This window comes from Elgaria multicarinata, chromosome 1 (genome assembly GCF_023053635.1).
Source record: "Elgaria multicarinata webbii isolate HBS135686 ecotype San Diego chromosome 1, rElgMul1.1.pri, whole genome shotgun sequence".
Classification (NCBI taxonomy): Eukaryota; Metazoa; Chordata; class Lepidosauria; order Squamata; family Anguidae; genus Elgaria; species Elgaria multicarinata.
This window is the reverse complement of record NC_086171.1, coordinates 11,570,250-11,858,607: the sequence shown is the minus strand read 5'-3', so window position 1 is coordinate 11,858,607 and position 288,358 is coordinate 11,570,250. Positions and strand designations below refer to the sequence as shown.

Here is a 288,358-nt window from a genome sequence, read left to right as displayed (position 1 = left end):
CTAATACTCTAGAATTCTCTTGTATAGTTAAATGAATGATCCTATTTGAAATGTAATGGGTGGCATTTTCTAACAAATGATTTAATGAACGCCATGTCTGCTACTGTCATATTGCATCAAAAACACTTCACTCCTTGTCAATCAAATCAAAGCAGCTGTCAAAATCTGACTGTACGAAGAAGAAAAGCATCTACTCTTTTAGAATTTCCTGCATATCTGTATTAAAGTCAAACTAATAATTATAAAGATAATAACCAGATATCTAGGTTTGCGGAAGCAAGACTTCCCAACTTCCCTAAAAATGAAGCTTTTACTGTTACTTAAGCATCATAAGCTATAATTATGGATGGAATACATCAGAAAAAATTAGTAATAGTATAACTAATGATACCATTTCCCTACTTTTAAGGGGAAGATATTCATATTTTTGTTGTTTTCTCATTAATCTATAATTCTAAACAACTGACTAGTCAGCCAAAACTGTCTTGATGGACTTACTCGTAAGGGTTGATTGATGAGCTGCTGTTTTGGGATCACTTTGACTTTGAACAAGCATTTTTCCATTGGAGAATCCAGGCTGGTCATGTCTTTACTCATGGAGTAGTCCTGAACTATTAGATTTTCATCATACTCAAGGGCTGGTTAACATTAATTTCATTGCAGTCGGTTGAATCCAGGCTCTGCGTTCCATGGACAGAACAGCTCTGCTTACAGAGGTTGCTACCACATAATTTTCGGAGATCCCCCCACCCCATACACACACCACAGCTCACCTTATTCAATAGGGTCCTCCGACATTCTGTGTGGCATTTCCAGGGAGCTAGGTGGGCTGCCATGTGGAGAAAGGGACGGGGACATTTTCTTCTGCTAGCCCATTTGCACATGCCTAAATCTGGATCCAGCCAAATGATACCCTGATCCAGCAAGTATGTGTAGAAGTTGATGGATCAGGAACCTCATGAGTGTGTATGTTCACAGGAATGTATGAGTGTGTATGTTCACATCTATGTCAGCATTTTGGGTTGTGACACATGCTGGTGGCCATTTTGAATATTCTACCCCCTGGCAGGTGGTGGCCATGTTTTGTCATGTCATCGTCATATAACAGATTATGGATTATTTGAGGGTTGTTTCCCCTTCAAACAACTCCTGCCACTAAGGTTCAGATGACACGACAAACCATGGCAGGAGTTAAATATTCAAAATGGTCACCAGCATGAACCACAACCCAGTATGGCTTTAATAAGCCATGGTGGCTGTGGTGATCTTGTGAACTGGCTGCAGCTTCCAGGGTTTGAGACAGGATTCTTTCCCAGCCCTGAACTTTGGATCTTTTGCATGAACTATCGCTCAGCTACAGCCTTCCCCAAATTTTGCAGAGGTGAATCAACTGAGGAACAGATATAGATGGCCAACCAAGAGTTGTGAGGATGAAGGAAAGGTGCTCAAATAACAAAGAGCTGAATCTCAGGGGATTAAGAAATCAAAGACTTTAAACAACATCAACATGTTTCCTCAAAGTGTTTGTACTTCTGGTGATCAAGTGTGCTATTTTTTCTTCTTCTACAACACTGGACAACCATCTGTCAGGGATGCTTTAGGGTGGATTCCTGCATTGAGCAGGGGGTTGGACTAGATGGCCTTATAGGACCCTTCCAACTCTGCTATTCTATGATTCTATGATTCTTTTCATAGCCTCTCTGAATTGAGCAAAAAACAACAACACACTTTTTTACACAGTTATAGTAAATGCAACATTCCTGTGTTTATTTTGTGATGAAGCATTTTAACTGGAAACATGATTTTTATTTTATACACTGTGTTTTTGTTGTTGTTGTTTACTATTCTGTGTTTTTGAAGGGAATTGGGACCTTATGTTGAACCATATGCTGATGCCAGATTCACTTCTCTGCCTGGTACAATCAAGCACCTACCTTTTCCTTGCTTGACAAATGAAACCTTCCATGTATTTAGATGGGCCAGCCTGTTCCTTATTCAGTAGAGTTTACTAGTATTTAAAGTTTTCCTTTAATGTACAGTGATCATCTTTCAAAAGGGGGAAAAAGGCATCCCACAGGTAGAAATGGGTGAATCTGTCCATTTCTTTCTCCAACATTCGAATCCCACACCTTTAAATCTCAAGTTCTTTCTCTCCCAAATATGAAGAACCTTGAAAATATTGGTAAATTCTTATAAAAAATGAACTCAGACAAAATTCTCACTCATCTGAACCAGCAAAATTCAATAAGTACAGCAATTTTCAGCATGGAAAGGAAGGTCATGTACTATCTGCCATATAACTGTTAAAGATTAGGGGCCTATCAGAAAAGAGAAGTAGCAATCCTAATTAAGCACTAACGTGGTTGAATACACTGGGATTCAGACCTAGACCTTTAATAGATCAATGTTCAAAGTAGGAATGTTGGAGGAATCTGTCCAGGTGTGGAGCTCACCAAGCTTTCATCAGCTCAGCTTCCCCCCACCCCACTGGAGTTCAGCTCATTTCCCCATGAGCTGGCCCAACCCGATCTCAAGTCAGACCAGCTCATGGATTTTTCCATTTAAACATAAATAAATGCATATATAGAAATATGCACAAATTATGGAGTGCAATTTGCGTGACATACACAAATTTCAGCCGTAATTTGCATAATTTGCACAAATTGCAATTGCAAATTGTGTAATTACACAATTTTCTGTCACCATTTGCATAAATAACACAAATTGTGCCCCAAATTTCTGCACATTTCTATTTATGTGTGTATATATATATATATATATATATATATATATATATTAGACAAAAGTTCCCAGATTTTGGAAAAAGCCTCATGGCTCTGTCTGCAAATGTGAGACAAGTCAGGTGCTTGCTGGGAGTCCATCAAGCCCCAAAAGGCCCAGATTACACAGTGATGGATATCCCTAATTCAAAACTTTGGGCCTGGATGGATAAATCTAAGCCTGGATGGATAAATAAATAAATAAATAAATAAAATTCCACAATGACAGACATCCCTAATTCAAAACCCCAGGCCAGAATGTATAAATTTCTGTTCCTGCAACATTCGACATTTTTTAATCTCAACTTCTTTTTGTCCTGATTCTAGAGAACTTCACAAATTTTGGAAAGTTCTACCAAAACTGAACTGAAATGAAATTCTCACGTATACATATCCACAGGTGCAATGCCTTGTTCTTACTGGGAATATTCTTACTTTCACATTTGGTACTATGCCAAACATGTGTCCTTCGCTGATTGCAAGTACAGCATACCTTCAAAATGTTGTCACTGGCATAAAGGGGCTCGTTTCACTCTCTTCACCTCACACTGTGACAGTCCCATAACTTCCCTCACCTTAAGACTCTTGCTGGATTATAAACTGGAAAAATCGACATCCTATCTCTGTTAACCTTTGGCAAAGCTTGAGGAACTATTCCTTGCTCATGAAAAAGCCATCTAATTGCTAATCTATAATCCTTTTAATATGCTTCACGTTTTTGGATTGATCTATTGCCAGCTGACCCAGCAGTGCTGGTAGCTATATTAATCCTATTATTCACGTGTTCCAATGGAACTCGGTTTAATGAAGGCTGAAAGGCTTGCATGCAGTCTGCAAATATTAAAGATGGTTACACTTCAATTCTGCCGCACCTAATTACACAGCATTCTTTTGTTTGTCTAATGGTGGAAATTTAGTTGTTCTGCCACAGCCTAATTTATCTTCTTTAAAAACAGCACCACCAAACATTCTTATCCTGTGCATTGTTATTTTTAAGGAACTGCCTTTAGCAATCTGGATTGAGCTTTCAAACCCTGCTAATAAAGACATGTCCAATTCAAAGTATATTCTATGACGATGACAACAACAATAACAACAACAATTTGGAAACCAAATAGGCCATTGGCATTTATCTATGGAAATTATGCCGATACAGCCATTCTGGAATTCCAGTTGTGCTAGCAACATCATTAGCAGGATTGGCTAAGATTTGTCCCTAAGCATAAAGAAAGCAAAAGTGAATAAATTCATCTATTGGTCTGCACCATTTGCTTCCTAAAAGCAGCATTCTCCAACCTTTGGGACCACCTTTTATCCTAACAAGCACCATGGGACCTGTCATCTCTCTCTCCTTCCTTTCTTCCATTTTTCTCTCATGGAGAAACCTTGGGAATTGTAGTTTGGGGGAAGAGGTATCTCTTTCAGGCATTTTGTCTTCCTAAGAAACCCTGGGAATTGATTTGATATAGAGATCTCTTACACAGAGAACCCTAACCAGCACTAGCTGACAAATCTCAGGATGTTTGGGATAATGCTGTGACAGTTAAACATCAGGATATTCCCAGTAGACATTTCTGGTACAAACTCAGTTCCTTCTTCTCTTCATTCCCTCCACCATTGTTGTTGTTGTTGCTGCTGCTGCTGTTGTTATGGTGCCACTGGGCAATCCATGTGAGGTCAGGTCACACCCCCTTTGTAGATCCTAGCTCACTAAAAGACCAGTGCTGTAAGATTCTTATTTGAAAATGTAACAGCTAGCTAGCATCAGAGTATGTATCAGAAGGATTATGTTGTGGACAGAGAAAGAAATGAGGAAATAACTAGGGGTGTGCATGGACCCCCCGCTCCGCTTCACTTCCAGATCTGCGATTTTCGGATTGGGCCGCTTCGCACACCCCCGCTCCGCCCATTTCCGCTCCACTTCGCTCGGAGCTCCGGATCTGGAGCGGAGCTCCGTTTTTTCCCCCCCATAGGGTTGCATTGAAAGCTAAAAAATTAAACAACCTTTTTTTGGTTCAAGTTAGAAACCTCACGTTTGGCACCATGACACCTCATGGATGTATACACATGCACGCCAAGTTTCAAGGCAATCCCATCATCCCCTGATTTTTGGGGAATTTATGAAAATCGGGCACCCCATTCAGACCCCTTGGGATAGCTCCGTCAATTTGCACGTTAGAAACCTCAAACTCGCCACCATGACAGCTTATCCATGTGTCCACATGGACGCCCAGACTCAAGGCAGTCCCATCATCCCCTGATGTTTGGCGGGGCTCTAACCTCTAACGCACCACCCATAACCCTAAGTCACACCCCTTTCGATAGCTCTGTCAATTTGCATGTTAGAAACCTCAAACTCGGCACCACGATAGCTTATCCATGTGTCCACATGGACGCCAAGTTTCAAGGCAATCCCATCATCCCCTGATTTTGGGGGAATTTTTGAAAATTGGGCACCCCATTCACACCTCTTTCCATAGCTCCGTCAATTTGCACGTTAGAAACCTCAAACTCGCCACCATGAAAGCTTATCCAGGGATACATACGCACGCCGAGACTCAAGGCAGTCCCATCATCCCCTGTTTTTTGGCGGGGCTTAAACCTGCAGACCTCTCAATGGGGCCATTTCAAAGGAAATCCCAACATGCCATGAATTGGGGAGTAGAGATCAACCTATATGAATCTTCTTCCACACTTGAAAAATGGATTTGGAACTTGAGCACAGGAAGGACTTCTCCCCTGAGTCAAAGCCAGACACACACAACATCCCTGCAAGGCGGGCAGGGGAGGAGAGAGGGAAGGCAGGCAGGCAGGCAGCAGACATTTCTGGGGGCATAAGGAAGTGAGCCAAGGATAAGCCAGTAATGCATATAAAATGGAATAAATAAATAAATAAACGAAGGAGGGGTGGAATTAAAAGCAGCAGTGTTGCTGAATAAACAGCAAGAAGAACTTTTTTAAAAAGGCTATATCTGTCTTTTACCAGCAATAGAGGGACGTGCCCAGGGGAGGGGGAAGCAGCAGCTGCCAATTTGACTGGTGGTCAACCAGTCTTTTAAGAAGCAAGGCTGTCAGTTCAACTCATGAAAGCCATTGCTCCACCACTAAGAAGTAGAACTGTCACTTCAACTCATGATAGGCATTGCTCCACCACTAAGAGAAGTAGACCGCTCACTTCAACTCATGATAGGCATTGCTCCACCGGGTTACTCTTTGGAAGGCTCTGATGGCCTTCCAAGTACAGGAGAGAGTGGGGGCACGTCCACAATGAGATGCCCTAGGGGAGCTCATCCCCTTGCACCACATCTTTTCAGTTGTTCCCCAAAGTCAGGTTGGGTAGCAGTGCTGTGTTTCTATCTCTTATTATTGGCTTAGTATATGATTTCACAGGTTGTGTTTGTGCATTTGGTGGGGCTACTGTTTTAAAAAACACTGGGAAAAGTCTGTTCAGACTAAGAAAGAGAAGTTTCCCAGAATCCCATGTTACCTGTTTTGCCTATCCCCTCCTCCAACTTTGGGATCATGTGATCATGACCGGGAGTTGACTCTGCCCCTCAGCAATCGAAAAGGTAATCTTTTTCCCGCCTTTACCCTACTTTTTAAAAAATTCAACTGGCTACTCCCATACTGGTTATAAGGTAGGAGAGTGGGAACCAGAAAGCAAAAGAGGCATGTAGGGGCCACCTTTATAGGCTTCCCCCCGCCATTTGCTGCATACATGCGTGAGGCACGTGTAACATCCTTTCCCCCTCTTTCCTGCCCGCAAACACCCACTCTTGCTGAAGACGTGCCAGCAGGGTGGGAATTGGGCATCTGTAATTCTTTCATTGTATTAACCCATATTCATTTTTAGATATCAAAACTGAAGTGTGAGATTCAGGACAGATAAAAGGAAATACTTCTTCACACAGTGCATGGTTAAACTATGGAAATCACCTCCACAAGATGTAGTGACGGCCACCAATTTGGATGGCTTTAGAGGTGAATTGGACAAATCCATGCAAGAGAAGGCTATCAATGGCTACTAGTCCTGATGGTTATATGCTACTTCCAGTATCAGAGGCAGTATGCCTATTAACACCACTCACTGGGGGAACATGAGTGGGGGTGCTATTGCCCTCATGTCCTGCTTGCGAGTTTCCTTTGGACAGCTGGTTGGCCTTTGTGTAAACAGGATGCTGGACTTGATGGACCTTTGGTCTGATCCAGCAGGGCTCTTCTTATCTTTTTATGTTATGTTAAAACCAAAGGTTCACCATCCCTGTCCTACAGGTGAGTGCAGTCCTGTGAATTCATCCAAAATTATGCCTCAGGGTATTCACTGAAACAATAATTCCAAAGTCCCTCAAAAGCTTGCCATGTACCTGCCATGGTGCTTAGCTCTCCTTTCCTGACCACATGGGGAAAAAAACACTCCTTCACCTGCAGACACTCCCCAAATCAGAAGCCTTATTGGGAAAATGCATCCTATCACTATGAGACAATTGTGCAAGGAATGCAAAATAGCTTGATAAGAAATCAAACCTACTCCACCTGACAGAGGATAATCATCATCATCATCTTATTCGCATTTCTTCATGCCCCGTCCGTTTGCTTTGGATCACCTACTTTCAAACTCACCGCTGAAGCATGCCAGACCAATGCTATTTTCAAATGTGGGGAACAGCCACAAAATACACCCTGGTTTCTCCTGTGCCTAACAAGAGCACATCATGTAACACCAGGCAATCACATTTTGATTTCTATATTTTTATTATTATCATGTTACATAAGGATCACTGGGAATGCTCCAACACTCTTCTTTAATGACAGCAAAATCCATATTTGTTTAGGCTGATATTTAACCGTTTATTAATTTTGCAGTATAGATTAACATCTCTTTATTTAGAATAGGTATAATAAATCTTGGATTTCTCAGTGTGCTCCCATTATAAAAGTTTAAGTGGGATTTGTAAAATTGGGCTCGCTTAGAAGTTTGCCAAAGGAGATGCAGGTAGGTGTGCCTACCGCATTAATGAAAATTTTGGGGATTATGGGATTTCAAAACCAGGACACTCCAGGGCACGACAGAAAATAAGTTAGTGAAACTCCATTAGGAGTTTCATTATCTGCATGCCTTGATAAGGTAAAGATTTTGTACAAAATGTAGGCTTTAGTTATAGCATTTCCTCTTGTACTATTCTCTAGATCCCACCCATAAGTTATGTGACACTAAATAGATTCAATTCCATACTTCTGACTCTTAATAAATATTAAGTATCTGTAATGTAAGCAGGATATGACTTACCAAAATTCCCCAAAGAATTTTAATTATTCTAATGTACCTTCTTGTCCATATTGCTGTCCATCTTCTATAGGCCCAGATGTACAGGAGCCCAGCTGGGGCTGGAATATCAACATTCACTTCTCCATCTAATGAACTACTCATTGCCTCAAATACTTTTCACATTGTCCTTGGCTATCTATCTATCTATCTATCTATCTATCTATCTATATATCTGAGGATTGTTAACCTCGTCATTATCCCTCTCCATCTGAACAAGAAAACATAAAATGTGTTATTTCCTCCTTGGCTGGCCCAAGACTTTTTGGGGCCTGAGGTGAAGGACAAGATGGCACCACTCACCACCATTCCATGTACTGAAGCTGACCAGAGTGGCAGCTGAATCTTACTTCAAGACTGGTGATAGGACAGTGTCTTGTACTGCTAGGGTGGCCATGTGTCCTTTAAAAACAAACAGTCTTCTATTTGAAAATCTGCCAGAGAATAGTCCTCTATATATTTTTATTTTATTTATTATTACATTAATATCCCACCCTTTTTCCTCCAAGGAACCCAAGGTAGCATACATAATCCTCCTCCTCTCCATTTATCCTCACAGCAACAACCCTGTGAGGGAGGTTGGGCTGAGAGCCTGTGAAGTGTCCTCTATCTGAAGGGCTTTGCAGTCCAACCCAAAGAGCCATCAGAAAGAAGAGTTGGGCCTTGGAAGTTACCTATCAACAGCACCTGGACTACAGATTGATGAGGCACACAGGTCACCTGGCCACAGTTTTCTACACTATGGTGAGCTATATTGCATTTCTATTCAATTAAAAAAATATTTTGAAAATTGTGCCTATACCTTTAAATTTGCATATACAAATGTTATGCAAATCAGTGTCCTCTTTTTTCCTCTTCTTTGATGATTCACAAGTGGCTACTCTATTAGCAAGAAGTAGCCAGTGAGGTATAGTGGCTAGAGTGTTGGGGCCATGCATATGTGTATAGGTGCCTTCCGATCTAGTGAATATTTATTTCTTTAATTACGTTTATATCCTACCTTTTTCATCCTTGAGGAACCCAAGGTGGTATGCATAATCCTCCCCCAACAAGGGAGAGGGCCTTTTCAGTGGTGGCCCCCCAATTATGGAATGATTTCCATGATGAGGCTCGCCTGGTGCCAACATTGTTCTCTTTTTGGCACCAGGTCAAGACCTTTCTCTTCTCCCAGGCATTTAACAGCATTTAACAACATATGCTAAGTTTGTTTTTTAATTGACCCCAGAACTGTTGTTGTTTAACTGGATACTGTTGTTTTATACTGTTGTTTTTATATTTTGATGGTTTTAAATTTTGTATACTTTTAATGTTCATTGTTTTTAACTTTTGTAAACTGCCCAGAGAGCTTCGACGATGGGGCAGTATATAAATTAAATAAATAAATTTTGTCCTCACAACCACAACCCAGTGAACTCCATGACCAAGCAGGTACTGGAACTTGGATCTCCTAACTCCCAGCCCAAAACTGTAACCACACACCACACTTTGTACATCAAGGGATGGATGTTGCCATTTTGATCCTGTGTTCAGTGTACATGCCATGGCCATATGAATGGTGTTTTAGTGATTCTTGATTGGTTGGGTTCACATAAGTGATAGAAATTAGAAAGAAGCAACACTAAATTTGATTAGAAAAGGTGGATATTCACAAGTGTTTTTTTGGGGGGGATCTACTCCAATATAATCATTATTTTTGACTCAAAAATGAAATTGGAGAATATTTGGCATGTAATGTAATGATAATATGAACCAGCTGTTAGTGCAGGCCTGCAATTTGTCCCAAATTGCCTTCATGCCTCACTGCAGCATCTTGCAATTCTTAAATCAATGCATACCCACATTGCAGAATACAGAGATTAGTGAAAAGTGAAACACATCTAGCCATCAGTTTCTAATAGTTATAGGTTGTGGAGTTCTGAAAAGGGAAGAAAAAAAATAGTGGCATTTTTTTTTAACATCTGACCTACTAGATCTTGCATGAACATCTCTTAATATTCTAACAGGTTACATCTCACTCTCAAAGGAAATGATTTTAAGGCAACAAAATCCCCAATTACAGAGCAATATCATTAAAGTAACATTATTTCCAGCTTTACACACCTTCTAGAGTGATGAATCAACTCATGTTTCCTAAAAGGTCCACCGCTTAGTAACATTTTATAACTGTTTCAGAGGAGTGGATCGATCTAATGTACTTAAGCAGCATTATGTTTAATAAAATAGTTACAACCTTGAGGCAAAGCATCAGGCAGGAATAGCAACATTAATCAAAGAAAGAGTCACCAAAATAAACGAGCATTTAATAAGGATGAATGTACTCAACCAAAACATCAAGTTAACCCTAAATGCATTGCTGAATAAGCATCTCCATTTTTTTAAAGTGAGCCTTTAAAAAAAATCAACTGTTTCAAAGAAGGAAATATATATATATAGGGCTGGATCTAAAAGCTGCAGGAACAAAAGGCTCACAAAAGCTCCACCCTTGCAAGTTTCACCCAACTGTGGGCAATTCCCCAGTATGGTCAGGCAATTGCTTCAGGAGGGGCCCACTGATAAGTGCTTCCTGAACTTGCTCCTCCTCTTCACCACTGCAACCTGATTATTCACCTGCCTCTTGCTCTGGCCAAGACCATGGTGGTAGTGAAGGGGAGAAGCTGTGAATGCCACTACCTACTCACCCCCTGGATCTCTGCCTGTCAAGCCTCATGGGTAGCGATGATGATGATGGAGAGAGAGAGGAAGAGGTTGGAGAGAGGGAGAGGGAGAGAGAGGATGGAGATCAAGAGCAGCTACTGACAATGACAGTGAGAAGGTAGATTCACTAAGGGCCCTCCAAAATTGCAGTCAGCAGAGCAATTCTCTCTTACTGCATGCCTCCAGGACATAGCCCACACCTTTCAGGAGAGTTTCTTGTCCCAGGGGTCTAGAGGAAGGTACAGGAAAGGTAGGGTGACCATATAAAAAGGAGGACAGGGCTTCTGTATCTTTAACAGTTGCAAAGAAAAGGGAATTTCAGCAGGTGTCATTCGTATGCATGCGGCACCTGGTGAAATTCCCTCTTCATCACAACAGTTAAAGTGGCAGGAGTCCTAGCCTCTTTTGTATCTGGTCACTAGGGCAGGGTTCCTGCAGCTTTACCTGTTGTGATAAAGAGGGAAATTCACCAGGTGCTGCATGCATACAAATGACACCTGCTGAAATTCCCTTTTCTATACAACTGTTAAAGATACAGGAGCCCTGTCCTCCTTTTTATATGGTCACCCTAGGGGTCTTTATGCAAGCAGCAGGCACTTCTGTGCAACCTTTGGATTCAATCCATAATCTCCTTGATGAATCATGCTTTTTGGTTCTCTCTTGTTTGATAGCGAACAATACATCCTCGTTGTTAGCGTATTCATTTTTTCCAGTCCGCCATCTTTAATATGAGCATCCACACTGTAAAGAAGGGGTGGGCAACTGGAGGGCCTGCAGATATTTGGGCCTACAACTCCTATCAGCCGCAGCTAGAAGAGCCAGTGGTGAAGGATGATGAGAGTTGCAGGGCAAAACATCTGGAGGGCCACAAGTTGCCCACCCATTCTGTAAAGCCTTGGGATTGGAGTGTAAGGTTTAGAATTGGGTGAAGCTAAAGAGCTGCAGTTTTTAAGTTGGAAATGCATTTTCTTGCCATCCCTTGTAATATGTGGCTTGGCTCACTTACTTGAGCCAAGTTGATTTATTTATTTTTTAATAGCTAAAAATAATTATTGCATAGTTTTCCTTCATCATGACCATTCCTTGCTTCTGGTATAAGCTGAAATGAGTTCGTTAGTGGGTTCTTCTTCTTCTTGGTTTTTTCCTGGACGGTCTTGTTTTTCCTGGAGTTTTCCAGTATTCTATAGTCCTCAATATTATATTAGACAAAATAGGTCCTTCATTTAGTATTTTTTTATATGAATGAATTGAATATAATAAAAGCCACTGATATATGATGAACGTAATGAACATAACTAGACAAACAAAAACACTTTTTATTTCAGAAGACTTCTAATTTTCCATTTTGTACGTTTCTATCTTATAATTCAGAAATCAATTTGTAGCAAAAGAGAATAAAACATCTACACTAGTAATGGGTTTTAATATGAAATGGATTTTTTAATAAATAAAAAAATAGGAGTGTGATGTAAAATATGTTAATGGGAAGAGTTTGTATAATATCTTAATATGTTTTTAATGTGCTTAGGCAAACTGGAAACAACTAACATTAACGGAAGATAATAAATGCCATTACGTAGACGTCCAGATATAATTTACATGTTGTGATCATTGTTGCTTCTTGTCATGCATATATAATGGGAAATGGCTTTGAGAGAAATTAATCCATTTTTTGCAGTGGGCACCCTGGTCTAATTTATCAACACTCCCAGATAAAATCAGACCACATGCATAGAAAACAACAGGAAATAATATAAATTTGAATGTAGTAATGATACCAAACAAGTCTTTTAAATGGATGGAGAACAAACTGTCAATACACCCGGGGGTGGGGGGATATTGCATTAAACATGTCAATAACCAAGTCTATCAGCTTAATGAAAGATGTTCAGGGTTCCAAGCAGATTATCTGACACTGACAACTTCATTCACAAGTAACAGTCAATATCAAAATATGATTTTCTTAATGGAATATGGCAAACTGTGGATAACTGAATCATTCATAGCTGCATGCTCGATGCAAAGAATGAGATGTCATAATCCCACCACTGCTGTTTGAGAGTGGACTAGAAGGAAGGGCCCTTGAGACCTTCGGGGTGAGATTCAAATCCAGTTGGGTTCTTAAGCAGGTGATAATGCTAAGAGAGCCAGTGTGGTGTAGTGGCTAAGGTGTTGGACTGGGAGTCGGGAGATCTGGGTTCTAGTCCCCACTCAGCCATGGAAACCCACTCGGTGATTTTGGGCCAGTCACAGACTCTCAGCCCAGCCTACAGCTCACAGGGTTGTTGTGAGGATAAAATAGAGAGGAGGATTATGTACACCACCTTGGGATTCTTAGAGGCAAAAAGGCAGGATATAAATGCAAAAATAAATAAATAAATAAAGGGGCGAGGACACCAGGAAATTTGTTTAGCTCAAAATGCTTAACCACCATGGCTTAGCCTGTCATCTGAACAAGGTCTAAAAAGATAGGGATAAGCAACCCTCAATTTCTCCTTCTCTCTCTCTCTCTCTCTCTCTCTCACTCGCACACACTTTTTTTTCTCATGACTATGGGGAACTTTGTGAATTTTAGTAAATTCAGGGCTGGCACCAGACTATATTTTGCCCTAGGCAAGCGCGTTCTGAAGCCTCTCCCCCCCCCCCCCCGGGTGCGTGCATGCGCGTGCGTGCACCCGCTCCCGGCTTTGAAGCCAGGACGCTGGGGTTGGGGGACGGGGCAGAGGCTTCGAAGCGGCGCGCCCAGAAGTGGCTTCCTGGCATGCCGTACTGAAGCCTCCGCCTCCAACCCCAGCGTCCTGGCTTTGAAGCCAGGAGCGGCTTCCGGCCGGGTGCTGGCTTCGAAGCCAGGACGCTGGTGTTGGGGGGCAGCCAGGGCGGCGGCTTTGGAACAGCGTGCCTGGAAGCCACTCTAGGAGAGCAGCTTCCAGGTGTGCCATTCAGCGCCCTTGTTTGCTTGGCACTCTAGGCTGCCGCCTGAGTTGCCTCTATGGCAGCACCGGCCCTAGGTAAATTCTTTTCAAAACTGAACTGAAACAAGATTCTCACCCATTCCTTAATTAAAGAATCCATTCCTCATTCTAACCTGAAACTTTTGAGTTTGGCCCAAAGCTCTGATCACATGAAACTGTGGGTAACATATGCCCAAAGTTTCACCATGATGAGGCATAGAGCCTACCCTTCCCTCTATTCCAGGATCCTCCTCCCTCCTACCCACAAGGTTGGCCATGAGGATGAGAGGCCAAGCTGCTGTGTGACACTCCTATACATATACATTTTGGGCGGACTGACTTGGAGGGATGAGATGGTTCTGATGGGATGGGGGGCTAGATTGAACTACATCACCTTCCACATTTTTCATCTTCAACAACTTTTTGATTTTGTTCTCATTTATATCTCTAAAAGGACAGTCTTATGAGAAAGAAGTCCAAAAGATGGAGGGCTCCAATATCAGAGCCATCAATCCATCCTAAGACCTCCAGGCCAGAACCTCTCCATCCTTTGAAAATACTTTTTTTTTTTTTAGATGAGTCTCTAGCTCACTCACTTTGCTGAGAGCAGGGACAGAAGCTGACAGGCCTTTGGATTCAGTAGATCCAACACTTCTCCCGACCACCACAGAACTTTCCATGGCATCTGGGAGGGGCTGAGAGGGACTAAGAGAAGTCGAATCTCTTCCTCCAAGGTCAGAACTCAATACTGCTATAAAGCTGTAGTGTGGCTCCTGCCTTTTATATACCACTTTCATAGTGTAATATCCTGCTTGGTGTAATTTAGGCCTCAGTCTCTGGCCTCGGAGGACATCTGCAGAATCCCATGGCCCCTCAGATGCTGTCCAAGACTATGGCTAGACCAGGCCTATATCCCGGGATCGTCCCGGGACCATTCCTGTGCGTCCACATGACACACAGGGGATACCAGGAGCAGGGAGAAATGATCCCTCCGTTGGCCCGGGATATGGCCCTACACTTTAATCCCTCTTTTTCTGTGGTCTCAGGTGCTGTGGAATGTGTGTCTGGGTGTCGTGGGTTGTCCCAGCTCCTTGCGAGTAACTGCGAGGAGCTGGACATGGGGCACAAAGTTCCTGAGGAGCTCTGTGCCCATTAGGGGTGGGGTAGGGGTAGGTGTTTTTTTTTAAAAAAAAAAAACCAACAACACCTAACCGTTTGCACACGAGCACTCATGCGCTCCTTTCACTTTAAAAACTGAATCCAAAATGGTGGCTCTGATGACGTGTGACATGTGTAAACAAAGGCAATGATTTTGTGATCATAAAATCGCAAGATCGTCCCCTTCCGTCCCCCTCGTCTAGCCATGGTCTAAGTGTCATTAATTTTTCCAGAACCCAAATGAAGTGAGGATTCTGGGATGTGGGAAGTGGCAAGTACGAGCTCTGCTTTTGCTCATGTATCAGTGATGCCATGGAAGTCAAAGCAATGGGCTTTGTTTCTAAGAGACAGCAGGAATGCATTGCTGTCAGCAAGGAGCAATACATTTGATGAACAAATGCGTAAATAAAAAAAATATGCTGACCCACAACCCAGTAATAAAGCTGCAGCTTCTGCAGTACTCCTTGTGCTGCTATTGTACCCACATTTGTCATTTTCCCTTTCTTTTTAATTATTCTAAAGTTGGTCCACCTGAATACTGAAATCAATTTTATAGCATTTTTAAGAAGAAATGTGAAGAGAAAGATAATAGCAAAAGGGCACCAATTGTGACTTGAAGCTAAGAAATTATGCAAATGTAATTTTCACAAATTTTCCCCAACCATGTTCCCACAGTACATTTAAGTAAATATTATTTCACCCCAGGTAATTCTTTCAAATGTTCTATCCTACCCACATGACCTTCCTGATCAATTGGGATTTTCTTAATATGATATGCAAGCCACTTATTATTTGTTCATTTCAAAAATAATAATTTTAAATCCACTGAAGTGTCATGGTTGGTAAAGATACAGAAAGTAAATATGGTGAAGGGAGGGATCAATGTCTTGAATATGTATTATAAACTGAAACAACTTCATACTGGTTTAACTCTGAACACAAAAATTCAACAAAATTAGAAAGATCTTACCAGACATGTAAAAGCGATATGAATAATATTTCTATAATCTCCTAGTTCAGTGCATGAAGTTGTCCAGCTTTTGAATTTGTCAAGCACCATTTCCCAAGAAGGTCTTCTCTGCCTTGAAACGTTAAATGAGGTTCTGAGCATGTGTGATCACTAATCATCCGTCAATGCATTCAAAGCCAGTTTTCTTAGATTGGGGGAGAGAATTTTCAAATGTTTTTTTTTTTTAATTTACAATAACCACTATTATCTGACACCCTTAGCTATGCTGGCTTGGACTGATGGGAGTTGTAGGCCAAAACATCTGGAAGGTCACAAGTTTCCCGCGCCTTCTTTAGAGGTGCATGTGCAGAGATTTTAAAAGGTTAACCCTTTACTCTTTATAAAACTCACAGTGACCTGGTTCACATGATCACCATGATGGGTTGTGGCACCCACCACAGTGGCTTCTCATTACATGTGAACCCGTCAGGGTGGGTTGTTGGGGTGGTTGATAAGCCACCCAGAATTCAAGGACTTTTAGAGTAGCTAGGTTCACAAATAATGAGAAGCTACGCATTGCCCTCAAATAATCAAAATGGCCATCACAACCATGCCAAGGAGTGCCATTGGGAAATTTATCCACAGTGGTTTCTTGTTATGTGTGAACTGGGCTATTGTCTGCTATGAACAGACCACCTAACCAAGCCATCTTTTAGTAAGTAGGTATATAATCTGTTTAGGTCAATCAATTCTCTTGAATATTTCCTGCAAATATTTATGTCTCTTCCCCCCACCCCCAATCAAGATCTAAAACCCTCTCTTTTAAACTGGATGTTCTTGCTGTGTGGGGCAGGGGGAGGGTCAATTTCCAGGCAACTCTCTACTATGGTTGGGCACAGGGAAGGTTGCCATGGGCCGTGAATGCCAGTGGTGTGAGTGGAAGGGAAAACAGTAGGGGTGTGCACAGACCCCCCGCTCCGCCCCGTGGGCTGATCGAAAAATTTCGGGTCGGCCCGCTCTGCTCCGCGCCACTCCGCCCATACTCCGCTCCTCTTCGCCGCGGAGCTCCGGCTCCGAATCGGAGCTCCACAGTGGAGGGGAGTGGCGCCAGGTAAGGCCGGGAGAGGAGGGTGGGAGGTTTACCGGGCCCTGCCGCCATCGCTGCCCATGCGGCGACGGTGGCAGAGCCCGGTAAGGGACCAAGGGAGAGGGGGGCCTTACCTGCCTCCGTCTGCGGTCCGTCGGCGTCTTCAATTGAGCCCGCGGTTCAACCAGGTTCAACCGCGGGCTCAATTGAAGACGCCGACGGACCGCAGACGGAGGCAGGTAAGGGAGAGGAGGGCGGGGGGGGGTTACCGGGCCCTGCCGCTGTCGCCGCATGGGCGACAGCGACAGCAGCAGGGCCCGGTAAACCCCTTACCTTTCCGGCAGAGCTCCGGATCGAGGCGAAGGATCCGCCTTCACCTCGATCCTCTTCGCCACGCTCCGCCAGCCCCCCAATCCTCTTCGCCTCCGCCTTAAGGGCAGGCGAAGCCCCCCGCTCCACTTCTAATTCGCCGGTCCGATTAGAAGTGGAGCACATCCCTAGAAAACAGGTAAAATAGAGTGCCCATACTCCTTTACTCTTTGCTTGCTGTGGTCTACTTTACTGCCACTAGGTGGAACCCTTTTTTTCACTGCCTACCTCCACCAAACCAGTCTCAGAACTCTCTAGAAATCAGTTCTCAGCCTTAACCCCATGATGGCCTAAAACTGAACTAAATATACAAATTGAGGACAGTTCTGTTTCTTCACTGGTGGCATTGTTTTATTAACCTCACCCCTCCCAAGTTTTTATTGTTTTATACTATTTGTTCACCACTCTGAAATCAGCTGGGGAGTGGTATATAAATATTATAAATAAATAAATAAATAAATAAATAAATAAATAAATAACCAAAAACAGCTGGGCTGATAGATATGGCCCATCTATACATATAATGGCCAGAGAGGAGCTGCTTCTCATCAGCCAGCCAGAACAGGTGACCTTGAGGAGCCTTACCCTTAGCTAGCCCTATATCACTGTTACTACAGCTATGACTGAGCACCTCATTCAACCGTGTAGCTACACAGACAACCTTGCTATGTCTTTTTGATCCAGAACCTGACCACCAGTTTATCTCTGACCATGACTTCTGCCTCTGTCACTTGAGTCCATGTCTGCTTGAGCAGCTCATCTTCGTGCATGTCTTCTGCCTTTGGGGCCTCAGCCTATCTGCACTAGAACCAGATCACAGCTGCATCCTGTATTGGAGCTTAGCTAAAACCTGGCAGCCTTGAAAACAGCTCTCTTGACCAGAAAATTACTGTAAGTGGAGGAGTTTGCTCTTAAAGGAGTCTGATGTTCCCATTGCCAAGCAGTTTTGGAGGGAAGGGGAACAAAGCATCTCACCTGTACTCCGTACAGGTCAATCCACTGATCTATATGCTGCTGCCACATATAGTGCACAACTGAGACTACAAGTTGGAATGTTCCCCATGCAGTGAAGTATTCCTTGGATCTACAGTGACTCTTACCTCGCAAGCCAGCTATTGGCTCCCTCCGACCTGGAAGGAGCATAAAGGCTTCTAGGTCTGGCTGGGACTTTGCCTGGGCAACAGAAGCATTTGTTATGTCTAAGTCCCAGCTCATGGTGCCAGGCTTCCAATTTCCAGCTCATGATGGCTTGCTTCCAACTCATGACGCCTGGCTTCCAATTCCCAACTCGTGACACCTGGCTTCTGGCTGCTAGTTCCCAGATCCTGGCCCACACTAAGTGGTTGTTTAAGGCCCAGTACTGATGACAAAGTCTGGCATTTCAGGTAAACTCTTGATAATACAATTTCTCTAAAACAACCTCCCATATGCATGAATAATTTCCACAGGCTGGTAGTATATGTCTGGGTCTTCAATCCATATAGTAGAGAAATGACAAGACGCAATAGCAATCCATGAGATACATCTGGACCACTGCATTACTGTACAGCAAGAGTGTCCCATAGCAGCAGTATTTTTTAACAGCGCTCATTTAAAAAATGTAGCCTCTCCTCCTACCTAATCACTGAGGATACTCATGCATGTAAGACTACAAAGCTAAGCCAGTGTTTTCTGGGGAAACAGGGAAACAAAACAAGTAGAACGATGATATTTCTGAAGGATGAACAGACTCTATTGCCTAAAGAAATGAAAGTTCAGAAAGAACCAGTAAAAATGGCCATAAAGTCTCCCTGCATTCAAGTGCCTTTTAAGAGATCAAAGAATTTGTCATTTGCAGACAATTATACCTTTCACTACACAGCAGCCACCGCCGCTGTTGTCCTCAAGGTAACGGCAAAGCAAACACAGCTCTTCTAACTGCAGAGGGCATTCCGCTAAGGCGGGATTTATTTCTGCTTCTGCTGAATTACAGAGCATCTCCAGGAAATGGCCCTAAGAGGACAGCCAGGTACCACTTCTGATGATGGGAGAATGCCAAGGACAGAGATTTTTACTTCAAAGAAGAAACTGTATTTTTAAGGAGCGTTTGAAAATCTGGAGAAATTCCAAGAACAAATCATTTCCTGTTGGCTGAATGAACACAGTCTGGACTCCCTACATTGTGAACACAACAGCAGCAATTTAAAGAAGATGTGTTCATTTAAAAGGTGGCCATCAACATGGGCTGTCTCACCCTCAGGGACCCTGATCCAATCCACTGGACAAGAAGTAAATATGAATGATGCAAAAAGGGGGTGGGGATCTGTGGATGTCAGCAGCTCCCACACTCAGTAATGGTCCTACAAAGGAGACTGGGACAGAACAGAAGGGGCGGGGGCAGTATAGGGCTAAGGCTAAGCAAGTGAGTCATTAGGATGTGATAGATGCACTTAGAAGTAAGCTCCATTGAGTTACATGTTTAAGGCTGCATTCCTACACACATTTACCTTGGAGTAAGTCACATGGAACTCAATGGGGCTTACTTCTAAGTGCACATGTACCACCATGCCAAGGCCATTCTTCAGACACATTTTCACTAAGGTGAGATCTACACTACTGGTTTAAAGGAGTATTGAAGTACATAACTATTGGGGCACAATCGACATTCCATACACCACTTTCATGGTGTTATTATATTCTGCTTTTTATTCCACATTCGTAATGATTTGACACAAAATCTTGCCTAAGTCTCAGTAATCAGGGGAGATGTTAAAGATAGGCACTGGCTGAGGGCCCACACCCTAGCGAATAGGGTGAATTGCCCAGAGACCTTCGGCTATGGGGCGGTATATAAATGCAATAAATAAATAATAAATAGGGACTGTAGAACTCATGGGGCACTTGCCCTACAAGTTCGCTGAGCCCTGTTCTTGCCGGGCTCCCCTGTTCCAAGGAGCCCAGTGAGAACTCAGCAAAGCATACTTTCTGGAAGCCCCAGAAAGTGTGCTTTGCCTTCTCCCCTTACACCAAGTGGGATCTTAAAGTCCCTCTTAATCTAAGGCTTTTAAAAGGCCTTTAAGGTGACGATTAGTGCAGGGGGAGGGAACACAATTTCCCCAAGGCTGGGGAAATCACACGTTAGCGTGGAGAGGGGATTTCCCCAGCCTTGGGGAAATCATGTTTCTCTTCCCCACCCTAATGGAGGCCTTAAACACCCTGTTAATAGAGCCTTTAAGGTCCCATCAGCATGGTGGTGGTGGGGAGGGGGAGAGAAATATAATTTCCCTAAGACTGAGTTCTGTCTGGACCATCATTGGGGCAAAAGAAATCTGCCAGGCATGTCTGCCTGGGCCCATGAAGGCTGGACATGGGAGCATCTGCTGCCCTCATGGGCCCAGGCAGATTTTTGCCCCAAAGGCTAGCAGAGGACCACTGACAAGGGTTCCTTGGACTTGCTCTTCCTCTTCACAATTGCAACACAACTGGTCCTCTAATTATATCAGATTAAACACAGGTATAGGACGTTGGCCAGTAGGACTTTTACAGGGCAGTCCTATACATGTCTACTCAGGAGGAAGCCCCACTGAATACAATGGGACATTCTTCTAGGTAAATGGGATTGCAGCCTTCGAATTCTAGCTATCATGTTTTCCTGTGCCTGGCTCAAAGTAGCAGACGCAGATCTGGTTCAAGCATAACAGTATGCCGAGCATGGCCATTTTGAATATTCAACCCTCAATCATGTCGATCAAGGTTTTTTTCATAACATCTGAACTGAGACACTATGGGATAATCATGGGTTAACTCTCAATTAACCTGAAATTAGTAATTAGGTTAACTGTGGGTTGTTTAATCTATGATTAACCTAGAGTGCCCAGGTTCAGGTGTCACATTTGAATATTCAAAAAGGCTGTCATTAGGAACAGCCCCAAAGTTAAAGATATTTAAGCGGACATATACCAATTACTGAGAACCCAAAAGAGTGGTACATTCACCCTATTCCATTTTGTTACAAAATGATGTATAGAAAATGAATGAGAACATCTTGAGAATTTCAGCAATGATATTTTCCTACATCTGGTCATAGTTGTGGGGGGAAACATCTACATCTTCATCTGGACTTTTAAATAATTGGGCGGGGGGATAAGTATTCCATTGTTGTGTATTGGAACTCTAATTTTGCTTATAGTGAATTCTTAAATAATCCCTTCATTAATTACTAGTTTGATATATATTGTTAATGTGAATCCTATTACATGATGAGCTTTGGTTTGGGCAAGGTAACTATTTTTCATCTCCTTGATTATCATTATGCTAATGAAGTTAATAAAGTTGCAGCCTCCAGCTTTATTCATACACAGAACATTGTGATTTATTTTCCCAGGGTGTCCAAATCGACATATGATTCTTATCAAATAGTAAGTAATGTATATTTATCATATCTCAATGACCTTTTGCAGGGTGGGCTGGGGGTTGCATCAAGTTACTGCATGTTTAGGAAACATATCCAATAGAATTGTACCAAAAAGCTACTATATACAACTGGAGGAAGCAAGAGATCCTATTCCAGTTCTATGGATTTCCATGAACATATATCTGTCTATTCTGCAGTGGAAATGCTTCACTATTTATTAATGTGAAGGCTCTCAGTCACCACAGGAGTCCGACGTTTGTGAGGCAAATGGCTGCGGAAGGCAAGAGCAGCTGCAGCCATGACTTCTCATCGTCACCCCGCAATGTTTGGTGAAGCAGGCCCAGGCTTGTGTCAGGGTGCTAGTCAGAGCACTTGGCTCCTTGGGAGTGGGGATTTTGAGTGGAACCGAGGCAGAACCTTGGTTCTGCCAGTTGACTACATCTTTTGACCTGGGCCTGGCTGTTCCATCATTGAGGGAGACAGCTCAATCCACTCATCATTCCCTGTAAGTCAATTTGATCTTATTACAGACAGATGTTAGTCACTGGTTAATGGAGCTGGTAAGGAACTCCCTGCAGACACAATCGGACAGATGGTGCACATTTTTCTCCTTCTCTGGGGCAAGATTATTAAGCCTGGGGAAGCATAAAACATCAGCAAATGGGAGTGTTATATACATTAGGCACCGGGCTGGATTCAGTTTAAGGGATGAGAGATTAGACTCCCCATTTCCTCATAGTGGAAATCCCCTTGAGGGATCTTGGGGAGACGTGGCAGCAAGGCCCTGTCCAGTTCAAGGGTGGGCAAGCCAGCCACACATCCCGGGACAAACAAGCCTACTAGAGCAGCTTACGCCGTGATGAGCCTAAGGCTCCTCTCCCCCCGCCCCCGCCCCACGCATCTACATGCCAAGCAGACAGGCCAGGTTGGAAGTATCGGCCAGCACAAAGGCTATACGATACTGGAATCCATGCACTATTCCCCTACCAATATCTAACTAACTTATGGATGTTGGAGAAATCTGCAACAGATTCAAATGTGTTCAGATTTCTATGATTTTGCAGCAGTCTGGCCTTTTCTAAGTTACACAGGTTCCATGGAGTTGCAAGCTGGTTTTTCACTTTGGGGCGGGGGGAGGATTCGCACTAATGCGCATTAACGCTCATGTGCATAAGTGCTAATTCTTATTAATTAATGCACATTTGTGAATGAGCGCAAGCAGAACTACATTCCGGTTTTAAAACATCCGGTTCTGTCAATGAGTGGAAGATGGTACAAAAGATGCCTAACAATCTGCGAAACACAGACAGAAAAGATTTAACAAAATCCCTACATCCGTACTCTGGGGGGGATTCCACACGTCGTACTGAGGCCGCTTCCATGCGGCCCCAGTGCGACCCCAAAGCGATCGTGGAACTTGCCTGGCAAAGAGACGAGGAAGAGGCGTCCTTTGCAAAAATGTCTTTTTAAACACAAAAAAAAATTTATGGAAATTCCACCAGTTGGCCCAACTTGTTATGCAGCCTGGGGGGCTGAGCTATCAAATGCCAACTGGATTACTCCGACATCCCTAGTGTATGATACTGTAGGTTTTAGCACACAAATTAAGAAGTGCGGAACTGAAATTTTTGAACTATTTTGTTCAAGGGGAAAAAACATGAGAAATCAAGCTAAAAAAAAGCCCAGTAGTTTTGTGGGCCAAAATAAATTCTTTTGTGGGGAATGGGTGATGTCTCCCAAAGGGTCCTTACCATACTAAGTTGCAGAATGGCTTCTGTTTGTGTGTGTGAGTATGCGGGGCTGGTGCCAGACTATTTTGCACTCTAGGCAAGGTGAGCTACTTGCACACACACACACACACACACACACAAATTGCCAACTTCAATTTTTAAAAACAGATGTTTTATTAAAAAGAAAAGCACAAAACATGAACTTATGTTTTTTTTCTTAAAACAGATAATTTGTATAAAACTGTGACCCTTAAAGGGCAGTACTGTGCCCCTTTGAGGTCTGCGCCCTAGGTGGCTGCCTAGTTGGCCTAATGGTAGCGCTGGCCCCGTGTGTATGGCCTTTGCTAGACCAAAAGTTTATCCCGGGATCGTCCCTGCCTGCTCCCGGGATATCCTGTGTGTCATTTACATGAACAGGGATAACCCTGGGACAATCCCGGGATAAAGCTTAGGTCTAGCTAAGGCCTTAGTGTGTGTGTGAGAGAGAGAGAGAGAGTTTGTGCTTTCTACAACAAATTAGTGCACTGCTGCTGGATGGAATAGAACTCCAAATCAACTTCCCCACCATCTTCCATATCCCCTAACAAGGCCCCACAATTTCCACTTCAGCCAGATGTAGTGTTATTTCAGAGGCATTGTGAATTTTAAAAATGGCAGCCCCCATAAAACAAGATGGTAGCCCCCTACTACCCAAGAGAGCTCTGCCATCATTTTTTGTGGGGCACCACCATTTTTTACCCACAATTCCTCTGAAATATCACCATCATCATAATTTAATTTATATGCTGCTTTTCACACAAAAAATGCCCAAAGCAGCTAAAAACACAACAGCAATACAAAAACAAAATAAGCATACTCATATAGGAAATGCTTGTACAGTCGTGTGAAAAAGAAAGTACACCCTCTTGGAATTGTATGATTTTACATATCAGGACATAATAACAATCATCTGTTCCTTAGCAGGTCTAAAAATTCGGTAAATACAACCTCAGATGACTTCTGGAACAATGTCCTTTGGACAGACGAGACCAAAGTGGAGAAGTTTGGTCATAATGCACAGCGCCACGTTTGGCGAAAACCAAACACAGCTTATCAGCACAAACGCCTCATACCAACTGTCAAGCACGGTGGTGGAGGGATGATGATTTGGGCTTGTTTTGCAGTCATTGAGTCGACCATGAACTCCTCTGTATACCAAAGTATTCTAGAGTCAAATGTGAGGCCATCTGTCTGACAGCTAAAGCTTGGCCGAAATTGGGTCATGCAACAGGACAATGATCCCAAGCACACCAGCAAATCTACAACAGAATGGCTGAAAAAGAAAAGAATCAAGGTGTTGCAATGGCCCAGTCAAAGGCCAGACCTCAACCTGATTGAAATGCTGTGGCGGGACCTTAAGAAAGCTGTGCATAAACAAATGCCCTCAAACCTCATTGAACTGAAGCAACTTTGTAAAGAAGAATAGGCCAAAAATCCTCCACAATGATGTGAGAGACTGATAAAGTCATACAGAAAATGATTACTTCAAGTTATTGCTCCTAAAGGTGGTTCTACAAGCTATTGAATCATAAGGTGTACTTACTTTTTCATACATGACTTCTCCATTTTGGCTTTATTTCTGTTAAATAAATCATGACACGGTGTAATATGTCATGTGTTGTTGTTCATCTGAGGTTGTATTTACCGAATTTTTAGACCTGCTAAGGAACAGATGATTGTTATTATGTCCTGATATGTAAAATCATACAATTCCAAGAGGGTGTACTTTCTTTTTCACACGACTGTACACCCTGACAAAGTATGATTTCTGGGGCATTGTGAGGCTCATGAGCTGGTGGGATTCCAAGTTGGAGCTCTGTTGCCACAAGTGGTAGACTAGACATAGAGTCACCCATCCCTACCCTCAGTCTGGAAGATGCTCAAAGTGGAAATAGCTTTGCAAATCCTCAGCTAGCCTGAACACATTCACTGATGCCAAATGTCACTCAAGCTAAACGTGGAATGATAATGAAACCCTTCTGTGCGAAAGACCGCAAAGCTGTAGCTCTGATTGACTTAAATGTTGATGGTCTTCTGTTGAAAGGGCTTTGATTGAGGAGTAAGTCATTGCTGTGTGTTTCAAAAGACAGTTACTGTCTGAACTATTGCACTGCTTATCCCCTTATTAAATATGCTCAAGTTGCACTGGGGATTAATTTGATCCAATTACCTTTTGAAACATTACTTGTTATCTCCAACCCATCTTTCGTCAATGCAGCATTACAAAAGCTTCCTACAATTTGATGCTGTAATCTCATTCTTAGTATAAATCTATCTAATCAATATAAACTGCAACTTAATCATGTTATCTGCATACAAAACCCCCACCATTCCTCCTACATCAGAAATAATTAAGTCATAGCTCCTAACACCTACTTAATGGTGAGTTGTTGTTTTTCCTCCTAATCCAGAAGGAGTTTTGGGTGTGTGTATGTGTTTGCTTTGTTGCCATTACACAAAAGCAACAGCACTGCAGGCTTTATCAAAACTGTGTGCATTCAGCAGGAGTAGGGAACGTGTCGCTTTCCAGACATTGGACTGCAACTCTCATCATCCCTCGCTGATGGCTATGCGGATGGAAGATGCATTTTCCTCCACCCCATACAGAACAGACACTTTTTCTTGAGATAGTAATCTACTGCCAATACAGAATTCTCCCACACCTTAATCTGACATGAGCAGAACACATCTGCACCTGTGCCTGCTGTGACTCTTGGGTAGGGACTTTGTGTGTCATGCCCCTGTTTTGGGAGAAGATGTTTCAGGTAATCAATCAGAATCAGATTCAGAACTAGAAGGCACAGCGCCAGACTCCAGCCAGCCTTTACCAGTGGGGGAGGAAGCTCTCACAGGCGATTCCCCAGCTGGGAGTCAGCCCTCTCCAGAGCTTATCCCCTCAAGGCCAAATCCTACACACTCAGTGGGAAGTGAAGTTTCTTCTGGAGGTGAGCGTCCAGACAAGCTAGCTGATGCTAGGGTCCGCCAGAAGCTGAAACGCACAGCATGGAAGGAAGGCGTGAGAAAGTCGGTTAGGTTATGCCAAAACCTGCCTCTGCACCAGGCACTCTGAAGTTACGGGTGTTTTGAGAAGTAGTTTCCTATTCTTCTTGAGTGGACAATTGTCTTGCTTAGTTTGCATAGTTTTGCCTAGGGGGACGTTTCCAAGAGGTTAGACTCTATTCAGGTAGAAGAGACATTTGTTACTTAATAAAAACTTGGTGGATTACTTAGCAAGCTTCGTCATTTGCCTCTCATCGAAAGCAAGAGTGTTCTGAGAAACATGACAGCATGGGCTCCAACTGGTTTAGGGGTCCAGTGGACACCCCTGCATCCCCCCTCGGACTGAGCTCGTTGGGCCATGTCGGCACATTCACAGCCCCACTCTTCAAGCACCCCACAGCTTGGTGACTGCCCAGCAGCAGTCCACCCTTCCCAGTTTGCATGAATGGGGCCTTTATGGCTGCCATTTACACCACTTGGGAAATATGCAATTTCTGGAGCCGCTATTGTTGTGCTTAATGGAGGCTCTGGGCAAGGGTGGGTGGGTGGCCTTGCGGCTCGGTAGAGCACTTGCCAAGTTGCAAAGATGCTGAGGCCATACCGCAAGCAGGGGGAGCACAGTGGTGGTGGATTGATGGGCATTCAGCAGAGCCAGACAAGGGTGAGTCCATCCATTCCTACTCTTGAGTACTTCCACATCACCCAAGGGTTCATAACAACCTCCTCCATGCTTATAGCCGATGTGTGGAAGAGGCTGCAGAACCTGACCTTTTCCCCTGACATCCATTTGTGTGTTCCTGAGACTCAATCAATCATTATCTATCTATCTATCTATCTATCTATCTATCTATCTATCTATCTATCTATCTCCAGCCAAAAATAAAGATCAAGGCCAAGCAGCAATGTTCTGCTAGACTTCAAGGCACCTGCTATGGTTACTGTAGTGCTCTGGATTGTATAGTTTGGAGACTGTTTTTGACACCAGGGCAGGATCTACGCTACTGCTTTAAAATGGTTTATAACAGTAGTGACAACTGTTGGGGCTCAGGACACACTCCCTATACAGTCTTCAAAGCATTATCAAAGTGTCATATCCTGCTTGGTGTACATCTGGCCTGGGTTGAATCCGGATTTAGGACAGATCACATGTGCTGATGGAAGCAGATTTCTTCATACCTGAGAGATGCATGTCGTAAAGAATAAAAGAGTTAAATGGAGAAATAAAATGTGTATTCACTTGTACATTGTAAAAATAGACAGGTAAAGTTGATGTTATTCTATGAAGTTGTGACATTATTTTATTTAATTAAGAGTGTGTGTTTGTGGGTGGGTGGGTGTGTACATGGTACTACATAGTGAGTCAGGAGACCCTGCTGAATGTTGTGGGGGGGAAATCCCCCCCAAATCAGGTGGAGGGACCTTTCTGTGAATGGAGCCCTTTCTCTCATGGAAGTTCCCTTCTTCTCGTGGAAGGCAGATCCTGGATCCAAGCCACTATCTGCACATTACAACTGGTTTTGAAAATGCCTTTCAGAATGGAAATGAGTTCATGGAAGAGGAAACCAAACATAATTGTTTAGCCCCTTGCTCCCGTTTATTTTTAACATTCAATTATGTCATTGGGATTGCGCATGGACTTCTGGTGTGGGACAGGAGTCCAAATGGGAGTATGCTACCCTTAAAGGTGTGCTAAAAATAATTTTAAATAATTTAATTCAGTGCATTCACCACTGCCCACCATCTCTCCCATCTTCCTCTTTCCTACCCAAGCAAAATTATCCTTGAGAAAGTGGAAGGGACCTGTTGGTAGAGATGATTATCGAGAAATACGAGCCTTGTGGTACCATTCTTAAATGGCCCAAATGCTCCTCTGCAAATTTAGGAGTCTCATAACCTGCCGGGTTTCATGACACATAATTTACTTTACCTCCCAATTCATTGAACTGAATCAGGAGACATAGGAAACTACAACTCCCATGCACCTTGGCAGGAAATGATCAAGGGTTCAGGGGCTTGCAGGGAGATGGGGGCACTTAAAACAATGGGTTGGGGAGGCACTCAGGCTCTGTTGCACTCCCAATTATGTCATTGGGATTGCAATGGGTTCTAATTTTCAGAATTGGACTTGGACAAAATGTAGCATTTTTATTTTATTTTTTTGCTGTGATGGGAGGAGAGGTATCTAAATGAAGCCAAAGTGAGTTCACCTGCCACTAAAAGTATGTTCCTCTGTGTCTACTCAGAAGTTATCCCAACTGAGTTCAATGGGACTTTCTCCTAGGTAAATGTGTATAGGAATGCAGTCTAAGACAAACAAATAAAAGCTGATTTTATCCAATAATTGCAGGCATTAAAAACAAAAACTCAAATCCCTTGCCTTTGAAGAATACCATTTCTGTGGTATTTTTTCATATAAATTTGCCTGTGGGTTAGTCAAATTAACAATTTTAATATTTAAAAACAGGTTGAAAAGTTTTTGTATTGATTTCACAGACACCTCAAACAGGACTTTAAAAATGGAATGCTATTAGGAAACTTAGTCATTTGTAATAAAATTATGTTAGCTACTACTTGATGAGATTACTTTAGAACTAAGGCTTTGAAGCCTGTCACAGGTCTTAAAAATAAAATTGCTTGAGTAGTTGAGGAGAACTGTATTAAAATGCAAATTTCCAGCTGTTAATATTTCTTCAAAAACCAATAATCCCTCAAGGCCACCAATATGTCAAAATACTTAATGGAAAAATATCCCTTAGGCAGAATGGCCTTTCTAAGTTGACTTTTGATTAAACTTAAAATACTATATAGCAAAAAAAAAAAAACTTAAATTCAGATGGGGGTATAAATATAGTGCTAGACTAAAATGTCATCCAGAATGCAATTGATGGTGCACTTTTAAGGCCACTAATTTTTAAGTAATTTTCCACCCCCTTTGAGGATTAGCCAAGGATATAATTACTAATGGAAGGTATGGGTATCCTATAGCCCGTATGTATAAATGGGGCTTGGAAAACCAATTCTTTTGGCTACTAGAAATTCTTTTAAAATGTAAAAGAGATATCAGTGTGATGCTAAGGTTTGACTAGAGGTTAATAAACAAGATTTGTAAAGCTCCGAACATAGTACATATCATACAACTTACAGGTAGACAAAGCAAACCAGATGACCTATTCGTAAACAGCATTTATAGCTTAGTTCAATTTTTCTTGGGATTCAAGTTTTATTATTACACTATGCTCAAGCATAAAATTAAAAATAAAAATATAATCATAGGGTGTAGGGCATTTGTGTGACAACTCAGATTCAAATGTTCAAATCAGTAATGACAAGTTTTTAACAACAAACACATTAAAATGTATTAGAAAAGAGTAAATTAAGCAATATTCCATGGCAAACGTCAGGACAGAAAATACCATGAGTTGATCTAGTTCCCATTAAAATCAATTCGAGTTCACTTACTGGCAGCTAAGAAAGTGACTTCAATTTTGGGCAGAAACAATTAACCCAAGCATAGTGTCCAGGCCATAGTGGAATAATAGTTTTACTCTATTCTGTGTTAGTCAGGCCACATGTGAAATACTATTGTTCAGTTCTGGGTGTCCCATTTTCAGAAGGACATTGAGTGGTTGGACACCATCCAAAGCAGAGCAATCAAGATGGTCTGGAAACCAAGTCTTATATGGAATGGTTGAAAACTCAGAAAGACTGTTAAATTGCCAAATCTCTCCTGGCAGGCCATTCCACAGTCTGGGGGCGGCAGAAGAAAAGGTCTTCTGGGTAACAGCCTGGTTTTGGCTGACTGGAGTAAATTCTTCCCAGAGGACCTGAGTGTGCAGGGCGGATTGTACAGAGGAAGGTGATCCTGCAGGTAACCTGGACCTAAACCAGCTGGGTATGTTTAGCCTGGAATGAGAAGATTAAGGAGAGACATGAAAGTAGTCTTTGGCCATAGCTAGACGGGGCATTATTATTATATTTATTTATTTATTTATTTATTTATTTATATCCCGCCTTTTGCCCAATACTGGGCCTCAAGGCAACCTTACAAAGTTTAAAACATACATTGAAAAAAAATGTTCAAAATACACAAAAAAATTATAAGTCATTAACATAGATGGAGGGCCAGATTATTCTCCAAAGGCCTGCCAGAACAAACAAATTTTAGCCTGCTTCCAAAAGCCCATCAAGGAGGGAGCCAGTCTAGCTTTCCCAGGAAGAGAGTTCCAGATCACTGGAGCAGCCACCGAGAAGGCCCTCTCCCATGTTCCCACCAAGTGCACCTGTGAAGATGGTGGGACTGAAAGAAGGGCTTCTCCAGAAGATCTCAAAGAATACGGTCTTTCAAATAACCTGGACCCAAGCCATATAGGGCTTTATAGGTCATAACCAGCACTTTTGAAGCCAGTGGAGCTGTTTTAACAGGGGAGTTGTATGCTCCCTGTAACCAGCCCCGGTCAATAATCTGGCTGCATCTCTTTGAACCAGCTGGAGTTTCTGAACACTCTTTAAAGGCAGCCCCACATAGAGTGTGTTACAGTAATCCAATCGGGATGAAACTAAGGCATGTGTCACCGTGACCAGGTCCGACATCTCTAGGAAAAGGCGCAGCTGGCGCACTAGCTTTAACTGTGCAAATGCACTCCTGGCCACCGCCGAAATCTGAGCATCCAGGCTCAGGGCTGAATCCAGAAGTAAACCCAAGCTGCGGACCTGCGTCTTCAGGGTGTAACCCCATCCAGCACAAGCTGAATCCCTATTCCCTGATCTGCCTTTCGACTGACCAGGAGCACCTCTGTCTTATCTGGATTAAGCTTCAATTTGTTCGCCCTCATCCAATCCTTTACTGCCAACAGACACCAGTTTAGCACAGAAACTGCTTCCTTAGAATTGGGTGGAAAGGAGTAGTAGAGTTGGGTGTCATCAGCATACTGGTGGAACCGCACCCCACAACTCCGGATAACCTCTCCCAATGGTTTCATGTTAAATAGCCTGGGGGACAAAACAGAGCCCTGAGGGACTCCACAGGCCAACGGCCAAGGAGTCAAACAGGAGTCCCTCAGTACCACCTTCTGGGTTCGCCCATCCAGGAAAGAATGGAGCCACTGTAAAACAGTGCCGCCAAGTCCCATCCCAGCAAGGCAGCCCAAAAGGATACCATGGTCAATGGTATTGAACACCACTGAGAAGTCCAGCAGAACCAGCAGGGACACAATTTCCCTGTCCAGTTCCTGGCGAAGATCATCCACCAAGGTGACCAAAGCTATTTCTGTCCCATAACCAGGCCTGAAGCCAGGTTGAAATAGATCTAGATAATTCGTCTCATCCAGGAATCCCTGGAGTTGGGAGGCCACCACATGCTCCAATACCTTGCCCAAAAATGGGATGTTGGAGACTGGCTGGTAGTTATCCAATACAGTGGGGGCCAAGGAGGGCTTTTTCAGTGTGGGTCTTACCACTGCCTCCTTCAAGCAGGCACTCCGCCTACCCACTTGGCCAGTCCCCCTCTGGCAGCTTTTATAAGCCAGGAAGGGCAAGGATCTAGTATACAAGTGGTGGCTCTCACCAATCCAAGGACCCTGTCCAAAACCTGGGATCATCCATGTGCATCCACATGACACACAGGGGATCCCAGGATCATGGAGGGATCATCCCTCTCTTGCCCCAGAATACAGCCCTCCCCTTTGGCCCCAGTTTTTCCGTGGTCCTGGGTGGAGCCCAAGATGCGGGATGTGTGGCCAGGTGCCGCTGGTTGAACTGGCTCCACATGATTCCTTGTGAGGAGCCGGGAGCCACGCTCCTCAGGAGTGCTGCACCCATCAGGGTTAGGGTGGGGGGGAGCAGGGAAAAAAATTTAAATTAAAAAAACACTTACCTTTTGCACACGAGCATTTGTGCGTTGCTATCCCTTTAAAAAAAATTAAAAATTGCAGGCACAATGCCTCTCCTTCTGAGGTCGTCATGCATCACGTGTAGACAGAGGAGGGATCTCGCATTAAACACAACACGAGATCTTCCCTCCTCCATCGTGGGACAACAGGTAGGTCTAGCTAAGGCCTTCAAATATCTTATAGGCTGCCATGCAGAAGATGGAGCAGACATATTCTGTGAAGTTCCAGAGGGCAGGACTAGAATGAACAGGTGGAAATTTCAGGGAAGCACATTTCAGATGAACATTAGGAGAAATCTCCTAAGAGTAAAAGTTGTTCAGCAGTGGAACAGATTGCCTCTGGTGATCGTGGATTCTCCTCTGCTGGAGGTATTTAAGCAGAGGCTGGATGCTGTAGCTGCACCTGTGGTGCAGATCCTGTATTGAGCAGGGGGGTAGACTAGATGATCTCCAAAATCCCTTCCAACTCTATGATTCTACAATTCTGTGAGAATTTCCTCAGCAGTGCAGCAACATCTAGCATGCCTTGTTGTGTGAATCTGCCTTATCAAGTGGATGGTTTCCACTGAATATTCTTGGAAACATCAAGGTGGGAATGGAAATTCTCCATAAAAGTCCATATGGTAAGCCATTCTAGATGTCCTTCTGCAAGATTATAGTATCATTCATTGAAAATGTGACATATTCTTACCCTCACTGGCTCCCGGGCTGCCCAGCTTACACCCACAGGGTTCCTGCCTCATGAAAGAGCACAGAAGGAAATAGACTTGCAGTTTCAGATAGTACAGTAAAATATGATTAGTTTACTCAGAGGTGGTGTAATGGACCCAGGGCTTGCAGGGTTGAAGTCCCAGGACTGTTTGATTAGCAGGGATGATGACATAATCTACCACCCCACTCTGGTTTCCCTGTTCTTTCTGAGCTTAGCTGCCATCCTCACAGTAGCTGGGAGCAAATGGAATTTCCCAACAAAAATATATGGTTGTGAGCTATCGTGAATGCGAAGTATTTTGGTGTGGCTTGCTCTTGAGTGGGTTATTAAGACATTAGCTGTACAAACCCCTACAAAAGACTTGTATAATGAACACACACACACACACACACACACACAGAGAGAGAGAGAGAGAGAGAGAGAGAGAGAGAGAGAGAGAGAGAGAGAGAGAGAGAGAGAGAGAGAGAGAGAGAGGTCATGGATCAGCACAGCTGCTTGCATTTTTGAATGCATATTGGTGGTGTAGCTATGATGACTGTGAAGATGAACACTTACACTTAAAATTTTCCTGCTGCACCCCTGGGTAAAACATAGCCATTTCTTACAGTTGACTGTATCCCACAACATAATAGTTTCCATGAATCATCTTTCCATGTTACAGATAGGGATGTCTGGATTTTGTTAAATCTGCCTTGCATGTGTTTCGTGGATTGGGTGGTGTCATTCATTCCAATGTCCGTTCACATTTTTTCCTTATGTGGAAAAATATATGAATAAGAGACTTTACCCCATGTATATTTTCCAACATAGCATATATCTCAGGAGAAACTTGCATATTTTCCTGTGAATAAATTTGTGTAAATTTCAGGAAAGTAAACCACAAAAATTCTGAAAGTCCGCAGAAAAACATTGCGACTTGCCCAAACTTAGTGGGTTTAACCCAAATTTATGCTAATAGAAGTGGAATATCCCACAGAAGACTCTCTAGTCCCTTGCTGAATGGGATGAGCTGTGATTTGGTGGGAAGAGAGATCCCCCAAAATTGGATAAAGGCATCACCTGTGAATGGACCCCTTCTTCTCATGTAAGGCAGTGACTCCAACAAAATTCCTAGATACAAATGAGGCAACTTTTTTTTAAAAAAAAAATCCAACTTCAAGTCAGTGGTAGCTTGTGTCAGTCTAAGGTCATGTCAACAGTAAATCAACTTACACTGTTAAATACAAAGTGACAGACTGATATTAAACACAGATCTATAAACAACAATGTATAGGCTCACCCTTACTCATCTTACATATCTAAATCAATACCATTGATTTCAGAGAAGAACGTAATCTAGATTCTTTCTCAAATGGCTATCGGAAGAAATTCACATTCTAATTACACCCTCATTATGCGAGTATTCATGCATGTATGAATCCCCCATGTAAAAAAAGAATCCCATTTAATTTACTGAGGAATCATCCCATGTAAAAACTTTGTGAGGATCAGAACCAAATTAGCTAAAGAAGTTCCAAGAAATTAACAGGTTTAATAGAAAATCAAGACACTTCCATGGAATATTTTTAGAATATGGCATCTCATTAATGTAACTAATCCTTCATTTAATTAACTAAATAGAAGATAAGCAATCTTCTCAGCTAATGGCTAATGATAGGCAACATGCATGCTTCAGTTCTATTTATACTCTATATTAAATATTTGTAATGATCCTTCATTTAGCCAAAAGAGACCACAATCTAGTCTTATGAGATGTTTTACTATGTCACTGAATTGGCCAAAACTCTAGAAGCATTTGTGTAAGCCAAAATTGCTTCCTTGTTATTCTAACAATAACGAGGTCATATTGTCCATCCACATTTCAGGGAATCACTCTAGATTTTTACAGCTAAAGCTTCCCTCCATGTGCGATTAACATATATTTGGATGAAACACACAGCTGTGTATCGTAATACTTGGCACCTATTTTTTAATGTGAGATTAACATAAAAGCAAATTCTGAGGGTCAGAGAGCCGTGAATTGGATGGTAGTTAGATGGCTTCATTTACCTCATGTAAGGTAGAAGGTGACTCTGGGATTACTTCTAGGAGTTGTGGGTTGTATCAAAAATTAACCATGTTTGAAGCCAACCAAAGAGTACTTTCAACATAAAGGCTTCAAACTTGGACCTTACTGCTTAAAAATTAGGGGTGTGCTCCGCTCCGTTACAGATCCCCGGATCCGAAGCAAAGTAGGCCGATCTGGACATCCGGAGCCTGGTTCCAGAGTGGATCGGGGGAGGTCCGGATTGGCTCGAAGTGGTTTGGAATGGTCCAAAGTGATTCGGACCGTTCTGAAGCTTTGGAGCAAGGTAAGGGGGGAGGGGGGCTTACCTGGGTCTGTCACGGTCCGGGTGGTGGCTTCAACTGCAGCCCAGACTTCAGGCTAGAACCGTGATGGAGCCAGGTAAGTGGAGGGGAGGGGGGCTTACCTAGCGCCGGCGCAGTCCATGCAGCGCCGGCGGTGAAGCCAGGTAAGGGGGAGGGGGCTTACCTGGGTCCATCGCGGTCTGGGCAGCGGCTTCAACTGCGGCCCAGGCTTCAGGCCAGAAACAGGCCATGGCCTGTTTCCAGCCTGAGGCCTGGGCCATAGTTGAAGTACCACCAGGACCGTGACAGACAATGGAGCCAGGTAAGTGGGGGGGTGGGGGAGGGGGCCTTACCTGGCTCCGCCGTCCACCGCAGTTCATGCGGCGGCAGATGGCAGAACCAGGTAAGGGGGAGGGGGGCTTATTCAGCGTCGTCCACTGCAGAGGCAAGTAAGTGGGGAAGGGGGCAAAATGGGGGCCAAATATCGATCCAGACCTCCAATCTCGCTCCAGATCCAGTTCCAGAGCGGATCGGGGGAGGTTCAGATCGACCCAAACCAGTTCAGGCCCAATCCGGAAGGTCCGGATCGGGTTCTGAAGCGGTTCAGGTAGTGGGTGCACAGCCCTATTAAAGATGAGGAGGCTCCAATACTATGTGTCTGCACTTTGGAAATGTCTAAAGTTACCATTTGTCCCATTTTAGAGTACCTGAACACAGGTGGAAGTGTATGAACAGGAATAGTGCTAAAACAGAGCCATAAAGAAACAAGAGGGAGCCATTAGAATGTTCAGTAGAACCATTTATTATTATTATTATTATTATTATTATTATTATTATTATTATTATTATTATTTTAAAAAGGCCTAAGAGGGCAACCACCCAAAACTATAGACCAGGGAGAATTGAGCATGCTCATTACCACTGAACGTTGAGTGTCAATTGCAAGAGAAAAATGGGGAAATGGAGAATGGGTTGTGAAACGCATGGGTGGTGGAATGCTCTGCTTCAGTTTTTAATAGTTTTTTATTGTTCTGGAGGAAGACATGGTAGCTAGCAGGAATCCTGAACAGGAGCACTTCTTCTGGAAGAAGAGGATAGGCAGCAACAGTTTGTAGCAGGTCACACTTTTAATTAGATATTTTAAATTTTATTTACTGCGTAGAGGACAGGCTTCTTGCAACCATTCAAATTGAGGATTGTCCTCTATAAAAGATGGCACATGGCAACCCTACAGCCATGTCGCCTTCCCTTTGCTATACTCCCTTTCCCTGGCCACTGATGGTTTCCTGGTTTCCTGGGGCATGTCTAGACAAGGTGATATCCTAGGGATCATCCCTGTACATCCACATGGCACACAGGGGATCCCGGGAGCAAGGAGGGATGATCCCTCCCTTTCCCTGGGATATCGCCCTACCCTTTAATCCCAACTTTTCCTGCAGTCTCGGGATGATCATGAGACCATGGGACATGTGGCCAGCTTTCCCGGTTTCATCCCGGCTCCTTGCAAGTAACCACGAGGAGCTGGGAACAGGGCACGGGGTGCAGAGCTCTTCAGGAGCTCCATGCCCATTGGGGGTTGGGTGGGGGATGCAGGAGGCTTTTTTTAAAAAAAACACCTCACTTTTGCGCTGGAGCCCTCCTGCGCTATTTTTTTATTTAAAAAAATGGCAGGTGTGACGTCCTCTTCCACTGGAGACATAGCATGCCACGTGTAGACTGAGGGGAAGGATGTTGCGATCATCATATCGCAAGATCATTTCCCTCCACCCCCCTCGTCTAGCCATGCCCCTGGCTTTTTTATAGTTCCCCCGCCCCCATTCAAATACGTCAAAATGCCTCTCTTAAAGCATAGTTCCTGACAGGAAGAGCTTTAAGCTAGGGATGTACGAGAATTTTGCTTTTGCTTCCAAACATGCTAGTATGCCCCATTAAAGATCCAAACGCCAGTGCAAGCAAAAGCAAATTTTCAAGCCTGTGCTCACATTTGTCTCATTCCCAATTCCCAATTTGATTTGCACCAGCGTCCTCATTTGTGCAAACATCCGCAGTAGACTGAATCAACCCAACTTTAATTTATAGAGGGAAGTTGCACAAATTGGGAAATTTGCGCAAATCTGGGGAGATTTATGCAAATCTCTGGTTCAATCACTGCTCGATATGTGCAATTTCCCGTTTATGCCAAGCGAGCAGCAATTGCAAATGCGAATGGGAATTGGGTATGCGATGAGCAGCAAGACAATGTTCAGAGCATCCTGAGGATCTCATACATTGCCCATCTGCCTGTCCCTCCTTTAAGGTAAGACAATGTTGTTATTTTGCCGCCGCCCCTTTGCCTTTGGCCCTGCCCCCTTTCCACTTCAGTTTCACCCAATACTGGAATGTAGCCCCTGAAAGCTTCTCGGAAATTGAATTCAGTCTTTGGGCTGAAAAAGGATCAAGACCCTTCAGTAAACATTTAAACTATAGCCTAACCATAAGATCCCTGTGTATAAGTTACAGGCAATTCCGTAAATAACAAACACATTACAAAAAGGAATAATATCTATTCAGATCATGGCAGGGCATCATAATATTGATAGCTTTTGCCCAGCGTTCACTCCTTCACATTGGCGTGGGAACATCTTACAGGATGCCCACTCAGAAACAAAAAAAAGGGGGATCCCTTTCAGTTTGTTACGTTTGTTTGCAGAAAGACAGCGGAGCCCATTCTGACATAAAGGTTGGGAGGATCATAAGGAGGGGGAGAGATGGGGGGGCGCTGATGTGCTAAGGTGCCTCACATATTGTCAGCCATTCAAAGCCTTGCTCAGCCGCTACTCTCACTTAGTTGAGCACAGCAGTCGTTAGGGGTAGCAAAGATCTTGCCAAGGGTTTGAAATGGCCTCCTGCTGTCAAGCTGTCAATTTAAAAAACAAGGAGCCGGCAATGGCCGACAATTTAAACACAATGGACGGCCCCCTGACTGGCATCTAGACAACAATGGGTTGATGACAGGACAGCAGCATCAGCCCTGAGAGGTCATAAATGCTCTTAACGGGCCAGAAATTGTTTAATTGGTAGCTTTCATTGGAAAATGCAAAAGTACCCCAGGGGTGCCTCTTTCTTTCATAGCACGTGCACACAGGCATGTTGTTGGAGTTGAAGGGGGGGGGAAAGGCAAACACAGTAAGCATCCCCTGTGGTATTTTATAGGCCATTTTGCATACAGTAAATTTAGCCAATTGTCAAGATGTTTTCCAATATTGCAGGTATTGACTACAATAAGACGTTATAGTTACTTTGGCCCCAATCAGACAACGCGCTAAACCATGCTGCTTAACCACAAAATGGTTAACGGAATGCACTAAGGTTAATGCATTCCGTTAACCACTTTGTGGTTAAGCAGCATGGTTTAGCGTGCTGTCTGAACGGGGCCAGTGTGGTGCACTGGCTGGAGTGTTGGACTGGGAGTTGGGAGATCTGGCTTCTAGTCCCCACTTGGTCATGGAAGCTCACTGGGTGACTTGGGCCAGTCACAGACTCTCAGCCCAAGCTACCTCACAGGGCTGTTGTTAATGAAGAGGCGGAGGGGGATTATGTACGCCACCTTGGGTGCCCTGGAGGAAAAAAGATGGGATATAAATGTAATAATAAATAAATAAATATAATACACAACTCTGTCTCAAAAGATGGTTTGGAAGGTCCAGGTAGTACAGAATAGGGATGTATGGGAAATTCACTTTGGTTCATTTTTGATCAGGATAAACCCAGTTTGCACCTTCTGGATCGAACAGAGACTTGGGCCTTAGCTAGACCAGCGGTTATCCTGGGCTGATACCTGGGATCGCCCCTGTGTGTCCAGACAATGCACAGGGGATCCCGGGATCAGGGAGGGATCATCCCTCCCTGGCCCCAGGATAAAGCCCTACACTTTGGGCCTGGTTTTTCCCATGGTCTCGGGCTGAGCCCAGGACCGCAAACGTGTGGCCCGTTTCTGAGGAGCCAGGAGCTGTGCCCATCGGGGCTAGGGTGGGGGGGAGTGGGGAAATCAGCACGACGCCTCTCTTCTTGAGGCCATCACACCCAATGTGTAAATGAGGGTGAGATCTCACGTTATTCACAACCCGAGGTCTCCCCGCCTCTCCCCCAGATTTTCAGTTAGGTCTAGCAAAGGCCTTGGATTCACTCTGCAGCTGAAGTCTCTGCATTTCCAAGCTTGCAATGTCATCCACAAACCCAACAAAAAATGTGTTTGACAGCATACGAGGTGAGGTATCAATCTAAATAATTATGCATAAATAAGCTAGGAATCAGCAAACAATTCTCTGATCAACTCACAGGTTTTGCGAGCATTCATTGAACGTACTTGATAGGTCTGGGACCAGACTTCAGTGGGCCCTCAGCACTATGACATTGATGGACCCCTGCCCAGCACTAACCTGTCCCCACCCACCCATTCTGAAAAGACAAGAAAACAATCCCAATAATGATAATAATTAGAATAATAATAAAACAATAATACAATCCAAAGTAACACTTAAAGCCAAGTAATGGTCAAACTAACAAGTAGTGGAATGCCCTAGGAACATTGGGAGCTGCCTTATGCCAGTTCAGACTAGGCATGGCCAGAATCAGTGAGCGCTTGCCCTGCTGCTGCTGTAGCCCACCCAGGCCATGCGAGCCTCCGCCATTAGTATGGAAGGGGGGGTACCCTGGTGTTAATAGGGCCTTTAAGGCCCTCGCTGGTGCAGGGAGGAGAATGCACGATTTCTGGAAGATCCAGAAATTGCCCATTCCCCCCCCCCCGGGTTAAAGGGAGCTGTCATTAATGCATTGGGGGGAGTGAGAGTACAATTTCTGGAACCTCTGGAAATTGTGCACTCCCCTCTCTGCTGTGTTAATGGCTGCCGCCACTAACACAGTAGGGGAAAGGTTCAGAAGCCAGGGTGGACCCTTGCCCAAGTGCCCACGAGCGGCTTGCAAGTGCTCAGGTGCAGATCTGCACTTGCACTGTGTGTGTTTCATTGGGTCCATGAGGGCCAGATGTGGGGTGATCTGCTACCCTTGTGGACTCATTCAGAAGCTCGCACCATCCCTAGTTCGGACTATTTGTCCATCTAGCTCAATATTGTCTACTCTGGCTGGCAGTGGCTGTCTAGATGCTTTTAACAACACCTACTGGATGCTTTTCACAACACCTGTCACCTGATCCTTTTAACTTGAGCTATTTTGTTAACTTTTATTTCCAAATACATACGAGTTCATGATTTTAAAAAAAACCAACTATGTGTGGCACGAGGGATTGAACCCAGACTTTCCGCATGCAAGGCTCTTTTAGTGTCAAGTGTCTGTGTCCTCTGTTACAGAAGACAGCCCTTTGTTTGAATGGCTGTCAGAGGACTATCATTAATTTCAAGGCCTCCTCCATTTGAAGGGCTGTTCAGTCCAAGTCTAGTATAAAGGTAAAGAAGTGTTAGAAGGAAGAGCTGGGCATCAACAATACCTAGCAAGCAGACTGAGCAGGTGTCAGGATCAGGATCATTCTCCCTAGTGTGGGAACCTGGGATTTGAAGCCTGGATCGGACTTAGAGGCTGACAAAGAAGAAGTATACTGGCCTAGACAAGAAGCGGAGAAGGACATTCTGCAAGACTCTCCAGGAGTCAAGGAGGAATCTTCCCAGTAGCTTATTGGACAGGATGCCCAGGCTCAGAGATCATTCTTGCTGCCCCTGGGAGCTCAGTCTTTGTTGGAGGGGGAGGAAACATCAGAGTTGACAGATCCTGGAGTCCACCCCAGGGTCAAGCAGGAGGAGTTGAGAGGAGGTGGGTCTGCTAGTTTAACCACTTGCCAGAGGTTTCAACTTGATGACCCTCCCTGAAGGAGGAATTCAGTAAAAGCTGTTAGGCAATTGACAGAAACTGTCAAGTTAGTTGATAGGCAACTGCCTTGCTTTGTTAGGTTAATTAAGCTTAGAGGATAGCTCCTAGCATTCATAATCCCTTCAAGTGTAAAATGACTTCTATTTACTGAACAAAGCTTAGTGGATTGCACAGTGGACCTCTTTATAGTCTCACATCTTGGCAGAAGGGCTTGGAATCACGACAGCAAAGTAAAAAGGGCACCTGGTCACAGTCTTCCATACTATGTCGAGGTATACTATAGTCCTATTTAAAGTATAATTATTTCTTAATCTCTACATATATTAGCATATGCAAATTTTATGCAAAAAAAGTATGCTCTGTGATGCTTGATTAACAAGTGGCTATTCTAGTGCTCTATCACTGAGTTTTGCCCCACCCATTACATCAGCCTATATGGCGTACTAAATATATTCTCATTAAAAAACGAAGAAGCTTATATACTGTACTAACACCAGTTTTTTTAAGAAATAGATGGTCATTTTTTTAGCCCCTCAGAAACAAAGCAGTCTTTTTTGTTCTCCAAGAGAACTTGAAACTGTCAGAATAAGAACCTAATCCTTGAATAGCCTTATGGGAGCCATTACAATTTATCATATCAGTGCTGGTAAGAGAATTTTTGGTTCACAGATCACTAGCCTGGTAGCAAATGCATCTTAAACTCCTATCTACTTTTCCTTAATGGGTTTCTAATTAAAACAAATGGCTAAACAGATTTCTTCCAAATTAAAATTTAGCGCTGAAATAGTCCCTGGTGCAGACTTGCCAACCTTAAATTGTTCAAGAATGATCAAGCCAGACAACTCTAATCATGAGATTGGCTTACAGATGATGTGATTTTAAAAATAATTAATGCTTTCATCTTTAAATTTGCTTTCTTGTTTCCAAGCTTCCAGAGTCTATAGAAATCATGCTTCATGGCTTTCCACCACCCCACCCCTGTAGTCAAGAAACTGAAATTCTTAAGCATTTACCAGAAATCAATGGAACCCCTGCTCTTAGAAAGTTTGTGACACAAACCAAATGGCAGATTTAGCCCATGCTGTTTCTATCGTCATCTTAAGAACATAAGAAGAGCCATGCTGGATCAGACCATAGGTCCAGCACTGAGTTCACTCAGTGGCCAACCAGCTCTTGACCAGGAACTCACAAGTAGGACATGGGTGCAACAGCACCCTACTGCCCATGTTCCCTAGGAAATTCCTCTGATACTGGAGGTCGCAGAAAGCAATCAGTACTGGTAGCCATTGATAGACTTCTGCTCCAGGAATTTATCCAACCCCCCTTTGAAAGCCATTCAAATTGGTGGCCACAACTACATTTTGTGTTAGTGAGTTCCAGAGTTTAACATTTAAAAGCTGAGGTCCATGCACAACTTTTGGTAACAGAAATCACAAAAGCATTGCTTAAATGCCAAATAATATATTGTAGGTTCAAATCGATTGAACAGTTTTGGATTCTTTTAATGGAAATAGACAGACATACTTCCTACTTATGGCATGCAATATATTTTAAGCATATAGTAATCAGTAGACACAGATTTAAGGCTTTAAAGTGATTTTTTTAAAAAAATAATAATAATCATCAATGCAGTAAGAAAATGCTCCCAATCTTGTTTTGTTTCTATGATATGTACTTCCTTGTCTTGAATTGTATGTAAGGCAGAATGCTGCAGTGTAGCTGCATAAATTATGCAAAGCTATTCCAAGTTTCTAGTGATCAAGAGGTTTGAAGACTTGAGGTGTGATTGAAGAGTAATGATGTACTTTTGTCAGTGAGTTAGCCTGGATCTGAAAAACAGCCTAGCTGATTGAAGGACTTGACCTAATGATCTCATTCTTTTATACCCACTCTGGCTTTATTTCTAGTCCACTCTACAAGCTTAGTTCCCCATTTTCATAGGAGAAGGAATCTGTCGTCAGTGTGTTTCATACAAATTTATTCCCCTTTACCCGAACATTTTGGTGAATTTGGATTATAAGATGGAACCAACGGCTAATTCCACACAATAGTACATTTGTTTTTTGGACGAAGAGGCATATATCTACACCATGCCTATACCCTGGGATCATCTCCAGGTCATCCCTGTGAATCCACATGATGCACAGGAGGTCCTGAAGAACACCCAGGATGAACAAGCACTTTCCCTGGGATATCTGGGACTTCGGATTTCCTGATATTTGCATGGTCCTGGGGCCATCCCAAGGAGCGCAGGCAGTGTGGATACTACTCCCAGGTTGTCCCTTCCTCCCTGCGAGTAGCGGGGCTCTTAAAAGGGGCGCAGAGCTGTGTTTGGGCAGTCCATGGCCATTGGGGGGGGGACAATTTAAAAGGTTGTTTTTTAAAAAAACCTTACATGCAGTGGAGCACAATGGCTCTCCATCTCCATTGAAGGAAAAAAAAATGGTGGCCACGACATCCCTCTTCCTTTCCAAGATGCTGCATGGCCATCAAGACACTGGGGGAGGATCGCAGAAGCAGGTAAGTCTGCAATCCTTCCCCCTCCCTCCCTCTACACCCTTAGATGTAGATATGCCCAAGGATAGGACATATGAACATAGGAATCTGCCTTATTCTATTAAACCATCTAGTCCAGTATTGTCAAGACTGGCAGCAGGCAGCGCTCCAGGGTTTCAGGCAGGAGTCTTTCCAAACCTACCTGGAAATACTGGGGATTGAACCTGGGACCTTCTGCCTGCAAATCAGGTGCTCTACCCATCCCTGATCAATGTCATTCGGGGGGGGGGCAGGGTGCTGCTTTGAATTTAAGCTTATTTTTGGAGAGTAAGACAGATGAATTCATAATTCCCAAAAATTAATCAACACCTTGAGAAACATTGAGCACATATCTGTCACTCATTTGCAAAACACAGCTCTTTGGAATTCTTATAAATGAAAGGGAAGGCATTCCATTTTTAAAGGATTACAGCTCTCCCCTTAGCAGCTCCTTTGGTAGAAAAGCACATACAGCAACACTTTTAAGGTGCAACTAGACGGGTGCAATTTTCAGAATGAAGTCCACAGAGGTCTAATTTATAACTCCGGGATTTATTTATTTTATTTTATTTATTTTTTACTTTATTTATTTATTTTATTTATTTATTTTATTATGCTCTTTACAGCCCATTTATCCTCCCAATTCTGCCACCTGGAGGTAGGGCATAGAATCATAGAATAGTAGAGTTGGAAGGGGCCTATAAGGCCATCGAGGCCAACCTGCTGCTCAATGCAGGAATCCACCTTAAAGCATCCCTGACAGAGGGCTGTCCAGCTGCATCTTGAAGGCCTCTAGTGTGGGACAGCCCACAACCTCCCTTGGTAATTCATTCCATTGGAGTACTGCCTAAAATGGGACTTCACCATAACTTCAGTACCGGTAAAATAAGGATGTTAGGTCCTATGGTAGAAATCCTACACACTCTTATTTGGGAGTAAGTCCCATTAAACGCATTGGGATGGGCTTGGAAGGGAGGACTTTCCCGCTTTTATAGCTGCTTCATGGGTAGAAGCCAAAGGTGCTCAGGTAGGCTGTTGCAACTAATATTCTACATCATCATGGCCAGAATGCTACTCCCTACCTGAATTTCTCCATGGGTTCTGGAGTGCTGAATTACTTGCTCCGGTTTCTGAAGTGGAACCAGTGCATTAGAAATCCTCTGTTCTCCCCTTCTTTATTTCCAGATGTTGCAAAGAGCACTGAACAGTACATATTTGTCATTCCCTTGCCCCAATTAAATTTATTATTTATTTATTTTATTTATTACATTTCTATACCGCCCAATAGCCGGAGCTCTCTGGGCGGTTCACAAAAATTAAAGATGTGCATGTGCACATGGATACAGGCTGGGCCCCCCCAAAAAAACCCCAACCATATTGTGACTGTAAATATTACATCAAGGTTTGTTTTGTGTGAAGTGTTTAACCAATATTCAGTCCATGTTGCCCTTTCCTGCACTTTTTTCAGCTCTACCGTATCCTTTTTCAGGGTGTGGAGAAGCAAACTGTTCACAGGATTCCAAATGTGGTCACAACACAGATTTGTTTAAAATAGGGGCACAAAACCTTGGACTATAGGCCCTCTGGCATTCCCCAACTTCCCCCAGCCTCACTCACTTTCCCCAACCATTGATCATTTTTCTTCCTGGTTTAGGTGCACTTCCTCTGACCCCTGACCCCAAGTCTCCATTCTACAAGTTTGAAATGCCTCCCCGCCAAGGCTCAGTGACTAGAGGTAAGTATTTAAGCTGAAATATGCTGAGTTGTTTCTTCGTGTTTTGGCCCTGCCCCTTTTGCCTTAGGCCATGGCCCCAGAACATGGCCCTCGAGAACGTCTCTGAAATGGGATTTGGCCTGCGGGCTGAGAGAGACCCTGCACCCCTGATGTAAAGGCATTTGATCATTGGCAGTTCCCCAGCTGCTCGTCTTGCCCAGAGTATTTTGGGTTTTAAAAAAGAAAATGCACCAGAAAGAATCGTGGATCTCTGCTTAACATTCTGCTTGAGACTTCGCCACCTCATTGCTCTCATGCAAGGTTTTAGATACTTTCTTCTTTTCAGTTCTCAGGCTGAAGTTTCTGTTCTGACAGTTAATTGGTTTGTTTTTTTCCAGAAATAGTGCTGGAGCAAACATGGGAGGGGGGAGAGACTCCTCTGATTGACATTTCCAAACAAACCAACAATTTTAGCTTGTTTTGACTTAAATGGCTGTTCACTCCACCCTTTCAATAATAAAATAAAAGTGAAATGACATCTGGCATTGATATGACAATTCAAAATGACAATTTCCATGTCGTTGCAACTCAAAAGAGTCCATAAATCCCTGGAAGGAACAATGGGGAAGTGCTAAATGAGCACAAAGAGGATGAGTGGTGCCATTTAAAAGCAAAAATGGTGATGAACTTCATAGTCAGATGTGGTGATAATGACAATGGTAAGAGACAAATTAATGGTAGAATCACATTGATCAAAATGATATCTGGGCATGCACAATATTTTTATTATCATTGGTTTGTATTAATGAGAATCTTGCCTCCATTAATATGCAATGTAAGTTTCAATAATTTGATTTAATGTATGGGGTTTCAATATACTTTGTAGAAAAGGAAACCGGAATAGCATGTGGCAGAATACCAAATGATAACTTTTAAGCGTTGTTTTCATCTTTTCTGTAAGATATAATCTGGTTCAGTGAGCCCAGGGGTATGTCACTTTACAGAGGGTGTGCAAGGCAGAGGCCTATGTGCACCAAATGGCAGACTGTCATTGGTGCACATCATAGCCTCTGGCAGGGGTAGACAAGCTGTGCCCTACAGATGTTTTGGACTACAACTCCCATAAACTCCAACCAGCATGGCCAATGATCAGAGGCTTTGGGAATTGTAGTCCAAAATAAATTAAGGACATCAGGTTGCCTGGCCCATGATCTATCCCATTATTTCTGAAAGGCATTTGGCCTAGACAGCAAACCAACTGATGTGGTATCAGTGGCATCACCAGAACAGTCTTTATACTTGGCCCATGTGTAAATGTGTGTCCACACAGCCCACCTTTCACTGGCCAAGGGCGAATCCTCTTACCTGAAGGGATGCCTTCCAGCCAGGATTCCTGCCACAAACTGTGTGGTATATTAGAGCTATTAGGCAGTTTCTCAAAATATCAAATTTGGACACTCAGGAGGAGAATCTGAGGTCACTCAAGTTTCTATATGAAAGGGAGTACTGTTTCAAAAGCTGCTCAAAATATTCATTTAATCACCCGAGATTAATTAATTGATTGATTTTTTTGCATGCTGAAATTGCATTCTTTTTTGTTAGGGTTGTTGCTGAATCCCATAGTTTGACCATCTCAAAACACTACTGGCAGGCCACTAGTGGGGGGGAGACTACATTTTGCAGCACTCCTTTGTCTGTCAGCATGCCTCCTGAGCCAGCAAAGGGAAGACAGATACTCCTCCATTTCCTTTCCACCACTGGAGTTGCTAAAACAGCCTCCCATAACCTGATGCCCTCGGGAGTGCAACTCCCATCATTTCCAGCCATGATATCCATGATAGAAATTATGAAAGCTGCAGCCTGAGACATCTGGAGGTCACCAGGTTAGGGACTGCTGAGCTAGACAAACAAAGGGGATAGAAAGGAAATGAAGGGGCGAGGCAGGAAAGAGGCAGGGCTGAAGTTCCTCTCTGGCTCGGATTAAAACCCAAGCTGGAGAAAAAGCAAAGGTCATCGAGTTTAGCATTATGAAGCCCCTGGATTTCATTGTATAAAGAAAAACAGGTGCTAACTGTTGATTGGCAACAGTTCTTATGGCTCTTTATCTTTAAATTGCATTTGGTCAGCCCTTTCCAATAGCGGATGCCTTCAAATCAGCCCTTTGAAGAAAAGGGTGTCTTCTGTAAAAAAAAGAGGACACCTGGCCGCCTTCCCTTGGACTAGAGCAATGGTGCGCTTTCTCTTGCTGCTTGTCTTCGAGGCTGGACAGCCATCGGTTGGAGATGCTTTGGCTCTGGATTTCCTTCAGGGATCAAGGGGTTGGACTAGAAAGCCTACACAGCCCCCTCCAGCTCTCTGGTTATATGATGACGGAGTTTCTGACCCTGCTCTCGGCACCCATTCCTTGGCTCTTTTGCCACAGAGCATAAAGATCAGGCAGCAAAGTAACTCCCCTTAAACTATCATAGATGGCTTGCTGATGTATTGTTTCAGTTTGGCATTGAATAATAACAATCTCTTTTCTCCAGGTGAGCCAACTCATAATACTTGGGTCTGAGATAGGCACAAATGTCGTTTTGTTTTACTGCTTCATTTTACATTATTCCTTTGATTTGTAATGTACTGCCATGCCATCTGCATTTGCTCTATCCTTCCATAGAAGATCAATTAAAGATAGCTGGACAAATCCTTGATTATATTCAGAGTCAATTTTAATATTAACTTACATGAGGGGCTTCTAATCTTATCAAAAGATGTAATCTCTTCCATTTTGCTTGCACTCGCTGTGAGCTTTAAACATTGTAATTCAACTCAAGGTAATAAAGAATATGAGCGGGGTCCAATTTATCAGCATTCCATCATATAAGCTAAATAAATAACAATGTTGTAAGGGGAGGGGAAATCAAAAATACAGGGGAGGGGAATTCTATTAAGCAGTGAAATGATTTTTTTTTTTAGCATTCTCTCTGAGGTAATGAATCCCAAGTCAGTGAGATTCAAATTCCACAATAATAACATTTTTAGATGGAATGAAAAAGTATCCTTTGATGGATTAAGCACTGCCTTTGCATTGTCTTTTATATTCACTTGATGACATAATAGCCTCACAACTACTGATCATCTAATTTTGTGTAGGACACCAAATGAAGGTGACCCCACAGATATGCTGGCGACATATCCGGCCATGGTGACAGCACGCATCACAGGCCGGACATGGCAACAACAGGAAACGCCAGCTGGGGACAGTGACGGCGGCGGCGGCAGCAGGACAGAGTGACTGGGGACATTGGCGGCGGCAGCAGCAGGACACAGCAGGTGGGGATGGGGGGGCCTGGCCCCTCCTCACCGCCGGATTCGGCGGTAGGTCTAGCAAGGCCCTGAGTCAGGGCACTAAAACCACGGGAATATCTTCCCAGGGAAATCTATCAAGCTCTTTCCCTCTCCTTCACCCTGCTTGTAAATGCATGTTGAAAGTGTTTTAGGGTTGGGGGTTTGTTGATTTTCATTCCAGAAGTCTTTTTATGATTAATGTTCTATTCACAACAATTTATTTATTTTGGTTTTAGACTGTGCCATTTTTTACCATCTGGAGTTTATTCACTGTATTTTCTTGTTGTCATTGTTAGCCATCTTTTGGTTTATTTATTTTTTTAAATATAGTGATGTAAATAAATAAACGCACACACAAGAAACACTCAACTTTTCTCCTCAGCAGTTCCCTGAGATTCAGGGAGCAAGTCTATCTGGATCACCAGAATCTGCCCCACACTTGGCTTCCTGTGAATCTTGGCCATCTGGTTCTGCAACTAATACTTACTCCCCAAGTTACGATTTCCTCTTGGCTCCCTCACATATTTTCATCACCATTTAATGTAGCACCAACCATCTTAGATTTGTTTCAGAACACCTCAGTGAGTGGTTTCAGATGTTATCACAAATGACATGAGTGTGGGGGAATGGAAAAGTGAGTTACTTGTGTTTCTGTTATTATGTCTGAAGAGGGATCTCATGCAACTCTCGAATTGGGAAATTTCAAAAGACTGAAGTTCTTCAGGGTTCTTCAGAATGTTTTTTCAGGGTTCCAGAAAGATGATCTTTTCCATCACCTGCATTTCTACCCGACCCTTTCTAAAAATTAGAGATCAGATGATGGGAAAGACCTCTGTCTGAAGCCCTGAAGAGTGACTGCACACAGTACTGGGCTAGCTTATCAAACAGTCTGATTTGGTTTAAGGCAGTTTCCAATTTCCCAATGTATGAGATAATCATGACTGAACTTGGAACTTGTGCTATAATTCAACTGGAAATGTAAGAAGAGCCATGCTGGAAAAAATCAAGGACCTATCTAGTCCAGCTTCTCATTCACAAGGTGGCCAACCAGCTATCTCTGGGAAGCAAACAGCAGGACATGAGCACAATCGCATCCTCCTACTTATGTACCCTAGCAACCGCTATTGAGGCCTTAGCTAGACCTAAGGATTATCCCAGGCAAATGGAGGGGTCATTCCTGCCTGCTCCCAGGATCCCCTGTGTGTCATTTGGATGCACAGGGATGATCCCAGGACGATTCCGGGATATAGGCCGGTTCTAGCCATGGCCTATGTACCATACTGCCTCTGATACTGGAAGCAATATACAGCCACCATGACCTGTAGCTAGAGCTGTGTACAAATGTTCTCTTGAAAGTCTCCTTCCAATTTGTTAGCAGAAATATCCAGGGTGAGGAGAGTTTCTCACAGGTAGGTCTCACCATTGGTAAGGGTTGTAGCACAGGTACTTTTTTACTTTTTTCCTAGGGACTTTTTTGTGGTTGGAGGGGTTGTGCTGTCATTGCAAGTGTGGGCAGGCTGCCCCCCCCATTTTGCATCCACCACAATGCAGGTGGGAGGGGGCAGTGTTTTATCTAGCTCCAGGGAAAAGGTGGAGCTAATGCTCTGCTTCCAATTTTTGGAAAGTCTTCTTCCCCCATGAAAGAGACTTTTGTTGTTCTGCCTCATTTTTAGAGTGATTATAATTAAATTTTGTGGTGTTTTGTGCTTATGAGAACATGAGAACATAAGAACAGCCATGCTGGATCAGATCAAGGATCCATCTAGTCCAGCACTCTGTTCCCATAGTGGCCAACCAACGATCGGCCAGGAATGAACAAGCAGGACATGGTGCAACAGCACCCTCCCACCCATGTTCCCCAGCAACTGGTGCACACAGGCTTACTGCCTTGAATCTAGTCACTGCTGGCAGTCAAGGTGCTGTCTTTGTTTTCTTCCTATTTCACATCTCTCCATTGCTCTGCAGCCTCCCAGGCTGCCTACACTTCCTGATCTCAAAAAGCCCTATGGGAGGAATTGCATCATGGTGTCTTCTCCTGGGCTTTAATTGAAGTGTGGGAAGCTAGAGATGATTGTATATTGAAAGACAGGTCAACTCATGCACACTCCTTGGCCACCTCTTAAGTAAGGTAAACACAAGAAATCTAAACCCCATCCATGATCATTTCTCAAAATATTCTTCTCCTTTGAATTTCTTTTCAAAAGCAATTTCTTTTCTTTCAAATTAAATGAAAAAAATGTGGGAGGAATTTTCGACACTGCACTATTTGTAGCTATCGATAGCCTTATTGTCCCTGAATTTCTCTAATCCTCTTTGAAAGCCATCCAAATTGATGGCCATCACTACATTCTTGTGGTAGTGCATGCATTCCACAGCTGAACAATGAACTACATGAAGGAGTATCCCTCCTCCCTTCTACTGTCTCACAGTGTGTGGTTGATCTGATGTCACAGTAGGCTTTGCTGATAAAGGCATCACAACCTTTCTGGCTGCTGAAGGTTTTATTTAGCAGCTCAGGTATCACAGGGACCGGGGCAATCTTAGATGCAGAATCATAAAATCAATGAGCCGGATTTGTTAAATTAAGTCTTCTACAGGAAGATTTTGATGTCAGGAAACATTCAAACATGCCATCCCTACCTGTATTCTGAGGTGGCCTAGTCTTGGAATGATTATACCATTTGCTTCTTCTAGATGTTTGACCTGGTTCTAAGTCACCTTGCTTTGGAAAATATTTATACAATCAGTTGGAATGTGCAGCTGCTGTTCCCATTTATTTTATATTTCTAGGCTTCAGCTCCTTAAAAAAAGAGAGAGAGAAAGAAAAGTACCTTGAGAGAAGTGTGTTTCAGTGAACAGGCATCATTAGCCACATGTTCATTCCAGGATCAAACAGATCTCATAATTCCTTGTTAAATTCATCATTTTCCATTAGACAAGCAATTGTGGCTGGTGGAAGGTAATAGTTACAGTGTGTTACACAATTAACACAGTGTGAAATGGACTGCAATGTGTTTTGTAAAGATGATTTTCAGTGCAAAGAGGAAAGCTGGGAATAAAAAAAAGGACTGGTGTGATAAGTAATCCACTGGAAAACCAGCAACACTTTCATCAGTGGGGCAATATATTGGTTTGCAGACAGTCTGCTCAGACCCTATTAAAAACAGAGATCTTGTCAAAGCCATGAGACACAACTCTCAATTAGGTTCACTTCTGGTTGTGCAGACAAACCCAGGCAAAGGCAGAACTTTGTAGATTTTACCATGATTTCATCTTGCCGAAGTATATCTCGGAGAGCCATCCCCAACCTAGTGCCAATCCGATGTTTTGGACTGCAATTCTCTGCTGCATTCTTGACCACTGGCCATGCTGACTGGGGCTGATGGGAGTTGAAGTCCAAAATACCTGGAGGGCACCAGGTTTGGGAAAGCTGATCTGGAAATACAGGGGGGTGGAGGGGAGGGAGAATGGAATACATGAGATGATTTACTTCAGCCAAGTGATGGCAGAAAACCAAAATGACCCTGTTCTGCAAAAATCTCAGAAAAACTCATGAGTGAGCAGTTTGCTGTGTTTTTCTAGTTGGTATGTGCCAAATTGCCCAAGTATAACTGAAGTACTCAGTGAACCAGAACCATCCAGCAGTTCATAGATACAGGAGTTACTTATCCATTCATGCGTCTTCTGTCAGTCATCATAAATAAAGATAGCAGATCTGATAGCAGCTATGTAATTTTTAGAAGAAAAAAGCTCAGTGTTTTCATGTAGTGCAGCATATTTTAGAACTTGCAGGCTAGATGGAAGATGCTAGGGTGAATGTGGGGAAAGCATACACCTTCTCTATCCCTTCCCAGCATAGAAAATGCATTTGAATTCACCAGATGGCGCTGTTGGAGACAGTGCCGGCTATTCTGTTGCACTCAATGACTGAAGAAGCTGTTGAAATGAATGTGTGTTGTCAGCTGCAGGGTTGCTCTTATTAATTGCTAAGCGCATCACCAATAAAATCTGTTATGTCTTAATCTTCCACAAGAAAAAACAAAAGGCCCATATTGACAGCCCCATTCATAGGGAAGGTTCGTATTTGAGGTCGAATCCTAAGAGTGGTTTTGAAAGCAGATGCATACAAATAAATAAGTAAATATCTACTTCAGTTTAAAAGGACAAAAACATCTCCTAACATAGCCTGTTATGCAAAACAAACAAACAAACAAAAAACAACAACCTGGACCACCATCCATTCACCAGTCCAATAGAGATCAACCTGTGGAATCCATTCTAGATTGTGGCATCATCTAAGCATGAATACAATGACCTGGTTCACATGATCACTGCAGCCCATCGAGATTTATTGCAAGCATGGTTGGTTGTCACACCCATGGGCTCCAGGTTGCTGATCCATACCCTCTGCCATTACCAGTTGTGTCATCTGAACCCAGCAAGGGTGGTTTGCTGGAGTGGTTAAGAAACCACCCCACAACCGTACAACAGGCTATGGGTTCTGGGTGGATTGTTAACCACCCCAACAATCCACCCTCACTGGGTTTGGACATCATAACATCCTATGCCCAACTAAGGTAATTAGGGAAATCAGCTGGCATGCACAGGGATAGTTAAAAGCTATGTTGCCTATTCACCACCCTCATGTCATGTGAACTGGGTCAATGGTGCTGGTGGGTGCCTGCAGAGAGATAATAGTTCTGGAGGACCACAATCTACAAGAGGACACAATCTTCAATCAACAGAAGCCACAAACAAGGTAAACCAAAAATCAGTGCTACTAGCCACTCAGTGGCACACAGGAAATCCCTTCCTGAGCCCACATGGTCTTGATGCTTCTTGCCTCCTTGGTTTTGGAACTCTTTCTCTGTATAGTGAATAGTATTTCAGCTGTTTGAAACCTTCTTCCCCAGGCTCACTTCCTGAGCTGAACTTTGGCCCGAAGCTACTGATACTCCATGAAACCTGTTTGCTGAGCTGACATGCGAATCTAGCCTAAACACACTACCCCATCAGTTTGCCCCAGTCTAGCTTCTGATATACCCATTTCTCCCATGGGATCACTCAGGCCAAGATCACGTCTTACATCATAAAGGAAGATCCTCTCTCAATTTTCCTAGTCATATTCCCTACCCAAGTGATGATTCTTCACATCTTGTGCTTAAGGCGTTCAGCAGCAAGTGGAGCAAACAGAGAAATATCTGTTGCAATCCCATCTATCAGGAGGGCCATTTTTTATAAGCCACCATAGGCAGATGTTTAGAAGCACTTCGTAGGAGAAGAACTGAAGTGACAGATGGGAGAGACTTTCCCTTTCCAGTCTCTGTATTGGCATATGAGTTTCCACTGCTCAGGACAGAGAGAGTCATTGATGGAAGAACAGAGAGTGTGATGGATGCAGTGCCATACTACCTTTTCCTCTTTGCCCATTTACGGGCATTTGCATCACTCGGGGAGGGGAGAATTGGAACAGGAGATGCTGGGATTCCTCCAGTCTTCATGCTCACTGTTGAAAATGCTGAAGGAGTATCTCAGGCACCAAAGTAAGGAAAGGAAGGGGGAGAGAGAGAGAGAGAGAGAGAGAGAGAGAGAGAGAAAGAGAGAGAGAAGGCATTTCTACACCTAAAGGTGTAGAGGGAGAGATGGGGGAGGATCACAGACTTACCTGCTTCCGTGATCCTCCCCCAGCATCTTGACAGCCACGCAACATCCCGAAAGGATGTCGTGGCCACCATTCCCCTCCCCCCGAATGGAGACAGAGTGTAGTTGCACTCCAGCACATGTGAAGTTTGTTTAAAAAACAAAAAAAACTTTGAAATTTCCACCCACCCACCCCTGATGGGCACGGACTGCCCCCTGTGCAACTCTGTGCCCATTTTAAGAGCCCCGCTACTTGCAGGGAAGATGAGAGAAGCCAGGAGCAGGCGCCACACCTCTCACAGTCCTTGGGATGGTCCCGGGACCACAGGAAAAACTGGGATAACTGGGCAACCAGTTATCCCACAAAAATGGAGGTGTCATCTATGGCCATCCCTGGGATCCCTTGTGCATCATTTGGACACACAGGGAAGATCTAGGAAAAAAGGCTGGTGTAGACATGCCAGAGTCTTCTGTCCTAGCTTTAAGGTTCCCAGGTGAGACCAGTTCAAAGCAGTGAACTTACTGGAAGGACAGAGGCACATCCAATGGAGCAAAGTCAAGCCACACAATCGGGACCTTGAACAGATCTGTGCTGGGTTGAACATCACCTGAGCCACAAGCCAGGTAAGAAAAAGAGTGAGAAAGATGGTGGGGAGGGTACCCTCTAGATACTTTGGACTACAACTCCCTCAATCCCTAACCATTGGCCATGCTGTCTTTGGCTTGTGGGAGTTGTAGTCCAAAACATCTCAAGGGCACTGGTTTGCCTACCCTAGCCCTAGGCTGTTAACGTAATGCTTTAGGTCAGAAAAGTCAGAATTAATTTCTTTAGCAAGCATAGTGCTTGACTCCAACATATATTCCAACCCAATCCTTGTCTCAGAAAATGAAGGCTGACTCAGGAGGGAGACATCCAGTCCGCTTCCAACTTGAAAGGGGTCATTCTTCTGCTAATCACCCATTTTGTCCATCTATTAACTAAATGCTGCAGAGGCTGATTTGTATTATATCCCTTGGATGCCATCTGGACAAATGGCTGATCTTCGTTTCTGGGAGCTGATTTTCCCTGAAATCTTTTCCTGAAGTGTTGGTTTGAACTTCCTTCTTGTGATGATGCCTTTGGTTGCTGTCTCAGCCATTATTATGATCTGTTACTTTATGGTTTGGTAAAATGCTTTAGAATGATGTAATAGCAACTGCAATGACAAGCATTTGATGTTCTTTCCTGTCTCACTGGGTATTTGTCTTGCCTGTGCATGTCACACTGCATATGTTGAGGACTGGGAAGAGCAGAATATAGTGGTGACAATTAAAATTCATAGCGTTTCCGGGCAGATGGAGCATATGGGTAATATGATTCTGGTTTGCCATGGACATTTTATGATGCATAATATAACCTTAGTGACTCACTCAGCTGCTTCATAGATGTCAGGGCTGGACTGCGGACAGCAGTCTGCAGTGAACCAGGAGCCAGGATCTGGGTTGCCAGGTAGTCAAGACCAGAGGACAGTCCTGGGACTAGGACTTGAGTAAGTCAAGAATCAGGATTGAAGGGTGACTGGAAACACAGAGACAAGTGAGAGATCATGTAGGCCTTGTTGCTCAAGCAAGGAATGAGTGAGGCAGGAAGTCTCTTATATTCCTCCCAAGAAGAAGCCAATGGGCAGTCTGGGTGGGTAGAGCCAGACCACAGAGTGGCTGCAGTTACAGCGCCCTCCACATGGCACAGAGATCAGCTGTTCTTGAGAGACTGCAGTTACACAGTTTACCACAGGGGCCAAAGGGCAGCCATTCTTGACATCAAAACACCACCATGTGGTATGTGGTGTCTTTCTTTATGAATTTCTGGGACTTGCCCAGATTTGTCCTGGTCTGCTCCATACAGATTTTTGTCATGAACTTGCCAGTCTGCTCAGCTCTATGATTTGAAAAGCCTTAGTCATGTGGCTAGTAGGATAGGACTGTAGGACAAATGCCTGATTAATTTTTTTATTATACTTGGTTTCTTTAAAATAAAACAATGCAAGCCTATACATGTGAAATGACATGTATATTTGATTTAACCTATCTGCTTAATTCCTATTGGACTTGTCTATTGTACACAGAGCACTGCCATATGTCAAAACAATGAAGTGCTAGTTATTATCTCATGAATAAGGTGTTGAATTGCAGGACATAAAATACAGATCTGAAGACAAATAGTAGTTTGGCAAAGTTGCTATACACACAGGCACACTCACCTGCAGGGTCTTCACATGACCCCCCCCCCCCACACACACACACGCATGTTCAATGAATGTGCAAAGGGATATGCATAGGACTCCATGGGCTAGCCCTGCACAATGCCACATTCCGCCTCCCACTTCTCCTGATGTATGTCCTTCAGACAGCCAGGGGTGGCAATTTGCAGAAAGCAGCAATCTACCCCATCTACTCACTTCAAGCCAAACTGAACTTCTTACAGCAGGTCCATGTCACAGATGTTCAGTTTTTAAAATAAAAAAACTTAAAATCATCATAATAAAAAAACCAAATACATAAAAATACAATAAAAACAAAGCAGTAACAGAATAAAAACTGCATCCAACACAATAGGCTGCCTTACATGCTAAAGTTGTACTTAAATGAAGAGGTCTTTGCCCGACTGCAGAAAGGTAGCAGACAAGGAGCAAACCTAGCCTCTCTCAGCAGGGAGTTCTACAGCCTGGGCACCACCACCAAGAAGGCCCTCTTTTCTCAGTGGCAGCTCCCAGGCTATAGAACTCTGAAGGCAGTGGTATTAAAAGAAAGGCCTCTCTTGAAGCTCTTCAGACCTGGGTAGGCTCGTATGGGAAAAGTGTGCATTTCTGTAGCCCAATCCTGAGCCACATAGGGCTTTATAGATCATAACCAGCACTTTGAATTGTTCCCAGAAACAGACTAATAGCCAGTGAAGCTGCTTTAACAAGGGAGAGCCACATGCTCCTTGTAACCAGCACCAGGCAACAGTCTGGCCACAGCATGCTGGACCACCTTAGGTTTATGAACAGTTTTCAAAGGCAGCCCCATGCAGATTGTGTTACAGTAGCTGGGATCTGCAACGAGAGAAGGGAGTTGAAGAAAATCAGACAGGGGCCATTTCTACACCAGCCCAGTGTAGAGGGAGGGAGGGAGGGATCTCATGATATCCTGATCGCGACATCCTCCCCTTAGTCCACATGCGAGGGCAACATCCCGGGAGGAATGAGGGTGTTGCGCCCGCTATTTTAAAAAAAAAATTTAAGGAGCTGAGCGCATGTGCGCTCCAATGAAAAGTGGCGTTTTTTTTAAAAAAAAAAGCCCAAACCCCTCTCCCCCACCCCCAATTCCTCCCGGCCCGGTTCCTTTCCTCTAATGCTCCCCACTACTCATGGGGAGGAGGGAAGAAGCTGGGATGGGTGGCCACACCTCCCGAGACCGTGGGAAGAATTGGATTTTCCCAGGGATTATTTATCCCCGGGGAAAACCACGCTCATCCCCACTGCCCCTGGGAATCCCTGTGCATCATTTGGATGCACAGGGACTCGGACGTGACCAGCCCGCATTTTCAGTCTGACGGCCAGAGACAACCTGCATGAGTGGGACTTCCAACAGTAACACTTGGGCCAGGCTCTTGAATTACAGTATATTCAATTACTGTGAGCACAGAATTCACTTTTCCTTTTGGAACTAAAAATATACTTCATTTTCAATTACCATTCAATTACAGAGAGGGGTTTTCAGCAATATATTCTATTTTGGTATATCTAACTCAGATCTCTGAATCTCATAAATACAAACAAAAAGATGTTCTTTGGGATGTCAAGATAAGTATGTTTATAATAAACGGCCATAGATTTGAAAAAATGGTATCTAGAGAAAAGAGTTTTATAGCAGGGCGTGGGTGGGTTGGTGTTGCATATATATACACCATTCTTAGAACTAGCTATAAAATTAGCATATTAGTTATAGTCTTAAATCACCACAATCTCCATATACATCTCCAGATTCCCACAGTCCCATAAATGGATTTCCTATACCAGTTGTATTAAAGTACATCGCCTGGAGGAAAATAAAGTGAATGATATTTAGAACTTATAAAATAAGAAGAGCTTGTTCAAAAACTGTTGAAATGATTTTAAACCTAATGTTTGAATATTAGACCTATTTTTCGAATACTTAGGTGCACTGAGGTACTGCTCTACTTTACAGAACATGCTTCTGGGCTATAAATAATAATTCTGTCAATAATCAATATCTGAAAAACACCCTTGACCATATTGCTGCATAAGTATGTTTCTTAAATTCTATTGAAGTCATTCTGATTCAAAGGTGATTGAAGCAACTGTGAAAACACTGAAAACAGTAACATTGAAAAATATTGAGTGTTATGAAATAATAATAATAATAATAATAATAATAATAATAATAATAATAATAAATGATCATGCAGAAGAAGCTGCCTTATACAGGGTCAGACCGTTGGTCCATCTAGCTCAGTATTGTCAACACTGACTGGCAGCAGTTCTCCAGGGTTTCATGCAGGACACTTTCCTCACCCTACTTGGAGAAGCGGGAGACTGCACTTGGGATCTTCTGCATATTGAGTCCAAACTTCTAGCCCAGTTTGGTGGTTAATTCTGACTGCCAGGCAGCTGTTCAGCATCTTAGAGAGCAATCCGATGCGGTGATGTAAGACTTTTGTCAAGCCTGCATGGGATTGTGTCCTTAAGCACAGATCTTTTTCAGCCTTGTTGGGTAAGATACATTCTGCATGCAAAGTGTCTGTTACTGAGTTATGGATTCTTTCTTAAAGGCCCCAAGTACAAATGAAATCATCATAATGCAACCACACCAGTCCATGCAATATCCAGCCTGGACCTATGGCCCATATTCTACTCAGAAGGGACCTGCTAGGGTGACCACTTAAGCATCCCCCAAAAAAAGAACAGAAGAGGACACAGATTTGCATCAGGTTTGCATACACTAATTTGTATGTGTAGAACAAATGCGAAATTGGACATAATTACTGTCATTTAAATAGAAATGCAGCTCTTTCTCAGGGATGTGTTATTCTGCCTTTCTGCCTCACAGACACCCTCCACACTTGATTATTCCTTCACTCACACACACACACACACACACACACACACAGAGCCCATCTCTCTACCCCTATTTTAGGCCTCACCTATATGGCACCGTAACATTCATCATACCTGCCCTTACTTTCATTCCCCAGACTTTAATATTGCCATGGTGTCCATTACTGGGCTTGTTGAGCCTGCCTCCTGCCATGCATTCTCACACCTACCTCTAACTATGCCCATTTTCTTAATCCAAACCAAAGCCACCACTGACAGACAACAAACAACTGTGATGATATAAGAGCAATGTAAAAAGTTGTGGCAAAATGCCACTTCGAAAAAGCACGGTTTCAAGGGGGAAAGCCCAATGTGACTGAGGCTGCATCAAATAAACAATGGGGAGCAACTGTGCAGCTGTGACAGGGTATATAGAGTGAATAGACAAGCCCTTAGTGACATGAGGTGAACTAACAAGGGCAACAACGACTCACAGCAACATGGACAACATGGGCCTCCCTGAGGCCACAAGCTTTCCTCTTCATACATGAGGTAAAGGGAGACAAGCTGTATCATTCCAACGTGAATGATGGAGAAAACAAATACCAGCTCTCTCTCAGAACGGTTAGTAAAGGGGCTGGTGCTAAAGATGAGTTGCATGTTGTTGAAGCAGAAGCATTGGACTATATGAAGGAAGCCAGATTACATTGACAGTGGCATTCTTGAAGATGCCGGTTCAACCTACAGTTTCATTACGAGGCTTTGAAATTACACCACCAGTAATTCTGAGATCGAAAAAGTATTATTTATTGCATTTTTATACCGCCCAATAGCCGAAGTTCTCTGGGCGGTTTACAAAGTGATTCAGGGCCTGTTAATGTCAGTGTTAACATCTCATAGCTTTAGAGAAAGAACCAGAATCTGAAGATGAAGAGAATAATAAGAAACAACACAATATGTCCAAAAAAAAAAAAGGCCTGCAGGTGTGACATTGAACAACTCCCACAGGGTCCCCTTTGAAATGTGACTCAGCAACACCTGGCCTGGCACCATCACACAGCAACCTTAGGAAGCTGCCAGGCCCCAGAGAGGCCCACCACCGATGCCTTCCTTCTGCTCAACTCCCCTTTGAAAAATGTCTGCAGCATCCGGGACTTGCCATTTTAATTCCTCACAATGCCACAGACTAAAGTTGAGGGAAATTAAAATGGTTGCTCCTGAATCCAGCTATCTGTCACTGCTGGCAAGTAAGCCAAAGGATGTCCATTGACCTAAGAGTGGGCCCACAAGACAGTACTTTCCCCAAGGAGTCATAGAATCACTGAATCGTAGAATAGTAGAGTTGGAAGGGGCCTATAAGGCCATTGAATCGAACCCCCTGCTTAATGCAGGAATCCACCTTAAAGCATGCTCTGCCTGACACAGTCTCCCCCCACCTACATAGACTCGCATGGATTTATGTCCAGGGACAGTTTAATAGCAAAAGGGTGCCCATGGTGCAGATTATCATGTAACTCATCTGAAACCCATACAGGAAAACACTGAAAACTAGGCGAAACAACCCTCTGTTCTTATCAGCCAATCTAGGAATCAAAAAGGAAAAGAAATCAGAGCCAATATATTTCTGAATACCTGGTGTCGGAGGCAAAGAACAGGGGAAAGCCCTCACCACCATGATCTCCTGCAGAGATAGTTTCAGCACCGAGCACTTTTAGGCAGCTGACAGAGGGCCTTGTATCACAGGGAACTGCTCCACCCATCCCTCTTCTGTCACTTCAGTGGTGGCTTAAAGAACCACCATTTTAATTTCCCTCAATGCTGCAGAGCAAAATTATGCCAGAGGTACCTTGGGACATTGTAGGAAAATGAACTAGACAGCCACTGCTGGCCGCCACTGCCAGAGGGGAGGGGGTTCCAGGGCTCACAAAGACCCCTCCCCAAGATAGGATGCATGCACTGGAGCTGGCTCTGCTATTCTTGCCCAAAGGCATCTGGCTGATTGCCATTCATAGAATGCTGGTGGATACATGGACCTTGGTCAATGCAGCAAAGTGCTTCTGATCTTCCTAGAACTTGCATGGTCTCAATGAAGATGCACAGCTCACCTCCTTCTACTGCCATTGAATTAAAGGTGCGACCACACACAGGTTGCGACCAATCTCATTGAGGAAAGGGCATGAGGGGATTTGATCATCTCTCACCCTACTCTCTCTATCTGCATATGAATACTGTCACTCATTTTCACCCCCATTACATTAAGCGGGGGCAAAACACACGCCATCCCCTAACCAGGCAAGGAGTAATTTTCACTAAAGAACATAAAAAGTGCCCTGCTGGATCAGACCAAGGATCCATATAGTGCAGTACTCTATTCACACAGTGGACAACCAGCCATTGGCCAGGAATGAACATGCAGGACATGGTGCAACAGCACCCTCCCACCCATGTTTCCCAGCAACTGGTGCACACAGGCTTACTGGCTCGAATACTGGAGATAGCACACAACCTTTAGGGCTAGTAGCCATTGATAGCCTTTGCCTCCAGGAATTTATCCAACCCCCTTTTAAAGCCATCCAAATTGGTTGCCATCACTACATCTTGTGATAGTGAGTTCCGTAATTTAACTATGTGCTGTGTGAAGAAGTACTTCCTTTTATTTGATCTGGATCTCCCACCAATCAGCTTCATGGGTTGACTGCAGGTTCTAGTATTTTGAGAGATACTACATTCTCCATACCATGCATAATTTTGTACACCTCTATCATGTCTCCTCTTAGCCTCCTTTTTTCCAAGCTAAACAATCCCAGTCGATGTAACCTTCCCTCATAGCGGAGATGCTCCAGCCCCTTAATCACTTTAGTTGCCCTTTTCTGCACTTTTTCCAGCTCTATAATATCCTTTTTTAGGTGTGGTGACCGAACTGTACACAGTATTCTAAGTGTGGTTGGACCATAGATTTATGTAAAGGTGATATGATACTGGCAGTTTCATTCTCAATTCTTTTCTTCCTAACTTCTCCGCTCCATAGAAAAAGGCATTTTAAGTGGGGAGATCTTTCTCTCTTTTTTTGCAGTGATATTCCTTGCTTCTTGGTGGTCATGTTTCACGGCTGCTACTTTCATGCAAAAATTAGATACAGAACATGGTGATTTCAATACACCAAACAAGTGAAGCAAGAAAGCTGCACTAGTCTCTGAGGGAAACAGCGGTTAAGCAGGTATGCTAGTACTTCTGCACAGTTAGTTGTATTGCCGAACAATGTGAGTCGAGAAGAATGACTTGATTAATGTTCAAATGAGGTTGAATGCCAGAACATGGGATGTGATAATGCTATGTGAGTGCAGCAAATTCAATAACTCCATTGATAAATGTGTCATGAGAGCTAGATCCTTTAGGTAAATGCATCTAAATAAAAATGGAACAGAAGTAGCGAGCCTTCTGTAAAACGTAATTGCTTTATTTATTCTGGAAAGACAAGCAATGTTCAGAAATCAATTGCCTTCACGCTATACAATGAATGAAGAGTGCGACTTGAGGAGATTTATGTCTATGGCCTGTTCCGATATTGGTTTTCCCTTCAAAGTTTCTTCAAAGTCCTGTCTCTTCAGCACTGTAATTCTGCTGGTAGATAAACTATCTGGATAAAGCTCACTGTATTTTTGTTGTTGTTGACTATAATGAGTAGTATTAGGGCTTCAGAGGGCCTCTGGTTATAACCCAAGGCTAAATGTCCACAACACATGCAGAGGTCTATGTTATAAATCAGGTTTACAATAGATATTCAAGAATTTAACACATAACACATGGCAATATTGTGAACCCAATGGACAACTTTAATTCTGTCACTGGGAGAGATAATACAGAGAACATCATGGGAAAGAAAGAACACACCCAAGAGATGAAGATGACAATAGGTTGCATCAGTCCTCTACTTCTATCTATTTGCTTTTAAAAAACACAACATTTTGCACAAGCATGTCTATCCCAAACCATGGATTCCTAATCATGGCTGTAAAGTAGTACAAAATCATACTTTTTTAAAGGCTATGCTGAAAAACAAGCATGCTAAATTCGTCTACATGAAATATTCAGTATAGATTCCTGCTGATGACCAACTATCTACAGTCTGAAAGATTGCAATCTCAAGAACGTTTACTAGGATGTAAGTGCTATTGAATTCAATAGGACTTACTTTTAGGAAACATGATTAGGATCAGGCTGTAAGAAGAATTTTAAAAACTAGCAAACTGAGCAAAGGTTAGAGTCTTGATGATCAATTCAATACAGACATCCATTCTATCCATCTCTTGCAGATATATGAAAATCCAGAAGAAAATGAAAGAAATCTGACAGATGTGAAAAGGTATTCATATCACAAGTTAGAAAAATGTATGGATACATGATTTTGACAGTACCAGAGCTTGGCAAGTCAAGATTGCCTTTTGGTCCATTATAATTCGATGATTTTATGATTCCATGAATGACATAATATGCAGAGCCTTTATTTCTGTACATTTAATTCAAAGGCATCCAGAGTCAGTGTTCAGACCACTGAAGAGTTTTAAATGGAAACACGAATATATACTTTATCTCTATCACTTTTTACTCAAGCCTCAAAAAATATCTTGCTCAGCCCAGTCTTGCTGGGGACTACAGGCTAATGGTTCTGATGACCAAAATAGCAGTGGGTTTTATCCAAAGGCAGTCTAACTTAAGTCCCATTCATTCCCATGGGTCTACTCTAAATAGGACTAATATTGGATACAAACCTATGCAAATCAAGTCCAAGTAAAAATAACCATTAAAACAACTCAAACTTCTACAAATGAACATTAAGTATTTTTAAAACATCAAAATAAGAAAACTAACTTATTATTATACCACTTTTGCTATTCCACTCCCAACACAACATGAGACAATTGCTACAAAAATAACATCAACAGAGACCATTATTCCCAGACAAATGTTTGTTGATTATGTGAATGCATTTGGAAAGTTAAACAATGAGCTCATTTGATACACAGAGAGCAAATTTCCTGTCCGAATCTTTGCCCTCTAAAATCATTTTCCCCCTAATCCTTAGAATCATGTCTAGAAATGACTTGGATATGGGTAAAGTCTATAATGCTTGCTGTGGAATCCACCAATCTCAGGTGAAAGATTGTGGATTAAATATGGCAGGGGTAGAGATACCCTATTAAAAATAGAACTAAAAATCAGTCTCCATGATGGCTAGAATGACCTTAGTTACAAAAATCATTTTATTGACCTCACTTTATAATTTGTAAGACATCGGTATTATGGAAGTATTTCAAGCTAAATGAAGAGATGTTGAAAACAAGATATCCAACAAATGTCTAAATGGCCTGGAATTTGCATTTCTTATTATAACATCGTTTCCCAAACTTTCAATATATTCTGGGGACAGTTTTGTTTCTTGACTAAAATTAGGGGCAGATCTCCCACTTAACTCTCTCTCTCTCTCTCTCTCTCCCTCTCTCTCTCTCTCACACACACACTTTTCTTACAGAGCTCACCTCATCTTTTTCCTAACAGCTGAGGATTGCTACATCTTTTTTTCCTGGCAGGTTCCTCATCTTTAACAGCTATGTGGCAGGCAGGTATACCATGGCCCTTTCTGTATCATGAATAGCTCTACCTATTGAAATGCCTGGTGGAGATGGGTGTTTCAATTCAGTTTTATATGAAATTACCAAAAATTGCAAAGTTCTTCAAATTTGTGACAGAAAATACTCAAGATTAAAAAAAAATGGAATGCAGGAGAAAATGAAACAGGTAGATTCACTCATCCCTAGGGTTTTCCCATTACCTGTCAAATACATAGGCTGAAAAGAAACATCCACTGGTGGATGCATCATGAAAGCCTAGTTGTCCACATGTAGTCCCTCATACACTGACATCATCAGGGGAGACCCCACCGTAAATGAATGAGTGCATCAAACAGGTTGGACCTTGTCTACTGTGGCTTTGTACTGTAGCTACAGTAGTTTTGTCTTTAATTTCTTCTCGGAGTATAAAGCAAGGAGTTTTGAACCTCTTTCAGCCCAAGAGGTGAATTCAATTTCAGAGAAGCTCTCGTGAGCCGCATTGGAGCTAAGAGCAAAGGGGTTAGAGCTAAGAGCAAAGAAGCCAGGCCAAAGGTAAAAAGGGTGGGTCCAAAAATAGAAAACATACAAGCATGTTGTAGTTTGAAGCTCTTACTGTCCATAACTAATCTTTAGGAGAGGCATTTCAGCCTTTTAGGATGGGAAGGAGGAACTACACCAAAGCCCGGAAACAACTAAACCACTGGTGATTGGGAGAAATGGGGTGATGCCAGAGGAAGGGAGTGTGGCCAACTGGGGAATCCTGGAGGGCCAGATTGGGCTGGATTTGGCCCCAAGGCCTAAGGTTCCCCAGTCCTGACATAAAACTACCAGTTTGGGGGAGGGGTGTTGTTGCTGCTGCTGTTGTTTACTTAAGCAGAGGGCTGATTAGTGTTTTGTTTTTTGTTTTGTTTTCCTGGAATGAAAATCATGATGTAAATCTGAAAATGAATAAATGGATACATATACTGGGCCCATTCAGAAGACACCTTAAACCATGGCTTTAACCATGGTGGTTAAGCCAGAAAGCCAGGCCGTGTTCAGAAGACACCTTAAACCATGGCTTTAACCATGGCGAATAAGGCTTTTTGCTTTATTCACCATGGTTAAAGCCATGGTTTAAGGTGTCTTCTGAACACAGCTGGGCTTTATAGCTTAACCACTGTGGTTAAAATCATGGTTTAACGTGTCTTCTGAATGGGCACTTTGTGTGATTAATGCTACCAGCCACAGGCCATGCTATGCATGATGAATCCAGCCTTCTGGTTGTTTTTAGTCACTTTTTTATGCACAAGGCCCCAGGTTCAGGCCTTGGCATCATCTCTAATTAAATGGAGCTCAAGGAGCAGAGCTGGGGAAAACTGTGTCCATTGAAACCTACTACCAGCCAGAGTAGACAGTCCTGATGATGTACCAGTCCTCTGCTCAGTAGAAGGCGGTTAAACAAAGGTGGCTAAATGTCTAAACTTTATCTTGAGAAAGAGAGGCAGTGGATACTCAAAGAATGGGGAGCCAGTCCGATGTAGTGCTTACAAGGCAGTTGCCTGGATTCAAATCCTATGAAGCTCACTGGGATACTTTACCATCGTTTCACCCTAGGCTACCTCACAGGTTTGTTGTGCAGGGGAAAGGGGGGCAATATGTACCTAGGCATAAGATCTGTAGAAACAGCATAGCATACAAATCTCATAGACAGGACTTTATGCATGTGCGACTGAAACTGCTCTTATCCCACTGTTCTTATTTTGTAGTGGCTGGTTGAATGCCGACACTGGGACTGTGTGTAGATCCACTAATGTTAACAAGTTACAACATGGAGTAGTCTCTACATGGTAGTATTTTTTACCCTGCCACTGATTGCATGGTAAGGCCTTTCAGCATCATGGACCATGTGTCAGAAGCCAGAGTTTTTTCTGGGAGTCTATTTAAAGACTAGTACAGGAAGGTGGGAACGCATGTTAATATCTTCCCTGCTGGCTTTATAGAGCTGAAACTTAGGCCTTTGCTAGACCACGGGTTAGCCCGAGGTGAACCCCAGGCTCGCCCCTGTGCGTCCAGATGACGCACAGGGGATCCTGGGCTCAGGCAGGGGTCAACCCTCCCTGGCCCCGGGATAACGGGCACCACTTTTGGCCCAGTATTTCCCGCGGTCTTGGGCTGAGCCAGAGACTGCGAGCATGTAGTCTGTTCCGCAGCTTTTCCCGGCTACCGCAATTACTCGCAAGTAGCCGGGGAAAGTGGCAGACGGGACGCACCGCTCTGCAGGAGCGCTGCAGCCATCAGGACGGGGGGGGGAGATCAAGGCAGAGGGGGGAAATCAGGGAGAACGGTTTTTTTTAAAAAAAAATACTTACCTAAGCGCACAAGCGTTCGTGTGCATCCGGCCCTTTAATTAAAAAAAAAATGGTGGACACGATGGGGCTTTTCTTTAGCCCGTAACGTCTGATATGTGGATTGGAGTGACAGCCCGCGGTAGCTGCACCGCAGGCTCGTCCCTCCTCCTGCACAGATTACCAGGTAGGTCTAGCAAAGGCCAGAAGAGTCTTCCTGGCCTTGTTTCTCCTAGCAAAAGTTACCTCCAATCTTGGAGCTTTGTTAAGAGAAAGAAAGCTCATCGGGATGATCATTCCTCATCATGGAATGATCTCCCTGATGATCTCCCCGATGAGGCTCGCCAGGCGCCAACACTTTTCGGCACCAGGTCAAGATTTTTCTCTTCTCCCAGGCATTTAACAGCATTTAAAAATGCTAAATTTGTTCGTTTTGAACGGACCCCAGAACTGTTGTTTTTAAATGGATATCGTTGTTTTTAGATTGTTGTTTTTATGTTTCTGATGGTTTTAACTTCTGTATACTTTTTTAATGTTCACTGTTTTTAACTTTTGTAAACTGCCCATAGAGCTTCGGCTATAGGGCGGTATATAAATTTAATAAATAAATAAATTTAATAAAATCAATAAATAAGATGCAGTTGGTGGCGGTGGTGGGGACTGAGACACACAGGCGCTCATACACATGTAAACACACACACACACACACACACCACCTGCCTAGACTATATTTTCAATTCCCCACCCTTTCTGTTTTCTGTAAAATCGGTAATATTACACACAGGTTTTCTGTCATCTCATTGCCCTTGAGCTTGCATCCAATGTACACGTGGGATTGTTGCAAAGATAAGCAAGATAGGTGTCATGAAATTCATTGTGCACTGAAAAGTGCTGTAAAATCACATATAATGATAAAGACCATGGTCTCTATGGCACAACTTGACAGGGGGGATGGGAGCGGACCTCAAAGCCTTCAGCATACATATTGAGATGGAAGATGCCATCACCACTGTCGAATCAGCCTTCCATTTAAACCACCATCTACAGAGTGCATATTGAAACTCGAATTTAAGTATTTTATTTTTATGTACATTTCAATCTTTGTCACCTGGAAAGAAAAGATCTAAATACAGACAGACTGTAAATGTTGTAAGTGTATAGCTTCCAACAATACTTTAGCTGAATAAATGCTTTGTACAGAATTCAGTCTTCTTAAATGGAGTTTACAGCTACATTGATAAAATGGATTCCTCGTTTCCTTGTTTTGTTTTTAACCAATAACAAGCAGAGAGACAATTACAAGTTAATATTAATAAGCAGCTCAATTAACACGGGTTAAACTATGTACAATACAAACCATTCATACAAATGAAGACTAGGATATTGAATTTGTTACAATATTGTGTAATAAAGATAAGACAGACACTTACAACTTACAGATCGCCTATCACGCATTTTCCTTCCTACATGGTGATGGAAGAGTATCTTGGTTGGTCTCAGTCGATTCTACCTGTTTGAAGTGACGGCTAGCAAAACGCAAACTCATATGGTTGGTTGACGTGTAAATTCCAAATGTGTGCTCATCTTTATTAGTTCAACAGGCTCCCTCTGCAGAAAAAGACCACCTAATACCACCTAGAATGTGCCCACCCTGTGCTGGAGAAAAGTCACTATATTTTGTTGTGTTCATAGAAAGAGAAATACTGAACTCTAGACACACACACATCGCCCACCCCATTTTAACAAGCATTTACTCCTAGACATTATTATTTACCAGTACAGCTACTCCAAGTGATAGAATGCATGAGAGGGGATTATTGATTATCATGTATTCAAGACTTAAAAGGAGATTTCCATAACAGTCTGTGTAAGAAACCATTCTCTGTCTAGTTAATCCTTTTTGCTTGATGATAGGTTATCCCGAAACATTATATATCAGACAATGAAAGCCCTCTTAACTGGAATCTCAATAGATGCACGCTGCAAAGAGGGAGAAGGAGATAGAGGGAGCGAGAGAGGGAAATTGTGTGCGGCATTATTTAAAATCCATAGTGATTTACAACTGGACTGATATGCATGGAGCTGACTGGGCAGAAATGACATGAGATTGGTTTTCTGCTAACATATTTGCAGCCAGTTGGCATCAGCAGCAGAGTGCAGACACATTCCAGGCAATAGCTGTGGCCTTCTCCTTTGAGGTAACAGCCCTGTCCTATGACCTCTTTTATTTTTATTTTTATTATGTTATTTGTTTGTTTGTTTGTTTGTTTATTCCTCAGGGTCCAGTCTCAGACACACGGTCCGCTTCAACCTGAAGGGAAGTAAGGCGTGTCACTGTGATAGTTGTAATCAGGACACACCTTCTGTACTAGTTTATAATCTGTACTATAAAAGGAAATGTAAATACAGATCACTTTAAAGGGCTTGGAGCAGAGCCATGAAACGTGACTTTGGGTCTGCTCTTGATAACATGTTTTTGAAGGGTCGTAGTTGCAGAGCGTGTTCTTGGTGGCCTTGTCCACCTTCTCGTATTCAATGCGGCAGTTGAAGGACTTGGAATCTTTGGCATCAATCACCGTTTGTTGTGCCAAGTCAAACTCCACTATTTTGGTAGGGGGTACCAAGCTCACAGATACATTCCCTTGGCCGGTTGAATTATGCCTGAAGTAAACACTGAACGTCCCATTGCCGTGATCAACTATTTTCCCGGTTATCAACAGGTTTAACTTCACTGTCTTGATGTTGGAATGAAAATCGCCCCAGCCAAACATTTTCTTAAACTTCCCTGTCTTGACAATGGGCCGTCTCTTTGCTCTGGGTCGAGGCTCTTGAAGGTCCGTGGAGTTCCTCAGCCAATCCCAGAGATCTTGCTCAGAATATGTTTCCGGGGCATCATACCGCAGGCTCAAATCCGTATCATTCTCTTTGCCACGAAAAGTCTGTGATAGCAGCCGGCTGATGGATAAGTCTTTGCTGCTTTCTGTCCATATGTGCTTTAATGTGGATTTGGAACCGCCCGTTTTTAGAAGTTCTGATTTTCCACCACTGGTTAAATTTGCACATGTGACCTGAAAGAAAGACAAAGAAAAGATGTGTTTAGATATAGGTATACCTACTCCATTCAAAGATTGGGTGACAGGCCTAAATGAAGCTCAAATGCATTTTTAAAGCATGCTATCAATGTTCAAAACACCAAGCTGTATACAACTGATACGTAAATAGAAAAAAGTAAGCAATGTAGATCTCCTTTTTTAAAAGGATTGTTATCCATTTGTTTTCTTCACATAGGATATATTCACGCTACACACATTGTTAGCCTTTGAAAAAATTTCCAAATTGAACTTTATACTGATTTGGGCTCTACCTGAGAAAAAACTTGCTCCTGTCTCTTCATCAGACCTAACCACCTTTCTCCTCCTTTAGGTGCTTTATCAAGCCCATATTTCTTTCTCTTTCTCTCATGACTGCCTCATAGAAAAGCCAAGACATTTGTGTAGCACACAAGGAGATTTTTTTCTTTTACAGGCAAACATTTAGCTTATTTGCTGGCTGCTTCACTGAGAGCTAATGGTGTGCCGAACATTTCTCCCACATTTTTTCCGACTATTCTCATTCAATCTGATAGAAAAGAAATTGCATTCAAAAAGAAATTCAAAGGTGAAGAACATTTAGGGGGAATTTGGTTTCCTTGTGCTTACTTGACTTTTGTGGTCAAGGAGGGTTCACAAGGAGTGTCCTATTTTTCATTGTACAACCTCTCCACCAGCCTGAAGCCTCCTTGGCTTCCTATAATTTAGTTAAAGCCCAGGGGGAAACATCATGAGGTAATTCCTCTCATAGGGCTTTTTCAGATCAGGAAGTGTGGTAGCCACGGAGACAGTGGAGCAATAGAGAGATATGTAGTAGAAAGAAAAACACACAAAGAGAGACCCTTGGCCACCTTGCAGTGATTAGGTAAGCTCAAAAACAACATCAAAAGCAATTTAAAATAAATTATAAAGCAGCCTGAAAATGAGGCGGAACAATTTGGGGAAAGAACTCTCAGGAAACTACAGGACAGCACTGGCTCCATCTCTTCTCTGGAGATAGACACTACACAACCCCACACATACCACCACTGTAGTGGATGCAAAATGGGGGCCAGCCTGCCAGCACAATTGATGCTGTTGCCACATGCAGCGGCAGCACAAAAATCAGTGAAATTTCTCTTCACACAAATAGGATGGAGAATTTTGAGAGGCCATTTGTGCAAATTTCTACTGAGAACTGCTTCAGATAGGGATAAATGAGAAGTTTGTTTCTGTTCATTTTTGACCAGAATGTACCCGATTCACACCTCCCAGACACAAATGTGGATTCGAACTCAATCTGCAGTTGAAGTCCATACATTTTCAAGCTTATGATGTGATTAGCAGACTCACAAAAAATAAATAAATGCGCAACTGATGCAAACAATTTTTTAAAATATGCACCAAATATGCACAAAATAGACTTGTAATCTGATAGGGACACAAATCAGAAAAAGCTTCAAGGTGAAATTTGCCATTACTGTTCATAAGCTTGCCAAGCTTACATTTTGCTGATTCTCACATACCTACTTCAGATCAAATCCCTTCTCCCCCATCCCACCCCAAAGGGACGCTACATGGACTTATCTGAAAATCTGGAACCCTTTCAGGGTGATTTCAAAACATCAGCCACCCAACAACTCTTCCTAAATAAATATCTTTCCAAGCTGCTGGAAGAAGCAAGGAAATGGAGAGACAAATATGGCTATGTTTGCTCCTGGGAAGATTTAGCCAATTTTCCCTTCTTTTGAGCTGCAAGGAAGATAAATACTGCCTAGCATTTGATAGCAGGGTTGTATCTGTGTCTGAGATCAGCACAGTGAGTGAAGAGAGAGGCTGTAATGAAATGCACTGATGGTGCGCCAGTTAATGAAGCGGCAATGAAGATGTCATGGGGAGAGGGGGAAAGGCTCAGAACATAATTCTTAAGCAGCATATAGGGAGCAGGAGCAAATTAGGAGGAGGAAGGTGGCTGGAAAAGTGGAATGGGCCAGTCTAGCATGAATCTGTCAGCAGAATGTGGACCTGGGTAGTTAACTAGCCAGTCTCCGTACCCCTGCAGCAGCAGAAAGGACAGGGATGCTCCAGAGCCCGGTGCGTTCCGCTGCCCTCGAAACACGCACCTCTGGTCTTATTCTTCTGTCTCATTTCTAAACCATCTGTTTGAATGTTTTGTGCACCGCAGGATCAAGCAACAAATTCTCTCGGTTATAGAATGGAGCACCAGAAAGCTAATTTTAAATCCTAACAGTGACTCATTGTAGGCTTTGTGAAAGTAAACTGCCGCTTACAAAACACAGAGTTTTGAAAAGATTCCGGCAGGAACAACACACTCTGATAGTGCACAGCCTGGTCTCTCCTTTTCCTTCTTCTTATAATGCAGAGCAATGTCAAATATGCATGGTGATGGGGTTGCATTATGAGTTTCTTTATCCCCACCAACACCACCATCACCACTCCACTTCACTGGCTGCCACTTAACAGGCAGGGGAACTCACCAATTGCAGTGATTTCATGTCATGTGATTTGCATTACTAAACATGCCCTCCAGCATTTCACAGATTAAAATAAGGACAAACTTGTGACAACTTTTTCACCACAACAAGAACCCTTGCCCAAGCCCCCCCCAGACACCCATTACATATTGCCAAAGTCTCCAATGCATCTCCTTTATCTTGAATTCATTTACTTTGCAATAGCTGCTCTTGCAATCTTTCAAAAGCCAAGAATATATTTGATCTTTACGTTTGAGCCAATTAATTGGCCTTCTCATTTGCCCACCAGTGAGAGAAGTTAGGTGGGTGATCACACATGACAGGGCCTTCTCTGCAGTGGCCCCACACCTTTGGGACAAGGTTTCATCGGAGGTCCGCCGTGCACTGTCCTTGCAGGCTTTTAAGAAGGCCTTGAAAACATGCTATTTTTCTGTGGCCTTCTTGTGATATGAATACTGCTGCTGCTTCTATAGCCATTGTTGTTTTTGGTTTTATTGTTGGCTTTTATTATTTTTAATTGCTATTTTATGGTATTTTTTATTGCTTTTGATAATTTAACTGTTTTTATGAATTTATTCTTGTAAGCTGCCTTATGAGGGCTTCTGCCCTGAAAGGTGGCCACGGAATGTTTTAAATAAATGAATACAAAGCAATTTATTTATTTATTTATTTATTACACTTATATACCGCTCCCATAGCCAGGGCTCTCTGGGTGGTTTACAGAAATTCTAAAATTGAGATAAAAACAAGTATACAAAATTTTAAACTCTAAAACACAGAATATACACACATAAAGCATTAAAAACCGTTCAAAAACTAAACATGTGGGTAATTAAGATGTGCCGCCATATGCCTGGGCAAAGAGGAAAGTCTTAACCTGGTGCCGGAAAGATAGCAGCGTTGGTGCCAGGCGAGCCTCAACAGGGAGATCATTCCATAGTCTGGGGGCCACCACCGAAAAGGCCCTATCTCTCGTTGCCACACTCTGAGCCTTTCTCGGAGTAGGCACCCGGAGGAGGACCTTAGATGTTGAACGTAGTGACCGGGTATATTCACGTCGGGAGAGGCGTTCCGTCAGGTATTGTGGTCCCAAGCCGTGTATGAACAGTTCCATCTAAATAGCGCCTGCTTAAGGTTTTGGAGGGCCCTTGGGAGAGACTCCTTCAATGGCCCCCCTTGCCTCTACTGCTCACCAGCATTGCTGCCCACTGCTACCCCTGTTCCTCATTACTGCCATCAGCTGATTGCTTGCCAGATAGAGAGGCAATGAGCAAGCAGGCAGTGGCATCTACTGCTCCTTCTTCACACCACCACCATTCTCTGGGCCAAGAGGCAGCTGAACAAGCAGGTTGCAGGGGCTGTCAGTAGGTCTCCTACTGGAGTGTGGGCCCTCAGCCGTTGCCAGACTGTACCAACCCTAACCCTGACCCTGGAAGTAAATTTCACTGAGTGGGTGATGTAAAATGGCATACTGTGCTTTTCACTGGGCCTTATTGTCCATGTAGGCACTAGAACCACAGATAAGATGCATCTGTCTCTCCCTCCCTCCCCACTAGAGGTGCAGTGAACACTGAAGAAAAACAACTTAACAATAATAACAACAACAACAACAACAACAACAACAACAACAACAACAACTCCCTAAATGTAACATGCCCCCTATCTGGAAGATGCCCCTCACTCCAATTCCACATGCTGACTAGGGCACGTTGCCATTCCACAGAAAAACTTTTAAATACAAAATGGAGTCATTCTTGCTCTCAGGTGCCTTAATCAATAAAATTAAAAGCTTTACTTTTAGTAGTATATTGATCTTGTGAGAAGACCTGGAATGTCACAGCGATCCAGAACAAGTTCTTTTCTGGTGGAATTTTCTAGGCACGCCAGCGTGAGACTTCACGATGGCTCAGTTCAGACAACACGATTCTCAACAGTGGTTTTAGAACTCCACAGTGGAGTTTTTTTACACCACTGTTGAGAAATGTGTTGTCCGGCAGGAAAAATCCATGCAACAGTGGAGTTTTTTTTAAAAAAAACACTCCACGCCGAATATCCATGCTTTTCCAGGAGTTTCTGCACAACCATTGTGTGGTGTGGCGGGCTCTGTGGCATTTTCCATTGCATTGAGTTGACTTTTCCCGCTGGCTACAGAGTTCTCTGGCAAGAGCAGCAAAAGGAGGGAGTGTCATTCTAGGAGAGCAGCTGAGATTGTTTTTTGTTTGTTTGTTTGTTGCAGCAATGGCTGATGGGATACCATTGGGAGGACCTGGGGAGGAGAGAGGGCAGAGGAACTGTCAATCAAACATTGTGATGGATTTTACTCAACTCCATGGTAGCCCACAATCACACAACGGTGGAGTTAGAACATGTCCTGTGGGTAGTACCCCCGACAAGTTCAACCGTTAAGTGGAGTTTTCACATTGCATTGACTAACAAGTTGTCTGAACTGATCCAATGTCATACCAATATCATAGATGAGTAATGCTGGGATGGAATGGCAGCAGGATGAGGGATACAACTCACTAAGCACCCCACTAGATGCTATTTTAAAAAAAATTAAATATTTTATAGTAACTTCTGTAGTAACTTATGCACATTGTAACTTGCTCACAACACAGAGGGCTGAAAATGCCTTCCTTTCCTCTCCCAGGAACCCACCATTAATTGTACAAAGATTCAGGATCAGGGTGCCAGGCGGTTTTGAAAATGTTGCCCAAGATCGTTACAGACAGCAAGGTGATACAGTAACTCTTTCACTTGGTGACCCATGTTCCATCAATAATGAAAAATACCTGTTCGATACCTGTTATATGGAGCAACGTTTTGACTGAGCATAATTTGCCCAAGGGCATATTAAGAAGATAGAGTATGTTTTCATGATTAGGGAATTGATCTGTCTGTCTAGTTTCCTACAGCTTGAAGAGAACACTCCCGTCTTGATGTCGCATCTGTTTAAAGGCTGGAGACATTTTCACAGTGACACTTGACTTCATTAGATGTGTTCTTCATGAGTATTAGTCTCTCCCTGGAGACTCCTGAAGGAAGAGTCGGTAATTTACCTCAAAGCCCATGGGGGCGGGGGAGATATCCTTTATGTATATGAATCACTTCCTTCTAGGGATGACAGAGAAATCTGCAATGGAATCAAATGAGCTCAGATTCCACAGTGGACCAGCTTCTCCCAAGTTGCACAGAGTCCATGGACCTGCGGACCAGTTTTTTTGGGGGGGTTTACTCTCTGCAATTTTTTCACAAATGTAGTCCTAGAAAAATATGTTAAAAAACCAAAACCTTGGCCCCCAACATGTGCATTTCTTCTGTAGGATAAAACTTGAACATGCACATTTGGGGGGGGGGGGGATCTGTGCATTTGGGGGGGGGGGTTTGTACATTTTCACAAGTGTGAGATTGCACAAATACAGGAAATTGGGGAGGGGCTCAAATTCCATCAATGAGCAGACAGTGGAATAAAAGGTACCTGACAATCTGCAAAATGCAGATAGAATGGATTTTACAAGACCTGTACATTTGTACTGCCTACAGAAACTACGAAGATCAGATCAGTTTGGAGGAAATCCAAAATGGTATGACATGGCTCTTTATAGCGAGACATTTTTCCATGTTACTGTAGAACACCTTTCCCCATTGAGGTACCCTCCAGTTGTTTTGGACTTCAACTTCCATCAGCCCCAGCCAGCATGGCCAACTGTCAGGAGCCTTGGGAGATTTCATCCAAAATACCTGGAGGGCACCAACTTGGGATAGCTGCTATACAATCATGTTATTACAGTTTTAGAAATCTAGCCAAGATCCAGTGATGGTGGTACATCTTGTCAGCACATGCAGAGGGGTTTTCTGTCTTCTTTAGCAGAACAAGAAACTTGTCTGGCTGGATTGTTATATGACAATGGAGTACTGAAGGAAGATGGAGAATTTTCAGTGCCAGGTTAAGACCTTTCTCTAGTTCAGGCATTTGGTACCATATGATTTTAATCAGGGCATGAGGTATTGTTTGGATGTGAGTGTGTGTGTGCTCTGTTTATACATTAGTAGCTAAACCATTTTTATATAACACTATATTTTTAAGGTGTCTAATCTTTGTAAACCACCCAGAGAGATTTGGCTATTTGGTGGTCTAGAAATGTAATCAATGAATAAATGAATGAATCTTCAGACAAGGTAAATGAATTCATTAAATTATTATTGTTATTATTATTATTATTAATAATAATAATAATAATAATAATAACAACAATGCCATTGAGTCCAACCCCCTGTTCAATTCTATCCCCCCCACCACCATCACTCTTTACACCAGATGATGTTGGAGAGGTACACACTTCTGAAACACTCTTTTCAAGGAATGCATTTAAACAACTATGTTCAACAAATATTTTAGGTTATTGACAAATTATAAAAAGCCACCAGGAGTGGCTGGTTAAGAACTCCCAGAGTTCTTAAAGAATTCAAGTGCGAAATTGTTGATTTTTTAACAAAAACATGGAATCACTAAAATCAACCTCCTTCCTAGAGGATAGGAAGTTAGGAAGGCCAGAGTAACACAACATGTTAATAACATTTGGAATGCACTGTGACATAATGTGCTGATTGCTGGCAACTCATAGTTCATATGACTTTTCAAAGGAATTAGAATAACCCATGGTAGGTAGATCTATCATATACTGCACGCAAGCACATTTTCCAAATCCTGACAAAGCCAAGACAGCACCATCCACACACAACAGAGGGGTATCAGCCTATCATTTGCAGTAGAACAATACCACATTAGGGGAGATATGCTACGAGGACACAAACAAAATGCAATTCTCTATGGGTTTGTTTGTTTGTTTTGCGATTTCCTGAACTTGTATTTGCATCTGGAAGTGTGTACTTGTGCAAAAGTACATTTCTAAAAATACCCTTTTGTGCAAATCACCCCAAATCTGCATTTTCATGATTTATCCAATGGGGAGAAATGTAAATTTTCTGTTGGAAAAAAAATCATATTTTTAAAAAATACATATTTTTTTCAACTGGGAAAAAATGTGCACTTTTTGAAATGCACTTTTTTTTTTCATGACTGAAACGCACAAACACACACACATTCACATTTGGGAATGCAAACAAGGAAAAACAAGTTCTGAGGAAGACTTCAGAGTACCACAATGAACTCGAACACCGCATGTTCATCCATCCCTAGTTCTGGGAAATGCTTGTTTTTGTTTTTACTTTTTTTTCCTGCAAGTCTGTTTGTAATACCTCAACAGTGAATATAATTATATCTTTTCTGCTACGTCAAACATCTCACTTTCCTTTCAATTTAGAACACATTATACAGTTAGGTGCCACATACTATGTGATCCAAATACTAAACCAGCTGCATAACTTGGAGCAGATTCTCCGGTAGTGTTTCTTGCAACATTTAAGTTTAGAACTCTGGGAAGATTTGAGTAGGAATGTGACTAATGACAGCAATGCAAGTGAATTTATAAAGATTTGGTGGAAGATTGAAATGTTAACTGTATGAAATATCTTATTAACTCCTGCTCTCTGTTTTACATTTTTAGAATGAATTTAAACTAAACTCCCGAAGTCCAGAACCAATGTTGTTATTACAGATGTTTCCCCCAATCCCTCCTCTTCCTCCTCCTCCTCTCCTCCTCCTCCTCCTCCTCCTCCTCCTCCTCCTCTTTGGTAGATTATTATGACTTTTGAAAAATTCACAACAGCTCCATTCTGCAGTGGATTAAAATTTCCCAGAATAAATTAGAGTGGGTTAAAAATGTCTAACAGAGTTTTAAGGCCTCTGCATAATACAGGCATCACAGAGTTTCTGTTCGCTTTGAAATGAAACGCTAGCTAGGTAAATAACTTTTGTCAAGGAGCTGGTGCTCTGATTCTACACTTCTATAAGCCCTCTTTTATTAATATTGCTTTGCCATTTCCCATGTATGTGCAGAAAAGAATATCAAATAATGTGAGAATTTGCCTGAAAGGCCACTGAGCAACATTTTAATCAAAATCTGCATTGTGCTCCACTTTACATATGCCACTTGTTGAAGAAAATGTCCCCTTTTCATCTAAGAGTCAAACTAAACACTCGGCAGAAACCTATGAAATAATATTGCCCCAGCTAAAATTAGTAATTCTGCTTCAAATAAGAGACATTGAGGCAACACTTCCACAGTTTTTAAATACAGTCTTATTAATGATTACAGGATTGAGAGAGAAGGATCTTATTTAAGGTTATATTAAAACAAGAGCACCTATGATGCATTCCAAGTATGCCCAGTGCAAGCATAATGACATGACATATTTATTTATTTATTATTGCATTTATATCCCGCCTTTTTTTCCTCCAAGTAAACCAGGGCAGCATACATAATAATCCTCCTCCTCTCCATTTTATCCTCACAACAACAACTCTGTGAGGTGGGTTGGGCTGAGAGTATGTGACTGGCCCAAAGTCACCCAGTGGGTTTCCATGGCTGAGTGGGGACTAGAACCCAGATCTCCCGACTCCCAGTTCTACACTTTAGCCACTACACCACACTGGCTCTCATATGACATTGGAGCCAAATGTTCCCCCCTCCCTCTCTCCCTCCTTTCCTTCCTGCTTTTACAAAAAAGTTTAGTTAATACATTGGATTGGAATCAGATTTATACTGGATCAAGTGAGCTCATGGAAGGGGACTTCCTTGAGCTTGGGGAAGTGGACTTCTCACAGCAGCCCTCCACCAGCAGCCCCCTGGAATGGTACACAGAGAGTCAGGAGACATTGGTGAATGGGGTGGTGTTGGAGGGAAGAGGTCACCTCAAAAATGAGGCAGATCGACCTTCTGCAAGCAGAGCCCTTTCTCTCATGTAAAGTCCCTTTGTCTCAGGCCTAATCTACACCAAGCAGGATATTGCACTATGAAAGTGGTATATAAAAAGCAAGAGCCACACCAAGCATGATATAGTGGTATGAAAGCAGTATATGGTATGTGTCAATAGGCCCCAACAGTTGTCAGTGCACTTCAACACTGCTATAAAGCAGTAATGTAGACCCTGCCTCTTATATACCGCTTTCATAGTGCAATATCCTACTTGGTGTAGATTAGGCCTCAGAGAAGGCAGATCCTGAAACCATTCCATAAAAGGAGAAGAGGAACAGTCCAAATAATTAAAATCAGTTTCATGCAATAGAACCAAGAGAAGAATAAAACAATTCAGCAGGAAAACAGGGCCACAGAACTTTAAACCACACTAAAACCCAGGAAAGGAGTTCCACAACCTTTCTCCTGGGTGCTGCAATAGAAGAGGCCCTATCTCACATTCCAACTGGCCATAGAATCATCATGTTGGAAAGGATCTCAATGGACAGCTAGCCCAACTTACTGCTATAGTATCCCTGACATATGCCCATAAAGCCTCTAGTTAAAAACCTCTAATGAGGTTCACCACCTTTCAAGGCAGTCTGTTCCATGGTTGGACAACTCATACCATCAGGAAGCTCTTTTTCATGTTTCGTCAAAATTCCCTTTCTTGTAATTGGCTTAGGTCATACCACATGGAACAACAGAAAACAATTCTGCTCTGTCATCTCTGTGACACCACTTCAAATATTTGAAGATCACTCTTCCCTAGCCTAAACAGACCCAACTACTTCAACTTTTCCTCAAATGACATTGGCCAGATCTACACCAAGCAGGATATGACACTTCAAAAATGGTTTGAAAACTGTATATGGAGTGTGTCCAGGGCCCCGACAGTTGTCACTACTGTTATAAAAAGTTTTAAAGCTGCAGTGTAGATCCTGAATTTGTCTCCAGTGAATTGGTCTTTCACTGTCTTGATCACCTTCTTCTGGGCAGTGTCCAGTTTATCAACATCCTTCTAAGACTGAGGTGCCCAGTCCTGGACACAGTATTCCAGATTATGTCTGACTATCACAGAATAGAGTGGTACCATTACTTTTCATGGTCTGGACACTGCGTCTGTGTTGATGCATTAGGGTTGCATTAGCCTTTTAAGCTGTTTCATTGCTCTGCTGATTCATTTAGCTGGTGATCTACTAAAACCCCTAGAACTTTTTCACACTTTCTGCAGTCAAGCCAGGCCATGCATCTGGAAGTGGTGGGATGCATAGCAGGGACTCTGATTCTGGACACAGAGAGTGGGCAGGATCGTATGGAAAGAGGAGATGGTTCTTCAAATATTGTCCCTAATGCTGGCCAGTTTTCTAGACTTCTTGCCTCCATGGATCGGCAACCTTGTAGTGATTTTTCATTTCCCTCCCTGAGATGCTGGAAAAAACCTCTGGGATGAATACTTGGTCCTATCACTAATGTAGGGGAGCTGTTGCATCCTCGCCATCACCAGAAAGAAAGAAAGAAAGAAAGAAAGAAAGAAAGAAAGAAAGAAAGAAAGAAAGAAAGAAAGAAAGAAAGAAAGAAAGAAAGAAAGGGCAAAAGGCTTACTATTTGGCTGCAAGCAAGACCTCTTGGCAATATATTCATTACAACTCCATCTGTGGAATGAATACAAAACTCAGGGGAAGTTTCTTAAGTCTTATTTCATTCCAGGTACTATGCCTTGTATACATAGGGTGGACACTTATGCATCTGCAAAAAATGGAGGAAATATATCACCGACAAAGAGGATAAAAGAGGACACCAGTTTGCGCAGCATTTGCATATGCTAATTTATCTATATAGATGCAACTTTAGCAACAATGACTATAATTTGAACCAAATCACAATACAGCTCACCATAGTGGGGTAGACCATGATCACATGACCTGTGTGCCTGCTCAGTCTTCTGCCCAGGTATTAATTGTTGATGGGCAACTTCAAGGCCCCTGATCTCCCTTCATACAGTTCTTTATCTTTAAACTAGACTTGGACTTGAAAGCCCTTCAAATAGAGGACACCTTCAAATAGAGGTCTGTCCTCCAACAGCTCTTCAAATAGAGGACTGCTGTCTATAAAGTAGAACACCCAGCCACCCAACCTCTACAGATAATCACATATTAATTTGCTTCGTGGGCTGTGCAGACCGTTTCATGAAACGAAACTGCTGGACCCAAATCCAAATACCTGTATATGGCCCTGGTAGAAAACACACTTCATTATCCAAGGCACACTTGCCTACTGGGGCATTGAGGCACCTCATAGTACAGAAGGGCAAGGAGTACAATTACAAAACACTACTTTGAAAGGGATCTGAGTTGCTGCAGGGATAATAGCAACTTTGTTCTTGCATTAGAAGTTTGATCTTCATTCCCCACCACCACCACTACCACCCTTTTACCATTCCCATATGACAGCCAGGATTCTGGGGAGCAGGGAGACCAAAGAGATGAAGGGGTGTATCAGGCATCAAACAGCGAGACACATCAGGTAATCAAGTGGCAGGCTTTGGCAAGATGCTGTACCTTTTTACAGTAGATTATCCGTCAATGTTTGGAAAAGCACCTTTAAGCAAGGAACAGCTTCCTCTCAACATCTGTGACGAAACCTATGTGCTTTGGGACTCTTCATGTCATAATAAGACGTATGGCAATTCTGGTATGTATCCAATATATATACTGTATGGAGCTCTACATAACAAGCAGAGGCTTCCCTAGTCATTTCATGTCCAGTAAATACAGCCATGGAAGGCTGGGCCAACACATTGTCCTGCCTGAGGTGGCCCAGCAAATATCCCCCACTACCCTTCCCAAGATCAAAGTACATAGCATCCAAGGCTGGCAAAGGTACTGTGGCATCTGAGGCAGAAAATCTCCCTGGGAGTAAAATTAATAAATGAATGCAAACAAACAACAACAACCATTTGCCTCCCTCTCCTTACAACCTGAGGCAGCTGCCTTAACCTACCTAGTGTTAGGACCAGCCCAGTAACTAGGGGTAAGTAACAAGGGCAAGTTCAAGACACTATTCCTACAGATGGAATAAATCAGGTTCTACCTTCTGATGACCACAATTCCTGAGAAAGGCCCTCCTTACTATATGCCATGGGATGCACAACGTTTTCAAGGGCCATGTCAGGTATATGCTGGGGTGATGGGACCTCTCTGTAGAGAGCGTAAAAAACATTTTTGAAGTAAAAAAAAAATAGCTATAACAATAATAGAAATAAGACCTCTCAGCCATCCTGCCACCATGCCCAAGGAGAAAAGTATTTAAAATTCTCACCTCCCCAGCCTCTTTCACCAGAGTTTTCATTCCACACACCCCCAAGAATGGCCAAAAATGGAAGAATTGAAATAGTCAGCACAGCACAAACATCCACATACAAGCCACATCACAATGAAGACCCTCACTGCAGGAAGGTGAGAGTGAAATTTGGGCTGGCTACTGAGGCCATCGAAAACCTGTGGGCTCAGGCCAGCAACAGCAAAAACAAAAATGATGTCTAATCTCCCCTCCACTCCAACCTCAATAAAGTATAACAAAATAACTAATGACCCTATTATTTCGGAACTCAGACAAGTCAATCACTGAGCAAGTGGCGAAGTGTTTGAACTTGGCCATTTCTAATAGATCTTCCATGACTACTTGTCTTTTTAATAGCTAAATGTGAGCTCAGTCCTTTTGTACGTAACGTTTGCTGGAATGGTCTATTGACTGAGATAAAAAAAAAATGTTGTTGCTGTTGTTGTAACACAATCTGAGAGATCTGAATAGAGTCCCAAGCCTTGTCTACACATCCATGTGATACTGCCCTGTTGGGAATATACCACTTAAGGCTGAAAATGGGGGTCTGTGGATTTGAATGCTCCCTCATGTTGAAAACACCAATCTACACCAAGCAGGATCTACCGGAATGAAAGCGGTCTATGGTATATGTCAATGGGCCCCAACAGTGGTCAGTGCACTTCAGTACCGCTATAAAGCAGTAGTGTGGCTCCTGTCTTTTATTTACCTTTCATACTGCTTTCATAGTGCAATATCCTGCTTGGTGTAAATTAGGCCACACACACAAATACACACAATGGGGATTCCTTCTATACAGAAAACTAGCACATCAGGAGAGGACCAGGCTAGAACTTCATTTGTTTTTAAATGAAGGAGTGGTGAGGGGGCATACGAAACACATGCTTTTCCATGTCATTCTCTGGAAGAAAGAGAAAGAAAGGAAGGAAGGAAGGAAGGAAGGAAGGAAGGAAGGAAGGAAGGAAGGAGGCAGATTTCAGGCGTCCAAATTCTGCATCAAGATATTATCCTTCATGCATGTGCACTAAACAGCCAGACATTCAGGATGCAGAAAATCCTGCTAATATTCAACGAAAGGGTGACATCACAGCTGGTTGCTTTTACACAACAGGCAATATTCTTTTTTCCAGCAGTACCTTACCTAATTAACAGTGAGAATTAATAGTCATCAGAATTAATCAAATTCAGTATGAGAGTGCTTGGCTCAGGAGAGCTCTGGTTCAATTGCTAGTGCCATCAGTGAGATCATTAATTTAAACTAGATGAATAGAAGGGCCTTGGGGCATTGACACAGGAGTGGAGGGAGGCTGTTCAAATATTCAGATCCATTTTAGGCTGCACGTAGAGTTGTCAAGTTTTATCTACAAGAGTCCGTGGATGCAGATTGCAATTTTTATGACTGGGAATCCCCACCTCCTTTGGAAAAATAAATAAAAATAAATAAGGGCACGGATGCAAGCCCAGAAGCTTAGGCCTGGGTGGTTCCACCTGGTACCTACCTGTTTCCCACAGTTTCACCTATGCAGTGCAGAACAGTGCAGAGAACAGCCCAGTGCAGGAATAACATTTAGCTCAGACTACAATTCCCATCATCCCCAGCCACATGCCCATAGGGAAGATAGGGGTTGTAGTCCAATTAATCTGGAGGGCAAAAGCTTGGAGAAGGCTGCTTTAGCCACTTAGCTTATTTAATAAAGTGCCTGCAGAGCAAATGCCTGCAGGCATGGGGGCACAATCCAATCAGAATCCAAATATGGTGAATGGTCTGGTCCTAAGGGACAAAGATCTAACTATGACGTTTCTTTTGCAGTGAGAAGTAGTCTTGGGAGGCTGCAATTTTGAGTGGAGGAGCATCAGGGCAGGAACTGTGTTTAAAATCTTTTACTGTCGGCCATTCCCCCCCCCCCATCAAAATTGCCTCCCCTTGTTTTTCCTCCTGGAAGGGGCCAGAATGATGCAGGGCTGTGAGGTCCAGTGTGAACACATCCCCTTGAGTTAACCCCCAAAGAAATTCTATACCTGGCAATCTGTCAAATTAGCATCATGCCTCTACAACAGAAGCACCCGAAGGCATAAGGAGCGCATCAGAACTTGACCCAACTGCCTGCCAGCTTTGGTAAGGATTCAATTAATGTTCTCTGTTGAAGAGGTGTGCTTCCATGTACAAGTCCACCATTCCTGATAGTGGGAAGAGGACACAATGCCCTCACTGCAAATTGTCATATAGCAATGGACTCATGAGATCTGCTAGGTCATGTAAGGCCATGTCTACACCAGCCCGATAGTCCGGGCTGGTCATGGCTGAGTCCCTGTATATCCAAATGACACACAGGGATTCCTGGGGACAAGGGGTGGACATGCATGAGTTTTCCCAGGGATAAAGAAACCCTGGGAAAACCCGATTCTTCACTCAGTCTCAGGACAGTCCTGAGACTGCAGGAGGTGTGGGTGCCCATCCCACCTAGTGCTGTGCTTACTCATGAGTAAGCATGGCACCAGAAATGGGCACGGAGTCATGCAGAGTAGCTCTATGCCCATCAGGAGAGGGGATGGCAGCAATTTTGCCACCCCTGGGATGGCAGGGAGGGGGTTGGGGGGCGAGTTCAGGTTGTTTTCTAACTACTCACTTTTTCACTAGAGCAGGGCCTCACTCTTGCGTGACCAACCCCGCTCATGGCGGGGGGGGGGGGAGAATGGCAGTTGTGAGATGCCTCTTTCCTCCTGGCACGTTACTTGCCACGTGTGCACCCTGGGGGAGGATCTTGCGATCAGAATATTGCGAGATCCTCCCCCCTCACTCCCAGAAGGCTGGGAGGTGTAGAAAGGGCCTAAGTCATGAGTGGAGAGGCTCAGGCTGATGTGATCTACTTTGTTTTTCTTTAGAAACCTGACATCTACCAATCCTGAGGTTCACCATTCACCAGAACCCTGAGGTCCAGGTACAAAGCAGTGGCTCAAAAAAAGCAGGCATAGAACTGCAAAACAAGGTGCCTCTGAGAGTCTGGTCACATGCTCAGACCAGAAATTTGTTTTCAGTACCAGAACTGGAGCTCACACACAAATCCTTTCACACTCACATATATTCCTATTCCACCCCCACCCCCCAGATGTTCTGGATTTCAGCATTTTCTTATTGCTATTGTTCAACTCCTGGGACTTGGAAACCCTTGCTGATCTACTCCAAGTTACCCAGTGTCATGGCTAACTCTACTGCCTCTGTTTTGTGAGAAGATTTTTCAGGTAATCAATCAGAATCAGATTCGGACCTAGAGGAGGAGGGGCCAGACACCAGCTAGCCTGTACCAGTGGGGGAGGAAGCTCTCACGGGCGATTCACCAGCTGGAAGTCAGCCCTCTCCAGAGCTTATCTCCTTAAGGCCAAATCCTACACACTCAGTGGGAAGTGAGCTTTATTCCGGAGGATAGCGCCCCGACAAGTTAGCTGTCAGAAGCTAAAATGCACAGAGTGGAAGGAAGGCATGAGAAAGTTTGTCCAACTAAGATTGCACCAGAACCTGCATCCGCACCAGGTTCTCTGAAGTTATGGGCGTTTGGAAAGGGGTTTCCTGTTCTCCTTCCTGTTCAATTGTCTCGCTTAGTTTGCATAGTTTTGCTTAGGGGGAAGTTTCCAAAAGATTAGACTCTCTTCAGGTAGAAGAGATGTTTTGCTGCTTAATAAAAGCTTTGTGGATTACCTAGCAGGCCTCGTCATTTGTCTCCCATTGAAAGCAGGAGCATTCTGAGAAACATGACACCCAGGGACTTACTGCAAATCACATGGAGATCTACTTGATCTACTTCTGTCCGTCCCTGATCTAAATTGCTAACTGTCCAGCACAGGTACAGGGAGTGATGTAAACCGCCCATATTGGTTACTGCCAGCCAGTCTGAAGCCTCATGCCTGCACTGTGCTGACTTAGCAGTGGCCATTCCCCTTGGTCTCCAGCACCCATTGACAGCTACTTACCAGTGTACCTTCTCAATGGACAACCATAAGATCACCTATGCAGAGTTTCCTGGACAAGAACAGGCAAGATCTCAACCTGATATGGGAGACCTCTAACTTACAGGCCTGGTAGGTTCCCCATCTCACCTTGCAGATTCTTCATCTGGCCTCACTCCCTGAGCCACGGAAGTGGGGAACCTTCTTACTTCTCCCTGCTTAGCATTGGAACAGGTTCCCTTTTTCAGTGGTTAGCAGGGGAAAGAACTTATTTCCAATCAGCTGCTGATCAGAGGAAAAGCTTTCACTGACGGGGTACAGGGACCAGGGTAGAAGCTGGTCCTGCTTCCTTTTGAAGCTTATCTTTGGTAGACATGAAGATGTTTCTTCCCCCCACCTTACTTGTGAGTTGATATGATGCTCATGTTACTTGTGAGTTGACATGCTGCTACCTACTATAAATTGGTAATAATGGAATCAGGGCTGTACATGGATTTTTCACTCCTTCTCCTTTTGCCTTTGAGCCTGCCCACCACTGGAATGTCCCCCCCCCCCCCAGCTTCTCTGAAATAGAATTCAGCCCTGAGGCTGAAAAACACTTGTCACTCCTGACCTAAAGAAAGGAAAACCTATGTTTGAAGATGCTAGTAAGACAGCCTTTTGCTTCCTTGGACAGAGAAGTGATTTTAGCAAACTTACTTGCATAGGCAAGTAATTTTAGAAAGCTTATGGGTTGTGGTGTTTTTTTTAAAAAAAAAGGGATTACAATGATCTGTATGTCTCTCAATTCACTCCTACCACCTGCATTTAAGCTACCACTCCTAAATGACTTGCAAATTATTCCATCTACAATAGTACCAAATTGTAATGCAGGCAGCAAAAAAAAAAAAGGAAAAAAAGATGAGGGGTTCCTACAAGGCTAACATACATCTACATGCCTCAAACACTGTGGGTTTTGCTAGACCTGCCGGCTTACGCAGGCAGGGAGGCAGGGCCAAGGCGCGCTAACGTTAGCGCGCCTCGCCCAGGCTTCCAGATGGCGGAGTCGCAGGGAGGACGCAAGCCCTGCGGCGTCCGCCATTTTTGTTGTTGTTGTTGTTTAAAGGGGCCGCGGGTGGCCCGAAGACTGCGGCAAGGTAAGGGGTGTTTTTCTAAAAACCGGGGGGGGGGGAAGGATGGCAGGGTGGGTGGCAAGGGGGGAGGGTGGGTGACAGAGGGAGCACCGCGCGCCGCCGCGCGGCGCTCCCTCTGTCACCCGCCCTCCCCCCTTGCCACCCACCCTGCCATCCTTCCCCCTCCCCTCTCTTTCCCCCCCGCCCCCGGGCCGATAGGCACAGCGCTCATACGAGCGCTGTGCCAGGCAGGTCCGTGGCTTTTCGCGGCTACTCGCGAGTAAGCGAGTAGCCGCAAAAAGCCGCGGAAGTGGCTAGACGTTCCCCAGCTCCGGCCTGAATTTGCTTATGGCGCGTTGGAGGAGGCCTCACTGCGGCCTGCCGCCGGATTCCCCTGTGCGTCATCTGGACGCACAGCAGGGAAACCGGGTTGGAAGGCGCGCTAAGGCCTCGTCTAGCGACGCCCCTAGTCTCTGTTTTTCGGTTCTGTTTTGTTTTTTTCTTTGCCTCAAAAGGTGAGGAATCCCCAGGATCAAACAGCAATATGGTTTGAGGAAAGGCAAATCCTTCGCCCGTCTTCAATACAGCATTCAACAACCCTATGAACAACTGAGCAACATCCAGCCAACTTGCAAATATCATTTATTTAGACACATTTTGTGGTTTTGTCTATCTGCAATGTTCAGATTAGATTCTGGTTCAACGACTTCATGACGAGGCTAACCTTTTATATCTGTATCTATATACAGATATATAGTTATAGATATGCGTAGTGCTGTGAGCAAGGTAGGTTCTGGCTCTGTGGTCATGCAACAATAATAATAAAAAACCCAATTAAACCTTAGCCAACAAGCTTAATTTGTTTGGCCTACTAAATACTGATACAAAAGATAACTATGAAAGGAAGTAATAAAAGTGCATTATAACGCAGTGGAGAATAGCACTCCACAGTAATGTCCTTGCTAAATAACAGCCAATATGTTCGTATATTTAACAACATTAAAATGTAAATGTTAAACAGTTTGCAGGAAGATAGCTGTTTTTCATAGCTTTTGGAAATACATTCTGCTTGTCTTGTTCTTTTTTCATCTATCAGGGTAATGCTCTCTCTCTCTCTCTCCCCCCTCTCATAAATACAAACACACACACACACACATCTTGCCTCTAAAGAAAGTAAAGAATCATTAAAAAATACAGTTAAATACCAGACTTTACTATCCCCTTGTAGTCTTTTGGGGCTTCTGTTATACTCAATATAACCAAAAATCATCTTTCATATTGAAAATATGATATATAATAAATAATGACTGAATTCAGAGCATAATTACACAAGTCCAAGGCCCATTGAAATCAATGGGGCTTAAGTGGGGATAGGTGAGAAATTCACTCTACCAAGGTGGTATTTCTTTGTGGGGGTTGGTTTAGGGATTTACCTGATCCATATCTATCAGAACTGAATGCGGAAACAGATGCAAATTACAGTCAGAAATCCATACATTTCCAGGCTTGCGATGCATTCCGTGAAAGAACAAAAATGCATTCGACATCATGAACACATCGGAAAAAATGCACAAAAAGGTGTATTTGTTTATTTTAAAAAAACTTACAGTTTGCACACGAATGCTCGTGCGCTCCTTCTCCTTTAAAAAAAAAAAGGTGGGCGCACTGTCCTCTTCCTCCTTGGATGTTGCTCGCCACATGTAGACAGAGGGGGAGATCTATAAAACATATTGCGAGATCCTCTCCCCCCCCCTCCGGTCACGCTAGACCATGGCTGTAGTCTAACACATCTGGAGGGCACCAGGTTGGAGCAGGCTGGAATAGGCATTGCTGAACCTTAACTGGAAGTGCCATACCTGGGCATGCACAGATGCATCACTCTGCCAAATTGCACGGGGTTGCATGTTGCCCAGTGCTGGTGTAGAGCATCACAAAAATGCTTGATGCACAGGCAGCCCATATATCCCCATGAAGCACAGCAAGAGGAAAGCAATAAAATGTTAGGGAAGCAAAGGTCTCTGAGAATGAAATAAACCACCTGGGTGCAGTTTGGTTTGGGGGCGGGTGTGTGTGTTGTGTGTGGATATCTCTAGAACTCCCCATCATAAGTACATTTGGTATTTTGACATTTGCATTCCTCTAGTTCATGGTGGAACTGATAATTAAAATAGTAATAAAAAAAAATCCACTTTGATCAGAAATGCAGGGAACTGTTCCAGGATTAAATATAGAAAGTATGAATAACAAAAGTTGAGCATTAAAATGGAGTGAGCTGCAGATTCCATCCCCAGCAAAGTCATTCCCTCTCTCTTCGCACACCCCTCCATAAATTAGGTGTCCTGAATTAGGTATAATGAAAATGAGACACGACAGGAAAAGGCTGTAAAGCTCCTCAGCAAAAGTCTAACATTGGCAAAGTCATGTAGAAAAAGGAAGGTTTATAGTTTTTGTAGACCTGCATGACACCTTCTGGAAAAGGAAGCTTTTTATTCAGTAAAGGAACAGATGTTTTGGCAGATAGCATAGAGAGAATCCCGTCAGAGATGATAAACTAAGCTTGAAAGGAGGGGGAGAAAAGAATGTGGAGGAAAATGTGAAGTGTAAAACAAAAGCACTAAAATGGTATAGATAAGGCTGAAATAGAGGAGAAGACAAGTGCATTGTTTTTGAAGCTACTTAACAGAGACAGAGACAGAGAGAGAGAGAGAGAGAGAGAGAGAGAGAGAGAGCAGTGCGGGAGGGGAGAACGGGAGGGAATTGTATGTGAAAGGAGGTATTTGTTTTCTTTCCAGATTTACCTCATCACAGCTCATTGCTATGTGGGGCTGAAAGTTTTTTTTAGGGATGCCTGACCACCACTCAGCCGGTATGGCTTGGGTGGAGGATGGTTTTTACGGGCAGGGCGGGGGAACCAGAAATGAAGGAAGATGCGTCACGTGCTCTGCATGCAAACAGCCTCGTGAGGTGGGGCTGGAGCCAAGTGTATAAAGGCTCACCCCCACGAGGCTATTGGCCTCTTTCGATTGCGGCCCCACCCACACTCCCTATAAACCAGTATGGGAATAACCAGTCGTCCTCTTTGCAGGGGAGGCTGAGTAGGAATTTTCCCTGTCATTTACTAATGTTCAGGTTTTCGCCTACTCTATACTGGATCCGATATTTAGAAGTGGAGGATAAATAGGTTAATTATAAATGGCAGGGTTGTGCAGGAATTTTTGGGAAGTCAGGACAGGGACGCTGAGCATTCTGGCACCTTTATGGTGATTGGCAATCCAGAGGTCCTGCTCCTCTGGGGCTTTGCAGCTTTTGTGCTAGGATATGGTTTGCCTTTGGGGACCTTCTTGGCCGGATCTATACTACCGCTTTAAAGCGCTTTAAAGCAATAGTGTAGATCTGCCCTTGTCTCATCTACTCGGCTATGCAGCCTGAGTGGAGATGATGCGGGTCGGTCTCACCAAACACGCAAGTGTAGTTGAAAAGGGGGCTGGGTCACTATATAGACAATATTAACAAACAATTGTGCTTTTTCTGGTCAACATTTTACAAGATTTATTTTGTAAAAACAAATCATAAAAAGGGGGGGCGGGGATTATAAATGGAACGAAGCATACAGTTCCCAGCAGTCCCTGCAAAACACCACTGCTTCGAGTTCTTTGTTTTCCCTAATCTCAAAGGATTTATTTGTTTCTAAGTGGCTTCCAATACTTACCAAGTCAAATGACTGGTGAGCAAAACTCATTGAAATCGAGAACTTAATGAACTTATCAACATGTATGTGATAATGACAAATATGCTTAAACAGGGCATGGAGGATTATTGCTCTCACATGTTGGTAGATTCCTTTTGTTTTACTGTATTGTATTTTTCTCAAGACCGCTGCTTTATTGTGCTGAAGGTCTCTCCCATGAAAATGTATTTATCCATTTAGGAATCTTTTCCAGACTTGAGATCTTGACTTCTTTTCATCAAGACAAAGGGCTGGATTGGATTATATGATCCTGCCCACATGGATACAGGGAAGCTGGTGCACCCACCCTATGCCATGGAAGGGCATAATGTTTGAACATTATGACACAATATATCATGAAAATGATAGTGCAATCATTTCTTGATCATTCGTCAATAAACTCTGGTAATCAACATGCAATCTGGATCTGCACACACTGGATTTTGTACACCTGCCTTACCTAAGTGGATGGGTAGGGCTGGCATGTTCTTGCTCTTTTCCTGGTATGCAGACCAAGTCAAGGAGACATATTGTCCAATCCAGCACAAAGCTGAGAATATTGTAATGAAAGCCAGTGTTGTGTAGTGGGAAAGCCAGTCTGGTGTAGTGGCTAAAGTATAGGATTGGGAGTCAGGAGATCCAGGTTCAAGTCCCCACTCAGCCATGGAAAACCACTAGGAGGGAATCTACACGTCATTGTGAGGGCGCTTACATGCGCCCCCAGTGCGCCCCCACAACGACTGTGTAGACCAAGAAAGAAGAGACGGAGGAAGAGGCGGAGGAGGAGGAGGCTGGGGAACCAGCCACGTCCTTGCCGCCGCCTCCCCACCGGCCTCCTGCTGCCGGGCTAAGAGCCACCCAGGTCGGAGAGCTCGGCGGAAGTGGAAGCTGAGCTCTCCGACCTGGGTGGCTCTTAGCCTGGCAGCAGGAGGCCAGCGGGGAGGCGGCGGCGGCAAGGACGCGGCCGGTTCCCCAGCCGCCACCTCCTCCGCCTCTTCCTCCGTCTCTTCTTTTTCGGTCTACACAGTCGTTGTGGGGGCACACTGGGGGTGCATGTAAGCGCCCTCACAACGACGTGTAGATTCCCTCTAGGTGACTTTGGGCCAGTCACAGACTCTCAGCCCAACTCCCTTTACAGGGTTGTTGTTTTGAGGATAAAATGAAGAGGAGGATTATGTACAGCACCTTGGCCTCCTTAGAGGAAAAAAGGTGGGCTATAAATGCTATAACAAGAAAATAAAATAAAAATAAATAATGTTTATAAGTTCCAATGATCCAATAGTATAATAAAGTCCCTTAAGCCCTTCACCACAAAAACATTTAAACCAGATTCACGCACCAAGTTGATTCAATTTGGGGGGGGGAAGTCAATACCCCCAATTTCTTGTAAGGTTTTCAGCTTTGTTTGGACTAAACTATGGAAGTTTCTTGCTAACAACCCCATTGGGTATGAATAACACATATATAAGAGATTAAATCAGGAGAAGGGATAATTTCAATCTTTAAACTTTCTTAATCATCAGATTAGTTTATACACACACACACAGAGAGAGAGAGAGAGAGAGAGAGAGAGAGAGAGAGAGAGAGATCACTGAGATAGGATAAAATTTCTTGAAAGAACACCTCTTCAAAGATTTGCCCACACATACCCAAAATCAAATAAAGCTTTCCCCAATGTATTGTGGATTAAAATCAGATACATTCTTGTCTCATGTTGTAAATCTGGAACTTTGTCCTGATCTAACGTTTACATATGAAATGACTATCATCCTTGGCAGGATGAACGTTGTCATCATACTTCTTGGAAAAATCAAGACTTGTTTCCTGAATACACAAGGTGCAGTGCCAGACTCATATTTCATAATGACTGAAAGAAATAAAATATCTACCAGCCACATTCTGACATACATTCTGTTTGTGGGAAAGTTGTGAAAATGTTACCTTCGCTATGTATACATGAAGGAAGCAAAATTGTTGCCAGACCCTAGTCAAATTCAATATACACAGTGAAGACCTGAATAACCTCCATACATAAAGTCCTAAGATGCCTTGATAGCCTTGGTGCTGAGCTGTTGCATGACTGATTGGGAGCCCAATTTAAATGTTAGCCACATGAAGGGCTAGCAAGTGAAAAAGGGAGCATTACGGCAGGATCTACACTACTGCTTTAAAACAGTTTATAACAGTAGTGGCAACTCTTGAGGCCCAGGACACACTCCACATACAGTCTTCAAAACATTTTCAAAGTGTTATATCCTGCTTAGTGTAGATTGCTTCTTACCACCAGACATAAAGTTACACCTACATGGCTACTGACTGGGACCAGATCTACATAATGTTATATTAGAATATAACATTATGAAAGCAGTCTGAAAACAGTATAAGGAATGTGTCATGGACTCAAACACTTTTCCATGCACTTCAATACCATTACAAAGCAGTAGTGTAGATCTTGCCCTGGTTACTCACATAGGTGTGCCAGGGTGGTGTAGTGGCTAAGGTGTTGGACTGGGAGTCTGGAGATCCAAGTTCTAGTCCCCACTTGGCCATGGGAACCCACTGGGTGGCTTTGGGCCAGTCACAAACTCTCAGCCCAACCTACCTCACAGGGTGGTTGTTGTGAGGATAAAATAGAGGAGGAGGAGGAGGAGGATGTACGATGCCTTGGGTTCAATGGAGGAAAAAAGCGTGATATAAATGCAATAATAAATAAATATAAATGCAAGAATAAATAAATAAATAAATAAATAAGCAAGCTCCTATACTCTACTGGGAGCCCTGCACAATCAGAAGCCTGGAACATAGGAGGGAGCAAAGCCAGGCAGGCATAGAGATGGTGTGGCAGAGGGCATGATAGCATTGGGGGTGGGGCCAGGAGGCATGGTACCCCTTCCCCCCCCCCATGTGACAGGCCTCTGTGTGGAGAGTTGAGTGAGAGTCTCATGTTAAGGCCCTACAGTTTAACACACATTTAGCCATTATGAGTGGTAATTAGCCACAGAACATCACTGTAACATAACCACAGAGTCCCTCTAAGAGTAATTAATCCAGATCATTTAGGGCAAAGATAATATTATCCTTTAATATTCTTTAGGTACCCTTCTAAAGTTAACAACCAGGGTGACTAAAGAGTGATACAAGTATTGAATGTAGCCTCAATACAAATGCACAACAGCGGGCTACCGCTTGAAACATACAGCTAAGCTTATGCTAATAATGAGCCAGTATCTGGTAATGCATTAGCATTTAATATTTGCTAGCCAGTACAATATGAACCTGCCCTAAAATTCTGGAAAACTTATATTACAATATAACTTATATTATTCTAGACACACACACACCCCTTCACATTCACTCTTAAACATGTAAACAATCCATGGCTCTTATCCCTATATAACTGATCATGCAAATTAGCAATTTGGGGTTGATTATATTAGCTACATTTCCCAACAATGCTTCCTTTCTGCTTTTTCTCCTTGATTTATCATTTCAACACCAGTTGAAGGCAGTACTGAATATCATAAAATAAGTACTTGTGTAATAGGAAGGAAGGGGAAAATCTAATTAAGCGATCACCCAATAAAATGTATGTTGTTATGAACTGGGGCTCTCAATTAGATCTCTCTCATTGGGTTCACAATGCACTGTAAATCTATATGAAATTAAGAAGTAGAACAGAAAACTCTCAGAACCAGCCCTTTGCTATCTGTAGATAAATGCTTGAGTTTCTTTGCCAATATTACATCATTGAGAAAGGGTCATTTTTCACTTAGACACAGTAACAGGAAAGCTGAAAAACACATTTAAAAAGAAGACTTAAGAGGAGGGGAATTACATTTAGAAAAGAGTAGAGGGAAACACACCTTCCAAATCAACATAGGAAAACCAGTACATTTGACAAGGAAACAGCAAGGATATTCTGTTAAGCAAATTGACTATACAAGTACTAAGTATTCTGGTATTCCAGATTTCCCATCAATACCTTTATGTAAGCTTTTTCAGTTCACTAATCAAAACAAGATCTTCCCACCTGCTAGGCTCTGCAAATTGAGATCTGCAAATTAAATGGAATTCTTTTTTTTCTTCTTTTTTTTTTTGTACATCAGTCAACACCTACAATATTATTTCTGGCATAAAAGCATTGCTGGTTAAGCTGATGATGGAACAACAGGCAAAGCAGAATGTAACTTGTCACACTACATTATTAATTCTTCACTATTGAATGGTGAATATTTTTTTGGTCAACAAATTAAGGAGTCTCAAGACAGCTGACATACAGGTTCTAGATATAAAATTTCAAATGTGGAACTGTGTTTGAGCCCTTCCACATGCCCATTCCTGGTGGTGTAACTTGTTTGTCTCTATTAATATGACAAATAGTGATGAGGATTTTGCCACATCACACCATGCTGATATGTGGGAGAATGTGGAGTATAGAATGCATGATCAATGGGTCATTTTGATGGGCTGTCTAACAGAACTAAGCTTGACACAAAAATATCAAAAGTATGTACTTATAGGGATACAGAAGTTTATGTATTAATGTATTACATTTTAAAATGTCCCAGTAATCAAGATCCCTAGGTGGTGTACAAATTAAAAATATAAAGTACAAAGTAACAATAAAACAATGGCAATAACAAAAACCATATAAAAATACCAGGTTCGCATATCAAAACCATAAGTAAATCCAGCAGCAGATATAGAATAGTGCAACAATCTAAAAGCACGAAGAGCCTTTCTACACATGGCTTTTATTGTGTGCTCCTGATTGCTCATTCATGGTAGTTTGTGGGTCCTTTACATGACATCATAATCTTCCAGGGCCTCTCATGCACTTTTTAATCATTTCTCTGCAACCATTTCCCTTTGCAACCATTTGCAACCTCACTCCTGCTCTGAAACCCCAACTAGATGGCCCAAAAGCAGGGCAGACAGAGCATGGGGGAAACGATCCCCTCCATGCTGCAGCCACCCTGCAATGGATAGTTGTAAGTCCTTGAATTCAGGGTCTTACAAATACCCAGGGTGCAACTCATGAGATTGCGTCCTAAGGCACCCTTTTTCCAACCTGGTGCCCTCCACTCTCAACTTTCTTGACCACTGGCTATACTGGCCAGGGCTGATGGGAACTGAAGTCCAAAACATCTGGAGGGCATCAGATTGTGGGGAAAGCTGCACTAAGGAGTTAACTACAGACTATACACAAACACATGTAACAGATTATTGACACTCAATCTGTAACAAAAGCAAGCCATGTTTGGGGAATGGGCAGAATCTGGATTGGAGAAGTCTCTGGGGTGGGGAGGGGAGTTTAACCCTTTGCTTGACTTGTTTCTCAGCTCCAACTCCCTTGGTGTTCAAGGGCATGATTGTCCTTGAAAATATACGTTTGGGACCCCATGGAGGGGAAGGAGATGGAAGGAAGGGATTTGGGGAAGAGAAGTGGCAGGTGCGGAAAGGGTTCAGCAATCTGCCACCACTTCTCCATGCTAAATCACCCCCTCTAAATACAGGTTTTCTTTAAAAACCCAGTGTTGGGACTCCATTACATGTGTTTCTGTGTAACATATATTTAGCTATTAAGTGCTAGAAACGTAATGGTGGACGTTCTCCATACCAGATTCTCCCCCTTTGTAATAACTATTGGACAATTGCCACTGGACCTTTCTACTAATCATCTGACACAAATATATCACTCCCAAGGATCGATCTTCCTTCCTTCCAAATAGAAAAATGAACTCTTGACTAACTAAACCAGATATAAAGACATGCCATGCAATGAGTTCAATATAATAGATTCAGTGCAATTGATGGGTTCAACTCTCCACTCAGCCATGGAACTGACTGGTTGGGCATGTCTTTTTCAGTCTCGCCTACCTTACAGTGTTCTCGTTTTCTAAGCTAAATAGTTCCAAATGTTGTAATTTTCTCTCATAAGGTAGTTGCCCTTTTCTGCATTTTTTCCAACTCTTCAATGTCTCTCTTTTAGTAGCGCTTTGCTGAAAATTTCTCCCATGAAAATTTCAGTCATTCTCATTCAGATAGAAAAGAAATAGGGAAGAAATTTCTTCTCAAAAGAAAATAAATTTAGGAGAGATTCTCATGGGTTCAGTTCAGGGTTCAGTTCAGGGTTCTTATGTTTGCTTTACTTATGAGATAAGGAGTGTGCATGAGTATCCTGTCTTTCATTGCACTGTCGTCTCTCTGACAGTCTGTAGACTCCTTGGTTTCTCACGCTTCCCACCCAAGGGAAGATGTATTGTAAATTTATTACTCCCATAGGACATTTTCAGATCAGGAAGTGCAGGCAGCCTGGGAGACTGTAGAGCAATGGTAAGATGTGTAATAGAAAGAAAAATGTAAGAAGCTGTTCTACAACCCTTGTCGATGATGATGCCTACCTGTGAGAAATTGATGGAGAATTTTTCTCTTCACCCTAGAGAAATTCAGTGAAATTGTCCCCCCAATTTCTCTACCCACAAATAGAGTGGAGAAATTTAAGAGGTCATTTGTGCACAGCTCTACTTTTTAGGTGTGGTGACTAGAAGTTGTACATCACACTATAGATTTGTATAAAGATAGTGTAATATACATATAGTTATGCCTAACATGGAATGTGCTTTTTTTTCCCCAGCAGCTGCCCGTTGGGTTGACATTTTCATCAAGCTGTCCACAACAACCCCAAGATCTCTTTCTTGGTCAGTCCTAGTTTGCCCAGATCCTAGTTTGCTCAGGGGTCTTTGCTGATGGACTATTCAAAAGCCCTTTGGGAAGTCCAAGTAAACAACTTCTATCAGATCACCCCTGTCCATATATTTATTGGCACTCCCAATAAACATTAAGTTAACTGGGCTGTAACTTACAGTAGACCCACTGAAATCATGGGACTTAAATTAATATTATTTGCCCCACTGATTTCAAGGAATCTACTCTAAGCATCATCACCAATTCCAGATTGAACCCATTATCTTTGCCATGCTTGTTAGTATATTTTGATATTTCCAGAAAGTCCCATAAAATCTCAACACATACTACTGTTATTTAATGACAACTTGCGAGGATCTTCATGTTACTTCTGGGTATCAGTTTTATGCCTCTAGTATAGAGTATTTGCTTTATGGAATTATTGGGCTATTGTAGATTTTACATGGATGCTCTCCTCTATAATAAAAAATTTAATCAAATATAAATTTAAAAGTGACATGAACAATGCCTAGCTTTCCAGGTTGGATTTGTTGGCTGTTTATAGAAACCTTGAATAATGTCCTCTGGCTGGTATTCAACTCTTGTGTTTAAGTCTTCCCCAAATTGTCTTTTCCCTATATTGCTCCTCAGCATTATGAAGAGAGATGAGGCTTACCCAAGGCTCTAGCTTCTTCTTAAGACCCTAATTAGTGTTTGGAGGCAGTTGGTCACTGCGCTCTTATCCAGATTTTATTAAAAACAGTTTTTTAAAAACTTTTATTTCACTCCTTTCACATTTGTTCTAAATTTACCTGGATAAGCAATTTGCTGGTCTGGGTTTCTGAGGTTGTAGAAAGCACATTGCTCTCCCTACCCCCATTATTTGATTTATTACCATTTGTCTGCCATATGGAACATGTGCTCCTTCTTCCCATTTTACCAGAGCAAATGTGGACAATCGCTATGCTGATCCTTGCACAATTCCCATAATCTGTTTTCTGAGCATAGAACCACAAGATGACACCAAACAGTCTCTTGCAAAGATTCTTCTTTTATTGCAAGTTACTTTCTCCATCCTCTGCCTAAAACTGCAACTGCCTTCTAAAGAAATGCTGTAATCAGGTGAGGGATCCCACACACACACACACACACTTACCTGCATGTCGAAATCCCCTCTCTATGGCTTTCTATTATGGAAACTCAGGAGGAGAACTGGGAAGCCACATTTTGTGATGTTAGAAACAGTTATCAGTGGCCAGGATTGCGTCTCTCTCTTTAAGACCACTACTGTTCCAGGAATCAGGCTAGCAGGTGTCCATCAAGAACATTTGCTTTAAGTATCACATTTCTTGAGATTTAGGGCTAACTTTACTAAATCTTGAGATTTAGGGCTGACATTACAATTTTAAGCACAGAGCCTCCGATTTGGATAGGGACCCTAGCGTGGATGGACAGAGGTGGGGGTTAGTCCCCCACTCACACACATAACGTGGTCTATATAATGCCAAATAGTGATCCATTTGCTTTACTTCTTTTAAATGAACAGGTTCACAAGCTAAAAGAAAGTAAGAAAAGGAATGAGTACTTGGAGAAAAATGGGGAAAACTTTGCACTAGCTGGGACAGAATAAAAGTGAAAGGAGTTAAAGAAAACAGTATATGATCATCAAGAGACAATAAGAAAATGAATACATGAAACAATTTATTGGTGCTGACATGTAGCAGAGAAAATATGAGTTTTTCATCATTTCTTAAAGTGAGACAAACAGCTGAGTACTTAAAGGGAAGGAATTCCAACACATTTTCAAAATGTACTGGACAATCTTCAAATGATAATAAACAATAATAAATCACTTCCTTCAAGTTTGAAAATTTTCTTCTTTATTTTTTCCCCACAATTCTCATGAATCTCTCATATCTTGGCCGTGAAAGGAGGGCTTTTTTGTGTGAATACAAAGCTGCCTATTAGTAAATTGGTCTTATTATAGCCTGGGTTTGGCCCATTGCGGGCTTCTGAATTATCTTCAGTACAGAGGCACCTCTTAAAAACAGATTATAACCAAAATGTACATGGGAGGTGAGGGGTGGGAGGGGATCCACATTTTTGTGTGTCAAAAGATTTACCCTTTATAGACTGTATTTTCACAGGCTACGTTAATTACGTTTGTGTCTTCCAGACAATCAGCTTTTAATTTGCTTTCTTCAACTGATTATAATATTAAATGAATCCTCCTTTCATGAATCCGTGCTGACCTTAATTAAATCATGGCTTTTTGCAAGAGCCTGATTAGCACATACTGCCCCTTACCTATTGCAGAAAGAAGGCATGGAAACCTCATTCCCAAGCCTTCTCTTATTTCCTTAAAAACTCCTTATACAAATTCCATCACTAGTTCCCCATCTTGGTGGTTCTGCACATCTCTTATCTCTTTTCCTCCATCTGGCCCTGGAGCTTTCTTAATCTTCAGACAATCTAATATCCTGATCATCTGTTCTGGCATGATCCTGATTTCCCTCAGTATTTCTTCTTCCTCTCAAGGGAAATTTCTGTCTGTTTCTAGCATCTGTCCCGCATCTTCTTTTGTGAACAATGAGGTAAATCATTAAATTAATGTCTGGAGCGCCTGTCAATAAATTACCGTAGTATCCTCCTTTATGGAACTACATGGTGTTATGATGCTTAGAATTTTCTTTCTGGCATGACTTGATTTCAGCCTGAGCCAAAATTCTGTGACGCTGATATCCTTGGGTTTAAGCTTGTTAGGTCCCTTCGACATCAATTAATCTAAATGGAATTAAATTCCAGCACTCTGATGTTAACGGATTGTGAACCAGACTTTCTGCTCTCTAAAAAAAAGGTTCATGCTATATATCCCAGATGTGGACAACTTGAGGCCCTCCAGATGTTTTGGACCATAACTCCCATGTGCCCTAGCATAGTCAACTGTGGGGCCTGATGGGAGTTGTAGGCCAAAACATCTGGAGGATGACATATTGCCCACTCCTGTTATATCCTGCCAACAAACTCATTCTCTGACAGTGGATCTTTATGTAACTCAAATTGTTCCCTCAGAAGGCTGGGATAGGTGTATAAGGGAGGGAGCAAATTTGCAAAAAAACTAAAAACTTTAGGAAAAAAAGGCCATGGGGAGGTTACTGCAAAGCAACTCTGTGGCCACAGAATACTGGCTGTTTTCAACGGTTCGGGCAGGGTGGGGGGACAGAATACCAGAGAGGAGGAGGGGGAATGGAATGGAATGGAGTATTCCAGCAAAGAGCATGGCTAGCTCGCTTACTGGGACCCGGAACAGGAGTACTCGACTCAGAAGCATTTTGTTGTAAGTCCCAGTTTATGTATTGCTATGGCAGAGTATATGACTATATTAGTGATAGACTATATAGTAACAGAGTATATAGTAATAGACTATATGCTATGGTATAGTTTACTATAAGATTATAGTATATACCAGAGAAAAATAGGTCCCGAAGGCTAATAGTCATATATCATTCAATAGTTCTCACTGCTGTACTTTTTCCTCCATCTCCAGCAAGCCACCTACACAATGCAGGCCTTAAAAAAACAGGTAATAACCTTCCCAAGAGGCTGCCTCTCACAAGCACCACCACGTCCTCTCACAACCACCACCACGTCCTCTCACAACCACCACCAACAAAGTCTACTTCTGCTCTTGGTTTCTGCCAGACAAGACATTTTGAAGCAGAGCAGCAAATGACATCCAACCACTCACCTAAGGTTCATAGTATCCAAAGCCAGCGAAGTTATTTTAGTACATGAGGCAGAACATCCCATAAACACCTCTTCCCATCCCTGGAAGTAGAAATACAATAATAACCAAGTAAATAACTAACAATATGCTACATTCTCTCTCACCTCCGAGAGAGCTTTCTCTATTGGGCGGTATAGAAATGTAATAAATAAATAAATAAAATTGTATGGCAACTAAAATCTGCTGTCCAAGGTAACTGCCTCATTTTGCCTCATGGTAGGGCCGGCCCTACTGCCATATCAGTGACACTGGTTTTGTCATTTCTGCAGCTTTTTCTCCTAGTTGCCTCATGGGGAGCCAGCCTGTGAGCTGGATCCTGCTCATCTGGCTTCTCCACCCAGCCCATCACAGCTCCCGTTGAACCCCCTCCCGCTCCCCGAAGCCCTGCCCCACAGGGAAAGGCAAGGAAAGATGGCTCACTTGGCAGCACACCACCTCAAGGATCCCAGAGTGCCTGGAAGTAGTGTTTCCTGAAGCAGCAGCATCCTCTCCACTGCTTCTCAGCTGAGCAGTGGCAAAGAGGGAGCTTTTGTGGTTGTGCTTCTCTGTGCATTGAAAGACTCCCCTTTCTCAGGCCCTTTCTACAGCTAAGGGTTATCCCAGGAAAATGGAGGGATCATCCCTGCCTGCTCCCAGGATACCCTGTGTGGCATTTGGATGCACAGGAACGATTCCGGGACGATCCCAGGATATAGGGCTGGTGTAGACATGCCCTCAGTCCACAGAGAGGAAATGTAGGAAGAGAGAAGCCAATTCCACAAACACCAGCTCATTTGGATTCTTCTCCCCGCCCCCCGCTCCACTGCCCTTATGTGCATGTATGTGGTGAGAGAGTGGGGGAATGAAGAGAGTGATGTGAATAGTGTGCGTGCATGTGTGTGTGTGTGTGTGTGTAGTTATCCCTGCCCACTTTTGCATATGGTCCTGCCTACTGCTCTTATAAAAACATAAGAAGAGCCATGGTGGATCAGACCAAGAGTGCATCTAGACTAGCACACAGTTCACACAGTGACGAACCAGCTGCCCACAGGAAACCCACAAGCAGGTCATGAGTGCAATAGCACCCTCCTGCCCATGTTCCCCAGCAACGGTGTAGCCCTGGACAGGTTTCCCTGGAGGCAACGCAGTCTTTGGGCCAAACTAGGTTTCCACCCCAGCCTTGAATTGCTATGACTTCTATTTGAATTGCTATGACTTCTGCAGTTTGGAACTGGCTAGGAACAAGACTTGATTTTTCTCAAAAGCTGCGTTGTTCAGGATCCATAGTTCACAAATGCACAATGTGAACAGAAACACGAGATGCGTAGGTTATTACTTCTAAATAGATTCTTGAGAATGACAATGTTCTTCTCCATTGATCATGCACCTATGTTATGAAAGCTTTGCCATCATTTTTGTGTCTTCTTTTTTCAGGTATGAAGGACATTGTCACTTCTTCTTTGAAGGAAAAGCAGCCAGTTGGGGCACCTCTCGTCTGCAACCCTCTCAATCAGGATTGGGACCCCACTCTGATTTTCTGCCAACTATCTTCCTTAGCTGCAATCGTCACTGCAGGTGTGGTTTAGTGCAAACATCATCTCTGGGGGCAAATAGCAGCATTTCAGAGGCATCTTGTTCAAGAAAGCAGTTCAAGACCTAGATCCAAATCATGAGTGAAGTCCAAAAAACTACTCCCCCCTACTCAATAAAGAAATATGGCAGTATTAAACATACTTTTTAAAAGTGTGAGGATCATAATGTGTAGTTTGGGCCTTATGCAACTGAATTCAAAAGTTTAAAAAATGCATATGCAAACTCCACTTTAAGCCCCTATAACCTTTCAGTTTAACATTAAGTAGTTTTGCCTTCTATTATTCTGCCACTGTCCTTCTTAAGGATGTCAACTGGAGTGGACAGATTAGCCTATTTCAGGTTCATATCAATTTTACATGCATTCATAAGTCTGTTCTGTTTCTGCTTCAATCTGCATTTTTTTAAAAAAAACTGGACCCAAAAAATCACATTCATTTTAAATGTATTTTTCACAACACACACATATTTGTAAGCATAATACGTATTTTGTTCACATTCTAACCTTAAAAAATACAGATTTATACACAATTTATGTCTGTATAGAAAAAATTAGAGAAGTGTAAAAACTGAAATACAACTGCAATCTGATCCACATATTTGTTCCCGGAAGTGTGAATCTGGTCTGTTTGGTTAAAAAATGCAGTCCAAAATCCCCAAGTTCTTCACCACACAACATCATATGATGCTAGGAAGAAACTTCATATTTGCAAGAGATATATATTTGTAAGAGAATCTTACAGGATACCTTCTCTCTCTCTCTCTCTCTCTCTCTCTCTCTCTCTTTGGTATTTCCTGATTTTTCTCTACTTTAATCACTTCTCTACTATCAATTTCAATGTGTTTCATATCAGTATCAATTTCAATTTCTTTGCTGACACAGTCTTGCTCTCTCACCTGTAGCGGTGTTTCGACTTAGCAGGAAATGACCTCCCAAGCCAGCATGAAGGATAATTTAAAACAGCACAAAAAACTGAGGCCACAACAACTGATATTAAGATCTTATGAAGATGAATTCTAATATGGATTCATTTGCTTTGAAAGAGGCAAATAATATGAAAGAACCTGTATTGAGGTATCTGAATAAATAAAGTTAAGGAGCTGATCCACATTCTGGGGACCAAACTTAAAGTTATGCTCCATTTACAGGGGACTTTTGAATTATTTGCTCACAAAGGGGGGAAAAGGTTCAGAATGTGCTGTCCTATAAAGCACAATGTTTCACGGTTCATTTCAGCCATGTTTCTATATGCGCAAGTGGCCATATCTCTGTGATGCAGCCATGGGTGCACAATCACAAAACAAGGTGGAGTGTGACAGAAAGGGACACGACCTGTTCCAGTACACAAAATACATGCATCAGTGGCATTCATTTTAGGAGAGGGAGACGTAAAATGAGAAGCTGTAAAATGTCAAGCCGCTCAAAGAGAGCTTTAACTTCCAATAAAAGCCCATAAGCTGCATGAGTTTTATTCAGAGTTTTATCGTGACTTTTAAAATGTAAGCAAAAAGGAAATTTAGCCAAGCATACTAATGGGCATAAGACACAATACCGGTGCAAACTTAAATATCCGATAAATAACAGAGAGTGCTTCTTAATAGAGATACGGGTCCCATTCCTCCCTACTAATCTGAGTTTTATTTTGATTCTAAATTTTATGTTAAAGTAACTACAGTGTCTTAAATGATCTCTGGAACAAGTTTAAAGGAGTCCCATGTTTTGTTTTTGTTTTTAAAAGGATCTACTATACTTCCTATTTTCCTATGCATCTTGGTATCCTTTTTACTATGGTATCATGTTCCCTTTTGCAATGCTGTCTTTGGTATAGATATTATTGATATAGAAAAGACGTATCATTCCTGATGAAATCTGATGGTGTAGAAAGGCAAAACGTTTGTCATCACATAGCCACAACTTTTGCATATGGTCATCCTGATTCAGTAATTTGTTACAAGTGTGAGAGCTTTGATGTGTGCATGTAAATAGATGTCAGTGTGGAGCTTAGTAGTGAATGGGAGTTCCAGTGGAGAACCAGAACACTCTTGGAACTCTGGATTAGGGATATTGCTTGCAGGTATGCACCCACTGTTGGCAATATACTAGTTAACTTACAATCTCTATTAAGTTTTTTGGTGATTGATATTTTATAGAAACAAGGCATGCAGCACTTAAAATGTTATTTTATTTATATGCCCCCCGATTGTGGAATGATCTCCCCGATGAGGCTCACCTGGCGCCAACATTGTTATCTTTTCAGCGCCAGGTCAAGACTTTTCTCTTCTCCCAGGCATTTTAACAGCATTTAACAATGTTAAGTTTGTTTTTAATGGACCCCAGAATTGTTGTTTTTAAATGGATACTGTTGTTTTTATACTTTTTTTTATGTTTTTGATGGTTTTTAAATTTTGTATACTTTTAATGTTTACCATTTTTAATTGTTGTAAACCGCCCAGAGAGCTTCGGCTGTGGGGCGGTATATAAATGTAATAAAATAAATAAATAAAATAAATATAGTGTTACTTAATATATTTGGAGAACTTCCTTCATTCACTATGAGAGGTGGGGGGGGACCCTTATTAATTGATAAGATTCTCAGGGTGACTCACTAGGGAAGTCATGGTTTATATAAGAACATAGGAAGAACTCTTCTTAACCAGACCAATGGCCTATCTAGTCTAGAAGCTAAGCAGATGCCTATGAGAATCCCATGAGAGCAATAGCCTTCTTCCACAGTTCCCCCAACCCCCAACAACTGGTATTGAGAGGCATACTGCCTCTGATTCTTGAGGTAGCATATAACCATTATGACTAGTAGCCACTGATAGTCTTATTCTCCATGAATTTCTCTAATCCTCTTTTAAAGTCATCGGAGGCTGTTTCTACAATTGCCTCCCCCCACTCCCACCCCTGGGATCGTCCTGGGATCATCCCTGTGCATCCAAATGACACACAGGGGGTCCCGGGAACAGGCAGGGACGATCCCTCCATTTACCTGGGATAATCCATAGGTGTAGAAAGGGCCTAAAGTGTAGCAATTTGTGGCAACAAATTCCATACTTTAACTATGTTTATTTATTTATTTATTTATTTATCATACTTATAACCCGCTCCTCAGCCAAAAAAGGCTCTCGGAGCGGCTTACACTTAGCAAAAAAGACAGTCCCTGCCCTCAGGCTTACAGTCTAATAAAGACATGACACACAAGGAAAAGGAGTCCAGGAGGGAGGGAGGGAGGAGAGAGAAAGAGAGAGAGAGAGAGAGAGAGAGAGTCCAAGAGGAGCAGGCCCCGATGTTACTTCTGCCTGCTCCTGTCCCCTCGGTCCTTCTTCTTCCCCACAGGGCCAAGATGGCAGTTTGCCCTGTGGGGGCGGGGAAGAGTCCAGCAGGAGCAGGCCCCGATGTTACTTCTGCCTGCTCCTGTCCCCTCGGTCCTTCTTCTTCCCCACAGGGCCAAGACGGCAGTTGTGTTGTGTTAGCTGTGTGAACTCCTTTTGTCTGTCCTGAATCTCCTGTCATTCAGCTTTATCAAATGATGCCAGGTTCCAGTATTATGACAGAGGGAGAACATTCTCTCTCTCTCTCTCTCTCTCTCTCTCTCTCTCTCTCATGCTTACTTCTTCTATGTAAAAAATACTGTGAGAATTAAGCTTCACTGACTCCGTTCGGAAGACACCTTAAACCACAGCTTTAACCATAGTGGTTAAGCCAGAAAGCCAGGCCGTGTTCAGAAGACACCTTAGGGTGTTTTTAGGATGTTTTAATAATGTATACTATGTTTTTAATTCAGTTTTATGTGTTTTATACTTATTGTTGCTCCCCACCTTGATCCAAATGGAGAGGCGGGTAAGAAATAAATTATTATTATTATTATTATTATTATTATTATTATTATTATTCCAAAAGCCTTATTCACCATGGTTAAAGCCATGGTTGAAGGTGTCTTCTGAACGGGGTCAAAGAGAATATGTGACTCCTGGTGATGCTATGGTTTGCTGAGTTGCAAAATCTAGTTCAGGGGCAGGCAACCATTGGGCTCATGGACACATTTGGAAATCTGAGAAACTGTCATGAGCACAACCATAAAATGGCTGCCATGGGTGGGCATCACTAATCACAACGGAGAAGTAGCATGAACAGAGGCATTGATGGGAAATAAAGATGGCAGTAGTTAGATGCTTCGACTTTGCTTTGCAGCAATCCCTGTTGCCAGCAAGAAAATATAAAAAATATTTTTAAAATAAAAATTGGGAGGAGTAGAGCATCTTGTTGGGCATCAGGAAAGTTGTCTGAGAGCACATTGGTGCCTTGAGTACCACATTGCCTGCCCCTGGTCAATCCATTGGAGTTATCAGATGGATAAGGCTTGCCTCTCCTTGCAATGAGTATGCCTAGGCAGCCTTTGGTTCCTTCCTCCTCAATAAGTTTCTGTGAATATTCAGAGGAAAGTCTATGTGGTCCAACAGAAAGGGGTCAAGCCAGGCTTTGACCACTGTGCTCAAATCCCTGAACAACAAATTCACTGACTTAGGCAAGTTGCCCTCTTCTGTCCTAAAATGAGGATATGAATAATGTACCTAACAGGGCAGCTGCTGCAATTACTGATTTATGGATAATAAAGTATTCTGAATAATAAATACCATCAAAAGGCTAAACAATTACTCAAATCAGTGGAAGTGCCATAGATGGAAGCAGTTATGCAGCACTGAATTAGACTTTTTATTTTTATTTATCATGGTATTCATTCTTTTGTTACAGTTGTTTATGTTTCTCCTCCAGGGGCATACCTTCTTTGAAATATTTCTCTGAATTATTGTCTGGCTTGATTTCCTATTGTACTTTATTACAATAGCTGTATTACTATCACTGATGGGAGAGTTGAATATTCATGTGGGCGGTGTTAATTGCCGTTTGTCTGTATGCATCTTTTATTTAATTAAAGTTACCTATTCGGATCAGTGTCACATCTTTCCTTCTGCTTTCAATGGGCATTTCATGTCCCTCTCTTTATCTAATAATTATAGCCCAAGGCTGTTGTTAGATCAAATTAGAACGAGCCCCTTTGTTATTCCCAGTTTTAGTTTGCTGAATCATATCATTATTTTAGAATTGGCAGATGGAGCCGATGATGCTAATAGTATACATTTGGAGGTCTTCTTAGATATATTGTCATTCTCTCTGCTGTACACTCAGTTTTTAATGTGAAACAAAGTGGCAATTTACTGTCATGAATCCAATATACACAGAAACATGCACACACAAACACACAATGAATTCTATGTTCAGTTCCGGATAACATCATTCTTGGAAGCTACTGACAAAGATGCAGTAGGGAATGGTGAGAAGTTCTTGAGTTATACAAAGAACTTGCCATCTAGGACTAGTTCAGATTACATCTTTATCCAGATTTGTGCATGAAGAGGACTGAGTGTACATCTTCCACCAACATCCACCTGGTGCATCTTCCCTTCTCACCTCTGATGCCAATGGATGCCTAAGCATGGACAGAACATTCTCAAAAGCATCCATTTATTTGTCCAGCATGCATAAGCCCAGATCACACCATTTTATCTGAAACATTGACGACAGAGGCCTCACTATGTAGCGCTATTTGTTTGCCTATGAGTGGGTGTCCATAGGTGCACCAGGTAGTGGTAGAGGAAGCCATGCTTCAACTGCTTGTCACACATAATGGTTGGATGTGGGTAAAATATTACCTGACCCAGCTCCTAGAGAATAGGCAGAAAGAGCTACTTAAGCAATACTGCACAGTTAAAATAGGCGTCTTCAACTAATAGGCCACAGGATGCACCCTGATCATGACACGTTTCTATCTGACCTTCATGAATATATCTGCAATGTTTGCTCACCACACATGCATAACAGTTTCTTGGCTCAAGTAATTGTAGAGCCAACCAGCTCCTAGCCTCTTTCAGAAAGATGCCATGGCTTGGCTTATGCTCAGACAACACTACAAATATTTTATTTTTATTTACAAAATGTGTATACCACTCCATAACTAAAACAGGTTCTGGAGTGGTGAGCATACGAAATAAAACATAGATTAAAACACCATTAAAATTATGCTTTTTAAAAAACAGAATACCAATAAAAACCATGGCTGTCAGTTAAGGAATGCTTGTTGATCAAAACAGAAGTGGTGGATATTTCCACCCTCATCATCAAAATTATTATTATTATTATCATCATCATCATCATCATCATCATCACCACCACCATTACCACCACCACCACCAAAATTGCAGATATTTAGATTATAGGGTGTGCAACCAGTTATAAAATGCAAATATTTTTAGTTTAATTTTCAAAGTCCAACCAATAATTATTCTGAAAGTTTCTTAACTACATTTTTGTGAATCCTGTGAGGTGAAACTGCCAGGTTTTGTTTATAAAAGAGTGCTGTTAAGGCCTTAAATGGATAAAGGAATAAAAGGCACTCCTAACACTGGCTGCCATTTAGAAAGTCAATATCTACCAACAGTTACCACACAATGGTATCAGAGCACACAGCTGTTCTTATTTATTCCAAGGAGTAGAAAAATCTTCTGTATCTTGGAAACTGCTGTGTGACAAGTACAAATGCAAATCATTATCACAACACCAGATGAAACTACAACACAATAATACACAATCTTTTCCCAGCTCTTTTGGCCTCAAACATACAACTGGTTTTTTTTAAAGAATTTATAATATCAGCAGTATAACTCCAATGTTATTATACTCCTGTCATGAATACTTACATGACCATGCCACTTAGTATGCATAATGGCCACATTTACATGACTAAAGATGATCAAATACTTTCAAGAGCAAGAAAACACACTCTTTGGCTATATCTACACCAGTTCCTTTTATAAGTATTGAAGTACACTGATAATTGTTGCGGCACATTATGCCTTCTGTGTACAATTTTTCTAGTATTATTCCGTTTTTTATTTCATATTATCTAAAATACTGCAACAAATGTCTCTGGACCTGTTCACACAAACACTAACCACACTCAGTGGTTGAGTGTGGTGGTGGTTGAACCATGAGTTGTTTGTTCAACTGTGGGTTAGTGTGTTGTCCGATCCCAAGACATTTTCCACAGGGTGGCGTGTTCCACATTACGCCAGTCCTTTTCCAGTTTCATTGGCTGCCAGTCCAGGTCCGGGCCCGATTCAAAGTGCTGGTATTAACATTTAAAGCCCTAAACGGCTTGGGGCCAAGTTATTTGAAGGAACGCCTCCTCCCATATGTACCTGCCCGGATCCTAAGGTCATCCTCAGGGGTCCATCTCCATGAGCCCCTGCCAAAGGAAGTGAGGCAGGTGGCTACCAGGAGGAGGGCCTTCTCTGCTGTGGCACCCTGGCTGTGGAATGAGCTCCCTAAGGAGGTTCGCTTGGCACCTACAATATATGCTTTTAGACGCCAGGTGAAGACCTTTTTATTCTCCCAGTATTTTAACAGTCTATAAATAAATTTTAACTTGGTGTTTTAAATTTGTAATTTTGCCTTGATGATGTTTTTATCTGGTTGAGCTTTTATATTGTATTTTGTACTATGGTTTTATACTGTTGTTTTATACTTCAGATGGTTTTTAATTTTTGTGAACCGCCCAGAGAGCTCCGGCTATTGGGCGGTATAGAAATGTAATAAATAAATAAATTATAATGTAGTGTGGCTTATTTTTCTGCAACAAGCCACCTTGAGAACCCATGGTTTGTTGTTAGGTTGTTCAGGGTGGTTAATGAGCCACACTGCATAGTTAACAAGACATCAGATTGTGTCTTAATATCAGTTCCACAGTCAGTTTCCTGATAAATATGCAGACAAGTCTTCTGTTACAGGTCTTCAATCTAGAATTAGCAGAAGCTATGCTCCCTGCATCTTTTGCCAGACAGCAGAGAGGGTCTGTGACACCTGACTCAAAAGCAATAGTTATTTCCAATTATACTTGATGTAATAGGTATCGTGTATCTTCTGTAGTCACATAGCATACAAGCTGCCTATTATACCAACCAGGGCAAACTTATGAAGGTAGAACCATTTTGCTGTTTTATTTTCTGGCTGTGATGTTACAGTCTTTGTTTGTTAATACTCCTAACTTCTTGATTATGTAAATCTGTGTGCTGTGATCTGGGGTGATTCTAGCTAATTTAATTTTATCCTCCCACCACCACCAGGGCTGGGCAGAGGGGGTGCCATTGGGGCCAATTGGCATGGGCCTATGATTTTGAGGGGGGCTACTCAATGGTGCAAGAACGTTTGAATGGATTAGCAGTTTTGAACATTGACATTGACAAGGCAAAGTTGCTTGATTTTTCTGTTGTTGGTGATGAATTTGCCCAAAGAAAAGCACGTAAAGCATTTCTGAATGTGAAGAAGTGATGTTTTATATACATCTTGAATAAAAGTGCTTGCCATTACCTTTTTTATAAATCATTCTAGTTCATATGTATTTAGAACTGATTAAAAAATACTTAATGAGCAGTTTGAAATGGGGCCTACATTTCCCATCTGGCCCGGGCCTATTACCAGCTTTGTCCAGCCCTGCCTCCCACACATTAATATCTTGGTCTTCTCAGTCAAGTTACTGAGAAAGTGTGATCTACTCCTTAAGTAAATTTAATTGGTTCAGATAGAGGTCCATTCAGTACCTGTCAGGCAAGCTGATGTGATTCCAAGCCCTCCTGCCCTTCCAAATGTGAGACAATAAAGAGGTCAGCCATGGAATCCACAAAGCTTTATTCAGTAAATAGAATCTCTTCACATCTGAAGGAAATGTGAATGTTAGGAGCTATCCTCCAAGATTAATTAGCCTACCAAAGCAAGGCAGTTGCCTATAAACTAAATGGAGAATTTCCCCCAGTGCCCAACAGGCTTTAATCAACCCCCTGTCTCAGGGCTGGTCTTCAGGCTGTAACTTCTGGCAAGAGGCTAACATAGTGGACTGCCTCCGACCTCCTCTCAACTCTGCCCACTTGACCAACCCTGTGGTGGACTCTGGAATACGTCATTTGTGATGGTCCTCCCCCTCTGACAAAGACTGAGTTTCCAGGGTCAGGGAGCATGATCTCTGAACCTGAGTTTCCTGTCCCATAAGCTCCTGGGAAGATTCCTCCTTGACTCCTGGAGAGTCTTGGAGAATTTCTTCCTGTCTTGACATCTCTGCTTCTTCTTCAGGCTCTGAGTCCAATTCGGGGTACAAACCAGGGAGACTGGGCTTTATCCTGACAGTACCTAAGTTAGATCTTGAAACTAAAAAGACCATCTATTACTCAAAGATATAACCAGGATGAGGAACCTCTTTCAGCCCAAGCACCAAAGTCCCAGGGCCCTCATTCCATTGGTGGGTGGTGCCAAGACAAAAGGGGTGGGCAAAAATATATCAGCATTTTGTAGCTTAAACCTCTTGCTGCCAATATCTACAGATTAGGAGGAGGCATTTCAAACATTTAGAATGTACGGGGGGTACTACACAAAAACTGGAAAGCCACCAAGTGTCCCCTTCCCATTAAGAACAGGGGTAAAGACCCTTTGAAGGGATTCCACACCAGCCAACTGGGTATCTCTATTTGCCCAAGGTACTTGGCACTAGATTTGGAAACTTTTGCTTGTTTCCATAATTTTCAGGTACCCTTGTACTGACCATTTGCTTTCCCCCGATCTCTGTGGATAAGAAAATTGCCTTGGATATTCATTCTTTGCCAGCTTCTGAATTTATTTTTCCTGGCAAGATGCATTTTTTCAATCCACAGATGCTGCACCACTGTAAATCAATTGTAAATAGGCTCCTGTCATATTTTTTTTCTGGGTGGAGGACAGCCACACATACCGTGTATAGCTCCTGCAGTAAACATAGGGTCAGTCTCTTAATGCGGAGGAGTCACACGCTGTTTACAAAAATACCAGCAATCTGCGAAAGCATCTTGACCGAGAGCCCAATAAACTTGAACGAGAGATCAAACTTGAGAATGGGACAAGTTTGTGGTTAAAGGTGAAGCAGAGATGGAATGAAAAGCTTGGGAATGTATGCAAAACGCTTTCAAAAGGCGAGTCATAAAATGCATGCAGCACAGAATTGTCTCTCACAGGGGGTGGGGAGGGGGGGACATTAGCAATTCCTGCTTTTCCAGTAGACATAATGCTTCTCTGAGTGACATACTTGACCCTAGCAGGCCCTTAGCTTAATTCCCTGGGCTTGTTAGCTGTTTTACTCTGTCTTTTCAAGGAATACATAAAATACGTTAGAAATATTATAGATTGATCCAGGTTCTGCTTTTCATTGACAGAAGGGCTCTGTTCATGGAAGGTGTTTCTTTCCAAAAATTTTTTTGGGGGGGGGGCTTCCCTCACAGCTCACCCCTACAGCAAGATCCCTTGACCCTCTGTGTAGCACTTTCAGGGAGTTGGAGGGATTGCCATGGGAAGGAGGGACCAAGGAAGTCTGCTCCCCAACCATTCTGTTTGATAAGTTGTGGCCATCTGTAGAACCTTGGGGAGTCAGATTGCGACTCCAGGAAGGCCAGATTTCACCCCACCCCCTCCACACACACACCTCTGGCCTACACTTTCCAGGGATTTGATAAGAGTCATTCCCAGTTCTACCTGGAGATGCTTGGACCTGGGACTTCCTGAATGAAAGGCATGTGCTCCTCAGCTGAGCTACAGCCCTTTTTCTACTGGGCGTGGGTTAACGTAAGAAACAAAATTGTAATATCTCATAATGAAGAAGTAAGCTATTTTGGAAAAAGTCTGGCTAGCTCATACAGTTAATAGCAGTAGCAATAAAACAAAACAAACCCTTCAGAGCTTGTCAGCATCAAAAAATAAAACACGCATTTTTCTTTAATATTCATGGGGAAGCAGCTTCAATCAGGCAGTATCACACTGTGCTGTACAACAAAACAGCTGTGCTTTCTTCTAGTTAAGTTGACTTCTGTCCTTGCCTAGCTGTTGATGGTGGCATTCTAGGACTAGCTGACCAATGGGAAAGAAGACCGCACATGCACCCCTGCCAACCCCCAGCAGAGTGTCACAAAGGATGTCACATGTCACCGTACACATAGCTGAGGGATAAGGAAAAACGGCAGGGCTAAATTTATTTCATTGATTTCATCCATGCTTTTAACTGTTCCGACCAATATTTTTCAAACTCCCAGGAATTTCTGCATTGCTTATAGAGCTAGGGTCCATAAGGATCCATTACTGACATTTCCAAATTCTACTTATTCTTGTTCCTGATGCATGATTGTGCACATTCAAACGGAAAGTAGCTTTTTAAACCTGGAGAAAGAGGATTTTTAACAGGCACCTCTGAGATCAGGCCAGGGATTGGATCCAGATTTACGGGGAATCAAATGCGCCGGCAGAAATGGCTGTCCCTGCCCCCACCTTCTCACTGCAGTCCCTCCACCCCCCAAAATGCAATACTCCACTTCTGATTGGAGTGAGTTGTGGGGGAGGGGTACATGAGATTGGAGAGTAGCATCCCATGGCCCACATGTCAAAAATGGCCTGCTGGCAGACTTTAACCATAGTTCATCATCACCAATTTCTCCATACATTCCCCCCTTCCCTGCCCTGCATAGGTGGGATTTACTAGTCATAAAGCTTTATTTAAAGATATTCTTCTTCTTTCCTTGTAAATTCTTCTAAATAAAAGTTATGATTCTATATAGTTATATTGCCTTTGGAAATGAGTATTTCATCCACTATTTCCATTGAGGCTCCAAAGAAAATGTGATTGGGGCACTTGACCAAAATACTAAAAAGAATAAAGTATGTGAAGCTTTCTTCATAACATCCACTTCTGATGCTACTTGCATTAGTTCTTGCGTGGAAAAGTAACGTGCATTTGAAGAACTGAAGCAAGTGCACATCCCCATCAGGATCAGCTGTTGCAATTCTGGTAAAGGAAACAAGACCAGGGGAAGACATCATTACCAGGAACAGTTGAGGACAAGGGACAAATTATACAGGGGTCCTTCTCCGTCAGCCCCTGCCAAAGGAAATGAGGCAGGTGGCTACTAGGAGGAGGGCTTTCTCTGCTGTGGCACCCCGACTGTGGAATGAGCTCCCCAGAGAGGTTTGCGTGGCGCCTACACTGTATTCCTTCCAGTGCCAGCTGAAGACCTTTTTATTTTCTCAGTATTTTAACACCTATTTTAACTTAAATTTAAACTTTGCTGTTTAAATTCCATATTTTAATCTTCTGCTGTGTGGTTTTTATCCTGGTTGTGCTTTTTATATTGTATTTTGTATTTGTGTTTTTAGACTGTTAGTTATTTTATTATGCTTTTCATGGTTTAAATTTTTGTGAACTGCCCAGAGAGCTTCGGCTATTGGGCGGTATAAAAATGTAGTAAATAAATAAATACATTTTACAGAGGGAAAAGACAGAGACGTTGGGATTATAGTAGGGCTGTACTCCGCTCCATTTCGGATCCCGGAATCTTAAGCGGGCCGATCCAGACCTCTGAAGCCTGGTTCCAAAGTGGATCAGGGGAGGTCCGGATTGGCGTGAAGTGGTTTGGAATGGTCCAAAGCGATTCGGACCGTTCTGAAGCTTTGAACGCAAGTAAGTAGGGGGAGGGGGATTACCTGGCGGTGGCGGCGGCACCACAGTCTGTGCACCAACGGTGGCAGAGCCAGGTAATGGGGCAGGGGGGAGGAGGGCTTACCTGCGTCTGTCGTGGTCTGGGTGGCAGCTTCAATTAAAGCCCAGACCTCAAGGTGGAAACAGGCCACAGCCTGCTTCCAGCATGAGGCCTGGGCCTCAGTTGAAGTGGCCGCCCGGACTGCAACGGACACAGGTAAGCCCTCCTCCCCCCTGCCCCATTACCTGGCTCTGCCACCGTTGGTGCACAGACTGTGGTGCCGCCGCCACCGCCAGGTAAGCCCCCTCCCCCTACTTACTTGCGTTCAAAGCTTCAGAACGGTCCGTCTATTGCAGTCCGGGCGGCAGCTTCAACTGAGGCCCAGGCCTCAAGCCGGAAGCAGGCCTGCTTCTGGCTTGAGGCCTGGGCCTCAGTTGAAGCCTCTGCCTGGACTGCGACGGATGCAGGTAAGCGGCGGAAACAGGTAACTGGGGGGAGGGGGCTTACCTGGTGGCAGTGCCCACTGCCCCACGGTCCATGCGGTGGCAGACGGCCCCCATTTTGTCCCCCCTTCCCCACTTAACCTGCCTCTGTCATCCACCACGGAGGCAAGTAAGTAGGGAGAGGGGGGCAAAATGGGGTCCAAATCTTGATTCAGCCCTCAGGATCTTGCTCCAGATCTGGTTCTGGAGTGGATTGGGGGAGGGTCAGATTGACCTGAACCAGTTCGGGGTCATGGTGCACAGCCCTAGATTTTAGCAGCCCAGCAATACTAAGGATATCTGTTTACTGAAATATCTAGGCGTCACCCCAATTATGGAAGTTTAGGTGTTGCCAGACCTTGCATAGAGTTCAACAGTTTGTCGTGTCAGAGGTACTAAAGGCTTAATTATTGATGGTAATAATTTCATTTCACAACTAATGAATGGGACCAGTTTTATACAGTGAAGCTTTCAAGCAAACTTACACAACTGTCAAGAGTCAAACACGTTGTGCCTGCCCAGTCCATGTAAAGCCATGGTCATTGCCATGGTACACCCCTATAGTCCCCTGAGGGAGCATCTGTCCACTCTATTACCCTGAGGGGGGCTGCCCCACAGCAGGAGACCTGTGTATTTCGTCCCTTAGACTACTCCCTCTAGTTTTAAATCCTATGAACTGCAAAAATTATGTATGGATTAGGGAAGACTGACTCCTAGAGAACAAAGATGGTACTGTAGGCTTCAAACACAGATACACATTTAAATTCATTAGAATTAATGCATTGTAACAACAAAAGAACCCTAAGGTGTACACCCCTCCTATACTTTTAGTAAGCATGACAAGATTCAGGAGTCTAGGTTTCACCATCTTGGTGCTATAGTGCTAACAGAGATATTTTCTTTTATTACGACTGCAGAGCCATCAATTTCTTTATTTTTAACTAATTTTCTAGTCCTCACTGTTCTTGAATAAATCTACAAATGCTATGATATGCCCAATATGTTAAAAAAAACAAAACAAAACTGAAGTGCATCCTTCATCCTAGTTGATCGGACAAGAAGTTTTGGAATTTAACCAGAAAGTCATTGCCTAAAGAGTTTTTTCTTATATCTCAGTTCGGTCTCTTAGTATAGAGTCAAAGGAGAGATAGGGCTTTAAAAAATAGATTCTGTTTTGCCTCTGTCCTCACCTAGGGCATGTCACTTCTCTTTTCTGTGCCACATTTCCCCCACTAAATTTTCTTATTTATTACAGGTACCTAATTTACAACAAGCAGGATATTGCTCTATGAAAGCGGTATATAAAAGGCCAGAGCCACACCAAGCAGGATATAGCAGTATGAAAGCAGTATATGGTATGTGTCAATGGGCCCCAACAGTTGTCAGTGCACTTCAATACTGCTATAAAGCAGTAGTGTGGCTCCTGCCTTTTATATACTGCTTTCATAGTGGAATATCCTGATTGGTGTGGATCAGGCCATAATTAAAGTAACTAAACAATAGAGCTCTTAAAAAAAAAGTTATATTCAACTGATACACTTCGCACATTTGGAGCCCTCAATTCAAGCTTGACGGCAGCCACACAGGATAGATTATAACCATCTTAATATCCTAGATATAATGATATTGGCTGAGATATATCTGCTGGAGATAAGTAACTACTTTTATTTCGTGTTATACAGCTTCCCCAGAAAACTGCTGACAATAGTAGAGATGTTCAAGCAATTTCCTTCATTCCCTGCCTGCAATATTCTGAGTTTTATGCAGATATTTTGTTACCTTTTGAGATCTGCTTTGGAGGTTTTATAGCAGAATGCATTAAAGGATAATGTTCAGATTCCTTAGAGAGTCCCAGAGAAGAGGCGTTTCAACGTGATTTTGTATATAGCATGGCTTTTATTTATGTTTTCTTAGATCAGTAGATTTTATTTCCTCTGGAGATGTCAGAGCACCATACAGGTGGTTTCTGATCCAGATATTGGCTAGACCGAAGTTTTAGGCTGTAGCTCTCAAACCATGGTCCTGCTGGCTCGGTGCAGCGGGGTTAATATACCCCCCAGATTAAAATCAGTTGCCCTCCCCAGATTTAAATTATAAAAAAAAAAAAATTCTGAATTTGCATTTCTTTATTTCTTTATTTATTTTATTGCATTTTTATACTACCCAGTAGCCAAAGCTCCCTTATATCTACACATATAAGTTAGCCATTTTGGGTACCCAGGACAGATTACAGATTCTGTTGGTGTACCATCCACCCTGCTAGCCTTCAGACTCCCTGCCTGAGCTGACAGAGGAGAAAGCACAAGGCTAGAAACTAGAAAGGGAGGCAGAAAAAAAACTGCCCTAACATTGCTCAAGTTTTTAATTTATTTATTTTTTTAAAAAAGTTTTTGAAAGAGGTAGAGAGCAGAAATGTTTGTGGGCACCTTTGAAGGATCCCACAAGTGCCATGGCACCCACAGATGCCATGTTGGGGCACATAACCAATTACTTTGACTTTGTGCATAGAAGTCCTCCTATGCTCTTTATGAAGCCTGCAATTTTATTTGTATAATGCACTGAATATGGTTGATATCATTAGTCTGGGATGTGTTTTATACACTAATTGTATCATCCGGCCCCAGGTGTTCCTAAAAAACCTGACCCAGGGCCTGTTAACAGCACGGGGAAGGCCCCCGTAAAGCTTTAGTGTGCTTTGGGGGCCATTTCCAGATTAACTAGAAACCAAAACCGGACGTCACACTCAAAAGAACAAAGAAGGCTGATAGAAACAAAATCTTTATAATTAAAAGTGTGCCAGTTTATGGGAAACTCATCAAGTGCCAGTAAGTTCGAACTTTCCGTAAAATGGTTATTTTCAAATTAAGACCCAGGAATGCTCCTTATGTTTTTGAACAAAACAAAACTAAAACCCACACTGCTTATTCCAACACCAAAGAAACCACTCTAAATAAACAGCTCCTGTGCCAATTTGTTTCAAGGAGTTTGAATTTCTGCTCCCTCTGTATGCAGCAGCGTGGAGTTGATGAGAATTTTGACATTAAGCTGTCTGTACACCTGCTGTAGCTGAAATGAAAACATTAATTGACTTTCATAATTAAAAATTGCTTCCATGGTTGTTGGCCAAATACTAACATGAAGCAGAGAAAGCTACTTAAGAAGGAAAAGAAGATGAAGCAAGTGGTCTATAACCGTGTCTGTTGGCAGTTCTGTGTAATGTGATGAATATGAGCGATGCTTTACTGATTTCCTTTTTTCACTGTATTGTATCCCACCCTATCCTGCGGGCTGAGGGTGGCTTACGGCATTTTCATCAATATCTATCTCTGTTCCCAAAGGATTAGCAAATCTGAGAATAAGGTTTGAGTGGCTTGAAGAAACAAAGGAAGGCAAATTAAAAATAATCATTGCTTTCTACTCGCTGATAATTCCACAGGGGATGTAGCAGGAAAAGCCAGAGAAACGGAAATAAAATAGGGAGACGTTTCATTCTAACTACAGATATTGTTGGGGGGCACTTTCACATCATCAAGAAAGGTGAGATGCATCACCAAAACAGGACACTGGTTTGCATAAAATTTGCATATGCTAATTTATACATATAGGTACACATTTTAAAATGATTTCTATAATTTTAATAGAAAAACAACCCACTTCACCACAGCAGGGAAAACTGTGACTTAGGCCTCATCTATACCAAGCAGGATATTCCACTATGAAAGTGGTATGAAAGCAGTATATAAAAGGCGGGAGCCACACTACTGCTTTATAGCGGTACTGAAGTGCACTGACAATTGTTGAGGCCCATTAACACATACCATATACCATTTTCATACCACTATATCCCGCTTGGTGTGGCTCCTGCCTTTTATATACAATTTTCATAGTGCAATATCCTGCTTGGTGTAGATGAGCCCTAGGACACATGGCCACTCTGAAATTATACCCAAGGCTGCCATAACTTTAATAATAATAATAATAATAATAATAATAATAATAATAACAACAACAACAACAACAACAACAACAACAACAACAACTATACCACCCCATAGCAGTTTAGAACAACTGGGTGGTTTACAACAATTCATAAAAATACAAAATACAACATAATAAAAATAGTCTAAAATTAAAAGAATGTAAACAGCTAAAAACAATTAAAACAAACCATGTTTTTGCTAATAGACCTGTTCTAAAACAGCAGACATAGATGCCTCATCATATACCATTAAATGCCTGGAAGTAGAGAGTGGTCTTTACCCGGTGCCGAAAAGATGACGGTGTCGGTGCTAGGCAGGTCTCAGTGGAGACCTCATTCCATAGTCAGGAGGCCACCTTGTTGCCTCCTTCTGAGACTCTCTTGGAGGAGGCCACAAATGTTGTTCATACTATCCAAGGATGTTCAGATTGGGAGGGGGCATAACATAGACTCCATCATTTCACAGATGAAAACAGGGCCATGCTTATAAGACCCCAACTGTCACTGTCAGGATCCATGCTGTAGTTGCTTCCCCAAATATTTGGCATTACAAGGATCCATTCTGCCAGCTTTATGCTGTATTCCTTTCTGCTCTTCAATGGGTTCTCCTCTGCCTATTTCAGAGCAAAGATGATGCGTTTTCTTGGTTAAAGATATATAACTGAAAAACACAGCTTTCAGACAAGTATGTTATTAACAGTTACTGCAATGCATCAAATGGCAGGCTGCGTCCTGCCTTAGGGGCTGTGTACAGGTGTGGAAATGCATGTACTAAAGTCAAGATGCATCCACCTCCCCAGACAGTAGCAGAGATTTACCTTTTAGAGACATTGGCCACAACTCTGAAGAATGGCAACTGTAGGAACTCACACTACCAAAGATTAACAAGGCAAAACAAGGAACAAAATAGGGACAGTGATTTACCAGAGAGAGGTGCCAGGAAACAGGATGGTAAACAGGTACAGTGTATGTTCCAACTGGAATGTATGATCCAATTATTATTAATACTAATATTTATTTATAAAGCACCATCCATTATCATGGCGCTTTACAGAATAAAACAAAACAAGACAACCTGCCATATGGCTTACAATCTAAAATCACCATAACAGACAGGGGAGGGAGGGGAACTGAGGCTTCGTGAGGATCCAACCCTATAAGCCAGTGCCAGAATTCAGCTTTAGGACATGTGAAGGAACACAGCAGCTTTCCAGCTGTGTTGGACTAAAATTTCCATAATTCCCAGCCAGTGGGAATTATGGAACTTGTAGTCTAACACACCTGGAAGACACGAGGTCAGGGAAGGCTGGAATATAGAGTGCCCATGGACAAATTTATTTGAGATTAAGGGAAAATATTTACAATTACAAAGTATTATGGTTGGACAAAATGTGCCACCTAACCTTGAACTCTTAAAAATAAAGCTTAGGTTTTAATATTCAGTTGAATCCAGACTTAGACTAGATCTCTTTGAAAGCGGTTTGAAAACAGTACATGGAATGTGTCCTGGGCCCCAACAGTTGTCAAAACCATTATAAACTGTTATAAAGCATTAGTGTTGATCCTGCCTTAGTCATACCTAAGTAGACCCAATGGTATTACTAGGGTCCTTTCTATACCTACCGGCCTTCCAGGGGGGAGGGGAGAGGATCTCATGATATTCTGCTTGCAAGATCTTCTCCTTTGTCCACACACAAAGGAGAAGTCCCTCCTTCCTCCCAGAATGTCACAGCCACAATCCCCCCTTTTTTTTTACAGGAGATGAGTGCACTTGCACTCCAATGAAAAGTTGGAGGGCTTGTCTTGGGACAATCCCGAGGCCGTGGAAAGAATTGGGGTTTCCCAGGGATTATTTATCCATGGGAAAACCCATGTTCATCCCCCTTGCCCCTGGGTGTCCTTGTGTGTCATTTGGATGCACAGGGACTCAGCCGTGACCAGCCTGGATTTTCAGGCTGGTGTAGAAACGGCCTAAGTTTTTCATGACTATCTTAAGTCCCATTGATTTTTATGGACTACCCTAAGTCTGAAGCCAACCCATCATATTTAAAACCAATGGGGTTTCCACTACCACTCTGCCTTTAAATATCATGAATACTGTTATATTTATTTATTTATTTATTTATTTAGAGTATGTTTATCCCGAACCTCAGCCAAAAGGCTCTCGGAGCAGCTTACAATTTATCAATAAAGAATACTGTTGGATTTGCACTGAAGTTTCTCTCTGTATCAACTGACCAAACAGTAGAAGGATTTAATGAGGCACCTTCCACAAGTTGCCTCAATCTGCTTGGCGCCATTGTGAAACACATGATAAGAAGGATGATATAGCCTAACATTTCTTGCAGAACCTTTTATCAGTGCTATGTTTTGAGTTGTGTTTCTTCCTATGTTTTGAGCTCTTGTTAACCCAGCAGAGAGAAGAGAGAGTTTAAAATATGTCACAACAGAAGAGTGTTAAGTCTCAGATGACAGAAATGAAATACTCCAACTTTTTTTGTGGAAATTGTGAATTTAGTATAGAATTGTTGGGATGAATGCTGGGAGTTTTAAAGGTGTGTGTGTGTGTGTGTGTGTGTGTGTGTGTGTGAGAGAGAGAGAGAGAGAGAGAGAGAGAGAATATATATAGAAGGGTACAAGCATAAATCTCTAAATACGTTTCATTGTATTACCCTTTTACCACATACTAAATTAAAAACTTGTGAGTATCTAATTTTAATAATGGTAGATTATATGATGAATATGTGAAAGGGTAAAAGGATTGTTTTGTTGTGTATATTTTTCTTTTAAATTGAGCTATGTTAGGTCATCCCTAACTCTCCAGGCAATCAGTGGGAACTATTTTTATCCATTAGATGCAAGAGAGCGATATGAATATTCAAATATGATCTAATTAATTTTCTGAAAAGCTAATGTCTTTCTGCCAGCACATGGATTATCACAAATTTATCCTTCAGAAATAGGGAACATAACAGAAACCAAGCTGTACAGTTCAGAAACAAAGGCTAAATAAATAACATGATATCAAACAGTTCACAGTCTTTTTCAACAATAAAGTAAAAATATATTTCATCTTTTATAAGTTATGGATATATTTTCAAAACAGTGGGGTTTTTTTATTATTTGTTTTGTTTTGTTTTTAATCATGTAGCTATTTTGAGAGGCCTCTAGTCTATTCCTTAGAGGTGTTTACTGTAGGTTCAAACAAGTTTTCTCCCTCTTTTTTATTCCATTTTTCTTTACAAATATGTGCATTTTGATTGCTGAACATCTGCAAATAAATTAATCCATGGAAAATGATATACCGACCTATAAAGTTTCAGACAAATATTCTTTCTTGGTTGCAGCAGATTCCATTTTTGTTTTGTTGGATTTATATTTAGATGATGTTCACTGTACAATAGCTGCTTAAACATGTATCACATAGGGCCAGTTTGCAAAGTCACAGCTAAGGCCACAGCAGGTGGCCATTTTGAATTTTCAATCCCTGTCAGATTAATTACCATGGTTTGTTGTGTAGTCCAAACCTAGGCAGGAGGGGTTATTTAAGGGTTAAACAACCCTCAAATAACCACACAACGGACCATGGTTTATTTGACAGTTGTTTAACCCTCAAACAACCTCTGCCATCTGGGTTCCGATAACACAATAAGACACTGCCAGGGATTGATCAGGCAACCTGCTTCCCATGGGTGCCATGGTTCACCGTGGCTTGTCATGGCTTAAATAAGCCACGTGGGCTGCAGTGATCATGTGAACCAGATCAATGGCTTTATCTACAAGAAGAGACGATCTATAGATTCTTTCCACATAGTAAACCAAGGATACCATATTCATGCAGCTACCTAACAAAGCAAAAGGTGTAGTAGCTATGTAGTAAGGCCAACATTACAAGTGATGACCCTATAGAGATACCATGTGGCCAGCTTTTAAGCAGCTACTGCATAGTTAAGAACATAACAAGACCCATGCAAGATTAGACCAAAGGTTCGGCATTCTGTACCCACAAAGGCCAACCACCATTGACCAATCACTATAACAACCCTCTTACTCATGTTTTAAACCTTTCCACATTGGTAGCCATCACTACATCTTGTGGTAGTGAATGCCATAGTTTTACTCTGTGACAACATACTTCTTTTATCTGTCCTGAATCTTCTACCATTTAGCTTCATGAAATGACCCTAGTATGATAAGGGAGATGCTAGGATAATCAGGGAGAAAAACTTTTCCCTATCCCCTTTCTCCACATCCATGCATAATTTTATACACCTCTATCCTGCCCCACCTTACTCTCCTTTTTTCTAAGATGAAGAGTCATAAACAACAATGAATTAGTCCTGAATTCTGGTTTGAACACAATTTGAGAGCATTCCTATACATTCCCCTCTCATCCACCACATATAAAAGACCCTTGTTTCTTACTAGATAGCCTAACAACAACCGTTATGACTTAGTAGCTCTCAGATATCTCCTCCATCAGTATACTAAGGCTGCAATCTTATACCATTGACTTCTGATTTGACATGTGTAGCATTGCCCTGTTAGAAAACTAAAAGTTGGGGAGAAAGAAGAGGAAAGCCATTGAAGAATGAACTACAAGAAAGAGGGTTTTCAGCTTGAATGAATCAAATATCTCTAAGTATAACAAAGCTTCTAAAGTTGTTGGTGACAAAAGTTCTTTGGGGAGGACTTCGAGGCCCACTTTGGTGCTGTAGCGATGCCAAATTTCTGCCTGAGATGTATCATCCAGATTGTGTTTACTTTTGGAGGTTATTATTGGTAAAATGTTGCAACAATGCAGTTTCACTCTCATCTCTGAAAGGCAATTTGGAAAGAGGACAATAATTCAATATACTGTCCTCGTCCAAGGAAGCTATCTTAAGCAAAGGAGTTACAGAGGTGAATTTGATTGAAGAATGAACACAGCCAGGTGTGAAGGAGGTTCTTATGATATTTATAACCTCAAGAACTATTATCTCTATATACTCAAGAAAAATCTGGTGGGTTGTAAATATAAGCAGCAAGCAAGTAACCACTTCAACATACAGGCAAAAGTAACAAAAGGGAATGTAAACACAACCCTTAAAACATCAAGAAGGTAGAAGAGCGCACTTCAGCACTCAACCGCTTCAGTATTTAAAATATATTAATCAGGGTTGTTACCATTGATTTAGAAGGAAAAATTGATAGCATAGTCTTCATAATTCTATCAGTAGCGTGAAAGATACACCGCTTATTTAAACTAGATTAAAATGAATACCTATTCTATTGAAGATTGCTTGATTACACTATTAAATTAATCTTGTTTTATTTATTGATGTATGTATTGGTTTCATGCTTAATTTCTTCCTATTGAATTTCACTGTTTAGGCATAATGTCTACATCAATAAAAATAAACCACGTTAAAACAAAATTGCATTATGGTACTACCAAATTCATTATGGACTACATTCAACGTCACATGAATGGACTTTCACTCATGCAATGGGACTTCCGCTTCCTCTGCTCCCCCTTGTAGCTACAACATGTCCCCAAATCTGCTTTGGATTTGCGGAGATGGCAGTTGCAAGGGCGATGAGGAATCCATTTCGGCAGCAATGTAAGTTACATTGGTGAATAGACAACCATTTCTGTGCATCAATGTAGCTGTTTTGCTTTCAATCACTGTGTATAAGTCACTTTGCCCATTTTTATTTACAGCCAAGGCTTCATGGGCACAACCAACACGCAGCATTTAACCTTCAGTGAATACTTCAAGTTTTCAGTAGTATATATTGTTAATTTCTTTGCAACTTCCAGCAGTAGATATTGCCCATCTCTGTCAAACAGAGCAAAACAAAATATATGGGTTGTTGTTGTTGTTTATTTTACACTATGAAAAAAAACCCTTCTAAAAATGTTCCTTATGCCTAGATAAAGTACCTAATTATATACATTTTGGGCCACAATCGATGGTAATGAAATAATTCAAAAATCTTCATCCAAACTTTATTCATAATAGCTCACATGAATGCATGTATGGCTGAATCAGAAAGAACTTGTCTCTGGAGGAAAAACTTTAGCTCTGCAGGAGATCAGCCATCCAGCTTATCCGGGATTGACCCGTATTTAGCCCTCAAACCTATCATGAATCCCATTGAGAGAGTTTTTGTGGAGGCTGTAGAAAGTGGGAGGGCATTGGATGCTTGCTTGAAAAATGCTGGGTCTTCAAGTTGTTATGCTTCTGTCACAGTATCTCCACTTTTCGCATTGAGTGCCATTTTTTGGTACAAAGGCAAGGTATTAATCAAATAAATAAATTCGTCATCCTGCCCGCCATCATATTAGACTTTATGACTTTGCTGCAAATTGAGAAGAACACAAATAAGCCTTAAACGGCTTTTCATTCATCATAACTCCCTAGCTTCTGCACCTATCCTTCTGAAATTTTGCAAACTTCCAGTCAAGGGACATCTCTATGGTGCATGCCATTCTCATACAAATTGTAAAATACACACACAGAGGGGAGGCAGAAGAAACAAATCACATTCCCTCCTCCTTAAGAAATTTGAAGACCTTCCCTTCCACAAAACCATGGCAACTCTCCTTCCAAACGTTCACCCTACTTCACCTTAACTCCATTTTACACACACACTTCAAATGTGAGTAGAAGATAAAAGGGAGTATGAACTGAATGGCAGAAATTCATGTCCTGGCCTTATGTATTGAGCTATTATGAGAGGCCACCAGAGAGGGAGGAAGCAGCAGCCAGGCACCTCTCCACCGTGCCTGGGTCCAGCTCCAGCTGAGAACCCCCTCCCTCCTGCTACCAACTGTAACTGCAGAGGCCACCAGAGAGGGAGGAAGCAGCAGCCAGGCACCTCTCCACCGTGCCTGGGTCCAGCTCCAGCTGAGAGCCCCCTCCCTCCTGCTACCAACTGTCTCTGCAGAGGCCACCAGAGAGGGAGGAAGCGGCAGCCAGGCACCTCTCCACCGTGCCTGGGTCCAGCTCCAGCTGAGAGCCCCCTCCCTCCTGCTACCAACTGTCTCTGCAGAGGCCACCAGAGAGGGAGGAAGCAGCAGCCAGGCACCTCTCCACCGTGCCTGGGTCCAGCTCCAGCTGAGAGCCCCCTCCCTTCTGCTACCAACTGTAACTGCTGAACTTTCCAACTAAGATTGTAGTGCCTGAGTTTGCTTTCCTTTCCCCCCTCCTCCTCCTCCCTCCCAATCCCCTTTCCTTTTGTGTCATGTCTTTTAGATTGTAAGCCTGTGGGCAGGGACTGTCAAGAAATACTTTTGTAAGCCACCGTGAGAGCCTTTTTTGGCTGAATACTTAAATAAATAAAAATAAAAATAAATATTGGTGGTTGGCATATATTACATACTACCACTAGTAGGGTGACTGTATGAAAAAGAGGACAGGGCTCCTGTATCTTTAACAGTTGTATTGAAAAGGGAATTTCAGTAGGTGTCATTTATATAAATGGAGAACCTGGTGAAATTTCCTCTTCATCACACCAGTTAAAGCTGCAGGTGCTCTGTCCTCTTTTAAATCTGGTCACTCTAGTATAACTCCTGCACTTTAGCTGTTGTGATGAAGAGGGAATTTCCCCAGGTACTCCATATATACAAATGACACCTGCTGAAATTCCTTTTTCTATGCAACTGTTAAAGATACAGGAGCCCTGTCCTCCTTTTCATATGGTCACCCTAACCACTAGGGTTTGTGTCATCCCATGAAGAGTGGCTACTACAATGGCTACTGGGGCAACTTATTCTTACTCTCACAAAAGCAATGCAAAGGAAATGTTGTTAAAACATGGTTGGTACTGACAGAAAAAGCAGAACTCAATTCTGCAAGAACAGGTGCCAGGTACTTAAGGAGCCAGTTATAACAGTAACCAAATCCATGCTTACTCAGAAGTAAGTCACACTGTGTCCAATAAGGGCTTACTTCCAGGTAAGTGTGCACAGGATTGCAACCCCAAGATCTTTCATCCTGAAAAATAATTTCAGGCTATCTTGGAATACAGGATAGTAATACAGGAAAGCGCAGTTTACCAACTGCAGTCCAATCATCCATTTGAAGGATTGTCCATCACACAAAAAATACTGAAGAACCCTCTGAAAGTACTGACATCCCATGTAATGCCTGATAATCTTTAGTACAATGGTGGCGATAAACTTAGAAACATACACACACCCCTCAAATGGAGACAAAAACACATATACAAATGGCACGCACTTCACCACAGCTGTGCATGGAAGAGATTAAAGTGGCAATCAGGCTAAACGCTGAGAAAGGCACCTGCAATTATTGCTCTATAGAAGATTAAGATTTATTTTAGGCCCAACTCTACATACAGGCATTTAGATTTCAATTCAAATTAGTAACACACTGGAGTGGGGGTGGATGTGCATGTATGCACACGCACGCACGCACACAAATGTTTATTAAAAAAAAATGAAGTTAAAATCACTAAGAGATTTCTCCCAAAATCAAAATAATAGCAGGCAGCGCCACCAAATCAGAAAACACTTCATGCCGTTTTCATTTAACAGCAACCTGATGGGAATTAGCGCCTTTTTTGCAGGCCTGCAGTTAGGCTCTGAAAGAAGGTGGCATCTGTGCCTGAATATTCATAGGCAGACCTAAATAGGGTGAATGATTTTTTTATTTAAATGTACTGACTCACTGAAGGCAGAGGAGCTAATACCACCACGTTGCTCAGATCCCCCATCTATGGGTTGGATTAGGGTGACCATATTTGGGAAACCAAAAAAGAGGACATCCAGTGGGTGGGGGAGGGCAAGAAAGCAGCGTTCCAGGGCCTCCAGAAAGTGACTCATTCCCCCAGGCACCTCAAAGGCCCCCGTTGGAGCAGTAGAAGGGGATGACATACCTCTAAAAAGCACATCATCCCCACCACGACCACACTAATGGCCGCCTTAAAGGGGAAAGCGTGTCATTCCAGGACATTATAGAAAATTACAGAAAATTCCCCCCTGACACCCAGGATAGAACAAAATCCTGGACAAATCTGGGGAAATCCTGAGAACTGGTCACCCTAGATGGATCCAGATGCAGGTGTGTGCAGCAGGGCTGGCCCCCTCCTCTCCATGGCAGCCCCTACAGCCTCCTGAAAATTCTACATAGAGGGTTAGGGGACCCTGCTGAATGGGGTAAGCTGGTGAGGGAGGGGAGAGTGGATTCCCACAGTGGACTATAGACCATGAAAGCATGTGCTAAAATGAATGTGTTGGTCTTTAAGGTGCCATGACTGTCTTTGCAGTTTGGGGCTGTGATAGACTTACATGGCTTCCCCTCTGCAAACCTTCCATGAGTGGAGCCTTCAGGTCAGTAGAAGGCAGATCCTGGATCCAACTCTGTATATTTCCCACAGCACTACAACTGTAGCCCTATTCACATTTTCAAAGTAACCTACACAGTGTTACTATCTTCATGAAAGCCAAATTCTCATTTTTATTGCAATAGGATCAACAGACACCCTCCCGTCTGCTTTTTTCATGTCAGGGAAAGTTTGAAAAGAAGAACTCCATGCCCCATGCCCGGTTCCCGGCTCCTCACATTTACTCGCGAGGATCTGGGACAAAACTCGGACGGCCGCCCACACTACCCATGGTCTTGGGACAATCCCAAGACCATGGGAAAAATCAGGCTAAAAGCTGTCCTGGTTATCCCAGGAAAATGGAGGGATCTTCCCTCCCTGCCCCTGGGATCCCCTGTGCATCATGTGGATGCACAGGGACGATCCCTGGATGATCCCCGGGATAAGGCATGGTGTAGACATGCCCTGAGTCTCCCCAGTTCTAGGCCAACGCTCTAACCCTATGTTCAACAGCCTGGGAAGGGCTGCTCTAACCATTACACCACACTGGCTCTCATCTTCTACTTATGGTAAAACATAGTCTAAAGTGGCCAATGTACTTTCTTCTAGGACCTTTGGGAGAGATTAATAAGACTGTCAGGAGTGGGGGGGAACCATCAACCTTGGTCATACACATAACAAAAATCTTGGGAGAGAGTTAAGGCCAAGAGATAGTGGCCGACTCAAGGTCATCCTGTGGTAAGCTTTGTGACTGAGAAGGGATTTGAACCCAGGTCTCAGCAGGTTAAGTTCAGTGCTCTTCCCACATTACCATGCCAGCCTTATATATTACATAAAAGGAATGTGCTGCACTAAAAAAGGAAGTTATTTCTACTGTGCACATAGAAATGTGAAATAAAAATAGTAAAGTGTTATCTACAGACCTAAATTGCTACGGCCATTGGCGGTGCAATCTGCATGGTTGTGTGATGCTCATGTCAAATTCATGAAAGAAATGCTAGATGCACATTCATCCTTTTTCTGGCAAAAGATAACGACACTGACTTACGTCATCTTCAACAAACGGGCTAATGAAGAAAAGAAAAGCTACCCAGGCACCATGTTTCTGAACACTGCAGGTGACTGTAAGTCCAAGGACTTTTGGCAAGATAAATGGTGCATCTGGGTAATCACTTGGAGCCTAAGGAATATGTTATTCATTCACTGAGCAGTCTTGCATTCTGTAAAGCCAAATTAAAAGGGAAATGTAGAGATACAGTACAGATATCAAGTGGCTACGATACGCACGTGCAGTGCTGTTTCATAGCTATGCCCTGCTGGGCTGAAAGCTTTGAAATACAAAGCTTTAGATGTGTAGAGACAAAATAACGGAACTGTTGGATCTTTAGTTTACTACTCACACGCTCATGAACTTCACTGAAGATTATACTCTTGTTTCTGGTAATGTCAGTAAGGGCAGGAAAAGTTGAGATGTGTCTTGGTGGGGTGTTGGGGGGTTGCAACATTCCATTTGCTCTTTGCCATGCAATCCTATACATGTCTATTCAGAAATAAGCCTCAATGAGCTTCATGAGACCACGTGCATATGTGGGACCGCAGCCTTAATCAGGATTGCTGTAGTTTTTAATTGTCGATCACACGGATTAATAAGACTGTTATTTATTATTCAACAAAACTGTAGATGAAAAGTGCCCTCTTCAAAAAGGCATTCTGTCCTGGATGCCATCTTGAAAGAAGCATTCTTTCCTAAGCACCCTCTTCAAAGACGTATTCTCTCCTGAGTGAGCAATAATAAGAAAATGCGTCTTTTAAGATCATGCCTCCTTCCACACACATGTGCATCATCTGTAAAGAAAGTAGGACTGCATTTTCTTGCAATGATAGGGAACACATCATCTGCTGTTTTGGTTTGTTTGTTTGTTCCTATTAATCTAGCATTAACCCTACTAGCATTTTGGCAATGTCTTAAGGATAGTCCATTCTGATTATTTGTTCCAAGTACCAGTCATGCAGAGGACTCTAAACAACAAAATGTTTGGGGTTGGGGAGAAAGACGCTTATTGGTTCAGAAACACCACTATTTCGAAGAGGATCAGAGAAGAAGAATTACATGTGGCTAGGAAACTACGACAACAATCCTACAGTACTCTTTTGGACATACTTCTGAGTAGACATGTATAGGATTGCACTATACATTATTCAATCCCATGCCATTTCCAAGTCAACCACCTTTCAGTGTTTGTAGTAATAATTCAGTCGACAGAGGTAACTTCAGTACACACAGGGTGATATCCAATGTTATGCTAGTAGAAAAATTTAAACACTTGGCATTGTTCTTTCAGTGGTTGCACAACCAGTAGCAGAACAACTAGAGCAAACAATGAGGTTGCAATGATTGTGCATCCCATTGCTCAATGGTTCATGGAACAGCTTGTGCAGTGTCATGCAGATGCAGAACTGAAGTATTGGTTCTGACACTTCAGAAGGATGAAACAGTGGTTTCCAACAGGGGTAGGAGCTTTTCATTACCAGAATAGCACCAGTGGATACATTCCGTAGTATATTTATAGCTTTCCAGCCATCTAAATAAAAGTCCTAAAATGGAGAATAGGGCAGCAGCTTAATGGCTCAGTTCCCAAGCATATTTATAGTCATTTCTCGAAAGGTCATAGATGGTTCATATCACTTTTCTCCTCTTCTGACGCTGGAGGTTGCTCACTGTCAAAGGTGATATAAATTATCTCAATGGCCAAAAGTAGCCATTTCAGCATAATCTTCTCAACTTTATACTCTGCTAATCCTCTAATGCCTTAATTCCACCCCCACCCTCCAACTCACACAAAAACTCTACACCCATAAGGTCCTCTAAAACGACATCTGAATTGGACTCTTTGTCATCCATGAATTTATGTTATATACATTACGGGTTCATTCGTTTGAAAACCACACACATCTTAATCTGGCTTTTGAACTTTTGAATTTAGGGTAAGACATTTCCTAAACACAGTGTGATAAAAGGGACTGTGTTGGACATCACTGCTAAGCTTTGGCGACTCGACACTACTGTCTTCCATTTTAAAATGACAAGATTTCACTTGGGGAAACAGCCAGCAAAGCAGGCAGTGTTAATTATCATCTGCATTTCTGTTACCTAGGCAACAAAACCTGGCTCTCCCCTCCCCGCTTTCTATCCATTGCCCAATCAACTTTAAGTACCTAAATGCTCTAAGGGAATTTCTGGATTCCTGGCCAATCTAGCCTAGGGAAATGAAAATTAGATGTCCTTCCTGAAAGCATTAATTTGAATTAGCATGTACAATGGGAAAGCTCTCCTAAATTAGTCTTCTTTAATTTGCTATTCAAAACCCTGCCTCTTATAATCTCCTACAGCAAGATATTGATTGCTCCGTAGTTTAAAAGGTATTGATTGTCCTTTGGCCATGGCAGCTGGGGATGATGGGAGCTATAGAAATCAACATATATTAAACAAATGTTAAAATATTTGTATACAGCTTTTTCTCATGTTCAAAGCCATTTACAGCCAGCAATAAAAAATACACATAAACCTAACCAACAGCAACCAAATACAGCATTAAAAACTAAATGCCACCAAATTTCAACCAAAAGTTAACAAATAACAACAACAACAACAACAACAATATAGATGTATTTATAAGATTTCTTTTAAAATCTTTACACTGCTGCTGGTTTCTTTCTTTCTTTCTTTACTTTGCTTTTATACTGAAGTTTTAAACTTATAAAAAAAACCCTTTTCCATTATGTTTTAATGTGCTGTATTTTAGGGTTTTAATTGTTGTGAACTGTCCAGAGAGCTTCAGCTATTGGGCGGTATAGAAATGTAACCAACTAATAAGTCCTTATGAAAAGACGGTGAAATGAAAGCTGTCACAAATTCTGCTGGTGGCAAGCCCTGCATGTTTTGAGCCCTTCAAATTGAGACTTTTTCTTCTTTTTCTTAGTCCCCATGGTAGTAGGCAAAATTGCAGGAGGAGAGGAAGTGGCTAGGGACGTTTAAAACTCCCCTACCTGCGCACAATGGTCTCAAACTGGATTGGGCCCCCAAGTACTTACACTAAAGTAAACAAAATGGAGGATCAGCTGCACGCTCTGTATTTAACAGTGGCCTGGTTCAGATAGGGTGACCATATGAAAAGGAATACAGGGCTCCTGTATCTTTAACAGTTGCATAGAAAAGGGAATTTCAGCAGGTGTCATTGGTATATATGGAGAACCTGGTGAAATTCCCTCTTCATCACAACAGTTAAAGCTGCAGGAGCTATATTAGAGTGACCACATTTAAAAGAGGGCAGGGCACCTGCAGCTTTAACTGTTGTGATGAAGAGGAAATTGCACCAGGTTCTCCATATATACAAATGACACCTGCTGAAATTCCCTTTTCTATGCAACTGTTAAAGATACAGGAGCCCTGTCCTCCTTTTCATATGGTCACCCTAGTTCAGACAACATGCTAAACCATGCCGCTTAACCACAAAATGGTTAAGGGAATACATTAACCATTTTGTGGTTAAGCAGCATGGTTTCGCATGTTGTTTGAACCAGGCCATTGTGTAGTTTACCCCTAAGGTTGTAAGCCAAAACCCACATATGTGGGACTTACTTTTGAAGAAATCTGCATAGGATTGAACCTGGGAACTTCTCCATGCAAAGCATGTATACGTATTACTGAACCCAGTGGTAATGGCCCCTTCTGATAATAGTCCCAACAAACAGGCTTGTGTGTACCCCACCAACATCAAAAATGGCATCCGACTAGGCCAATAGAAAATACATGATGTTCATGGGAATGCCCATTCAGATGGACACATGCACCAACGTTAACTAAGGGCCAGACTGCACTTTATCATAAAAAGACATTAAAGTTACAGACAGACAATATGAAGTTTGACCTTACATGTTTGGAGTCAGATATATAGGTATATTTTGCTGGATTGGTGCCTGGCCATGCAAGCCTACGCACGTCTATTCAGAAGTAAGTCCCAGTGGATTTAGGGTGCAATCCTACACCTGTTAGCCAGAAAAAAATGCTACAGCTTTGGCTAACTGAAGAATGCATTGTAGGGTTTTTTTTACATAGGATTGCAGCATGTCTCAAATTATGTATATACAGCATTGCAACCTAGGATTGGGGGCTTGAAGAACTCACGTCTCCTTTTGAAGTGGGCTTTTTTGAGCCCCCCAAGTTGAACAAAGTGGGGCATACTTCTGAGCTGGCACACATAAGTTCACACTGGAAACATTATATTAGTATTATCTTTCTTTCTTTCTTTCTTTCTTTCTTTATACAGCACCATCAATGTACATGGTGCTGTGATTTTAAAGGGAACCTGGTTCTTTGTAATGTATGAAGTGACCCTTAATCCTGGCTAAATGTTCTCCCTCATCTTTCAAATATAAGGAACAATCCAGCCATGCCCCTATGTGTTCAGTATTTATCACCAGGCTGTTTTGGTCCTTAATGATTTGAAACCTCATACATATTTAAGTTTGTGTATTTTATTTTCAAAGCATGTCAGTTTGCCTCTAATTGACTCCACAGGCCATTTTTAAATGAAAAATTTCTCAGTTATTACTTTATTTGCTACACGCACACACATACACACTCACATGCAAAAAAATAGTAATTTTAGAGATAAGATTTCCCCATTACAAGTGTTAATGTGGCACTACTTGTATATAGGCATCATGGAAGTAGCATGCTGAATAATAAATCTACTGGAGTCTGGGAGATGCTGCTTAACAATAAATGTTAATGCTTAGTCTAAAATTACATACTGTTCTAAGTAAGTGCACCAAGCATTTGAAATAACATGGCTTTTTCTATTTATTTATTTTTTAAAGCTGCCCTGGGTGCCATTTTGTTCCTCTGCTGCCACAGTGCAGAAATCAATGTGCTCCATCCTACCTTCACACCAACAGGTCCACTTACTTTGCCTATGATGGACACATGGCTTACCACTGTCCAATTTGGCTTCTAATTGACTCTGTACTTACTTAGTGCACCATGTGAAATTAATCTCCAGATTTGTTAATCTAAGGACTACCAGTGATGGGAGTAGTAGCAGCCCATGGAGAGAAGGAAGCAGAGAAGTCTGTCCTATCCCCCTTTCCTCTATATTACCCTGGCGCCCCATGGAACAGCATCCCAGGAGAAAGGGCTTGGTGGACCTTTGGACATGTACTCTTTCCAGTAGTCCCCTGGGTTGCAAAGGGAGAGGAGAAGGAACAGGCATGCCTCCTCCTCTCCCCCAATGTGACATTCCCCTTCCTACCACCAGCAGGAAGTTAAGTAAAGGGAAAATCACCTTCAGCAGTCCTTCTCCAGGAGCCCCTGCCAAAGGTATTAAGGCAGGTGGCTACCAGGAAGAGGAACTTTTCTGCTGGGGGATCCCAGTTTTGGAATGAGCTTCCCAGAGAGGCTCAACTAGTGTCTACATTGTGCTCTTTCCAGTACTTTTTTATTATTATTTACCCAGGTATTTTAGTCGTTCAGCTCTGCTGTTTCTGTTATTGTGTTTTAGATCTCTGCCTCATTGCTATGTTTAATTTTGGTTTTTATTTTTCTACTGCAGTTTTCAACTTTATATTGTATTTTAGGCTGTGTTTTGTGGTTGTAATTGTTGGGAACTGCCCAGAAAGCTTCGGCTATTTGGCAGTATAGAAGTGAAATATATAAATAAAATAAGGAGGATTGCATTGTGTGTATGTGGAAGGTCTTTTAGCACCTGGTTGGACAGCAAGGAGAGGAAATGGCCATTCTTCTCTGGTTCGGATTCTGTTGTGCCCCAGGAAAGAATCTGGAAGCCCCCAGAGCTGTCTGCCCAGCTAAAGTTTGGAAATGTTCCCCAGCACCTCCACTTATTATGTCTGCATGAATGTTCCCAGCATCGGTCTACATAGGGCTGTGACACACTGAGCTTTACCATCATGCCCAGTTTTTTGCCTACTACACTGTGAGACGTTACTTGGGACTGATATATAACTGAAGGTAAACAAAGCTACCTCCAATTTGGGTTTGGAGCTCTGTTTAGGATTAGCCCAGTAGTTTTAAGAACTTCTGAAAAATCACCAGCCTTTTTTATGGCTGAATGTCATTGGCTGTTGCAAGGCTTTCCGTTTTATTCTTATGTATGTCTTTAAAACAAGAATGTCATGCTTTCAATACAAGAATGCACCATTATGCCTATGAATGTGCTTGCCTCAAAGCCAGGACATTAAAAGTTATAGCCCCTGCTATACTCCAAATGGTCTGCCTGCTTACAGACTTAAAAGTAATCAACAAAAGCATAGGAGATTCAGTGCATATGAAAGATTAAAGGGACTTTGCATGTAAAATCTCAGCTCTGACACTCTCTTGGAATTCCTTCTGTATTTAATGGTGTGTTTTCATTATGTTTAGATCAAGGCAGGTCATTTCAGGAAATATCTAATCCCATATTCTTATGGAAAATGACTATCACAAGAGCAGAAACTACACTGATTTTCATTCATCCATTGCTATGATAAAGAGAGCATTGGAGGAAAGGAAAGATACTAACCCTCTCAGTTTTCACTGCAACTTAGCAATAGAAATCTCATGGGTCCCTTTAGTTGTCATAGCCATGCTCAAATGTGGATCAATTTACTAAGGGTGGAAAAACAAGTCTGATTTTAAAATGTGATACTGCCAAAACCTGGAATATTAGAAAATCTCTAAAGACTGCGAAGTCTGGCATTTTGCCTGCATTGCCTCGAGCTCTGAAAGAATAATGCACACTAAAAATAGTTGCAAATGGAAAAATGTGTTTAGAATATTGTTGTTTGATGTGTGTGTGTGTTTCTGAAAATACTAGTTGCCTGTCAAATGAGAAAGGCTTCATCCTATAAGATTATAATAATTCCTTGAAAGGTGCAAAGCCTACATATAAATATTTGGGAGCTGAAGGTTCAGATTCTGAAAATGTAATAGGTTGAATCCAGACCCAGCCACTGAGATCAATGGGACGTAATTGAATTGTGGCTAACTGAAGTTCCATTAATTCCAATGGGTGTACCCTAAGTATGACTACATCTGGATTCAACCCAATCTATCTCGATGAAAGATATCAACTAAAATATAGTGAAATATTTTTCTCTTTACAGAGAAACGAAGAAAAACGCCAGAACCCCAACTATTCCCCAAAACCACACCTGTCCATTGGGGATAATTCTTAAATATGCAACCCAGTATGCTTAAGTGTTAGTATGCCACAACACATCAAGAAAGAAAGCAGCAAGCGAACTTTTTCTTAGCCACAACACACAAAAGGGCTTTGACCCTGAGAAGGCAGGACATCTCTGTGCCTTAAAAAGTATCTGCTGGAGTTCTTCTCTTACTGTGCAACTAGAGTTGTAAAGGTTCTACTGGGAAACAGTGTTCCTGGAGTGTACAACAGATGTGTCAAAGGCAACATCAGTTTGTCTTTTCAGATTCTGGCTAATTTCATTTGTGCTGCTATACCTTTATTAAAAGGTATATTAAGAGGTGTGAAAATTATGCATGGTATGGAGAATGAGGATAGGGAAACATTTCTCTCTCTCTCTCAAAATACTAGAACCCAATGGGGTCATCCTATGAAGTTGATTGGTGAGAGATTCAGGACAAATAAGTAGTATATGGCCCACTCAAATAAAAGGAAGTACTTCACACAGGGAAAGGAAAGGAACCTCTCATGCAAGCACTGAGTCATTACTGACTCTTGGAGGGATGCCAGCTTTTGCTGACGTTTTCTTGGCAGGCCTTATAGCAGGGTGGTTTGCCGTTGCCTTCCCCGGCCATTATTACCTTTCCCCCTTTTAACTGGGTACTCATTTTACCGACCTCGGGAGGATGGAAGGCTGAGTCGACCCGAGCCGGCTGCCTGAAACCAGCTTCCACTGGGATTGAACTCAGGCCATGGGGAGAGTTTCGGCTGCAGAAACTGCTTCTTTACCTCTCTGCACCATACGAGTTAACACATGGTTAAATTATGGAACTCACTACCACAAGATATAGTGATGGACACCAATTTGGATGGCTTTAAAAGGGGATTAGATAAATTCCTAGAGGCAAAGGCTATCAATGGCTACTAGCCCTGATGATTGTGTGCTATCTCCAGTGGCATTAAGCCTGTGTGTACCAGTTGCTGAGGAACATGGGTGGGATGGTGCTGTTGCACCATGTCCTCCTTCGTTGGTCCCTGGCCAATGGCTGGTTGGCCACTGTGTGAACAGAGTGCTGGACTAGATGGACCCGTGGTCTGATCCAGCATGGCTCTTCTTATGTTCTTATTGTCAATTGCTCTCTTCAGTTACAAGCCTTGCCATGTTTTTCCAGATGGGCAATTACCTTTCATTGCTCACAGACCCACTGCATCATAGTTTGGAAAGCTGTATAAAATAGTAAGTTCGGGTTCCAGATGTTCTGTGATTCAATTTACTTTTGCTATTCTGACTCACAATCAAACAGAAATCAATTACAGACAAAGGTTTGAGAATTTTTAAACGGCTTTTGGGAGCAATCATATAGCCCCTAGGCAGTGTCTGAGGGGGCATAGGATATTTTGGATTCCCCAATCTGAAGTTGGAGGCAGTGGTCCAATCTTGGAGGGAGGAACTGAAGCTGCAGCCCCTCCCCTTCTCAGCCTGTGCAGAAAGAACAGCACTGGCTGAATTCTGAGGTTGGGAACTTGACCTCAGAGGATAAGGAAAGGGGGCATTATGGTGGGCATAGAGGAGAGGAGATTGGAGAGGCCTGGACATGAATTATCCTGAGGCCTCTCCAGCCTCTTTCCTTCCCCCTGTGAAACACTCCAGCTAGATAGGCAAAAAGCCCATCTAGCGACAAATACAGGGCATGAGGACAGGGAGGTGAAGCTCACCTCTGCCACTCCTCCCACCTTGCATAGGATGATCATCAGCTTCCAACTTAGGGAGGTTAAGATCATCATGGGTGCAACCCATAGGATTTCAGCACAGAAACCAAATATCACCAGAATGTTCAAAAGTAAGAATGCTTCTTCCCATTCATTGCACAGCAGCCTGGCCGGCGGGGGGGGGGCATTTTTTCTGCTACTAGGGGCAGGGCAGAACCAAGCTCTAACTGCCAGAAATGGGTTCTGCCAGCAAATGGGAAGCAAGGTTGAACTGGTTCACTTGCTAACTAGTTTGGCACCAGGGCAGGGGGAGAAATGCATTTCGTGTTGCACTTTCAAACTGATACACAAACCAAGAAAAAAAAAGAAGTGTACAAAACTAGGTATATGAGGGGATAGGCAGGCAAAAAATGTATACATTCATGAAAATGAATGCTATGAAATGCATGATATTGGGGAAATTGCTTGCACACACACAAAAAGAAGAAGTATGTTGATAACATCCAGTGCAATGTATTAGGAGAAATGTGCACACACATGTCTACAGATGTTCATCAGAACCTGAATAAAACATTCCCAACATTCTGGATGAATGAAATGTAAGATTGGAAAAGTGGGAAACAGAGAGAATTTGAGACTGACAGATTCATCCATCCATACTTGGCACCCCACTCTCCTTTGGAGCAATGCAAGACTAGCACTGGCCGCAAAAGGTCATGTACTCTGCCGTCTAGAAGACAAATTCTCTCAAAAAGTAGCTTCCCTTTCCTTTATCCCACGATTTCTCTCTAAAGCTGATCAGCAGCATTTTCTTTCTCCGAGCGACAGCCAAGTCGTCCGTGTCCCTGACCATCTTTTCCCTCATAGTTTGCTTTTAAAAGAAAAAAGCGGGCAGTAAAACCCATCTCATTTGGTGCATCTCAACCGGCTTTCCAACTCCGAGAGACTGCATCCAGGAGAGGCCTCCACTGAATCAAAGTTCTTGCCAATGGAAGCAGATTCCATTTATTGCTTTTTCAGTGCTTGGCTGCTATGGGGTTTTCTCCTCCCACCTCTCCCACCCTCACAAACAATAGTAGAGTGGAAACTCAGCTAGAAGGGCATAACCAGAGGCAAATTGCCATCTCATCCTTTCTAATTCTTAGATCTGTTACCTTGTGGCTAAACAAATAACATGATGCATTTAGGTCAAAGGCTAGGATTTAAAGGACCATGGACAGGAGCTTTTTAGTCTTTTTCTATGGCAGTCCATTGGGTCCTAGAGAAACCTGACTGACAGAACTGAAAGACCTTCCATAGCAGACTTCCCCAATATGGCAGGCTTCAGATGTTTTAGACCACAATTTCAATCCCTGACCATTGACCACGCTGTCTGAGGCTGATCAGAGTTGTAATCCAAAACAACTGGAGGGCCACAGGTTGAGGAAGGGCACACCAGAGCAACATTCCATGGGGAAGGGGCTGCTTCCAGAAGGGAAACACACATGCATGCACACACAAACACACACGCAGGCTGTGTTCTGCCATGATGATCAACTGTGGCTTTTCAGGATCAGGCCTAGCCTTCCTCTTCCCCTCTCTTGTAACATGGCTAAGAGCAGGAATTTGGAAGCTTTGGCTTCCATTTTTAATTAACTGCACTTTCTCGAGTCATCCAAACCCGTGACAAAGCACAGCCCCAAGTCTCTGCCCTTAAGAAACTTGTCTGCCAGAGAGACTCTTTCCTTCCATTGCAGTAAAGCAAGGAAAGTGCAGAGGTCCCAAGCTTTTGCATGACTACGCAAGAGCAGCCTTCGCCAACCTGGCGCTCTCCAGAGATGTTGGACGCCAAATCCTATAATTCCCAACCAGCAAGGGGAGAAGGCTTTCCACTTAAGTTAAGCCCACCTGGCAGGAACTGAAGAGGACGTCCTTCCCAATTCACATTTCCTTGTCCTAGTTCCTATGAATGGCCAGTCTACTTGCAAGCACCCCACAGACCTTTTTACTGCCTTTTGATTGGATATGTGTCCCTTCACCTGCCATTGCCTCTCCCAGAACAGACCATAAAATGGGGTAATCCAAATATGTCTTCATTTGCCCTGAGGATTGTTGCTTGCTTCCTTGCTTCAACCTCCAGAGGAGTCCTGTGTAACTACACTCATCAGGGATGCTGTTTTTTATAGAAGTGCTGAACTCACTTAGAAATTGTTGCCATGTAAGGGTATGTCAGAAATTACTGTTATGCAGTCTCTGATTTCTCCTACTCATTTAACTTGGACCAGTGTGGTGTAGTGGCTAAAGTGTTGGACTGGGAGTCAGGAGATCCGGGTTCTAGTTCCCACTCAGCCATGGAAACCCACTGGGTGACTTTGGGCCAATCACAGACTCTCCACCCAACTTACCTGACAGGGTTGTTGTTGTGAGGATAATAATGGAGAGGAGGAGGGTTATGTGCACTGCCTTGGGTTCCTTGGAGGAAAAACGGCAGGATATAAATGCAATAATTAATTAATTAATTAATTAAGAAAGAAAGAAAGAAAGAAAGAAAGAAAGAAAGAAAGAACTTGAGTTTTAAAAAAATCTGAATGCAGGTGAAAGGAAAACATTCAACCATCCCTTCTCATGACCAGAGAAAGATAGGAGCATGCCAAACAGGGGAGGCTAACCTCATTCCCATCACAAGATACTTGAATACAGGCTTTGTGGGCACTCACAGGCCTCTCTCAACTTCTAACTCTGTTCAGATTTTTTAAAAAGCTATTTTTGTCAACTTTCGTTTGTTTAGACCAGATTGGCTTAAATGCAAGTGCTTTGGTCTAACTAGATTCGGGACCTAGACTGTCCATCATAGTATTTACCATGATGCCAGTCAACACATGTGATTATATATCTTTCCTACACCCTGGATTCAGCTAGCGGCATCTCTCGCTTCTTTTCCTCAAGGGTTGCTTCATAATATGACCAGGAAGCTGTTGCTCCTCATTATATTGGAGGTTATAGGCTTCTCTCGCTCTCTCTGGCTCTCCCTGGCTCGCTCTTTCTTTCTCTCTCCACTCGTTCTTTCCTGGCAGTTGTAATTGTGTGAGACTATTATTGGTCTATTTCTCCAGGGACTGATAGGGTGTGTGATCATCACAGCCTGACTTCAAGAAGCTTAGCATTTTGGGGTGAGCCATATGTGTGTGTGTGTGGGGAAAAATCTTTGAACTACTGGAAAAGAGCTTACAAATGTAGAAATGTTATACAATTCCTTGACTCTGAAATTTGTGGGGTGCAAATTGCCTATTTTTCAACTGAATGGCTAGGAAGATAAGTTAAGGGTCATTTCAGTCTCTAAGGTGAGATCGTCCTTTCATGAGACCATACCACTCCCATGTGGGGAGTAGGTTGTTTTTTAAAAAATACACTCCTACCTCAGACCAAGTTTTCAAGCGTTCCCTCTGAGGTAAAAATCTTTGTGCACTAGGGCACCTTTTCATAAGAGTTTTCCTTTCCAAATAATTACAGTAGTGCAGCCAGGTAAGTTTAGACTCTGGATTGAGTGAACTTACTAGGAAGGGGAAGCGCTTTAGATGGCCATGCATATTACTTAAGGAATTAACATTTCTCTTCTCTCCCCCACTCCTTGCACTATTCCTTGCTTTACAATACCTTCTAATTCCTGATACGTGAAAAACAGCAAAGACAACCAGTTTATCAGTCCTGATTCACATCATCATCATCATCATCATCCTCTGAACATGTGCAGTTTTGCCTTTTAAACTCCCTTAAATCATAGCAACATCATGCTGCAAAACCACATACCAGGCATGGTGAGAGTGCAATAAATCGCTGGTGTGATAGACCTCCTAATCTCACACCCAAGGTGACATGCACAGCAACAGCAGAGGTGCAGACAGCAGGCACATGGTGCCACGGGGCAGAGCTGATGGCCATAACTCTGCTTCCTCAGTCAAAGTAGGGTGGGGTTCCTTTGTACACTCTTAAAGACACCACTGTGTTACTCTACACGCCACCGCTGCTTTATATACATTCCAACATGCCTCCTTTTTCTTAATACCCCCACCATTTTTCTCTTTGCAACATGTCTCTCAGATACATTCTGTCTATCATTGTGCTCAACATTGGGCTGATGAGCACTACAATTTTAATCCAGGGGTCAAAGACTGAGCCAATGAATACTGCTGTGTCACCCAGTAAAGGCCTAGTTGTAGAGGAAGCCAGCATAAGTTTCAGGTATCTATGTTTTACTGTCTGGGCCCTATGGTGCTAACAGACAGACATCCTCTTTTTTTATTATAGATATCCTGGTGGAACATATGTGGAGGCATAGGTTAAACACTCCAACAGATAGTCAAAGTCCAATGCTTCCTCATCAGATCTCCAGATTTGATGCTTGTGCAACCCAAACCCAGCTCTCCATGTCTTTTTCAATCTCTCTCAAACCACAGTGTCACTTCACACAGACATACCTGGATCACCTCATCCTAGACAAGGAGGATTCTATCATCCTTTCAAATATGTGCTATAGCCATTCACCTGACATGAAATTGCCCGGAGAAGTGGATCCTATGGATATCAATAAACCTACTTCTTTCTCAGCATTGAAGCTTCTAAATATACATGATTTTGAGGGCCGGTCCATAATCAAAAGGTCTAAAAGGACACAGGACTGACAAGGTGTCGTGGGCACGCTTTCACGCCAAGGTACTTGTTAGATGGCATTAAATGTTCTCTTTGACGAGCATGCTTTTGTTGTGACTACACTTTAGGTGTAGGCTTTTGTAAACAATGCAGAGGGTGGACGCCTCATTCAACTGTCCCCTCATCTTTGATCATCTGTTATGAAAAGGATGAGAATATGAACGTGCTTCACGCTGGCCCATACCACCGAAGTGGATTAAACAGCAACACCATAACAAAGGGGTTGTGGAATTGTTTGGCTTAGTAGGGATCCATCAGAACAATGGCATCCCGTTATACAGCATTAACCTTAGCAAAGAACAGCAAACGGCTGGAGTGACAGTTTTTGCATGCCTTATGTTATGTATTAGATAATGCATTAAGTGCCCGATCCAGCATGAAATTTCCATGGCTTTCTGGACCAAGCAAGCCCGAGGATGCTGGTTCCCCAGCAGGCTGGCTGGTGATTTCATAGGAAAGGTCACACTGCTTCAGAAAACAAATGGCAAAACTACCTCAAGCGAGACTCGTTTCATTTGGCTCTTTGCCTCCATTTCCTGCTCCCCCTGGTTTTGAGACACTCATCCCATCCCTACCCACCCCCCATCCCCACATTAGCTCCGTGTGAGTTATAACTGGCCTAAGGCATCCTATTATCTCTGTCCTTCCAATCACTGCCTCTTTTCTGCTTTTCCTCATTCCGCTGGTTTTTGTTCTACTCTTTGAAAACTCTACACTTGCCACTATCTGTCATCTGTGCAAACCCAGTCACAATCCTATTACTCAGTTATTTGGGGAGGCCATGAAATTTGCCATAAAACAGCTATGAAGAGCATAACGCATGTCTAAATTAAGAAAACATCTGCCCACGTAAAGATGCAATCCCATACACACTCGCCTGAGAGTGAGCTCCATTGATTACAAAACGGGACAATCTGGCTTCACGTGCTTGCTCTTTTTTTTTAAAAAAAATAAAAATTAAAAAATCAGAAATCCATGGGTCCAATTTGTTATCACATTATACCAAGCCACTAGTAAACTGAATGCCTATTTTCAAAGTCCAAATATCGGAACAAGTATGTTTTAATGAAGGCATGTGCAAACTGTAGAAACTTGGAATATTGGGGCATATGTAATACCGTAAAATGGAAAGCAAGAGAGCTTCAGCTATTGGACAGTATAAAAATGTAATAAATAAATAAATAAATAAATAAATAAGTGTGTAGATAACTATTGTGTGTCATTCTGTGGTTAGTTAGCTGAGATTCTGTGGTTAGTTAGCTGAGATTCAGAACAGACATCTGCGGAGGACGGGGAGTATGACCGTGCCCCACACAGATCACTGGTTGTGCCCCCATGACTGTGCTCACTGTGATGTGTGAAACCTGTGTACCTGTGTGAATACAGCTATATGCACTTAGGCTCTCCATGAGATCTAGAACTCTGAGCAATGGCAGTTTTCACAATGTCAATTCCTGCAGTTTCTGAGAGCAGAACGGGACACCCTCAAAGAGCCCCCTCCCTCAGTGAGTGTACCTTCTCACCACTGTTGTCATAAATTGCTATTGTTCCTCATTCTCTTTCCCATCATTGTCATGCCTCCCCCAGAGTCCTCATCATCAGAGGACGAAGGGGACGAGCAAGCTCCAGCAGATCCTGGGGAGGGGACTAGCGGCCAAGGTGAACAGGAGCCCTGACTCTCACAGAGCAGGCAAGACCCAGCAGAAGCCCCTTTAATGGACTCAGAGAATGATGAAGGGGATCATGATGCTCCTCCAACCCTTGCTGAACGCAGGTTACTGAGAGTGAGGGAGCAACGTCAGCAGGCTGCTAGAGCAAGGAAGCTATGGAGCTAATTGCCATCACCTGGTGTCAGGTTAAGGCTTAAAAGGCTCAGAACAGAACAGCGAAGATGCTGGAAGCAACACACCCACTTCAGTGTTCAGTGTATCCATCTTTCCAGGCATCTGGACTCCTTGCTAAATCACGACCCCTGGAACCGTGACCCCGAACTCTGCCTTCATCCAGGAACCTTGCTCAGTGACTCTGGACAGCATCATTAGACTCCGCAGGCATTCAAGCTGACAAAGGCTGCTGACGTTTATCTGGCTCAGCCTCCACACTTACTAACAACGGCCGTAAATCTCCACTTGTAGCCGACAAATGTGGACAATCATTGTTCCCCCTTGCTTGTTTGATAGGCAGAGAGACAGTAAGACAGTAGGCAATGGCATCTACTGCCCATCCTTCTCACCATCTTCATTGTCTGGGCCAAGTGAGAAGCAAATGAACAAGGCTGCAATGGTGAAGAGGAGAAGCAAGCCCAGAGGGCTCTTGTCAGTGAGCTCCTGCTGGGGGTGTGGGCCCTCGACACATGCCCAACCATGCTTCCCTTGATCCTGGCCCTGCCCATTGACATGGAGAGCCTACATCTGGGGTGACAAGAAGATAAGAGTGGGGTCTACTGGTCAATCTCTGAATGATTTGCAGTAGGTCTACAAGGATTTCTAATCTCAGATGTTTAACAATAGTGACAACTAAAAGACTTCCCACCACCCAAAATTATAAATTGCTGAAACAAAAAAAGTGTTGGTGGGGGATGGGGGGACCAAGCATTTATTTTTGTGTGGGATGTAGGGATGTGCGAATCAGCAAAACTTGAGCTTTCCAAAGTTCTCCATATTCCATCTCAAAGCCCATTCCGACTTGAATCTGTATCGGACGGTGAGCTTTTTTTCTTTCTTTTAGCATGGAAACCCATGCATGTTTTCCCAAACATATACATCATTTCTCCACACCTTTGAATGTACAAATGTTTCTCCTATTGATTGAAGCATTTTTCAAAAGTAAACATTTTTCATGCACATTTTTCACATATAGGCACACTGCATCTTTGGGTATCTGTGACGCATACTACAAGTTTGGAAATGTATGGATGTTGACCATAGATTGTGTCCAAAGCCATGTTCAATACGGAAAGTACGAACTGAGAAAATCTTAATCAAAAACTAGCTGAAATGAATTTCTCATACTTCCCTATGTGAGAGGGCCACAAGCTCAGTCTGGGTACTGAAATTAAATTACTGGCATTGGCTCAGTACTTCTCTTGTTCCTGATTACTAAGGCTACATTCTGAAACCTGCTTACTGGGGATTGATTTCCGAACCAATGTACACAGAGTTGTGCTACAAGTATGTGGCTTATTCCTCCCAGACACCATTTGCATAGGTGGACCTCTAGTTATAGTGATATCCATCCCCAGCATACATCTGTACAGCTGTATTCAGATACATGGTGAGGAATGCGTTTCATACATGTTGTAGAACATGAAGGCATCAGGGATATGGCCAGTGAGGCATAGGAGATGTATCCCTGCTGCCCCGACCCTGAATGTATGCATGGAGAGAGGGTGATATCTGATTTCCTTGCTATTCCCCTAGATCCCCCAAAATTCCTACATAGGTTTCGCCTAATGAGGACCCAAAACCTTGCCTCGACTTTTGACATTTTGAACTTCTGTGGGCTTTGTTTGGAGGCTTTTTTACGTTGATTATGTTTTTTGAAGGAAGACAATCAGATCACAGCATCAAATTTAAGGACAGAAGGTACAAACAACTACAAGTAGTGAAAAGTAAAAATGCGGGACATCGCATTATCCATTCTAGAATAAGACACAAACTGCAAATACTGACACCAAGTGACAAATTACCACATTGCAGGGAATAACTTGTATATCACTTTTTGGTGTTATACAAATTATTGGCGAACAAGATATTAAAATAGCACAGAATAGGTTGTAGAATGCCCTTCCCTTGGAGGCCCGACTAGCGCTGGTTTTGTTTTGGCGCCAAATTAAAATATTGTTTTTTATCAAAGCCTTTGAGGGCTAAATTTGCCTAAAGTTGCACATCATTTTAATTGTTTTTGTTGCTTTAGAATTTTCTACTGGTTTTAGCATGTTAATAGTTTAATGCATTTTTAGCTGCATACATTATTTATTGTTTTATGCAGTTTGATTTTATCTGTACGCTGCCCTGAAATCCCAATGATATAGGGCGGGATACAAATATTTAATTAATGAATCAATAATAAATAAATTGGATAAGAACACAATAAAATACAATAGATCAAGTTAAGAACTGTGCGGCATCAGACCAAAGGCTTATCTAGTCTAGCATTGCGAGTGGAGAAGGAAGGACCAGAAATAAAACACAGACACCAGAGTATGGGATTAAATAGGGTCTCTTTATTTACACATGGAGATTCTCCCTCCATGGATCTATGCGGGAATGTGCGGGAATTAACTTCTTTCTCTACAGGCGACTAGTCTGTCCCCAGGACAAGCCACTCAGCTGAAACAGGGTGTTAGGTAACCCGGCCCCCTTTCCAACCACACTTGTGTGTTTGGAGAGACCAACCCACATCATCTCCACTCAGACTGTGCAGCCGAGTAGATGAGACAAGAAGGTCTCCAAAGGCAAACCATATCCTGGCACGAAGGCTGTGTAGCCCCCGAGGAGCAAGACCTCTGGATTGCCAATCACCATAATTGAGTGCTCACCATCCCTATCCTGATTTCCCAAATTCCTGCACAACCCAGCCATTAAATTAACCTATTTATCCTCCAACTCTAAAGATTAGATCCAATATAGTGTAGGCAAAAACCTGCCAAGCTAATAGGCAGGAAAAATTCTTACTCAGCCCCCTCTCCAAAGAGGGTGACTGGTTATTCCTATACTGCCTTATAGGGAGGGAGGGTGGGGCCGAAATCGAAAGAGGTTGAGTGCCTCGTGGGGCGAGCCTTTATAGGCTTGGCTTCACCCCCACCTCACAAGGCAGCACACGTGCAGCCCGTGCTGCAGTTTCGTTTCTGCCTCCTCCCCGCCTGCAACATCCGGCCCCCACCCAAGCCATGTTTGCTGGGTGGCGATTGGCCTTCTGTTTGCACAATGGCCAACCTGAGAATTGTGAGAAGTCCATAACAGGACATGAATTCAATAGCATCCTCCCACTAGTGTTCCACAGTAACTGGCATACAGAGGCATGATGCCACCTCAGAAACTGAAAATATAACAAACCATCAATCAGTAGAGGAAAATCAAACAGCAGAATCTTCAGGGGGATATCTAGCTCTAGACCTTCAAAAAGAAGGCAAAGTGCAAAGACTGCCTCCCATGGCGAATTACAGAACTGCAGGACAAAACATTAACCTTGCAAAGCAATGTCATGGTGACTGCTGTTTACAAGACCAGGCTGCCTCTAAGCACATGCTCTGCCCTGGGGTTTGTTTTCAGTACCAGGTCACAGTCCCTTCAAACAAAAATCCCACTCCTAGTTTTCCCTCCAGCTATCTTAATTTTAGCAGCCTAATTATTGTGGGTGCTGTTGTTAAACAATAGAACACCCTTCTTCAGCCTGGTGACCACCAGATATGTTGGATTACAACTGCCATTTCTCTAGCCATCAGTGGTCATGCTGGGCTGGGATTATAAGAGCTGTAGTTGAAAACATCTGGAGGGAACCAGGTTGGAGAACACTGCAATTGAGAGTAAGAAACTCTTGCTGTTTTACTGCAAATTACCAAAATATCTACCATTAGGGCCAGCTCTAGCTTTTGTTCATGCTTGTTTTAAAGCTCAATGGACCAATGGTCTGACTCAGTATAAGGCAGCTTCGTATGATCCTATACATACATACATACATACATACATACATACTACTGCATAGCAGAAGAAGATCAGAGACCTTCATGAGAGGACCTCCTTCATGAAAATGGATTTTGATGCAAACTAGAAACTATACAGATAAAGGAAATATCCCCCTTGGGGTTTTGATCAGGTAAACTGACCTTCTGTATCTATAATCTATAAACTACGTGAAAATTGTTTCAATCCAAGGAATTCTAGCCATTCAGCACTATTCAGCACTAAACAATCTTTTACCATAGCTACAACAAGGAGGCAAGCTCATCATGGTCACATTCCTTAATCTGCCATCATTTATCAAAAAGGCAGAACCTGGAGAGATTTTGTTGAGATCCAGTCCTGCAGGATCCTCCTGCTTATATGAAGAGCGTGACAGAGACTTTTATGCATCTTCAGATGAATAGTGAAAATCTCATTTCCTGCATTGTACAGAAGGTAGGCACGCTGCAAGGACCATCCACTTCCTTCCCTCCCACCTCCCTCTAGTCGAAAGGTAAACAAAGTTAAACATGGTGATAAGTAGAAGATAATGAGCTCCGTGTTGTTCCGGAGCTGGGTCTTGCAACAGAATCATGAGCTGGCAGCACAATATTAGCTGTAGTTTAATTATTCTTTCAATCATAATATTTAAAGATCTGACAACAGGTGCATGCCACAAGTGCACACATCATTAACGATTGTGCGTAGTTACAGTAGAACTATTAACCGAGTAATTAATTGTAGTATCTTCAGCTTTTCAGCAATACATTAGTTATATACATGGGCTTATCGCCATTTCCTCAATTTTGGTGCCTTTACAATTTTTGTGCCTTTAAAAGAAAGTGAGAGATAACTTACTATCTAAAAAAAAACAAAGGTGGGGAAGTGTGAACCCCCCCCCGACGTTGTTGGACTATAACACCCATCACTCCTGGCCAGTAACCATGTTGTCTGGGGCTGATGGGAGTTTGAGTCTAACAACATCTGGAGGGCCATTGGTTTCCCACCTATGTAATGAACTATAACTCATTGGCTCAAATCAGACATGATGGTTAAGGGTGCTTAACCATTGCTCAATGTGATGCCCCAAATGGACAAAACATAGTTTGTGATCAACTGGCACAACAGAGGTCAAAGTATGTGTTTCACACCCTCCTTTATGGGACCTTCCTTCTGGCCTACACAAGCTGGCTGGGGGGAAAAAACCTTAGGAAGAGGGGAAAGGGGTTATCAAGAACCTGTTTCTTGTCCTCCTTGTATCCTGGTATAGCATACTGGCTTAGGAATTGGGTGATGAATCAAGAAGTCCCTGATTCAAATCTTAACCTTTGCCATTAACTCACTAAGGCCTTAGCAAGACCTAAGGTTTATCCCGGGATCGTCCCGGAGTCATCCCTGTTCATTTAAATGACACACAGGGGATCCCGGAAGCAGGCAGGGACGACCCTGGGACAATCCCGGGATAAACCTTAGGTCTAGCTAAGGCCTAAGTCGCTTAAAAAAAAAACATTCTCAGTCCCTCTCTCTGCAATATGGGGATAATACTGCAACTTATATTACAGAGTGGCTATATGGGTTCCCTTTTCTTTGCAACTGTTAAAGATACAGGAGCCCTGTCCTCCTTCCCATATGTTCACCCTAACTTTTGAAACTAGGCCAAGGGCTGCATGAAAATAAGTTGAGGGCCACCGGTTTCCCTCCTCTGGTATATATACAATGTTTTAAATCCAGACAACAACAATGATCTCTCCAAATAAAAATTGAGCTGGACCACTTCCAACACATTTGGGTACATCCTTCACACTTAGATGACCAAGCAAGTGTCGGGGATGAAGGAGACAAAATGTCAAAGGCATATTGTATCTCCTCACTTTCACCAGAACCGGGTTGAGGCCTTGGGGCTTTCCACACTCCTTCCCAATCTCCTATCATTGCCTTCCACTGATGAAGAAGAAGAACATTGCCTTTTACTATGGGTTGCTCCCAAGACCATTGCCATTGACTCATCTGTCTTCCCAGACTCCCTCAGTTCTACTGTGCTATAGAGTGGAGGAGGAAGAGAAAATCTTTATCAGCTCTCTAGCACCAACACAATGGGTAAAGTAGTTTAAGGAGTTACCATCGAATCACATGATAATGACACAAAACCATTTTAAAAATCCATTACATTATTTTGACTGTAGCAGGACACATCAGGTCACATCTGCGATATATGCTTCCACACTTTCCCTCAATACAGCTTGCCACAAGAACACATTCATTTTATGCAAAGGTTATCTTCCAAAACAAGATATCTGATCTAAAATTTATACATGTGCAGTTTGTTTGATAACTTACAACATAATTACAGCTCATCCTTCCTCTAAATACTGTCTTCAGTTTTACATCACTTCGGTAAAATATGTGCTTTGTAGATTAAGGTCGAACAAAAATTTACCACAAGCATTTGGATGAAACAACCATGTAAAAGGGAACTCTACCATTGAAATGCCTCCATTTTATGTCTTTCCTTACAGTGACATGATTCATTCATATTTCAGCACAACAAGGCCTTCAAAGCAGACCAGCTTTGGGCATTCAAAGTTGGCTTGCCAATGATATGCGTAGGGAGGTGGACATGCATCAGATGGCACACACACAGGGTGTGCATGCTCCTCTTCCCTGTCCCATCAGTGTGAGTTCCCTTTCTGACATAAGCTGCAATCCTAGGGCTCATCTACACTAAGTGGGATATTCCACTATGAAAGCAGTATGAAAGTGGTATGTAAAAGGCAGGAGCCACACTACTGCTTTATAGCGGTATTGAAGTGCACTGTAGGATCTACACTACTGCTTTATAGTGGCACTGAACTGACAACTGTTGGGACCATTGACACATCTACACCAAGCAGGATATAACACTATGAAAGTGGTATGAAAGTAGTATATGTTATGTGTCAATGGGCCCCAACAGTTATCAGTGCACTTCAATACTGCTATAAAGCAGTGGTGTGGCTCCTGCCTTTTATATACCGCTTTCATATCACCTTCATAGCAGAATATCCTGCTTGGTGTAGATGAGCCCCTAGACTAGGGATGGACAAATCTGTCATTTTCAGTTTCTCATTTTCAGTTCATCTAGAACTTTGAGAATGTTTTCTATTTAAAACGAATACACATTTCTGTGCACATTTCTCATAAAGCATTCATGTTTGTACTCAATTTTGCCTAATATTCACTTTTTTTGTTTTTGGCAAGCAATTTCCCTAATATAATGGAAAGGATCCAATATAAATTGTTAAACAACTTAAAATCTGTTGAACAATTAATCATTGGCCACTTTTAAGCTAATTAAAAATGTTTGTTTTTTAAAATAGGTCAACCGATTCATCAATTAAAAGTTGCAACCCCAGGGGTAGAATTCAATGCTGCCTTTTCATTCCCAGATGGTTTTTTATTCATTCAGCACCAACTCCAGCAGAAGGGGAAGGGGGACATTTTTCTCCAATTCCACCCCAACCCCACCCCGTTACCCCTGCAGCGCCCTGTGCCACATGCAATGCTGTTCTCAAGGTTTCCAACACTTCTGGAACAGAAATTCTCAGGGTCCAGAAGGAAGGGAGAATTGGAGACAATTGTCTTTTCTCCTCTTCCATTAGTGGAGGTGTTTGATGGATGGAAAGGCGTTCCATGGGTGTAGAAAGGCAGGATTAGATTCCACACCTAGTAAAATGATGATGATGATGATGATGATAATGATGATGATGATGATGATGATGATAGGAATGGGGAGGGACGGGACTGAAGAAGTGAATAATGTGAAGAGCCAGAGGGAACAATGGAATTCAAGGCATGGGTTGTAAATGAGAATAGTCAGAAAGCAGGATGGCTGGGGTAGGCCTTAGCTGGACCTAAGGTTTATCCCGGGATCGTCCCGGGGTCATCCCTGTGCATCTAAATGACACACGGGGGATCCTGGGAGCAGGCAGGGACGACTCCGGGATGGTCCCGGGATAAACCTTAGGTCTAGCTAAGGCCTCAGTTGCAGGATGTGGGATTCAAAGATGAACAGAGTATTTTGATGGAGATATTCACACATTACCATTATAATGGGGGAACACATATTTTTGAGGGCCAAAAAGACATGACATTATCCACATCTTTAGCTCTAACATACAAGAAAAAAACAAACATCCAGTGAGGTGACCATTGTACAGAGAAGGGATTTAACCCTTTGCCCCCCCCCCCAATCTCGATCTGAAGGGGAATGTTGCATTGGCTATTTGCAATGGAAGGAAAGTACTCATTGTTGCCAACATAAAGGTGTCAATGGGACCGTTCCTTCCATCTCAAGTAGCTGGTGTCGTGGCCTCAACTAGGCCTGGGTCCATGGTGGGAGCAGCAAACTTACGCCCCATTCCCCCATGCCATGGTCCTGATGGTGCTTCCCCACCCCCTTTATTTTATTTTATTTTAAAAATCATGCATGCCAGGGCTTAAATATAAACATAATCTCTCGCTTGGCTCTCTCTTCTGCTTCTTTTAGAAATCTGAAGATCAAAACACTACCTTCCACCATCAGCAAAATATGTGTATATATGAATTACAGAGCTCACAAATCCAAAGTTTCCCAAGGTGCCTGTCTGGCTCTGGCTCTACGGACAAAAAAATGTCAGTATCCAAATATTGACTGTAGCTGAAAGAACTACCAGGCAGGGGAGAAATATCAAAAGAACTGATAAAAGCTATTTTTCACCCTTGTCTTAAGTAAAAGATTGTGGGAGAAATGCTTTCATCCTGACTTTGTGGCGTTCAATATTTATTGACTTCCATTGATGTCTCTATCAATGTAGTTGAATTTAAAAGTCAAAATATATTCTCTCTTCCCACCTTTAATAAATGTAGTTTAAGGTCCAAAAACAAAGCTATGTCCCCACTTATCTTCCACTCCCAACACACGCACGCACACGCACACGCACACACACACACTTCTGAATAGGAAAAACTCTTTAGGAATAGACATCTTTAATACACAGTGAAAAGGATTCATTTCATATTTGGTTTTAATATCAAGTCTAGGCACTTAGAAGGAGGTGTAGATAAACTGTGACTTAGGGCACAATCCTGTGGAAGTTAAGACAGAAAAAAACTCCCACCATGCCCCAATGGACTCCCAGTTGGCCTCACTCTCGAAAAACCACAACAGCCAACCTGCCTCGGATTCAGATCTGAATCCGAAGTGGGCTGGGCAGTTCTGAGGAACCCTGAACCAAATCAGGACTGGTTCAGAAGCTCTGAATGAGTCTCTGGCCTTAGCTAGACTTAAGGATTATGCCAGGCAAATGGAGGATTGTCCCTGCCTGCTCCCGGGATCTCCTGTGTGTTATTTGGATGCACAGGGATGATCCCAGGACAATTCCAGGCTATAGGCCTGGTCTAGCCATGGCCTCCAAGGCGAATCAGAGGGGCTGTGCACAGCCCTAGAGCTACATTCCCATGCCAAGATCCCATACTGCTCCATTAATAATTGTATCTCCAAATTGTGTTGCATGGAGCAAATCACATAGGTACTTCCCTATGCAAATACTCATGCCCCAGTTTACTGATACTGGAAAGGCTAACAATATTTGATATAATGTAAGGTAACTGTTTTGCTGTGCAGGAAAGAAAGATTGATTGATAGCAGTGCCCAACTGAATTGCCCACACACACTTTATTTGGACATTCCAATGTTACTGGAGAGAGGGGAAACTCCCCGTGAAGAAACAGCTTCCATGCCACAAAGGTAAAGACTGAGTAGGGTCTGTTTAACCAGCCATTACCTTTCTAGACATACCTTTGAAGAAAGATGGGTGGAGGGGAGGGGATGTACTCCAAGGGGGGATCTACACTATTGCTTTTAAAGCACTTTAAAGCATTTTGAAAATGTTTTGAAACCTGTATATGCAGTGTGTCCTGGGCCCCAACAGTTGTCAAAACGGTTATAAAGCGCTTTAAAGCACTTTAAAGCAGTAGTGTAGATCCCCCCCCCAAAAGCCACTGTCACAATGTACAATCCAAATCTCTTCACAACCTTCTGGTTTCGTTTTAGTCTTTTCTCCGTATCATCTCTTTTCTAGCAAATCTCAATGGTTCATGTTCAAATGATATCTCTTGTCATCTCAATGCAGACTCTCTCCCCTACATGTCTATCTAAGGTATATCCTTCAAAATGTCAGGTTAAAAACAATATGACAGCAACCTTCAAAGAGTTTGCTGCAGTGGGTTAAAACAAAATCATTCCAATCTACTGAGTATCTTTCCCCTTGTTTACCGGAAAAGCAGCTGTCGCCTTTATCTTTAATTCTAATATTTATTGTTCCCACCTGGTTGGTTGTATGACTCTTTGCTATTTGTCTACGAAATAAGATAACTTCAGGACGGTGGTATGCTACACTGCATTTTCATAACCTACATAGAGAGAAAAGCTTCAGTCCTGTGTTGAGTTTTCCCATCATCAAAAGAACTATAAATAAAGTACTTCCCCATTGTCCTCCAACAATATGACAATTTTTTTCAGTTACTTGAACAAAGAAAATTGTGCATTCTAACTTATTCTGAGTGCAGGCAGTAGAAGAAAGCAACTGGATGCATATCTCCAAGCAATCTATAGCTCTCCTGGAACCCTACAGACCTTTTTAAGTGTATTACAACTGTGTCTCACAACATCCTCACCTCTCTGTTTGCAATTCTCTCTTTGTGCTTTGAGACGTTTGCATTTGAATGTTTTATTGATTTCTTCCCTACTTCTGTGTGTGTTTTTTCTTTTCTTTTTTAAACACATCTCAAACCATGAAAGTATACAGAGGAAGAGACGATAGCAGTAAGTGATCGAAATTTGAGCATAGAACAAAGGACGGTGCTAAATCTGCAGAATCAGATAACGTCAGTGGGTTGGTGTGCCATCTTGCTGGAGCACCAGTTCCCTCTGTAGTATTTTGAATCAGTGTTCAATTCATATACCAGCTGTAAACACATCCCTGGCAATGTGCCAGCGAGGAGAGAGAGAGGTTCCTTTCAGAGGGTCTTAAATGGGGATTGTGTATAGCAGTGGCATTCTTCAGGAGAGAGAGAGACTTCTTCTAAGTGGGATGTAGATTAAAATAAGGAAGTTTAAGGAATTCAGTATTTGCAAACTTCTATACAGAATGACCTGATCTGCACCTCTCAGTCCAATGTGCAAGTTAGATCTTAGCTATTCAATGAGTTTGTTTTATTTATTTTATGCAAAAATTAACATCCCACCCTTCTGATGTTCATGCATCTTTCAAGCCAGATCACAGCCCTGTCTTGATGAGGAGAAAGCCCCAGGGTGGATCCGCGGTGGTGCTAGGTCATTTATATGACACAGAAGCCATTGCAGAGCAATCCCAGGGCTTTCCCCTGAAGCTCCGAGTTTAAAAAGCCAGGGACTTACCCTGACTTTTTTCTCTTGGAGTGAGGTGACAATGGCAACTGCTGTCTGTCACATTGCTTCGGAGCTGCTTCGGAGGTGTGTCTGGGCAGCTGGTGAACCCTGATTGGTCGCCATCTGCACAGACGGGGGGAGGGGTGGGCCAGTGAGCCAAATGAACACTGGGCCGCTTCCGCGCTTCTCTGGAGCACAAACGCAGGGGTTAGAGGGCTCGCAGTGTCAATTCACCATCATCAAGATAGCCCCCTACACCAAGCAGGATATGACACTTTGAAAACCATATATGGAGTGTGTCCTGGGCCCCAGCAGTTGTCACTACTGTTATAAACCATTTAAAAGCAATAGTGTGGACCATGCGTCAGAGTGAATAATAGCAATTAAAATCAACCATGGTTTTATTGTTTTGGGGTTGGTCTAAGTGACCTTTCAGAGACCCCTTACAGCTCAGTGCCTTTGACTACCAAAAAAAACCACACCACCCTCTCAGTGGCCATGGCTAGACCAGGCCTATATCCCGGAATCGTCCCAGATCATCCCTGTGCATCCAAATGACACCTAGCGGATCCCGTGAGCAGGCAGGGACGACCCCTCCACTTGCCTGGGATAATCCTTAGGTCTAGCTAAGGCCAGTATCTCCCTCCAACTCTTATCCTGAACTCTACAGCCTTTGTAAGTAGCTATCAATGCCTCTTAAGACCTGACAAACACCAATTGATAGCTGGTAACTTTCTGGTGATGTCTGTCAATGGGAGCTAGGATAGCCCAGGAAGACATAGGTGATGGGCAGTGACCCCAGACAAGGGTATATATAAGGCAAGTGAAGTCGCTGTATGTAGCAGTAAGTTATTCTGTGCTGGAACTGAGTCTGAAAAGGAGGCACAGAGCAGATGTTCCTCTCTGCAGGAAATGCTATGAAATCGGGGATTCCTCTGGACATCTGAGGAGGAATAGGTCTCTGTTGGAGTGCTAATGCTGTGGACCCTTATCTCATACTCTTCTATTTATATGTAAATAAACCTTATATCACAGAAATGCTGTAAGTTTCAAGTGATTTCTTTCTAAGTGGAAGAGGGTGTAAGCGTTGGAACCCCTGAAAACTTCTCTCTGCTTGGAAGTTGGCTGCACACGTGCAACAATGAAATACAACAACATCCTAAACAGAAAAGTTGTTGCAGATCAAATGGAGTTATCCAATAAAAACATATTTATCTGAAGAAAAAACAAAATCCTCCCTAAACACACTCTCCACACTACTACAAATGTTGCATCACAGTCCTTGAATGTTTAGATGAACCAAAATGCTCATTTAAATTAAGGCTCTGGTTTGCCTTGGTCCCAAAGCCCGAATCCAAGTTGAAGCGGGCTGATTCGGCCTGCCTTGGCCTGAATTCAGTTCAGGACCAGGTTGGGCTGCCTTGATCCGAAGCAGCCAAACCACTTCAGGCCAATTTGGCCCAATGGCTCCACCTGCTTATCTGCCACGGGACTTACCTGAGGCCTCCTCTCAGGCCTTCTGTATATCTAGTGCTATAAACAATGGCAGCCAGAAAAGGCAGTCCCCAATGCAAATGCGAATGGGAGCACATCTTCTTTGAAAATGTTTGAAATTTCCAAACTTGCCTTCACATTTACAAAATGTGTACTTGAAAAATGTGCAACTTTCTCAAAATGTGCACATTTTAAGTTACCCACGCTTTAGTCTATGGGGAAAATTTGCACGATTTTGAGAATGGATTGCACAACTTTCATGTTGGATCGCTGTTCATTTTGCATAGTTTTCACACAATATGACCAGCAAACGGGAGCACAAATCGAAGAGGGACAAGCAGCAAGCCAATGTTCGGGGAATCTGGATGGGCTCAAACATCGCTTGTTTGCCTATCCCTAAATTTGAAAGGAGTCAGTCTCACTTTATTTATTTATTTATTTATTTATTTATTACATTTTTATACCGCCCAATAGCCGAAGCTCTCTGGGCGGTTCACTTTCCTCTGGTCCATTGCCATGGATGTGCCCACATGTGAATTAAACACTAATGTGAACCGCCCAGAGAGCTCCGGCTATTGGGCGGTATAGAAATGTAATAAATAAATAAATAAATAAATACAAATATTACCGATCAAGTCTGGCATCAGCAGACCCTCAGGCAGCTACGGAGGGCCCATGACTGCTGATGCCACTGTCCTGGACCTCATTTTCCAGCACTCCAAAGAATGTCACCACCTTAATCCTCCTCTGGCACTCACTCCATTCACTTCCATGTCCAGATAAAAATTAATATGGGAGAAGAGAGGGGTTGCCTGCCAACACGGGGGACACACCAAAAGGGGGCACTATAGAGCCTCATGTCAAGGACGTCCTCATATCTAAAGACAGCCCTGCTACAGATGGATTTTTTATTATTATTCATCCACTGTTATTTCCAGGGCACTGTTAGGCTAGATCCAAACTTAGTCATTAGAGTAGCTCCATTGTAATCAATGGAACTTAAGTTGGTTATGACTAATTGAACTCCCACTTATTTGAGTAAGTTACTCTATGACTAAACCATTTATGTATACATAGATATATAATTCCACATTTTTGTTTGTTTGTTTGTTGAGAGAGAAATGAAAATATGTTTCTGTTTGTTCATATATCTATATCTAAAGCATGTATAATTTTATATTTTTGTCAGTTTATTATATAGGATTTATTATTAAGGTGTCATTCTTTTTTCACCTTTCAGCTTAACAGCACATGTGCTTAACAGTAAGAGTAACAGCTGCTTCTACCAATATATTGGATCCAGTGGAATAATTTTAAAAATACACCTATAACAAAACTGTGTGAGCCGATCTCAGAGACGGACAACAGCCATGCAGAGCACATTGTTGTACTGGGACTGACAATATAATACAGAATGACATTTTTTTCTGCTGCATCAGATTTAAATTTATTCTGTTCATGCACTGTTCAAATAAACTGAGGGACACTGGATATAAAATCTGGCTCTGCTTAAGCCAGTGTCTTCTTGTATGTGTTTAATGGACAGATCTGTCTCAAGTAGAAAGGAACAAGTACCTCACGCGATTAGCTGCCAAATCGCGTGAGGTACTGGTTCCTCTCTATTCTGCCCTGGTTAGGCCTCACCTAGAGTATTGCGCTGTCGAGGAAATGTGTGAATGGGCTATTTTATCTGTGCCCACCCTGTTTTGATGTAAGCCCCTTCTATTAGAAATTAAGTTCTATAGCAATTTGATCCAAACTGTAACCGAAAGTATATTGAGTAACACTTGCTCAACCAACAAGAAGTGCTGACACATTAGTCAGAGTGTGAACCTCCCAGCGAGGACAGGAAGAGTAGTAACCACAAAGGAACAGATATTCCATGATTGCAATACCCATCTATGTATTGTTTTTCTAGTCTTAGAATTATCTGCACTCTGCACATGCATAAATGCCTTGTCTATCATTGGTTACTGTATTGCAAAACCGTATTATGATTGGTTTATTATATGAGGAAGTTCTGTTGTTGCTTCTGAGGATGTTACCCTATAAGTAACTTAGCTTTGCCTACAACTAGTGGGCAGTCATTCAGGTCCTCTAGGGTTTGCCACCTTGCAGCACTGCAGGCTGCTCATAATAAAACTTTTCCAAGATGAGAGAAATTGTGTCTTGAGAGTCTTTGACCACCACTCAGTGAACCAAGGGAACCTGCCCTTTCGGGTTCCTTGACAGCGCCCAGTTCTGGGCTCCACAATTCAAGAAGGACACAGACAAGCTGGAGTGTGTTCAGAGGAGGGCAACCAGAATGATCAGGGGAGACATGGTAGCACTCTTCAAATACTGAAAAGGTTGTCACATAGAGGAGGGCCAGGATCTCTTCTCGATCATCCCAGAGTGCAGGACATGGAATAATGGGCTGAAGTTACAGGAAGCCAGATTCCGGCTGGACATCAGGAAAAACTTCCTATTAGAGCAGTACGACAATGGAACCAGTTACCTAGGGAGGTTATGGGCTCTCCCACACTAGAGGCATTCAAGAGGCAGCTGGAGTGGACAACCATCTGTCAGGTATGCTTTAGGGTGGATTCCTGCATTGAGCAGGGGGATTGGACTTGATGGCCTTATAGGCCCCTTCCAACTCTACTATTCTATGACTGAAAGTTCTTATGAAATGGCATCTGGCTACAGTTGTGTGGAACCAGTGGTGGCATCAGGGTAATATTTTGGCATAGGAGTCCAGGGCTCTATTCAGCAGGAGAACCACCAAATGCAGCAGGGCTGGCTTGCTGCATTTTGAAGTAAGTCAAGTGGAACCCATCATTATCTAAAGCAGGGGTGGACAACTTGGACCCATCCAGATGTTTTGGCCTACAACTCCCATTGGCTATGCTAGCTAGGCTGATAGAAGTTGTAAGCCAAAACATTGGGAGGGCCTGAAGTTGCCCATCTCCAATCAAAAGAAATGGGCTCAGATAAGATTACCAAGACCAGCATCCTGGTTGTGAATGAGCTTCCTAGAATGGCTTACCTGACACCTACATTGTGCTTTTTCCAGTGCCAGGTGAAGACCATTATTATTATTATTATTATTATTATTATTATTATTATTATCATCATCATCATCATCACAGACATTTGAGGCTTTCAGTTTCTGTTGTTTTTAAATTCTGTATTTCAAATCTTTGTATTGCTGCTAGGTTTTATTTTGGTTTTTACTTTTTATTTTATATTGTAGCTTTAAATTCTTACACTCTTAAACTTTTATATGGCATCATGTTGTATTTAATGGAACTACCCAGAGAGCTTTGACTATTGGATGATATAGAAATGTAATAAATAAATAAATAAATAAATAAATAGTCCAGAGTCTAAATTTACATAACTACCACTGTGTGGAACCACACCAGACCAAATATGTACCCACAGGAATCTCATAAGAGCCAGCCACAATGACAATGGCGACATCACACATAAACATGAACCACATGTGCAGAGATGGCAGGATGTCTGGCTGTCAGTTTGCACCCTGAGAAAACTTAATTTTAAATGGTTACGGCAGGTGGCCAATGGCCAGGAGTTACCTGACTTCAAGACTATTCTTAGAATTGCTGACATCTCTAATTTAATTGTTTCAGCCTGCAATTTTATAAATACTTAGCTAGGAGAACTTCACAGGGCTTCCTTTTGAATATGCCTGCATCAAGATTGCACTGCATTTGTGAAATGCTAGTTCTTGCGATTTTAAGAAACACATAGAAATATTTATTGTTATGCCAAGACACTGAAAAGGGAAACAGTTAAATGAGAGAACTAAACTAGTTAATTTCTAATTAACTGAAGTTAATATCCTAAAGGAACCCACAAACAGGATATGAGTGCAATAGTACCCTCCCACCCATGTTCCCCAGCGGTTGTACATAGGTTTACTACCACTGATACTGGAGGTAGCACATATCCATAAGGACTAGTAGCCATTGATAGCCTTCTCCTCCAGGAATTTATCTTGTGGTAGTGAATTCTAGGGCTGTGCTCCACTCCGTTCCAGATCCTCAGATCCGGAGTGGATTGGGCCAATCCAGACCCCCTAAATTTGGATCTGAATTGGGTTGGGGGAGGTCCAGATCGATCCGAAGTGGTTTGGGAAGGTCCAAATAGTTTTGGATCGATTCGGACCTTTCCCAAGCACATATACACATGGAGATGGGCACCATGATAGCTTCTAAATAGATCCTTAGTCATGCGAATTTTGAAGCAAATCTGATCATCCCCTGATTTTTAGGGAATTTTTAGAGTTTCCCCCATTTACAAAACTGCATTCATTTCGTCATTTTTGAAGATACACACATGTAACTGGGCACCATGATAGGCTCCACGTAGGACCTTATGCATGCTGACATTGAAGCAAGTTGGATCATCCCCTGATTTTTAGCAATTTTTTAAAGTTAAACCTCAACCACAATCTCCCTCAGAAATAAAATGTGTATTGGAAGGAGCTATCGAAAGTGCCTCTCAGGACAACATTAGCACTTCAAAGGGAACACAGTGCACAAGCACTCAAACACAAAAGGTAAGTTTTTCTAAAACAACAACAACAAACCTATCCTTTTACTCCCACCCCACTCCCGAGGAGCCGGGACAAACTGGGAAGGCGGCCCATACCTCCCGCAGTTTCGGGATCATCCCAATACTGTGGGAAAAACCAAGATTAAAGTGTAGGGCCATATCCAAGGGAAAGGCAGGGATCATCCCTCCCTGCTCCCAGGATCCCCTGTGCATCATGTGGATGATCCCCAGGATATCACCCCATCTAGACATGCCCTTGGCATCTGTGCAATTCCTGGCCCTATCCTGGTGAGAATTTCCTTTCTCACCGCCAAGCAGGAACCACCTTCTCTCTCACACACACACACTGGATTTCACTGCCACCAGGACCTTTGAGGCTCAGGTCCAACCCTTTACTCAGTTGTGTACCTTCAAGGACACACAGACTTGACTTTACAGCTTTGTACTGTTCTCTTTATTACCTCCCCCTTATATAGCCACAAGCAGGAGGTGTAGGATTTTAAACACAAAGAAAGCTTTATTAATTACAGTAATAAGTTGTTGAATAATAAACAAGTAACTCTTAAATGACTTATCAATATAGGTGCCCTCATACAAAATACCCCAAATCACTCTCTCAGACAATCCTTGCACAATCACCACAGGCTTCCCTTTCTTGCTCTCAGTTCTCACCCTAGAGATACCTACCAAACCATAGATCTATAACAAGAAAACACATTTATAAACATAAACTCAGTAAGTATGGACGTGTAATGTCACAGCATCGATTCATTTTTACTGATAAACTCATGAAATGGAAAATTTGCTGTAGACATTTTTCCAATAAAGCATTGGAAAAATGTCCAGAAAAATGTTCCATTTTCAAAAAATGTTCCACTCCACATTGGTGTATATAATATACATGCACGGATCAACACAGCTGCCTGTTTATTAGTGTTCAAAGGGTATGCCAAGATACACTGGGTCCAGCATAATTCTTAAACAACCCTCTCTCTTCCACTCTCCTTTTACTTGGGAAGAAGGGAGGGGAATAAATCATGGAGTGAGGTAATGAAAATGAGCAATGCATTTTCACTGAAAGGAGCAGATTTTTTGCATGCAGGGTTGGGGTGGAGGCTAGGCTACTGTGAGTCTGTTGCCCATGGTCCTGCCAAAACCCTGAGTGAGCCTCATCCTAGAATTCGCAATTGTTTCCCGACCCTATACAAAGTCCCTTCTCCTGGTCTAATCCACTTCCAAGTAAAACAGGAATTGGGAATCACAAGCTCATTTCAGCCTCTGCGCCCAGCCTTAATGAAAAGGAAACTTGTTCTCTCTCACACAGAACTAAACTGCTGACATCTAAAAACACACCACTCTGTACCAGAAGGACACAGCAGCACACTGTTTTGATGAGATCAGCCATCTTATTCAGACCTCCGTGGCTTCTTTCTATGCTAGGCATCTTTCTCCTACTCACACATCTGCGGAAGCCCCTCATTTCTCCATGACTGCCCTACACACAAGCAAGCTCTTTGCTACTGCTGAGAGTTGGATCGTTGCCTTTATTTATTTGGCTCTTTTTTCCTTCCTAAGCATTGAAAATGACTGCATGGGGTTGTCTTTGCCACATCATGATTGCTGCCTTTTATCATTGCAAGACCCTGGTTCTCCTTCCCTAATTCTAAATGCAACTTATAGTGCTCGATTTCCTCTTCTTTCTGAAACAGTTGGGTTTCTTTTCTTTTATATGTTAGATATCTAAACCAAATCTTGAGATCAAAGCCATAAAGGCTGGTCAATGTATCTTTATGGGATTATTATAGCCAAGTGAGCTGATTCAACAATATTTATCGACAAATCATTGACAAATCAACCCAATTCTACATCTTGCAAGCAGCCACAAAGTTTTCCAAGTTCAAGAAAACATTTCTGGGGGTGGGGGTTAATGATGAGTTAAGAGCATTGCTGGATACAGCTATGCAAAAGTTAGTTCTTTTAAGTTCTTTTAAGTTCAATGGGATCTGCTCAGGTGTGTAACTGTAAGTCATTTTCAGGAGGAAACTGTTTGGAAAAATTGTAGTTTATTAGCAAATGTGTGTGTGTGGTTACTTCAGTTTGATATTATGTACATTTTCAGACCCATGTCTCAAGGTGTTTATCGTTCACTTCAATATCTGATTGCCCTGCTAATGCCACTGGAATCCAGATGTGAGAAACTTATATTCTGTCCAAGGTTTTCACTGATCCCTTTCACTTAGTCATAGTTCTGCATAGAAACCTCTATGTATGATGTTTATTACCAGCTATAGGATATTGCTGGGATAAATCATAGGAACATTATTTATGAAATTGTGAGCAATGTTACATTTGGGTTTGGGATTAAGCCCTCCTGTAGAGTTCTACAGATCATTATTGCTTATCCGGTTTGGCAAGTTTTCATTCTTCTGCAAATCATTGGATTTAAGCAAAATGGTTGCAGCATTCTCAAGCAATGGCTCTTCCAATTTAAATTATTATATTTTTGAAAAAGAGGAAAGAGGATAAATCTTGCTGCTTCATCCACTTTGTGAACAATGTTTAAACAGCTATTTGGGGAGCATAAAAATGTTTATTTAGACAACTTACATTTCTATTATCCTAAAATATGTTTAGTTCTTTGTGTATGTTTTTGGACTGTTTTTTGACATCCAGTCTCCACAATAAAGCAGCTTTTTTTAAAAAAAAAAATGATTTTCATACGGTGGCTCAATGCAACAATCACATCAAACCATGGCTTGGGCTAACCATAGTTTAGAACCTGCACCATGGATTGAGCTTACACAGCAGCCTTATTTGCTTTCATTTCCAGCTTCTCAGCAGTTAGCTTCATCTATAATAATAAAAGACAGTGGCGTGGTTCAGACAACACGCTAAACCATGCAGCAGCATGGTTTAGCGTGTTGTCTGAACCAGGCCAATGAATGGCTGGCTGTCAGCTCCATAACACAAAGACTGAAATCTAGACACCTCAAATGTGGCATGCATACTAATAGACTCTAGAGGTGTGTACCTCTGGATTATTCAGCTTTAAAAAAACATCAATTTTAATTAGCATAAATGTGTCTGTACATTTAAAGATGTTTGGAAGTACCATCTTCAGTCACTAGATGGCAGACTTCCCTAACTAATGCATAGCTTTGCATTCAACACAGTCTGAAGCCAGGGGGAGTAGTCCAAGTAGTCCTCTCCTCAGCTGTGGGGATGCTCCAGCTCAGGGGAATAGAGTGGCCAAAACCCTGATCCAGGCTTGCACCATGGCAGGGGCAGTGCCCTTGAGTGCCAGCAGGCATGGCTTAATTCAAAAAGGGTGGCCACAGCTTCACAAATTTCCTTGGAGGGTTGTTTGCATCAAACTAAGGGCTATTCCAACCCTTGTGAAGCTGGGTTCATTCACTAGTAAGTTCATGAATTCACTTTCATCGGCATGGTGCAGCTACCTATGAAAACTGAGCAATTACCTGTCCATGGTGCAGCAATCTCTTGAGGTTAATCAATGGCCCTAACTGTAATTTGTCAATGGCTTGCAAATTCAGGCATTACAGCAAACTAACTGTGCCGTAATATCTGTGGTTTGCTGCTTTATAAACCATACTTTGGTGTTATGTTTGAAGGAGGCCAATGCATTCTAATATTTTCCTGTACCTCTCTTGTGTCAAGGGGAAAGTACTTTATCATTAGGGATGACAGAGGAATCCATTTTGAAGGTAAAAATTAGTGAAGTTTTGTCAGAGCTGGCTCAACTCAGCACATGGTGAATCAGGCAAGCTCACCGTTACCTGCTTTTTTGTGCAAATCTGCAGCGGGGAATATTTACAAAATCACTATTTGCACAAAATCACGGCTGCAAAAAGCATAATTTGTGCAAAATGCAAGCATAAATGTTCCATTATGAGTTTATCTTGGACTTGTCATCCTTTCTTCTGAATACTGTTCTACAAGCTCTCTTGGCAGAATAGCATTCAGAAAGGAAGGAGGAAAGAAAGAAAGTAGCTTTCCATTTAGCAGCTTAAGAATTCCCCAAACAACAGTCCATAGGGGCTCAAAGATACATTGGACCTTTAAAGAGAAACTATTTTAGAAATATTTACAAGTACATTTGGGACTTTCTTCTTTTCTGTGGCATAAAGGTGCCAACCTCTTTGTCTTTGTTCTGTAGAGAGCAGCCCGTGGATTTTCAGTAGAGGAAACAGAGAAGGAAGGGGAGATACATCTCCAACAAGACTGGAAATGTGAAAGGCATGCCCTGGGTTCCTCCCACTGTTTGTTTATGTATGTATGTATGTATTTCATTTCTATACCACCCAATAGCCAAAGCTCTCTTGGCAGTTCACAAAAATTAAAAACACAGGGTACAAGCATAAAATATAAAATATAGAAACTTAAAACCACAATATAAATTTACAGCCAGAATAAAACCAAGCAACAATGTAGAGATTTAAAATACAGATTTAAAATACAGATTTAAAACAGCAGAGCTAAAAGACTAGGATGCAAAAATGCCAAAATTCTGAGAAAATAAAAAGGTCTTCACCTGGCACCAAAAGGAACACAAAGTAGGTGATTGATATATATGCCAGAAGTGCTGCCCAATGCCTTTTGATTGTTAGTGATAGGAATAACTGGAAGCACCCTATGTTAAGGATTATCTAGGATTGGGTGGTTTTCTGTCACGTCCTCATGTCCCTAAAAAGATGGGTTACTTTGCCAAAAGAAACCACTTCTGCTTCAATTGACATCATTTGGAATGTTACAAAGGCCACAGCTAGACCTAAAGTTTATCCTGGGATCATCCAGGGTCCGTCCCTGCCTGAGCACTGGATCCCCTGTGTGTCACCTAGATGAACAGGTTTGACCCCTGGATGATCCAGGGATATACCTTAGGTCTAGCTATGGCCAAAGGTGAAGGACTCAAAAAGGGCAGCAGGAAGATCTGTTCCCTTTAAAAGTCTTGTTGTCATTCGCATCAGCAGGAGCAGGAGTTGAATGGTTCATGGTAAAAGGCAAGTTAGTGATACCAGAAGGAAGTCCCACACCATCCACATAGTACAGGCAGGAGGGAGGCTGCCTTGTGTGTGCTTCTGTCATTAAATGTTTTAAATAAATAAATAAGACACGGTGACAGATGGGACAGGGTGAAGGGGGAGGGAAGAGAAAGAAGGTTGTGACCTTCAAAACTTCCGAGTTTCATGGTTATTTCTCCCTTGTCTATGTTCTGTGTTTTGGTGCCAAACGTGAAAGAGTCATCCAGAAAAGAATATATTTTGTAGCATGGCACAAGTAAGCACAAACACCATGCCTTGGTGGAGCCTGTGATGATAGGACTATTAACCTACCCTCCATGCAACCAGATTGGGATCAGCACAGCTAAAGATATGCTGACATATGAAACCCATCCATTTGGAGACATATTCTAAAAGCCGGTTCATACATTATTTTGATTGGCCGATGTACAAATTCAGCTGCTAGCATGAGGAATTTACTCACCTTTGGGCAATTGATTAATGTGAGCAGTTTACTCCAAACGTCAGAGAATGAGACATGTGGGACTCAAAAGATCAGAACTCATGACCAGTGGCTTCTTGATTCAAAGCTCCCACAGACACTAATCCACTGAGTTCTGAGAATCCCCTCCTCTGAAGCCACTTCCGATCTAGTTCAATATTGCATGTACACTTTGTACATGTAAAGGTACAAACCCCTGGTCAATCTCTCTCAGCTGCACTGTAAATTTACACACACACACACACACACACACACACACACACCGGTTGATGTGAAATTTTCAAATAATTGTATTTCATTTCCTCTAACTTAGTTCAACACATTTTAAATGGTATGGTGAAGAGTGCCACTTGAACTTAATGAGACCACATTTTGATAAGAGACTCTAGTGGGATAAGGAATCACAACAGTAATGCAATCCAAGGTTTTGATTCTTGGTTCATTAGGCAACACGGATAGCTCTTCAGGAGGCTTGTTCCCAAAACAGAGTACAGATGCCAAGACTTTTATGTTCCCCTAGGGAGTTGTATCTGTGAACCGTAGCTGCTCAAGAAATCTGCCTTTGAAGCAATGAGATCATTCTGACTGCCTTTCCTTTGCTGTCAGATACTTCCATATCTGCCCCTTTGAGCCACAGCATCCTTTTGCACCCAGATCCATTACCCAGTTGGCAGAGAATAGGCTGATTCAAAGCCAAAAGATCCTGACACATACCTTCTATTCAGAAAATGCTCTTCCTAGGAAATGGTAGACAAAGAACAGGGTGCAGGGAGTACAATAATTTCCTATTCCAACCACCAGGCCATATCCCATCAAACATCCTGTTGAAACATGTTTCAAGCCAAGTAGCATTGGAAGCAACCTGAGTCAGACCATTGGGCCATCTAGCTTAGTATTGTCTACACCGAATGCCATTGGCTCTCCAGGGTTTCAGGCACAAAACTTTCTCAGCACTACCTGGAGATGCCAGAGACTGAACCTGGGGCCTCTTGCATGCAAAGTATGTGCCCTGCCACTGAGTTGCTTCTCTGTTCTATCCGCAGAGTGTGATAGTAAGACATTATAGGAACCAAAAAGTTGGACAGATGTCTTCAAGTTCTGGCTCCCTCATTTTGCCCACATTTTCGAAGGTGTGGACAAGGCAGTTCCATTTGGAGATATTTGGCAGTGCTGTCCGATATTTATTTATTTATTGCAGCAATTTTATGAGTGAGAGGGTCTTTTCAGCCACAGGAAAAATATATAGCTGCTGACATTTCCTAGTTTCATATTTCAAGATGGGCACATTCTGATACTAGACAAATGCCAACAATTTAAGAACAGGAACTTGTTGCCAAAATAAAGACAAACCTTTGCTGTTTCTCTGCTTAATCTCTACAGCAAAGGACAGCCAAAGTTTAATTCCCAAGATAAGAAAGGGAAGTCAGGATCAATAATCACACAATTCACCTTTTTAACACCAATACAGCAAAGTACAACTTTGATTTCCTTGATTTCCTTTTTTTAACTACATATTTTATTTAGATTTGTTTTATATATAAATACAAGTGCATAGTTTAACTATGGAATTCATTACCACAAGATGTAGTGGCGGCCACCAATTTGGATGGTTTTAAAAGGGGGTTGGATAAATTCCTGGAGGAGAAGGCTATCCATGGCTACTGGTCCTGATGGCTATGTGCCACCTGCAGTATCAGAGACAGTAAGCATATATACACCAGTTGCTGGGGAACATGGGTGGGAGGGTGCTGTTGTACCCGTGTCCTATTTGTGGGTTCCTGGTCGACAGCTGGCTGGCCACTATGGAAATAGAGTGCTGGACTAGATGGACCCTTGGTCTGATCCAGCATTGCTATTCTTAAGTTCTTACAAACTAAAATGCCTTCCTGGCTGAATATATACCAGAAATAAAATACCATAAACACTCTGCGAACTTTGTTCCACTTATTTTGTGAATATGAACCACTTCTGAGAAACAACTCTGGCTTTGCTAATAAGATGATTTAATGCAATGAACCAATTCCTCAATTTTCATTCCAACCCAGATCTAAGAATATCATGTCCTAAGCATTGCATTTTTCCAGTGATTAACTAACTCCACACAACTACTGTTGAGGTTGGACCCAGATTTAAGCTGGATCAACTGCACTGATTGAAAAATACTTCTCTGCCCTCTCCTTCCCATAGCAGTTCCTCCAACCCCCTGGAGGAATGCTACACAGAGAGTCAGGAGACCCTGCTGAATGGGGTGAGTTATGGTAGGGGACAAGGATCCCCCCAAATTAGATGGTTTCCCTTGACTGGTTTCCCCTTCCTTTTGTGGAAGGTTACTTTATCTTATAGAAAGCAGATTCTGGACCTAACCCCTTGTTATGAAAAGAAGTGGTAATCAAGTCTTTGGATAAGGTTATTTCCCCCCATTTTCTAATGGTATTTTGGCACTATAAGCTGGTTAACAATTGCCTTTATACCACTTTCTGGAAGTCCATTTTTGCCTGCACACCCAGTCTTGTCCTGCTAGCTGTAGGGTACCATGGGGCACCCAGAAAAAAGTGAAGTAAACCAATTTTCCACTGAAATGCAGAGGCAAACCACTACAAACTGCTACAAGGGTTAAATTTAGGTTGTTTCCAAATAGAACCCTTTAGGTACTGCATAAGTCCTGAATTTGGCCATTTGGGTGTGCTGTGGCTGCCACAGATGCCTTTTGTTTTTTAAAGTATTTTTTAAAAAACCACACAAAAAACCACGTTGAGGCCTACAAAGGGGGGATGCTTGCGGCCTGCAGGTTCAATAATGCCCACCCCTGCTTTATCCAATGAAGCTTGCAGTATTCTCAATAGGGCGGTGCCTAAAACCACATGAAGGCCATATTGCTATGGCAGCACCTTTTCAACTATCACCAGGCAGTTGCAGCTGTATTATTATTATTATTATTATTATTATTATTATTTATTTATTTATTTATTTATATAGCACCATCAATGTACATGGTGCTGTACAGAGTAAAACAGTAAATAGCAAGACCCTGCCGCATAGGCTTACATTCTAATAAAATCATAATAAAACAATAAGGAGGGGAAGAGAATGCACCAAACAGGCACAGGGTAGGGTAAAACTAGCAGTATAAACACATCAGTTTTAAAACACATCCAAAAACACATCAGTTACACAGTTACACCCTAAAACACATCCAAAAACACATCAGTTACACATTATGCGTTGGATCCCAAGGTGTCATTCTGCTAGCAGAAGCCATCTTTTGCTCAAGGAAGAATGACTAGAAGAGCCGGCAAGTACACATTTGTGATTCAATTATACAGAGAGATGTAGATGTACCCATAATACTTGATCAAAGTATCAGGCAATGAGGCACAAATCGTCAACATTATTGTAATTAAATTGCATCAAAGATTTCTGACCTTTCTTCACAATCTTTTGGGGCAAACTCAGAGCGTGTGTGTGTGTGTAAAACAAGCTTTTATCCACGGGAAACATTTATCATGCACAAAGAAAGGTAACTTTTTCTCCATCAACATAATTAGCCCTGGCATATTGACTCTTCACGTCAGGTCCCTTGGCTGGAAGCTAACTTGTGTGAGAAGTTGACATAATCATGTTAAGTGCTGCCAGTTTTCTTTGCTGCCTGGGATTAAACAAGGAAAAAAATGGTGCCTAAAAGGTAGGCGTATGTTCTCTGCCATATATGAATGAAGTCACTGGAACTGAAGTTGTTGATTGTTTGTGTTTTAATTACGAAAATAATATAGAACTCTCTGTGTGTGCGTGCATACAGTGTGCATTGGCTTTATAAAACAGACCCAGGGGGAGTAATCCTATGCTCCTAGGCAGAGCCTGGAGGGCTATAGGATAGTTTGGACTCCTGGATCCAAGGTCAGAGACATGAATCCGAGCTCCCTGCCCCCTCCAACCTTGGTGAGGAGGGAAAGGGGGCCTGCCAGTGAGCAATGGGGAGATGGCTTATGCCATATCCCCAGGCTCCTTTCCTCCCGCTCCGTGCAGCTTCAGCTACATGGATGAGAAAGTTCATCTAGCTAAAATGCAAAGTGGGAGGATCGCAGAGGTGAAGATCACCTCTGCCACTCCTCCCACTCCGTACTGGATGGCCATACGCCTCCAAGTTCAGAGGCGTATGGCCATCCCTATAGAACTGCACCCTTAATTCACCTAATGATCAGCGTGGAGAGCAAGAGAAATATATTCCGCTTGGAACAGCCATTCACTCATACAATGGCTCATCCATAAATTGTCTGGGCATTCATGTTTGCAAGCATATAAGCAATTCTAGAGCTTACCATTATAGTACAAAGAGCTCAGAACCCACCCTACCCCACATACCACCACCTTTTAATCTCACCAGTTTGCCTTCTGGGAAAGGCATATTTTGTGACAGGACAGGCCCACCATGGCAACTATTTCTTGAACAGGCAAGTCTCCTCCAATATGGCAGCCATTTGTGAGAGCACCCATGGCATTCTCAAAACTCCAAGGCCATAGCTAGACCTAAGGTTTATCCCTGGATCATCCAGGGGTCAAACCTGTTCATCTAGGTGACACACAGGGGATCCAGTGCTCAGACAGGGGCGAACCCTGGATGATCCCAGGATAAACCTTAGGTCTAGCTGTGGCCTATATGTGCCACTGACCCAAAAAGGTTTGGGACTCCTACCATGCACCATATATTGCTCAGTCATGGATATAGTTTTAACTATGATTTTCATTCCACAGCCAGCTACTGATCTAAAACTATTTTGACAACATCCTTGGCTTACAGTACATATTGTTTCATCTTTTTTCAGTTGGAACCAGCTACAAACTTCTTTTTTTAAAGGAAGATTGGAGCCCCCATTTCTTGCAGTTCTACAACTGGCCCAGAAATTCATCCAGGTTGGCTCTTTTAGGCACGATGGAAAGGGGAAGAATGTGTATAACAGTCAATTAGTTGTGAAGGGAGAAAGAGCTGGAAATATTTGTGGCGCCCTTCAGAGTTATCCATTCTTACTACTACTGCCCCTTCCAGTGGAATAACAAAATGTAACACACCATCTAACATATTTAAAAGTCATGTTATGCATTACTGTCCCTCCACAGAGACTCCAGGCTGCGTTTCAGAAGGGAACATTTGTAAGCACCTTACTGTGTACATTGGGTTGAGTGTATGGAGAGTCTCCACAGGATCAGGAGCACAAGGAGCTGATGTTGAGAGATTCTCCACATCATCAGTAATCGGCCTACAAATGCAATGGTCCCTATCAGGAAGCAACTTTCAGCAACCTCTGTGGCTATAGCATATAAAGTAGCCCCTCAAAAAAGGCACTATTTTTTCAAGTTTGTATTTTCTCAAATATGAATCTTGTAATTTTTTTACACTACTCCCCACTAGATCATCTCAGGTAATTTATAAATGTGAGTCAGTGTGATGTAGTGCTTAGAATATTGGCCTGGGATTCAGGAGATCCAGGTTCTAGTCCATGGTTGACTATGAAGCTCACTGGGTGACTTTCAACCAGTCACTGACTCTCAGCCTAGTCTATCTCATGAGATTATTGAGAGATTAAAATGGAGAGGAGGAGAATTATGTAAACTGCCTTAGGTTCCTTGCAAGTGGGAAAAGGGTGGAAAATACATGTTATAATAAAAAAAAATAAGTAAATATAATACAAAGGAATCAGTCCAATTGGTCCCCCATGAGGAACTCACCACTTTTTCCAAAAGTAAGGATGGGGGAGAAATTTGTTCAGTTCAAACTTATGAATCACTGTTCAAACCAAAACTCAGTCATCTTTTGAAATTCGAAGTAGAGTTCTCCAATGAAGAAAATGCATACAAAATGCATATATTAGGGGAAATAACATTAAAATGCATTATATTGGTAAAATTAATTGCATGAAATGTACATATTGGGCAAAAATGCACACAAAATACATGCACTATGAGAAATGTACACAAAAATGCTTATGAATTTTAATGAAAACTTTAAAAGAAAATCTCCAAGTTTGGGATGAACTGAATTAAGACTAGATAACTTTTTGAAGTTGGGGACAAATTGTACCTACGATTGGAAAATGAGAAATTGAGAGGCTTGTCCATCTGTATCCAAAATCCCAGATCTCTGTACATGGCTGCCCACAGGAAGGGGAGAATCAGCAACAGGAAGATCTCATGCGCAGCGCAATGCGTGTGGGAAAGGTGAAGAGAATACAGCAAGTGACTGGATCATGGCCAAACAATGTAATGTTGTTTGATCATAAGACACTGACTGCCAGGGAGCAATTTCCATGCTTCTACCACAGGGGTTGTGCAAAGTGTCCCTTGAGATTGCACCGACCTTTTCACCTGAAAGTAAGGAGGGAATCCCTAAACAAACTTCCACACATTTTATTTTGTACTACTGACCTAAAATCTGCAAGAAAGAAAAAGAATAAAAAAGAATATGGCAATGGTTTTTAAACTGTATGCTGGGGAGGTTTACACCATCTTCAAAAATGTGAAACATCTTTGTGAGGAGGGAAGCAAGATAGATAATCTTATATGGGATTGTTCATATGAAAAATCCACAACAAAACCTAGATGATTTTATATGGGATTATTCATATGAACAATCCACAACAAAATCTTGTGAGGTCTTGCCCTAAAAGTCAAGGTAGTAGAAATAACTGACACATATAAATAAAAGAATTATATGTAGGCATGCTTTAGGGTGGATTCTTGCATTGAGCAGGGGGTTGGACTCGATGGCCTTGTAGGCCCCTTCCAACTCTGCTGTTCTATGATTCTGTGATTCTATGAAATACTTGTAAATGCTGTTTCATTTATCAGTGTTATTTAATGGAACAGATTCCTGTAGATTCAGCATTGGAGATGATATGAATTAAGCTGGACAGCAAATACAAAATATATATGTTGTATTTAATACCCAGCTCAAATGTATGTGTGTGTGTGTGTGTGTGGTTTTGTATATAGTTTCTATAAACATACTGGATTCAGGATATAACACTGTTTCTGATCCTGACACAGCAAGAATTGCATTTACTTCTTCTTTTCCACTGTATGAGCAAAATCATTCCGTAGATGCAGCAAATTCCAAAGTGCCACAAAATCCCATCCATATTTCAGGTCCTTTTCAATTTATTCTAGTTATCCATATTAGGACTTTTTTCCCTAGCTAAACATGCATAGGATTGTGCCCTTATTGTATTACCCTTACCCTTATGAATTAAAGATGCTTACATTTGCTTTGACTTGCATGTATATGGGAGGGGGGCTTTAAATGTCAAAGGGACTACATATCCTTTCTAACTATACGACAGCAGGGAGTTACTTGTTAAAATAGCTTGGGACCACCCTTTCTAGTTGAAGATCCTAAGCAATGAAATTATAAGAGGCATTTGCGTAGAATTAAAACTCACTTTAATTGGTTTTAAAAATTGAATGACTGATTATGACTTCCTGCGTTGAAATATGTTCCCCCAATACAGTTCATATTGATTTCCTTGTTAATTTCAGTGTATCTACATCAAACCACTGGCATTTCATCTGATCCGTTTAAATACATTCTAGTAGGCCTAGGCCACTCTGCTAGAACTTGGAGGTCCACCAGCTGGAGCTATATGCAAAATAGTGGTGGGATTGAGCACAGAAATGCACAGAATTAGGCAATAGCCCCTGAATTTGATTTTGTATCAGATTTCACAACCCTTTCTGCACAAACGTTCACTCCTGGTTCTCAGCTGCCTGTCTTTCAGCATTTCAGCAACCTAATTTTTGTGAACCGCCCAGAGAGCTCCGGCTATTGGGCAGTATAGAAATGTAATAAATAAATAAATAATAAAATAAATAAATTTAGGGATTGCAGGGGGTGAGAGGGCAGCTTGTTTTTTCACAAAAGCCCTTGCTAATCTACTGAAAATCATCCCAGGGTTTACCAGTAGTTAGATTCCAATTGATCTTCTGCACACCCCTGATGTACATCACACCAAAACACATAGTGGACCTTTTTCCTTGCAAAGAAATTTCTAAAGTGGATCCCATTGATCCAGTCATACTCCCCTTTATCCATTTATGAAACACCATGGCGACAGCCTAGAATCATAGCACTATGGAACTGATAGTGATTACAGGACGGATTACCATAACACAGAAACAGTTCCCAAACACCCTTCAGACAGGTAAGACAGCAGGCACAATCCAGTTCACTATGTGTCATGGACTCATCATCACAGCAAGGGAGCCTATACACTGTGGGGGAAGTGCTGAGCAAACAGCTCCAGATAACTCAAGTAAGATTGCCAAGACATACCCTAAAGAAGAGATGCATGCAGAACTTCATACAGAATAACTAACAACTCTGACCTGGAGAGAGAGGAAAAGAAAACCTCCCCCTGTCTCTTCCCATCAAATCTGACAATCTGGTCTGATCCATCAAGTCTTACTTATTTTATTGTTATTTTGTTACGGGGAGAACATTCCTATGGTCCCTAGACAGCTCTGTCCCATAGGACAGTTCAAATTCCTGAATCCAAGGTCAGAGTCAATGCTCCAACTTTGGACCCAGGAATCTGAGCTCCCTGCCCCCATCCCACTCCCTGCTAGACAGTATGGATAGAACTGTGCCAGCTGCCTCTCCAAGGTTGCAAAGTGACGTTGGAGAAGAGGGAAAGGAGGCATCCCCATGGCCAAGGAGGGGAGGGAACTGGGTCTGAGTCTGACACTTCAGCTAGACAGGCAAAACAAGCCCATCTAGCTGAAATGCAGAGTGAAAGGATTATGGGGGGAGGGAATTGTCTCCACCTTTCCTCCCAAACTGCACTGGATAGCCATAAGCCTACGGGTTCAGACCCTTACAGCCATCCACGTAGGACTACACCCTAAATTTATAAATTTATATACCACCTTTCCACTAAAAAAAAAAAAGCACTCAAAGGCCTAATCTACACCAAGCAGGATATTGCACTATGAAAGCATTATGAAAGCGGTATATAAAAGGCAGGACCCACACTACTGCTGCTTTATAGAGGTATTGAAGTGAACTGACAACTGTTGGGGCCCATTGACACGGACTATATAACACTTTCATACCACTTTCATAGTGGTATATACTGGTTGGTGTGGCTCCTGCCTTTTATATACCACTTTCATACGACTTTCATAGCACAATATCCTGCTTGGCATAGATGAGGCTAACAATATTTTAAAAATACAGATAAAATACCACACTATAATTAAAACATAAAAACACATCAATTAAAATACATCAATGAATAGGAGAGATTCATCAGATTAAAACATGCTTCAGCAAACATCAGATTAAAAGTCTGTCGGAACAAAAATGTCTTTGCTTGCTGGCTGAAGGACAACAGAGATAAAGCTAGCCTGGCCTACCTTGGCTGGGAGTTCCAGAGCTTGGGGGCAGCCACCAAGAAGCCCCTCTTTCCCATGCCAACCCAGTGTGCCTCTAATGGCAGTGGAACACAAGGAATCCTCACCCAAGGATTTTAAAATCTGGGCAGCACGTGTAGATGAATGTGGATTTTCAAATACCGTTGTCCCAAGACTTATCAAGGAAATGTTATCAGATCCTACCTTATGTTACACTATCTTGGCTCAAGTTGGAGAAGTCCCTGATGCTGCAGCAAGAGTGGAGGGTAAAAAGATCAAAGATATGTGGATCCAAGTATCATCTTTCACTGCACAAATCCCATTATTCTGTGTTATCTTGTCACTTTCCCTGCATTTTCTCTTTAGACGGTAATATCTAAAAAGGAACTTCTCCATTTGTAAATTCAGCAGCCAATTCTGGTGATGGCACAAGGAAAGCTGTCAAACCCATGTCTTCAAGGGACACATACTTTTATTTTATTTTACGTTCCAAACAACACAGTAAGAAAATAGAAAGGGTGGAGAACGGACTTCAATTTTGGAAGCACCACATTTTTTGTGGGGACCCAAGATGTACGTTGGGTAGACAATGTTTTGGAAATCGGGTAAAGTGGGTGAGCTTAGCTGTGACTTTTTCTTTTATGTGAAAATGTATTGCTACACGGGTATATTTATTGTGCATTCAATTAAATTTATGTTTACACTTCACAAACATTGTCTTTCAGCACAGATGTCCTGTGTTGGAAAACATGACACTTTGGAAATGCAATAACCATGTGTATAAAATGTCAACATATGCTGAGGAAATATGTCCCAGCTCCAAATATAGCAAGCTTCTATCATAGCTTTCCAAACACTGTCAGAGGCAATAGGCACCTCAGGTGGTAATTATTATGATTTTGCATGATTTCCCCATCAACCAGAGGGAGTCAAGAAGGGGAGAGACACACGCACTATTCTGTATAAAAATCTACAACATGGTGATAAAATGCCATCAATGGAAATTCCCTTTAGCAACATGCAATGCCCTCTTAGAACTAGTTCTTCAGGTCAACTTCTCCCTAAGGCCTAATCTACACCAAGCAGGATATAGCACTATGAAAGCGGTATATGGTATGTGTCAGTGTGCCCCAACAGTTGTCAGTACACTTCAATACTACTATAAAGCAGTAGTGTGGCTCCTACCTTTTATATACCACTTTCATACCGGTTTCATAATGCAATATCCTGCTTGGTGTAGATTAGGCCTAACTATAAGAACATAAGAAGAGCCATGCTGGATCAGACCAAGGCCTTAACTAGACCTAAGGTTTATCCCGGGATCGTCCCAGGGTCGTCCCTGCCTGCTCCCGGGATCCCCTGTGTGTCATTTACATTAACAGGGATGACCCCGGGATGATCCCGGGATAAACCTTAGGTCTAGCTAAGGCCTAAGTGTCCATCTAATCCAGCACTCTGTTCACACAGTGGCTAACCAGATGACGACCAGCACCCTCCCACCCATGACCTCCAGGAACTGGGGGACATGGCCTCTGATACTGGAGGTAGCACACAGCCATCAGGACTAGTAGCCATTGATAGCCTTGTGGTAGCAAATTCCATAGTTTAACTATTCAGTGTTGAAGAAGTACTTGCTTTTTCCTGTCCTGGCTATCTCATTCCAGTTGTACCTATAGCTGAGACATATGCATGAGTAACAGATGGCAGCATCTAAGTTAGAATGAATACAAGTCACTGACACGGATTTGAGGAATGACAAAGTTTATCCTATCTTACCTTCACAATGTGTGGTATTTATATTTTTGTAATGACTTGACAAGTAAATTCAAGATTCATGTGAGTTTAAATCAAAAAATGGGGACCCTAAATATCCTCGGGGTCATTTCCTTACCTATACTCATGGAAGGCTTAGGGGAAGTTACGTAAGGACTAACAGATGCAGGAAACCCTCACCTAGACTCAAATAAAACTAAATCCAGTGCCACCTGGTGACGAAACTAAATAATAACACCATTTACACACACCTATGAGGTCATCCCTGGAACAGTGATATTAACTATTTGTTTGTTTGTGAAATGATTAACTGCCTTCCAGGGCACAACTGCTATCCTCAGACGTGCAGAGAATTCCTTAAAAACTTAATAATATATAAAACCATTAAATTGAAACCACTTTACACTCTCTTAAAACAACCGAACAACATTAAGTTACCAAACCATTAATAAAATTCAGATTAAAATAAACATGGTGCTAAGATTTCTCTTTAAAAATTGTCAAAGGAGGAGCAAAACATGTATTTCCTGGGAGAGTGAATTCCAGAGAAACTGAGTCATCACTGAAAAGGCCTTGGCTATGGTACTCAACAACCTAACATCTCTTATCGACAAGTCAGGAAATAGGGCTTCAGGTAGCTGGTTGTAAAGTCCAGGCAGGCTCAGAATGGTGCCAGCAGTTCTTCTTATAGCCTTGCCCCAAACAATTTAGGGTTTTACAGGACAAAAACTTTAAATTATGCCTAGGAGCCAATAGGTAGCCAATGTGGCTTGTAGAAAATTCTTGAGCAGTTATGAGGAAATATATCACCTTTAAAAAAAATGGCAAAGGAGTGGATAAAATTTGCATATGCCAATATTTATGTATATAGGAAAATTTAGAAATAGTTATTATTTCTAAATTAAAGCTGCAGGAGCCCTGCCCTATCTTGTACCTGGTCACTCTAGTATAGCTCCTGCAGTTTTACGTGTTGTGATGAAGAGGGGATTTTACGAGGTGCTGCATGCATACAAATGACACCTGTTGAAATTCTCTTTTATATACAACTGTTAAATCTACAGGATCCCTGTCCTCCTTTTCATATATGGTCACTCTACCCCTTGCTGTTTCCCCTCCTTCCTTGCCTGTGGCTTTACTATTTCTCTCCACTCACCCCCACTGCCTTTAGCTCACTGTTGACTAGCAAGTTATATACAACTGTTAAAGATGCAGAAGCCCTGTCCTCCTTTCCATATGGTCTCCCTAGCACTGTGGATGGAAGGTGTGGTGGGGCTAGAAAACAACTCTTTCCTCTTCTGCCTGCCCACCTGTCCTTCAGCAGGTGCAGGAAAAAGAAGGAGAACCTGGCATCCTCATGTTTTTCAAGTTTTTTTTAATTATTATTAAAAATTAATTTTTGAAGGGCTCAGAAAGTGGAGAGCTTCATGGACAGTGTTGGAAGTCCCTGTGGGCACCACGCTGGGGACTCCTGATGTATCCCTTCAAAAAGAGTACTGTCCTCTGTGAAGTAGGACACATGTCCACCCTAACTGTGAGTGGATGAGGGAGCAGCAGTTCCAGAGAGACCAGGGGGAACAGATGTGGTGGGAAGGAGGGAATGAAAAGAAATGACATTCAGAGTAAGAGGGCCTCTGGATGCCATGATGTCCAGAAACATAACTTTTCACCCAGGCTTTCCCTGGGCTGTAACTTATTTTGGTTTTATATGGTATGGGTTTTTTTAAAAAAACTTTTAAAGCTTTATGTTACATTCTGACTTGCTGTATTTTATGGTTTTAATTATGAACTGCCCAGAGACCCTCAGCTATTAGGCAGTATAAAAATTAAATAAATAAATAAATAAATAAATAAATAAATAAATAAATAAATAAATAAAATTGTGAGTAGTTCAAGCACTGAGGACACACACACAGCCTCTTCAGGGGGCTCTGGCAGCTTCTGGACTTCTCATTTATATAGAATAATTACTCACTGAAGTTATAGATTAGCCACAGCAACCACGTGGTGGTCGAGCATAATTTACAGACATTTTTCACAGTCCACAGTAACAGAGTTCAGTGCCAAAAAAAACCCCAACCAGAGCTCTCAGCTTTATGTATTCAGTTACATTTTTTTTTCTTCATATTGAGGCATCTTGAGGAACTCTCTCAGCCCATTTCACTCCCACCCACCCGCTTTTCCTTTTCAGGACATTGGCAGATGGCAGTGTTTCCACAGGATATCAGAAACTGCATCTCCTTTTTGCACCCCACTGAAAGGATAGCCTAGCCCAGATACAAAGCAGCCATTTTCTGTCCTATTGATCTCAGCCCTTGCTTTGCAATAGCAAAACTCTTTTTTTTTCTCCTTTCAAGTCAGACATTTGCATAGTCAGTGCAGCAGGCTGGCACTTCTCTAAAGCAGCTATCTTGTCCCCCAGAGTCTCAGCTTTTGTTTTTTGTTTTTAATTTTTCTTCTTTCTTTTTTTTTAAAGCAAATCTGTAGCTGTCACGGCTGCAGAGAGAACTCAAAAAACGTGAACCGAGAGTGATTGATACAGAGCCGTCTCTCGGATGCTGCATCCATTCATCTCCACAAGGTGTTCTCAAATGCCCGGTAATTTAGATGTCAGCTAGTTAACGATATCCTTCCCTCATTCAACAAAGAAGTGGGACAGTCATAAATCTAGAGAGGTGGCAGGAATGACATTTCCCTTTGCTACTGTTCAGGTCTGGCCCTACTGTTAGGCAGAAGGAGGGACGAGAACTGCCTCAGGCAGCAGATGCTGGTGGGTGGGTTGCGGGGAGGAAGGGCAGTGGTGGCAGCCCCTAGCCCCACCCCTGGACTCTCCAAGCATTCCCCTCTTTTGTCCCGTTCCGTGGTTACCTGAGGCTCACAGGGGAAGTTAATGTCATCTGACAGGGTCGGATCTGAACAAGGAGATCCAGTCCATGTCATACACTAAGGTCATGGCAGGTGTGGTTAAGACAGGTATGTAGAATCTAGTCAAGGTAAGTGCCTCAGGCACAGCAAGCTAGGTAAAGGTAGAAGCCCTCATGTACAAGGGTCGCTGCAACAGGACCACAGATAGCTCAAAATGAGCTCGGCTCGCTGGAAGGCGCTCGCACTCAAAATATGCATGGATGTTGTCTCAGCAACCATCTAGAGTCTTATTTAGGCAGCTGTGATATGTAATGTGGTTAGCTCCACCCACAATGGACTGTTAAAGAGCCCTCACCTGATTCTGTAGTCTCAGACATCTATGAATTGGGAAGGTGGAGGTTCTGTTGAAGGTTCCTCCTCTGACTCAGAGGATGATGATGGCAAAGGCATGTCTTCTGGCTGGGGCAGGAGCAGAAGATGGGACTGACTGCACTTCCCCCCAGAAGAGCAGTCTGATCATTGTCTTCCTCAGAGGGCTCAACTACACTGAGCAGGATATTCCACTATGAAAGCAGTATATAAAAGGCAGGAGCCACACTACTGCTTTATAATGGTATTGAAGTGCACTGACAACAGCTGGGGCCCATGACACATCTACACCAAGCAGGATATAACACTATGAAAGCGGTATATGGTACATGTCAATGGGCCCCAACACAACAGTTGTCAGTGCACTTCAATACCGCTATAAAGCAGTGGTGCGGCTCCTGCCTTTCATACCGTTTTCATAGTGGAATATCCTGCTTGGTGTAGATGAGCCCAGAGTCTTCTCTTGTATCGTGAAAATGCTGAGGGTTGGGAGACAAAACATAATGGAGGACGAAGCTGTGGGTTCTACACAGCCTCTCCTGCATCCCCTGAGGTAGCTTGCTGCCCTCATGAGTGGTGGACAATGCTGTGCTGTCACCAGTGTGACATTCAACTGCCAATCCAGTTGGCTCCTGTATGTGAAATAGTGGTGATGTGCTATCTTGTACCTCACTTCAGGCACTATTGGTCTATTAAGGTGAGAAAGGAGAACCCCAACCCCAAATCACATTCAGTTCATCCTGTGAAAGGTTTTTCAAAATTTCCCTCTTTACCATCAATCTGTTCTTGTTGTTCCTGCTCTGTGGTTGGCACTGAGGAAACGAGCAGCACAGACACTCTTCGCCCTTGTGGTACCTGTGTGATGGAGGCTGCTAGTGTGGCTCAGAGCATCTTAGCTGATGTGGGCACTGCATCACACAAATGTCTCTAATATACAGAGCAGCACCAATGTGCTTTGCCTCCTCAGAAGCAACCGTTGCACACTGGTAACGTACCAAGCCTATCACCCTGATCCTTCTAATGTCAACTGTGACTAAATCCCATTGAAAGCAGTGAGGTTTGGGCCAACCCACACATTGCCTTTGCTGCATAGTTCTGGTCAAGAGGCTGGGCTTTTAAACAAATTGCCAGCAACTATGATCTGGATTGTAGTCCAAGTATGAGGACTATAACCCTTTGCCCCCCTCCCCGCTATGGTCCCAATCTGGATTGAAGGGCCTTACTCACGAGGAGCCGCGAAAATTTTTGTGAACCGCCCAGAGAGCTTCAGCTATTGGGCGGTATAAAAATGTAATAAATAAATAAATAAATAAATAAAAGCCGCGGACCTGGCACAGTGCTCATAGGAGCGCTGTGCCCATCGGCGGGGGGGCGAAGGCTGGGAGGGTGGGTGGCAGGGTGGGTGGCACGGGGGGAGGGCGGGTGCCACCCACCCTGCCACCCACCCTCCCAGCCTTCGCCCCCCCCCCCCCCGTAAAAAAACAAAAAAACAAAAAACCCTTGTCCGCCGTCTTCGGGCCGCACCCGGCCCCTTTAAAATAAAATAAAAATGGCGGACGCCGCAGGGACGCGACGTCCCTACGCGTCCACCGTGTGGTAGCCTGGGGGAGGCGCGCTAACGTTAGCGTGCCTCGGCCCCGCCTCCCTGCCGGCGTAAGCCGGCAGGTCTAGCAAGGCCCCATGTTTACTCTAATGCAATGGAGAAAGGACCTAGCAACACTTTCAACATTTGAATGGATGGGATATAGACACCACTTGTGAATGGATAATATTTTGTTGAAGTTTATTTTGTTGAAGTTTATCTATAATTTTTAGAAAGATGTATTTCATGTGTATACACACACACACACACACACACCATATGCATGCATTGAAACTGATATATTTAAATTAATGTAGCTACTTTTTGTTTTTTGTTTTTTGTTGAAATTTCATAATAAAAAATAAGTTTAAAAAATGTTTGCTATTAGTATAGGATGGTTTGACACCGATGTTTGTTATTCCACTCTGTTTCATACAGTAAATCTCAACTATAACCAATTTCAGTACAAGGGGTTCCTAGTATTATTATTATTTATTATTATTTATTTATATAGCACCATAGTAAACCCACTTTTATGCTTTCCAGCTTATTATATAATATATATATAAATTACATTTTTGTCTCCCTTTACCTAAACCCTTTGCTTATGATTTACCATCATATTTTTCACAAATCTCTGACCCTCTCCCTTCTCTAGCCAACCAGCAATTTCTGTCTTGTCCTTTATTGGCTACGGGATGATTATTGTAGGATTGACATCAACAGCAGATGTCTTTGTTTGGCTTGAGTACTCTTCACCACCTGTCAATGCATCCCCGGTAATACCGTCAAGTTCTGAGGTCCTGGGGTATAAAACCGGCCTGTGCAGTGACAGTTTTTCAAGCCAGAAGCTTGGACTCAGAAGAGCTTAATCCTTTCTACAGATAGTTCTCCCTGTCCAAAAATCCCTTCTGTGTTTTGTCATGTTAAAGCCTTCCTTGTTTACATATGTCTTAAGTTCTCTCTGTCAAGGTACCCGTGCCCATGTGGGGGTGGGGGTGGGGTGGGGGAAGGTGCCAAGGAAGAGGTGAGCAACCACACCAGGCAGCCAGTAGTGCATAAGAAGAATATGGAGCAGACCTTCAGCGCAGAACAAGGGAAGTCAAATATAGAGGTGGAGAAGGCGATGGAGATGGAAATATGAAGTATTTACATGTCTCCCTACAACTGAGTTCTCAGGGTGGCTCAAATTCACTAAAGATTTATTTGCTATATTTGTATTCAACTTTTCCTCCAAGAAGTACAAAGTAGTATAAATGGTTCTTTCTTCACCATTTTATCCTCTCAACAACCTTATGAGGTAGGCTAGGCTAAGATCATGGCTAGCTAGGGATGGCTGAAAGAGCAATGTTCACCAGGATTTCCTGAACATTATCTTGCTGTTCCTTTTGTGCCTGATTCCCATTTGTGTTTGTGTGACTGATGTTCGCTCTGAGCAAATGAGAAACTTGTGTAAATCTAGCAGCAATTGAACAGGAGATTTCCCCAATCCCCCCAAATTTGGGTTGATTTCTTCCATGCACTAAAGCGGAGCTGATACAGTCTACTGTGAAAATTTGCCCAAATTGCAAAATGTGCACATATTGAACTGGGAATCAGGAATGAGACGAATGCAAGCACGTCTGGCAATTTGCAGATATTTTTGGCAGACACGTGCTCACACCCAGGGCTTTGACAGGTTTTGCAAGCAAAAATGACATTCTTGTGTATCCCGATGACTAGCCCAAAATCACCCAATGAGTTTGTGGCTGTTTGAGGATTTCAACCTAGATCTCCCCATCTGCCGTTTCACCACACCTGTCATTGGTACAGGCCCTATAGTGCTACCTGACCCCCTGGGGGCTGTTGTGTGAATGTCACAATTAGGACTTCCTATAGTTGCTTCCTCTACCCAGTAGCCCTGGAAGTGCAGGGAACCAGTGTCTGATCCGCAGGGCTCCCAATTTCAGTACTGTGGCACATGCCACTTTGGGTGTGTACCATGCAGTATGAAAACTGTGTGCTATCTGAGCTAAGAAGATTGATATTGGTCCAAGGAATCTTGATCCATATATAATTCAGCCTGCATAAAGGATTGGCTTTAAAGCCACACACATGAAAATTACAACATCTCAAGAATTTTGAATTGAGTTTTGGGACCATTTAAAAGATTTATTTGTAAAATTTGGTTTCAGGAAAATCTTTTACAAGCTTTCATTAAGCCTGAGACACCACTTGTTACTCCACATTGAAAGAATGAAGAAGGTCCCATCCCTTCTGCATTCTTTCATTGTGGAGTAAGAAGTAGGACCCATTCAGAAGACCCCTTAAACCATGGCTTTAACCACAGTGGTTAAGCCAGAAAGCCAGGCTGTGTTCAGAAGACACTTTTATGACATTATATAAAACATTTCTGTTTCTGGCTTAACCACCATAGTTAAAGCCATGGTTTAAGATGTCTTCTGAATGGACCTGTAGTGTCTTAAGCTTAATAAATGTTTGTAAAAGATTTTCCTGAAACTGAATTTTAAAAATGAATCTTTTAAAATGGTCCCAAATCTAAATTCAAAAATTAGGCATGCCAGAAAGCTCTTTAATAGAACCAAATGGAGGTTCACCTGGCACCTACACTATATTCTTCCAGACGCCAGGTGAAGACCTTTTTATTCTCTCAGCATTTTAACAGTCGATCAACTTAATTTTAACTTTGCTGTTTTAACTTTGCATTTTAAATCTGTATTTCTGCACTGCTGCTAATTTTATCCTGGTTGTGTTGTTATATTGTATTTTATATTATGCTTTTATACTGTTTGTTTTATACTTCAAATGGTTTTAATTTTTGAGAACTGCCCAGAGAGTTTCAGCTTTTGGGGCAGTATAAAAATGCAATAAATAAATAAATAAATAAATAAATAAATAAATAATGAGTTTGGTTTTTTATTAATCCAATCTGTGGATTCCAAAGCAGACCAGCTTCTCCCCTGTCAGGTGGAGTCCATGGACATGTAGACCATTTTCCTAACCTCCTGGGATTTTGCGCAAATCTCACTGTAGAAAACTATGGGGAAATATTTTTAAAACGCCATTAAAAAATGAGCATTTCCCCCATAGGCTAAAGCATGAAAATGTTCATTTGGGGGGAATTTGTACATTTGGGGGGGAATTTGCAGTTTGCACACATGTGAATTTGCACACATTTGGAAACTGGGGGAAAAAATCTGATTCCATCAATGGACGGATGATGGAACGAAAGGTGCCTGACAATCCACAAAACAGAGATAGAACAGATTTTGCACTATCTGTACATCCTTAGTCCTAGAGTAAACAATAGCCAAAGGCAAGGGTGGAACCAAGTAATCTTCAAAAATAAATATTTGCAAAAGTTTTATTAAAGTGCCAAGGTGCCTACGCATTTCGAACACAGCTGCGTTCTTCCTCAGGGCTGTTATCTAAAAAACAAAGAAGTCCTTTGTATCATAATATTTACAATTAGAGGCATTTTACAAGTATCTGTACCTCAAAAAATATCTAATATCTAATTAAAAAAACTTTAAAACCAGACATACAAATTGCAATCAAAAAGGTGTAATACATCATCATTCAGCTAATTAGAGTATATATACAAAATATACCAACCAGGAATAAATTATCTATGTTACAATAACAAACAACAGTATTTACTTACAGCATTCGTTAAGTTGACGAATTGGCTATTTTTTACTCCCCCACGGGGTTTTCCTTGCTTTTGCACTCATCCTTAGTCCTAACCTAAGTTTAACCACTGCGCTGCCTCTATAGTGCCAATGACATCAGCCTAAGTCTAAAAGAGAGCTAGCTGTGAGTTGCTCTTCACATGTATTTGTGTGTGGATGGGCATTCTCCCTCTTCTTTTTATTTAATGCCATTGAACAAAAGCATCTAATTAACAAAAGTGGTTATTAGAAAGAACCAATGAACATTTCCTCTGTGCTCACTGTTCCAGCAATTCAGACTGGTGCTGAGCTTAAAAATGCAAATAGATTTTCCATTTGCCTGGGGTTTTATTACTAGTTGGAGATGGATAGAGTCAGGAAGGAACCACCCCCAGATTGCTGAGCCTTGTGAAAGTACAACCAGCAGCTTCCTGGTGATGATGCCTCCAGAGGGTGCAGGAAAAGGAGCTCTCAAGCAAGCCAAATGTACATTGCTACCTATGTGCTAGGTTTCTGTTAACTTGGAATATCAACTTAAGTCATCTCAGAAACACATATTAAAAATAGGAAAAACAAAAGCCAAGGTCCTCCGATGCAGTAAACTTTGTGGGCTGCTCTGGGACTGTAACAAGATAGTTACGTATATGCATACATATTCAGAAGAAAAGCCTGCTGGATCAGACCAGAGGCCCAGCTAGTCCAGCATTCAGTTTTACACAGGAGCCAGCCATGAGCTTCAGGTACACTGCCACTGAATATGGAGGCTCCAGTGAGCTTTCATGTCCCATATTTCTCCTCCATGAATTTGTCTAATCCTCTATTGAAGTCATCAACACCAATAGCCATCACTAAACATTTATTTTGTCTGTCCTGAACGTATTGCCAATCAATTCCACTGAATGACCCAAAGTTCTAGTACTATGGGGGAGAAGGGAAAAAAGTCTATCTGCTTTCTGTACACCACAAGTGGGGAGCTGGTGGCCCACTTGGTGTGGTTGGACTCCAAATCCTCTCAGGAGTAGCCAGCATGCCCAATGAGGAGGGACAATGGAAGTTGTGTAGCGCAACAATAGCTGAAGGGCCACTCTATAGTCCTGCTCTACATCAGGCATAATTTTATGAGTTCTTTCACATTGCTCCCACTTAGCTCTCCCTTTTCTCAATGAGAAAAAGATCAGATGCATTAGCTTTTCCCTAATAGGAAAGATGCTCCAGTTATTGTGGTTGCCTTTTTCTGCATTCATATCCAGAAAAACCTGAAATCATCTCAACCAGCCTTCCCCCAACTGGATGCTCTCCAGATGTCTGGGACTACAACTCCCAACATCATCACTGACCACTGGCCATGCTGCCTGGGACTGATGGGAGCTGTAGTACAAACTACCTGATTAATCAGGTTGGCTAAGGCTGACGTAAATATACATTGGGCTTCCATCTCCTTTCTTTTCAGCACTGTAGTATGTGAGATAAACGAGTTCCTGTGCATTAGGTTTTGCCCGATGGAAGACATGTTTTATCACCACTGAAATTATAGGCCTTGTTCTTATAATGAGGTTGAGGGCCTTCACTGCCATTGAGGCTAATAAAGGCCAAAGGCTATTAGCACTTTGCCTCTTTCAGATGTAGGATTACCAGTTCGGAAACCCTCATTCATTTTGTGTAGGCTTGCTGATGGAGCTAGTTTTTCTAGGAATGTAGTAAAACAGAATGATACCGTCAACCCTAGCTCTAGAGGCACATCCAGTAGAACCGCTTCGATCTCCTGCAGGTCAATATAGCCATCAGTTAATCAAGCACACTATCTGGAGATTTTCCAACCGTCTGACAATTTGGTATCAAGATGTTCGCGTCAGGGCCGTCATCAAGAGAATCGTGGTAGGGCACCTGCTGAGGGCCCATATCCCACTGACAAGTAGGGATGCCACAAGCATCTGGCAGACTTCCCCACACTTGCCCCCTTGGACCCGGTTCACTGAGCCACGCCTGCTCTTCAGTGCACCACCACTCAGAGACCACCCAGCAGCCACTCACCCACCCTCCTCTGGAGCTTCCATTGGGCACAACGATGGTGGTTCCAGACAATGCGTATTTCCAATGTTGCGTAAAGAGCGGCTGTAAAGACCATCTTAACGCAACATTAAAGGAGTGAATGCTCCATGTATTGATTTGTCAGTTTTATTTACAACATTTAAATACTTTTCCATATCTAAAACAGATTTTGGAGTAGTGAACTTAAGAGGTAAAATTGTAAAAAATATATTTTTTAAATTAAATGCCATACTAAAATTATTCTTTTTTAAAACAGAATGCCCATAAAAATCATGGCTGATCAGTTAAGGGATGCTTCCTGGAATAGATCTGTTTTCAGGAGGGGCCAGAAACAATATGGGCCAGATCTACACCTTGTGTCAAATCCTTACGAATGTGGAATAAAAAGCAGGAAAAAACACTATGAAAGCAGCCCATGAGATGTGTAATGTCCCCTAACAGTGTAGATCTAGCCACAGTGTTGACATCTGCCTGACCTCCAGAGGCAGGGAGTTCCAAAGAAAAGGGGCCACCATACTGAAGGCTCTTCTCCAAGTAGACTCTGGGTAAAACAACCAGAAGCATGCCTTCTGATGACCTCAGTGACTGAACAGGTTGGTAAAAGAGAAGGTGTTCTCTCCTGGTCTAAAGTTGTTTAGGATTTTGTATACTAGTACAAACGTACACTAGTACTAATGAGCCCTTTTCACACATTTCCTCTATGTATTTGCTTATGCATAGAGGATGCAACAGGGCCATAACTCCTAGCTCACCCTCCCCGACATCGGTTGCAGAAGTCCTGGTTCCTATGCATAAGCAGGTATTGATGCATAGCTTTCCCCTTTCAGACATCCATGCTCAGATGCTCAGGGGGGCAGGGCCAGCAGTGATGGGGCCAGTGGCTCAGCTCCACTCCTATTTACCCACATATATGCAGTATGTGTGGGTAACTTCTCAAGTGGAACAAGGAGAAATCTGAATGTTGCAAATACTCGGAGATTCCTCCTTGCTTTTTTTCCCCATAAAGATAATTTGCTCAGGGGCATGAGATGAGTGCATATTTTGTGGAGGGAGCACAGTTTTATATTAAATAAAATTCTTACACACTTTATTTTCAGGCTAACATAGGCTGTTTATTGCTGCAATAAACTGAAAGTTTCAGTTTCAGGCAGAAACTGAAAGGATCTGGAAAAGAAATGTCTAAGTAGAATGGAGTTCTGGTCCAGCCCACAATAATAAAAGGTTTTAAATATAACCCTATAGTGGCCATATTACTACAGCATGCATATCTGATTTCCGAAATGTACACATGAATGTTAACTAATCACGAAACTCTATTCCAAAGGAGGCTTGTTTGGCTCCATAATTGCATAACCTTCAAATGGGCATTAAAACCTATTTATTCCCAATTGCTTTTTTCTTGATAAGTATATTGGTCAATGTTAATTGATCTGGTAATGACATTTTATTTTATTGTGCCAGGTTGGATGTTGCTACTTATTTGTGTTGTTGTTTAGCTGCTATTTTCTTGTCAGTGGTTCTTATTGCTGTCTTTTATGCTGTGTTTCTATTGTTTTCTGATGTTTTTGTTCTGTTCAAAGAATCACAGAAAAGTAGAGGCCATCGAGTCCAACTCCCTGCTCAATCCACCACAAAGCATCCCTGACAGATGGCTGTCCAGCTGCCTCTTGAATGCCCCTAGAGTGGGAGAGCCCATGACCTCCCTAAGTAATCAGTTCCATTGTCATACTGCTCTAACAGTCAGGAGGTTTTTCCTGATGTCCAGACGGAATCTGTCTTCCTGTAACTTGAGCCCATTATTCCATGTCCTGCACTCTGGGATGATTGAGAAGAGATCCTGGCCCTCCTCTGTGAGACAACCTTTCAAGTATTTGAAGAGTGCTATTATGAGCCTTGCTAGACGAGGCTTTAGCCCAGTGCGAGCCCCAGGCTCACCCCTGTGCGTCCAGATGACGCACAGGATATCCCAGGCTCAGGCAGGGGTGAACCCTCCCTGGGCCAGGGGTAACCGGCACCGCTTCTGGCCCAGGTTTTCCTGAGGTCTCAGGCTGGGCCCGAGACCACAGGCATGTAGCCAGGTCCGCCGCTTTTCCCGGCTACCGCATTTTCTCCCAAGTAGCCGGGAAAAGCGGTGGACGGGCCACAGCGCTCCACAGGAGTGCTGCAGCCATCAGGGCTATGGGGGGGGACATGGGGGAATCGTAGCCTATGGGACATGGGGGTGGGAAACAGAGGCCATGGGGAGATCGGGGCGGGAAACGCAGGCCAGGGGAGATGGGGGGAATCGCGGCCCAGGGGTGATGGGGGGATCAGAGATAGTGTGGGATGGGGGGGATCAGAGATCGTGGGGGATGGGGAGGATCACGGCCAGGGTGGGGAAATCAGGGGCAGGGGGGAGCAGGAATTATTATTATTTTTTTTAAAAAAAAAAACACCCTACCTGTCATTGCTGGAGCGCTCCTGCGTTGCTGGCCCTTTAAAAACTTTTTTTAAAAAATGGCAGACGTGACAGCTCTCCTCCAGAGCTCGTCGCGCCTCGCATGTGAACAAGGGCGAGATCCCGCGATAGTTGCATAATGGGATCTCCCCTCCTCTAGCCCTGATTTACAGGTAAGTCTAGCTAAGGCCTATGTCTCCTCCTCAGACTTCTCTTCTCCAGGCTAATCATGTCCAATTCTATTTTTATATGTTGGAAACCACCTTGGGATATCTTGGGCCTAAAAGTCCACCTAAAACTATTTGAGATAAATAGAAATAAAGCCCTTTCTTAGATGAGGCAACTGGATTAATGGGTGGCAGGAGCACACTAGTGGTCCATGCCAGGGAAGCAGCATGAGGAGAAAGATTTCAGAACCAACTTCTTCAAGAAATAGTCTGAAGAGTCACTGGTAGTGTGGAAACTGCCTAGAAATGCATCACAGGCTGCCCACCTGGTGCATTATGACAAGGGCAGGCCTTACCAATAGGCAGAGTGAGGCACTCACCTCAGGCAGCAGAGGGTGGGAGGTGGCAACAAAGTGTTGGAGGAGAGAACTGTTGACTATGCGGCCTGCTCTGCACCTCCTAAGTTAGGTTGTTGCCTTCAGCTGTAGAAGAGGATTCTGTTTCACAACCTTTCAACTGCCAGTCAGTCAGTCAATTTTATCGCATATAACCATAGGTTCTTACAAATTTGCCACCACAAAAAAAAAAAAAGAGACAGTCACAACAACAAAAAGGTTGAAGAAGCTATTCAAATTAGTTTGTCATGTGCACAATCTAAAACAACAGTTTTTAGGACCTTTGCTCTAATCTTTTTAGCAGTAATTAGTTACATTCGGATCTATATCTACCTGTTTGCTGATATAGTTGGCTTTTGTACATGGAATCAGAGTGGACACCATCTCGTTCTTTGTCTCAGGTAGTAAAATGCCTTTGGCTGGCCCTTTTATTACCAATATGTAGGGACAGGGGGTCAGCCAGCTGAATACCAAATCATGCTATTTAGTTTTCTTTCTCAGTGGGTTGCTTCTGTTCAATCCTAATGAAGAAAGATGGAAAACATTCCAAAGAGAGATGGAGAACATGCTAAGCCCATGTGAGTAGCATTAACATCAGTAGGAATAAATTTGGCTATCTAATCTTGGGGTGCTAAATTACCCACCATATTTCATGGTAGCATTGGTATTACCAAGTTGTTAAAATGAAGGCTACCCTTTTACAATTTAGCCTCTCTCGTCCTGGACGTCATTTAAATGGAAACACAGAAGGGCAGCCAAAGTGCCTCAGAGATTATTCCTTCATTCAACCCAAAGCCATATGAGATACACAAATAAAACTGCTGTCAATGCATGGATTAGGATTCTGCTGGCACAGCTTTTATTCCTCAATATCCATTTTGGTTTTCTCATGGTCCTGGAATTGGAAGGCTGCCACAATGATTTCCCCAAGGCCATGTCCCTGTCATCTCCTTCAAAAGAAGTCAACCAATTTGGTCACCACGGGATCTAGTTTGGCAGCTGTCAAGCTATGGATATGACAGGCCAATCACACAGGATTTGATTTCCTGAGCAGCAGCATTAGTGCTTGACCCTTTGAACAGCATCTGCCCTGGCTTAGGACCAGACTTTGAAAACATTCTCCAACCTGTTGCAAGGTCCAATCCCACATGAAATATTTGGACATCCCTAGTAGCTCTTAAATCCATTAAACTTTCAAACAGGTTTCCTAACTGTACATGTACCATTGGAACAGAATAGTCTTCCCCAACCTAATGCCCTTCAGATATATTGTATTACAACTCCCATCGTTCAGCAGCAGCATTGGCTGGTGATGGTGACAGTTGTAAAACAATACACCCTGGAGGACACTAGCTTGAGAGAGAGTGAACCTCTCATACAATACAACAACAAAAGAGTGTACAACTAATGTGTTTGCTCTAAATCTGTGAGCAATCGCATAGATTCTGCAACACTGTTGTGGGGAAAATGAAGACCTCTTCCCTGCTCCCCTTAAACAACATCCTTGCTAGCTACAGTTTTTATGAGACTGTGTGGAGTTGTAGTTATAATGTTGGACTAGGTCAGGGGATAACCAAATTCAAATCCCCACACAGCCACGAAGCTCACCGGGTGACCTTGAGCTAGTCACCGTCTTTCGGCCTAACCTACCTTGTAAGCTGATTATGGGGATGAAACTGGGGGAGAGGGAACCATGTCTATTCTCCAAGGCTCCGTGGAGAAAGGGTGGGATATTTACCAGAGGATTGCGCAAAATCACAGGCCAATTTGCACAAAATGGCAGCCACAAATGGAATAATTTGCAGCGCACGCCATGTCATGGCCAATTGGATCTGACATGGCAGAGGGGGCCAAGTTTCACCCCACAACCAGATTCCTCTGACATCCCTAGGGAAAACATAGGAGGCTTGCAAACTGATGATTACAACATCTGCCCTCCCCACTACTGAGTAAAATTCAATTAATGAAGCTGGGTGATTTCACAATGAAAGCCTCATCTGGAAGCACTAGGGAGTAGGGAGATTTTAGGGAAGGCCATTTTTGTTCTGATACCATAATATACGAACTTTAAGGCCTAAACAGACTGCCTCTGATCCATCTTTCCATATGAAGCACACACACAAGCTCAAAACATTCAATTTGACTGTGATCGTCCTACTCGCACCACCATGTACTCCTGTTGATCAAGCTACAAGGCTGAAGTGAACGGATTCAGGTTCATTTTGAACGAGAATTCAAAAGGCAGAGGCCAGGAGAAGGGCAAATCATGTCATACAACCTCAGTAGAGCAATGCTGACAGATAACTGTAAAGGGGTGGGTTGTGTGATTCAAGGGGCGGTAAGCATACTTAGCTGACAGAATTAAAAACACACATGAGCTGACAGGTGCATGTACAAAGAAAGAGCAAGTGTCAAATATTGCCCTCAGAGTCACCAGAACAAGTCCTTCTTGAGGCTCTTCAGGGCTTCCAGGAGATTTCTAATGATTTTTGCCTTTAGCCTATTTTCATCTTCAAAGATGAGTCACCTGTCTTTTCTTTATTCATTTGATAATTTTAGACCAATTTCCAAGTTATTTAAGTCAATAAGTATAGGTATCAGGCATAGTTTTATTGCTTATGCAAATATACCCCTAATTTATATGTACCAGCAAATTTAAATCTGACCCTTAACCAAGAGCTAGTTCCATGCAGTGAAGAATTCATAATACTCAGTTCTGAGCCTTTGCTCACAGTTTTGTATTATGCCACATCTTTCCCCGCTCACTCCACTTTACAGGAGAATATATGTGTACCACAGAGACATGTAAGGTAGCGGCAGAAGAAAATATCAGATGAGATAGAATTTCTAGTTTTATAATAATGGAATTCACTATGGCCAGGTCTACACCAGCCATTTATTCCAGAATAATATTCCAGTCCCTGACATTCACCTCCTCCCGTGGTGATCTCAGGATGACCACTCCGTTTTCCCAGGATATTGCTGACTGGATTTGTAGTGGCTTTTCCGGCTCTCTCGCTACAATCCGGAAGTCTGCAGCTGGTGACACCCCCACCCTTTGCAAAGCAGTTGCTGTTAGGTGTGAGCTCCTGGCTCAGTGAACAGCCAATCTGCTGTCAGGGGTGTGTGCATGGGCATCGGAGTGTTTCATCGGTGAGTGTTGTTGTTTTTTTACACAAACATATCGATGCGCAGGAGTGCATCTTTGACACAGTACCTATCCCACCCTGCATTGTTGCGTGACTGCGCTGGTGAGCATCTCGGAGGAGTTATTTTTTTAAAAAAAATCTGTGCCCTGTACCCATCTGTCCAGTCCTGCCCACTTCTCCCAATACCCATTTTGAACCACCATCATGGGGCACACATCCTCCTGCAACAGCTTTCCTCTACTCGCGGGAAACTTCCCTCGCATGTGCCCCATGAGCACTGATCCCGATAACGGGAAACCTCGCAATTATCCATCCTCCATTGCCAAAGGGCTGTAAGTATAGATTAGCCCTATCAGGTGCCTTTGGGCTCATTCGCACAGTCATTTGCTGCTGCTGCATTTTTGTTCCTTCGCGTGAACTGTCCTCAGAGCTGCGATTGCATGTGGGGGCAGGTGGGTGGAACTTACCATCTCAACTATTGATATACTTGGCAGAGATCTGCCCCTTTACAAGTGGTCTCCTGCTTGCCCCTGTTTCTATCTATCTATCCATCAATTAATAGATTTAAAATCCTAATAACCCACCTTCCCACACAAAAGGATCTGCAAGGCGGCTCAACATCAATAAAAGAAAACTTACACAATCAAAATAAAAAGCAATAGTTACAGCATAAGCAGCAATAAAATGTGTCAGTTCACATTTTAATTGCCAAATTTCCACTTCCCAAATTCTGACACACACACCCTCACCTTAGTTTACTGAACTATGTTTCACAGTTCTTTGGAACCGGGCCTGTAAATTGGGCCTTGGTTAACAAAGCAAAACATTAAAATCACATTCCGTCTTACTTTTCATCTCTTGCTTTGTATTTCATGCCAATTCAACTCAAGTCTTACAGGCTAGCATTACTACATTGCAAAACCTTTAAAAGAAAATTATTGTTGTTGTTGTTGTTATTGCACAAAACAACAACTCTTTTTTATTGCTATTAGAAAGATGCCTAAATTCTATTGCCAATGGATGTCATCCTCAAACCAGGCAAGCTGACCTTTTCATTCCCAATCCACATTATTTTACTGCACTTTTTGACCACACTGTAACATTTGTCAACTGTAATGCGTTCGCAATAGGCAATTAATTTCTAATCCCGAAGGGAGCATTACATTCACAACAAGAGTGGAGTGTAAGCCATAATTGCATAAGGGTGAGGCTTAACCAACTCCGTAAGCCCATGACCAAAGTGAATTGGCTTCCCCTGGACCCTCACTCTTTTTTAATACACTGTGTTTTCCAGCACAATACAGCAAATTACCACCAGTTGTCTGGATTCCCAGGGAACATGGACTTTGAAATGGAAACTGTCAGCTTAGTGACTTTGCCCCGCAGTCTTTTATTTGAAGAATTTACCTAAGACGAGGTACTGAGAGATCAAGTCACAGAGGTTTGTTCTTTGCAAATAAAATGTTTCAATGCTCACTGATTCGTCCACGACTGGAATATCAAAAGGTATCTGACTAAAGCATCCTCTCGTTCCCTACTTCGTGCAATGCAACCTCGACGCTGCACTCATCCTTCCGAAGGAAGCTGTAGATGCATTCACTTTTGATCACTGTTAATTTCTCCTGAAGTCTTGAATGTTGTGAGTCTCTGCTACCCAGAATATTCTTTTGTATCAAGTGAGAGAGCTAGTGCAACTTTTGTTATCCTTTCTGTGCAAGCACACCTTCTAAAAGGTCTGCAACTCAGTGTCTCCTACCAAATCTTCCAAATGTGCCCTCCAACCTTTCCTCAGTTCCCTATTCCCTTTAATGCAGTGTCCTGCATTGAATATTCTGACTGACTGGTAGATGCCATTAAAGGCACCTCAAGATATTTTGGGATGGAATATCCAAATCCTTCAGCTATAGAGCAGGGGTGCAGAAACTCAAGTCGGGAGCCAAAGTCAGCCCTCCGCCATCCCCAGATGGACATGCTCCTCCCCCTGGCCCCACCCACTGTACCTCAAGTACCAATCACTGGGTGGTCCCATGACCCTTGTGCAGTTTTTTTCACCATTCCTCAGACTTAGTTATTGTCAATAAGTTAAAATATGTTGATATTTTTGGTATTTTGGGCCACACCCTTTCCCATTTGCCTCTGGCCTTGCTCTTTGAGCCTTCAGCCTTGCCCATCATGGGAATGAAGCCCCTCCCTTCAAGAGCTTCTCTGAAGTGGAATGGAGGAGGAGGAGGAGGAGATCTTTAAGGTGGGGAAATCTCAGGGATTCTCCACCCCACCCACCCCCAAACAGCCCAATGAGGTCTGAACATAAAGAATGCCAGCTAGCTGTTGAGAAATAAAACAGAAAACTGGGTTGTTGGGGAGAAGGGAGATTTGGCCCTTTCTACACATAAGGATTATCCCAGGAAAATGGAGGGATTGTCCCTGCCTGCTCTGTGTGTCATTTGCATGCACACGGAAGATCCCTGGAAAAAAGGCAGGTGGAGAAACGGCCTAGAATGACATGGATGGAATCCTGAACAGGGAGTACCTGTTGGTCCCACTTATAACTAAATTTAAAAATGGACCATTTGAAACCCCTTAATGGCTCCTTAAAAACCATTCCCTTTAGGTGGCCGTTTCACCAGGATAAGTCTGGCATTGTGCTGTCATCATATGTGCTACCTCGGATTGGCAAGAAGCATCACCTCCTTTCTCTGAGCCTTGACTTCATCCTGATAGGGTAGTGGTGTATGTTTGTTTTCCCCATCGCTATCTTATAGGATGTTGCTGCAATTGTTGTCCAATATGACTATGCAAATTGATTTGTGGGTCTTGCTGTTGTTCTAACAGGGTGGCCATATGGAAAGGCGGACAAGGCTCCTGTATCTTTAACAGATGTGTAGAAAATGGAATTTCAGCAGGTGTCATTTGTATGCATACAGCATCTGGGGAAATTCCCGCTTCATCACAACAGTTAAAGCTGCAGGAGCCCTGTCCTCTTGACCAGATGTTCTAAAGTAGGGGTGTTGAACCTCTTTCATCCTGAGGGCCAAATTCAATTTTGGAGAAGCTCGTAGGGACCGCATTCCATGGGTGTGTGGGACCAGAGGCAAAAGGGGGCAGGGCCAAAATAGCCACATTATGGCCCCTTGGCTTCTTCTCTTGCCATCTAAGGTTTTTTTTCCCCTCCCTCTAGTCACAGTCCCTCCTGTATCATGTGTATTTTGGCTTTGACATTGGCTCTCCTTTTCTTCAATTCCACCTCCACCATTCATTGTTTTCTCAGGTCCCCACTTTTAAGACTTTAGACAGTGCCTACTTCCTTTAACCATTCTGGCTCTTGACTAGTCTCCATAGAACTCTTTCTTTCTCACACACAGCATTAAATATTGTAAAGTTTCCCCAGGACTCCTTAGCACTTTCTTGCCTTTATTGCTTGTCTTCATGGGAAAGGGGATCTGTTCATATCTCTGCCTTCATGTAGAAAAAAACAAAATATCCATTATTATTATTATTATTATTATTATTATTATTATTTATTTATATAGCACCATCAATGTACATGGTGCTGTACAGAGTAAAACTAGGGGTGTGCACGGACCCCCCGCTCCGCTTCACTTGCAGATCCGCCATTTTCCGGATCGGGCCGCTCCGCCCCGCCCCCGCTCCGCCCACTTCCGCTCCGCTCCGCTCGGAGCTCCGGATCCGGATCCGGAGCTCCGTTTCCCCCCCCCCCCATAGGCTTGCATTGAAAGCTAAAAAATTATACAACTTTTTTTCTGTTCAAGTTAGAAACCTCATGTTTGGCACCATGACACCTCATGGGGATATACACACGCACGCCAAGTTTCAAAGCAATCCCATCATCCCCTGATTTTTGGCGAATTTTTGAAAATCGGGCACCCCACACACAACATCCCTGCGAGGTGGGCAGGGGAGGAGGGAGGGAAGGCAGGCAGGCATGCAGCTGGCATTTCTGGGGGCATAAGGAAGTGAGCCAAGGATAAGCCAGTAATGCATATAAAATGGAATAAATCAATAAATAAACAAAGGAGGGGTGGAATTAAAAGCAGCAGTGTTGCTCAATAAACAGCAAGAAGAATTTTTTTTAAAAGGCTATATCTGTCTTTTACCAGCAATAGGGGGACGTGCCCGGGGGAGGGGGAAGTAGCTGCCAGTTCAAGACAGCCACCAACAGCTCTGAGAAGAAGTAAAACGCTCACTTCAACTCATAATAGGCATTGCTCTACCACTGAAAAGTGACCATTCACTTCAACTCATGATAGGCATTGCTCCACCGTTTTACTCTCTTTGGAAGGCTCTAATGGCCTTCCAGTGCAGGAGAGAGTGGGGGCACGTCCACGATGAGATGCCCTAGGGGAGCTCATCCCCTTGCACCACATCGATTCAGTTGTTCACCAAGGTTAGGGTGGGGAGCAGTGCTGTGTTTCTATCTCTTATTCTTGGCTTAGTATATGATTTCAGGTTGTGTTTGTGCATTTGGTGGGGCTACTGTGTTAAAAAACACGGGGAAAAGCCCGTTCAGATGAAGAAAGAGAAGTTTCCCAGAATCCCAAGTTACCTGTTTTGCCTATGCCCTCCTCCAACTTTGGGATCATCATGACCGGGAGCTGACTCTGCCCCTCAGCCCTTTGAAAAAGGTATTTTTCCCGCCGATTTTTTAAAAACTTCTAGCGCGCGACCCGTACGACGCAGAAAGTTGAGAGTAGTCTCAAAATGACCCCCATCCACGACTCTCTGTGCACAAGAATTTTCAGAACGATAGCTTAAACCCCCCCCAGTTATCCCCGATTTTTTCCCTCAATGCAATCCTATGGGCGAAAAGCCGAAAACGCCGTTTGAGCCGCGCGGTTGACCCGATTTTCACAAAAATATAGCACGCGACCCAGACAACGCAGAGAGGTGAGAGTGGTCTCAAAATGACCCCCATCCACGACTCTCTGAGCACAAGAATTTCTAGAACGATAGCTTCAAAAACAACCTAGTTATGCGCGATTATTTGCCGCAATGCAATCCTATGGCGAAATGTTTTCAAGATGGCGACCGGAGCGCTCCGCCTGAACTAGGAGCTCCGAAAAATGGGCGCTTCTCTTCGCCTTGCTTCTAGGGGGTCCGCGGTCCGCTCCTACTCCGCCTCTGGGTAAGGCGGAGCAGGCCAATCCGCTACTGCTTCTACGCTCCTAATCGGAGCGGATCACACCCCTAAGTAAAACAGTAAATAGCAAGGCCCTGCCGCATAGGCTTACAATCTAATAAAATCATAGTAAAACAATAAGGAGGGGAAGAGAATGCCAACAGGCACAGGGTAGGGTAAAACTAACAGTATAAAGTCCGCACAACATCAAGTTTTAAAAGCTTTAGGAAAAAGAAAAGTTTTTAGTTGAGCTTTAAAAGCTGCGATTGAACTTGTAGTTCTCAAATGTTCTGGAAGAGCGTTCCAGGCGTAAGGGGCAGCAGAAGAAAATGGACGAAGCCGAGCAAGGGAAATAGAGGCCCTTGGGCAGGCGAGAAACATGGCATCAGAGGAGCGAAGAGCACGAGCGGGGCGATAGTGTGAGATGAGAGAGGAGAGATAGGAAGGAGCTAGACCGTGAAAAGCTTTGAAGGTTAACAGGAGAAGTTTATATTGGATTCTGAAGTGAATCCAATCTCTTTGGGTTCTTCTTTCTCAGTCTGTTCTGCACCGTGCCCGCAACACTCCTTGCCTCCTTGCTTCCCTAATTCTCAGTACCTCTTCAAGAACCTCAGCCATCTTGTCTGGTCTAAATTCCAGCCCAACCAACAACTTTCCCGTTCCTCATAGTAGCTGGACTGCACACTACTTGAGCCGCTGATTAAGCTAGCTCATCCAAACAGTGTTGGAGTCTTCACTTCCTCAAGCACAATAATTCCTGGGTTTGGGGTCTCCCTTCTGTTTGGAGAGTATCACATCCACTACCCCACCCTGGCTTTGTCAAACTAGGAGCACATTAAAAGGTCCAGGCTTTTGTTGAATAGCATACACAAGCTTCCCCATCCAAGATTGCTACTGCAGCTTACTCAGCTGCCAACTGTGATGGGAAAGGGGATCTATTCATGCCTCTTCCTTCCATTAATGATCCACTGGCATCTACCAGTGAGAGCACAATAATGACAAAGAAGTAAGAACAGATGTCTTGCCATGTGACATCTACATAGAAAAAACAAAATCTCTCTCTCTCTCTCTCTCACACACACACACACACACACACACACACAAACAAGGAGAGCAGAGTTCATGCAATAGCTCATTATTAATCAAATTATAGATCAATCCCAATAACCACATATTTCCTTGAGCTTACACTCAAGGGCCCTTTTGTAAGACATTCGGCCAGGAAGATCAATACCACTCCGGAGGTAAGTGGCATAAATTATGTCTCAACATATACACCACAGGAGTTTTTACTGTGTGTTGTATACAGTAATTGCATTTTATAGATGGCTGTTGAAAGCTTCAGTCCTCATTGATTTTGATCATAAACTAAAAGGCGACAAGAAGAAAAGAACAGCACTTTTATATGAAGAAGTCAGTCAGCTGAAGCTGCAAAAGAAAATGAAAAAATTTGGGCACAGTGAATGTGATCAATTCATGTTCCCTGGAAAATGAATGCAGATATCGGAGTGCTTTCATTATATGAGCTGGTAGCAAAAAAAAAAAACCACACACACAAAAACTTGAAAGCCTCTATGAAAATCTCTGTTCATCTGAGAACCAGCGGTGGAGCTGAGCAGCAGGATTTTAAGACTATGGGCAACCTTCCCAAATTACAGCACTTTTTAATGCTTTTTTAAAAAAAATATTAAGGATGCCATCTGAATGGGTTATGATGAACTAAGGTACCAAGGGTGTTTGTGTTTTCATTATTATCCTTAATGTGCTCACATTCAAATGTAAATTGAGATTTGTGATATAATCTACCCGTTGTCAATGTGTTGAACATTTGTAACTTTCAAAGGCACACTTTAAAAAGCATTCCTCTTTTGATTTCCTTGGTTTTTTCTCATGCCCTTCACAGCGAGCAATTCAGGAGGGATGTTAATGCAGCATAACAACTCTTTACCCTTTTTCAAGGCCAATTTTGCAATATGGGCAAAATGATTGGAAATGGAGTCCTGGAAAAAAAGCTTAAACCATCTGTCAGGGACTCAGTTAAGAGATTCACACTGTTTCACAGCCAAAGATAGGGATAAATTATGCCTGGCTGGAAATGTCCAAAGCATGTGGGTTACCATTCATGCTTATTAGGATGAATTACACTTTTTTTTTATTGTCCATTACTGTAGTAAAATAATCTTTTCTTATTATAATAAGCAGTAAACGAGGCAGACTGGAAGGAAAGCCACTAACAAACAATGGTAATAATGCTTCTAATGGGAAGGGGAAGTCTCATAGTGCTAAAACATGTGTGTGTGTGTGCACGCGCATTGATGCCATATCCCCTTGCATTTCTTCAAGGCATCTATGTAACTTATGGGCAAACTATAGTGGATAATTCCTAGGCATTTTGCAAATAATCAGCTCATAAATGTTTAATCATGAGCTGACTGATATTTATTCATGAGATCTATTCATTTAAACATTAAAGAACTCGAAGGTGGAGCGCATGCGATGAAATTACATAGCTTCACTTGTCAAGCACAGGAATGAGCTAAATGCTCCCACTCCTTAAATGCATAATCCTTTGCTGCCATTATATTAAAAAAATGAGCTTTTTTCCCATTATTATTGCCGTAAATTGTGATCTACTCCCCATTTTTTCAATCCAGGTTTCCTTAAACTGCACAGTAAACACTTCCCACACCCTATACACACCCAAACATTTTAGATTTGTATTGCAAGCACAAATCAGGGCCCCAAAGGAGAAGGGTGGGGGAAGAAAGATGCTATCAAAAAGCAATTGCTAGAATCAAAAGAATTGAAAACTCCTGTTGGGTCATGGGAGGTGGGATCAGCAAAGTGGAAAATGTGGTTAAATCTGAGGAAGCGTTTACCCGTTTGAACCATGTTATTACAATACGGCCCATTTTTCAACCCAACATCAGGAACTGGTAGAAAAATGAAGAATTTTGCTTCTGAGGGATGAAGACACTATTCAGCTGGAATCACCAACATGGGATGTAATCTTCCCAAAGGTTGGAAGAACGGTGTAAAGGAGTTACATGTTATCAGGGAAAGAAGAATATGGAACAATTTTGATTGATTGATTGATTATTGCATTTATATCCTACCTTTTTTTCCTCCAAGGAACCCAAGGCAGTGTACATAATCCTCCTCCTCCTCCTCTCTGTTTTATCCTCACAACAACAACCCTGTGAGGTAGGCTGGGCTGAGAGAGTCTGTGCCTGGCCCAAAGTCACCCAGTGGGTTTCCATGGCTGAGTGGGGACTAGAACCCGGATCTCCCAAATCCCAGTCCAACACTTTAACCACTTCACCACACTGGCTAAATTACACCACAATGCAGCAAAGGAAAAAGTTCTAGGAAGTGACTGATCTGGGGGATTATGCCCAAATGCCAAGCAAAGAAAAAGATGGAGCAACCATTTGGATGGCTTAAAGGGGGTTGTAAGGTGATGCATGTTGGTGTGGGGGGGGGACCAACTTCAAGAATAACCTAAAGGGATCTGAGCTGGTGGTGACCAAACAAGAAAGAGATCTTGGGATTGTGGTGGACAGCTCAATGAAAATGTTCACCCAGTGTGCGGCCGCTGTAAAGAAGGCAAACTTGATGTTCGGCATTAATAGAAAACGAACTGAGAATAAAACTGCCAGTATCATACTGCCTTTATACAAATCTATGGTGCGACTGCATTTCATAGAGGTGTACAAAATCATGCATGGTATGGAGAATGTGGATAGGGAGACATTTTTCTCCCTATCTCAAAATACTAGAACCCGGGGTCATCCCATGAAGCTGATTGGTGGGAGATTCGAGACAAATAAACGGAAGGACTTCTTCACACAGCACATAGTTAAATTATGGAACTCACTACCACAAGATGTAGTGATGGCCACCAATTTGGATGGCTTTAAAAGGGGGTTGGATAAATTCCTGGAGGCGAAGGCTATCAATGGCTACTAGCCCTGATGGTTGTGTGCTATCTCCAGTTTTTGAGGCAGTAAGCCTGTGTGCACCAGTTGCTGAGGAACATGGCTGGGAGGGTGCTGTTGCACCATATCCTGCTTGTGGGTTCCTGGTTGACAGCTGGTTGGCCACTGTGTGAACAGAGTGCTGGACTAGATGGACACTTGGTCTGATCCAGCATGACACTTATGTTCTTATGTTCTTAAGATGTATAGGACAGCCTTGGCCAACCAGGTGCCCTCCAACTTCCATTTTACTGCCATCTAGTACTACTGCCACTCCAATGTTGCAGTCTGCCCCACGCCCAAAAATAGTGTGGGGAATTTCAAGGGGCCATTTGTGTGCATCTCTGTTGTAGACAATACTAAACAAGAGGGACCAATGGTTCGACTCAATCTAAAGCAAATTTCTATGTTTGTACTATGCAACAAAATTAACTTGAGCAGAGGGAACAAACAATAGGAGAAGAAAGAAGACACTGGTCCTGTTCATCATTTACCTGGGCCAGATCTACAACAAGCAGGATATGACACTTTGAAAATGGTATCTGGAGTGTGTCCTGGGTCCCAAAAGTTGTCACTACTGTTATAAACTGTTTTAAAGCAGTAGTGTAGATCCTGCCTGGTGTGGTTTGGTTGCTTTGCCTCACTGATGGCTCCCATGCATGGGTAATGTCTACAGCTTTCACACCTGTGGTTAGGGTGGATTGTGTGGCTCTTTTCCAGTTTGACCTCCACCTTTTGCAAGGGGCAGGTCCTGCCAGCACAGGAGGTAGCCACAAGATCTACCCTAACCCCATGAATGGAAGATGTAAGCATTACCTGGAGTTGCACAGGATCAACAGTGACACCAATCAAGGCATTCCCGGCAATGTACAAATAATAATTGGCAGCCAAGAGCATTGAATGCTAAGGACTAGTATGTTGAAAAGTAACTCTCTATTTCTGTGGAAGAATTTCATGGAAAGAAGACATGTGAAGGAAACGGTATCATGGCAAGTGATGACATCATCATCATCATCATCATCATCATCATCATCATCATTATTATAGCACATGCTAGTATATAAATAGAATCTATACATGTTCATAACCATCAAAGCTGGTTATGAAGCCACAAAGTCTAAAACTACATTTCTTCGAGCAATTTTACATTGCAGGGAGCCCTTTTTCCCAGACCTTTCCTTCCTCGTCTCCCACCTCTTTTAATGTTGCTGAAGAAATTAAAGTGATTAATGAGAGCGGGAAGAAGATGGATTTCTACCTGGGACTGGAAAAAATACTGGAGCATCCAGCATTCTTTGTGATGAAGGTAATATCACTGAAAGAAGTCAAAATGTAAACAGAGCCAGCAGCCATATACAAATCGCAATGGTAGATACCCCTCCTGGCACTCAAATACAGCCAATGGTACATATTCTTTCTTTAAAACCTAAAAACACACCTCCCAAACACAGACATCATCCAACCTGCTTATCTTCTACTCTGCCTACATGCAACACCATTTCCCCATCCGCATGTCCCTAGCGTTCTTCTTCCTCCTCTTTGATTTTTTTTTTTTTTTTGGTCTTTTCGCTAAGTAATGAGAGTGATGTGTAATCCATTAATACAGCAAGAAGAAACAAACAAAGAAGCAGCTGGCACATTAGGTGCTGTTCTAGTGCCAGCACTGAGGTATGCACCAAACGAGATTACGCTTTGTTTATTTGGCTGGTTAAATTCAATGCGAAATGGAAGGAGCACACAGGAATGAAACGACAACTCGGGGGGGGGGGGAGCTTTCTTTTGGTCCCATTGGATTAGTAGCAAAACTAAGCCCATCTCTTTCCTCATTTGCACTGATTCATGTGTTTGGGTCTTAGCCCTTTACTTTCGTATCTTACAAATGCAGGTGCAATCACCTACCATCCTCACTTGTGGTACATTCATTCCTGAAATCATTTTGGAGAGGGAGACAAGTTGCCACAAGATTTTCCTCTTCCATTTTCAGTTTGTTAAGTGGTCTTATGAGAGCACTCCCACATGAGAAAGATCGCCAGTGTTTGACCCTGAAAACTGCTATTTTTTCTAGCCATTTTCAAGACATGGGTGGGAAATTGAACAGGAGCTGTGTTCTGACTCTGACAACAAGAGGCTGCACACATCCATCAGACCAGCAGCAGCAGAGGTACTACCAACCCAAACAGAGGTACTACCAGCCCATGGCCTGGCCTGAGCCAGAGCCCATTGGATCAGTAAGGAACCCCTGAGTCAGGATGTCTGGAATAGGGCTGTGCTTCTCCTCAGTTCCAAAGTCCGAATCCAAGTTGAAGCAAGCTGATTCGGCCCACCTTGTCCCAAATCCGGCCTTACGGTAGCCGTTTCCGACTACTGTAGTTTGTGAACCATCCAGAGAGCTTTGGCTATTGGGCAGTATAAAAATGCAATAAATAAATAATAAATAAATACATGTTTACAACAGTAGATCAACAGCAGGCCAGAGAGGAGGCAAGGAAGCTCACCTGTGCATGCAGGGACCTCAGGTAAGTCAGTGGGGCTGGAGTGCAGGAGAAGCAGGTGGGAAAAGAAGGCAGCAGATGGGGGGCAGTGACTGGGAAGGGAGTCCAATGGACTCCCAGTTGGCCTTCACCCAAGAAGCCACAACAGTTGCACCTGCTTCAAACCAAATCCGAAGTGGGTAAGCCCAGGCCCAAGGCATCCCAATTCAAATTGGGGTCAATTTGGAAGCTCCAAATTGGGGGGGGGGCTGTACACAGCCCTACTCTAGAGTCCAAACTCTCAGAGCCTGCATCCCCCTGAGGAACTGACCCCCTTCATGCCAGGGACCTACAACCCCTTTGTCAACCTCCAACATGCCTGGAGAAAGTTGTGAGAAAAGAGTGTTAGGGTCCAAGTCAGGAGCCAGCTCCTTTAAGGCCTTCACTCCTCAAGGAAGGCTGGAAACTGAGGTGGGGGCTGATCGGGCCTTGACAGAATAAAAGCTTTCAATCTTCAGGGTGGCCATGTGTCCTCTTTCACAGAGGACAGTCCTCTTTCTGAAGGGCTGTCCAGTTGAATCCCAGCTTAAACTAAAGGATCTTCAGAAGGAAGCGCTGGGCCTTCAAGATGGCCATTGACAACATCTGTACAGCAGACTGAGGTTCACCTGGCATGCAGGTCACCTGGCCACAGTGTTCCACACTATATATTTCTATTTAAATTACAGTAATTATTTCTAAATTTGCATCCATAGATATAAATTAACATAGGCAAATTTTATGCCATTCATTGATTTCTTTTTTCCGTTTATCTGGGTGATGCATGTTCTCACAAGGCTCCCCCCTCCTTAGAGCTTTCCTTGCTGGTTTGACCTGTGGACTCCTTATCAAGACAAGGACAGTAGAGCAGCTGCCTTTCTGGAAACAGGTCATCATGATCTCGATCCCTCAAAACATGGGACAATGAGGTCTGTCTTATAAATGAGGCCAGTCCAATGAGAGCTAAAGAACAGATGGGATGGGATATGGAGCTCCCCAGACTGGGGTGGGATGGTTTTCACTAGTAGTGGGCAGGAAAAACAGTAATCTTAAAAGCTGAATGGACCAAAATATGCATGGTACCTGGAGGGTTGGGGGTGCAAGATTTTCCACTGCCTGAGACAGAGCAGCAAATAGTACCCCCTCATATACACACAGACACGTCAAGGTGCATTATATTCAAGGCCAACCAAGTTATTTGGACATCTGAGGCAGAAGAATCCCACAAGTACCTCTACCCCTCCATGGCACTAAAAATACAACAATAAAAAGCTAAACAACTAACAATTTGCTCATCACACTCAAAATCTGCTGCCAGAGGCAGCAGCCTCACTTTGCCTAATGGTAGGGCCAGGCCTGCATGGTGTGCATACCCCTTCACAAAAATTAATATCTATTTTCTTCAGGCTGGAGGAGCGGGATATAAAGAATAGGGATGTGCTCCGCTTCTCTTCAAACCGAAGAAGCAGGAGCGGAGCGGGGGTCTTCGCCTACCCTTAAGGCAGAGGCGAAGAGTGTCGGGGGGCTGCGGATCGAGGCGAAGAGGATCGCCTCAATCCGGAGCTTCGCCTGCAGGTAAGTGGGGGGGAGGGGGACTAATCTGGCGCTGCCGGCGCCGCCATCCATGTGGCGGCGGCGCCAGGTAAGGGAGCAGGGAGGAGGGAGCTTACCTTCCTCCGTCGCCGGCTTCAATTGAGGTCCCGGTTGAAGCTGGAAGTGAAGGCCGAGGCCTCTTCCGGCTTCAACGGGGGCCTCAATTGAATCCCGCAATGGAGGAAGGTAAGGGGGCGGGGTGGGTGGGTGGTTTCTCTGGCGCCGCCACCGGCGCCGCCGTCGATATAGTGACGGCGGCGAAGCCGGATCTTGCTCCACGGAGCGGAGCGGGAGACGGGCGGAGCGGCGCGAAGAGGATTGGGCCCGATCTGGATTTTCCGGATTGGGCCACGGAACAGATTGGGGGGTCCATGCACACCCCTAATAAAGAGGCAACCAGGAACGTATCTTCGCTTGCAGAATGCAGCCGATCTGAACTACAAATGCAGTTCACATTCTGGATGAGGACTTGCCAGTGATGGTAGCAGGACAGGGAAGGGTTACACAGAATAATTAACCATGAAAAGCACACAGCAGGAGAACTCACACAGCGACTTTATTTCTATCCCTCTGTTGCAGGAGACGACCCTTGTTTATATTGCGCTGTGATTCGTGCTGCGACAGTGGAAAGAAGAATAGCTTTTTTGAGCAAGCTGAACTGGCCGGCAGCAAGCCATCCATCGATAGTTCTGCTTTAGGTCTGAAACCTCTTTCCCAGTTTCAGCGGGCTCTCTTAAAATACCGTTTGCTCGCACTCATTCAAGCTGCTAACAATAAAAACATCTGGTTAGATAAACAGGGACCCAGCCATCTCTAAACTTCTAGCAGATGCATAGTGAAAAGCTGACTGAAAGAGCAACAACATATAGTTGAGCAGCCTAGAGATTAATTGTTAGCTGATGAAAACGGGGGCACCTTTTGATTTACAGTCATTAATTCAGATTGCTAGATTTAAATGGTGGGTTCGCTCCTAGTTAATGTTGTAAAATTGAAAATAAATCCTGCATCTCATGTAAATGAGCTAATTATCTCACCTCTGATCTTTATGTGCTTAATTTGCTGATGACCTGTTTATGTCTTCTTCTTCTTTTTCTCTTTCTCTCTGTTGTACTTTAAAGTCTGAAATTGTGTCAGGTGGAAGATAAATATTTTCGTATTTGATTTACATGTCCTACCTGAGGATTGACGTGCAACCCACATTGGATAAATGATATATACATGAATCTTTAGCTTAAGCAGGGCAGATGTCATTATATTTTTCTTTTAGGCAGCAATCTGGGTTAAAAAATCAACAACAACAACAACAAGCATTTAGATTCTACGTCCAATGAAAGTAAAATACCTCTTGTTCTAAACCATATATATATATATATATATATATATATATATATATATATATATATCATATAGCTAATTCATATATATTGCTAATTCACATATTGCTAATAACACTGCAGTCTTTTTAGACACTGCAAAGCTACTTAAGCTAGAAGTTCAGAAATCTCCATCAATGTCAATGGACCACCCTACCATATCTCATTAAGCTTTGGTCACAGTAGCCGTGTTCGCTTCATCATTGTATGGTGATTTACAAATGGAACATTTCTGCTCAGAGCACTCATGTGCAGATTCTGTCAGTAATTGAAGGGCACAGCAGATAAAAGAAGCTGGCCATGGAGCATCAAAAATAGTGGAGAGACAACCACGCTACTAGCATCATAATGTGAAGATCCGAGCTGGGTGCGGGAGCGGGAGGGAATCCAGTGACTCGCCAGAAAAAATATAGCCTTAATTTCCCAGGACTGATTGAAAAACACTCATTCTCTAAAACGTACACAACCTACCAAATGGTTTTTTCCAGCTACAATACATGGGCTGCAAGTTCACACAATAGATGAGTCAGGTAGATTAAATAAAGATCTACAATCATTGTTGAGAAGCTGTGGTTTGCAGCAATTGTTAAGCTTCTGCTTTTTACAGCCTAACGTGCATCTCAGCCGCTGCAGTCGGCTATTTAGTCTGCTCGGATTCTTTGCCCTGCTCCTTGAGATCAAGCGCCACGAAGAGGCAGGACCATTCTCAGTATTACTGGTCGACTGCTGGAACCGCAACAAAATGTTGCAAGTGCATCCTCAAATGGTTGTGCTCCTGCTCAGTCTTCCAGCCAGTCTTCTGGGATACTATAAGCCAGCCTTCCCAACCTGGTTGCCTCCAGAAATGTTGGACTACAATTCCCAGAATCCCCCAGCCAGCTGCTGAGGGATTCTGGGAGTTGTAGTCCAACACCTCTGGAGGCAGCCAGGTTGGGGAAGGCTGTTATAAGTTATTAGAAGCTCAAGCAAGCCAATGCAGTTCCCCCTTTGAGTTTGCAGTTTCTCCTTTTCCAACTTTCCAGCAACTAACATTCTGCGGCCCTGGCAATCCTAGAGCATGCTCAGTCTGTGTGTGTGTTTGGGAGGGTAGGGGAAAACCTCACTGTTTCTTTATAGGGGGCAATATTTCTGCAAACCATGAAGTTCCCCCCCCCCCCAGGTATGCTGGCACTTCCCTTTTACTTCTCAGTGGCCCCGGTTTAGCTCCATTTCTGTCAGCACAAGAGCATTGAGTTTGCTATTAGAGGGCGTGATAGGCTTTTCAACTGGGATTTCGTCTACATCCTTTTAAGCTAAATTCACAAAGCATAATCTACATGGGGAAACATAGGAAGCTGCCATAGGAAGTCAGAGCCTTGGTCCATCTAGCCCAGTATTATACACGAAGACTGGCAACAATGGCTCTCCAGGGTTTCAGGCAGAATTCTTTCCTCGGTGTACCTGGAGAAGCCGGGGATCGAACCTGGGACCTTCTGCATACAAAGCAGGTGCTCTGTCACCCTGAACTGTGGCCCCTCCCTAGGAGCTATGACCACACTGAGCTGTGGCCCCTCCTCTCCATGTGTGAATTCTATGTGCCCCAAATGGTTTTTACCAGATTCCCATATAATGCATCTAGATCTGAGCACATGATCCCTAAGCAGAGATGTGGGAAGTGAGCCTCTTTTTCCTCCTCTAAGAGGCACTGCCAATGCTGACAACACCACACATCTGCATGGGTGAAGCACATGCACAGAAACATGTGTGCAGCCCCTTGCAGAACTGAAGATCCCACAGTTCAGAGTGTGTGTGTGAGAGAGAGGGGAGGGGATGGATGTAAAACTATATATGGTTTTCAGATTTATAGGACATGTCAGGTCCAAACTAGGGATAGAAGAATCTGACAGTTTTGCTTTTCTCTGCATTCAATTTTTTTAAAATCCCACATTCTTTCCATCCAAAAGATAAAGAAATGTACAGATTCTGATAAATTCTTATGAAAAATGAACTGAAACAAAATTTCCATCCATCTATACTGACCAAATTCAATAGGGACAGCTGTTCCCAGCATGGAGCAGACCATGTTGTACCTCCAGGCCACATAACTGTTAAAGATGAGGAGCTTGTTGGTGAGGGGTGGGGGCGGAGAGAGATGGCATCTCAAATTCAGCATGACAACTGTGGCTGAACACAGATTTGAACACGGAATTTGAACACAGATTTGAACACGGAATTCAAATCAAGACATTTAAGAGCTAAATGTGCAAAGTCTTTGGCCTGGATGGACAAATCTGTCCATCTCAGTTTCTCCCACATTAGTTTTTAAAATAAAATAATAATCTCAAGTTCTTTCCATTCTGAATATGAAGAATTTTGAAAATTTAGGTAAATTCTTATTAAAAAAAAAAAACGAAACAAAATTTTCAGCCATCCCTAATCCAAACCATCATCTCAAGGTTTCAACACAAATTAACCCATATAACAATCATCCATAACTATGTGACACATACACCAGGAGTAAACAATGTGTACCACACCCATGTTCCCACAAGATTCAAGTAATCGAGACAAGCCACAAACAGCAGTGGAAGGCATTAAGGCTCAGGATCACAAGCCAATATGTCCTGGAATAAATTGTCTTCCCAAATCCAAATATGACATTCAGTAAGAAACTGACATAAAGCCCATCTGCTTAGGTCCTGTTTTTTTGTAGCATCCATCTTGTGTTTATCTGCCATACAGCCACTTACAGTTGCCACTAAGATGCAGTAGGAGTCATTGGGCAATATCCAACTGTGTGATTCCATTAGCACAGATGACGTTTTGCTAACAGAAGCTAGGTTCCGAACTATGTGCAAGAGGAGAATCCAAATAAAGTTACATTTGTGCAAGCTTGGTTGCGCATTGCACTTGTACAACCAGTTGTGCATTGCTCTTGTACAACCCATTGAGCAACTAGCTGCACAACCGGTGGCAAAAGCATAATGTGCAAGCACTTGTGTGACAGAAAGATTTGACGTAGTTCTGCTAGTGCGAGTTGAGTTTGCAGAATGACACTGTTGGATGCTGCCCATTATGAAAGCTTGACCCCTTATTAGTTATGGTACAGAGACCTCAGAAGAAGTGTGCCATAAATTAAACTTATCCATTATACTTTTATGCTGTGAAGCAGTCATGTGCATAAATGACCTACAGAAACATCATCAAACTCAGCCAGACCATCAGCTGACCTACGGAGCTTCATGTGACCCAGCTCTAAGGGCAGCTGATCTAAAGAAAGCTTTGGATAAGCTTTTGTGTGTGGTCAGGGGAGCTGGCCTGGATCAACGATATTTTTTTAAAAATTGCTGTGAAAGCTATTCTAAACTAGGGAGGATTTTCAATCCTGTCTAATCTTTGCTCAGGCTGAGGGCAGATGTGATCTGGACAGAGTTACCCTGGCCATGTTGATTATGCTCTGGTAACATTCAGGTTAGACTACTGCAATGTGTTATACATGTGGCAGCCTTTGACGTTTGCTCAAGGACTTCAGTTCATTCAGTTGCTCAGAAACTTCCATTGACCAAGCCTATGCTGCCATGTCACTAGTGCTTAATCAGCTGCATGGGCTGCTGATCTATTTCTGAGTTACAATCCAAAGTATCAATGTTAATCTTTAAACCCTTACATGACTTGGGGGTCCTGGGTATCTGAAGGACCATTGCATGCATGTTAAGATCTTTGTCCTCTGAAGCTCTCCTTCAATTTCCACCAACTCTTGGACATTTGACAGGTGGTGACTAGAAAAAGGGCCTTCTCAGTTGTGCCACCCTACATGTGAAATGCTCTCTCCTGAGAGGCTTTCTGTGTCCTCTTAGAGATCGGCAAAGACCTTTTTTATTTACCCAGGCCACTTAGTCCCACTTAGTCAACTGAATTTGGTTTTAAGCTCTGCTGGAATTTGTAAACAGTCCTAAAACAATGAAGGACAGACTATAAATAATATAAACAAACAAATAGTGTGGCAGTTGAGTTCCCATTCTGTAGAATTTTTCCTTCACTGCAGGCAAGTAAGGAAATGAGGTCTCCTTATGACAATGGTGCAGAACTTCCCAATGGGGGCCCAATCCACCCCACTAGTGGATCCAATCCGGACTTCTGGGATTCCCCAGAGGCCACGCCCCTTCCCTTGGTCCCATCCCCTTTCCTCCAACGATTAGTTGTTCTGTGGTTTCCTAAGTTTTATTATTTATTTATTAATAAATTAATTACATTTCTATACCGCCCAATAGCCGGAGCTCTCTGGGAGGTTCACAAAAATTAAAAACATTCAAAGTATAAAACAACAATATAAAACCATACTATAAAATACAACATAAAAGCTCAACCAGATAAAAACAGCAGCAATGCAAAATTACAAATTTAAAACACCAAGTTAAAATTTATTCATAGACTGTTAAAATGCTGGGAGAATAAAAAGGTCTTCACCTGGCATCTAAAAGCATATAATGTAGGTGCCAAGCGAACCTCCTTACACAGTTTCCCCATTCTAGAACGTTGAAATGCTTTTCCTAAGGATTAGTTACTGGCAATAAGAGCTTTAAGCTAAAATATGCAGGTATTTTTTTGCCCTGCCTTTCATTTATTTTATTTATTTATTATTACATTTACATCCCACCTTTTTTCCTCTAAGGAACCCAAGGCAGTGTACATAATCCTCCTTCTCACCATTTTATCCTCACAACAACAACCCTATGAGAGAAGTTGGGCTGAGAGTTTGTGACTGGCTCAAAGTCACCCAGTGACCTTCCATGGCCAAGTGGGGACCAGAACCTGGATCTCCCAGCTCCCAGTCCAACACTTTAGCCACTACACCACACTGGCAGAAAGGGTGGGATGCTATTTGTTACTCTACATTGAAATAATGCAGAAGAGGTGTGAACTTCTGTGTTTTTTCAATGTGGAGTAACACATGGTTTCTTAAGCTTAATGAATGCTTGTAAAAGATTTTCCTGAAACCGAATTTTAAAATTGAATCAGTCTGACACCCTTGCCACTACACCACACAGGCTTTTGGTTTCAGACCTGCCCACCACTAGAATGCAGCCTCTGAGACCTTCTCTGAAATAGAATTCAGCCCTCAGGCTTAAAGAGGTTCAACACAGCTCCCCTGCAGCATAGATATTCCCTGGCCAAGCCTCGCCTTAGTACCAGATCTTATGTATTTGAGGCTAATGCAGCTAGCTGCAATAAACAGAACAACGAACAACAGTAGTTTAATAAAAGTATTGCTTATGTATAGAATTTGTGTTGATAATTTGTAATTTGTTCATTCAGTAGCCGCATTTGCAATGGTGTAGTAAATATATATAATAGGATATTAGGGTGACCATATGGAAAGGCAGACAGGGCTCCTGTATCTTTAACAGTTGTGTAGAAAAGGGATTTTTTGCAGGTGTCATTTGTATGCATGCAGCCCTCTTCATCACAGCAGTTAAAGCTGAAGGAGCCCTGCCCTAGAGGTCAGGGCTCCTGCAGCTTTAACTGCTGTGATTAAGAGGGAATTTCACAAGCTGCTGCATGTATAAAAACGACACCTGCTGAAATTCCCTTTTCAATACAACTGTTAAAGATACAAGAGCCCTGTACATCTTTCCATTTGGTCACCCTAAGGATATAGTGTGTTGAGTTGAAAGATCCCACTGAAGTCTTCCATATGGATATAGTCTTTCCCCAAATACCAGTACCACTGCGTAGTTTTTACAGTAACTCCCAGTCGGAAGCTGTAAACATGCTGTGAGATCAGAGTTATTCATTCAACTGGAGCTAAAAGCTATCCAAGTGGTTCCCAAAAGTAGTGTTAGCTTCTAATCCTGCATCATTTACTTAGAAGAAGGTTCCACTAAAATCAACAGGACTTACTTCCAAATAAATGCACTGGGGGAGGAAGCATGTTTTCCCCCCCACCCCCCGATATTAATAAGTAGTTAATTAAAATGAGAGAAAGAGAAAAGAGACCAAAGGAAAAAGAATTTTAAAAAATTCAAGCCATATAGCAACAATTTATGAGAATACATTTACTTTTTAATTGGATCTCGACTGTCAGCTGGAACTGTGGATATGTGATCCCAAATAGTCACAGCAGGCCTGTGTGAAGTGCTTAATGAGATGTCCACTAACTATTGACTTCTTTAATGCTGTGATGGAGGCTTGTGTCTGCTAAAATGTGAAAATCTGGACTGATCAGGCATTTCCACTGCAGACTAAATTCAGAAACCATGTTGTGGCAGCCTTCAAAAGACAAAGAATGATTTGGTTAGCAGTCCAAATATTTAGCTAATGTATTTTTGGATCGACCCTCCACTCAATGAGGGTTCCAGGCAATTTACAATAAAATCATAAGTGTGTGTGTGTGAGTGAGTGAGTGAGAGAGAGAGAGAGAGAGAGAGAGAGAGAACAAGCCTGATTAAGTTTCTGAAACAAAAACATACTGTTAAAATCCTGAAGCAATCTAAATGGACATAAGGAAATTTGATTTCAAAATCAACACGACTGAGTTTGTGAGTGCTCTACATACATGTCAGGGGGGTCATCATAACCTTCCCCTCAAGGTTGGACTACAACTGTCAGCATGCTGTCTGAGGATGTTGGGAATTGTAGTCCAAAATGTGTGACAGATTTGTCCCCAAAATGCTTAAGGAAGCAGGGGAAAGTTTCTTTCTTGTTTCCTTTTCACTTAAAGCCATCTAGCATTATTATTTAGTTTAGCTAGGGTGACCATATGAAAAAGAGGACAGGGCTCCTGCATCTTTAACCATTGTATATAAAAGGGAATTCCAACAGGTGTCATTTGTATGCATGCAGCACCTGGTGAAATCCCCTCTTCATCACAACACTTAAACCTGCAGGAGATATGCTGGAGTGGCCAGATACAAAAGAGGGCAGGGCTCCTGCAGCTTTAACTGTTGTAATGAAGCGGGAATTTCACCAGGTGCTGCATGCACACAAATGACACCTGCTGAAATTTCCTTTTTTATACAACAGTTACACATACAGGAACGCTTTCCTCCTTTCCATATGGTCACCCCAGTTTAACCCAAAGATGGGCAATATGTGACCCAAAAACTCAAGGCAGCCCCACACACTGCCCTTCTGCATGGCCCCTGCTGCCCTCTACCACCACTGAATTAGCTGCAGTAGCAAAAAACAAATTGGCAGTTTTCCTGCAACACTTGGCAGTGCAATGGTGATAAAAAGGGTCTATTTCTCTTCAAGCAAAGCAAAATAAGCTCTCTTTTTTGCCATTTCACTGCTGAATTTCTGTGACAAACCACCATTTCCCCCCTGTTCCTTTCAGCAGCAGGCCTGTCCCGTCCCCCCAGTGGGTTCCAGAAGGGATGAAACTTGCCCCTGGAACCCCTGGTTTAATCACTAGGTGACACTGGACTTAGCTGCACCTGGGCGGAGTCAGGAGTTTCCTGTTGTTGTTCTGTTCTTGTTGGATAGAGACAATGCAGTTCTTGTCTAATTTCCTGATTGGTGTGTCCTCTTAGGCTTCCACGACATCACCACTCCTATTTATTTGTGTCCAGTGGTGTTAACCATTTCACAGGCCAGGCCAGAGAAAGTGGGAGTCATTATGCAAATTCCTTGTGACCTATTCAAATAAGACTTATGCCAGACATTTCACCAAGAAACACGTCCTTCCTGCCTTCAAGTTCTTCACTGTCCAGGACTAGATCTACTCTACTGCTTTTTAGCAATATTGAACTGCACTGAAAACTGTTGGGGCACAATCCACATTCCATGTACCACTTTCATAGTGTTATATCCTGCTTTTTTATTCCATATTCGTAATGCTTTCACACAGGGTGTAGATCTGGCCCAGATGAACCTGAATACTGAAATGTCTTTCAGATACTAGCCAGTAGAATCTATGCTTGCTGCTTTATGTAGCAATGTAGTATATGTGCTTTATTTTGGATAAGAGAGTCCTCTGCAACATCATGATTAATGTGGATTTATCCCTAGAGCATCTGGATCATGGACCAGCAGTCCCAGAGACAAAGGTTCAAACCCAAGACTATTGCAAGTGAAAAGCAAATACCTTAAGATACTTAGTTTGCTTTGTAACAGGGCGATTATTGAATCAATACTTTTATTTGCTTTGGCTATTAATCAGGTGGATGTGCTGTGTCTCCAATGATGTTTTAGACAGAAGAAAAGGATTAAACAGCCCACAACCCTTGGCGAAATACCCACGGGTCTCTAGAAGTTAATATCTCTGAGTAGGTGGCTGGAAACAGGTGCTCTCTCTGTCTCTGCTGCACATATAGGTAAATGCATGTGCATGAACATTAAGGCACAAGGCAACGCAGCACCTACCATTTCACCCACTGCAGCTGCTGAGATATATTTATAACAGTTATCTCATGCCTTTTCCTCCAAGGAGCCCAAGGTAGTGCACATGACCCTCCTCCTCCTTTCCATTTTATGCTCACAACAATCCTGTGAAGAAGGTTAGGATAAGAGTCAGTGACTGGTCCAACGTCACTGAGTGAGCTTCATAATTGAGTGGAGACTTGAATTGAGTGGAGATGTGGTCTCTCCAGTCCCATCCCAACACTCTAACCACTACACAACACAACTTCTCTATGGCTCTCTCTTGCTCACTCTCTGTTATATGTTAAACTGTTGATATTGGGATGGATCCAACCCTTGTGCAATGGAACTTTCTCATCTTCTCCCCACCCCCCACAGCTCCCCATGTGCCCTAAATTTGCTCCAGAGGGTCAAGAGGAAGCCAGTAGTGACCATGTAGCCCATTCAGTGGATGTTTTTACAGGGCAGCTCCTCCTGCACACAGCAGGAAATGGCGCCAATTATCGTCAGAGCCAAGAGGAAATGGATTTTCCAGGTTGTATTTTGTAGCACAAAAACAACAGAAGAAGTGGAAGATGTGTGGGAAGATCTCTGCATTGTCAAAATGACCCGCGAAGATCCATGAGTGGCCAGTCACGAGAGTGCGATAGAACACTCCTCTAAAGATGCTCCAAGACAGGGAATGCTCCAGACTGCAGTATTTTGTGGCGGTTCCCACCTGCCTTTCCCAAAACTGCATTCTTGGCAACATTGTGGGAACAGCAGAAACAATCTGAGACAATTCAGGGCAAAAACCTAAACTGGTGGAATCTTAAATCATCAACACTTTGCTTGTCCTTCAGCTTAGCTCACTCCTTGAGATGATGAGGATCCTATCCTATCTTTCCTCTCTCATCTCACACTACTGCCCCGCTCGTGCTCTTCGCTCCTCTTCTGCCATGTTTCTCACCTGCCCAAGGGTCTCTACTTCCCTTGCTCGGCTTCGTCCATTTTCTTCTGCTGCCCCTTACGCCTGGAACGCTCTTCCAGAACATTTGAGAACTACAAGTTCAATCACAGCTTTTAAAGCTCAGCTAAAAACTTTTCTTTTTCCTAAAGCTTTTAAAACTTGATTTTGCTCTGACTTTTATACTGTTAGGCCACAGCTAGACCTAAGGTTTATCCTGGGATCATCCAGGGTTCGCCCCTGCCTGAGCACTGGATCCCCTGTGTGTCCCCTAGATGAACAGGTTTGGCCCCTGGACGATCCAGGCATAAACCTTAGGTCTAGCTATGGCCTTAGTTTTACTCTACCCTGTGCCTGTTTGGTGCATTCTCTTCCCCTTCCTATTGTTTTATTATGATTTTATTAGAATGTAAGCCTATGCGGCAGGGTTTTGCTATTTTATTGTTTTACTCTGTACAGCACCATGTACATTGATGGCGCTAAATAAATAAATAAATAAATAATAATAATAATGATGAAGCAGCAGCTCCTACTGACAGAAAGCAACAGATGCCTTAACAGAATCTATGTCCTGCAAAACTGCTTAAATGCAGGACAGCTGGCACGAAGCATCCTGCCATAAAGCACCATTGCTGAAAAGGCAGTAAGACATAACGCAGCATGGCACTGGAAATGTGCATTTTCGGTTTCGGCACTCACAACAACTTAGGCACTATGCTCCTAAGTGCCCAATTGGATCTGTGACTACACAATAGTAAATGTTAAATGTTAACAGGGGCAGGCCCATTCTCTTCAACTATGTGAATTTTTCTCTATATACAAGTTTGCTGTGCTTTGCACAGCACTTGATATAACTGAAGACCCACTGTTCGTGCAGATCTTCTGCACATGCACTGGAGCACCTTCAGTACAGCAACAGCCTGTGCTGCTCCTTCGCCCTCGCTGCTTCTTGGCCCGGCTATCACTGCTGCTGCCGACAGCCAGGTTTTTTTCCCTGTTTGGCACGTACACATGCCCCACCCCACCTTTCCAAAAAGTCTCAAATCTTGCGAGACATCTGGGATAAGGTGGATCTCAATGGAAGTCTCACGAAAGTTGAGACATCACTTCTGGGTTGTTCGATGCTACATCCCAGGCTGTCTTCTGAGCTGGCAGGAGACAGCGAGGGATGGCAGCAAGCCTGGATTCTCCAGAGATTTACTCAATAGAGTAAAACTGTCTGGAACCCCAGTTCTGGGCCCCAGGGCCAGATCATTCCAGATTTTCCCAGGTGGATTGGTCACCCTACATATGAAACAAGTGCATTGAATTGACCAAACAAATGGGGTCTTGTATTTTGAACAGAGGATGAAAGGTAGCCTCAGAGATGGCCACAAACTCTCCTTCCCTGCACCTAGTTCAGGGCATGGATAACCTATGTGGATAGGACCTGTGTAAGGCAGGTGTGCCCAGGCCTACCGTTGAAAGTAACTGTTACAGAGGCATGGTCATGCACTAGTTCACCCAATATACCAGGAGTACAGAACCTCAGGCCCGTGAGCCAAACCTGGCCCTCCTAGGCTACCCAGACACCACAACTTTTCCTCCATCCACCAATGGTCTAGTAGTTCTGTTATGGAAAAATAACTGATTTCCCACTACTCCCTTCGCCCTTCTCTTCTCTCCCCTCCTTCTTCCAAGATCCCTCATTCCCCTTTCCCAAAATGCCATCCTTGGGTGATTTCTAAGTGATTTAGATGAGTAGAATAGACCCTCTACTCCCAAGTAGGAGAGAAAAGTCCCATTTACCTATTTGGGTAAGGTCACTTACTCAGGTGTAAAAGACAAGCCCTGGCCACTGGTTAAATCACCAGGTGCTTGCTTGCGCAGCTGGCATACACACGCACACCTCTTATTTCCTTTCCCCACAGCTCAGCGGGAAACCAGGGAGAGAAATAAGAGGTGGGAAAGGAATGTCAGGCGCCATCTTGAGGGCTGGGGGCTGCTTCTTCACCTTCCTTTCCACACGCTCCGGTGGGAATTTGGGAAGGGACAGTGAATACTGATTGGATGGAAGGAAGGTGAAGCGGGAAGTTTCTGCCACTAGGCAAGGTGGGACAGGAATGTCCCGGGGACATTGCAAAGGGGGCGGGGGAACCAGGGAGGGAGTGGTGGACAGGGATTAGTTAAAGACAATGGAATATGTGACAGGAATGTCCCAGGATTTATTGCTAAGGGAATCGTGTGATAATGGAGTTTTCCAAGGTCAACAGGGTCTCTCCCCATCTGGGCATGTCAGGAAAACAGGGGGGAGGATCAGCTGTGATGATTTGAGCTAGCAACCAATTATTTGTGTACAATGTTTCCCCCTGTATAAAATGAAACGTAAACTTCTGTTCTGAGCCCTTTTCCTCTACATTGGCAAGGGAGAGGGACCTTTGTGCAAAGAGATTTTTGATATCTGAGGTGAAAAATAAACTTTCCTTTTGAAACTGCATCCGGATGCCTTTTATTTGATTCAATTGGGTTGTAATCCACAATTTTTGCAACAGTTCCTCAGTTTCAGCACAGATTTCTTCATTCTAAAAGACTAAAATACCTCTGCTAAGGTTTAGTTACTGGCAGTAAGAGCTGTAAGCTAAAATATTTGGGGTGTTTGGGGTATTTTCAGTTGCCTTCTCAGTGGCTGCTCCAAGGCTGTGGAACTCCCTTCCTAGGGAGGCTAGACTGGCTCCCTCCTTGTTACACTTTTGGAGGCAAGTTTTTTGTTCTGTCCAGCCTTTGATAAAATGCTCGACCTGTGTTAATGTATTGGATTTTTTAATTGTTATTTCCACTTTTGAAATTTTAAACTGTTTTTAATATTACAGGAGCTTAATTCTGTTTTAACTTTTGTAAATTTATATTTATATGTTTTATTGCATATGTTTCAATCTTGTAAACCTCCTTGAGTCCCAGTATTGGGGGGAAAGGCAGGAAATAATAATAATAATAATAATAATAATAATAATAATAATAATAATAATAATAATATAGCCCCACTTCTTTTGCATTTGGCCCCACCCACCAGTGGAATGCAGCCCCCAAGAACATATCTCGCCTTTTTTCCTTCAAGGAACCCAATGCAGCATACGTAATCCTTCTCCTCTCCACTTTATCCTCACAGCAGCAACAACCCTATGAGGAAGGTTGGGCTGAGGGTTTGTGACTGGCCCAAAGTCACCCAGTGGGTTTCCATGGCTGAGTGGGGACTAGAACCCAGATTTCCCAACTCCCAGTCTGACACTCTAGCCACTACACCACACTGGCTCCCTCAGCAAAGGTCCAGCAGGGGAGAGAAGGGGGCTCCATTGAAACCTGTGGATATTTCCTCCTACCGGTGCAGGCCCATGTGTCAAGAGATGGATCAGCCTTATAGTTTTGGCAAGTACCTATAGTATATTACAGCCAGCCTGGTGTAGTGGCTAGAGTGTTGGCCTGGGAGTCGGGAGATCCGGGTTCTAGTCGCCTCTCGGCCATGGAACCTCCCCAGGTAACCTTGGGCCATTCACAGACACTCAGCCCAACCTACCTCACAGGGTTGTTGTGAGGATAAAACATGGAGAGGAGGAGGAGGATTATGGACATTGCCTTGGATTCTTTGGAGGAAAAAAAGCGGGATAAAAATGTAATAAATAAAATAAATCAATAATAAATTAAACATCGCTTGTAGTATGTCCCAGGAAGCTTGTGATTGGCAACGGGTTCTTGAGCTATGTACTTATGTTGTAAAAAAAATTATGTCTGTATTTGGCAGAATCATCATATGAGCAGCCACAGAACCTTGTATGCCCCCCCCCCCCGCCAATCCCTGGGCTCCAGATCAGTACACAGACAATATCTGTTTTACAAAGCTGTTTTTAAACTTGTTAGAAAGATCTAGAAAAAAAAGATACCTATGATCCACAGGCTTCCCCCCGCAAAAAAAAGTACACATCAAATCTGATCTCATTTGAACTGCAGTGTTGTTTTTCATGAACATCATTCTAAAATGTTGCTATTGCACCTTGAACATGGCGCAGAATTGCATGTTCTGCCACAAAATAGAATTTTGTCCTCCAGCTTTGCAGATTAAACAGATACTTTAAAATTTAAGGCTTAAATCTGAAACAGAAACAAGGTCAAAGATTGATTTTCAAGGTTCTTAAACAGCTATCCAACAAAAGACATGAATGTGAAACTTGGTGTAGTCCCATCGAGGTAATTAAAATCATTGGACTATGCAGGTTTGACTGCAAGGATCTCAACTTGAGTGGTTGGTGGATTGTAACATATGAATCTGTTCCTGGTCCAACACGATTACCACCACACCACACCACACCACACCACACCACACCAGCTCTTAGGATAGGTGGTATGACACAAAGAAAGAAAGAAAGAAAGAAAAAAAGAAAGAAAGAAAGAAAGAAAGAAAGAAAGAAAGAAAGAAAGAAAGAAAGAGGTAGGTATGACACAATGAAACTAAAGAGGAAAAGGGAGCTGTTTATATGGTAAGGAGCACAGTCTTGAAAACATTTTAAAGGCGTGTTAATATGCTGTTCTTGTTGTTTACATTTCTATACTGCAACATAGCCAAAGCAATCTAAGTAGTTTACGTAAGATTAAAACATTAAAAAAGATACACAAAATTTAAAAACATAACACAGACAGTATACACAAGAACATACATCTAAAACCAACTATAAGCTGTCAACAGAACCTAAAGACAGATCCGGGATCAATTAAGCTCATCACACATTGCTAAAATGCCAGGGGAAAGAGAAAAGTCTTGACCTGGTGCTGAAAAGATAGTAAAGTTGGCACCAGGCAGGTCTTGTTGCGGAGATCATTCCGTAATGGGGAGGGGCACCACAAAGAAGACCCTCTCCCTTGTTGCCATCTTCCAAGCCTTGCTCAGAGTAGAGACCCTTAGGAAGACCTAAGAAATTCAGCGTAGTGTAAAACACAGAGGGCACAATAACATTATACATGCTTACGAATGGTACATGTTCATAACTGAACTAATAATATTAGAGACCGTTAGAGAGCACATCCTAACTATACTCCTAAAAACCAAATGAGGAAAGCATCCAAGTCAGGTGAAAAGAAGGGAGGAACGGGTTCTCAGGATGCAAAGGATTTACTGATACAAAGCCCGACGCGTTTCAGCCTGTGTCTTTTCAAAGGCCTTCTTCAAGGAGTTGTCAGAAGAAGTCTGCAGATTTTCTTCTAACACTAATCTGTGTCAACTGATACTCATTTAGCTTATCTAGAGCCCAACAAGTATCAGATGACACAATAAATCCTTTACATCCTGAGAACCTGTTTCTCCCTTCTTTTCGCCTAACTATACTCCTACCAATAAATAGATATGCAGCGAAACCTCACCAAAAAGTAGAATTCAAGTCTGTTATTGTGATTTTGCAGCAGAACTCTGCACCAGAACAGCCACACCAAAATCTGCCATTCTTTTGGTAAATCTGCACACACATTCCCCCTAGACCAAGAAGTTTTCAATGTTGTCACACAGCATTAAGCCCTACAAATTCTTACAATATCTGTATCTTTGTGATATCTTATCAAACCATCTCCTGTAATCTCCCCAAACTCAGGTGCAACCCAGAGCAAAGTACACATGCAAGTATTGGCTAGCCATGTAATATTTCTAGGAATGAGCCTTTGAGGAGGACCCAACAGGTACTGTCTAGGATCCAGCACATAGGGTCATCTCTGAAAAAGCTGGATGGATAATCCACTCCTTTGTAAAACATTTTGTTACAGGGTACCATTGCATTTTTTAGAACTCGTTGCCATGGGATAGGATAGAACTCAGCAAAATAACTGGCCTCCCACAACTGCTACTACCCCGCAACTACTATTACTACCCAACAACTACTAGTACACAGCAGCTACTACTACTATTACTTAGCAACTACTACTACTCTGCAATGTAGATTAGGCTGAGAGATCAGGTCAAGCCCAAGGCCACCAAGTGAAGTTTGTAGCTGAGTGAAGATTTGTGAAGCCAGGTCTTGTTGCTCCTACTCCAACACAATCACCAGCTGTTAGGATAGGTAGGTAGGTATATTGAAATTTAAGGTGCAGAGGTAGCAAGGCCATACTGCACCACACGTATGAGTCTCATTGCAAATACAAGACTATTCTTGCATCAGCAACCTATAGTCTTCAGGAGAAAGGTTTCCAGAACAGATGGTCTGACTCTCAAAGAGGCTAAAATGCCACTACTGCTCTCTTTGGGGAAAAGAACAGGGATAGGGAAACTGGCCCTCCAAATATTGCTAGACTACAATTCCCATCATCCCTGACCATTGCCATACTGGCCAGGGCTGATGGGAGTTGGAGTCCAACAACATCTGGAAGATCACAGATTCCCCACCCCTGCCATAGAATGTCAGGCTGCCACCCCTTAGAGACAGGATACTGGGTTAGTGAGCTGGGCCATTTGTTTTTCGAAATAACACTGTTGAGTAAAACTATTTCCCTGCCCGTGCATTTCAAGCAGTATTTTGAACACTGGCTCATCCGAGCAGCTTTTCAGCCCCTTCACACTTAGAGTGCCCTATGACAGCTGCTTTCAGTGGGTCACCTGCTGTACGTTATCTCTCTCATCACACATGAAGGTAACCTCTTGGCCATAGTTGCATTTTAATTGCCTCAAAGGCTCTTTCCCCTTTAGGATTAGTGGGACAGTTGCTGTTGAAACAGGGGCTGGATTAACTGCCGTGCTAATCACACTACAGCACAGATAGCGTCTGATGTATGTATGGCAAGCTGGCCGCTGCCCCCGCACCGCTATCTTCCCGTCAATTCACAACAGAAGTAAATAATCGTAATGCATACACCACCACCCATCATTCTGAAAACCCTTGGAACTATAGAGGGAAATATATGAACTGAAGAAGCGAAGAGTCTGGTTGCCTCAGGGCAGCAATATCTGCTGCTTGTTTTATGGGCGCTCTTTGCTTTTCTCAGTCCAGTTGCCAAGTTTTTGCTCCAGACAGTTGCCCAATTCATTCAACATCTCCCTTTAATTCCATGCCTTCCATAGATGAATGAGATTCTGTTGTGACTAATGACTCTTGTTCTCACAGAATCCTGCCATTATGCTCTCTCTCTCTCTCTCTCTCTCTCTCTCTCTCTCTCGCTCTCTCGCTCTCTCGCTCTCTCGCTCTCTCTCTCTCTCTCTCATATCAGTAGGCAAGCAAGGATTAGTTGTGACTCCAGCCATCATGGTTTGGACGGTATTCAAGAAAGGGATGTCACAGGAGAAGGCACTCTGGTGCATTTTACACCATCTTAAGGAAAGGTTGATGTGAGCAATGTGGCTCTCTCTGAAGGTCTTGATACACCTGATTAATGCTGCAAAACACTCCAGCTCTTTCCACTTTAAGATTAGTGGGACAGTTGCCATTGAAACTGGGGCTGGTTCAACTGCCATGCTAATCACATTTCAGCAAGGGGCCCTAATTCAACTGGAGTCCTTTCCAGTGCTTTCAGTAAGGAGAGTGTGCCAACATTGCTCTTTCAGCTGGACTAAAATCTAAAGAGGGTTTTTTAGGATTTCTCTTCTTAAATAGTGCAGAACGTGTGCTAGCCTTCGTAACAGTTGACCCCTTTTCCCTTGTATGGAATTTTAATGGCATGTTCCCTTTTTAACTACATGAATGGTTCAGGTGCCCTACTCACCACATACCAGAAAACCTTCAACTATTATGAGCAGACCTTAATTTGGGTCAAGGCTCATTGGGTTTTAGCCCCAGACCCTATTTTAATGCCATGGCTTTAAGCAATAAAATGTGAAGCAATAATAAAAACAACAACAACAATGCTAAACCTGGGTGAAATTGGATCCAGAACTGGCCAAATGTCAGAGCTCAGTCATGTGAAATCCGTTCTTCAGCATGTGAAACAATAATCAAAAGTGCCTTTGGGAATGCACAAGACCATGCCCTTCTCACGCTGGTCCTCAGGATGACTGAACATTAAATGAAGAGCAACGGTAGGGCACAAAAAAGACGCTAACTGCACTTTTGGCATACTAATCATGACTTCTGTCAGGCCCAGATTCCAAGACTAATTACCTTTCCACACAACAGGGGAAAAGTAACTAAAACAATTTTATATGAATGCTAGCTGCAATCTAGTGCCAAGGATGCAATGTCCTGGCCCCAAGCAATGATGGAATCCTTGGCACTAGATCCTAGATCCACAAATCCTATGGAGCCTGAAGACAACTGTGGAAAGAGCAAAAACTGCAGTTGGTGAATTGCAGTTAGATATTAAGAATAATTTTATTTGATCACATTTTTCCATTCACCACTGACAAATCCTCTGGGACGTCAGCAATTTTAATGGGTAAATGGTATGCCATGGTCAGCATTTGCAATATTTTGTTTAATTGTTTATAACTGTCACATGGTATTCATGACTTCATGAGTAGTTATTTTCTAATGCTCCTGTGTTACCTTTCAATACATTCAATGATGACCCCAAGACACATATTTCCTCCACCACCTATCAGTTCTCAGTGTTCTAGGTCAATGAAAAAATAGCTAAGTTTCTCTGCAATTGCCTTGCCTTTTTGATTACCCTCGAGATCTCAAATATGCTGGGAAATATATAGTAAGATTCTCACAGATGTCCTATTTCTGGTAAAACTTCGTTGTTAATTGGTTTAGGGAACAATCCTATGTATATTTAGACAGGAAAATGTCCTACAACTCCCAGCATCCCTCAGCCAGTCACTATACAGGTACTTGTGTTTTGGTCTTTTTTTCCTTTAGCAGCTGGTGGGACAATGTCAATTATGAACCCCACCCTGCCACAGCTGCTTTTAACTTCAATAATAATAATAATAATAATAATAATAATAATAATAATAATAATAGATACTTGATCATAGATCCCCCCATGTCAGCATACCTAATACTCTTGTCAGGGATAGGGCTTGGGCAACAGATGAGCAAATGAGCCAGAACCTGAGGACCAGAAGCCGGAGCAAGCCAAAAGCCAGGACCAAAGATACAGGAACACACCAGAGCTCAAGAAGACATGTTGCTCAAGTAAGGCTTCAGTGGAACAGGAAGCCCAGAAGGATCCAATGGGTGGGCGGAATCAGTCCAGGACCTGAATGTACTTCACTGAGGAGCTACCACCAGCGGTTTGGCAGTTCACCACAAGGAGGAGTTGCACACAGATCCAGCAGTTCAGGAGTATATTATTCTTTACTCAAAAAGACAACATTCTGGATGTACGAAATCCAAATTGTGGGTTAAGAAAAGCTTAATTCTACACCCAAGTAAATTATGGAAATTAAGTATGTGTCCATATTTTTCCTTATTCTTCCGCTGGGCAAGGGAAGGACAAGGATCAATCCCAGGCACCAAACTCATGACTGTGAGGATTTAACTAGTATTGTCCATGCACTGTCAATCCCATCCCCACAGCCAGTGAAAGCTAGAAAGATGTCATTTTTATTACCTTCTTGGGGTGCTGAATTCTGGCTCCCAATAACATATCTGCAACTGAAAGAATTGCAGAGTCAGGGAGGACACGACAACTGTAAACATAGGGTGACCATATGAAAAAGAGGACAGGGCTCCTGTATCTTTAATAGTAATGTAGAAAAGGGAATTTCAGCAGGTGTCATTTGCATGCATGCAGCATCTGGTGAAATTCCCTCTTCATCACAACAGTTAAAGCTGTAGGAGCCCTGCCCTCTTTTGTATCTGGTCATTCTAGTATAGCTCCTGCAGCTTTAACTGTTGTGATGAAGAGGGGATTTCGCCAGGTGCTGCATGCATGCAAACGACACCTGCTGAAATTCCCTTTTCTATACAACTGTTAAAGATACAGGAGCCCTGTCCTCTTTTCCATATAGTCACCCTACCTGCATCTTATATATATACAACCTTTTTTCCTTGGAGTTCAAGGCAACATATACAGGATTTTCTCAGATACTATCCCATCCAGCCTCTGACCAAACACAAACCTGCTTAGCTTCAGCAGGATTGCTGGCCTGTTCACTTCACACCATGCCCTATATATGCTGTGATCTCTGAGTAAAGTTGCCAACAATCCTTCTGCCAGAAATCTCATCCCATCTCTTCCCGTCCACACATACCTTATTGTAAGTTCCTCACATTCAGTGGCACCACTAGGGTTGGACCTTCAGGATGGCAGCTAGGGCCCCACCTTTCGGGGCCCCCGAAATGACCACCTAAAGAATGGCGGGTGATGAAGCAATGGTAACCAGGCCAGGCTTCAGTATTTGGGATGGGATGGTTATGCTGGGTCCTAATGAAGCATCACTGCAGCATCTTTTCTTACTCCTTAGTTTTGAAAAGTTATGATCTTCTCAAACGAAATGGCACTTATTCCCAAGTATATGTGTTTAGCATCAGGGCAGCAGAAGCAAACTCCAATGTACTCCTATAGTCATGATTTCAGAGAGCTTAAAATGTAGAACTTCACATGCTCAGAGTGTGGACATATCTACACCAGTCAATATCCTGGGGATTATCCCGGGATCATCTCTGTGTGTCCACATGATGTACAGGGGATCCCGGGAGCAGGGAGGGATGATCCCTCCATTTCCCCAGGATATCTTGGGACACTTTTCTAGCTCTCAATTTACTTGAGAGCTAGGCACCAAGACTCCCAACAAGCTTCATAATGGAGATCTGGAGATTTCGTTCTGGTATATGTACTGATCTAGTTCCCCACTCGTGAGTTCTTAATGTATGTTAATGTGATTTTTATCTTTATATTCCATTAGTGTCCATTATTTTCATTTTAATTTATATTATCCATTTTTAACTTACTTATTTATTTTAGCTTATCTCTTTACTTCTTTTTATTATGTCGAATTGTAGCTTTTAGCTTTTAGCAATAAAGATTTCATTAATTCTTGGGACAGTTTTAGCCTGGTTTTTCCCACAGTCTCAGTATCGTCCCGAGACAGCGGGAGATGTGGGCACCCATCCAGGTTTCGTCCTGGCTCCTCGAGGAGACAGGAACGGGGCACAGGGCATGGAGCTCTTCAGGCGCTCCGTGCCCATCAGGGCTGGGGGGAGGGGAGCGGGAGCGGGTGCTTTTTTAAAAAAAACAAAATGCACTTTTCGTTGGAGCCCATGTGCGCTCATCCATCTGTAAAAAAAGAAAAAGAAAATGGTGGGCACGACATCCCTCCTCCCTCCCGGGATGTTGTGTGTGCGTCTGTACAAAGGGGAAGAGTTTGCGATCAGAATATTGCGAGATCCTCCCCCCCTCCCTCCCCTAGTGTAGACATGCCCTTTTTCTAAATTTTAATTAGAGTTGGCAAACAGGTTTTTCCTTTTTTTCTTATTTTTCTTTTTTTGTCCTAACGTATCAGAAATAGCAAAGCAGTTGTAAAACATGGAATGGTTGTGATAGTGGTAGTAGCAGTGTGGGGTGGGGAGATAAGTGCTTGTTGTGCGCTTGACCGTGCAAGTAATGCACATGCTCATCTAAAAAGGGCCACATGTAAAACCATTAAGTCCACTGTCTGAAATGACCTAGCTGCACCACTGCTGACATTGGAATCTACCAACACTGGCTTGATCATCTTCAGTGACAGATGGGTCTCTTGTACTAGCTGCTTGAGAGAGTCCCCTGGCATTGGTGCTTCTCTCTAGTCTTGATTCATATACTAGAGATGAGCACAGGTTTGCCTTTGGATCCACTAACACATGCACAGAGAGAGAGAGAGAGAGAGAGAGAGAGAGAGAGAGAGCTAATTTGCATGTCCCAGTAATTGAGTTTCCCACCACCACCGCCAATGTAAAAAAATAAAAATAAGACTAATGATGTAGTTTTCACCTAGCTGGGCCTGTCGTAAAATACACCAGAGGGCTGCAAATCAGAACATGTATATTTCATACCTTATTAAACGCTTTTCAACTATCATTCTTCCTTAAGCTCTAAAATGTCTGCCTCTTCGGTTCTTTGATGTGCTTTATAAACCTAAACAATTGGCTGGAGTTAATCCTGTTTGTTAGACAGTTTTCTACTCGCCACAATAACTGCCTTCTCAAAAAAGGATATAAATTATGAAAAAAATTGGTTAGGCTTTATGATCACAAAATGTGAGACCGGATTGCTCTTCCTATGAAGGGGATTGAATGAAATTCACTGTTTGCAATTGTGATCTTGCTTGGTCAGGCTCAAGGGTTCAGTTATGTGTTGCATCTCTCCCTCCCCCCCCCCCTTAAAAAAAATCTAGTAAAACAGGAGGTTGGATCCAGATTTACACTGGATCAACTGTGCTGTTGGAAGTAGAATTTCCCACTCCCTCCTTCCCACAGTAGCCCGCCCACCCCCCTGAAAATGCTATACAAACAGGAGATCCTGATATATGGGGCGAGCTCTGCAGGGGATGGGGATTCCTAAAAATTGGGTGCAGGGACCTTCTGTGAGTGGAGACCTTCCCCTTGCAGAAGGTACCTTCCTCTCACAGTTCCTGGATCCAACCCAAGGCGTGTTTCCTAATACCTAAGCACTATACCCTATTATCATTACATATACGGGAAACAACAAAACAAATAATGCCGGGAAGATGAAACCTTGGAAATGATTGCAGGTTGCAAGAGAATCAGTGTGGGTTCAGGGTTCAGACCCAAGGCGGTGCACAGCCCTAACAACAGTTTCAGGTCCATTACAAGTCCGTCAGTCCACTTTGCAGTCTGAATGCAGCATTAGGCTCACCAACATGATGGGAGTCCAGTGGAGGAGCTCATGGTCAGTAATGTCATAGGAATCAGTGCTAGCAATGCACCTATCATCCAGATCAATAGCCCATCTGGAATGGGAAAGAATTGCATTTTCACAGCAATGTTAGATTTAAGGAATAAAATACTTGTGGGGTGCTTAACCCACGAGTTCACCGAGCCCTGCTCACCTGGCCCTGCACCAAGGGAGCTGGTCTTGGCAAGCACTCGGGAAACTGCATGAGTCTCCTGATCCCTCGGCAAATCACATTTTCCGGGGCCTCCGGAAAGTGCACAGCAGGGTCCTGGCCATGTGGGGTACCCCAGAGGGCTGGATTCGGATTGCAAGAGGACCTGACATTCTGCACCCCCATCGTGAAGCACTGAGTTCAGTTTATTTGAAAAGGCTTTCACTCTGCACTGAGATTAGAACTAGGAGCATAGTACAGAAGCTCCTTGGTACTAAACCAGTCTGTTGGTCCATCAAGCTGTGACTGGCAGCGCTCCATCCCCAGGAACTTTCCTGGTCCTGCTTGCAGATGCCACGGATTCGACCTGGGATCCTTTTTATGCAAAGCATTTGGCCACTCTATTCTGGAATATTATTTTAAATTTTCTATGTTAGGTCTCCATCTACACAACTGCATTAAAGCACTTTATAACAGTTTTGACAACTGTATACGGAGTGTGTCCTGGGCCTCAACAGTTGTCAAAACTGTTATAAAGCGCTTTAAAGAGCTTTAAAGCAGTAGTGTAGATCCTGCCCAAGTTGTTCATTTAAAATTCTCAGAAATTATAAATGTTTGACTCAAGAAGAATCAATAATATCCATTTTTCTTCTAACGTGTCACTAAATTTGCTGTGTGATTCAGTAATAAATCCTGATTACCAAGAATGGCAGGCTGTAATTCATGTCTTCCACAAAATATCCTGTGATTAGTCAATTCTATACACAAGTGTTTAAGCTCAGAACACCCTTAGGAACATTTTTTTTAAAAAAAAAAAACCTCAAAAAACTGGCAATTTGACAGTTTCTGAGTTTTATATTTGCAGCATGCGTTAGAAATCAGAAGATGATATGGATATTATTCATAAATGTCTCCCTTTCCTTGGATGTGACTTTCCAGAGCTCCTGCTGGTTTCATATGTCTTGGGTTCGATCTTTAGGCTATCTATAATATAAACATACCAATTTATGTAAGGGGAATGGAGAGGTGGCTTGAGTTTCTGGTTCTGAATCCACTCTGTTCTCGGTTGAAACGACGCTCATCAGGAATAGAGTTCAGCCTCAATCTTGCAAAGACAGCTCATGCCTTGGTCCATAAGACTTGCCATTAAGAGGCTTGGGTAATTTTAGACTCTGGAGTTAATGGTCTCGAAGGGCCGGGGCTTTAGATGGCAAAGTATATTATTTTAAGGTGGCTATGTCTACAGATGTTGGAGAAATCCAGAGGACATTGGCTTTTCCCAAGTTGCATGGATTCTGCAGACTTGCATCCCAGGGTTTTACTTTTGTGGGGGATTTGCTCAAATTCACATTTACACTAATGCACATTAGTGCAAGGGCATGTCACTGCTAATGCTCATTATTGCAAGGGCATGTTAGTGCTATTGCACTTTAGTGCAAGCACATGCTAGTGCTAATGTGCATTAGTTCAAGCGCATACTAATGTGCACACTTGTGCTAATGTGCATTAACATTAATCAAATTATGTCAAGGGATATGGCCCCACCCTTTTGACATCAGGGGGTAGGTTCATGCCTCCTGATGTTATATATCACATGGGGGGCTGGGTGGGAGTCATATGTCCCACCCCATCAGACTATGGTTGCTTGCCCTGTTCTAGAATGATGTAAAAACCAGAGTCTTACATTTTAGCTGAGGCTGGAATAAGACATTACAATGGAGGCCATTTCCAGTTATGTCTATGAGATCATTGTAATTAGGGTGTGCTCCACTCCGATCGGATAAATGAATCCGGAGCGGAGCAACCTGATCCGCCTCTGCTAAAGGCAGAAGTGGATCAGGTAAGGGAGCTGCAGATCGAGGCGAACTGCTTTGCCTCGATCTAGAGCTCTGGACGCAGGTAAGTGGGGGGAGGGGGGCTTACCTAGTGGCGGTGGCGCAGTCCATGCGGTGACGGTGATGGAGCCAGGTAAGGGGGCAGGGGGCTTGCCTGCCTCCATAGCGGTCTGTCGCTGGCTTCAACTGAGGCCCCGGCTTCAAGTCAGAAGAGGCCGTGGCCTCCTCTTCCAGCTTGAAGCTGGGGCCCCAGTTGAAGCTGGCGATGGACCGCTATGGATGTAGGTAAGTGGGGGGGAGGGTGCTTACCTGGCTCCGCCGCCGCCGCAGTCTGTGCAGTGACGGCGGCAGAGCCAAGTAAGGGGGCAGGGGGTAGGGCGGCTTACCTGACACCACAGGCTCAAACTGGAAGACCAGGCCTGCTCTGGATGCAGGTAAGTGGAGGGAATCGGGCTTACTTGGTGGTGGCGGCGCAGTCCATGCGGCAACAGCAGTGGAGCTGAGTAAGAGGGCAGCGGGGAGGGAGGCTTACCTGCCTCTGTCACTGGCTTCAACTGAGGCCCCGGCTTCAAGCCAGAAGAGGCTGCAGCCTCCTCTTCCGGGTTGAAGCCGGGGCCTTAGATGAAGCCGGCAATGGACCACGATAGACGCCAGGTGGCGGTGATGGACGCAGGTAAATGGGGGGGAGGGGGCTTACCTTCCTCTGTTACCATCTGTCACCAGCTTCAACTGAGGCCCTGGCTTCAAGCCGGAAGAGGTCGCACCCTCCTCTTCCGGGTTGAAGCCGGGGCCTTAGATGAAGCCGGCAATGGACCACGATAGACGCAGGTAAGCGGGGCGAGGGAGCTTACCTGGAGCCACTGCCACCGCCGCAGTCTGTGCGGTGGCGGTGATGGAGCCAGGTAAATGGGGCGAGGGGGATTCAGCCCCCATTTTGTCCCCCCTTCCCCACTTACGTTCCTCTGCTGCCTGCCGTGGAGGCAGGTAAGTAGGGAAGGGGGCAAAATCTCAATCCGCCCCTCTGGATCTCGCTCCGCAGAGCGGAGCAGGGGAGGGGCAGATCGACCCAAAGCGGTTTGTATTATTATTATTATTATTATTATTTATTTATTTATTTATTTATTTATATAGCACCATCAATGTACATGGTGCTGTACAGATAACACAGTAAATAGCAAGACCCTGCCGCATAGGCTTACAATCTAATAAAGTTGTAGTAAACAATAAGGAGGGAAAGAGAATGCAAACAGGCACAGGGAAGTGTAAACAGGCACCGGGTAGGGTGAGGCTAACAGTATAGAGTCAGAACAAACTCAACATTTAAAAGCTATAGGGAAAAGAAAAGTTTTTAGCTGAGTTTTAAAAGCTGTGATTGAGTTGGTAGTTCTCAAGTGTTCTGGAAGAGCGTTCCAGGCGTAAGGGGCAGCAGAAGAAAAAGGACGAAGCCGAGTAAGGGAAGTGGAGGTCCTTGGGCAGGCGAGAAGCATGGCATCAGAGGAGCGGAGAGCACGAGCGGGGCAATAGTGTGAGATGAGAGAGGAGAGATAGACAGGAGCTAGACCGTGAAAAGCTTTGAAGGTCAGCAGGAGAAGTTTATATTGGATTCTGGAGTGAATTGGAAGCCAATGAAGAGATTTCAGAAGTTTAGTGACATGGTCAGAGCGGCGGGCCAAGAAGATGATCTTAGCGGCAGAGTGGTGGACAGAGACCAGCGGACTGATGTGAGACGAGGGAAGGCCAGAGAGAAGAAGGTTGCAGTAGTCCAACCGAGAGATAACCAGTGCGTGAACGAGAGTCTTGGCAGAAGAGACAGACAAAAATGGTCGAATCCTGGCAATATTATACAGGAAGAAACGACAGGATTTAGCTACTGCCTCGATATGAGGAATAAAGAAGAGCGAGGAATCAAATATAAAGCCAAGTTTGTTGCCGATCTGGAAGTTCTGGATCGGGCCACGAAGCGGTTCAGGGGGGTCTGTGCACAGCGCTAATTGTAATAGGTACTCTATGCTGCAATGATATTCAGTAGTACAAAAGAGAAGAAAAGGCTCTATTTAAGCAAAGATTAAGACAATTTAAAAGCCCCAAAGGGATGGATGACCAAACTAAGTTGCTCATTAGTCAGTGATCTTTTTTCATTTCTTATCATAGTGACTGTCAAGGGGTGGTACACTTTACCAGGGCCTGAAGTTCCAGGGGACTGGCTCAGGCTGCAACCCCATTACCGTGAAGGGGGAAATTGAGGCTAGATTGTAGATCATGCTTGAGAATATTTATTGAGACATATTTCCTTTTTCCTGTGTCCCTACTGTCTAGATATCGACCAGGGCAGGATCTACACTACTGGTTTAAGACAGTTTATGTTATTGACAACTGTTGGGGCCCAGGACACATTCCATATTCCATTTCCAAAGTGCTTTCAAAAAGTTGTATCCTGCTTGTTGTAGGTCTGGCCCTGGTTCACGCAACATGATAACCCACCATGGCTCATCAGCCATGGTGGGTTGTCATTAGGGGTGTGCACGGACCCCCCGCTCCGCTTCACTTCCAGATCCGCGATTTGCGGATCGGGCCGCTTCGCTTCGCTCTACCCCCGCTCCGCCCATGCCCGCTCCGCTCTGCTGCGGAGCTCCGGATCTGGATCGGAGCTCTGTTCCCCCCCCCCCCATAGGCTTGCATTAAGCTTAAAAAGTATACAACTTTTTTTCTGTGAAAGTTAGAAACCTCATGTTTGGCACCATGACACCTCATGCCAAGACTCAAGGCAATCCCATAATCCCCTGAATTTTGGGGAATTTATGAAAATCCAACACCCCATTCACACCCCTTTCGATAGCTCCGTCAATTTGCACGTTAAAAACCTCAAACTCGCCACCATGATAGCTTATCCAGGGACACACACGCATGCCCAGACTCAAGGCAGTCCCATCATCCCCTGTTTTTTGGCAGGGCTTAAACCTGCAGACATCTCAATGGGGCCATTTCAAAAGAAATCCCAAGATGCCATGAATTGGGGAGTAGAGATAAACCTATATGAATCTTCTTCCACACTTGAAAAATGGATTTGGAACTTCCAAAACTCCAAGTGAGCGCAGGAAGGACTTCTCCCCTGAGTCAAAGCCAGACACACACAACATCCCTGCGAGGCGGGCAGGGGAGGAGAGAGGGAAGGCAGGCAGGCAGCAGACATTTCTGGGGGCATAAGGAAGTGAGCCAAGGATAAGCCAGTAATGCATATAAAATGGAATAAATAAATAAATAAACAAAGGAGGGGTGGAATTAAAAGCAGCAGTGTTGCTGAATAAACAACAAGAAGAACTTTTTAAAAAAGGCTATATCTGTCTTTTACCAGCAATAGGGGGACGTGCCCAGGGGAGGGGAAAGCAGCTGCCAGTTCAACTCATGAAAGCCATTGCTTCACCACGAGAGCTCTGAGGAGTAGAACTCTCACTTCAACTCATGATAGGCATTGCTCCACCGGGTTACTCTCTTTGGAGGGCTCTGATGGCCCTCCAAGTACAGGAGAGAGTGAGAGCACGTCCACATGCCCTAGGGGAGCTCATCCCCTTGCACCACATCTTTTCAGTTGTTCCCCAAAGTTAGGGTGGGTAGCAGTGCTGTGTTTCTATCTCTTATTATTGGCTTAGTATATGATTTCAGGTTGTGCTTGTGCATTTGATGGGGCTACTGTTTTAAAAAACACTGGGAAAAGTCCGTTCAGACTAAGAAAGAGAAGTTCCCAGAATCCCAAGTTACCCGTTTTGCCTATCCCCTCCTCCAACTTTGGGATCATGTGATCATGACCGGGAGTTGACTCTGCCCCTCAGCCCTTTGGAAAAGGTATTTTCCCGCCGGTTTTTTTTTAAATTCTAGCACACGAACCGCAGCACGCAGAGAGCTGAGAGTAGTCTCAAAATGACCCCCATCCACGACTCTCCAAGCACAAGAATTTTCAGAAAGATAGCTTCAAAAACAACACAGTTATCCCCCTTTCTTTTCCGCAATGCAATCCTATGGGCGAAATGTTTCAAGATGGCGATCGGATCGGACCGCAGAAACCGGAGCGCTCTGAAAATGGGCGCTTCTCTTCGCCTTGCTTCTAGGGGTCCACGGTCCGCTTCTACTCCACCTCTGGGCAAGGCGGAGCAGGCCAATTCACTCCTGCTTCTGCGTTTCTAATCGGAGCAGAGCACATGCCTAGTTGTCATCTTGTGTGAACCTGGCACAGTTTCATGGGTTGTCAGGAACCGCTAGATAGCTGTCCAACAAGAGCGGCAAAAAACCCTGCCAGTCCTCACCATCTCACAAGTGCCGCTGCCAGAGCCATCCTCCCCCAGCCCTATTCAGTGCCCTCTGCCCTGTGCTCCTAAAAGGCAAGAAGAAAGGACACCAGCCAGTGTCCTGAACATGTTCCCAATTGGGGTTTGTTTGTTTTTTCTATCCTGTGCGAATATGTAGGAGTAAATGCCCATTTCAATGAAATGTTTCCCTCAGATTTACTGCTCTGCCATGAAATTTTACTGCTTGGTCATGAGATTTGCATATGTTTAGCAATCCTGCTCACTGCTCTGTAATACATATTTATATGTGACAGCTAGCAATGGAAACGAGAGAAGGGTAGTGACAAGCATGACTGGGTTGGGGGAACTGAAAGCGACTGGTGGCTGCAGGAGAGAAGGAGCTTTATGGGTGGGTGTTCTTACTTCAGCAGGATGTGAAGCAGATTATTATTATTATTATTATTTACATTTATATACTGACCCATAGCCAAAGCTCTCTGGGTGGGTTACAAAGATTAAAACATGGAACATTAAAAACAAATATACAAAATGTAAAACAAATATACAAAATGTATTTTCATTTCTGTACTTCTACATAGCTGAAGCTCTCTAGGTAGATTACAACAAATAATAAGAACACAACATACAACATAATAATAAAAATAGTCTAAATTTTTCAACACAGAAAAATTAAATCAATGTAAATGGCTAAAAACAATTTAAACACATAATAGGACCCCACACAGAGAGACCTGTTCTAAAAGGGCTAGATGTCTCATCATATACTATTAAATGCCTTGGAGTAGAGGGTGGTCTTTACCTGGTGCCAAAAAGATGACAGCGTCAGTGCCAGGTGGCTTCAGTGGGGAGCTCCTTCCATGATCGGTGTTTGTTAGCAAGGGAGGTGTAGAAGTGGAAGATTAAATTGACAAGGACATTGACAAGAGTGGGGGTATCAGTATGCTTGGCTAAATAGCAGACAGGCAGTCTTTCTCCCCACCCCCAAAAGTTAAGAAATGTTCTGTGAGACCGCATAATCTCTACAACTTTGAAAAAGCAAGTCCATTGTGGAATCCAGAAGTCAGATTCATAGAAATCTGAACTCATTTGAATTAGGGCTGTACACAGCCCTCCCGACTCACCATAGAGGCTCTTTTGGAACCTCTGAAATGACACCGATTCGACTCGGGGTGCTTCGGGGAGGCACCTTGGCTTCATACTGAAGCCAGAGCAAAATTCAGCCCCCCCCCAAAAGCAGGTTGGTCTTGTGAGTTCCATTGGACTCCTGACTCCCTGCAGACCCCTTGCCCCCCACCTGACCCAGAGCCGCCACTGCTGGGACTTACCTCTAAATCATATCCTCCTCCTGAGAGCTGAGCCACTTTTTAAATTCATCATGGGGGCTCTCTATTTTTAATATATTTATGTTCACAAACTATGGTGGCCCTAAAGGAGAAATGGCCCTTTATGGCCACCATAATTTGTAGCCATAGATATATTAAAAACAGAGAGCCCCATGGTAACTTTAAATCACGGCTCAGCTCTCAGGAGGAGGATGCAATTTAAAGGTAAATGCTGGCAGCAGCACTGAGAGGTGACCACAGAGGGTGGGGAGGGAGAGGGAGGTGAGCCCAATGGACTCACCGGGACTCACAGCCAGCCATGCACTGGCTTTCCCGGGCAAGTGGTTGGGAAGGGAGTGGCTCAGGACCCCCTGAATCAGCCTGAGGCACCCCGAGGCTTCAGTGCCAATCTGCTTCAGCCTCGGGGCACCTCAGACCAACCCAGTACTGCCTCGGATTTGGCCAAGGCAGGCTGAATCAGCCCGCCTTGGCTTGGATTTGTGGATTCAGCCCAAGGTAGTGCCCAGCGCTAATTTGAATCTGCTACACATTTCATCAACATTCTAACTGTGCTATGGACTCAAAAGGAAAAAGTGGGTGGGGAATCCTGTAATCATACACCTGGGAATGTATCAGTGTACAACTTATAAAGGTCCTTTGCCCCAGTGACTCTCTCAAGAGTTGCAGACACGGCATAAGTGAATGCAGTTCAATAATAAGTAGTATCATTCTGGCTTTTCATCCTAATCAATGTGCTTGCCATTCACTGCAAATCCCCTCTGGAGGCAAGGTTTTTTATATATACAAAACTCTTCATGTCCACCTAACAAAATGAAATTTCAACAGCTACAAAACCATCCTTTTCAGAGATGCGGATTTAATATTGAATGGTCTCCCTGGAGCAACACATACACACACACACTTGGTTTTGTAAAGAGTTCTGAAAAATCTTTCACCAACACCAAAAATGCAATGAAGGGCATCGCTCAAAGTTGATCTGGCATAAAACTCCTTCATTTACAATCAATTTGCTGTAGAATCACATATCTACGAAGGCCGATTCCTGGAACAAATTATTCTTTATTGTAGTACACCTCTTGGCCACTAGTAGGTGCTGCCTCTTTATTTTCCCCCATTGAAGTGAATGAGGAGAACAGATGAAGAGCCCTACTGGATTAAACCAAAAATCCATCTAGTCCAGCACAGTGTCCAACCAGATGCTTCTGGGAAGCCCACAAGCAGGACATTTATCTTCCATTTTTGGTCCCCGGCAAGTAGTATTCAGTGGCATCTTTCCTGTGAGCCTGAAGGCTGCATATAGTCATCTTGACTAGAGGCCATTAATAGACATCCTCCATGAATTTGTGTAATCCAGAGATGGGGCACATACAGCCCTCCAGACATGGTTGGAGTCCAGTTCCATCAGTCCTAGCCAGCATAGCCAATGATGAGGGGAGTTGCAGTCCCACAATGACTTGAAGGTCACATGTTCCCCTTCCCTGGTATCACCCCAATGAAAGGCAACAGCTCTGACGTTGGGGTAAAAGCTGCTGTGTCACCAGGGTCAACTGAATGTGGGTTTTGGCTTCTGAACTCCAGTTTTTTCCTCCATCTGATCTGTATTCCAAGGTGCAACATTCACTGTATTTCCTTCCGTAGAAATGAATGGCAGTTCTTCCCTTCTATGGGAAAAAGTACAGCCCACTGAGTCCCCGTACAGTGGTCACACAGGCAAATCATTTTTTTCTGCTCAAGGGCATCCATCTAACACCTCTACATGGAGAGTTTTATCACAAAAATACTGAGAAGAAAGTGAATATCTGATGACCTGAATGTCAGCATGTTAACTTGAAACACACATTCTGATAAGGAAATATTGTGATGTGTTCATACAGTTAAATCTGCCATAAGAAGACGTGCAATATTATGAAGCAAACTTCGGCTGTCATAATGGAAATCATGCAGCGTATCCGGCTGTAGCAAATTTTACCTGTGGCCTCTGCTAAAGTGGAAAATTCTGAAGCTTAGGGATATTGTCATCTGAGACTGGAAATTAGACTCCATCTATCTATATGTCAACAGATCTACAGGCTGTCCAGGTTCAAGCATTTCCACCCTGCTTTGCTGAAGAGCTGAACCGTGACCCAAGAGGAGACCTCCAGGGGTAAGAGACCTTCTTTATGATAATTAATTCTCCAGGAGAGCCTAGTCCCAGACAGAGTGGAGGGGCTGTGGGGAGGAAAATGCATCCAGAGAAGAGGTAGATGAGGGCCAACCTCTTTTCTGCTATCAAGTCCGGGCAAAATCACCTATGGCAGGTTTAAAACGTTTGGAAATTAAAAGATTGGCGATTCCCGTAGCTGACACACGCCGAGCCGTTTAATGCTTCATTATTTATTTATTAGGGCTTTCGACATGGTAGGGGAGCCACACGGCTTTAAAAATAAATGAAAATCAGCATGACATTAATATGACCGGAGAGAACATCTCACTCTTGCCGGAATGTTGCAATCAAAGTCGACTTTCTCATTTGGTGCGTTCAGAGAGATAATTATTTGTCAGAGTTAGCACATGGTTCCCGGGCTCCAGGTCATTTCTTCTCGGGTTTCCGGTACCGTAGGCTTTCTCTTCTGAAGAGAAACCTTTAAGGACCCTTCTCGACTCCATACATGGGGGTGCTGAAGCAGCAAGCCCTCCGCGTGTTGTTGAAGTAGGACCGCTATCATTCCTGACACTTGACCATGCTGGTTGGGGCTTATGGGAGCTGGAGTCCAACCACAGAGCCTCAGATTTTCCCACCCCTGCCATAATTCAGGAGGATTATTGAGGAGATTCGTCAACTTGACAGTCTTTTAGAATTTAAGAAAGCAATAAAGACTGATCTATTCCGGCAGGCCTATCCAGTGAAATTTTAGAATGTTTTCAGGATGTTTAAATCATGTATGGTACGTTTTAATCATGTTTTTATACTGTCTGTTTTATACTTTGAATTGTTTCAGTTTTTGTGAACCGCCCAGGGAGCTTCAGCTATTGGGTGGTATAAAAATGCAATAAATTATTAATAGTAAATTAATAATAATATAAAAATAACATAATAATAATAATAATAATAATAATAATAATAATAATAATAATAATATAAAAAGAATGGCTGCATCTGTACTTTGGCAAGGATTCAGAGAACAATGCATATAGTTCATTATGGCCAAGGATGCTTGGGGTTTGTGTTTTTCAAATATTAGCCTCCTCTGCCATGTTCTGGAAAACAGGAGTATAGGAAGCTGTCTTATAAAGAGCCATCTATCCCAATGTTGTCTACACTGACTGGCAGCAGATTTCTAGAGTGATCAGGTAGGTAGATCTCCAGGTGTTTTGGACTTCACATCCCAGGAGCCCCTGCCAGCATGGCCAATGACCAGGAATGCTGAGGGTTGTGGTCCAAAACATCTGGAAATTTCCTTTCTCCTCATCCCTGATCTAGAGTTTCAGGCAGGAGTCTTCCCAGTCCCACCTGGAGATGGCAGGGACTGAGCCAGATACATTGTGCATACAAAGCATGTAGTGTAGTCCTGGACAATGGTCCCCCATCCAGTTCATTTAAAACTAAGGGGACTTTTAAAAACAATTATAATATCCCATGGGAGGGTTTGTAATTCCAAGATTGGGGGTGGGGGAGAAATCCTAAGGGCTTCAGTATGCCAAAAGTACTTATTTGGATCCTGGTCCTTGTTATATTACATTTACTTGTGGAAATTGGGACCTGCAACAGAACGTTTCAGCATGTCCCCAGCCCAGTTCATTGCTCTAGCCAACTTGGAACAGATGTGCATTAGTGCAAGGGCGAATTTGCACAAATTCTCCCATAACTTAAACAACAGCCTGCAAGTCCGCAGAAACCACATGCATTGGGATAAGCCAGTGCACTGCAGAGTCCACAGGTCAGATTCATAGAAATCCAAATTCAGTTGAATCCATTGCAGATTTCTCCAGCATCCAAGAAAAGGAAAGTGGAATTCAGCTGTAGATCAGAGGCAATAAGGCTATATACAGCAGTTGCTGGGGAACATGGAAGGAAGGGTGCTGTTGCACCCGTATCCTGATCGTTGATTCCTGGTTGGCCACTGTGTGAACAGAGTGCTGGACTAGATGGATCCTTGGTCTGATCCAGCAGGGCTCTTCTTATGTTCTTAGCCCTAACACAGAGTCATACAAGCTTGGTATTAGCAGAAATGATGGTGTGGCAGGGACAACACTGATCCTGTACATGTCACTGATACAGTTTATCTGAGCATATTTCTGGAATTGACACACTGAACCATGAAAGAGTTAACTCGAAGATAGCTGTTACGCTCATCCCAGGGCACAGGGCCAGATGACACAGGAACCTGACAGGAGCTTAACGAAATCCAGCTGTTCAAACGGCTTGTTGGAATTTGATTCCTCTAAATTGAGGCTGTGGGAACTGCGTGGTATACTAGCATTCAAAGACAGAGGAATTATGAACATGTCAGAAATAGATGTTCATCATTCTTAGTTAGCTAAATGTCCATCACTATGATGTGGGGTGGGTGGAGAAAGACAACTACTGGAAGGATTCATTGCTCCCTCTAGAGTCTCTGAGCATCATCAGATGTGAGGGGGGGATCACAGTTCCCTACCATCACTTCTCTGCCCCCACTCTTGTCCCACAATACTTCCTCTTTAAGAAAGAGGAAATCAACAAAGACCACGTGGCCCATTCATGGGCCATTTTTATTGTACCACTTTTCCTGCACACAGAAGGAAATGGTGACACGTTCCGTTTCCCAAATAAGTCAGATTAAAAAAGGTCCATTTTGTGACAGAAAAAAGGCAAGAAAGAATGGGAGGTGTTCAGGAGGTGGATGGGGTCATCTAAAGGATGGGCAAAAAACTGTGAGTGGTCAGTAGCGAGCATGCGATAAAACACTTGTCTGACTGCCCAAGGTCATGGGAAGAAATTTGATTACCTCACAGTCCCCTCAGGGCCAGATTTGATTTCAGAGATGCTCTTGGCGACTGTATTTAAATGGTGGGCAGGTCTAAAGGAGCAGGGCCAAAACATCCCAGCATACTGCCAGTTTTTAAGCCTTAGGGGAGACATTTCAACCTTTCAGAAGGGGGAAGAAACTGTACAATTTCTGGAAACCCACCCAAACAAAATGGAGGTAAGGGAATGAGAAGTGGCATGGCCATCTAGGGCCAGTTCTGCATTCCTGGCCTAGTGGTTGGCAGCTAACATTGGATATTACCCAGGGAATCCCTGATTGTTGGACTTAGGCCCAGTATCAGAGCTTAGTCTCAATACTGCTGGCTCTTTGTCCCTGTTACTACTGGAAGTTGGCATCACTAAGCTGAATACTGCCAGGGTGACCGTACGGAAAGGAGGACAGGGCACCTGTATCTTTAACAGTTGCATAGAAAAGGGAATTTCACCAGGGGCTGCATGCATACAAATGACATTTGCTTTTCTATGCAACTATTAGATACAGGAGCCCTGCCTTCCTTTCCATATGGTCACCCTAACCACGGCCAACCAGTCATGAATGGAGCCTTGTCATGAGTCAACAAACTACTTCTGCTGCCTGTGTGTAATTGTAAAAATAGAACAGGGAGTGTGGTGCACCCAGCAAACCATAAAACATGTCTGGTGGGAGGTGTGAAGTTGCCTGTGCAGGTCTTCTGTAGACCGTACATACTCCCTATACAATCTCTAAATGTCAATTTTTGACAGTTTGGTTTCTGATTTGATGTATCACATTTATATCCAAGGAGCTTTAGTTGGTGTACATAGCCCCACCCCCAATTTTATATTCACAACAACCCTGTAAGGTCGATTAGGCCAAGAGATCATGACCGGCCCAAGGTCACCCAATGAGCTTCACAGCTCAGCGGGGATGTGAATCTGGGTCACCACAGTCCTAGTCCAATATTGCAACCATGGTAAGTTATATTCCTACTGTTGAGTTTGTCATCAGAAGAAACTCTCTCAGCAGGTTCAGATGCATTTTCTAACTACTTATAACTCAGGAAGCATAATCTGATGTCTCTCTTGATAAAATGGCAATTACATTATTGAATAATCCAATTATTTTTGTGTTTTGTTACTATGATTCATCCCTAGCAAAGTTACATTAATGGAATATAAATATCTCCAATCGTCTCCACAAAAGGTATTTTGTTTTCATTTGTGAAACCACTGAAATTGTGTGCAAGATAAATATCACTAATTCTCTTTCCCTCATCTTTTCATTAAGACAAAAAAGGTATTAAAGGCATTTTTATTGCACTTATCCTAGCATTAGCAATCAAAACCCTCATATAAATAATAAGACTATGGTCTTGCAAGATGCTGGAAACACCTATTTTACCTATTATTTAAGTAAGGATTTTGTTTTACTGACATCATAGCACAATCCTATGCATTGACGTATATGGAAAACATGATTAAAAAGTGGTTAGCTGTTTTTGTTACATTGGTATATCTCCTGAAGCAAGGGTGCCATGCAATATGTTTTTAAGATAAAGAAATAAGTACCCCACCCTTCCTCTAAGGCAGGGGTGGGAACATGTGGCCCTTCAGAAGTTTAATAGCATCTGCAACTCCTATCAGCCCTGGCCAGCATAGCCAATGGAGATAATGGGAATCAAAGTCCAACAACATCATGTTCCCTATCCCTGATCTAAGGAGATCAGACAAATAGCCTCACAACAGCCTTATGGGACAGGCTGGCTGAGTGATAGAGACTTGCCACTCATCTAGCTTCACAGTTGACAGAATTTTGGATCTGGATTTCCCATGTCCAATCACTGTTCTATCCACTGCACTAGAATTGAGGAGTATGGCTTCTTCCCTGGCCTCTACAGCAATGCTTAGAAGCCCACAACCATGTGGGTGATGCCATCACATGGGTCCTTCCTACCCAATCCTCATCCAGCCAGAGAGAGGATAATGTTCAAGTGGGAAGGAGCCATCCAGTAGGCCCTACCCACATGTTTCCATGCTTCCAGGTTGCCACAAGTGTGGGATAGGGTGGCCACTTATGCATCGTCAATAAAGAGGAAATGCGTCCCCCAGAAAGAGGACAAAAAAGGGCATGGGTTTGCATAAAATGTGTATATGCTGCTGTTAAGTTATGAACAGAATCATTTGGAAATCATCAATATGATTTAAATAGAAATGTAATACATCTCACCTTCATGGGAAAGACTTTGATTATTCTCACCTGGGGCCTGCTCAGTTGCCCAGATGCCAGCTGTTGTTGGGAAAATTCAAAGTTCCTGCTCTCTTTTTATGGTACTCTCTCTTTAAACCAGACAGACCTTCAAATAATGGCTGCTTTCAGGTAGAAGGCAGTCCTTTGTCAAGTAGGACACCTGGCCACCCAAGGTGGGAAGAAGCCAGTGGAAGCCATCTCCCATGGCACTGCAGTAAAATAAGCAATGGATTTTTTTTTCCCAAATGAAAAGTCGTTATAGAAAAATATCATGTCTTTAAATGGGTTTGAAAAGAACTAATAGTGCAAATCCTATATAGGTCTACTCAGATGTACACATTGGATTCCATGGAACTTACTCTATGGTAACTGAGCATAGGATTGCAGCCTTAAGCTCTTCTTCTTCTTCTTCTTCTTCTTCTTCTTCTTCTTCTTCTTCTTCTTCTATGGAATTATGTGGCTTCTAATCCCCACAGCACTCTTAGGAAATGGCAGAGAATATAAATACCAAGCTGAGTTGTATAGTGTTCAAGACTGGTAATTTGCCACAGAGCTTTTAACCTGTATGTCAGTGAATAAACACAGATTCTTTCTACTGCTGTCAGGCAGTGGCATTAAATTTGCTTTAAAGATTTTGTAAAGTTCAGACGGAAACAGAAAAGTAAAGGAATTAGGTAAAGGAAGATAGAGATTTCCTGAGATAAGTTAACAGGAGGAAAGTTTCCCTTCCTTCCTCCCACCCACCCTCAATACACACAACTACCTGCTCACCCTGAAAAGCCTCTCTGGTGGGCTGTGTGTGCTCTCCTGAACAATGTGGGATGGGGTGGTGGGGTTACAGGCTGCTAGGGGAGGAGGAATCAATTTCTTAGGTCTGGGGCCTAAAATGACTTCATTCAAAAAGGTTTATGAAAGGAAAGATTTCCATCCCGTGCTCCCCTCTGAACCCCATCCCTGTTACCAGGGTCTAATCCAGGGGTGCAAAGCTAGAATTTAGGAAGCTGCTGTCTCCTTGGTCCATCTATCCCAGTACTGTCAACACTGACTGGCAGCAGGTCACCAGGGCTTCAGGCAGGATTCTTTCCTCACCCTATCTGGAGATGTCATTTGTATGCATGCAGCACCTGGTGAAATTCCCTCTTCATCACAACAATTAAAGCTGCAGGAGCCCTGCCTTCTTTTGTATCTGATCACTCTTGCTATACACCTGCTGAAATCCCCTTTTCTATTCAACTGTTCAGGATTCAGGAGCCCTGTCCTCCTTTTCATATGGTCACCGTAGATGATGATGGTTGCTGTTTTCTCTTGGGTGTCGAGTTTAGATATTTTATAACACAGACCTCAGCATAAGTTCAAACAATATAAAACCAGCTGCTTACAAAATCTTCAGCTTGCAGTGAGATTCCAAAATGAAAGAATCTCCCAGCCCCTTTGGCCAATGTTGATAAGGCACTGGCAATTTCCTCCGTTTCACAGACATTGTGGCTATTGACACATGTAAGTTCTGCGAGCAACTGAAATCAAGGCTCCAGCCTTGCAACAACTTCCTGGCAGCACAGAGAGGCTTACGAAGGCTTACACAATTGTAAAAACTGTTTGCATTAGAAGAAAAGCTTCTCTCGCTGCTGTGAACAGGCAGCCTGGTACTCAGATAAAGCATTCCCTTGAGCCTGTGTGCTTTGTTGCTCTTTTTGGAGCTTTCCCGTACACATCCACTTTCAAAAATCGGGGCGGAGGGGAATGCTTACGTTTCCCAACTGTGTCGCCTGCTGAATACAAAAAATGCCAATAATGCTGAAATGAGAATTGTCCACACACCCTGTGTTCAGACAGCACATAAACCCACCCTGCAGAAAATGTGCTGCGTTCAGACAACACAATAACCCGTGATGAGCTAGCGTGTTGGATGAACCCAACCACTGTGCGTCACCTGCCGAAAACCCTTTTGGAAGGCCAAAGGACCTTTCAGCAGCAGAGATTGAACCCTGCTGCCAGATCTTCACCGCAAAGCAGCTGAAGGGACAGAGGGCATTTCTACACCAGCCCGGTGTAGAGGGAGGGAGGATCTTGCAAGATCCTCCCCTTAGTCCACATGCAGACGCAACATCCCAGGAGGAAGGAGGGTGTTGTATCCACCATTTGTTTTAAAGGAACTGAGTGCACGTGTGCTCCAACTCAAATGTAAGTAAAAAAAAAAAAAAACTGCTTCCTCCCCCCCCAACCCGATTCCTCCCAGCCCAGTACCTTCCTTCTACTGCTCCCCACTACTCACAAATCATGGCAGTTTCTGCTATAGTTTGGTATGGTATCTGAACTGAATAACCATAGTGTTGGTCATCACTCTGCCTACAAATTCCTGCTTCGTTATACAGCTCATGGGTTCTTGGGCCAGTTGCTCTCTCTCAGCCTAGCCCACTTCACAGGCTGGTCTGAAGAGAACATGGCTTTGAACTGCCCAGGCCTGAATCCCCGATCAGCCATGAATAGAGTTGAGGAAGGCTAGGATTAAAATAAAATGTACACTATCCTTAGTTCCTTGAAGAAAAGTTAGGATATGAATGTGATAAGTAATAATAAGAATCAATCAACCCTGTACAGCAGGGGTGGGGAACCTCATGCTCAAGAGCCAAATCCAGTGGTGGCAAGCCCCTGGGGGGGGGGGCTTGCCACCAACCACTGATAGTTTGGTGGTTTCACAACTTTTGTGTGTGTTTTTCCCCCATTCGCAAAAGGTTGAAATACCTCTCCTACGGCTTAATTACTTGTCCTAAGAGTTTTATGTTAGAGTACGCTGGTATTTGTAAATATTTTAGCCACACCCCTTTTGTCTTGGCTCCACCCCCTTTGGCCCCACCCACCACTGGAATGCACCTCCCCCCCAAGAGCTTTTCTGGAATGGAATTCAGCCCATGGGCTGAAAGAGGTTCAGCAGCCCTGCTGAACAGTTTTATGTTCACTGAATAGCTGACCGGCACTGATTTTGTGAGGACGAAAAGAGCCTCGAATCCTTTCATGTTGGGCCTCCTACGATGCCTCTACTGTGACCTGTGAGGACGAGTGTGGAAAATATCTCCAAAGGTAGCTCTTTTCTGGAGGCTTTTAATTTTTGCTTCATTGGCTCACAGTTTCAGCCGTGCTGAATAGGAATGAATCCTGTGTCTTTCTGACCCCTTTGCAGAGTTCATTAATTAAGAGTAACTCCCAGCCAGAATGTCTTTGCCTCAGCACAATGCACCCTCCTAATTGCTGTGGTTCAGCATCTAAGCTGTAAGGGGAGTCAAAGGGAGCTGAGCCAAGTTTAAAGATTTCTGAAGACAATTCTGGGCCAGCTGTTCCAGAGAGGTGAGATAAGCATCGTCTAGGGACAACTTGCAGTCCTGCCGGATTAAGGCTGAGAAGAATGACGTGGCCCACCGCTAATATCTGAAATCAGAATTAATATTTCTAACCGAGTAATATTTTCCGATGGCATCCTGCACCAAAATCTTTGCACACTGGTCTTCTCCCCTGAATGAAAATATAATTTGCTATTAGATGCTTGATTCCAGAGGACATAGTTGCAAAATCACATAACAGTATGTAAAAACATCAATGTGAAATGAAATAAAGAGAAGAAAGTAAAATCCATATATAAAAAAATCATTAGTGGAGAATCAATGACCTTTTTCATAGTATTTTTGCCCCATGCTGTTTTAGTCTCTTGCAGATCCTTCCAGCTCCAGTTAAAAATTCCATTTTTGAACTCGACTACTGTTAATTGTTCTCAGTGGGTGGGATGTTCCTATTTGTATATGAATGCATCCTTTCTGCTGCCATTACAGCAGCAGTTTCATATCGACTGATCTTCACTTTGATATATAGTCTCTTCATTTACCAGAATGATCACCTAAGCCTAAACAAGAAGCTGATTCAAATGTCCTAACTGAGGTGGAACAATCTACATGCAAGGATTGTACCATATCAAGCGTTGAATGGAGAGATGTTTGTTTGAAAGTGTACCCCCATGGCAAAACTGTACCATATTGGAGAGAAATGGCTAGATCAAAATACACTCTCTGCTATGTACATTTTCATAACAGGGACAAAACATACCCATTCATTTCTCTGGACTTCCAATCAGCCCCTCAATGTACAATAAAAATATGGTTATATTTCAAGTTAATCAGGTGACCCCATGGAAAGGAGGACAGGGCTCCTGTATCTTGAACAGTTGTATAGAAAAGGGAATTTCAGCAGGTGTCATTTGTATGCATGCAGCACCTGGTGAAATTCTCTCTTTATCACAACAGTTAAAGCTGCAGGTGCCCTGCCCTCTTTTAAATCTGGTCACTCTAGTATAGCTCCTGCACCTTTAACTTGTGATGAAGAGGGAATTTCACCAGGTTCTCCATATATACAAATGACACCTGCTGAAATTCCCTTTTCTATGCAACTGTTAAAGATACAGGAGCCCTGTCCTCCTTTTCATATGGTCACCCTAGGAGGGAGCCGTGTCAGGGAAAGCTGGTCTAGACCTGGTCATTCACTCACAACGTAAGAGAAAGAAATGGGGCCTTGATACAAATAGTTATGTTCAGTCCACCCTGGAGCATCCGTTCAGTCGATCAGATAATAGATGATGGGACAACAGAATTTCCACTGAACTCCCATATGCTTGTTTGTTGCAAATTGTGGATCCAAAATATCATGAATTAATTTCCTAACCAACTGTGTGCTCCAATTAAGAGAAATGGAAATACTACCTATGGAGAGAGAGAGGGAGGGAGGGAGATTGCTTTTGCAAAGTAATAGGAGAGAATGGCACAGCCAGCAGAGTGTCTAACCTGCTGCAGAGATGGTGCAAGAGAGAATAAAGGATGATAAGGACGATGAAGCTTTTCTTCCTTTTAAAGTTGAGTAGAGAGTGCTCAGAATCTTTCAAAAGCTGCTCTTCCTATCTCTACAAATATTCTATATTGCCATTTTTGCAACTAAGAAAATGTAATCCAGGAAGGCCTGGCATTTGAAGAAGTTCACTGCTTGATATGCCGGCAAGTCAGGCTATAAATATAACCACAATGAAGTTCTTAAAGGTTTATTTCGGATTTCTTATTTTTCCAAACTGGGAGCTAGGCACATAAATATTGGCCCATAAAGCGCTTAAAATAGATTACTAGAAACCAACAGACTGCCTCATTGTCTGCTGAACCACTGATGGATCAAATGGTATGTTTGAATCCTTTTATGGTGGATATGAGTATGACCTTCATGTATACCATTTACCTCCAGCAATTTTATTTACATTTTTAAATTCACATAAAGGTGAAAGATGATACCGCTTTAGAAAGGAATGCTTACAATTCCACCACCACACACACCACACGTGTGCTGCAAGCACAGCTAAGCTTTCTCAGGGTCATATGTAGTACAAGACTGAAATAAAGACCTCCTCCATCCCTCTACCAATGTATTTTGAATTCATCTAGCTACATTAAGGATATATTTTTCTTCTCCAATTGAACAGGAATTCCTGAATATCTGACAGTCTGATGTAAGACCAGCCTTCCCCTACTGGGTCCTTCAAAGATGTTTTGGAATTCAACTCCTGTTGGCCCCATCCAGGAAAGCCAATGCTCAGGGATGATGTGAATGTCACATAAAATCATATAATGCCCCCCCTTTATTGAGTGGAAAAGTTCCTGATGTCTGAATGAAGGAAAGTTACCAAGGGAAACATGCAGTAAAGGTTAAAGAATTGAGAAGAGAAGAGGGGGAAACAAGGTGTGTGCGTGTGAAAATCTGATCTAGAAACATGAATAGATGTATGTAATTTGCTGAGATTCAGGATAGATAAAAGGAAGTGTGTCTTCAAACAGTGCAAAGTAAAACTATGGAATTCACTTTCACAAGGTGTAGTGAAGGCCATCACTTTGGATGGCTTTAAAAGAGGATTGGACAAATCCGTGGAGGAGAAGGCCATCAGTGGCTACTAGAGTCCTAATGCCTATATATCAGAGGCAGCACACCTATGTACACCAGTTGCTGGGGAACATGGGCAACAGAGTGCTGTTGCACTCATGTTCTGCTTGTGAGTTTCCCATGAGCAGATGGTTGGCCACTTTGCAAATTCTGTATTGGATGGACCCTTGGTCTGACCCAGCATGGCTCTTATTATGTTCTTATGCATTTAAGAAAAACAGCGGAACAAAAGTCTTCCAAGATAAGCCCAAAACATGAAGCAAAGGTCATATAATTTAGAATGTTGCCTGGAGGTCGAGGCCTCTAAGGAAAAGGTGACACTCATTAGCTTCGAACAGCAGAGTTTCCAAAAAGCCCAATTAACATACAACCAAAACATGAAGAGGACTTTTAGTTGGGGAAAATCATGTTTCCTTACTGTGGCTCTACTTCCTGATTCTCTCCCACATTTAAAATGAGCTGAAATTACACAGGGAAGAGAGCTGCGACCACATGGATTGTTCAATGTAGTTCAATGGGACAGCGCCCTCTAGTCGGCGTTTTATAGCACAACTTAGCCTGCACATGGCAAGAACACCCCTCAAAATACCAACATATTGCAGAAGAGTTGTGTTTTCTGAGGATTATTTTTTATCACTAAAACTGGAAAATGGAGTGGGAGATGCACAGGAGGCTAACAGTATCACCAAAATGACCTACGAACATCTATGAGTGGCCAATCACGAGTGTGCTATAAAACGCTCATTTAAAGAAGCCCATAGTCATGTTTTTCCACATTGTGCAACAGGCTTGCGGGTAGGGGAGATTATTTAAGATACCCCCAAATTAGCAAAACTCTGAGGAAGACCTAAACATTTGGTAACAATAAGAGTGAATGTGGAAAGTGTGCATCATTTGGATTACATGGCATTCCATCCAAATAAAGGTTTTCTAGAAATTGCATTTAGGCCATGAGTGTCAGTATATGCCTCACCCTGTAATCCCAGCACCCTATTGCTACCGTGAATTGTTCCTTCAAAACATCTGGAGGAACCCAGGTGGGGGAAGGCTTTGCAGCCCTATTTACTTGGAGTTGAATCCACATTTACATTGGATCAACTGGCCTGACAGAAGTGAACTTTCTTTTTCCCTCCTTCCTATGGCAGCCCTTCTGGCCTCCTGAAAATGCTACACAGAGAGTCAAGAGAGCTGGGTTGTGGTGGGGAGAGGGGATCCCCCAAATTTAGGTGGAAGGACCTTCTGTGAGCAGATCCCTTCCTCTCACTGAAGGTCCCTCCCTCTTGTGGAAGGCAGATCCTGGACCCAAGTCTTGGAATTTGACAGGGCTTCTGAATTCTTTTGGATTGCCATGATACATTGATCAAATGAGAAATATCCACATGATTGATCCCACCCATACGGTTGTTTGCTTCACACAGTGGTCCCATCAGGACAGACCTGTGGGACAGATGTCTTGGGCCCCACTGAGCAGAATGAGCAGGAGGACCCCCAAACGCAGCAGGACTGGTTTGCCACATTTTGAAGTAAGTGGCCATCTAAGGAGAAGGCTCCTGAAGACCATTAAGTCGTAACTGTATCCCACTGCACTCCATGGCAGTTGCTCCCATGCCACTTTGTGTGCGTATAAAGAGGGTCATGGGTACACAAAGCTAAAACTATACTCTCTTTAACAGTCTGTTTCAGTTTGAATGGATCAATAATTATATTTGCAGCTACTGTGAATCATTAACATTATTAATGGGCTGGTTGGTGTCAAGCCTGGAGGTGCAGTAGATAAAGCATTGGACTTGGAGTGAGAAGGAGTTGGTTAATTTCCACCCATGTAATTAAGAACATAATAAAAGAAATAAAGAGAACCCATTTTTTAAAATAAAAACAACAACATCCTTCAACGACAAAGGTGTGCCTGAATAAAAGCATCTTTGCCTGCCTGTCAAAGGACAATAGAGAGGGAGCCAACTTGAGAGAGCACCAGAGCCTGGAACCCCCCAATGAGAAGGCCCTCTCTCACGTCCCCAGCAAATGTGCCTTTGCGGATGATGGGACCAAGAGAAAGGCCTCTCCCAAAGATCCTATACATGGGCAGACTCATATGAGAGAAGGAAATCTTTTAGGTAGCCTAGTCCCAAATCATTTAGGGCTTGATAGATCATAACCAGCCCTTTGAATTGTGGTCCAAAACAGACTGGTAGCCAGTAAAACTGTTGTAGCAAGGGAGTCACATGCTCATCATAACCAGCCACAGCATTTCATACCAGCTGAAATTTCTGAACACTTTCAAAGGCAACCCCACATAGAGCACAATAAAGTGGTCCAAATGAGATGTTACTAAGGCATGAATGAATGTGGCCAGTTCAGACAGTTGGTGAACTAGTCTCAGGCCTTAGCTAGACCTACGGTTTATCCCAGGATCATCCCGGGGTCATCCCTGTTCATGTAAATGACACACAGGATATCCCGGGAGCAGGCAGGGACGACTCCAGGACGATCCCAGGATAAATATTAGGTCTAGCTAAGGCCTCAGTTGTGCAAATACACTGGTGGTGGTGTATGAAGGGTGAACTATGTGCTGTGTAAAGAAGTTTCCTTGGACTTGAAAGGCCCAGATCCCTGCTCAACTGTGAGCAGAGCTCACTGGGTAACCCTAGCACAGCCTTGCCCATCTTTGTTGTCTGTTGGGTTACCATTGGCCATGGTGGCTGAGACTGATGGGAGTTGTATTCTAAAATATTCATAAGGCAACAGGTTGGAGAAGTCCAATCACCAATACGCTGTGAGGTCTACTTGCCTGCTTTCCTAGATCCTCTTAACCACACCATCGATGTACCACCGGCAGAGAACAAAGGTACATTGATGGTGCTAAATAAATAAATAAATAAATAATAATAATAATAATAATAATAATAATAATAATAGGGAGTTCTTCTCATTAGATCCACTATAATTGTCACCCTGAAAAAACCCTCACTATGACCCCCACTTTGCACCCTCAGAAAGGCCCCCAAACCCTTCTATTTCAGCCAGTGTTTGAAAGCTGGTAATTGCTAGGTTTTTTAAAATTATTATATTAATAATAATCTAATGTTACATTTATTATTGTTGCTATTGTTATTATTATTAATAATAAATATTATTATTTAGTTGCATTTTCATAGTGTTGTATAATGATGTGTTCTATATATTTTAATCTACTCTTGGCTTTCAAGATGTGGTGGGGAATAAATTTAAATATATACCATAATTCAGCGTGGAAAGACTTCCTTTCCATGGCATATAGAAATTAATTGGCTCACCATGTAGGCCACAGTATTCTCATTATTAAAAGAGCTATGCTTATTACAGTCAGACATTATTTCGTTTCTTTTTTTCTTTTGCTTATGTTTCCGGTGTAGTAGAAACAGGGCTGGCATCAAGGGTCAGCATAACTGGGCACCTGCCAATACCCACACCCTAGCAGTCCTTTGGCCCGGTAGCTGTTCCCCTTGAAATTGCCACCTGCTCACCCACTTGTCACTCCAATTAAAAGCCCACGGGAAGAACAGCTGTGAGCCATGAGAGTGGGTATAACAGAGGGGAGCTGCTAAGACCCTGCACTCTCATCTTCCTCATTTACCTCTGGGCAGTAGTGGGAAATGAGACCAGAGGGACAGCCAGTGACTGCGAGGAGGTGAAGACCCAATTGAGGGTATGTTGCCAGCTTCCTCTCCCCCGTATGCACACACACAACCTCAGACCCCCAGATGTTCTTGGACTACAATTCCCATCATCCTCAGCCAGATATCTTTTGTATCTGGTCACTAGGGCAGGGCTCCTGCAGCTTTAACTGCTATGATGAAGAGGGAATTTCACTAGGTGGTGCATACATATAAATGACACCTGCTGAAATTCCCTTTTCTATACAACTGTTAAAGATACAGGAGCCCTGTCCTCCTTTTCATATGGTCACCCTAGTAGTCACAATCCATATACCACACACACACAGACACACACACACATCAGCATGGCTTCTAAGAGGATAAGGTTGATTGGAAGATAAAAAGTTAGCAAATTCCATTTCCTGCACCAATCTCAGCATCCAACACACTACGTAGGAAGAAGTTGAACCCCTACATCATGCGTTGTGAGACACATGGCAAAGTAAGCACACTAATCATCCCATACCAGACAGAATCAGCTCCCATATCTCTATGATAAATAGTAATTAATTAATCAGGCCTAAGTCAGAAATTCTTTAGGGAATAGCTTCACCCATTGGCTTCTTAGAACAATGTCCCTTTTGCTAATTAGTAAGCAAAGGGTTCAAAACTTAGATTCAGGCAAATGTTCTCACCACACTGATGACTGCTTTCATACAAGCTCAACTGAGGCCAAAAACCTATTGAGTTTCGCTTTCTGTTCTCACAGTGGCCAACCAGATGACTATGGGAAGCTCACAATCAGGAAATGAATACAATAGCACCTTCCATTTGTGTTCCCCAGCATACTGCCTCTGATACTGGAAGTAATATATAGCTACCATGACTAATAGCCTTTGATTTATCCTCCCATTCATTACTCCAAGCTGCTTTAAAGCTGTCCAAGTTGGTGGCCGTCACAACATCTTGTGGAAGCAAATTCCGTACTTTGACTATGTGCTGTGTGAGGAAGTACTTCTTTTGATCTGTCCCGAATCTCCCACCACTCAGCTTCATTGGATGACTCCTTGTTCGAGTATTATCAACTTTCTCCACACCAAGCATATTTTTTTTAAAGAAAAAGCCCTGACCCCACTCCCCACCCCCCAATGGCCCTGGACACCCACCCACCCCGTCCCAGCTCCTTCCCTCTGATAAACCCCACTACTCGCGGGGAAGAGGGAAGAAGCTGGGATGGGCACCCACACTACACACAGTCCTCGGGATCATCCTGGGACCACATGTAAAACTGGGATAACTGAGGTCTCAGTTATCCTGGAGAAATGGAAGGATCATCCCTCCCTGATCCTGGGACACAAAGAGATGATCCCTCCAAAAAATGATGGTGTAGAGAGGGCCTCTCTCTCTCTTTCTCCCTCTCTCCTTCTCTTTTTTCTCTTTCTTTTTTCTTTTTTACAGCAGCTGTACACTTGGTTGATGTTTTCATCAAGCAATCCACTCCAATGCCAAAACCTTTTTCCTGGTCAGTCATTGCCTGCTGAGACCCCATCAGCATATATGTGAAGTTAGGACTTCTGTTAAGTGTTGGCATTCCTAGGCACTCCAAAACACACAGTGAGGCTTTTTGATGTTGGGGGTGCTGTAATAAAATACCTAGGGATCAATCACACGGTGTGAATGGAATGCTGGACTAGATGGACCCTTGATTTGATCCAGCGTGGCTCTTATGTTCTTAAAGAATCCCAGTCCACAGCACAGGTAAAGGGCTAATACTCACATAATGCTTATCATATTGTCTGGCTTGCAGAACCAAACCTATATTTTAAAAAGCTGTCTTGACAGACCTTTCATTTCCCATTTTGCTCTAAAAAGATATACAAGCCAATCTTGCTACATGCCAAACATTGCTCTCTGTTTTATTCTCTTCTAGCTGACATGCCTGACGTTGCTCGGGTCTGTGAATAATGTTTACAACATTTATTTGATATATAATAAATTTCTATGCAACTTATTCATCTTTAGGTTGATTGGGTTTTTTCTGTTTGGTTGCGTTAGTAAATTGTTTTGTTAGAATAAATGGAAATTTCTGTTAATAAGAACTGTATTTTAAATTAGAGCTTTGTGATAAACCATATTTTTTGTTTTACCTGAAGAGCTTACACCTCCCATCATGCTTTGGCCAGAGCAGCCATCTAAACTTCAAAAACAATCAGGACACACAAGATCCTTTAAAAGATGCAAACTTAAAAATATGTTTTCAAAATACACCCAGCATTGCCCAGATATCTGAACAACATATAGTAGGGAAGCAGATCCACCGCCTTATGGTGCTCAGCCCCCTTATGTCTGCAAGGTATCTTAAAGTAGTAGGCCAGTGCTAGGCCTATGAGTTAACCTTTAAACTAATTAAATTCATTCCCTTCTCTCTTACCCTCATAACAACCCTGCAAGGTAGACCTGTCCTAGGCCTGTGAGATAACTTTAAAACCAATTAAATTAGTTTCCTCTCTCTCTCTCTCTCTCTCTCTCTCTCCCTCAACGCCTGGCCAGGGCCATCTTGAAGCTGTCGTCATGATTTTCCTTGTCCCCACAGAAAAGAAAAACTACAACTCCCAGCATGCCTTTTGCCCAGAGCTGCAACCTCCTTCCCTTATGCTCCCAATGGGGCCTAATAACTGAGGCAGCCAACCCAAGCGCTCTCCCTTCAGGCCCAGGATGGCGAGCCACTTCCAGATGATGGCTGCCACAGGGTGATAAATCTTCCCTCCCACCCAAGGCTATTGAAACACAAGAATGAATGAAGGAATGACTGAGAGCTAAGGCGAGAATGGAATGGTAGGGGGAGTGAGCGGCAGTTGGGGAAAGTCAGTTAGTGGAGGCCGAATTAGGACTGAGAGATAGTGGTGCCAGTACTACACCTCCTAGTATGCCTTTGGCGGCCCTTAGGTGCCCATGGTTTCTGAGAGGTGCTTTCTTCCTCTAGTGGCTGATGCTGCTCCTTGACAGAGCATCCAAGAATAGCATCGCCATGGACGGGAGGTAAGCGTCTGTCAGTGGGCACGCACAACTCTGGCAAAGTCCTGCTGTGACTGCCTCAGGCTACATTTCTCACCCACAAAGTGCTCCATCAGGAGCCTGTACTGAAGGGCTGGGACTGGGCTGGTCACTTGCCCCCACCCTTGTCAATCCTGCTTCTGAGCATGCACAGAGTGCTTCCTTCCTTCCTTCCTTCCCTCCCTCCCTCCCTCTTAAGGGTGAAGGCTGTGCATGTGCTTCCCTCAGTTTCTGAGAAAACCGATTATCAGGACGGGGTGCCTTTGAACATGTCCAGAGTCCAGCCTCTCAAAGACACGTTGTTGTATCTACCCTGTTTCCCCGAAAGTAAGACATCCCCCGAAAATAAGACCTACTTCCAGTTTTGCCTCTCGCTGTAATATAAGGCATCCCCCCGAAAATAAGACCTTTTTTTTTTGTTCAACAATAAATGTGTACCGTATTCTTCTTCATGGAAAAATAAGACATCCCCTGAAAATAAGACCTAGCGCATCTTTGGGAGCAAAAATTAATATAAGACACTGTCTTTTTGGGGGGGAAACACGGTAGTTATGATTTTAAAACCACACATGGCAGTTGGGAAGAGGCACTGCAAATGGATGTAGCCCATTTATGTGGGTTGTTTCCTTTTATGTGGAATTGGGTTGACTGACTTCAGGAATCACAATGGCTGCCAAAGGCCAGTAAGTCTTGCCTCTCACCCAAGGGATGCTGGGAGTTGTAGGCATAAACCTAGGTTTTATTAAATTCTTTAAAAAATACTTAAAAGCCCAAAATTCATGTTTTTAGATTTTTTTCTGATTCACATACACAAAAACCTGTCTGGGTGAACAGCATTAAGGCAGTACCATATCTGGAAGCGGATAAACATTTTGGGACATATGTGACACACACATACTTTCCCCTTTATAGGGAGCGATTCCCAGTGCTCCTATAAGATCCATTAATTCAACAGTTGTATCCCTGTTGTTGTTTTTAAAAAAACACCTGTCCTGCAATATGTTAAAGAGAGTTAGCACTGTAAGATATATATTTAATATGCTCAGGATCCCCTGCACAAAATGTATTTTTAACTTTTTTTTAATTGTTCATATCAAGTTCCAGAGCAGCTATTAGTGGCACTATAGATTACGCTTTACTGATTGTAAAATTGTACCCAACCCGATTTTGAACACTTCATGACATTGTTTATGACTATGTAGCGAACCTGAATATGCAAGTTTTATATTGCACCTATTTTAAATACATATATTACTCTGAAAAGACTTTTGGCACTCCAAATGAGATTGTAAATATAGAAGGCAGTCCATTAACTTTACATAAGCTGTTTTATATACCTCGAGGCCTATGACAGCATTTCTTGACAAGATAGCTTAACAGAAGAGTTGTTTCATGAACAGTTCAATCACGAGAGGCTTTAAAAACTACATATGATGATAAACACAATGACAGTGGCAGATTGATTCCTATATAATCAAAGAAAGACAGGGAGCAGCTAGCAAATCACAGGCATAATATGATCAAAATACCCAGTGTCAATTGCAAACCTTGCAGCTCTGTTATGAAGCAACAGCAATTTCAAGATTTTTTTTTAAAGGGAGCCCCTTGTACAGTGCATGGTATCATTCTAAACTAGGATGACCATATGAAAAGGAGGACAGGACTCCTGTTTCTTTAACAGTTGCATAGAAAACGGAATTTCAGCAGGTATCATTTTGTATGCATGCAGCACCTGGTGAAATTCCCTCTTCATCACAACAGTTAAAGCTGCAGGAGCCCTGCCTTCTTTACCAGATACAAAAGAGAGCCAGGCTCCTGCAGCTTTAACTGTTGTGATGAAGAGAGAATTTCACCAGGTATTGTATGCGTACAAATGACACCTGCTGAAATTCCCTTTTCTATGCTACTGATAAAGATACAGGAACCTTGTCCTCCTTTTCATATGGTCACCTGAGATTCTAAACAGTGGCTAACCAAATCCCTGCAGGGATCATGGAATCCAAGAATGTTAAGAGTTGGAAGGGACCTGGAGGTTGCCTTATCCAAGCCCCTGGTCAATGCAGGAATCTGTCGGGATCATCGTCAGATGGCAGTCTACATGCAGGTCATGGAGGCAATTACTTACTGATCCATTTTAATAAGGCCTGCATATTTCCCCTTATATTTGCACAAATGAATGGCTAGATTTACCTTTTTATAAAACCTGTGGGTGGGGGAATAGGGAAGAAGCCTAGAATCTCTCTAAAGGGGAGGCCCCTCATGGTTATGGCTCTGATGCCACCTTTTAAAAAATGTTCAAATGTCATGTAAAATCAATACAAAATTAATAAAAACATCAGACCAGAAGAACAAAACCCAAAAGCAGCAGTATCATATTATCAGAAGAAATCCAGAACCCCCTATAATTGTTTCATTTTGCTGCTGGAAACAAAGAGCTTGTTTAAACAAGTGTTTTATAGCATGCTTATGACTGGCCACCCAAGGATGTCTGCAGGTCATTTTCATATCATAGAATCATAGAATCATAGAATAGCAGAGTTGGAAGGGGCCTACAAGGCCATCGAGTCCAACCCCCTGCTCAATGCAGGAATCCACCCTAAAGCATCCCTGACAGATGGTTGTCCAGCTGCCTCTTGAATGCCTCTAGTGTGGGAGAGCCCACAACCTCCCTAGGTAGCTGATTCCACTGTCGCACTGCTCTAACAGTCAGGAAGTTTTTCCTGATGTCCAGCCGGAATCTGGCTTCCTTTAACTTGAGCCCGTTATTCCGTGTCTTGCACTCTGGGAGAATCGAGAAGAGATCCTGACCCTCCTCTGTGTGACAACCTTTCAAGTATTTGAAGAGTGCTATCATGTCTCCCCTCAATCTTCTCTTCTCCAGGCTAAACATGCCCAGTTCTTTCAGTCTCTCTTCATAGGGCTTTGTTTCTAGACCTCTGATCATCCTCGTTGCCCTCTTCTGAACACGCTCCAGCTTGTCTGCGTCCTTCTTGAATTGTGGAGCCCAGAACTGGACGCAATACTCTAGATGAGGCCTAACCAGGGCCGAATAGAGAGGAACCAGTACCTCACGTGATTTGGAAGCTATACTTCTATTAATGCAGCCCAAAATAGCATTTGCCTTTCTTGCAGCCATATCGCACTGTTGGCTCATATTCAGCTTGTGATCTACAACAATTCCAAGATCTTTCTCATTTGTAGTATTGCTGAGCCAAGTGTCCCCCATCTTGTAACTGTGCATTTGGTTTCTATTCCCTAAATGTAGAACTTGGCATTTATCCCTATTAAATTTCATTCTGTTGTTTTCAGCCCAGCACTCCAGCCTATCAAGATCACTTTGAAGTTTGTTTCTGTCTTCCAGGGTATTAGCTATCCCACCCAATTTGGTGTCATCTGCAAATTTGATCAGCGTTCCCTGCACCTCCTCGTCCAAATCATTAATAAAAATGTTGAAGAGCACTGGTCCCAGGACTGAGCCCTGCGGCACTGTGTCATTTTGATGATGACAACAGCCTCCTGCACATCTCCCACTCCATTCCCCAGTTTTAGCAGTAAAAAATAAATAAACCTCAGAAAACCCAACTCTTCTGAGATATATTAGGATTTGTCAGGTTTTCCTGCTGTGTACAGCTGAAGTTGTACTTTAAAATGCCCAACAGAGGGCACTGACCTATTGAATTGTATGTGCCATGTGGTTGCTGCTCTCTTCCTCATGTAATTACAACTCATTGCAAATGCGAAAGAGAAGCCGGAATCAAAGCCACTGTAAGGCAACGCTGTTTCCCCCCAGCTGAAGGAGCTCAAATTCAGTAAAATAATAGATTTTCTTTTAAAACCATGCAGTTGTAGAACTTATCTCTAAGAAACTTTTTTTCCCTTATCTTAATTACATGTCCCCTGAAGAACAGCCATTATCCCCAAGAAATGAGTTTGCATCACTGTTCTCTGGAGATCCTTTTCACAGTGGATGTGCTGCTAAGAGGGGTATACACAGAGTCCAAGATATATATATTTTCCCCTTGGTGGGCTTTTAGGAAATAGGCAGACAAAATAATGCAGAAATATTTGCATTAGAATGACTTTTAAAGTTCATCAAGAAACGGAGGGGAGACAAGTCACCCAAGCTTTTGTTCTTCAATAATCTTAGCATTCATTCAGCTTGGAATAGGGAAGCCAAATGGGTTCGCCATTTGATACAGAGAATTCAAAGCAGAGCGATGCAGCAGCCTCATTCTTTTCTGGCCTTTTACTCATATGCAAACAAGGGTGTCTTCGCTGGAGATGGCTTTGCCAACCATCTAGCAACAGGGGAGGCTGCAGCTAATAATAAGCAAAATGGGAAACCAGCCTGCATCAGAGCAGTCTGTTCAATGGCACAGGCCTCATCTGTGCCATTCCCCAAGTGAATTGAGAATAAGCCAAGAGATACCAGGATGACTCAGGCAGAGCTTGGAAAGGACCAAAGAGAGGGAAGGATACTTTCAGAACACATCTGTCTCTTGCCGGATATTGGCAATGGAGGGGGGGGGATTGGAATACTAAAGTGGTGCATGTAAGGGTTAATGCACTATGCCAGATCAGGAAAACAAGTTGTTATTATTATTATTATTTATTTATTTATTTATAGTGCCATCAATGTACATGGTGCTGTACAGAGTAAAACAATAAAATAGCAAGACCCTGCCGCATAGGCTTACATTCTAATAAAATCATAATAAAACAATAGGAAGGGGAAGAGAATGCACCAAACAGGCACAGGGTAGAGTAAAACTAACAGTAGAAAAGTCAGAACAAAATCAAGTTTTAAAAGCTTTAGGAAAAAGAAAAGTTTTTAGCTGAGCTTTAAAAGCTGCGATTGAACTTGTAGTTCAATCATTTGGTTCAGCATAACAAAGTGTTGAAATGTGGGGAAGATCCAGGTTCAAATCCTACCTGAGCTCCAGTTCACTGCACCTCTACTTTGCCCACCTATAAAATAGGCTTAATTAGTCATTTGCCTCAGAGGTGAATCACCTTGTAAAACAAGTTTGCATAGCCAAGATGTTGTACGTGATTTATTACTGAGAAGGTTGTGATTAAAAGAACTACTAGTGGGGTGTAGTGGTTAGAATGTCGGCTTAGATCCAGAGAAACCCCACCCATTTTCAAAGCTCACTGGTTCACCATAGGATCAGTTGCTATCTCTCATCCTAACCTACCACATTTGGTAGGGGGGACGGGGTTGAGATGATAAAGCTAGAGGTGGGCCACCCTGAGCTTATTTGAGGACAGGTAGGATTTTTTTGCAATAAAAACAGCATCTCAGTGAAACTGCAACATGTGTGTCAAGTTTTCAGTTGCTGAGCCTCAAAAGAACCATCCCTGCACTGCAGGTAGCAAACTGTGGCTGGCTCTACAGTGGCACACCCAGAGTCAATGACAAAGAGAGCCCTTGAACCTGGGATGTTCTAAGGTAGGTTCACTGCTCTTTCCTTGATCCACATGAAGCCAACGACTTGCTAAACTGTTTAGCATCCTCACCTTGCCTCCTTCCCACCCCTGCCCCAGTCCCCAAGGTACTCCAAGTGGGTGTTTGAATAACCCTGATTTAAAGTGCTGCCCAATCTATTCCCATCAACGTTCTTTATTGTAAGGCTTCCCATCACTCATCCAGTTACACCTTTTCTTGTCAACTTTCTTGTGTTTTATCGACAACCGCTTCTCTGTGAGCAAAACCCTGGGGGACAGCTCTGTCAATATTAAGTGGGGATTTATACGATCGAGGGGGAAAGTCAATGATTATCTCTTACTTAACGGGGAAGGGAAGGCTCGTTGGAAAGCCAAAAACTACCGTTTATGTTTAAGTTAATTGGGCAAACACTTAAATGGGTTTGTTTGTTTGTGTGTGTGTTTTGTTATTTTTGACACCGATCACTATGGCTGGCCGACTACAATTGCTTCCTTATGGCACAATTCCTAAGGCTTGGCTCAGGATCAAATTAGATTTGTTGCATTCTAAAGGCCTGGGTTAATTAATCAAGTAATTAATTAACTGTTATTATTTGTTGGATAAGGAGAAGGGTCAATTTAGTAAAGGGTCACTAGAAAGGTCACTCATTCTCTTCCTTTGGTGACAGTCATCCAATACTCTGCCTTTACTAGTCTGCAGCTATTTCATTGTCAATAACCTTTCAACTTAATCTTTCCATTCTATTAAAGTTGTGGAGGGGGTGTTCTGTGTGTGTGTGTGTGTGTGAGAGAGAGAGAGAGAGAGAGAGAGTGTTGTTAAGCTAGTGAAAGGAAGATGTATGGAAATTAGGCTAACAAGAGGTGTTGGGACAGTCTGATACTGTCCTCCAGACACTGATAAATATCAGATATCCCTACACATGCCCAATCCTTCCAATGGACACTTTCTCTGCAGCGAATAATGAATCTGTTTTTCCATCTATCTACTTTTAAGACTAGTCAGTCAGTACAGATAGGAAATGTACAAATCCGGTTGCTCAATCGGTTCTCTCTTCTAATCCCTGTAAAGAACAGCCCTCTCCTTTCATCCTGGAAAGCAACATAACTTACACTAGAAAGTGTGTAACTATAAATAGGGAGGCTGAAGGCTGCCCGCACAAGGGCTCCGTCCTCCTTAGCTCTCTCCCTTATTTGGAGATGAAATCCTCTTCTGATGCCTCAAACGCGTTCAAAAGGGAAGGCGTTTCTGCTGAAGTGGGAGAGCGCGAGAGAGAAAGGGAAGGCTTAGGCTTCCTTCAGGAGAAATGTTTTATTCAAGTCGCTGCTCATCAAATAGCATCGATAGTTAATGAGACTGACATCAATCTCTGTTATGCGCTTTCTTTGTTTCCGAGGCAAGAGATTGCGCTCTGGAGCTGTGCTTTGTTAACTGGCCGAAGTTACTACGCGAAGGACTAGAAAACGCCTCTCACGCCTGTTGTAAAGGTCGCTACTCCTACGGATTGAGGTTGAGCGGGTAACTACTGTGGCAGCTCAAGAACGCTTAAGTGCTGTCCAGGGTCCTGAAGGAGGGACCCAGCTATTGTCAGGACGTTACGCAAGGAAAGGCTGCGGGAAGAGCTTTCCAGGGTCCTGAAAATTAGGACTTGAATGCTTGACTAGGACTTTCAAATTGACTAGGCCTTTCAAATTAGGACTTTCAAATGCTTGAAAGATCCCTAAGGAAAGCAAAAGAGAAACGAGGTATACTAGACCAACTATATTGGTATGGCAGGAGACTGGGCTTTCTGAAATCCCAGCCAATGGGCAAACTTGTTACCCTAGAACTCAAGGCTGCTGAGTTGTTGTTTTTAAGGTATCGCCTCAACTTCTTGAGATCCTATCTTTAAAATAACAAGAAAGAAGAAAATAGGTCTCCACCGCTGTGACACTAAAAGCAAATATAGTGCAGATCACAGAATGCAACCTCTCTCTCCTTCCTCTCAGGGGCTAATACAGATCTCGATCATTTCCATTTTGGCTGAAACCTTGTCATGCCAATGAAGTATAATTGACTGGAACAGACTGGCTGTAGAGATGCACAGAAAAGAGCAGGCCTTTTGAAATACTGATGGTAGTTAAAAGCAGGATGAGGTGACATTAAAAAAAAAAGTGTAAAGCTTCCCAACCTTTCAAATTACTCCTAAGTGTTTATAAGTTGTGATGAAGAATTCCATTTAACTCGACAGTTTGCCCACAAATGAGATACATATTTTCTCTCTCTTTGAGTAGATGAAATCATATTTGCTTGGAAACCTATCCATCAGGATTAGCCAAATGAACATTAAAAAGCCGGCATTCCTCCATGGATAAGGTGTTAGCTCTGTATTCAAAGTCAAGAGGTAGCACACACGCACAAATACATTTTACTCCAGGGCAGTCAAATAACTTCTGTGTTTTAATGGAAAGCCTTCATGAGACATGTTGTACAGGCACAACATGGATCATATATTTTATAGCTGAGTCCACTGTCTCAGCACTAGTCTGGAAAATGGGGTTGGTTCTGAATATTAGTCTCTATGCTATTTAAAAAAAACACATATAGAAATATAGATACAATGTATAGGGTGACCATATGGAAAGGAGAACAGGAAACCTGTATCTTTAACAGTTGTACAGAAAAGGGAATTTCAGCAGGTGTCATTTGTATGCATGCACAGCACTTGGTGAAATTCCCTCTTCATCACAACAGTTAGAGCTGCAAGAGCCCTGCCCTCTTTTCTTTTCTATACAACTGTTAAAGATACAGGAACCCTGTCCTCCTTTCCATATGGTCACCCTAGATACAAGATTGTAGAAAGCTACTTCTCATTTCAAAATCAAGAGTGGGAAAATATGAGCAGAGAAAGACTGAGAAAGGGTGTGGCGGTTGCTTAGCTGATCTCAATAATGTGGGTTAAAAATGTGATGTTCTCTTTAAGCATCATTCATTGGTTCCTGGGCTCTGTCGTCAGGTGTCCCTAACAAAGAGCTGTGATTGACACAACATCCTTGGTTACCCTTGCATTCAGCATTGACTCCACCATCTGGTTAAGAGTAGACTTGAGGCTTGAAAATCTTGTGCTGCTGTTTGGGTTGCAGATTAAGTCACCCCCTTTGGAAAAAAGAAATGGGGAAAGTAGAAGGCAGGCTTAAATATTGATAACTCTTAATATGGGCAGTCCAAAAGTCTAATTAGTTGTGACTTTGGAGAATGGATACTGGGTGGTGTTTGTTTGCTGTCTCGCTTTAGGTTTTGAGGACCCTGGAAGGCTGAGACAGAGAAAGGTATAGCCTCTCTGTCATTCTGCAGATACTGAGGATGCTGATAACCTCATTCCCGACTGCATGGTAAAGTGTGTTCTCATTAGGGCAACTTCTTTTCTCTCCCTGTTGTTTTCTTATTTTGGTGATGGGATGCAATGTAACAATCATTTAGAATGACATCCTACGAACACTTGCTTGAAACTTCAGTAAATTCTTTGTAAGTTTCCCTGAGAGCTTCGTCTATTGGACGGTATAGAGATGTAGTGAATGAATATATTTCGATGGGGCTTTCTTTCTTGTAACACACGAATAGCACAAACTTAATCGGGAATTGAGTCATACAAGTTTCGGTAGTACTTACTTCCAAGGTAAATTGCTGTAAGATTACTCTTATTGGATCTCACTCATCAGAATAGGGTACTTAAAGATTTCACCCTAAGGGTGCAATCCTATGCATGTGTACACAGAAAAAAAAAGTCCTACAACTCCCAACTGGGGCATGCTGGGAGTTGCTGGACTTCTAAATATGCAGAAGATTGCACCCTAAATGCACTGGATCACATCAAACCAGCAATAGCCTGATGGGAAGACATTAAAAGTTATAACTCTGTTAATCAGGAATACTCAGATGGGAAGACATTTTAAACACGAGCTGGTTAAGTGGGAGTCCTAAATTCATTAAATGGATCATGTATGCTTGAAAGCAAATTTCAATAGAACATGGAACTTGCTTCTGAGTAAACATGAAGTTTGGGCTGCATACTAAGATAAATACGCATACAAAGACCATGAATCCCATATATCACCCATCCAAAAATGCATTTTGCAGTGCTTAAAGAGATAGTAAAGCTCAATTACATCTGGAAGCCTCCCCTTCCGATCCACAAGCTCTCCACCGTTAATATTTGAGACATGGGGGGCCCTGTAGTTATTCAGTGCCAAGGGGAGCAACTCAGAATTCCTTTCCATCTTTATTATTTGATCCCCTTATTGCCACGAGGAACTCAACCAAAATGTGCCCGTGAAAAAATTGTTCATGGGCGGGGACAAACCTTGGTTTATGGCTACCTGTCTCTCTGCCTCTAATTGCAAGTGTCAGCAGAACTCCAGAAGCAGAACAGCCCCATGGAAGTGGCAGTAATAACCCCCAGTGACGGGCAGGATTGGAGCTGAGAGTGGGTGAAATCTAACCTCAGGTGGTTACTTGTTCCTCCTACCGAGGACCCTTGAGTCTTCTACCCTATCTATCCCATGCGCAATCACAGAGAGAGCCAGTGTGGTGTAGTGGTTAGAGTGTTGGACTGGGACTCAGGAGATCAGAGTTCTAGTCCCCACTCGGCTATGAAGTTCACTCAGTGACTTTAAGCCAGTCCCTGACTCTCAGCCTAATCTTCCTCACAGGGTTGTTAAGATAAAGCAGGAAGGAGGATCATGTAAGCTGCCTTGGATTCCTTTTAGGAGGGGGCCGCAAAGCGGGGTATAAATGTAATAAATAAATGACAGCGGCTCTTGGAAAAGCTTGCGCAGTAATTGAGATTGGAGATCTTCTGGGGAGACGAAGGGCTGGCATTTCTTTCCTATCAATCTGACAGAGCCAACTCAGGAAATGGCTGGTAATATTCATCGGGGGAGCACTTTCATTAAACGTAATTCATTCGACTTTCACAATAAATTGAGTGACATCCTTACGGCAGAACCTTTTTATCCTTGATGAAGCGCTTGCCAAGCTTTTGCAAAAAGGCGCGGGGGGGGGAGGAAGGAGAGGGAGGAGGTAGAAGCTCCCTTCAAGCAGAGTCGTCAACATGTCAATCTGCTGCATAAAAAATGGCTAAAGCCCTATTTACCAAGCACCCAAGAGGGTGCTTTAAATGCTGACTTACAAGAGCCGGTTGTGAGTTAAACTAGCTGGCAAATCACCAGGCGAGCGTCGCCCGAACTACAATGGAGAGGGAAGGACAGAGGTGAGGGGGAGCGATCCTGGGGAGGGACGGGGCTGGCCAGGGCTTGATTCACTCGAGAAATTGGCTCTTCCCAGCAAGGGGCTGGCTAACCCGCTTGGCCTCTTGACTGCCTCGCTGGAAAGAAAAGTGGCTTCGTACCTGATTTTTAATTAAAATGGCGGTTTAGAAGCAAGGCAGGCTATTGAAGGGTTTAAATGGACCTCTTATTACTTCCTGGCTCGGAAGTCTTGGCTAGTCAGCCAGATGTGGAGATGCTGTCTGTGTGGATTGGAGGGACCTTCCAAGATTCAGACTAAGCCACTGGAGCAGAACGGGGGTGGAGGAGAGAGGGGGGGGATTCAACTAGCTAACCCCAAACTGCAAAGAAAACCTCTCTCTCTCTCTCTCTCTCTCTCTCTCTCTCTCTCTCTCTCTCACACACACACACACACACACACACACACACAGGTTGCCTAAATATTCTCCCCTGTACTTGAGTTTGTGGTGATTTCGAAGAGAAAGAGAGGGGGAGAATAACTGCAAAACTACAATTCCCCCCTCAGTGTGTGTGTGTGTGAGAGAGAGAGAGAGAGAGAGAGAACACAGAAATGTAGACCTTCATGGCTGTGTTCTTAAGGAGCTTTACTCATGAGGAAGCTCTATTGAAATTAATGGGCTGTTCCTCAGTAACACCTGTGGAACCAAGGCAAGGGAAAAGTTAGCATACCAGATGGGGGTATGATAATACTCCAGTGAATAAAGCCCAGCACTTATAATCTGGGGAGTAAGACTCATTGAATGCAGTAGGAGTGATGCATAGGATTGTGATGCAAGAAGGTTGGACAAGGCTAACAGTATGAGCTCTGCCTGTATACTCAAAAATAAGTTCCACTGAGTTAAATGGGGCTTACACCTAGGAAACTGGGTCTAGACATGGAACCTAAATAAAAGAAACAGAATAGAAGAAAACACTACATTAGCTGATTATACTCACAAAGAGAGTGAGAGGGGGATTGCGGGGAGGTATATACATTGTCATCAGGCTATCTATATATCCATAATCATCTACTGGTGTTATTTGGAATACAAACACTCCAAATGAAAGCCTACAGAAGGACTGCATTGGTCAGATTACATATCATGCAAGTTATACACTACAATGTTTGTGTGTGTGTGTGTGTGTGTGTTTACCATAACAGCTGTATCTATTATACACAACCACTCTATACACGTGTATATGTGTGCATATACACAAGAAGTATTTATCCAACACCCAGAAGTGCGTAGACACATAATTTCCTATCTGCGTGCATGCCGCCTGTTGCAACATGGCTCAGATTCTACACAGCATTAAGAATTCTCCGGTGTGGAACTATTTTCTGTACACAGAGAATTTAAGCTAGGGATTGACCGATGGATCGATTTTATTTTATTTTTTTACTTCTGAACAAAAGGAAATGAAAATGAATGGTTGCAACCGTGTGGTGTGAGTTGCCCAACACGCAAACAGCGCGCCCAGTTGTTTTGATCTCCCCCGCCCGTCCCCCAGGTTTACAAAACACAGCAAATCGCTTTAAAGAAAAAGCCAGGGATAATAATAGCCGAATGCTTTCAGCACCACCCCAGAAGAAAAAAGGAAAAAAAACAACACGCCTTTTGAAAAATCTTGTAAAGCACGGTTACGGGAGGACAATACCACCCGGCTGGTAATGGTTTCCCTGCAGTTTGCGGGAAACGCTTACCTTACTCGGAAGAAAAGGGGACCCTCTTTCCGCCCCTAACGGCTGGCGGTAACTGGGAAGAACAAAATGACCGCAATTGGGGCCAATTGAATAGCACTGCACGAAGCTCCAACAGCTCTAGAATTTGTGACTGTGGAGCAGATAATGGAGCGCGTCCCTTCTCTCAAGGCAACGCGAAACCGCCCCTCTTTAGCCGGTCTCTAAAGCTGGCCTCGGGCAACAGGCCCCCAAACTCCATGGCCCGTCAGGCAGTCCTTGGGCACACTTCGCCCTCGAACGCCGCAGTTGAACAGACCAGCTGGGCCCTCTTCGATGTACTTCACACAGAGAGAGACAGAGGAGGAATCGAACACATGGAACCCGGACCCACGCAGATCGGGACACGCGGATATGGAACGTGCAAGCATCTAACGCTCTCGAGTGTTTTCATGAAGGCAAATCCAACTCCTCTCATTTCTTACACCGGTTTACGAGTCTAGATCAGGAAATCTCTTTCAGGGCAGTACGACTCCATCCGTCACTTGCGTTGCGTGGAAGTCCTTGGGGCCGATCACTCAGGGCGAAATTGTATTATTAAAATAGTGGTAGTAGTAGTTGTAATAAACTTCGATTATAATTGCACTTACACAGAAATAAGTTCTTTTGAAGCCTATTGGGTTTACTTCTGAGTAAACGCGTGGTGCAAGGTGCCGACCCCACTGACGTCAGTGAAACTTACTACCACGTATTGGGGGTGACAGTTTAGGATTTAAGCATCGAGCAGTAATTTTTGCTCCAGTGGATTGAGCTGGGAAGTAATTCAGTTCTGGAACCTGGGCAGTAGACAGTATAAAGTTGTAGAAAGTATATACACACACACGTAAATGCCATCTACTTCTTTGGGACATATTGTTTCAAATACAAGATTCGAAGGCAGCAAATTAATTGCCTGAACCGAATCTAGAAAAACAAGTAAAGGCAAATCGAAGGCGTTTTCCCGTCTCCAGCCGTCTCGCCTCCCTGTGAACAATTTATCTCTAGAGAAAAGCTTGCTAGGCCGGGGGAGATCAGTTTGGATGCCTTGACACAATAAAAGTCAAGTCCTGATGATCAGTTTGGAGGTTCACACGATCGCACCGTCGACCAGGGCAGACACGCGGGCGGTTTATCAACTAACCCCCAAAGAGCCGCCTCGTGTCTAATATGCAATAATGGGAACGCACGCCGGCATTACAACAACTGGGGGGGGGGGGGAACCAGCCTGATTAACCCTCCCGGTGGTGGGGTGGGAGATTTAAATATTTGCCTGCAGATCTCCTCCAGCGTGTCCCCCTCCCCGCTCGCCCCGAAAGCTGCCTGTTCTTGTGCCATTTTCCTAGAAGAGAGAGCAGACAGGTGTTCCCTGCGGGAGCTACAAACTCACGCCACGGCTTCGAATTGTTCTTAGAAGGGAGGGTATCTCTGTAGCAACGGATCAGTGACAAAGTGGAAAGGTACAGCCGGTACCTTTGACCAGATTTGAAAGCCACCTGTCCCGGAGAGAAATGCTTCCAGTTCCGAGCGCCGCTTTGCCATGCCTCTTCCCTCAGCTCTCCGGATAAAAGTAGCGGGGCGGGGCGCTCTTAGACCTCTGGAGCGTGTTAGTAGGTACAAAACAGCCCAATTCAGTTGGGCTGTTTTGTACCGCAACACTAAAGCTTGGATCGTAAAGGAGAGAGAGATTACAGCGCAATCCTATGCATGTCTACTCAGAAGCATTAAGTTCAATGGGATTTATTCACAAGTAAGGGTGTATAGGATTGCAGCTAAAAGTCTAATCTATTTTAAAGGATTTTAAAGGAGCTTTAAATCAAGACTGTGTCCTACTCTGCGATCCCATGCACACTTACTAGGCGATAAGCGCCCTTGAAGTCAATAGGACACCTTTCCGAGTAAACGTGGATAAGCTCCAGCCCTTAAATGGTGTGTAGATCCCTACTACGCACTCGGATTCTTAGACGGCTTTCATTACTTGATTTCAGGTAAAGTGTCTAGAATAGAGAGAATCGCATTGTAGATGCATAAACACAGGTCGATTTTATATAAAGCCAAATACCTGCATATGGGATATTGAATATATATTATAGCATCAGCGTGGATGGAGTATGTGTACTTCTTTTATATGAAATATATAGGCACATGTATATAATAGGTTCTTGCTCTCTCGCTCTCTCCATAAAAATATCTATACTATTTTATTTTGTATGTTAAATCAGAGTGCATTATCATACCTCACTGTGTCCAGTGGTTGTGTGTGTGTGTCTACTATTATATGTCACATATAAATATAAGTTCCATTCTAGAAGCCTACTGGAAAATGTCCAGCAATGACATCAGACTCAAGTTTCCATTTAGGAATTATTCGAATGCTCTAATAATCCATCTCTCCCTTACTGGAAGTGTTAAGGCAAACCATATTAAGACTGTGGCAAGGCAACATTATTTCTTCTGCATTTCTTTCTTCTTCTTCTTTTAAAGAAATAGTATCCCTCAAATCCACTGAAAGAAATCGAGTAAAAAGAAAAAAAGGAAGACCTCGGCTGGGGGAAAAAAAACCCTCATTTATTCTGTGTACGTTTGGCGTGCTTCCCAATACACGGCCCGTTGTGTGATGGAACTAGAAAGCCCCCAAATATCTGAAATACCTCTAAGCAGATATTAAGAGATTCCCGAGTACTAGGCCAAAGGGCCGCGGGGGGAGGGCATCTAAGACTGGTCAGAAGGAGCGACTTTAAATTTAATCTTTAAATTCCCTTTAAAGGCAGAGCAGAAGACTGGAGTTCCACTAAAGGCATTCTTTGATCTAAGGGAACACGTAACAAGCAGCGCGCCCACCTGCCCTTTTGAGAGACCTGCCTGCCTGCCTGCCCATCTGTTTCAGCAGTGACCTCTGTCCGTTTCCTGCAAGGAGGCGGAGGGCGCGACCAAAGGGGCCGCCTTCAGCACCTATCACAGGAGCGAGGGCAGGTTCGCCTGTGGGAATTAGGGCTGACCGACGTGAGACAGGAGGGACGCCCAAGACCGGATTCCCGTCCTACAGGCTCGGCAACTGGGCGCTCCTCACTTCGAGCCGTCAGCAGCCAGCCTTCGAGCCTTCCCATTGTCCGAACCCCGAGGGATTCGAATCCCTTTACGTTTTGTCTACACGTGCCAAGGGCCTTGCTCTGGAAACTGAATTCGAAGTTGGAAACGGATCTCTTCCCTTCCCTCTCCCCTCTGCTGCGGTCCCTACGCGTGAAGATGCTTAGATTCTTCCACCCAGTAGATCCATCTAAGCGGAGGCAGACAACACACTTATCCCAGGATGCTCCCCGTGAAAGCACAAGAGACCTAGAGCGAGTGTAAACAGGCTGCTAGTATTGACTTGCCAAAGAATCGTAGAGCAATCCTGCCGCGTCCTACCGAACCTAGCTGACAACTGCCCTAAACTGTTGCTTATTTTCAGGATGTTACTCCATCCTGTTTTGCACTGTTGTTGTTTTTCAAGAGCTCTCTTTTCTCTCCCTCCCCTTCTCTCCCCGCTTGCCAAATCCAGAGGTGGGGGCGAGGAGGAGGAGAGGGGTGGAAGGCATTCAGGTAATGAAGTCTGTAACTAAACGGTAATTGAATCAGCATAATTTGCACACTGAATGGTTTTCAAATGCTCCCGGTTTACAATTAAAGGAGAATTAATGCGCTTGTTTCCAGCCTGCCGCCGCGATAGAATAAATCCTGCGCCGTTCGTTGTTGCAAAGACTGGGAAAGAGGATTTTTTTTTTAAAGTGCCACTCGACAACAGGGACAGGCGAGAGGGGAAAGAAATTCACGAGGCGTATTGATCTTGCGCCTCCTGCCCGGGAGAGATTGTGCGTCCTGGAGTTCTCTTGCCAGTGCCAACCCCTATAAAAATCGGAGAGAAGTGCAATGGCGACACACACCAACCAAAATCGGGCAACGAGGAGGGGGGAAATGACCCTTTCAAGGATCCGTAGTCAGCCAAGCCTTCCTGGGTCGCTGGCCCCCCCTTCCCAAAAAGCAACGTCATCAGAGTAGTTGCTGCCATTCATGCTCTGCGCATCTTAGACGACCCTCAATCCTCGACCCTGTTCGCTTCCTATTTTGAGTCCGCACCCCGTTCCCAAGGTTCCGCCTGGCAGAACAGGAATAGACAGGAAGCCAGAATAAATACATTCTTGTCTTATCTTTTTCTTTTAAAAAAAAAATGTTCTCCAAGACTTTTTTTTAAAACTTCTGAACTGTGACTATGGTCCGTTTGTAGGTGAAGGTTGTACAAGCAGGTGATGGCATCCAAGAGCGCGTATTCCCATCTGGAGGGGTTGCCCCAGTGTTCACCTGTTTACCCCTAAGGTGTCCCGAGCCGGGCTGAGACTGGCGCGCAGCGCCCTCAAGCGGCCAAACCTTGCAATCGCTGGCCAACCGCACAAAGAAAGGAAGCTTATATTAGAAAAGGGTTGCATTGGGATCGGTTCGGGGGTTGCACTTTTCGGATCACGGTTCTTATTAAAGCCACCGTTGGGCTCTTATCTATTTCCGTCCGGCCTGGTCCTCCGAGACCGCTTGCTTTTCCCAACCTGAAAGCGATTTCCCCATACTCGGTAAGCAGATAGAGGTCTGCTCGCTTAGTTTTGATACTGGTGACCGTGTGGGCGCGTCGGATAGGTGGGAAACGAGATTCGGTTGTGTTGACTCTCGTCCCCGCTGGTAATCTTAAAGGGGATTTGCCACGGGACTTTTTCAATACAATAGTACTTCATGGGGATGGGGTGTGGGAGAGAAACGGAATACCAGGCGGTATTTATAGAGAAATGTTTATAGCAATATATCTTATTCTGACACACACACACACACACACACACACCCAAAGAGCCTGTATATTGGCATTCCGGTGCTTCTCTGTTCTTGTGAAGGGTCACCAGCACTTGCTGGAGAAACAACCAAAGCATCCCCTGCTGTCCCAAGAAGCACTAAAGACACCCTGGGGACAGAGCAACAGAGACCCAGTGGTCACGAGGAGGAGGAGGAGGAGGAGGAAGAAGAAGAAAGACGGGTAGAAGCAAAGCGGCCCGCGCCACAAGAGGCATAGCCTGACATCGAGAGCCTTCCCCAACCTGGTGCCCTCCAGATGTGTGGGACTACCATCAGCCCCAGCTGGGTGGTGGGAGTTGTAGTCCCACACATCTGGAGGGCGCCAGGTTGGTGAAATGCTAGTTTAGGGAGCTGAGGTCCGTGCGTGATGCTGGGGTGGATTTAAGACTGCCCGGACTCAATTCTTGGGCGAGTCCCGGGAATATCACGCTCGCTCGCTCGCTCGTTCGCTCTATATGCCCAGGCGTTTGCCCTGTTTGGGTCCATTCTCCCACAGCTCTCATCATGTCCAGATGATGGGGATCGTAATCCCAAAACGCCGCTCGGCAGAGGCTGCAGAAATGGAACGCGGAAGAAAAGTTTTGCCGAGCCCCCCACCCCCCCCTCCCAAAGCTTGGAAGCTCCATCGCCTCCCCTTGAATACAGGCGCAAAGCAGAGCCACCATTTCTGCACATAAAATTCCCTACCAGAGTCACAGACCACGAAGGTTGCGAGACCTCCGTCCAGCACACGGCCCAGGGGCGCCCTTTGCGAAGCCCCCAGCACCGCCACCAAAAGAAGGACGCATCCTGCGGGGCCGCCGGGCAGGAAGCGCACGCCTGAAAGCTAACGGAGAAGCGCCTGGTGAAGTTGCCCAAACCCCCAAAGCCCCTCGCCTTCGCACGAGCGCCACCCGCCTAGGGCCCAGCCACGGGCTCTGGAGGAAGCAGCTGGAGGCTCGAGGCCTTTGGCTTGGTGTTCTCCTGCCCTTAGCCCAAGTTCGACGGGGTGGTGGCGATAGACCGAATGGAGAGAGAGGGGGGAGAGGGAGCTTTGGGGAGCGGGCGGGGCGGCGGGAGCATCTCAAACTTACCAGGTAGAGCGCAGGCTGCAGCAGAAGCATCGCGTACCAATAGACCGGCTGCATCCTCCCGCTCAAACTTCCACCGCTTTGCCGTCGCTTGCTCTTTGTTCCTCCAGGCACATAGATCCACCTGACATCTACTTTTATAGAACCAGGAGAGCTGGCAGCAGCCTGGGCAAAAAGGAAATTATAGACTCCATGACCACAAGACAAGGTTAGGCTTCTTCGGGGCAAATGGAAAGGAAGAGGTGCCGGGGGGGGGGACGGGGAGGGGGGGCTGTTGGGAGCCAGACACGAACGCGGAGAGGGCAGCGGGGGTGGGTCGGTGGGTAGCGAATTACGACTCGAATCGAGTTAATCCATCTACAGAGCAGAGGGCGGGGAGAAGGGCTTCCCTTGGGCCAGAGCTGTCTGTCTCTCTAGCTGCGGAGTGACTCCGGAGCAAGGGAGGTCCTTGACGGGGATGGATTAGGGGAGTGGAAACGGGGGGGGGGGGGTTGGTGTCCAGCGCTGATTATTCTTTGCTGTCAGGAGCACGGACGGGGTCGGGAGGCGGCGGTCTGATCGCTGCTGCCAAGCCCAGACGCTCCGCCTAGGACAGAGTCCAGAGAGAGAGAAGGAGAGAGGCTCACTTGGGCGTGCGGAAAGTGGCGTGGGAGGGGGGTGGTTAGCCTAGGATCACGGATCGAGCCCGAGATCAAGGATCAAACTCCAGGCGACGGTCAGAATCAGCTGTTTGCACCTTAGAGGCACAGAGAGGTGCTTGTGTGTGCGCCCCCCTCCCCAGGGCTCTCTCACACCGATGCATCGCCCTCTCCGGCGCTCCTGACTCGCGCACCTGTCTGTCGCCCTAGACCGTGTGCCTAAGTGTCGCCGCCCCAGCACCTGCCCCCCACCCAGCGCGCGTCTCGTCTCTCTCTCAGTCCCCTTTGCCCAAAAGACAGAAATCCGATCCGATCCCCTCCGCCCGTCCCCCGCCCCCCTAAGAGAGAACAGGGGCGACCTACTGCATAGACGGTCCGAAAGCAGGCGTGGATCTCCGGCAATAGTCCATAGGAAGCAAAGAAACCACCACCCCCTCTTCGCCAAAAAGGGGAAAAAAAGAGGGTGTGGGGGGGCAAAAAATCCCTCCCGCAGCTACATGGGTTCGGAAGCTCCGAGAGCGAAGCGAGGATGTCCTCGGCGCGGCTGCTCCATGGTCTGGCCGGTGGTGTCCCGCGGAAACAGGTGCCGCCGCCGCCGCCGCCGCGAAGCCAGCATGCGGAAGGGAGGCGCCCGGGGGACGATCACGATGGCAGGAAACTTACAAGAGGAGGGAGAGCCGAGGCTGCCCGGACCGCCCGCCCGCCCTCGCGCCCGCCGGCCAGTGTCTCTTCGCCGCCGCCGCCGCCGCCGCCGCCCGGGCGTTCCGAGCGATTTGTCTCTATTAAAAATGACTTATTGGCTCGCCAGCGCCTGGCGATGGGCTGCTCTTTAACTTTCGATAAAAATCTATCTGCAAAGACCTTGGCCGATCATCTCTTCAGAGGGGAAGGGAGCGAAGAGGGGAGGGGGAGGAGCGGCGGTGGCGCTGGGTGGCGCTGGGGGGGGGGGGGGGAGAGCGAGGCGAGCGCCGGATGGATAGACGAGCCTAGAGCGCTGTCCAAGAGTCATTTCAACTGGAAGGAGACGAAGCGCCTGCGAGACTCGCGCGGGCGTCCCAGCCTCTCGCTGTCGCTCGCCGCGACCGGGCGGCGAATCAGAGCCCTCCCAAGGCGCTCTGCAACGCGCTGCCCTGCCGCCAGGGGGCTCCCTCCTCGCACGGCTCTCGGCCCGGAACGGAGGGACCGGGGATGGCAAGGGTCTCCGTGTCGAAGCGTCCACACGGCGTTTTGCACCGGGAAAGAGCGGGGGGGCTGGCTTCGCTTCCCTCCCCTGCTCCCCCCCCTTCACGGGCTCCGCTGTTCTTCGTTCTTTCCTTCTTGTTCTTCTCCAACAGCAATTAATATCCCATGAATATGAATAATGATGTCGCCCGTGGCTCCTGCACAAATAATAAAGCAGTTGAAAGGGAGGCTTGATGCCTTCCCGATGGTTTCCTGGAGATGACTGCAGGCGCTGAGAGATGGCTGGAGAAATGGGGCGTGAAGTCTGGCACCCGAGATAAGAGACGTCGGGTTACGGGGCTTAGACGGAGCAGCCTGGCGCGCTCCTCTTAGATGGAGCGACTGCTTTTTGCGGGGCGGCGGAGACGAACCAGGAACTTGGAGTTCTTACAAACCACCCTCGCTGCTGCCGGCACTCTTTTTTTCCTCCTCCAGCGCCAGGTAGAGAGCTCCGCATCTTCTTTCTTTCTTACTCCGGATTAGTTAATTCGGACTCATTCCCTCGCCTAGTCCTCGTAACGAAGATTACAAACCTTCAGCCACACATGTGGGCTGGAGAAGAAGAAGAAGAAGAAGAAGAAGAAGAAGAAGAAGAAGAAGAAGAAGAAGAAGAAGAAGAAGAAGAAGAAGAAGAAGAAGAAGAAGAAGAAGAAGAAGAAGAAGAAGAAGAAGAAGAAGAAGAAGAAGAAATAATAATAAAACCACTCCTTCCCAGTCTTATCATATGAACGCCTCCCTTCCCCCACCTGTCAGCGGGAAAAAGTTGTTTAAAGGGGACATGGATACTCTCAGGTTAGTCCCCCTGTAACACACATTAACCACTCTGGAGTACTAAAGAGTAATCCACCACCACCACCCATGCCTGTCCAATACACTCACATTTTTTACCCAGTGGGAAATTGGGGAGAAATGGTTAATGATTGTAACTAGAAATGACTGGCTCTAGGGCTAATTAATCAAGTGGGGGTGGGGGAGATGGAGACGGAGAGACTTGATAAGGGGCAATTAATCTATAATAAATAATCTTGACTAAGCATTCCACGTATCCTTTCTGAAGGGACACTTTCTTTCTTTCTTTCTTTCTTCTCCAGGCTAGTCATAGGGGAAATGGTATTTAGGCTGCAATCCAATACACACTTCCCTGGTAATAAGTCCCATTGAACTCAACGGGGCTTACTCCTGAGTAGGGTGCTTGTTGGATCTCAGCTGAGCAACTAGTAACCCCATGTAAATTATCCACCTCATATTCTGGGGGATGGGAAGGAGGGGGGCTACACCCAGCCTACTCACTTCTGCAGCAAAACCCAGGCCTGAAAGAGTCTGATTTTTAGAGTGCTTTCCAGACGATTCTCATTTTGGATGATCAGGTGCAGTTTGGCAGCATTTGTGTATTTGAAATCATAATCTTGATTGGAAGGGGGAGGGCAGGATTAGCTTGTCTTCATCCACACCAGTCCACATGCTGAAGGCACAGGTATGGCTTGTGCAGTCTGTACCACGGGAGGCTGATGGCTCCAATGTCAGTGGGGTGGTGAATCTGCTCCAGGTTTCAGGCAGAACTTTGAAGGATCTACCAGCACCTTGGATGGTTGCTTTAGAATTCTGGCTGGTTCTGACTGAAACACGGAGCAGATTCACTGCCCCACTGACATTGGAGCCAGCCAGCTACCACCGCTGGTCTGTGCAATTGGCTGCTACCACTCGCTGTAGGGAGTATCCTGGAAGAACAAAAGTGACCCAGCTCATGCTTGGCATGTATGAATTCTTAGCTTCAATCCTGGGCATCTCTGGTTAAAATTGACTTGCTGTTATCACTATCCAAGAACTTGGAAAGTTGCTTCCCTTCAGGGGATGCAGTACTGGGCTAGTATTGTAAATATGCACCAAAACAGAACTTCAATATATGACCATAAGCATCTCTGACAAGAGTAGGCAACTTGGAGCCCTGTAGATGTTTTGGGATACAAGGGACAAGGCCTTCTCGGTGATGGGCCCCCAGTTATGGAATGATCTCCCCGAAGAGGCCCACTTGGCACCAACATTATCTTTTCAGCACCAGGTCAGGACTTTTCTTTTTCCCCCAGGCATTTAGCACCACATGATGAGTTGTAATCTATCCAGGAATTGTTTTAGGTTTGACTGACAGATCAGCAGCTGTTTTTAAATGTATGTTGTCTTTGTGTATACTGCCTCTTCTATGGTTTTATATTTTGTATATCGTTTTTAATGTTTTAACATGTTAATCTTTTGTAAACCGCCCAGGGAGCTTTGGCTATGGGGAGGTATAGAAATAATAATAATAATAATAATAATAATAATAATAATAATAATAAATGAGAAAGAGGATGAGAAGCAATAGCAGATGTTGACAGTGGTGGTGAGAAGGGAGAATCTCTGAGGGAGGGGGGCCCACTGAGGTTGCCTTGCCCAAGGGTTCTCCAAAATCTGGAGTCGACAGTGCTTCATAGCACAATTTCTTCAAAGTGAGGAGGGTGAGGAAGGGAAGCATAAGATCCCCAGCCTTGAAAAGCAAACTAAACCAAGCCTGAGTCCCAGCCTTTGAAGTGGTGGCAGCCTGGCATTTGCTTGGGCAAAGTCTAACAAGCTGCACTCAGCGGCACCTCTCATTACTTGTTGACGACGGCTGTGATTTATCATCTTCCAAAGGAGGAAACCGAGAGACAGTCATCCCGTGAATGCTCTAGTGTAGCGGAAAAGAAAAGGACTTCATTTGTCCTGCCAAGTACCTGCTCCCTCGGAACACGTCGGGGTGATTAATATGGCCGCCTGACATTTTGATACTAATCTCTAAAATATTGTTACAGCTCAGAGGCCTTGCTTGAGAACATTGTAATAAAAAAAGCGGATGGGTGATTAAATGCCTTTAGATAAACTGCACGGGAGTCTGGATGTGACCATGACGGAGGCCATGATGGACGCTTCTGTGAACCTTGGGTGCATAGATATCCCAGCCCCCCATTCTGGTGGCCCAAAGCCCACCACGGAATCACAAAAAGGACAGCTAGGAATGTCAGGCCTAGCCTTGTTCCTTTCATGCTCTAAGTAAGTGCCCTGATCTATAAGGTAATGGCTAAGCTATATCTGGCATCCATAAATATGGGCGAACCTCTTTCTCCTTTGGAAAGGATAGGTGTCACTGATTAATGGAAGCAAATCAGATTGATAAAGTACACCATGTTACTCTTAATTTTTGTTATCATTTATATAGCTTTTTTAAAATATGCCAAATTGTATCATGTTTATCCCCAGAAAGGGGAGGGGCAGAAGGTAGAACAGGATCTACTGGTAGATTTCTAGGTGATTTGCAATAGATCAGTAAGGCACTCAGTAATTAACACTATCAAGGAGAATTGCCTGAATGTGTATGTTTGTGTCCCCACTGGTAAAATCAAGTTGGTGAACACAATTGGCAGAGTCTTCTCAGTGGTGGCCCCACAGTTATGGAACTCTTTTCCATTGGATATTTACTTGGCCTCTTCAGAAAAGGTCCTTAATTACTTGTCTTTTTATTGCTTGCTTTCTAAAGAGAACTGATTGCTGTGTATTCCAAAGCACTTTTCTCATACCTATTTGCTGTACCTACTGTATGCTTAACATGGTCTACCTGATGTACATGTCATTCATTGAGTGACATTGCTTCGTGAGGGCTTTCCACAAGTACCTGTCCCTGAAAAAACTTGAACAGCTGACAATTTACTGCCTTTTCATGACATCCCAGTTCAGCTGCCTGAGTCAGCCACTTTACTCTGCCTAATGGTAGGGCTGGCTCTGCCCAAGAAGATTAAAGCAAGGGCCACCTGCCACAGCTGGCCCATCCCTGCTCTGTTTGAAGTGTCACCCAGCCCAAACCTGGTTTAAAGATGAAGAATCCTGAGGAAGGAGAGCAGAGGCCTTGAAGTAGCTCATCAGAAGTTAGCATCTGGGCAGCAGCCTGAAATGGGACAACTCAGGTCACCTGGTCAGAGTCTTCTACACTATGCTGAGATAAGTTTGTGATTGTTTCCTAATTTGCATCACAGCAAATACATTAGCCTATGCAAATGTATGCAAATCTGCATTCTATTCTGTTCTCCCTTTTGGGGGATGTGGATGTGGCCACCTTCCTTGTGAATCGTTTTATACTGCTATTCTTAAAGATAAATAAAATAATGGTTGCTTTATCAAAATAAGGTACTGTATTTTACAGTTGTTTTATGGAAATGGTCTTGTAAGGGCTTTGCCCTAAAAGGCAATCTAGAACTACATACATGAATAAAAATAAAATATGAAAGAGAGCTCATCATTCTACAGCTTCCCTGAAGAAGGAGCAGGCCTCTTGCCTGGATCTTGGGCCGGGGGGGGGGGGGGTAGACTGGAATCAACCCTGACTTAGGGCATGTCTACACCTAAGGGTGTAGAGCAGCCTTCCTCAACCTGGGGCGATTCAGATGTGTTGGACTGCATCTCCCAGAATGCCCCAGCCAGCTGGCTGGGGCATTCTGGGAGTTGTAGTCCAACACATCTGGAGCGCCCCAGGTTGAGGAAGGCTGGTGTAGAGGGAGGGAGGGGGAGGATTGTGGACTTACCTGCTTCCACAATCCTCCCCCAGCATCATGTGCGACGTCCTGGAAGGGAAGAGGGATGTTGCTGCTGCCTTTCGTTGTCTCCCAGAATAGAGACAGAGCGCAATTGTGCTCCAGCACATGTAAGTTTAAAAAAAAAACACCTTTGAAATGTTCACCCCACCCCCGATGGGCATGGACTGCCCCCACGCAGCTCTGTGCCTGTTTTAAGAGCCCCGCTACCTGCGGGGAGGAAGTGAGAAGCCGAGAGCAGGCACCACACCTCCCACAGTCCTCGAGAAGGTCCTGGGACCATGGGGGATTGGGGGAAATCGGGATCACTGGGCAACCAGTTATCCATGAAAATGGAGGGATCATACCCCTGTGCACCATTTGGATGCACAGGGATGGTGTAGGGATGACCCCGGGGGGAAAGGCTGGTGCAAACATGCCCTTAGCCAGGATATATCGCCTGCTTCCATCAAGGAAATCTGTTAACAATTTGCTGTGCCTTGCTTACCATTGCTATTTCCATCCACCTCTCATATTGGAGAAAGAGACAATGAATTGAACTAATATGGCCAGCACAAGAGGGCCCAAGGGCCAAAACCAGCCCTCCTGAGGCCCCTCTGGGGTTTTTTCCGCACATCACCAGGTGGTTCCCACTCCAGCCCCTGTCTGTAGGTGTTCAGGAGCTTCCCAGGTTTTGCCTGTTGTTTTTCCCATTCTAAAGGATTGACATGCATCTTCTGAGGCTCAGTTATTCACAGTAAGAGCTTTAGAGCTTTATCCCACGTACCTGCTTCCCTCGGATTATCGCTGTAGCACTTAGCTTTCACGGTGGTGGTTGTTTTTGCTACCAGGCGACAGCGATCCTTTGCATACCAGGAAGTGAGTTTAAGGGGGGAAATGTAAAAAATCCTAAAAAATCAATGGATGACCCAATTCAATTCAAATTTGGTATGCATAAAGCTCTCCCTAATATCTATTAATGTGCCAATTTTGGTGTCTTTATCTTTAAAGCTTACACAGATGTAAGCATTTGATTAAAATCTTGCTCCTGAACCCCAGCCACAGCTTGGAAGATACGCTGAGAAAGTAGGGGCTAAATATGGCGAATCTTTTGGCTTTGAAGCACAATCAAAGCAGATTATAAGGTTGAAAACTGCTGAGTCCTTTGCATGCAATTCGCAGTGATTGCACAATATAACATAGGTGTGGTAATGCTTGTAAGCTAAAATATGCCAGAGTTATTGTATGGGGGGGTCCCCCCTTTTGTCACTGGCTCCTCCCCTTTTAAATTCAGCCCCGCCCAACCCTGGAATGAAGCCCCACCCCCTGAGCCTCTCCAAAATGGAATTACCTAGGGTGACCATGTAGAAAGGAGGGCAGGGCTCCTGTATCTTTAACAGTTGTATAGAAAAGGGAATTTCAGCAGGTGTCACTTGTTCACATGCAGAACCTGGTGAAATTCCCTCAGTTAAAGCTGCAGGAGCCCTGCCCTCTTTTGCATCTGGTCACTCTAGTTAAAGAGGGCAGGGCTCCTGCAGCTTTAACTGTTGTGGCGAAGAGGGAATTTCACCAGCTGCTACATACATGCAAATGACACTTGCTGCAATTCCCTTTTCTATGCAAGTGTTAAAGATACAGGAGCCCTGACCTCCTTTTCATATATGGTCAGCCTAATTTAGCCCTTGGGCTGAAAATGGTTCGATACCCCTGTTTTAAAAGGAGGGGGAAATTCCACCTGTGTGCCATATTGTCTACTTTGCCTTCGACTCCAGTGACGTCCATGGGGATGCTTTT

The 288,358-nt window shown here is 43.2% G+C and overlaps 1 protein-coding gene across 1 annotated transcript; it reads right to left on the bottom strand.

Moving 5' to 3' along the window:
- Positions 1-68,546: 68,546 nt before the first annotated feature.
- NXPH1 (neurexophilin 1) lies at positions 68,547-281,221 on the bottom strand. Its single transcript, XM_063123402.1, has 3 exons — positions 281,133-281,221; positions 280,135-280,296; positions 68,547-70,581 (listed from the first exon to the last, which is right to left on the bottom strand). Exons 2-3 carry the CDS (start codon positions 280,186-280,188, stop codon positions 69,820-69,822), a joined length of 816 nt encoding a protein of 271 aa, XP_062979472.1. The 5' UTR covers positions 280,189-280,296; positions 281,133-281,221; the 3' UTR covers positions 68,547-69,819.
- Positions 281,222-288,358: the final 7,137 nt, after the last annotated feature.

Bases quoted from the DNA above. Each gene is read 5' to 3' on its own strand.
- NXPH1 (XM_063123402.1), bottom strand. From the start codon at position 280,188: ATGCAGCCGGTCTATTGGTACGCGATGCTTCTGCTGCAGCCTGCGCTC. The intron at 70,582-280,134 runs GTAAGTTTGAGA...TCTTTCTTTCAG, and splicing joins TGCAGCCTGCGCTCTACCTG to GTCACATGTGCAAATTTAAC.